At 47.3% G+C, this 274,459-nt stretch overlaps 10 protein-coding genes and 1 long non-coding RNA gene across 17 annotated transcripts in view; 7 read left to right on the forward strand and 4 right to left on the reverse strand.

Annotated features, from left to right (window-relative positions):
- NXN (nucleoredoxin) overlaps positions 1–36,614 on the forward strand; it is a 150,380-nt gene extending 113,766 nt beyond the window's left edge. The window contains exons 2-8 of the mRNA XM_084862980.1: positions 10,734–10,851; positions 13,418–13,551; positions 14,182–14,282; positions 15,936–16,042; positions 30,872–31,051; positions 32,093–32,217; positions 35,055–36,614. Of these exons, the coding sequence (XP_084719106.1) occupies positions 10,734–10,851; positions 13,418–13,551; positions 14,182–14,282; positions 15,936–16,042; positions 30,872–31,051; positions 32,093–32,217; positions 35,055–35,237 (948 nt within the window). The 3' untranslated portion in view covers positions 35,238–36,614. The remainder of the gene's footprint in view (positions 1–10,733; positions 10,852–13,417; positions 13,552–14,181; positions 14,283–15,935; positions 16,043–30,871; positions 31,052–32,092; positions 32,218–35,054) is intronic.
- A 5,354-nt stretch (positions 36,615–41,968) lies between these two features.
- On the reverse strand, positions 41,969–46,662 carry MRM3 (mitochondrial rRNA methyltransferase 3; the record flags this gene model as incomplete). Of its 4 annotated transcripts, none has more annotated exons than XM_084863007.1 (4): positions 41,969–42,656; positions 44,644–44,811; positions 45,951–46,195; positions 46,355–46,662. In XM_084863007.1, the coding sequence occupies 4 exons, from the start codon at positions 46,660–46,662 to the stop codon at positions 42,121–42,123; spliced, it is 1,257 nt and encodes a 418-aa protein (XP_084719133.1). In that variant the 3' UTR covers positions 41,969–42,120. The 4 variants fall into 4 exon arrangements, with proteins under 4 accessions (XP_084719133.1, XP_084719136.1, XP_084719134.1 ...); XM_084863010.1 differs by having other exon boundaries at positions 46,009–46,195; positions 46,525–46,639; XM_084863008.1 differs by having other exon boundaries at positions 46,525–46,639.
- Positions 46,663–46,710: 48 nt separating this feature from the next.
- Positions 46,711–63,256, forward strand: GLOD4 (glyoxalase domain containing 4). Of its 3 annotated transcripts, none has more exons than XR_014793070.1 (10): positions 46,711–46,871; positions 48,495–48,544; positions 49,068–49,188; positions 50,908–51,052; positions 55,972–56,108; positions 56,813–56,899; positions 57,158–57,271; positions 57,361–57,447; positions 60,824–60,930; positions 62,049–63,256. XR_014793070.1 is itself a non-coding variant. In XM_084863038.1 (9 exons), the coding sequence occupies exons 1-9, from the start codon at positions 46,782–46,784 to the stop codon at positions 60,878–60,880; spliced, it is 888 nt and encodes a 295-aa protein (XP_084719164.1). In that variant the 5' UTR covers positions 46,745–46,781; the 3' UTR covers positions 60,881–61,790. The 3 variants fall into 3 exon arrangements, 1 of the variants encoding a protein (XP_084719164.1); XR_014793071.1 differs by having other exon boundaries at positions 62,054–63,256; XM_084863038.1 differs by lacking the exon at positions 62,049–63,256 and having other exon boundaries at positions 46,745–46,871; positions 60,824–61,790.
- A 2,197-nt stretch (positions 63,257–65,453) lies between these two features.
- LOC311610515 (diazepam-binding inhibitor-like 5) lies at positions 65,454–66,469 on the reverse strand. Of its 2 annotated transcripts, none has more exons than XM_084861848.1 (2): positions 66,400–66,469; positions 65,454–65,942 (listed from the first exon to the last, which is right to left on the reverse strand). In XM_084861848.1, the coding sequence occupies exon 2, from the start codon at positions 65,839–65,841 to the stop codon at positions 65,578–65,580; it is 264 nt and encodes an 87-aa protein (XP_084717974.1). In that variant the 5' UTR covers positions 65,842–65,942; positions 66,400–66,469; the 3' UTR covers positions 65,454–65,577. The 2 variants fall into 2 exon arrangements, with proteins under 2 accessions (XP_084717974.1, XP_084717975.1); XM_084861849.1 differs by lacking the exon at positions 66,400–66,469 and adding an exon at positions 66,087–66,387.
- A 219-nt stretch (positions 66,470–66,688) lies between these two features.
- Positions 66,689–74,248, forward strand: GEMIN4 (gem nuclear organelle associated protein 4). The gene is made up of 2 exons (XM_084862863.1): positions 66,689–66,795; positions 70,345–74,248. Exons 1-2 carry the CDS (start codon positions 66,786–66,788, stop codon positions 73,503–73,505), a joined length of 3,171 nt encoding a protein of 1,056 aa, XP_084718989.1. The 5' UTR covers positions 66,689–66,785; the 3' UTR covers positions 73,506–74,248.
- Positions 74,249–74,868: 620 nt separating this feature from the next.
- On the reverse strand, positions 74,869–84,030 carry TLCD3A (TLC domain containing 3A). The gene is made up of 5 exons (XM_084863044.1): positions 83,765–84,030; positions 83,316–83,399; positions 78,269–78,473; positions 77,072–77,167; positions 74,869–76,584 (listed from the first exon to the last, which is right to left on the reverse strand). Exons 1-5 carry the CDS (start codon positions 83,884–83,886, stop codon positions 76,315–76,317), a joined length of 777 nt encoding a protein of 258 aa, XP_084719170.1. The 5' UTR covers positions 83,887–84,030; the 3' UTR covers positions 74,869–76,314.
- A 73-nt stretch (positions 84,031–84,103) lies between these two features.
- LOC311611184 lies at positions 84,104–97,822 on the forward strand. The gene is made up of 2 exons (XR_014793082.1): positions 84,104–84,848; positions 94,765–97,822. It is a non-coding gene; the product is annotated as an uncharacterized lncRNA (long non-coding RNA).
- A 3,159-nt stretch (positions 97,823–100,981) lies between these two features.
- Positions 100,982–238,981, forward strand: VPS53 (VPS53 subunit of GARP complex). Its single transcript, XM_084862898.1, has 22 exons — positions 100,982–101,190; positions 103,100–103,180; positions 113,489–113,538; positions 116,291–116,357; positions 138,778–138,864; positions 140,403–140,518; positions 142,752–142,871; positions 150,123–150,201; positions 153,560–153,703; positions 154,174–154,316; positions 157,412–157,553; positions 173,547–173,648; positions 179,238–179,332; positions 190,259–190,501; positions 201,278–201,425; positions 206,186–206,268; positions 207,746–207,824; positions 219,067–219,215; positions 223,534–223,603; positions 234,275–234,412; positions 236,605–236,709; positions 237,181–238,981. The coding sequence occupies exons 1-22, from the start codon at positions 101,104–101,106 to the stop codon at positions 237,349–237,351; spliced, it is 2,499 nt and encodes an 832-aa protein (XP_084719024.1). The 5' UTR covers positions 100,982–101,103; the 3' UTR covers positions 237,352–238,981.
- Positions 238,982–241,634: 2,653 nt separating this feature from the next.
- LOC311611177 (small ribosomal subunit protein uS14-like) lies at positions 241,635–241,942 on the forward strand. Its single transcript, XM_084863072.1, has one exon. It carries the CDS (start codon positions 241,650–241,652, stop codon positions 241,842–241,844), a length of 195 nt encoding a protein of 64 aa, XP_084719198.1. The 5' UTR covers positions 241,635–241,649; the 3' UTR covers positions 241,845–241,942.
- Positions 241,943–254,698: 12,756 nt separating this feature from the next.
- On the forward strand, positions 254,699–263,327 carry RFLNB (refilin B). The gene is made up of 3 exons (XM_084863057.1): positions 254,699–255,000; positions 257,396–257,505; positions 260,359–263,327. Exons 1-3 carry the CDS (start codon positions 254,797–254,799, stop codon positions 260,687–260,689), a joined length of 645 nt encoding a protein of 214 aa, XP_084719183.1. The 5' UTR covers positions 254,699–254,796; the 3' UTR covers positions 260,690–263,327.
- A 10,878-nt stretch (positions 263,328–274,205) lies between these two features.
- Positions 274,206–274,459, reverse strand: part of LIAT1 (ligand of ATE1) — a gene marked incomplete at its 3' end in the record, with an annotated part of 5,677 nt that continues 5,423 nt past the window's right edge. The window contains exon 3 of the mRNA XM_084862349.1: positions 274,206–274,459. This exon is cut by the window's right edge and continues 198 nt beyond it. Within this exon, the coding sequence (XP_084718475.1) occupies positions 274,206–274,459 (254 nt within the window).

The following is a 274,459-nucleotide window of genomic DNA, read 5'->3' on the forward strand; positions in this document are numbered from 1 at the left end:
TTTATTGAACACTCATTGTGTTACAAGTTCACTGTAACAGCAACAGTATGAAGCAGGTATCCTTATTATCCTGATCTTACGAGGAGACTGAGGCTCCGAGAGGTGGAGTAACCTGGCCAAGGCCACCCAGCAGGTGTGTGGTAGAGTTGGGATTTGAACCCCGGCAGCCTGGCTCCAGAACCCTGTTCTTCATCCTTTTCCCTGCACCGTGCTGCTCTCTGATCAACAGAATTAGAGACCTGACTGGCTAACAAGGACCAAACGCAACTGTGAGCTGCTGGTTCTGTGGCTTCCCCTGTCTGGAATGAAAGTGGTTACTGGTGGATGTTTGAAACATTGTGTGTTTCGTTATGTGTTTGATTTAACATTCCTGACGTGTTCGCTCAACTAGCACGGAGCCAGTCTTCCTTGTTGCCCTTTTAAAATATATGTCTATTTTTTATTGATTTCTGAGAGGAAGGGAGAGGGAGAGGTGAAACATCAAGAATCATTGATCGGCCGGGACCGGTTTGGCTCAATGGATAGAGCGTCGGCTTGGGGACTGAGGGGTCCCAGGTTCGATCCCGGTCAAGGGCATGTACCTTGGTTGCGGGCATATCCCCAGTAGGGGGTGTGCAAGAGGCAACTGATCGATGACTCTCTCTCATCGATGTTTCTAACTCTCTATCTCTCTCCCTTCCTCTCTGTACAAAATCAATAAAATATATTAAAAAAAAAAAAAAAAAAAAAAAAAAGAATCATTGATCGGCAGCCTCTTGCACGCCCCCTGCTGGGGATCGAGACCACAACGCTGGCATGTGCCCTGACCTGGAACCCAACTGTGACCTCCTGGATCATAGTTCTATGCTCAACTGCTGAGCCACACCGGCTGGGCTCTTGTTGCCCTTTCTGCTCACCCTCCTGGTAGTTGCCACATCTGCCTCGTGTTATGCCTGTACATATAAACTTGTCTCTCCACTTTTTTTTTTTTTTTTTTTTTGGTTAATCCTCACCCAAGGATATTTTCCCATTGATTTTTGGGAAGAGTGGAAGGGAGAGGGAAAGACAGAGAGGAACATTGATGTGAGAGAAACACATCGATTGGTTGCCTCCTGCACGAGCCACAACCAGGGCCCAGGCCTGAGAGGATCCTGCAACCGAGTTACGTGCCCTTGACCAGAATCGAACCTGGGACCCTTTGGTCCACAGGCCGACGCTCTATCCACTGAGCCAAACCGGCCAGGGCGTATCTCCACTTTTTATTAATGTGGTAAAATATATAAAACGCAAGGTTTACTACTTAAAGCGTTTTCCACTGCTAATCCACGGGGCTCCTGAGGGCAGGCACAAGATGCCCCCCTCCCGTCTCCTTGCACACCCCTTAGGCCCAGCACCCCGAACAAAGCTCTGCTGGATTTCATAGCCCAGTGAGGTCCGCTATAAATCAGTTGGAAAACTTACTGTTCGGAGGCTTAGAGACACGAACAATAAATTTTTAATGTCCCTCCTCCCCAGCCCTTTCCCTTCTCGGAGCCTGGAGCAGAGTTGGGCCCTGAAGGAGGGCGTGCGGCGTGCTTCACGCCTGGTGCTTTGGTGTGCAGGAGGCCGAGCGGACACGCTATTTTCTAAACCTTACCCTCTCCTGACCCCGGGGGTAGGTCTTCCTTCTGAACCAACCGTAGTGAAGGGGAAATTGATCGTAAAGCAGCTTCATAACTCTAAGTCCACCAGCAGGGCTTTGATTTCTCGTAAGCCAGTGATGGCTCAGACCGGCCCGGCCCGGCCCACCGCGTCTTTCCTTTGGTCTCACGCGCGTGCCGGCAGGTTCTCGGTGTTGGCTGCAGGCAAAGCATAGACGGGAAGGTGCAGAGGACGCAGGGGTCCGAGGCGCTGTCAGATAAAGGGAGGAGAGCTCTCAGCCCACTGGCACTTGTTTGGGGTAATGTATCCTGCAATTGAAAGAGCCTTCTGGGCACCTCGGTGTGGCAGGGAATTAGGAAGAGTCTTGTCTTAAGGAAGCCCTTTCAACAGCTGAACCTGACCTCTAGCTACGCATCCCATCCGGCTGATCCGATCACAGTGTTCCTTTCTCCCGTCCTCCATTAATTTCACTCCTCCCTTCCTCCATTTGTTCACCCAGCACTTACTGACTATGGGCCAAGCCCTGGAGTTGGCCAACAGCTGTACCAGCCTCTGAGAACTCCAGTCGCGGTCACATCCCGCAGTGGGAGGGAATCGTGCCTCGGAAGCAAGACGTGGTCCTAACTCTGAGGATAGCAAGGCGAGGTTCTGCCGGAGCATTTGGTTCTGGGATAACAACAACGATGAGCATTAGGAATAGCAGCCAACTTTAATAACACAACCCCTGGCCTACGCCAGGCTCTGTTCTAAGCACTTCATGTCACACATCAGATCTTCACAATAGTCCAGTGAAATGTGGGCACTGTTGTCTCATTTTACAGATGAGAAAACCGAGAGAGAGAGGAATTAGGTAGCTTGTCTGAGGTCACCAGCGAGCAAATGGCTGAAGTTAGGCACAGGCAGCCGTGTATGACCTGGCCTGGCATTGGAGGGCGGGACCCGGGGAGCTCTGGCTTCGAGGCGGGCTTCGGTCGTGTTTGGTCAGGAAGGGGGTGTTGCCCGTGGTCAGCATCCTGGAAGGACAGGAGTGGAGCTCGCCTGCGAAGGCCCTGGCAGGCCTTGCCAAGGTAGATTAATCCTGCATCTGTGTTAGCATTGGCTCAGGCCCACGGATTTGCAGCAGCTATGGGGAAATCAAAACTCAGACCCCCGGTCAAGGGCAAGGCCCGGTCCTCAGAAAGGGAGGCCAATTCCACGTCCCCCCACGGGCCCGGCTTCTCGAAAACGGCCAGGTTGCTTTCCCCTGTGGCGTCTGTGGGTGCTGACTCACCCGCCGGGCTGCAGATTAGCTGGGCTCCGCAGCTTGCATTTTTACAGCCGCCAGCTCCCCACCCGCCCCTTCTGACGTTTGCCTGTTGTTTTGTGGATCGCTCTCTGTAGAAGCCTCCCTGACCGGCATTCCTGGGACGATAGCGCTCCCACCACAAACGGGGACTGCTAACCAGGACCAGCCGCCAGCTGGGGAATCGGAACTTTTAAGTAACCCAATAGCCCTTTCGTCATCCTTTTATATTTCTGCCAAGTTTCGCCTCTTCTTCTTCTTCTTCTTCTCTTTTTTTAATTTCATCTTTGTTGCCTTGCTTTTGAATTCGGCGAACTAATAATTATAAACACTTAGATTTCTGGGCTTTGGGATTTTTGCTGTTAATTCCCGGTTCAATTCCCAGGTCAGAGCCCATGCCCGGGTTGTGGATTCCATCCTCAGAAGGGGGTGTGTCAGCCTATTGATGATGATGTTTCTCTCTCAACATGTTTCTGTCTCTCTATCCCTCTCCCTTCCTCTCTCTCTCAAAATTAATAATATATATATATATATATATATATATATATATAAATAACATATATATATTATATATATTTTATTGATTTTTTACAGAGAGGGAGGGAGAGGGATAGAGAGCTAGAAACATCGATGAGAGAGAAACATCGATCAGCCGCCTCCCGCACAGAGTTCCCTTAAGTAGAGAGCCAAGTAAAATCCATAGAGTCTGTTTTTGTTTTCAAATTCCAGATGCCCCTTTAAAACCTGGAAATCCAAAATGTGAAGGAGAGAGGAAGAAGAAGAAGAAAAAGGCAAACAGACTACAAAAAATACGTATGTTTTTGCAGAAGGAGCTTATGGTGAAGACTACTTTTTGCAGAAGGAAATCTCCCTTTTTGGAGCTTTCTGTACCCCTTACTCATGATATACAGTTGATGGATTGACTTTAAAATAGAGTTGACAGGAAAATGCTTTTTGAAAAGGATGCTGTCAAGAAAAGAGGAAAATAAGCATAAATGTGATTCAGATATTAATAATGAGCCCCATGTGTACGGTGCTTTCGTTTTCAGAGCGTCTCCGCACACACCACCTCACTTACAGCCCACGTTCGTCCCGGGATGCGGGGGTTACCGCGCCAGGTGAGAGGGCACGGCCTGCCCACGCTGGTGCCATGTCACCCACGGACACTGATAAGATGACAGGGCTGAGGTGTCCACCCAAGCCCCGCAAATTCTGCTTTCTTTCTGCACTACCATGTTTCCTTCCAAGTAGGGACTTGAAGATCATGAGGAAGTATGTATGCTCCCGACTTTGATGAAATGCCCTAATATTGTGCCGAGGGAACATATAAACTCATTTCTTTGGACCCTTAAAAGTAAGTGCATTTAGTCCTAGCTGGTTTGGCTCAGTGGGTAGAGCGTAGGCCCACGGATTGAAGGATTAGATCCCGGTCAAGGGCATGTACCTCGGTTGCAGGCTGGGTCCCTGGCCCTGGTCAAGGTGCGTGCAGGAAGTAACCAATCGGTGTGTCTCTCTCGCATTGATGTTTGTCTCTTCCCCTTCCTTCCACTCTCTCTAAAAACCAATGGGAAAATATCCTCGGGTGAGGAGTAACAACAACAAAAAAGGAAGAGCATTTAGTGCTCAGTCCTGGGTGGTTTTGACCTTCACTCTCCCAGTGGCGAAGAGAGGTACAGATGCAGGAAGTGATCAGCTCTCAGTGGGCTTGGAACAAAGCAGCAGCGCTAGAGTGACTGTTGATCATCTTAGAGTTTAGGCAAATGCTGATTTTTTTTACCAGAGGGATTTTCACTACAGAAACTACAATGGGGTAATATCGTAGTTCTCCCAGTTCAATCATGGCAAGCTGTGCTCTAAAATGAACTCTTGAGACAAGGGGTCTCCCTGAAGGGTCCGTACAGGGATGGGATCAGACAGCTTCACGGGATTCAGGAACTCTGAAATTCCACAGAAACTTGTTTGTGCGTGTGCCTTTTTCTCTGGGGGAAGGATCGATATCTTTTATCCACAAAAGTGTCTGTGACCCAAAAATGCCTATGAACCCACTCTTTTTTAAGAGGCCCTTTTAAGAACCGTTAGAGGACTTCAGATGTCACACACTTGAAAAGGCACCGAGGTGAATCTTGGGGACCATTTCAACAAGCTCAAGCGTTCCTTATTTCTAGTCAAGATCAGAAACCCATCCTCAGAGCGGACCTATAATGGGACTTTCCTCACATAAGTCTGCCTGGAGTATCAAAACTGACAGGGTTGGTGTGCGCATTCCGGAGCCTTCTGTATTGCCTCTAAGCGGAGTAACTATGGTGCTACCACCCGAGAAAGGTCTTCCCGTGCAAATGACATAATTTCCTAAACAAATCACTGTTGTATAAAATTAGACCGTGACGTGTCAGTCTACGACAGGATCAACTTTTCAGTGTCAAGTGTAATTCTAGAAGCCTTTATTTTTTTTCTTTTAGCTAAACCAATGGACCTTTACTTGGAAACAAAAGATTCAACAACCATAGATAAAACATAAGCTAAGAGCTCTTGTCTTTCCCAGTGGGAGGGAAGATAGGGGTCGTGGGAGCTATAGCTACCCCCCTCTCCGAGGTGGGTCCTGGGGGATTTGAGGTGGAGCAGGGAGACATGTTCCGTCCTTCTCCCTACATGAGGGACCCAGAAAAAAAATGAATTATTCTCTATTAAGGGAGAAGTCTTAAAAAGGTCTAGCCTGATGCCCTCAGGCTACCCCAAGCAGCCTAGCCTTCAGGGCCTCCTTTATGACTCATGCTGAGTGGCCAAGCATTTAGGGACTAGATTGCTCAGGTACCACAATCCACCATTCAAAAAAGAAAAAAGTTGCCGGCACCGGTTTGGCTCAGTGGATAGAGCGTCGGCCTGCAGACTAAAAGGTCCCAGGTTCGATTCCTGTCAAGGGCATGTACCTTGGTTGTGGGCACATCCCCAGTAGGGGGTGTGCAAGAGGCAGCTGATCAATGATTCTCTCTCATCGATGTTTCTAACTCTCTATCCCTCTCTCTTCCTCTCTGTGAAAAATCAATAAAATATATTAAAAAAAAGAAAAAAAGAAAAAAGTTTAGCCAAGAGCCCATCATATGCTTCCATTTCAAGTATAATATGGGTGCTACATCCAGACTGCTCTATTTAATCATGTTGTATCTGCCCTCTTCATATTTAGAGCTCACAAGGCTGCAACTTGCATCTACCCAAAAAGAGAGTCTTGTTACAAGATGCCAATTGGTTGTAGGAGCCCCAGGCTCCAGGGAAGATAGGACCGTAGTGACCCCTTCATTCCTGTGGCCAGGGAAGAGTTCTTTCAGGAAGGCCAGGGTGGTTCGACCTCAGAGTGACTACTAAGGAAATACACCACAGCAGGTCAAAAGAAGAACCAAAAAGTAGCCGTCTATCCCTGATGAAACTTTGGACAATACGTTATGGAAAACTTTTTTTGTGTGTGATAAAATTTGCCATCTTAACCATTTTTTGTTGTTGGTAATTCTCACCCGAGGATATTTTTTCTATTGATTTTTAGAATGGAAAGTGGGGGGGGGGGGGGGCGGGGGGGAGGAGATAGAAAGAGAGAGGAACATTGAGTTGAGAGAGACATATGGATTGGTTGACTCCCACACGTGACTCGACCGGGGTGGGGATCCATCCCACAACCCAGGTATGTGCCCTTGACTGAACCTGGAACCCATTAGTCCTCAGGCCGATGCTGTAACCTTAACAGCAAAACTGGTAAAAATAAATAAATAAATAAATAAAATAAAAAAAATTTAAATTGATTTCAGAGAGAAGAAGGGAGAGGGAGAGAAACATCAATAATGAGAGAGAATCTGATTGGCTGTCTCTTGCACGCCCCACATTGGGGATTGAGCCTGAAACCCAGGCATGTGCCCTGATCGGGAATTGAACCATGACCTCCTGGTTCACAGGTCAATGCTCAACCACTGAGCAACCACAGCTGAGCCCATCTAAAATAAACCTTCTTTAAGTGTATAGTTCAGTGGTATTAAATAGATTCACATTGTTGTGCAACCATCCATTCCTGTAATTCTTTTCATCTTGTAAAACTGAAACTCTATATCTATTAAACAGTAGTTCTTTCTCCCATTACCCCAGCCCAGGCAACCAGCACTATAATCTCTATCTTTAGCCTGCTCTGAGTACCTCACATAAGTAGAACCACGCAGTACCCATCTTTCTGTACTGGCTTCTTTCACTTAGCATGATGTCCTCAAGGGGCATTCATGTGGTAGCATATTGCAAACTTTCCTTCCTTTTTAAGGCCGAATAATATTTAAGACTATTTTGTTCAACATGTTAAAGACTATCTCAAACCAGTGGCTAATATTACATATGAAGATAAATATTACAGATCTATATCCAGATAGACGATAAGGATGCTTGCTGTTCAATATTGTCTGTCAGCCAATATAGCTCTCTAAGAAAAGGAAATAAATGGTGTAACTGTTGAAAAAAAAGTTGTCTCTTTTTTTTAGCCAGTATGTGCTGTTCTTTTCAGACTGCAAACCTGTTTTAAAGTAAGAGGATATATATTTTAAAATTAGCTATTTTTACAACTCCATCTTTTCATTTGTGACCTAGATCCTATTCTTTTGCCTGTTCAAGGACTTTTTCTTGCATTTTTTTCTTTTCATCAATTTTTTTTACTCTCTCTTCTGGATTCTCCCCAACAGCATATGTTATAGTATCTCTCACCTTTAAAATATCCTCCCTCTGACCTCATCTTTCAAATATTCCCCATCTGACCTCATCGTGTGTTTCTCCAGCTACGGTCCCATTTCTCTGCTCCCTTTATAGCCAAACGCTTAAAGAGAATTGTCTGTAGTCCAACTCAGCCCCTTGTCTGCCATTTTCTCTTTCTCTTTTTATAACCTTTCTTTTTAAAGTTATTCTCCTCCAGATATTGCACATGTTGGCAAGAGGATTAGAATTTGTTTGGGTCCAAGGCCCACTTTAGGCGTGTGTGCTTCCCTCCTCTGCCGGCCTGGTCACCCCTAACTGCCCTCCCCTGCAGGGTTGATCACCCACAACTGCCCTCCCCTGCTGGCCATCTTGTGGTGGCCATCTTGTGTCCACATGGGGGCAGGATCTTTGACCACATGGGGGCAGCTATCTTGATCTTGTGTGTTGGAGTGATGGTCAATCTGCATATCACTCTTTATTAGATAGAATATGTCAATAAGGAAAAAATAAGCAACAAACATGAGGTATCTTTTTTTCCCTATTCAATGGGAAAAGTTAATGTTGGTGAGAGGAAATGGGTGCTCTCATTTGCCACTGGTGGAAATTGTCTAAGCTTTCACAAGCTGTGAGTCATGGGTGGTTTTATCTCAACTTTCTTGCATGCTGTGCTGTCTCCATTTTTTCCAATAATTACTCCCCTCCCCCCGCCTAATATTTAAACCAGGAAAATCCAATCATCTGAATCTTCCTTTTCCTGCCTCTTTAAGATGAAAGTGTGTGAAGCTGACCCAGCAGCAGATGGCCTTGTTTTGCTGTTGCCTCTGCTCTTAAGAGCGGTTCACCTGCCCCCGTGCCGGCAGCCCTGGGACCGTGCGGTGCCGGCATTGAGAACGATGTGCAGAATCGCCCTTGCTCCGGGTCCGGGGCTGGCTTGGGGAGCCCATCGCACACGCGGGGCTGGGAAAAGCGGGCAGCTCGCAGGCGTGGCACCCAGTCTGAGGTGGGGGCCCACAACCCTCCCCGCCAAAACCCAGGTCTCCACAGACCGGGGAAGCCTAGCGTTCCTTGGCAGGTCCCCTGCCTGCCCAGCTGCCTCGCGGCCTGGGATTGAATTAAAGGCAATAATCACAGCCACACGTGCCTCTCTCTCCTGTATGCAGCTGGACCTCTGATGCCAGTTTCCTTAGACACACCGGGCCCCGCTCTGCCCAGGCCCCGCTCTGCCCGGGCCCCGCTCTGCCCAGGCCCCACTCTGCCCGGGCCCCGCTCTGCCCAGGCCCCACTCTGCCCGGGCCCCGTTCTGCCCAGGCCCCGCTCTGCCCGGGCCCCGTTCTGCCCAGGCCCCGTTCTGCCCAGGCCCCGGTGGCCAACCCCCTGCCCAGGCCCCGCTCTGCCCAGGCCCCGCTCTGCCCAGGCCCCAGTGGCCAGCCTCCTGCCCGGGCCTCGCTCTGCCCAGGCCCCGCTCTGCCCGGGCCCCGTTCTGCCCAGGCCCCGGTGGACAGCCCCCTGCCCAGGCCCCGCTCTGCCCGGGCCTCGGCCCCGGAAGGGAAGCTCGCAGCTGAATCCCCAATGGGCCGTTCTTGTCTCCCCTGGTTTCTTTCTGTCCTGGAGGTTCATCGGTAGCTGGACATTGCACTTAGTTATGTTGCTTTCTGGGCTCAGCAGTTACATTCCCGAGCACCCGTGGCTCACCCGAACGGTGTTCACCCAGACAACTGCATGTACTCGGCTCCTATATGTTGCATTCACATGTCCTTAGCCTTGTCCCACTTAGAATCTGGCCTCTGACAGTGTGTGCAGTCAGCCTCAGGACCTGCCAACCATTGTGGATTGTTTCAAGTAGCATCAAGAGTTAAGGGTTGAGCCTTACCCAGTTGCTCAGTGGTTAGAGCGTTGGCCCTTGGACAGACTTGGATTCCAGTCTAGGGCATGTATCTCAGTGTCAGGCTCAATGCCGGGCCCCAGTCAGGGTGAGTGCAAGAAGCAACCAATCAATGTGTCTCTCTCACATCGATGTTTCTTTCTCTCTCTCTAACTTGACTCCTCCCTTCCACTCTCTCTCAAAATCAATGGGGAAAACATTGAGGATTCGGGTGAGGGTTAACAAAACAAAGTAACCAAAAAGAAAGTTGAGGGTTGGGGCTGGCTCAGGATGTTGCTTCCCTGGTGTTTGCTGGCTGAAGGGCACACAGGGACCTGGTGAGGCGGTGAGAGGGGCGGATTGTAACTACTTGTCTTCAGTTCCCTGTCCCTTCCCCGCGGGGGCTCCGGACACGGGAGCACCTGCCTGCTGAGAGGGTGGAGAGGCACCAATAAAAAGCCTCCCCTTTTGTCTTTTAAAAAACATATATTTTATTGATTTTTACTGAGAGGAAGGGAGAGAGATAGTTAGAAACATCGATGAGAGAGAAACATCGAGCAGCTGCCTCCTGCACACCTCCTACTGGGGATGTGCCCACACCAAGGTACATGCCCTTGACTGAAATCAAACCCTGGACCTTTCAGTCCGAAGGCCGACGCTCTATCCACTGAGCCAAACTGGTTATGGTGCCCCCTTTTGTCTTAACCACTTGTTCTGGTTATGTTCAAGATGCATAATCCACCCTAGCTGGTTTGTCCCAGTGGATAGAGCATCAGCCTACAGACTGAAGGGTTTCGGGTTTGATTCTAGTCAAGATCACATACTTGGGTTGTCAGCTCCATCCCCAGTAGGGATAATGCAGGAAGCAGCCAATTAATGATTCTCTCTCATCATTGATGTTTCTATCCTCCCTCTCCCTTCCTCTCTGAAATCAATAAAAAAACTATATTTTTTAAAAATGTGCAGAATCCATCTTCATCTTTATACCTTTTGAGAATGTGCCTGGGGGAGGGATAGGAGAGAAGAATTCTCCTAGAATAAGTGTCATCTAACCCCCATCGGCCTCTGCCATGGCTTGAGCCAGCTTGGGACTCAGACTCAGGGTCCCTGCACCGTCACAGGCTGTCCATGTGCCCAGCCAGCCCTTCTCTCCATCAGTTCCTAGGCCACCCCTCCCTCATGCCTGAGGGTTTCAGAAGAACTCTGCAATCAATCTAGTTCAAACTTAACCACCTTCTTTAACTTTTCTTCTTGCAGCTTAAACTTTGGAACAAATACCGAATTTCCAACATTCCATCACTAATATTCCTAGACGCCACCACCGGGAAGGTTGTGTGCAGGAATGGGCTGCTGGTGATCCGTGATGACCCAGAAGGTGAGACCTTGGCATGTCCGTGCTGTACCCACCTCGGACCCTCTACCCTGCCCTCCTCCCATTGCTATAGGGTGTGTAGATGGAATACAGCTGACCCTTCAACCGTGTGAGGGTTAGGGGGGCCAACCCCCATGCAGTGGAAAATCCATGTATAACTTTGACTCCCTCCCAAACTTAACTACTAATAGCCTACTGTTCACCGAGAGCCTTGCTGATAACATAAGCAATCAATCAACACACATTTTCTATATTATATATAGTATAAATTGTATTCGTACCATGAAGTAAGCTAGAGAAAATAGAATGATACTAAGAAAATCATAAAGAGCCCGGCTGTCGTAGCTCAGTGGCTGAGCATCGACCTGTGAACCAGGAGGTCATGGTTCCATTCCTGGTCAGGTCACATGTCCAGGTTGTAGGCTTAATCCCCAGTGGGAAGTGTGCAGGAGGCAGATGATCAATGATTCTCTATCATTATTGATGTTTCTCTCTCTCCCTCTCCTTTCCTCTCTGAAATTAATTAAAATATGTTTTTAAAAAATAAAAAGAGCCCTAGCCAGTTTGGCTCAGTGGATAGAGCATTAGCCTGCAGACTGAAGGGTCCCAGGTTCGATTCTCGCCAAGGGTATATGCCTAGGTTGCGGGCTCAATCCCCAGTAGGGGGCATGTAGGAGGCAGATGATCAATGATTCTCTCTCATCATTGATGTTTCTATCTCTTTATCCCCCTCACTTCCTCTCTAAAATCAATAAAAATACATTTAAGAAAATCATAAAGAAAAGGAAAAAACCATAAGGAACAGAAATGAAATTTACAGTACTGTGTGTTTTTATCAGTGCTGTATGTTTACATCATCACTTTTAGCTATGTGATTTATCTGTGAGTTTTTTCAAATTGCTGGTTAAAAAAAAATATCTGTGCATAATGGACCCAGGCAGTTCACCCATGTTTTTCAAGAGTCAATTGTATATGTAAGTGGGTTTACTCGGCTAAAGATTATTGTCTTGATGTAATTATGGTATTCTCCAGGTCATGGTTGAGGTTTTTAAAGGGATCAGAATGTCCCTCCCGGGAGCTTTAATTCATGGGCGAAGGATAAGGAGCTGAGGAAGGAAGTCAGTGTTGAGGGCGGAGGAGGCCGTTGAGCGCAGCCGGAGCTCCGGTGCTCCCCCCAGCGCAGTCCCCCTAGCAAAGCTGCAGGGACTGTCCTCCCCCCTCGTGGTGAGTGCACCTCATTTCCTGGTGCAGGCCTTGGTCTGGCCACACTGGGCAGGTAGCTCTGATCAGGGTGCTCAGTGCTGTCCAACATTGGTTTCTTTCCCCTTTGCCCTGGAGTCATAAGATCTTATCCCTCACTTATTGGTCCAACTAGAGCCGTGGTCGGCAAACTGTGTCTTACATGCCACATGCAGCTCTTTGGCCTCTTGAGTGTGGCTCTTCCACAAAATACCACGACCTGGGCGAGTCTATTTTGAAGAATTTTAGAGGAATTTTAAGTTTAAAAAATTTGGCTCTCAAAAGACATTTCAATCGTCCTATTGATATTTGGCTCTGTGGACTAATGCGTTTACTGACCACTGAACTAGAGGCGTCAAGCCTGGTCACACACTTCCCCAGTTGAAACTGCACCTGCCTCAGAATTGCCCTCAGTCAGAACCAGGGCATCATAGAACCAAGTTTTTACCTTCTCAAATTTAAACACACACACACACACACACACACACACACACACACACACTGAAGCTTGTTAAAATGCCAATCTCCCTCCTATTTCCCCTTCTCCCCCCAAGATTTGTGGGTCCATTTGTTCAGGGTGGGCTCCATCCCCTGCATTTTCAGCCAGTCTGTGCTTCTTCCAGCCTCCCCTCACCCCGGGCGGGTGTGAGGCAGTGGTTCGTGGACCACCCTGTGAGAAAGCACTGCCGGCTGAGCTGGGAGCATGTTATTTGCTCTTCCTGCCTGGGGCTTAAGTGTCATCAGAATGCAGACCATCTGGGTTGAGTGGGTTTGACTCTTTCCCTAGACTCAAATTGTTATCTCACTCGGTTCCCTGAGCCCCAGCTCATTCTGGGGGCGGGGCCCTGGAGCATCATATTGTAAAATTCCCCGTGGATTCTGACTTGCAGTCAGAGTTGAGATGCACTAAGATCCCAGGGTTGGAGTAGAAGAAACTCACGGTTAGTATCTGAGGCAGTTAATATCCCCACTCTGGCTCGCCATCTGTAACCCAGGGAGTCGGTTTTGCTGTTTGGTGGGGTGGGGGGGGTCATAAAGCTTCAGACCTGGATCCTGGGCTCTGGGGTATGACCTGGGCTTCTGTGTTCTTCAAAACACCCCAGGAGATGGGCCCTGTGATCACGCCAAGTCGGAAACCATTGCCTGGAGGGCAGGTAGGACTCTGTCAGGGCTGAGTCCTGCTTTTATTCCTGCGTGTGGCTGCGGATCCTGTGGGTGTGCTAACAGATTCTGTGGGGTGGTACCGCTGCCATGCTCTGCAGCCCCGAGGCCTCCGGTCAGAGGCCACACTGAAGAGTCTTAACCTTCTCCCGTCTGTTGCCTGTTTCAGGTTTGGAATTCCCCTGGGGACCTAAGCCCTTCAGGGAAGTCATTGCAGGGCCCTTGCTTAGAAATAACGGGCAGTCCCTGGAGAGCAGCAGCCTGGAGGGGTCTCACGTGGGCGTCTACTTCTCCGCGCACTGGGTGAGTGTTCGCGCCCCCCTCAGCCCAGACGGAGGGGAGCAGGGAGATCACCGCCTCAGCCAGCCTGATTGGCTCCTGGAGGAGTGACCGCCGGGGCCTAATTTCCTGGCGTCCTTCCTTTCTCCTGTGCCCAGTGCATTGTGGTTGGCATGCAGTGAGCGCTTGTTATTAGGAATGATGATAGCAGCAAGAAAAGGACTTCTTTTGGCTGGTCTAGGACAGCTTTCTTAAGCCATTCTGATGAGGCTTCTCGTGGTCCCTGAGCGGGTTTGACGGCTGCCTGCTGACAGGCCGGGAGCGGGTGGGGGCAGCCTGTGCTGGATGCAGGGCATCATGCTTGTGTCTGCCTCTTTTATGGACCAGGTTCTCCCAGCCCAACTGGATGTGGGCCTTGCTTAAGGTGACCAGACGTCCCGCTTTTGGCGGGACAGTCCCGATTTTTAACAATATGTCCCGTGTCCCGAGGCGTTTTAAAAGATTTTTTTTAAAATGCCACAGGATGTGGGACAAATTGTTAAAAATTGGGACTTCTGGTCGCCTTAGGCCCTTGCTGGCCTCGCTGTGATGGCAGGTGGCTGGGAGAGGGGATGCTGGGGGTGCCACGCTCAGGACCCTGTTCTTGTCTTTCAGTGTCCCCCGTGCCGAAGCCTCACCCGGGTCCTGGTGGAGTCCTACCGGAAGATCAAGGAGGCAGGCCAGAAGTTCGAGATCATCTTCGTTAGCGCAGACAGGTAACGCACTGCGCAGCTCCCGTGTCCGCAGCTGCAGCGGTGAGCGGCCTCGGCCTCGCCTTCTCACGCCTCTCTTCCGGGGGGCAGAGCTCGGAGGCTGGGGTTGGGGGAAGCACGTCTGGGATTATTGACAGGGGAACGGATGCACTTCGCCCGTACTCGGGGAATTGTCCGAGGGGAAGCCGAGAAAGCCTTGTTCTTGCTGTAAATAGGTTGGCAGCTCCTAATTCAGGCCAGGGTCGTTCGAGATTAGGATGCATTTTCCTGATTTGTTCAGCTTTTTGGATTGTGGTGAAAGGATATTTGGGCCCAGGGATGGGGGGGTGGGGGGATGAAAAGAAAAGAGCAGAGGCTAATGGATTGAGATGCCTGTCTTAGCTGGCTGTGCAGTCACCTTCCTTACCTCTGGCCACGAACTTTGTCTGGGGTCATCATAAAAACCAGAGGGGACCTTGGACCTTGTCTTCCTCTGCCTCTTCCCTCTCCCTGGCTTTATTCATCAGCAACCCTCCTACATCACAAAGCTCTGCCCCAATTCAGACCGAGCGCCAGGGGCTTCTGCCTCTGAGCTCCTGTTCACAGAGGGCTCTCTCAGAGCCAGCACAGGGAGAGTGTGTTACACGCTGAGGCAGCCTTGGAGTCTGTGCTGTTTCAAGCCGTGGTCCCTCCCCCTGCTCCCTGGCTTCCATCTCAGCGCCTGTGAGTGGGGACAAGCTTGAAGCATGCCAGGTGGAGTAATAACATGTTTAAAGCTTTTTAAAAAATCAACTTTACTGCAGAATAATTGACATACAATGAAATGCAGACATTTTAGGTACACAGTTCAATGCATTTTGACAAATGTAGCCGTGTAAGCATCACAATTACAGCAGAGAGCATTTCCAGCACTCGACTCCCATGCCTCTCCTCGGTCAGTTCTCACCCCCAAGCCTCCGTTTCCAGGTCCCCCTAATCTGATTTCTTGGCTGTTGCTTAATTAGATTGGTCATTCCTGCAATTTCTAATATGTGGCATCATAGTGTCTATGATTGGTTAAAAGTGTGGCCCTGTACACACCACTGTTACTATGCAGAAGTGTCACAGGAAGTGCAGTGTCTGAACATCTAGGCTTCTTATAAAAGGGTGTCAAGACCCACCTGTGTTGAGCATGAAAAGTTGGGTTGGGTGCAGTGACTCCGTGGTTGAGCATCCACCTATGAACCAGAAGGTCACAGTTCGATTCCCAGTCAGGGCACATGCTCAGGTTGCAGGCTCGATCCCCTGTGTGAGTCATATAGGAGGCAGCTAATCAATGATTTTCTCTTATCATTGATGTTTTTATCTCTCTCTCCCTCTCCCTTCCTCTCTGAGATCAATAAAAGTATACTTTAAAAAAAGAAAAGAAAAGTTGGACATGAGTAAACTATTATAGTAGGATGCAGGGGAGCAAGCTGTTGAGATGGCCTGGCACTGCAGTTGGGTACCCACCAGTCCTACGGAGGCACTTGCTTCCTGACGTGCACCGGAGTGGACGGAATGACCCCTTCTGGGTCTGAGCACGCTCAGACGCCTCTGCATCGGCAGAGCCCGGGGCCCGGCTTGGTGGAAGGTGGGGGGGACCCGCAGTGGTGCATTCAGGGTAACGGAGCCTTATCTCCATGTGTGTCTCTGTAGGTCAGAGGACTCCTTCAAGCAGTACTTCAGTGAGATGCCCTGGCTGGCTGTCCCCTACACCGACGAGGCCCGGCGGTCACGCCTCAACCGGCTGTACGGAATCCAAGGTAGGCACTCCCACTCCGGGCGCTCCTGGGAAACCTGCTCGTCCGGCTCACCATGCCGTGGGCCTTCCTTTCAGAGGGGAAAGAACTTTTTCCTTTCCAGGAATGCTCACCTGCTTTACCATCTTCAAAATGACGTGTGGTGAACTTTACCTTGTGTAGGTTGGACCTCATTGAAGCTGTTTTTTAAGCAAAGGACTTTACAGGGGAGGAAGCTACTCCTCCCCAGTGACTTAGCCACAACCCCATCCCATGGGTTTTACTCTCAAACAGACCTAAGCGTAGTCTGGTTCCATCACTCAGATGCTTTGAGCCTCAGTTTCCTCATCTGTGAAACGGGTGTGCTAAATCGCTGCCACAAGACTTGTTGGGAACACTTACAGGATAATGTATATAAAGAACTTCTCGTGATTCCTGTAGCGCAGTGTTTCCCAAAGTGTGGTACGCGTACCCCCAGGGGTACGGGAAGAGTTTGGTGGGGGTACGCATTGCACCGGCGATTGGTGGGGATATGCACTGCACTGTGCTTTGCTGCGCCTAATTCTACGTTCTCATGAGTACAGGTACTCAACGTTACAAAATTATAGAAGGAGTACACATATGTCAAAAGTTTGGGTAACACTGCTGTAGCGTAATGGTGCGGGCTGAGTGGGTGTTACCTTTTACGTGAGACAGTTGATTTTCCTGAGAGTGTTGCAAACTAGGACTTGGGAGTATTGATCATGTTTTTCAGAAACAATGATTATTAGTGAGGCAAACTGGGTTTTTGTTCTTTGCTATGTGAATACCTCTGTCCAGCCTCCACCCAGCCAGGTGTTTTCTTGGCAAAGCACTTAACCAGCCTGTGAAGAGTTAAGCTCATTCTCTTTGTATCAGCAGTGCCATCGCCTGGCCGGCCCTCGATGGGTGCAGCTAATGTTTGCATTCTCAGTGCTCCTGGTGTTACATGGGGAGTGGGGAAAAATTCCTACAAATTCCACAGCTTATGGGGGAACTCATCTGATTCTCTCATCTTTTTCTTCACCATTTACAGTAAGCATATATGGCTTTGGAGCTAAAGTTTCAAGAAACATTTTATTTTAAATCAGTGCTTCTAGATTTCAAATGTGCATAAGAATTGCCTGGGACCTTGGGAACGTGCAGATTCTGATTCGGTGGGTCTGGGGTGGCCCACGTTTTTAGGGAGCCCCAGGTGGTGCTGACATGTGGTCCAGGACCACACCTTGGGTATTAATAGTCTAGGTCCATGGTCGGCAAACTGCGGCTCACGAGCTACATGAGGCTCTTTGGCCCCTTGAGTGTGGCTCTTCCACAGAATAACGGCCTGGATGAATCCCGGGCTCGATTCCAGTCAAGGGCACATGCCTGGGTTGTGGGCTTGATCCCCAGTAGGGGGCGTGCAGGAGGCAGCCGATCAGTGATTCTCATCATTGATGTTTCTATCTCTCTCTCCCTCTCCCTTACACTTTGAAATCAATAAGAAGGGGAAAAAAAAAAAAAAAAGGAATCCAACACGAGTTTTGGACACACCACTGAGGCTGGAGGGGTGTCTTCTGTGGACTGGTGGCAGGACACACAAATATTTAAGTAGATTAAAAAAAATGAAGTGGATTCTTTTCTGTCTGCCTTCAGAAAGCAGAGAAGGGAACTCTCCTTTCGGATTCCCCAGCAGCCCACGTGTAAATATTACAGATGGAGGAGCCTCGGTTGTTAGGTGTGGCCGAGACAGCCAGAAAGTGGGTGACCACAACCGAGGAGGAGAATGGAGGCTTTTCGGAGACGCATTTGTTTCGCACAGACTCTGAGGGCCCCGGCATGAGAAGCACATTTGTGGTCCCCGCCTTCTAGGAGCCTCCTCTGGGGATCAGACGCCGATCTGAGAGGCTCTGTGCCCAGGCAGTGGCGGACAGCCAGCAGTGCCACCGGGCAGGAACGTGAGGTTCATGAGGAGCCCGGTTCCGGCCAGGGAGCCGGCACTGCTGCCCAGCCCTGCACCTGGCCCACCCCCTGCTCCTGGCTGCTGGCTCCGCGGCCCACACTCCTCTGCCATGTGTTCTGGTCTCTCTTCCACTTGGACCTGTCTGCTCTCCCAGCTCCCCGCCTCCTGCTTCCTTGCCCTCAGGTTATAGTCTTTGGCACAGTGTTCTGTGCCGATTGCGCCTTGATCACTGATCTCTGGTATTCATTCCTGCAAGCAGCCTGTCTGACACGGCCTGCTGACCTTGATCTGGCTGCCCCCGGTCTTGTCAAACCAGGGATGCACTCAGGCACAGTGAAATATGAGTTTAGAAGAGCAGCACATCATTCTTATCAAGGTGACATTTAATGAAGGGCCACCTGATGGAATAATCTGAGTTCGGAGGAGACTTGCTTGGAAGTGTTGAACCAGGAAGACTTCCTGGAGGAGGCAGTTATGGAGCAGGGACTTAGAGAATGTATGTGGTTTAGACAAGAGTTTGGGACATTGCAGGGCAATGGCCGGAGCAGGTTGCCCATGGTGTACTAGGAGGAGAATGGGCAATAGGCTGGTGATGCCATATTGTATAGCGCTTTGAATGCCATGCCGAGATCCATAGATTTGATCCATAGATTGTGGACTTTTAGAGCCTTTTGAAATTTCTTTAAAATATATTTTTATTGATTTCAGAGAGGAAGGGAGAGGGAGAGAGAGAGAGAAACATCAATCATGAGAGAGAATCGATTGGCTGCGTCCTGCATGTCCCCTGCTGGGGATCAAGTCCGCAACCCAGGCATGTGTCCTGACCAGGAATCAAAACAGTGACCTGTTAGTTCCTGGATCGATGTTTAACTACTGAGCCATACCAGCTGGGCCTTTTGAAATTTTTGATTAAGGAGAGATCAGTGCAGAAGTGACATTTAAGCTAGACAGGAAGAGAAATCCCAGAGACCAGTTTTCGGATACTTCTTTCTTTTTTCTTTCTTTTTTTTTCTTTTTCTTTTTTTGGTAAATTTTTAAAAATTGCCTTGAGAAAGAGAGAGGGAGAATGAGAGAGAGAGAAACATTGATTTGTTGTTCCACTTACCTATGTATTTATTGGTTGATTCTTGTATGTGCCCTGACCGGGAAGCAAACTGACAACCTTGGTGGATAGGGACGATGCTCTAACCAACTGAGCTACCCAGCCAGGGCTATTTCTTTTTTTCTTTTTCTTTTCTTTCTTTTTTTTTTTTTAATAATATATTTTATTGATTTTACACAGAGAGGAATTGAGAGGGATAGAGAGTTAGAAACATCGATGAGAGAGATACATCGACCAGCTGCCTCTTGCACACCCCCTACTGGGGATGTGCCCGCAACCAAGGTACGTCCTCTTTGACCGTAATCGAACCTGGGACCTTTCAGTCCACAGGCCGACACTCTATCCACTGAGCCAAACCGGTTTCGGCCAGGGCTGTTTCTTTTTCCTTCCTTTTTTTAATTGAGGTAAAACTGGTATATAACAGGATAATAGTTTCAGGTATACAACTTAATTCAGTATTTGTACACCGTACAAAGTGATCACCACAGTAAGTCTAGGTTCCTTCTGTCACCATACAGTTGACCCCTCTACCCATTTTGCCCACCTCAGACTCCCTTCCCTGCTGATAACCACCAGTCTGTTCCTTTTATGAGTTTTGTTGTTTGATTGTTTATTTTGTTTTTAGATTCCACATCTAAGCACAAAGAACCAACCATATTATTGCAAATGGCAACACTTCCTTCTTTTTTATGACTGACTAGTAGTCCAGTGTGTGTGTGTGTGTGTGTGTGTGTGTGTGTGTACGTACACACCACATCTTCTTACTTATTTACTAATCCATTGACGGACATGTAGGCTTTTTTCATATCTTGGCTGTCATAAATAATGCTGTCTTGAACATAGGGGTCCATATCTTTTTTTGAGTTATTGTTTTGTTTTCTTCAGATAAATACCAGTATTTATCCATATGCTGGGTCATATGGTAGTTCTACTTTACTTTTTTTTTGAGGAACCTCCATACTGTTATCCATAGTGGCTGCATCAGTTTATATTCCCACAAACAGTTATTATGCCCGCTCAGGGCACATGCCTGGGTGTGAGCTCTATCTCCAGAAGGGGGTGTGCAGGAGGCATCAGTCAGTGATTCTCTCTCATCATTGATGTTTCTGTCTCTCTCTCCCTCTTCCTTCCTCTCTGAAATCAATAAAAATATTTTTTAAGAAGAAAAAAGTATACAGTGTGTTGAGTTGCCAGTGTTATAGTTAAAGACAGAGCAAAGTAAAGGAATTGGGAGTAGAGGGTAGGGTTATGGGACCTACTTGCAAACTTAGCTAAACTCCTTTAAACATTTTAAATTGCTTTATACATTTAAATATTAAAAAATACTTACCTGAAAGACAAAATGTTCCCAAGTTCTTAAGTCTTTTAATTCCAGTAAATTAAACAACAAATATGGCTATTCTTAAGTTCTCCTAAATGGAACAGTACTGTTAATATGATTTTAACTTAAAATCATAACTCAAAATCAGTAACACATTTTAATATTGTAATCACAGGACCGCCCTATTATTCTATTGGGCCACTTTGCTTAAATGAAAGCAAAATGCAGAAGTTAGATACCAAATATGTATGGAAGTCTTTTTTTTTTTTTTTTAATAACCTACTTTCATTTATTTTTTAAGAGAGAGATAGAGAAAGAGGGGTGGGGAGAGAAAGAGGGGGAGGGGGAAAGAGGGAAAAGGGGAGGGGGGGGGAAAGAGAGAAACATCCACTCTGTTGCCTTCCACATGCACTCACAACCTGGGCATGTGGCCTGACTGGGAATCCAACCAGTGACCTTTCAGTGCACAGGACAAGGCTCAACCAATTGAGCCACACTGGCCAGGGCTGTGTGGATGTATTGACACACAAAACACATTAATATCATGGGTTTAATTTAGGTTTCTAAACTTAATTCTAGATCTTCCTATATTGGAAAGATGCTCACTCATAAAGGAGATAAACGTATCCTTCCAATTACATCATTTTGGAAGTCTCTTCCCAGCTCATTGAGGTTGCACGTGTGGACGGCCCTCTTTGCCCTCCAATCAGGGCGGTCTTCACCTTCACCTTGTAGTTCCAGTCCCCGGTTTGAGATCCTTCCTGGAATTCTCCTCTGTAGTCTTAGAAATCAGTGGCTCTGCCCTAGGCTGCACTATCCCTCAAGGGAATTTTGCTTTTCTTTACCTCTGAGACTATTTAAATGCCTCCAGCCTAGCTCTAAATACCTTTGAACTTGAAGGAGTTGCATATTCTTTCATACTCTTCGTAGCCTCGCAAAACTAAAAACGATTTTTTTATTGAATTCTGAACTTCCTGAGCTTTGTATGACAGTGGTTACAACTTCCAAAGACATTCTACTAGTGTGTTTATAGGTATGTGTTATAGTCTGAGCTGTTTTTATTCACAATACTTCCAATACCAAATGTATGGGGGGTTTTCCCCTACACACCAACCAGTTCTTTGACACCTGTGTCACCCACATACACTTCAATTCAGTGCGGTTCGGACACCAGGTTCTTGGAGTTCGGGTCAGACCCCACAGGACCACCACCTGCCTCTCCCCCTCTTCAGATGCCAGTTGCAAGTCCCCGTCGTTTTGACCGATGGGCTGTAAACCAGATTCCCTGTGGCCCCTCCTCTGCATCAGTAATTTGCTAGAAGCAGCTCACAGGATTCCGGAAAACATTTTACTTACTACTGGTTTGTTATAAAGGATATCACTCAGGAACAGCCAGTGTAAGAGCTGCACTGGGCAAGGTCCCTAGGAAGGGGGTGGACCTCCCTGCCCTCACCAGGCACGCCGCCCTCCCAACCAGCCTCCGGGAGCTGCGCCAGCCTGGAAGCTCCCCGCCCCTTCACGTGGAGCTTTCATTATAGAGGCATGATTGGCTGAATCACTGGGCCTTGGTCATTAATTCAACCTCCAGCTCTTCTTCCTCTCCAACGGACTGATCTTGGGGGTGTTGGGAGGGTGAGGGAGAGTTGAGGGGGGAGTGGAGCTGAATGTTCTAGCCTTCTTTCTACTCATGCCTTTCTGGTGACCAGCTTCCGTTCTGAAGCTCTTTAGGGGCCCCAGCCCAGGCACCTCTTTAACATACAAAAGGACACTGACCACCCCTGGATCCAGGGGTCTTAGAAGCTCCAGTGTTAGGACATTAGGACAAAAGATGCCCCAATCACCCCTTATCACACAAGAAATTATAAGGGTTTGGGGAGCTCTGTGCCAGAAACTGGGGATGAAGACCAAACATTTATCTAATTATTATATTACACTGCCCGGCGGGCGTGGCTCAGTGGTTGAGCATGATTTATGAACCAGGAGGTCAAGGTTCGATTCCCGGTGGGGCACATGCCAGGGTTCCAGGCTCCATACCCAGTGTGGGGCGTGCAGGAGGCAGCTGAACAATGATTCTCTCTCATCATTGATGTTTCTCTCTCTCCCTCTCCCTCTCCGAAATCAATAAAAATATATATATATTTTTAAAAAATCACACACACACACACACACACACACACGCGAGTCAGGGGAGGGTCTTGCTGTTTTGAGCATCTGGTCTTCAGCACCTCCTACCAGACTCCCGCTCGCTCTCGGCTGTCCTGGGCTCTCACTGCCCGTTCCGGCTCCTCCTGAAGCCTGTGATGGGGTGCTTTCTCAGAGCCGGGCCAGGTGCATTCCCCACCTGCCCACGGTGAGCCACCCCCCTGGCCGGTCTCAGTGCTTCACCGCACGCCCGCAGCCTCGCAGCCTGATCTGACAGCCCCTGTGTGTATGGAGGCACTGAGGGCAGAGCATCCTGCGTTGTCCCACAGGCCCGATGAAAATGGTTAATGCAAAAAGAACTCGGACTCCCACATCGCGGGAGCCAGGCCTGGAGCGGGCCTGAATCCTGTGTCCCCTGAGGGAACACATCGGGGCCAAGTTTGAGACCGTCGCCTCAGTCCCCCTTTCACAGAGCAGCAGGGCCTGCTGAGGCTCACCAGGTGGCCAGGTCCTGCTGCTGCTGGTGCCAGGTCCCTGGCTCCCTCACAGCTCTGGCCTGACCCGCACTGTTAGCCAACAGCCTGCAGCAGCCACCTGAGTTCGGCGGCCCTGGCATTTGGCCTCCATCCACACCCTTTGTTTCAGGGGAGTCGCCAGGTTGCCCTGAGTTGGAGGGCCTCCCGGCTCCCAGCACATTTGCAGGCTGCGGGCTGTGCTGCCTGCAAGCTGTTTAAAAGGCTTTTCTGATAAAGGGTTTAGACCAGTGTTTTTCAACCTTTTTTGGGCAAAGGCACACTTGTTTCATGAAAAAAATCACGAGGCACACCACCATTAGAAAATGTTAAAAAATTTAACTCTGTGCCTATATTGACTATATATAAAGTAATTCTCTTGAATAGGAATCAAATAAACACAAAGAAAGTATTTTATAATTACTTTATTATGAAATATTAAGTAAACAAAATAGTGAAAAATTATAAAATTCTTGTCTTGTCTGCACCTACGGCACACCAGGCAACATCTCGCGGCGGAACAGCGGTTGAAAAACGCTGGTTCAGACTCCCTTCGGAAAAGGCAGATCCCATCAGCAGTCGTCTGACCCTGGCTGCCAGGGACACTGTGCTCTTTGCAGGGAGGCTTGGAGCCCCTTCCCTCCTGGGCCAGGCCCTGCCTGGTTTTGTTCCTCCCCCCTCCCGGGCCCCGGCCTTTGGGAAGCAGCTGGGCCTAGATAGGCCTTGGCCCTGCCACCAGGGCAGCCTGGAAGGCAGTGTGTGAGGGCCACTCGCTCTCCCAGGCCTGTTTGTCTTCCATTTCTCTGCTGCCTGCTTGTTGTTCTGCTTTTCCTCTCTCTTTCCTGTCCCCTCCTTCCTCTTCCATTTCCCACTTTCTCCTCTTTCCCGCCATTTGCCCTCTTCCCTATCCCTTTCAAAAAATAGATTTGAGGCAGAATCTATCTTTTATAGAAGTGAAGCATATGGAGACTGTAATGCTCAGTCAGTGGATGGTGAGGGGCCAGTGCTGGTGTGTTTTGTAGAGAGAGCTCTGTGTGCAGAGGCCTCCAGGTGCAGAGGGCCCCGCGTGCAGAGGGCCCGTGTGCAGAGGGCCCCGCGTGCAGAGGCCTCCGGGTGCAGAGGGCCCGGGTGCAGAGGCCTCCGCGTGCAGAGAGCCCCGCGTGCAGAGGGCCCCCCGTGCAGAGGGCCCGGGTGCAGAGGGCCCGGGTGCAGAGGGCCCGCGTGCAGAGGCCTCCGCGTGCAGAGGCCTCCACGTGCAGAGGGCCCCGCGTGCAGAGGGCCCCCCGTGCAGAGGGCCCGCGTGCAGAGGGCCCGCGTGCAGAGGGCCCGCGTGCAGAGGGCCCGCGTGCAGAGGGCCCCGGGTGCAGAGGGCCCCGCGTGCAGAGGGCCCCGCGTGCAGAGGGCCCCGGGTGCAGAGGGCCCCGCGTGCAGAGGGCCCCGCGTGCAGAGGGCCCCGCGTGCAGGGGGCCAGGGTGCAGAGGGCCCGCGTGCAGAGGGCCCCGCGTGCAGAGGGCCCCGCGTGCAGAGGCCTCCGCGTGCAGAGGGCCCCGCGTGCAGAGGCCTCCGCGTGCAGAGGGCCCCTCGTGCAGAGGCCTCCGGGTGCAGAGGGCCCCGCGTGCAGAGGGCCCCGCGTGCAGAGGCCTCCGGGTGCAGAGGGCCCCGCGTGCAGAGGGCCCGAGTGCAGAGGGCCCCGCGTGCAGAGGGCCCGAGTGCAGAGGGCCCCGCGTGCAGAGGGCCCGAGTGCAGAGGGCCCCGCGTGCAGAGGGCCCGAGTGCAGAGGGCCCGGGTGCAGAGGCCTCCACGTGCAGAGGGCCCGGGTGCAGAGGGCCCGGGTGCAGAGGGCCCCGCGTGCAGAGGCCTCCGGGTGCAGAGGGCCCCGAGTGCAGAGGGCCCGGGTGCAGAGGGCCCGCATGCAGAGGGCTGGTGCCCGTTATCTGGAGCTGCCCATGGACCATGGAGGGAGCTGGCCACGGACCTGGGGCAGCTGGCCCTGTCCATGGGCAGAGACTGGGGGCTGCCTTGGGACCTACTAAGCAGCATCTGTGTTCTGTTTTGTTTGTCCTGCTTTATTTTGAGAACATTAAAAAAAAAAAAAAAAAAAAAAAGAAGAAGAAGAAAGAAAGAAATGAGAAAGGACAAAGAATAATGTAACAAGCACCCACCTGGAATTGTCACTTTTGCTTCAGGTATTTCACATATAAACAAATTGGGGCGTTGACCCAGACAGGGATGGGCTTCCTTTCACTCCTCTGCGTGCCTTCTCCTTATGTGTATCTTCATAATACGTTTTCATATTTTAACAGCACATGTGTGAGCCCATGAAAAACAGGCAGTCTGCTGGGTTGTTAGAAGCATACTTACACGCTGACATGGGGTGGTGTCATTCTGCAGCTTGCCTTTCCTGTTTAACGTCACGTTCCCAGGATTGATCCCTGCTGGCATTTCTATCTGGTTCCTTTCTTTTCAGTGCCGCCGGGGAGTATCTCATTGTTCGGCTGTGCCACGGTTTGTTTATCTGTCCCACGAGCACTTGGTTGTTCCTGGTTTTCCTGTGTTTCAGGGACATCGCCATACCTGTCTTCAGGTCTGTCTCCCGCACAGGCGTGTGCCCACGCAGCTTTCGGGCCTCCCCGCCACGTTCTACTAGGCCCAGATCCCCCCGCCCCCCTTGGAAACCCTTGGGTTCTCTGAGCTCCACCCTGCAAACCGCTGCCTCCTTCCTCTCCGTGGTGCGCTCAGCAAAGGCCTGCTTTAGGGGAGCCAGGAGGGATGGAATCACCCCACCGCACCGCCCTTCGGTTCTCATTTGGTTTTTATTTTCTGTTCATACATTTATCATAGCTCCATTTAAGGAGACTGAAACGTATTTACTTACCCACACCCCGCGCCCCCCAGCACAACTGTTTCCACTTCTGAGTCCCTTTTGGTCTCTGTCCACATGCATACTCACCCGTAGCTGTTTTTGTGCGTGTAGCATGGCGTGTTCTGCGCTGCTGTGCAACGGTACATTCCGGACACTCCCGCCCCGCCACCACCTCCACAGTGACCGTTTCCGTGGCCGCAGATTCTTCCCGCCCACGCCCCTGACCTGCTCTCCGGTCCCAGGGCCCGCTCTCCTCCCCGGTCTCCTCCCGGCTCCCACAGTCTCTGAGCGATTTCTCCCAGCCCCTCAGATCCTCTGGAAACAGGAAGGAAGCGCCCTGGGCTGCCACCTGCCCGGCTTCTCCGCCCCAGACGTCCCAGCCACTGCCTCCTCCTTGAAAACTCCCTTTCCCCCTGGCCAGTGCTGGTCAGTGTTAAGTGTTAACCTGTGAACCAGGAGGTCATGGTTTGATTCCCCATCAGGCCAGGTGCCCAGGGTGTGGGCTCCATCCCCAATGGGGGCGGGGAGGGGGGGGACAGGGAGAGGGTGCAGGAAGCAGCCGATCCGTGATTCCCACCGATCATTGATGTTTCTCTGCCTCCCTTCCTCTCTGAAATAAATGAAAGCCACATACCTACAAACAGCCCCCCCCCCCCCCTTTCCTTGGCGGTAGGAACGCAGCCAAACCACAGGGTGGGATAGCCGTGAGGCGCGAGGCTCGAGATGGTTTTCAATACAAAGAGGCTTCTCCCCAGAGGAAACCGTTTGGAGGGGCTTCCTGGGCCTTGTCCTTCTTCCTCCGCGGATCTGGAGGGAGAAGGTCAGGGCGATGCTTGGGCACCACTTGGGGTCCGCACAGCCCGGGGCAGGGGCTCGGGGCTGACGCCCTGGCTGGTGTCGAACACCCGGAAGTTGAGCTAAGGACGCTGCACGTAAAGACGCCAGCCCCAGCAGACAGCCCACAGCTCCGGGCCGGCTGCGGTGCTGATGTTGTCGCTGTCTTCTGTTTCTTTAACTGCCCCCCTCCCGCCCCCTCCAGCCAGCGGGGAGGTTTCTGCTTCTCCTACTAGAGTGAGGCACCAGTCTCCTGTACCTCTGCCCTCTCATGAGCCAAATAATCAATTTAGGGCTGATAAAAAAAAGTGAGCAACTTATTTATAACAAGACCTAATATTTATGGTGTACTTACTGCTTACCAGATACTCTGCTAAAAAGCATTTTATGTCGGGCTGGCATGGCTCAGTGGTTGAGCATCAACCTACGAACCAGGAGGTCACAGTTCGATTCCAGATCCGGGCACATGTCCGGGTTGCCAGTTCCCTCCCCAGTGTGGGGCATTCGGGAGGCAGCCAATCAATGATTCTCTTTCATCCTTGATATTTCTCTCTCTCTCTCTCTCTCTCTCTCTCTCTCTCTCTCTCTCTCTCTCTCTCTCTCTCTCCCTTCCTCTCTGAAATCAAATTTTAAAAAGCATAGGTTTCTTTAAAAAGCTTTTTATACTTGTCATCTTCACAACAACCAAATAAGATAGGGAACTATCGCTACCCCCGTTTGACAGCTGGGGAAATGAGTCTCTCAGAAGTTAGCAACTTGCCCGGATCTTCCTTAAAATTCTAGCCGTATGCCCCCCCAGCCACTCCAGCTGGGAGGCGATGGGTTTAGTGAAGCAGAGATGAGCTGCCCCCTTTCACTCCCTCCAGAGAAGCCCCTTGCTGGTGTGGAAGTTATTTCCTATAAAGGCACCGGCTAGAAATGTTCCTTTCCCTTTCCATTTCACAATCGAGGCTCTGCCCTATTTCTCCTTAGAAGTCTCTGCTTCAAGGGGGCTGGGGGTGGGTGGGGGGGCAGGAGGGGTAGGGAATTCATGGTGGGGGAGGAGGGGGGAGAGGGGATTGCAGTCTCAGCCTCCTTCCCCGCAGCCTCGGGGAGGAGAGGGAAGGGGGATGGGCGGAGCAGCAGCCAATGGATTCAGGGCCCTTCCTGGGCCCTGGTCACGAGCGTCCCATCCCAGGTGCTGTGAGAGCCCCGCCATCTGGCGGCCCAGTGGATAGAGCAGCTGCTTTTACAACAGGCTCCAGGGCTCCTGTCCCAGCGCGGCCCCTTGCTGGCCGGGTGGCCTTGGTGGACAGCCGAACTTCTACCATATGCTCTGAGGCTTGAGCCTTGGGTGGGGGAGTGTTTACTGAGCCTCACAGAACAGATGCACCGGCTTCCCCTCTCCTGCCCCTCATTCATCCTGGGGAAAGCACACGCCCTTAGGGCTCTCAGCCAAACTAATCAGGATCTGGTGATGGGCCCTCGCTGGTTTGGCTCAGTGGATAGAGCGTTGGCCTATGGACTGAAGGGTCTCAGGTTCGACTCCAGCCAAGGGCACATGCCCGGGTTGCGGGCACATCCCCAGTGGTGGGTGTGCAGCAGGCAGCCAATCAGTGACTTTCTCCTGTCATTGATGTTATATCTCTCTCTCCCTCTCCCTTCCTCTCTGAGATCAATAAAGAAATATATTTTTTAAAAAAAATCTGGTGATGGGAAGGGGTCTGGCATGGTGCCAGAAATGGGCTCCTCCACGTTGAAGTCTAATTGTGGATATAGTCACATGCACCTTGTTATTTGGGGCTTTTATGTATGAATGTGTGTATGTATGAATGAATGAATGTATGTTTTTATTGATTTTTAGAGGGATGGAGAGAAAGAAATATTTTTTAAAAATATATTTTACTGATTTTTTACAGAGAGGAAGGGAGAGAGAGAGAGAGAGAGAGCTAGAAACATTGATGAGAGAGAAAGCATCGACCAGCTGCCTCCTGCACACCCCCCACCGGGGATGTGCCCACAACCAACGTACATGCCCTTGACCGGAATTGAACCCGGGACCTTTCAGTCCGCAGACCGACGCTCTATCCACCGAGTCAAACCGGCTTTGGCAAGAGAGAAATATTGATGAGAGAGAAACATTAATTGGCTGCCTCCTACATGCCCCCCCCTAGGGACTGGGCCTTCAACCCATGCATTTGCCCAAAACCGGGAATAGAGCTGATGACCTTTTGGTTTATAGGTCCACACCCAACCACTGAGCCACACGGGCCAGGCTAATTGGGGCTTTTAGACTCGGGCTTCAGGGCTTGAAGCACCAAATACAAGAGGGTCCTGCTTTCTTACCACTGGGGGGGGGGGGGAGGAGACAGGCCCAGTGGGGTGGTTCCTTCTTGGAGTCAGCTGATGGCTTCCCTGCAGCCTGCTGGGGGCTCTTGGTCCTTGCCTTGCCACCCTGGGCCCCACAGGCATGGCTGCAGCCAAGGGAACAAAAAAGGCCCTTTAGAGTAGTCCCTTGGAGAAACTGAGGCACCGAACCAGGAAGTGAACTTCTTTGCCTTCAGATTTTATTTTTCCTCCCTTCTCTGTCCTCTGGGCCTGCTTGTCCTCCACAGACAAACTGGACATCCCACGAGTGGGCCCCAGAGGGGCCGGCGGCTGGTCTGATCGTAGCAGTGGGGGGCCCCAGTGTAGCCCAACACTAGCAATTGCCGATTTAAGTAATACTCCGATTCTCTGATTAAAGAGCGTTGCCAGAGCATCCCGATAGGGCCTGGCGATGGGAGGCACTCTCGGCGGCGGCTGGCCTGCTGTGGCCCCAGCCCCTGCCTTGGAAGGCAGCTGACTCAAGGCCCAGCCGATCCTCAGGGAAGGGACAGACCCCGGCTGGCAGCGGGGGGAGTGGGGAGATGACGTGCAGCCGGGAAAATGAGATGGTCTCCTGCGCTCCAACACACGCTCCCCGGGGGCTGGACAGCCCGGCACCCTAAGCCGTGGGAGCCGGCTGTGCTGCGGGGGAATGCCGCCTCAGAGCCTGGCCTCCTCGGGGCCCGTCCGCACACGCTGAGCCTCGTCTCATCCGGGCGGACAGACGGATCCGTTCCCTCTGAAGACAGGCCCGCCGCCGGCCGCCACGGCAGGTTAAAGAACGCCAGGGCCGTATTTCTGGTACCCAGTGTGCCCCCCGCGGAGAAGGAAAATGTCAGTGGAGCAAATTACCCGCTGAATGCATTGGGATCTATAAATATTAAATTGCTCTGGCTTCCACCTGCCCGTGTCCAGTTAAAGCTCCGGTCAGCTCCGGGGGACGGGAGGCTGGTGGTGCGAGCTGGGCTGGAGAGGCAGGTGTCCCCAGAGGGCAGGGCTGAGGCTGGCCCTGGGGGCTGAGGTCCTGCGGGTGGGCCTGGCTGGAGGAGCAGCAGTGGGTGCAAAGAGCAGGGAGGTGGAACCCAGACGCAGCCGGAGCCTAGTGTGGGGTTGCTGTGATTTTCTATTTCCAGCTTTATGGGTGGGGTGTGGGGGCTTGCAGGGGGCTAGGTGCTGCGTTTCTTACCCCAGCCTTGCTCCCTCCAGGGGCTGGCCCCTCAGAGCAGATATTGGGGGACCCCCCCCCCCCAGGCAGCAGGGCTGGAGCTGGGCCACGGGCTCCCGGGCAGCCAGCTGTCCTCCTCCTGTCCCGCTGCCGCCCCTGCCACAGGCTCCTCCCCGACACAGGCCCCACCTTTGGGTGACCCCGTGGCAATGGCTGATTGGTGTGGGTTTGGCGTCTGTACCCTGCCAGGGGGCGTGTTTTCACACCATCCTGACGCCCGGCAGATGGGGGCAGCGCCTCCTGCTGCTTTGGGGTCCGTTGGGGATTTATCGACTGCTTCCATGTGCCGGCCCGTGCCATGTCCCATACATACACAGTCGCTGGTCTCTGCACAGCGGGACGTCGTCACCGCAGGGCTTCCTCCCCGGGGCACAGGGGAGAAGGGACTCGCTCAGGGTTCCCTGGGGAAGGTGTGTGGCTGATCAGGGGCCGAGCCCGATGCCATCCCGAGGCTTTCCTGAGCCGCCGCCTCGTCCCGGGCCCTCCTGTGAACGCCGAGCGGGAGCCGCCCTCCTGCGGGCGGTGGCCACCAGCTCTCTCTCTTGCAGGCATCCCCACCCTCATCGTGCTGGACCCGCAGGGGGACGTGATCACGCGGCAGGGGCGGGTGGAGGTGCTGAACGACGAGGACTGCAGGGAGTTCCCGTGGCACCCCAAGCCCGTGCTGGAGCTGTCCGACTCCAACGCCGTGCAGCTCAACGAGGGCCCCTGCCTCGTCCTCTTTGTAGGTATGACGCTCGGCGGGGCCTGGGGGAAGGGGGGGACCGGCCCACCTCCAGTGGGAGCGTCTGTCCCAGCAGCTTCTCTCAGTCACAGAACAATGCCAGCCTGGGCCTTTGTCTCTCCCTGCAGCCCTGCCTTTGACCCCAATGATTTATTCATGGCTCCCCACGAAGGAGGGGTTCGGGAGCCGTGCTGTGCTCTCCTTCCTAGCTGCTCCCACTGCCAGCTGGAAGCACAGGCCAGGCCCCGGCCCCATGAACAGGCCCGTTGTTGGAAGGGGGCGGGGCCGCACCTCTGCAGCTGCTTGGGGCTCAGGCTCCCGTGGGGCTGCTGCCCGCTGGTCACCTGTGTTCTGGCCAGCTGGGCGCGGCTGCTGGGGCTCTCCCAGCCTCAGGTGGCATCTCTGTGGCCAGCTGCCCCTCTTGGGCTCCCCTGACTGGCTCACTCTGATGCTCAGTGGGTGGCGGCCGTGAGAAGCAGGAGGGCACAGGAAAATCCACTCTCGGCTCCCTGCAGCCCCCTGAGGTGACTGATTCCTTTTGCGAACAGAGCAACTGCTGCCCAGGATCCACCTCAGCCCCTCCTGGGGGCTTGTTGCTCAGCTCCAAATAATGTTGGGTCCCAGGAGCGCGGCTGAGATGCTGCCATACCCACTCAACTTCCCACCCCTGTTCTCTGGAGGCCTGGTGATCCGAGGTCACGGCACCTCATTCTGTGACTGAGAGGGAATCTACCGGGACCGGGGCCTCGGGTCCTGGCTTCGGGAAGCTTGGCTCCCCAGGTGGGTTTGTGCAGAACTGAGTGAAAAGTCTCACGTTTGCGGGGGCATTAGTGCCGCTCAGCGAGGCGCACTGTCCTGGGGAGCGCCGGGCAGCGGGCGCTGTGTGAGCAGGGACCCCCCTCCTGCGCCAGGAGGCCAGGCCGTGCCCCAGGGAGCCTCTGCCATTCCGGGCGGCCCAGGCGGACGGCCCAGCCCTGGGCCCCGGCGCCCTCGGGGGGCGCCGCTCGCTGACCAGCCCCGCGCTCCTGTCTCCCTCCCATCGCAGACTCTGAGGATGACGGGGAGTCCGAGGCGGCCAAGCAGCTGATCCAGCCGATAGCCGAGAAGATCATCGCCAAGTACAAAGCCAAAGAGGAGGAGGCGCCGCTTCTGTTCTTCGTGGCGGGGGAGGTGAGTGCCTGCCGGGCTGACCTTCAGCACGTGCGGGACGGGCTTTCGGGATGTCACAGGGGGCCCTGGGGTCTGGGGTGACGGTGCTTCCGGAAGAGCTCACAGACGGTGTGGCGTCTCATGGAAAACCACCTCCCGCCTGGCTGCTTCCCCTTCCTTCCTCCTCGCTCCCTCCGCGGCCTCCACGCTGCAGGGGGCACTCCTGGGCCAGCCCTCTCTGCAGCCACCGAATCGCAGTTCACACTCCCTCCCTGGGGGCGGGGGCGGAGCAGGCCCTGGGTGCCTTAGCGTCTGTGAGGTCAGTCCGCCTCACCGGTGAGCGTTTCCCGTGACGGGGATCCCACTGGGGCCACATCGAACTGAAGTGCCAGCTGCCAGGAAGGGTGCGAGGCTGGAAGCTGCCCGCACCCCTCTCTCAGGGCCTGGCTCATGAAGGTGGGCTGGACGGAGCAGAGACTTTACTGGTGAGAAGGCAGGGCCCGTCAGCCGGGCCTCCTCCAGCAGGCGCCCCCTCCTCTGAGATATCCGAGAGCCTGCCCTGCAGGCTGGGACTCTGCCTGAGGGGGTCAGCAGGGCGCTCTGCCTCGGCTCCCATCCTCAGGAGCCACCTCTGCACATGCTCCACGCCTCCCCGTCCAGCCAGGCACCGGCCATACTCCGGTTATTGAACTTTTTGAAGCCCCGGGGCCTCCTTCCACCATCGGTACCTCCAGCTGGTCAGAGCCCATGTTTATTTCATGCTGTATCTGGATCCCAGGAGAGGCAGCGGCGGCCAGACTCCCTGAACCAGCACCCATTCATCACCCCTCAATGGCCTCCTCAGCTAAGCCCTGCGGGCCCCTGCCGGCAGCAGCTGTGTCTCACCCCCCCCCCCCCGCCCCCCAGCCCCCGGGGTGGAGGGAACAAAGCCGGTTCACAGGCCCTGCCTTGGGGCTGCACAAGCCCACTCCACACAAAGCACAAATGCAGGCTGCTCCGAGTTTATTAAACTCTGACCCCGTTCGGCCGGCTCAGCGGGGAGAGATGGGGGAGAACAGAAAGGGCTGGGCTGGGTGGGGGTGGGGCTGGAGGGCTCCAGGAGCTGCGGTAGAAATGTGGCTGAAAAGGGGACATTTTGTGGGTTTTCTACATACCGGGCACCAAGCCAAGTGCTTCCCCTGTACAGACCCATCTGTCCCCCCTCTCTGGCTCGAGAGAATCATCGCTGTTTCACAGATGAGGAGGGCGAGGCTCGGGAGGGTGGCGGCTGGCTGGATACCGGCTGCTCTCACGCCTCACCTAGCCCCGTGGGCCCTGGTGGTAAATCCCTTTTACAGGCAGGAGGCCCGGGCTCAGAGGAGTGCCTCGGCAGGGTCACACAGGAAGTGGGCAGCAGAGAGAGGAGTGAGCGGGAGGTTGGTGCGACTTCAGAAGCAGTGCCCTGCTCCTCGGTCCCTGTGGTCCAGCAGGTGGGCTGGCCCACCAGGGGATGATGCTGAGACCAGACAGCTGGACAGAGGGCCGTGGCCATCCACTGCTCTGTTTCCCTACCTGGCCGCCCCCCCTTCCTGTACGTGTCTCCTGAGCTCCTGGCCGCGGCAGCTCCCTTGGTCCGGTCTCTGTCTTTACGCTCAGAAGCAAGGCAGCATGGGATGAAAAGGGGCACAAGGCACTGGGCCATCAGGCATGGACCGAGCACCTCTGAGCTCGGATTCCCACCCCCTCACATTGCAACCAGGGCTAAGGGGGACCCCTTGTTTGTCTCCATCCTGTCCGCTCTGGCAGGCAAAAGCCATCCCTTCTGAAGCCTTAATAGCCATTAAAAGGCATCTCTCCGGGGTGTGGGGGGAGGCCATGGGAACTCCACGTACAGCAGTTGTCCGGTGTCTCTCTCTGTGGATCATGAAGATGGTTTCCTTACCCACGTGGAGGGCCTGAATTGGGTAAACAGTGCCAGAGACATTGAATCACTGAGCGGTGGGGGTGGGGGTGGGGGGAGATGGTTATCAATAATCTTCCTAAAGATGTACCCTTTGAGGAAGGAATTCTTTTGGCCTCAAACTGGAGAAGTATAAGTTTGTGCCTCTTGCTCACCGGCACAAGGCCAGGAATACCCCACACGCTTTCTCGGCAGGGTGGCCCCGGTCTCCCATTCGGTTTAGAACACTGTGCTGTCCATTGTACAGCGAGACCGCCTCGGGATGGGTGCGTGGGGCCGTGTTCTGTTACCTGCCACGTGAGGGTCGGCAGCGTAAAAGGTAATTCCAAATGGTTACCTTGCAAGTCTCTCTCCGGGTCTTTGGATTTCTGGGTTTGCCTTTCTACCTAATAAGGTTGCGTCTGATGCCAGAAAGATTCTCCTGGCCCGCCCCTGGGAATGTGCGGTAAAGGGTCAGCCTCCTGCTCAGATAAGTGCAGCAGCTCGTGTAAACTTCAGCATATCTCTGCAGCCCCGTCTTCCCACCCGGCTCTGGGGTGCCTGCCCCCTGAAACGCAGTCAGGGCAGAAGCCCAGACTGGCCTGAGCACGGGGGGCCGCAGACGATTGAGCGGTGACTGCAAAAGCAAGTAACCAGAGTACATCACATGTTTGCAAAGCAGAGGCTTTCATGCTAAGAAAGAAGACAGGCCTGGGGGCTTGGGTGATGCAGAGAGAGCTTTCGGAACTGGCCTCCCCCTCTGCAGGGCAGGGCAGGGCCCACCCTCCGCACTCCGAGAGCCCCTCTCTCACGGAGGAGGCCCGCTCTCCACGGTGGTGATAGAGCGGGTCCATCCCGCCGTCTGGGGAGCTTGGGCCCCGAGAATCTCAGCTCTCTCTGGAGAACTTATGGGTTGTCTCTCCCTTCTGGTGACTTCCAGGATGACATGACCGACTCCCTGCGAGATTACACCAACCTGCCCGAGGCCGCCCCCTTGCTCACCATACTGGACATGTCGGCCCGGGCCAAGTACGTGATGGACGTGGAGGAGATCACCCCTGCCATTGTGGAGGCCTTTGTGAATGACTTCCTAGCGGAAAAGCTCAAGCCAGAGCCCATCTAGTGGGGCTCCAGCCTCGTGAGACATTATTTAAAACTCAGTCTCCTCCTCTTCCTCCTCCTCCTCTTCCCCTCCCTCCCCTCCGCCCATGGACTCTCCCGGTGTGTCCCGAACACACAACCCCGGTGTCCAGCCGCTCTGTGGTGCCTTGTTTTCCGCATTAACTCCTCACCAGCCCCTGGTGCGCGTCCTCTCGGCAGCGGGAGAGCCGCCGTGTTCGGAGACGCCGCTCGGGACTGGCAGGGTGGCGGTGACCGTCACCAGCTCTCGGCGAAGTGTCCGCCAGGTGTCCTCCCGACTGAGCCTGCGGGGACAGCGCTCGGTGCTCGGCTCACGCAGTCGAGGGACACGGTGGAGCGGGGACAGGGCCACCGCCTCGCTGGGCCTTAGCTTAGCGCTCCCGGCGGGAAAGCCTTTCTGGATGACTTTGTCTCGGTCCAGGGAAAACGGGCTTGTCTGCTGGCCCCGGGGCAGGGGGTCTCTGATCTCAAAGGAAGCTTGTGTGCTTTTCTGGCGGGAAGAAAAAGATGGCTCAGTAACGACTCATGTAGTAATTGCTTAATTTGATTGGGCTCCTACCACGGGGAAGAGCTTCTCATTCCTCCCTTATCTCCCTCCCTTGATCTTGACCTTCTCTAAGTTGCCGCCTTCTCATATGAACAGCCCCCTATGAGCTTGGAATTTTGTTAATAAATTCTTCCCCCTTGGGCATGTTCCCAAGAAGACGCACTTGGCCTTGGTTCTTAAAGGAGCCCCGCCTCCCCAGGGCAGACTCCGACTCCTCCCGGCCCTGGGCCTGGGACCACGGGAGCTCTGTTGAGGTGCCCACGCCCACCTTTGGTTACCCCCGTCATTCCCTTTTCTTTCCAAAGCAGAGCTAAAAGGAGGCAGATGACCAGAAGCCTTGCTCTCCCCTAAGAACCTGCAGAAAGAGCTGCGCCCGAGGGTGGGGGTGAGGGCAGAGGACATGGCGATGAAGAGCAGGCCTTGGACCCACTTGGCTAGACCCTAGTAGTCGGCTCCTTCTCCGGGCTGAACTGACCACTGACAGGAGAATAACCTCTGTGTGCTCGGGATTTGTGATGGAGGGTTTGCCTGGGGGCGTGCAGGGTTTTAGCCCCTTCCAGCCAGACGTCTGGGTCTTTACAGCAGCCCCAGATCTTCCCCGTGGCCCCACTCACGGCACTGCCAGCCAAACTGTGGATTTGGGAAACCCGGCCCCCAAATAGCTGTCACACTGCTCCTTGCTGAATTGGATTGTTGCTTTGTAGCTCAGAGGTACAAAATTAGTTGGTAATGAGACTGTTACTCGATGTCACCAGCCTGATATGCCATCACCTCGTCAGCAATAAAGCAGGCATCTCTGGACGTTACCAACCACTCGGCCGTTCCTGTCCTTAATAACAAACATCTTTTTGCTTTTGGTGCTATGCTTGTAGGAGGTGGGCAGTGGGGGATGGGGCATAGGAGATCCCCTCGATTTTCACTGGACACCTGGTAGCTACGTTACAGAATCGTCAAGAACCCCGAGACCTAACGGTGTCATCTGTCAAATCCTACAGAAGCCGGGAAGCTCGTTCAGATTAGAGCACTAGAGGCAGATCCCTGCCGGAGGCCTGGCTGCCATCGCTCTCGGTTTGACTGGCCCTTGCACACAGCGGGTTCTCAGAGGAGACATCCGTGTGGACATGGTGCTCATTCCCTCCCAACAGGGGAGCAGATGCTCTGAATCGGGAGAAGTCCAGGGTGGGAAGCACAGGAATCCCGCCCGGGCCTCCCTGTGGTAAATGGGCAGTAATCGGAGATCCTCGCACCCAGCTCTGTCTTAGGGCCGGGGTTCTCTGGGAGCCCTACCAGCGTCTCCCTTTGGGGGTGGGATGGGGCGTGGGGACAAGCTGAGTTTCACCTCCCATAGGAGATGGGCAAGATTTCTGTCTGTACCCTATATCGTGAAGACCTGGGAAGAAGGTGGGCTCGTGGCAGCTACTTCTCTTCTGGGGTAGAAGGAACAGGGTCGAGTGAAGAGTCCCTGTGAGTCATCGCAGCAGGAAAAAACAGGTCCCCTGTGGTCCCTCTGGGTCCCGTCCAGGGCAGATTGAACTACTTGCCATCATGTCACCTGGCTCCTTGACACCAGGATCCCCTTTCAGAGAGGGTGTGCAGGTTAAGATCGGCGCGAAGCTTCACTAGAAGGGTGCTTTAGGGTGATAGAATGGCGACTTTGGGGTCAGCGCCCGTGAGACATCCCTGACTTGATAGCGCAGGCGACCTTAAAGATTATTGGTGCCGACGTAGTGGGTGGCTTCTTAATTTCCACTGAGCACCTCCAAAATACCTTAAGATCTTGTCGCTAATTGGAAGCAGGCTGTAACACCAGCTGTCGCGTATTCGGGGGTTTCCGACAGCAGCTAAGGAGACCATGCCCTGCAGCTTGAGGCAGGATGGCGGTTGTAAAAATGCCACCCCCGGGTTCCAGATTTGTGTTCACCACAATGACTTCCAGATTCGACTCGATCCGTTTTCACAACAGAAATGAGGGTGTGTGTGTTTTAAATCTGTCCCCAACAATAAAGATCTGCTTCTTCTGGATTGGTATTACAGCGGGCAGTTGCAGATGCCAGAGGGTGACTGAACACCAGCTTCCTTTGTCTCCCCCCCCCCCCCCCCCCCCCCCGCCCCACTTGAAATCAATGGCGCTCACTTTCCCGAGCACGGAGAGCCAGGACTGCTCTTTTGGCATCAGCCAAGCTTCAAGTGGCAGTTTTCAGCCAGACTTTGTTTTTTCCTGTTGCCTAATTAAAGACACCGAAAAGCTGTTCTCTCCTCCTGCTGCCGTTCTGCAGGGCAGCGCAATGAATTCCGCAGTGATGTAAAGACACTAGGATCCGGCCCAGGGACCGATCCGCCGGGACTAATAAGCTGTTGCTCGGTCACCTGAGAAGAAAGCCACACGTGTGCGCATGGGCGTGCGGAAGGCTGTTCGCTGGGATTACAGCGCGGAGAGGGGCGGGGCGGGCCGAGGGAGTGTCTGGTCCACGTCCCGCCGGTCGTGCAGGCCCGGGCACACACGCGTTCTGTTCTGCCATCGGCCCTGGTTGGCGCGGACAGGCCCGTGCTTGCCTGTAGGACCGGGGTGCCACCCAAGCACAGACGGTAGGGAGGCTCGGCCGCGCCCTCGGCCCCTTTCCTCAGGGGGCCTCTTGGTGAAACAAGGACGGCCAGAGGCCCAGGCTCAGGAGCCTTCCAGTCCACTCCGGAAGGGATCTGCGGAAGTGAGCGCTTAGCCCCTTTCTTTCCTCTTTGCTGGTACGAACAGGACAAGAGCGCGCCCTGCTCTCCTCCAGGCAGGCAGGCAGGCCGCTCAAGGGGAAATTCTTTGGGGACAAATGGCTGTTGTTTATTAGCTTCATTATTGGTGATAATGGTGCCTGTGCAAAGGGTGAACTATTTCCCAGGAAACAAAAGGCTTGTATGTAGGGACATTTTTATATTGGGTCTGCTTTATGGCCAGGGTTTCTCCTACTGGGGAAAATAGGAATTAGGGTGTTCTACCCGCCCCTTGCATGTGAAAGCATGACGTAAATATGCTTCATTTTCAAGACATAAATACGTCTCACCCCCTTGGTGTTTGGAGCACTTCCCAAGCCAGGAAACGTGTTGTTAAATTTGAGTAGGAGTGTTCTGAGGCGGTGTGAGGTTTTCATTCAGTAATGAGCCAAAGCCTCCGTCCCCAGGCACCAGGCCGGTGGGAAGGAAGCGCAGAGACAGCCCCAAGTCTGGATTTGTAGGTGAGGTGCCTCACACAGTTAGGTTACCCACATGGGCTAGAGCTAGGATACAGCAGGAGGCAGGACCCCAGGAGCAGGGCCATCAGAGGGAATGGGAGTGCCTGTTGCAATCATTGGTAAGGGTGTGAGGGAGGCTTGGGAGCCAGACCTGCTGCAGCCAGGCCACCTCCCAGCCTTTGTTCCCTTCTTGCATTCTGAGGAAGCAGCAGCTTTGGTGATAGTCCTCACCAAACAGGAAGCTTCAGTTTTAAAAAGCAGCTCTTCCCTGCAAAACAAATGCAGTAAGAACAGACCTGGTGCTATTTGCCACGCATTCAGGTTTTCCCGACATACTTGGCCTTTGAGCAGCAGCCCTGGCTTCCTAAGCTCGGCTGTTCGCAGAGCTCGGCTTGCAGCTGCTCTCTCAGCTGCTCCAGTGCAGCAGAGCACTAGTTAGAGACTGACTCACAGTAATCTGGCTTATTATCTTTGTGTATTAATTGATGAAGAGACAAAAATAAGATCCTGAAGTTTAAGATGAGTGTTTCTCTCCCCCGCCCCCCTAAAAAAATGTAAAAGATGTCAGGTCTGCTTCTGCAGGACAGAGGTGGCTTGGCCAAGAGGGTGCCCTGGGCCCAGCAGGGCAGCCAGGCATGGAACTCTGGCTGAGCGCTGGTTCTGGGTCTTTGCTGGCAGAATAACAAAAGTGGAGCTAAATGCAGCTCAGCTTGGATGGTGATGACATCTGGAGTTGCTGTTACCCCTGGGGCAAGAGGTAGGTCCCAGGGAGAACCAGTCCCTAGGTCTGTTCAGCCTCTGGGCCTTCACTTGGGAGAGCAGCTGTGACTGGGGGAAGGAAACAGGTGTTTTGTTTTGTTTTGGGGGGAGGGGCTCCCCCTGCCCTGAAGCACAAGCCAAGAACAAGGCAGTGGTTCCCAGTATGGCATGGGGGTCCCAGTGTTTGCCTGAAGCTTTCTCAGAGATTCTATTCAAAGTGGGGGAGGGGGGATTACCAGTTTTGTTTTGCTGTGTCCATTTCTCATTTCTATGCATTTTCTCCTTAGTTTTGGGTCCACTGAGCTCCTATACTTCAAATTCTGCTTGGAGAATGACAATCTGGATGAGTCTCCAACTTACCTGAGCACAGTGGCTTGCAAAATGCTCTATCCTCTTTTTCAACTTAAATTCGGGAAAAAGCCTCCCAGTCAGGGTTGGGAATGGTTTTGAGGCGTGGCTGCCACCTTGTGGCAGAATCGTATTACAGCCATGCTCAAGTACAAAGACAAGGGCCAACCTGGCATCATTCAGCCAAGTAGTATTTTGCCTGTCAGATCCTGCTCTGTAATTATTTCCTGGGGAAATGGTGGCAGAACAAACGTTGACCTCAAAATTGAGACGTCAAGATAGCGATTTTCCAATATTACTCTGCAAACAAGAACTTCACTTGCTGCCCCTGTAGTCATTTTAAAGGAAGGAAAATTTGCCCCCCCTGTTAAATTATACCCACAAAAATACAAAAGGAAGTCACTAGGCATGGTATCTAAGCCATTGACCACAAAGTGGAAGTGATGTAAATTTCATAAAATAGGCTTAGACTTACTGTTTTGTACAGTAGTTTTTCTGAACAAGGGATAGCGTTTCTTTCATTTTTTATTTTGTAACAAAAATCAGCAGGAAGCGTAACCCAGGGGCAGAAATTATAGACTGGCTTCATACTGGGCCTGGGCTTCCTTTTAGTGACTTTCATAAGCCCTTTTTCCAAGATGCTGGGACCAAATATCAATAGAGGCAGTTTTCTGGGCTGCCTTAGATTTCATGCTGGGCATGTGGCTGTGAAGCTGGCAAACTAAGCCCCAACCTTTGTGGGCTCCTCCACTTTCTAAAAGTTGATGGTCTTAGCAATCCGTGGGCCACTTGCATTGGACATTTGTGGGGGCCCTAGGCAGGCCCAGCCAGACCAGAGCAAAAGTTCTGGTAAGCCTCAGAGAGAATCCACCAGATTGTTTCTGCAAAAACCCCTCTCAAACATGCCAAAGCAATCCCCCCTGCCACTGAGGGCATGAGTCATACTTGACCTTTCGGTTCTCTTGAAAGGAAGTTAAGCCAGGGACCTGGGAAAGCCAAAGGGAAAGGAAGGCGGATCTCGGTGTCTCGGGAATGCCAGCAACTCAGCCTCCCTGGATGAGCAGCTGAAGGGCTCCCCAAGAATCCTCACCTTTGCAGGAGCCCGTGCAGAAGGGGTGCAATAGAACCCACTGCTTGTGGTGGTGTCAAGTCCAACCACATTCTCTGTGGTAGCACAGCAAATATGCCCTGCATTTGCCCTTATTCCTGGCTACTCCCCAGCTGGCACACGGTGAGGACCTCGTTAGCCATCGTCTGCTGGGGGTTTGACAGAAGAGCAGGGTCTTGCTCATGTTTTGGGCCCAAGGGTCCCTGCCGTTATCCTCAGAACCTCAGCTTCTCTCCCCTCACAGAAGCCCTGGATTGCACAGCAACCAGGAATGCGGCACTTGCCTAAGCAGTTCTGTTCCTCTATGCAGGAGAGAGGATTAAAGTGTTAACAAAACAGGACTAATAGCAGGAAGCAAGTAAATGGGGTACAGCTTTCCTGACAGGTGCAGATTGAGATGAAGATTTAAAAACTGCTTCCTCCTTTTCTGAAGAGTCCTCAACAAGATTATCTGCAGAGGTGCTAAGAAGGTATACCACCCCTTGAACTAAGCTGCTTCTACCAGCTGTATCACCAGAAATGGGGGAATGGTGTTTTACAAATACAAGGGCTGTTTAAGTCAGGGCCTGAATGAACTGCAGAGGCTGATGCAGCCTGGCGGGAAGGACAGCTGGCTACTGAATGCCATCACCTGCAGCCTTCACACGTATACTGTATAAAAAAATCGGGTGCGAGGGGAATGGGAGATCTCGGGAAGAATTTCGATCTTTGTTATTTTTAAGAATAAGCAGAAATTCAAGGAAATTAATATTTTTTAATAACCACCCAACAGTGTTATGCATACCTGCTGGGAGCCATAATGACCAACTCCACCAGCCTACCAATGCAGGAGAGCTAGAGACAACCTCAGACCAAGGACGACTTCCATGTCCCCTCTCAGGGGCAACTAACTCCTGTCCCTGCTCAAGTGCTCAGCCCTTAGCCGCAGTTGTCTTCTCCCTTCAAAGAGCAGGATGCTGGCAGCCATGGCCGAGTTCAGGCTGTCCACCCCGGGTACCACAGGGATCAGCAGCCTCTTGCCCCCGGTGCTCTCGGCCAACCGCAGGGACTCCAGGCTCAGGCCATGGGTCTCCCCACCTATGACCACAGCTGTTGGTGCCTCTGCCCAGTCCAAATCGTAACTCTGGACCTCAAGTTTAGGGAGGCAATCTTTACTGGCTCCAGTTTCTAGATCCTCATCTTCCTCTTCCTCATACTTGTGAAGCTTGGAGAGCTGTTGGTCACAGATCCAGCCATGGTCACTGGCTTTGTTAGATGTCTGGGTCTGGCCATAAAAGCCACAGTTGTCTGCCACATAGACCCGGGTATCGTCGGGCAGGTAGCTGGGCACTGCTTCCCAGTCCAGGTTGTTGACGATGGGCACCAGGAAGTGAGCACCCATGCCTGCCCGCAGCACTTTGGGTTCCCAGGCATCCACACAGCCTAGAAAATAAAAGAGGATCTAATTAAGATTATAAACTTCCAGATGGAACTCTCTAGTAAACCAGATTAAATCTGGATCTGGAGATAAAGCAAAAAATCTCCTACTGGAGGTTCTTGATGGCTGGCACCGTTGCTTCCCCCATATGGCGTTATCCAGCAATGGGACTGTAGGAGGAATTCCGGCTAGTGCCAAAACAGACTTTATTCATCCCTTCAGCATTTCACACCTGCCGGGCACTAGATGAGAGATGCGAGAGCATTTAAAGCCCACAACCTCAACGAGCTGATACCGAAGCAGTGTGAAAAGGGGAATAGAAAAACCCTGCACAAAGCAGGACTATCAGGAAAAACACCTCCGAGACATGATACTGAGCTGGATGTTGAACAATAGGAGGATCTTATCGGAGAAAGGCCCAGAGAGAGGTCACAGCTACAGAAGGGGGCAGAGTGCCACAGTCCAAACTCTAAGGTGGATTAGGAAAACTAATGGGTAGGTGAGGTAGGACAGGAGGCGGGTAAGGACCAATTTAAAGGAAGCGGGGTATGCTGGGTATGAGGAGTTCAGGATTTTATCCAGAAAGCAAATGACATTGAAGAGTTTTAAACAAAGTAGTGACAGGATCTGGTTTATGTGTTAGAAATAGCCATTTGGCGTCAATGCTGAATCTGACTGGAAAAGGGAAGGTGCTAGAGATGGAGAAATCAGATTGGAGGCAATTACAGTAATCTGGGAGAACCAAAGGAACAGCCTTGTCCTTCACAGGCTAATGGTCTGCTCTCTTACGGACAGGCACGTGTATGTACATAACCACTGCTATGTATTTCCTAGGACCACAGGCTGGAAGAGACAGCAGGACCGGGACACCACAAACCTACCATCCTCCTCATTAGCACAAGTCTCCTTGTTACAAGTTCTTTTAAAAAGAAGGGCCCGGATTCATGAGGAGAGCCATCTAGTGTGACCCCTCTATCTGCTGGGGGAGTAGAGAGCAAGATGAGATTTCCTCCATCATCATGTCCTCAATACCAGGCACCAAGTGTTCCCCACTCTTTCTCCACCGCTCATACCCAGCCATCAGCATCACTGTGAAAACATCACTTGGGTTAGATAGGAATGTTTCCAAAACCACACCTACTCTCAGAGCTCTCACCGATGGGGCAGATAAGTGGGTACTGATGATGGAGCCCAAGCACCTAGCTCTCACATTGGCAGAGAAATGCACTCCAACGTGTGACTGGGAGAAAAGTTAAGAGGAATTTAGGCAAGTCTCAGCAGTGGGTACCAATGTTAGTTTACAACGGAAGGTAACTTGAGTGTTTCTGATGAATGATCCTCTCCTTCCCATCCTCCCTTAAGTTGTAACAGGCATATTAGGCTTGTCCCAGCTGTTACGAAAGTCTGTTTAGAACCAAGCTTACTAATCCTCATTTCCAAAGAGAGGAGACAGTAAAAAAAATGTAAAGAGGCTAATTTATGTTGTGGGGCGTTTGACCTCTGAGGCTAAGGGAAATGTAGCACAATTTCATAATCGCATCTGCTGAAATAATTTCCTTTCACAGGATTCAGAATGTCAGAGAATTAGAATGGTTTCATATACCCAACAATTTGGGAACTCAAGATCATTAAATAAAAGACTTGAAACCAAAAGTTAAAACTAGCACCTACTTCTTTCCCCGAAAGATTTTAAGTTTTTTCTTTAGTAACCTAGTAGGTGTCAAAATAATTTTAAAAGATCATCTACATTTACTGAATTGCTATGTGCAGGTACAATGCCAAGTACTGTCTGTGCATTATGTCACTTGATCCTCAAAACAACCTTCCATGTAGATTCTGTTAACATACCCACATTATAGATGAGAAAACTGATTCGCACAATTCCGCTCACAGACATGTAGCTAATAAGGGGCAGGTCCAAGATTCATATCCAGGCATGTCTGCCCAGAGCCAGCTCACTCACAATGGCCACCCCGTCACAGGCGCTCCTACCTTTGGTGAGCAGTACTTTGCTGCAACCCGCCCCGGCAGCAGACCTCAGAATCGTCCCCAGGTTCCCAGGGTCTCGGAGATTGTCACAAATCAACAATAAGGGCAGTGAATGGTGAAGCTGCGTCGCTGGGAATGTCATCTTAACATGATCAGGTTTGGCAAAAATCCCTGAGGAAACAAAACAGGCAGTTCACTTGTCTAACGTAGGCATGGGGCATAATTAGCCTTTTCATTTATTTCTCTCTGCCTATCTTAATTACGTGAACACATTCTGGTTGGGAAAATTCAAAGAGAAAGTCCCACCAGTGACCCCCTGCTTTCAATCTTGGAGTATATTGTATATTTCAGAACTTGTTCCATGCAGCTACCTACATACATGTACATCTACCCACATATAGGTGCTTTTATTTTTATTTTTTTAAATCACACTCTGGATTATTCTGTAATCTACTAAGTCTACAACGTGTCTTTGAGAACTTACCATGTCAGTACATTTGGAACTATCTTATTCTTTTAAGTGCTGCTTCTTATTTTGTAATTGAATGTACTACGTTTATTTAAATCTTCCTCAACGGCTGACATTTAGAATATTTCCAATTCCCCCTATTATAAACAACCCTGCTTTAACATCCCTGTATGCCTCTTTGTATATATGTCTGAACATTTCCCTAGGAAAAACACCCTTATCAGTGAAACGAATAAATGGTGTGTGCACACCATTAATGTTAATTGATACTGCCTGCCCATCCCACAAGTTCTTCCAGTTTATTCACACCAAGAACACATATTGGTACATACCTGTACCTACCCTTATCAATGAATCTCACAGTTACATAAAACCTTAAGTTAACTTCAACCAATAAAGACAAGGCTTCCTGTTCAATGGGCTAAACAGGGCAATCAATGGTAGCTCAGACCTGCTTCTAGAAAAAGGGAGTCACGATAGGTACCAGCACATGGGCAGAGGTTTTGGGGAAATGGATGGCTAAATCTTTTGGTAAACATTTTCCTAATTTTTAGTTGGACATTAAAGGTTAAAAAAAATGACCTAAAAAAATAAATAAGGCATGAGGAATAAAGAGCCATAATACAATGATGATGGCCTTTCACTTCCACTAACAATACTGTAAGATGCACGATCTATATAAAATTTGAGGACTATACTTTTCTGGGCATTTTAAGAAAAGATTAGGCAATTAACATTTTGAGTTTGGTTTAAATAAAATGTGTTCTCCTAAAACAAGTATAAACAAATAATCCAAACAATCCTAGGTCTCTAGGGAGTGCCACACTGTGTAACCACTGACCCATTATTCCTTGTGGTGTCACTAGGTCGGACCATTCCTTGATATCCTCAAATTTCACCTTAATGAGGCTGACACCTTTCAGCTTATCGAGGGGCAGCTCCTTTAGGTAGTCCAGGCGGCTGAAGAAGAACGTTTTGGGCACAGCACCAGCCTTGAGGGCGTCTGCAATCAGCCTGCGACCTTCCAGCAGGATCTTCCCTTGCTTTTCCCGAAATGTCCTGGACTTGACTACTGTCATCACGCTGCTGTGGGTGGGAACAAAAAGACTGGTCATTACCAAGCATCCCCGACACGGAGACACACCTAGTTCTAGCAGACACAGAGGCCTTCGCTGAGCGGGATACTAGTTCTGCCCTCCGCGCATAACGGGACTACTCCGTCCGCACGGTTCAGGAACACGTCACCTCAGCCTTTTGTCCCCGGGGAAGGCCTTATCGTAGCGGAGCCCCGACTCCTCCCAAGTGCTGGGCGTCTGGGCTGGGGACTCCGGAGGCGGCTGCTTCGGTCGCTGCACGTGGGGACTGGCCTCGGCCGCCGCCTTCCGGGGCTGCTTCCCGGGTTTCCGGTCCAGCACCTGTCCGGACGGAAACAGCACTTTCACGGGGCTCCGCCGCAGCGCCCGGACCCAGCGCCGGGCGTCCAGGTCCCAAGTCTGGACCACCGGCAGCAGCGGCCGTGGGGCCCATCCCACGCCCTTCACCAGGACCGCCATCTTCCCCGGAGCCGGGCGCTGCGTCACGAACGTGCGCCGGCGGCGCGCGGTGACGTCACCGCGGCGTCAGTGGGCGGGGAGGCGCCGTGCGCTGGACAGGTGTGCCGCTGCTGGTGGTCATGGCTACTCGCCGGGCTCTGCACTTCGTATTCAAAGTGGGAAACCGCTTTGAGACGGCGCGTTTCTATCGTGACGTTCTGGGGATGAAGGTGCTGACGCGGGCGAGAGGGGCTGGCGCGCGGGGGGGCGCGGGCGGCTGAGCCACACCTGGGCCGAGAGGTCAGCCCAACGCGGCGCCCGACCTTAGCCCCGGCCTTCCCCTTCGCCCCGTCGGGTTTCCAGCTTCAGGAAGTCCTGCTTGGGTAGCTAGATGGTCTTGGAAAGGGGCCTCGCATTCTATCTGTTGCCGACTACGTGCCCACACACGTTCTTTCATTTACATTCATCCACAAACGTGTACTGCGCCTCCGGTCCTGGTGGAGCTTTCCCGCTAGTGGGACTGACGGAACAGAAGTTCCCGCTTACAGGAACCCGTCTCTTCCGGGTTGGAGCCTTTCGGCTTAGAGCATCAGCATAGTCAGAGCTCTGTTTCTCCCCGGGGTGGTTTGAATGTTCTCTTTCGGGTACTCAGTGTCTGGGTAATGCTCCCACTCTCCTCTCAACAGTCCCCCCGATGTAAATGTGAAGTCAAACCCTTTCTCTCCAACGCCCAACACCTCTCTGCTGCAGCCCTGAGCAGTTACGATTTTGCGGGGGGGGGGGGGGGGGGGGGGGGGGGTCCCTGGGTGACACAGGTGGAAGCAATTGGGGAGCTCCTGAGAGGTACAAGAGTGCAGTTTAGTGTAGAGAGTGCAGAAGGCATAGGGTGCAGATACAGTGTCCAGTTTCACGGGACGGTGTTGAGGTTTGGTAACATGCTAATGACTGCATATTTGTCCTCAATTAAAGCTGGCCTGGGGCGGGGTGAGGATGGGAATGTGTGCATAACTAACAGTAACGGAAGTAGAAATTTGATATGGTAAGAAATCAGAAAGCTGTCCTTTATTGTGACAGTGTTAGCATCTGTTACCTAATTACAACAGAAGGAGAGACCTAACTCCATCCTGGAGTGGTCAAGAAATAATTCACGGAGACTTTGCATTTGAGTTGAAAAAGATCGGATTTCCACAGATCCCACTAAAGAGCCAAAGCAAATATAAGGAATGTTCGGGAAGCACCACTAGTCTTACGTGCCTTTAGTTTCAATGACTTAGTTGACGTTGAGGAGATAGGCTATCAGTACAAATAGACTGGTTCTCCTTCCGATTGTATCTTGAATTCTCTGTTAAGTATTTAGATTATTAAGGTAGGGGATCAATAAGTAGTCTGTAAGTGAAGTGATGGGAACTTAACCTGGAGCAGTAACAGTGAAAATCAAAAAGGAAAATAGACACTAATACCTACTGTGTACGAGGTTCTGTGCTGTAATAATCCACTTTCACAAAATATTCAAAGACCCCGATCTTAAGCAACCGTAGAGTTACACAACTGCTAAGTGATAGAATTCCAAACCGGACTTGTCTAATGCTGAAGGCCACTTTACAAACACACAGCCACATAGCACTGCTTCCCAGTCTAAATCCATTTCACAACTTTGCATGGTTACCTGGCCCTTGGTTCTTCCTCACCTCTACACCTGGCCTGGGAAGATATAAAGCTGATCATCTTCTGTTTGTTGTACAAGTAAAGCTTACCAATGATAATGTCTGTGTTTTGATTAGTTTAGTTCTGTGCTAAATATGCTGGATGCAGCACTAGTAAAACTTTACAATTTTCCCCAATTCCCTTACCAGGTTCTGCGGCATGAGGAATTTGAAGAGGGCTGCAAAGCTGCCTGTAATGGGTATGACACCTGGTTTCTTAACATTTCCTTTAGGCTCTGAATACCCCTGGAGAACAGAAAGCAGTTTCTCAAAGCGAGTATAAGGCAGAGGAGAAATTTAAGGAGGCAGTAGATTGGGTAACTTCAGGAACATAAACAAATACATGCTGTGGGTGAAACAATGTCTTATCAGTATCTCTTAAGCTTGGTAGCCAGGGCAAGTGAAAATTCCAAGGCTTGGTGGCTTGTTGATGGAAATACAATAAAATAAATTAAAGTCAGCCTTTATACGATTCTGTCCCCTCCATTAAAGAAAAGGTAAATGAATCTTCCTCAAGTGCTAAACGAGTGGTCTTGGAGCCTTTGGCGATGGGGCCATGAGACTGTTCCCAGCTGCTCTTAGCACAGCTGAGGCCAGCCCATGCCAGCGGGTACTTAGAGGACCGGAAGGGACGTGCCCACCTCTGTCCCAATGGTTCTCGGAGGGAGGCCTGAGGAAGGTTTTGTCTGAGGTCACTGGGTCCTTTTGCTTCTATTTCTCTAGGCCTTATGATGGGAAATGGAGTAAAACGATGGTGGGATTTGGACCTGAGGATAATCATTTTGTTGCAGAACTGACTTACAATTATGGCATCAAAAACTACAAGCTTGGCAATGACTTTAAGGTAAATATCCCATTTTGTTCTAGACTTTTGGCTATACCTTTTTTGTTGTTAATCCTCACCTGAGAATATTTTTTCCATTTCTCTTTCAGAGGGAGTAAAAGGGAAGGGACGGTGGGACACAGAGAGAAACATCAGTAGGAGAGAAACACATCGATTGGTTGCCTCCTGCATGCACTGACCCAGGGCGGGGAGTGAATCCACAGCCAGGTACATGCTCTTGATTGGGAATCAAGCCCGAGACCCTTTGGGGTGCAGGCTGACGCTCTAACCATTGAGCAATGCTAGTGGTTGAGATCACTGATGCCGCTTAGGTTATGATGACTGATGAATTAATGGCCTGTGGATGTAGTTTAGTGATTAGTTTTATGATTTCTATTTAAAACAAAACCACTTGGATAAGCCTGGCTTCAGGATGAAATGTGTTCTTCCTGCATTTTTGAATCAAACTCAAGACTTAGAGACAGGTTTGAAGGAGACAAACACCTCTAGAGGAATGACTTGACCTCAGGAGGTAAAGGACCAGAGTCATTGGTCTGGGAAGGTCCTGATCACCATTCAGAGAAATACTTTCTCTATAGTGGACTGTTAATATTGGTCTGGGCTATTACAGCCAATCCCAGTTAGAGAAAAATCTGAGAAGAATACATTAATTCATTTAGGAATCCAAGTTATTATGCACCTATAATTGTAATAGTATCCACCATTTATTGAGCAGTTTCTATGTGCTAAATAGAATGCCACTGGGACCAAAACATAGCAAGATAGGAGTAACTAATTTTCATTCAGAATCTATTGAGCAAGTCAACCTCATGCTAGATGTTATTTTGGTCATTTGATCTCATTAATGCTGTTAACTCATTAAAATAACAATGCTATTTAGATGGAAGTTTTTAGGAAAATCAAATGTCTATGAAAGGAAGTGTTTTGTAACTAGAAAGGACTTCAGATTCAACATATCAATACATTTGTTTTTTTCTTTAGCACTCTTCATGTCTCTCTTATTCGAAACAAGTAAAGAGACAAGAATGCAGTGTGATAAGTGCTAGGATTGGGGTACTGATGGGGGATGTGGGGACACAGAGCAGTAATTCCCAGCCTATTCCTGGAGAGTGAGAGTGTAGGAAAGCTTTCCAGAGGTGACCTCTGAGCCAGGTGAGTGGAGTTGGGATGGGAGGGTGAGATGAGTGTCCTCAGAGGTGAGGGAGACTGTGTCACTCAGAACTATGAGGAGCACGGTCTGACTGCAGCTTAGTGTGTGAAGAAGGGAGTGGGTAGAGTTGAGGCTGAAGAAGTAAGCTGGCCTGGCCGGTGTGGCTCAGTGGTTGAGCGTCCACCTATGAACCAGGAGGTTATGGTTCAAATCCTGGTCAGGGCGTATGCCCTGGTTGTTGGCTCAGTCCCCAATGTTGGTTGTGTAGGAGGCAGCCGATCAATGATTTTCTTTCATTATTGATGTTTCTATATCTCTCTCCCGCTTCCTTCTCTGAAATTAATAAAAATAGTATTTTTAAAAAAACGATGTTGTAGGCCTGGGTTGTGACACCCACCGTGACTTGCCCGGTTAGAAATTTGTGATCAGATCACCCGGTGAGGTTACTTTCGGTCACTGGACTTGTACGGACCCTCTTTTTTGTCCACAATGAGAAGGCGATGGGTTTTGTCCCATTATAAAAGGTCTCTTGTGATGAGACACTTGGATGATATTGTTGTTTGTCATAGGGCATCACCATCGCTTCTAGCCAGGCTGTCAGCAATGCCAAGAAGCTGAAGTGGCCGCTCACTGAAATTGCAGAAGGTGTTTTTGAAACCGAGGCCCCAGGAGGATATAAGTTCTATCTGCAGGATCGAAGTCCACCTCAGCCAGGTAATCTATAAAGTCCTCCGTCTAAAGGCACCTTTGATGGAAGGAGGAGGGAGCTGGATTTCTTCCTCCTGGGGAGTCTTTCTATACTGACATGACATGCCTTTCTCAAGCCGGTGTTGTTATTTGTTCTCTGAAAAGTTACATTCTTATATGATATCTTTATAAGGGATCTAGACTGGTTCTACTGGTAACGTAGCTGTTTAAGCTGCAAAAAACAAAACCCAATTCAAACTAGCTTTAACAATAAGAATTTTTTTTTTTTTTTTTTTTTTTTTTTTTAGCTCACAAAGCCAGCATTCTATAGGTAGGGAAAATTTCAGCATTCATTGATTCAGCAGCTCACAAATGTCAACAAGACCGAAACCGGTTTAGCTCAGTGGATGGAGCGTTGGCCTACGGACTGAAAGGTCCCGGGTTCGATTCCGGTCAAGGGCATGTACCTTGGTTGCAGGCACATCCCCAGTAGGGGGTGTGAAGGCAGCTGATCGATGATTTTTTCTCTCATCGATGTTTCTAACTCTCTGTTCCTCTCTCTTCCTCTCTGTAAAAAATCAATAAAATGTATTAAAAAAAAGAAAGAAAGAAAGAAATGGCAACAAGAACCCCAATTTTCTCTCTCTCTCCATTCTCTTGTCCTCAGAGCCAGTTCCCCTCCTCGTGGGAGGGTGGTTGCCAGTAGCAGTTACAGCTGCAGGCTCCTACGTTCTCTCCTGGTAGGAGAGGGAGAGACTGACTTCCTGGCGCTCTCTTTTAAGAGCAGACACCAAACTTTCCTAGAATCTTTCAGCAAACTTCCTTGTCAGGTTTTTAAAAATATATTCCTATTTATTTCAGAGAGGAAGGGAGACGGAGAGAGAGAGAAACATCAATGATAAGAATCACACCCCACACCAGGGACTGAGCCCAAAATCTGCACATGTGCCCTGACCAGGAATGGAACCGTGGCCTCCTGGTTCATAGGCTGACCCAACCACTTAGCCACTCTGGCTGGGCTTCCTTGTCAGATTTTATTCACGTGCCCACTTGTGAACCAATCATTGGTAGGCGAAACAGGGTTATCCTCAGACCAGTTAGTTATATTCTCCAGCGGAGGCCAGTATCCCAAACTATAGAGCTGGTACTCAGCGAGGGAGGGAGGAATGGGAGGGAGGAGTCGTCCCCACACTGACCGCCCCAGGGAGCAGGAAAGAAACTGCATGAAGTGCCGAAACAGGTTTGGCTCAGTGGTAGAGCGTCGGTCTGCGGACTGAAGGGTCCCGGGTTCGATTCCGGTCAAGGGCATGTACCTTGGTTGCGGGCACATCCCCGGTAGGGGGTGTGCAAGAGGCAGCTGGTCGATGTTTCTCTCTCATCGACGTTTCTAGCTCTCTATCTCTCTCCCTTCCTCTCTGTAAAAAATCAATAAAATATATTTAAAAAAAAAAAGAAAGAAAAGAAACTGCATGAAGTGCTTCGTTTATGACCCAGGCATCCTCCTCATATGTGTATTTCATTCCTGCATATTCTGCCACCTGCTCCGCCAAAAGAAAAATACTGGTGAGTAGCGAGGGCAATTCTGCCTGTCATTTCACTGCCAAGTGGACCTGAGATGGGAGAACTTTCTCTTTCCTCCGCTGGACTGCCTCAAGTCCCGGAACCCCCTCCCACGGAGTATGATTGTCGTGTTGAGTGCTGCTTGCTTTTCCTCTGGAGCTCAGCAGGAGCCGTGGCGTGTTCCAGTGTGGGAGGTGGGACTTACTGAGAGGTGGTGTTTCTGTACTTCACTGGTGATTTATGGGATTTTTATTGATAGGTGACTGTTGCTTTACATACTAACTTTAAAATCCAACCTCTGTCACTTATTCCTCTGTACATTTCCCTTCTAATCTTGATGTTTTAATATATAAGTTAATGGCAAGCCCCACAATCCTAAGACGTTTTTGTCCTCAAGAATGATAGTTCCTTCAGGGCATTAATTTCTGATTGGTATCAGTCTAGCTGTGTCCACCCTTCCTTTGAATCACTTACTTATCTGTAGTTTTACCCACTTATTTACCCTTCCCACCCCTGCATTCCTTCGGAGTCAGCTGGAATCTGTTGATTTCTCAATGAATGGGAAAACTAAAACAGTCTGCCAAACTAAAACAGTCTGCCTGAGAAACCCCTTGCCTTGGGTCATGGTAATGCTATTCTAGCAAACCAGAGCAAGGCAGCGAAGAGGAAGGACAATGTATTGAATTTATCATAAGCAGATGTAGACTTGGAACAGCTCTGGGGAAAGTCACTTTACAATATGAAAGTTTCCAGTAATGATGTTTTGATATAACTTTTGCTGTTTTTTGCAAAACAAAATAGATCTTAACATTTTAGAGTATAGCTTTCCAATCTTTTATTTAAAAATAAATAACTCCGGGCCTGGCCGCTCCGGGCCTGGCTGCTGCTGCTCTGGGCCTGGCTGCTCCTGACCCGGCTGCTCTGGACCCGGCTGCTCCGGGCCCGGCCAGAGCAGCAGCAGCCAGGCAGGGAGTGGCAGCATCTGGGCCCGGAGCATCCGAGCTCGGAACAGCAGCGGCCAGGCCCAAAGCTGTCAGGACAGGAGCAGCCTGGCCCAGAGCAGCTGGTCACGGAGCAGCCAAGTCCGGAACAGCCGGGCCGGGAGCAACCAGGCCCGGAGCGGCAGCAACCGAGCCCCAAGCAGCAGCGGCCAGACCCGGAGCAGCTGGTTGTGGAGCGGCCCGGAGCAACAGAGGCCAGGCCCAGAGTAGCCTGGCCATACCCCAGGGCTGCTTCTCAGACATGACTGGAAACTTTTGGGGGAACTTGAGGGTCTGCTGAATCAAGTGAGGAAGGCTTAGATCTGGATGTGTTGAGTTGTTGTAGCAGTGGGGTGTTGATCTGTGAGTGCCTTGTGTGGGGTCTGGATGAGGTTGGTTGATCTATTTGGAAGTGTCTTTTGTGTGAAGTGTATCCTTGGGCATGTGGAGGTATTATTGATTTGAGAAAATGTTAAGTAGTTGATTTACTACCTGAAAATTTAAAGTTCTGAAAGTTTAAGGTCTCTTGCCAAAAAGAGGTTTTAAAGCTAACACCTTAATTTTAATGGAGAAAGGGGAGGACAAGCCCTTCCCACCCAGAACAGGTAATCCAATTCCAGCCAGCAGCTATCTTTAAACAATGTGTTCATTTACATTTGAATAGCTACGCCTTTTGATAGCCTAAGGGCAAGTTTACATGTAAACAAGTTTGCTTCTCAGTTCCCAGGGCAGAAAAAACAGGTTAAAAATTATTAGATTTTAAAATTTATTCTTAAAAATATAAAAGTTTATTAATTAAAAAAAACAACAACCAAGGAAATTAAAAAACCTGATGAACAATATTAACTGTTGATTATAATAGAATCAGAGATATGGGAGGGGAATGAACTGACAATTCTGGGGGAAAAGGGGAGTGGTGGATGGGGGAAGAGACTGAACATAAACTGTGCACCTATGGGTGAGGACAATGGGGGGTGGGGAAAGGGCAGAGGGTGGGGTGGGAACCTGGTGGAGGGGGGAAGAAATGAGGAACCTTTGTAATAATATGAACAATAAAGATTGATTTAAAAAAATAAAATAAAATAAAAATAAATAACTGTGTGCATAAAGTCTGATGATGGCCAGAGGGAAAGGGGTGGGGGGGCTGCATGGAGGTGGGGAATGGAGACATCTGTCATAGTGTCAACAACAAAAACAAGGTTAAAAAAATATATAATTTAATAGGTATAATTTTATTCATATTTTATTGCAAGGATTCCATTGTATTGCATCATAGGAAGATAAACAGTTCTCTATTGTTGGATATTTATGTTGTCCCTAGGGTTTCCTTGTTACGAGGAACACTCTGATGGGTGCCTTTGTGATGAAAGTCCTTCATGCATCCACAGTTCTTTTGTTTTTAATTTTTATTGATTTCAGAGAAGAAGGGGGAGGGAGAGAGACAGAAACATCAATGATGAAAGAGAATCATTGATCAGCTGCCGCCTGCATGGCCCCAACTGGGGACTGAGCTCACAACTCAGGCATGTGCCCTTATTGGAAATCAAACTGTGACCTGGTTCATAGGTCAACACTCAACCATTGAACCACACTAGCGGGGCCACAATTACTTGTTTAATTGCTGAAGATGGGGTTGTTCTTATAAAAGCCCTGTGTGTTTTTTAGGCTTTGGATAGAATCTGTCAAATGGTTCCCCAGAAACGAACTAGTTTATACTCTCCCAGTGTTATATGATTGTGATTTCCCCCCTGCACTATCACAGTCAGTGCTGTGAACTTATTTGCCAGTTAGATAACCAAGTGTTTTATTTGAATTCTACTTTCTTTGATTATTTGTGAGGTTGCATATTTTTTCATATGTTCATTGACCATACTCCTATTTTTCTAGGATATTAATCTTTTTCCTATTATTTAAAGATAACTAATAAGGACTTTATGTCTTAGATTTTAGAAAAAAAAATGTCGCCAACTTTGTTTACTCTTTCATTTTGATTATAATCCTTTTTTTTTGCTTTTGCTTTTGTTGTCTAGGAGTCTTCCATTTCGTGTAATTAACCTAGCAATTTTTTCCTTGATGGTTTGTTTTATCTTGTGTCAGTTTTTAAAAAGTCTTTCTTCCGACATTGTATAAATACTCACCTGATTCCAATATTTTTATGGTTTCGTTCATTAAACTTAATTCTTTAACCCATCAGGAATGCATTTTGCCATTTAGTGTAAAGGTGTAACTTTTTCCCACTAAATGAGAAGCCAGTCATTGAATAATGTGCCCTCTCATGCTGACTTAAAATCCCTTTCTTATCATAAACTAAATTCTTATATATAGTAGTACTTGAGCCCCCTTTGGTCTTTCTGTTCTACTCCATTACACTGACCTATCCATTCCTGCTGCTTTGTTAACCTACAGATCCTGTACTAAAAGTCACTCTAGCAGTGTCTGATCTTCAGAAGTCCTTGAACTACTGGTCTAATCTGCTGGGAATGAAAATTTATGAAAAAGATGAGGAGAAGCAAAGGGCTTTGCTTGGTTATGCTGATAACCAGGTGAGTAATCTTGGAGAGGAAGGACCTGTTATTTGAGTTTGGCTTATAAATGAGGTTAACATGAAGGTTATTTCCTTAATTTCTTCATAGTGGTTTAATATTTAAATAGAAACAGAAAAAGAAAAAAATTGCTGATAACCTCACCACCTAGATATTGGGGGATGTATTTTTTCAAAGTGGAATTGCCAAATCAGAAGAGATATAGACTCTCAGGCAACCTCTCAGTTGACAAATTTGCTAGATTCTCTCCTTGCTCTTTCATATTACTGGGAATTTATTTCACATACTCATCAGATATTAAGTGACAGAACCAGGAAAGATTGATTCTCTTGCAGCATTGTTTATAATAGCAAAATATATGACATAATATAAATGTCCTGTGGATTAGCAGAATTATGGTTCGTCCATAGACTGGATTACTATGCAGCTATCAAAAAGGCTGAGGTGATTATGTGCTGATGTGGTAACATTAATGGGAGAAAAACAAGGAACAGAATTAATGTGTAAATTATGCTACCATTTGTGTAAAAAGAAGCTATGTGTCTAGAAATATACACAGGAAACTGCTGACTGGTTGCCTCTGGAGTGAGAATAGGAGGGAGACTTCATTTTTACTTTATTCCTTTAGTACTGTGAATTCTTTTTTACCACATAACATCTTGTTCTGAAAAATAAACCAAACCTACTTTCTTGCTTCTTTTCAGTGTAAGCTGGAGCTACAGGGCATCAAGGGTGCAGTTAATCATGCAGCAGCTTTTGGAAGAATTGCCTTTTCTTGTCCCAAAAAAGAGGTAATGTTTGGTGCCAGATCTTTTGTTTAGGTTCTGTGATAATTAGTTCAACTGCTGAGAACCTTGGGCCTCCCGTTCTTTAGGTTCATTCTGATCATGGCTTCAACAGTTGTCTCAAGAGGCTGAGATAAGAAAAATCAGACAAGTGGCTCCTGGGTTCTTTCTGGTTGATCTAATGTTCCTCTAGAGCCAGCGAGGACGATGGCCTAACAGTGGGGCAGGATTCCTAGCTCACTTTTTCTTTGTGTTTTCCTCAAGCTGCCTGGCTTAGAAGACTTGATGAAAAGGGAGAAGCAGGAGATCCTGACTCCCTTAGTGAGTCTGGATACCCCTGGGAAAGCAACAGTACAAGTGGTCATTCTGGCCGACCCTGTAAGTGTTCCTCAGGAAGGGGCAGGCTGCACCAGGGCTTTCTTCCGAGGTGTCTGTTTGCCAAATTTCTTTTGTCCTTTTTGGTGTAGGATGGACATGAAATTTGCTTTGTGGGGGATGAAGCATTTCGAGAACTTTCTAAGGTGGATCCAATAGGAAACAAGTTGTTGGATGAGGTGAGTGTCATTTCTAAATTTATAGGACCATAGCCCAAGGCCAAAGCCACAGGGATCATTCTTACTATCAGAACCATGTCCTCTTGCTTTTGGGATGGCTTTTGAACCATGTGACTCTTCATTGCCCCATGTGACTCTTACCTGGGTGCAGCTTTTGTGCCTTCCCACCACCTCAGCTGCCTTGGGGAACCACGGCTGCTGTATGCATGACTATTCTGCTCAGTGAATGGAAATGCCTGACACCATCCCCTCTCGCCTTCTTAGCTCTTTTGGTCATCTCTACTCCTGTAGAATCAGTTTCTTCCTTTTTAGTGAATTGTTCTCAAGCTCTAGTACCTTCCATCTTTGAAAAACATTTTATTTGCCCAACATAACTTGATTTTTTTTTAAATCTGCCTATACACTATCTTTATTCTCACCTCCCATTCACACTTCAGTCTGTTCTACACTGGCTCCTGTCACTCAGTTGAAAGGTGCATTTTGATCTCATCAGTGATTTCCATCCTGCCTAATCCAGCTACTTTTCTATCCTCTTCGAATAGTTCTTGAGCAGCATCCAAGCAATTGTGCATTGTTGTTGTACCTCAGCAGCTAGCATCCGTGGTATGTAGTTGGTCCTCAGTGAATACTCTATTCATGATTAAAGGAATGAACCAGTCTTTCCTGGTTCTGTCACTTAATATCTATATGGCTGACCTTAAGCAACTAGAAATTAGGAAGTCAGAGAAATGATAATGGCTGACCTCAAGCAATTTATTTGTCTCTAAACTTAAGTTTTCTTTTTAAGAATTTGAGAAAGTAAGATTATCCACCTCATAGAATTGTTTTGTGGCTTATAGGGCCTGCTAAACTGCTGATGTAATAACAGACAATTAATGTTAACGTAGAAAATGTAGTGCTTATAAATTTTACCATAAAGGAAAATGGAATCTCAGGAAACCTGTCTGTTGGCAAATTTGCTAGACTCTCTCCTTGCTCTTTCATCTCATTAGCTAGCTTCCTCCTCTTTTGACCTCTCTTCTCCTTTGGTGTTACAGATCCTGCCATCTTCCTACCTCTGACAGCTTCTCCTCAGTCACAGGCACCTCTTTCTGTATCTGATCCTTAAGTGATTTTACCCATGATCCCACTTCGCTATCTTTTAAAAAATATATATATATATTTTGCTGAGAGCGGTTTGGCTCAGTGGATAGAGCGTCAGCCTGCGGACCATTTGGTCATCCAGAGTGATTGAACCTTTTTATACTCTTCTAGCCATGTCATATACACACACACATATATATATATATTAGAGGACCAGTGCATGAATTCGTGCATGGGTGGGGCTAGGCCAGCCTGGCCAGGGAGAGAAGACATGGGCGGTTGGCCAGCCTTCCTGCTGGTCAAATTCTTGGTCGAAGGGACAATTTGCATATTATCCTTTTATTATTTAGGATATATACTGAGTGACCAGATTATTTTGCATTCAGAGATATCTTTGTTTCAGAATCTCAATAAAAGGAATGGTAAAAGGTCAGAGAGGGGTTAGTCTTCCCACTAGAGGTAGACTTCCCGCCTGGCCCCCATTTTCTCAAATTAACTCTTTTCCAGTCTCTTCATTTTAGTGTGCGGCCTTCTCCAGAAACCAGACCCTGAATGGGCCCTGAACCACGCGGGTCATGTTAAGGGATCCCACAAAGTAACTCTTAAAAGACAAAGTTCTGCACCTTTGTGGGTTGTTTTTGTTGTTATGTTTTGTTTTCTTGCATATCTTTCATTTTAAAAAACTTATTTTCATCAAAATCCAATAATAGCCTTGGCCGATTTGGCTCAGTGGATAGAGCATCGGCCTGTGGATTGAAGGATCCCAGGTTTGATTCTGGTCAAGGGCACATGCCTGGGTTGCGGGCTCTATCCCAGTTGGGGGCTTGCAGGAGGCAGCCAATCAATGATTCTCTCTTATCATTGATGTTTCTATCTCTCCCTCTCTCTTCCTCTCTGAAACCAATTTTTTAAAAATTCAGTAATACTGAGATTTTATATTAGTGTAATGCAACAATGTCTTGCCCTATTGCTGAGTCCCATTGCCCAGGGCAGCCACTTTCAGTATCTGTTTCTTAATAATAATAAAAAAACAACTTATATTTCTGCTCTGGCTGGTGTTTCTCACTGATGAGAGTGTCACCCTGTGCACACCAGTCGCTGGATCTCTCATGCAGAGGCAGCCAGTCAATGTCTCTCCCTTCTCTCTCCCTCTCTCCTCCACTCTCTCCCCTTCCTCCCTTCCTTCTACTTTCTCTAAAAAATCAACAGAAAAATTACCCTTGGGTGAGGATTAACAAAACACACACACATATATTTCTATTTCTTCATTTTCAGTTGCAGACATCCTTTGACTTCTTGCTGAGGTAGATGATGTTTTCACTGTTTCTCCAACCAGTTAGTTTCTAAAAAGAAATAGCTGCTTGCTAAGGAAATACATTTATTCAGTGAAAAAGCAAGTACAGAAATACCTTTAAGGTATTTTCAGGCTGCTACCACTTTTTTATCATCCCATTATAGCGAATGTCCCCCCCATATTTCTTATGCAAAATACGGTAGTTGTTTTCATACCTGAGTCCTCAGCTATTCTATATGCTCTTTAAAGCCTCAGACTATGTCTCTGCTGCCACATCCAAACCCTAGCTGATGCCGACCCCATAAGGAAAACTGGCATTTTTAAAGGTGTTTCTGTATTTGCTTTTTGACTGAATAAATGAATGTATTTCCTTAGCAAGCAGCTATTTAGCATGTGCTTGGTTGCACTGGACAGGACATTTTAAGAGACTTAGATTCTAAGCCGCTACAAGCCTTGTTCCATGGTCTCAACCTCATGAAACAATAGGATAAAAGAACTCTGGTGGAACCAAAACATACTGTTATTAATAAGGCTTCCTCTTTAATTTGGTGGCCCAGACTAACCAAATTGTACCAACATCAGTGGAATGGCTTGGGAGGAAGCATAGGAAAAGGCTCAATAGCTAAGATGTCAGAATAGCTTTTTACATTTGTCTCATTATTAGACTGATCCTCAGGAGCACTAACAATGCTGGGAGCCTCCCAGGGCTGAGCTACAGCCCTTGCTCTCTGTGGAAGAGCCCACAGCCTGGGGTGCTGGGCCCTGGCTGTCTCTTCAGTCAGCCATACTTCCTGTCTGCAGGCCCTTTACAAAGTGAAAATCCACAAGCAATTGCTCAGTATTCATCAGCATCCTCTGTCAAATTAAACATAACACTCTCTACTGAGCAAATACTTTTCAACTGTTAATTTCTTGATTATAGACAATGCAGTAAGGTACAAAGTGAACTATGTTTTGTTTTATGGACTTAGAATATATATTCTAATTCTGTTTCTATAGGCAATGGCAGCAGATAAAAGTGATGAATGGTTTGCTAAGCAAATTAAACTTCAATAGAAGACATCACGTGGAACAAGCATTTACGATTCCTGTCCATCACCTGCGAGGTTTGATGTGTCCTTTCATGATAAATGCTCTCACAACTTGGTTGTTTCCTGTAGAGGCAAGGAAGCTGGGGTTGTGAAGATCTGTATATTTTAATCTTTGAAAGCTCTGATATGTTTTAGGTATAAATCCTTTTATTGTCAATCCATTTAGAGGAGAACTCTGGCTGTAATCTTCACTCAAATGACCCAATGTGCATAACCATATTAAATTAGTAATAAATTATTTTGCAGACTGGGCAGCTATATGGGACATTACCCTTGGTTAGGATGGAAGGAATTTTAATAAGCATGTGGATTTTATGAAAAAACTTATTTGTAAAATAAAATTTGTTCCTTGAACCAAAATATTTAGTTAACATCCCCCCCATTCCTTGCTTTAAAATTTTGAGTAGCCAGAGAAAACAGACAGAAGGATCTAATGTGTTGTGTAGCTACACACCTGGCTCTGTGCTAGTTTCCTTATATAATTTTTAAAAAACCTTCACAAAAAGAGAACACCTTAAATTTCTTTTAAATGGATTAGACCAGGGGTCCTCAAACTTTTTAAAGTGGGGGCCAGATCACGGTCCCTCAGAGAGCTGGAGGGCCGGACTATATGAACTACTAATTCCTACTGTAACACCTCGGCTGCGCTCACTGCCCAAAAAACCTGGCGGGCCGGATCAGACTCCTCTGCGGGCCGCATGTGGCCTGCGGGCCGTAGTTTGAAGACCCCTGGATTAGACGATTTCTTTAGCCTGAAAAAAATTTTTTTTAATGTTTTCTTGTAATTTTCTCTTTGGTTCTGTAGAACAAATACATTTTAGTTACTGGAAACATAATTATATTGGGCACATTTATTATTAAATGTTTTTTGATGATATACTTCTAAAATCAAACTATTATATCAATCCATAAGATTCATTATTTAAAGTGGTGAACAGCCCTAGCCGGTTTGGCCCAGTGGATAGTGTGTTGGCCTGCAGACTGCAGAGTCCCAGGTTTGATTCCAATCAAGGCAAATGTCAGGTTACAGGCTGGATCCCCAGTGAGGGGCATGTAGGAGGCAGCCGATTAGTGATTCTCTCTCATCATTGATGTTTCTCTCTCTCTCCCTCTTCCTTCCTCTCTGAAATCAGTAAAGTGGTGGGCATGCCCAGCTGGAGTGACTCAGTGATTAAACATCAACCATGAACTAGGAGGCCAAGGTTCAATTCCCAGTCAGGGCACATGCCAAGGTTGTCGGCTCGATCCCCAGTAGGGGATGTGCAGGAGGCAGCTGATCAATTACTGATATTCTAATTATTGATGTTCTGATTCTCTCTCCCTCTCCCTTCCTCTCTGAAATCAATAAAAAATATATTCAAATTAATAAAGTGGTGGGCATGTTCAAATTTCTGGGAAGAATTGATAATATTGGAAAGGATTGACTCAGAGGATATCAGTTCCAGAATTATAGTCAGAACTAGAAGTGCGCTAGAAGCCCAGTGCACAAATTCATGCACAGGTGATGTCCCTTGGGGTGGGCTGCAGAGATCGGGCCCCAGCTCGCACCCCAGCCTCTCCGCCTCAGCTCATATCCCCAGCCTTGTAGCTCCACAGCCCCACCTGGCACTCCACCTTGGACTAGCGCTGCCCTCTCACTGGCCCCACCATCCCACCTCCGAGGCAATCAGTTGGGGCCGCGTGCGCTCCCCCTACCCTCCCCCCAGCTCCCTCAGCACCTGGAAGCAGGCAGCAGCTCCACCTCCTGCCACCACTGGTCACTATCAGCGGGGCTCTTGGGCCCCTGCTCATACCCGCCTTGGCCTGGCATTGTCTGTTCACCTGCACCATCCTGCCACAGTACCACTCTCATCAGGGCCCATCAGGGCTGGCAGTGCCTCCACTGCTTTCCACTGCCAGCGCTGCATCGCCAATGCCTGCCATGTTCTGCGCTGCCCCCTGATGGTCAGTGCACATCATAGTGAGCAGTCAAATTCCCTGTCTCCCAGTCGAACAACCACATGAGGAAAATTTGCATATTAGGCTTGTATTATATAGGATGAGTTGTAAATCATAGCCTCTGCTGTTCTCCCTTGCTGGCAGGGTTAGGTATGGAGACTCGGTAAATTTCAGTTCGCCTTCTTATAGAGTGATCTTACCTTCACCAAGAGGAAAAAATCCTTTTCTGGCTTCACAGAACTTTTCACTCAACTTAAATTCTGCCTTAGGGAAGCAATCATGAGTTTCAAAGCAAGCCAAGTTAGATATGTTCCTCCTCTAGACAATTGGTTCACTTTTTTTGCTTATACATGGGGAAATTATTGTATGAATTTTGAATAATCAAATAAACCTCTTTTTTAGACCATGATTTGTTAATTCTCAGATTTTTTTATTAGATTATTAAGTAATTTTTTTTTTTAGTAAATCATGATATGTATGTCTAGTAATATTGTTCTTGTGAAACTATATTTTTCCCAGTGTATTAGGCTACTTCTAAGTTTCCTAAAGTAAAATAAATGGTTTATGTAAGTACTGAATGACCAACCAATACTAGATCGCTCTTTTATGATATCAGGGCTGACATCATAAAGCTAACATATCCTAAGTAGATAAACAGCATTAACTTACATCATACATAGTTGTACACTTAAGAGGAAAAAATTTTGAAATCAATAATATATATATATATATATATATATATATATATATATATATATATATTATTGATTTCAGAGAGGAAGGGAGAAGGAGAAAGAGATAGAAACATCAGTGACTAGAATCATCACACAGGGGATTGAGCCCACAACCCGGGCATATGACCTGCCGGGAATTGAACCGTGACCTCCTGGTTCACAGGACAATGCTGAACTACTAAGCCACACCGGCTGGGCATGGGTTTACTTCATTCTTAAGTAATATACTTAGTCTATAGCAACTTCCAGCAAATATGTGAACAGAAGATCTCAAAGATACCTGGTGAGGTTTGGTTTCCTCTGGTTGCTTCTGTTGTTTAATAGCCCTTCATGACCTGGAGCTAACCTAATGTCATGAAGTATGAAAATTGTGTGTTTTTATGACCCTACTTTCTAAGAGCCGAACGTAGCTCCAGAGGGCCGAACCTCACCCTTTAGCTAGTCCCAAAGGGATGACCCTAGTTCCTAAGAGCCAAGCCTGGCCCCAAAGATGACCCTAGTTCCTAAGAGCCAAGCCTAGTCCTGCAGAGCTGAGTGTAGCCCCCAAAAGCTGAGCTAACCCCAGAGAGCCAAGTCTAGCCAGAAGGAGCCTGACCTAGTTCCAAATGGCCTAGCCTCGTTCCCAAGGGTGGAGCCAGTCCAGAAGGCCAGAGGCTAGCCCCTAAGAGCCTAGCTTAGCCCCAAGGAATGGAGCCGAGGCTTGAAGAGCTAAAGCTAGTCCCCAATGGATAACCCTGGCCCCCCAAAACATTTTTTAATTAAGGAAAAACGTTGGAAAATTCCATACCACAACAGACCTTTTGCTTCAAAACGTCTCTAATATCGTTTAGCCTTCATATCCCAGTGCATTGTACATTGATGCCGCCATGAAATCAATACTAAGGAGTGGAAGCCGAGCTCATGCACTCTGGCCCTTGCATGGGTCAGGGGATTTGTTTTATCCCATATACAGACATGTACATATTGTCCCACAAACATCCCCAAGCAGAAACCAGGGTTAGCTACTCAGTAGTCCCACGGAAACTTTGGTCGCTAGGCCTCCGATGAGTGTTTCAGAGCTGGGATTTTGAAACCATCTGCTCCAGTGTTTCTCAACTGCCGTGTTGTGATGCAAGTTACTTTCTAAAAGTCCGTCTTCCCTCAAAACATTTAACTTCGTCAGGCCTGTGTTCCAGGAGGGGCTTTTGGTAATAGGGCTTGACCCACTTTGTGGAAGACACCACCTCCATGATGTTGGGCTAATAGTGAATGGACAGCCCCTGACTAAGTTAGCTCCAGGTCATGAAGGGCTATTAAACAACAGAAGCAACCACCATAAAGACCTCAGATAAGACTCTTCGGCTCCCCCCCCCCCCAAGCAGAGCCTCTCTCACTGACTTCAAATCTTGGGCACTTTCTGCCTGACTGGTTTGGCTCAGTGAATAGAGCGTCAGCCTGCGGACCTGCGGACTGAGGGGTCCCGAGTTCGATTCCAGTCAAGGGCAAGTACCTTGGTTGTGGGCACATCCCCAGTGGGGGATGTGCAGGAGGCAGCTAATTGATGTTTCTCTTTCATCAATGTTTCTAATTCTCTATACCTCTCCCTTCCTCTCTGTAAAAAAATAATAAAATATATATATATTTTTAAATCTTGGGCATTTCCATAGCCTGATTCCCTCCCACCCCTTTACTGCTGTCACATATCTACATATGCTCTGAGCATAGGAAGGCTGGGAAAACGTAGAATCATACCCAAAGCCAGATTTGATGGGACTTTCTCTAGAGGAGAGATGCTCTTAATACATCTCATTCAGCTCCCCAGTACTCTCACGTCACTTTGAGTTTATTTGCTTTTCCAAAAGCAGTCATGCATTTTCATGCAGTTCAAGAGATTTATTGATGTCTCAGCTACGGTAGCTATGGTTTCAGGACATTTTAGCCGCCAGATCTTTTAGAAGCCCATTTTCCGCCCAGAGGAGCCCTGCTATTTCATTGTTTGACTCTGTACTCCTTAACCAGTTTCCTTTTTCTTCAGTTCTTCGATTTTAGCAACGTAGATCCTCATGGCGTCCATCTTGGACATCCCCTTTTTCTCATTCCACGCCTCCCACTTGGCCTTGGCTTTCACATCCGTTTCAGGCGGGGCGGGGATGTTGCAGTCGCCCTGGGTGGCCTGTTTGTAGAAGCTGTACACCACCAGTTTCTCCTGCTCGCTCACAGGCCCCTTCAGCTGCTTCACAGCGGCGCAGGCCAGCTCAAACTCCACTTGGCACATTGGGGGAACTGAGGTGCGGCCCCTCTGGCTTTTTTAAGTGATACCTGGTCCTAGAAGCTGGAGCGTGAAGAGCTAGAAATACTTGAGGCTGGTGATTAGGTCTGGGAAGAAGAGAAAGGGAGAAAAGGAGACAGGGTAATATATATGGGAAGAACACAGGATATTTGTGTGTTCTCAGTGAAAAACAAATGAGCCCACTGGATTGGATCTCACACACACACACACACACACACACACACACACACCAGTTGTTCTGGTCCCGCACAGTGCATTTTCTGGGGAGAAGGACGACCATTCACATTTCATAGGCGTCTTGATGCCAGAAAAGTAAGGAGCTGCTGCTGTGTTCTGGAGAAGCAGCGCTGGGGACGATTGTGAGGCTGTGGCGCTGGGTGGTGGGAGTGTGAGACGGGGGATGTGCTGCGGGGGAAGCAGCCTGTGCTTAGAGAGGGGTGCCTCTGTGCTGGCTAGTGGGCAGTCTGCCGCGGGACGAGCAGTGTGTGTGAGCTGTGCGGGCGATTCCAGGGGTGATGGGCGGAGCTAATGGGTGGGACTCACTGGGATCAGGAAGCAGGGCTGGGCCTGAAAGGAGAGGGGAAACGCGGGACCCGGCCTCCAGGGTGGGACCCCGTGCAGAGAGAGGGGCGGGGCGCGCAGCGGCCGGAAGGCGGGGCGGGCGGGTGCCAACCTGCTGGAGGGCCGACAGAGGGCGCTGTGCGCCTGGCGCCCGGACGCCGCGGGCTGGAGGGGGAGGAGCGCGCGTGCGCGCGGAGGAGCGGAGGGCGGAGGGGCGGAGGGCGGCGCGGCGGTCCGCGCGGGGCCGGAGCGGAGACTGTGGTGGGCGGGGCCTGAGGCGCCGCCCTGGGCCCTGGCCCCGCCCCCGCGCCGCCCATTGTGTCGTGGTGCCTGCGCAGTCCTCGCCGCACTGCGCCCGCGTCGCCGCCATGGACTTAGGTGGGTGTCCCGGCTCCCCTTCCCGAGCCCGCCTGCGCCACTCCCGTCACGGCGGCGGCGCCGAGCGGCCGGGCTGAGGCAGCCCCGGGGTGGGGAGGGGTGTGCGGAGGAGGCGTTTCCTTGGAGACGCGGGTCGGGGAGACCCGGCTCTAGCCCCGGCCGCGGCGCGCTTTGGCCCTTCGGCCCCTTTCCACGTGCCGCGCACACGGCGGGGAGGGTTTCCTGAGAGTGAAGGGGGTTCGAGCCGGTGGTTTGGAAAATGCCCGGGGGAGTCCCGGATGCCCGGCGGCCTCATTAGTTGAATGTCTGAGTTCTTTAGCCAGTGACTTAACGCTCATGAGGTCCCCATAGAGAAGGCGGAGATGATAATGTTTCCACCTCAGAGTTTTGGGGAGTTTTCTCTGAGGTCACGTGGACACAGGGCCCGGCACGGAGCTCGCGTCCATCAGACTCGCAGCAGTTACGGGAGGGCTGTTGCTGCAGCGTGGCACGTGCACCTGGATTCAGAATCTCGAGGCAGAGTTTGGGAGAAGAGGAGAGGGAGCTGGTGTAAACCAGCGGCTCCTGGCCCAGCTTTTTACCCTTCTGGACATGCTCCTAAGCCAGGTAAGGTGACCAGACGTCCCAATTTTGGTGGGACAGTCCCGATTTTTAACAATTTGTCCCCCGTCCCGCGGCGGTTAAAAAAAAAAAAAAATCCCGATTTTTGGAAAGAATCTTTTAAATCTTTTGGACTTTTTTTTTTTTTTTAAAACGCCGCGGGATGCGGGACATTGTTAAAAATCGGGATGTCTGGTCACCTTATCCTAAGGGGATAACACTAGGAGATTGCTCTGGGGGAGCAGGGGGAGGCACCCCAAGGTTGCCAGTAATACTAGGCCGGTGGAGAAAAGTTGTGGTCCTTGGTCCGATGCAGCTCTCACGTTTGTATCACACTAGCCATATGCTCCAAACAGCGCTCCGGTTCTGCATGGCAGATGGTGGTGGGGAGGCGGGTATCACTGGCATCCTGACCAGCTCTCCCAGGGCCTTACAGCCGTGGCGACTTCTGCCCAACAGCTTTGCGGTTGCAACAACATCCCGAGCAAATTGCTTCTGCGTCTCAATGTTCCCATCTCTAAAACGGGAATAACATAGTCCTCGAAAGGTTGACATGAAGACTTACAGAGACCTTCCATGAGAACCACCTGGCACAAGTAGCACTCAACAAATACAAAGGAGTGGGCACTCAGAAGCACTGTTAACCGGCGGTGATAAAACACTGGGGAATTACCCAGCTTTTAACTGCTCCTGGGACTTACACTTGAGTGTCTCTGGAAAATAGCTGTTAGAAGGCCAGGCCTCTCAACTGATCTGATAGCGCAATAAAATTCATTTTACAGAGTCATAGGGAACGTATTTTGGTGCCTTGGACAGTAGCCTGAGCTATAATAGAAAGAAGGTCCAGAACCCCGTCAGCAGCCCTACCCTCGGTGGGAGGCCGACATAGGAGTGCTGGCTGATCGCTTGGCCTTTTTGCTGCTCCCATAAGTGGTCCAAGGGGCAGGATACTTTTTTAATCTGCTGGAATCAGGAGTCTGGGAAGATGGGTTCTTGGGGAGATTAAGGACTGAGAAAGGGGTGGTATCGCTGGGTCCTGGGAAAGGGGAGAGTCAGGAATATTGATTAGTGAGCAGTATTTGGAATCTGTCCAAAGGAGACACCTGAGAAAGATCTGTCTTTTCATGTTTCTGAGTTCAGGGAGGCCAAGAGTACTGACAAGATTCTGTTCTTGTCAACAGTAGAAAGGTTTGGGGGGGAAAACCACATTTATTTAGCACTTCATCAGGCTATTTGAATCCTGATTCTTATTGTAGCTACTAGAGGCCCAGTGTATGAAATTTGTGCCCTGGAGTCCCCTCAGCCTGACTTGTGCCCTCTGAAGTCCGGGACCCCTCGAGGGATGTCTGGGTCTAAGCTAGCTGTCAGACATCCTTAGCACGGCCATAGAGGCAGGAGAGACTCCTGCCACTGCCACTGCCACTGCGCTCGCTAGCCATGAGCCTGGCTCAGGGATTCTGGCTGAGCGGTGCTCCCCCTGTGGGAGTGCACTCATCATCAGGGGCAACTCCTGCATTGAGCGTCTGCCCCCTGGTGGTCAGTGCATGTCATAGCGACCCGTTGTTCCACTGTTTGGTCAATTTGCATACCTGTGTTTCTCCGAAAATAAGACCTAGCGCAACTTTGCGCTGTCTTATTAATATATAACAGTGTCTTATATTAATTTTGGGAGAACAAAATTAAGACCTAGCGCAACTTTGCGCTGTCTTATTAATATATAACAGTGTCTTATATTAATTTTGGGAGAACAAAATTAATATAAGACACTGTCTTATTTTCTGGGAAACAGGGTATTAGCCTTTTATTATATAGGATATCTTGTTTAACTCTATCACTGCGAGTTGGGATCAGGAGCGAACAGTAAGCACCAACCCAGTGCCAAGAGCTTGACTAGTATATATCATTGGATCTTCATGATCATTATATGAAGTTTGTATTATCCCCACATGTACAGAAGAGAGGCTCTGTACAAGATGACTGTCCAAGGTGACTGCTTTTAAATGGCTGAGCTAAACTCACATCTGATTAAACAGACCAAGATGCCTTCCTTGATAAATGTGTCAGTTCCCTGAAAATTCCATGGGTCACTGAAGGAAGAACTTAATGTAGTGCATTATTTTTTCCATCTACCCCTTGGCTTCTACCAGAGAACCAGGGCCACGAGTAGCTGTTCTTGTTGGAAGAAGCCATGGGATGAATGGTTTCTCTGAAAGGCAGAACGAGGGGAATCTGTTTGTAGGACAAGGCTATGAGAGAGGGGGGAAGGTGGGGTTTGTCTGATTGCTTCTGTGCCCACAGCCCTGGACCATGCGCCTTTTAATCTGTATCATAATTTATAAGCTCAGTTTCATGTTCTGCAATATTTATTCCGTGGTCCCGGTCATTGTGCTTTCTCTCGAAAGCCGTCCTCCCCAAACCCTCTGCTGGCCCGTCTTTTGCTGGCAGGTCTCTCCGCTGTAGCCCAGCTTTTCCTTTCCAAATGCTTTTCCTGGGAGATCTCACTTCATTGCTTCCAATGATCCCCTTGGTCCCTTCTGACTTTGCTCCTGAGCTTCGACCTTGCATGCCCATTGCTGGAGGGCATTTCTATCTTAATGTTATACCTCAAACTCCAAATAACCAAAACTTATCAGTGTTCCCTTCAGACCTGTTCTAAGTCTTCTCTGTTCCTATCTCCAATGGTGCCTCTTGTCTTCCCAGTTCCAAGGTAGAGCTCGGGAGTAATTTTCTGTTCCTCACGTAAGTCTTTTTAATTCCAGTTCTGCAGTGGCTCCTAGGATCACTCACCGCCTTCTTCCCCCTCTCTCACTGATCCTATTTAGAACTTTTGTCTCTAGCCCTGATCCCAATCGCCCACCTACCCACTGCTGTCTTTCCTCCTGTCCTCCACTTACTATTTTGAAGTTTTTTCTTCACCACACTCGTCTTACTCGGCTTCTCTCTGTGCAGGACCCTTGAATATCTGTGAAGAGATGACCATTTTGCATGGGGGCTTTCTGCTGGCCGAGCAGCTGTTCCACCCCAAAGCACTGGCAGAGTTGGCAAAGTCTGACTGGGAGCATGTGGGGCGGCCCATCGTGGAGGCCTTGAGGGAAATCTCCGCCACAGCATGCTCCCAGGCCTCTGCCTGGAAGCGGAAAGCCCTGGTCATCATCTGGGCCAAGGTGCTCCAGCCCTACCCCGTCACCCCGTCTGACACGGAAACGCGGTGGCAGGAGGATGTGTTCTTCTCGGTAGGCAACATGATCCCTACCATCAACCACACGGTCCTTTTTGAGCTGCTCAAGTCCCTGGAAGCTTCTGGACTCTTTGTCCAGCTCCTGATGGCCCTCCCTACCACCATCTGTCGGGCAGAACTGGAGCGCTTCTTGGAGCACATGGCCGTGGACACTTCTTCCAAGGACGTGGCCTTCTTCCTCGACGTCTGGTGGGAGATGATGAAGCACAAGGGCGATCAGCAGGACCCTCTGCTCTCCCAGTTCAGGACCATGGCCAATAAGTACTTGTCCTCTCCGGACGAGTTCTCCCATCCTCCGAAGAGGTTTAAGTCAGACCCTGACGTGTGTCCCACCATGCCTCTGTTGGCCATGCTGCTCACGGGGCTGAAGCAAATCCAAAGCAGGATCTCGGGCCCCGGGATGAAGTGCTGTGCGTTAGCCAATTTGGCGGACATGCTGACCGTGTTCGCCCTGACGGAGGACGACCCTCAGGAAGTGTCCGCCACCGTGTATCTAGACAAGCTGGCCACGGTGATCTCCGTGTGGAACTCGGACACCCAGAACCCATATCACCAGCAGGCGCTGGCGGAGAAGGTGAAGGAGGCAGAACGGGATGTCAACCTGAGTTCGCTGGCCAGGCTGCCCAGTGAAACGATTTTTGCTGGGTTCGAGTTCATGCGCAGTCTCCTGCGGGAGTGGGGGGAGGAGCTGCAGGCCATGCTCAACAGCACCCAGGGGACGAGTTACGACAGCTACCGGCTGTGTGACAGTCTGACTTCCTTCAGCCAGAACTTGAAACTTTACCTGGGCACCACCAGCTTATCCAAGGAGGAGAGGCAGGTGGTCTCTGAGCTGGCAGAGTGCGTCGGGGATTTCCTGAGAAAAACGAACAAGGTGCTCAACAAGGGCTTGGAGAAAGACATCACCGCCTCGATTGCCATGGCCATTATCGAGCAGAGGATGGACCGGCATATGGAAATGTGCTACATTTTTGCTTCTGAGAAGAAGTGGGCCTTCTCAGACGAGTGGCTCGCCTGCCTGGTTAATAACCAGTCTCTCTTCCGAGAGCCAGACTTGGTATTAAAGCTGCTGGCAACTGTGGTGGAAGTCAGCACGGCGGACGGAGCCATCCCGCAATCTCGGATCAGACAAGTGATTGACGTGGTCCTGGAGTGTTACGCAGGCCTCTCGCTGCCAGACAAAAATAAAGTCCTCTCAGGCGTCCTGGTTTCCTGGGGCCGAAAGGGCCTCTGTGAGAAGCTGTCGGCTTACCTGGAGGGGTTTCAGGAAGACCTCAACACGACTTTTAACCAGCTCGCACAGAGCGCTTCCGAGCAGGGCTTGGCCAAGGCGGTGGCTTCTGTGGCCCGCCTGGTGATCCTGCACCCGGAGGTCACGGTGAAGAAAATGTGTAGCATGGCAGTGGTCAATCTCGGTATCCACAAGTTCCTGGCTCAGATCATCACCGCCTTCCCCGCCCTCCGGTTCACGGAGGAGCAGGGTCCGAATCCAGCCACTTTGGTCGTGTCATGCCTCAAAGAAACTGTCTGGACAAAGTTCTCTTCGCCCAAGGAAGAAAAGCAGTTTCTGGAGCTCTTGAGATGCCTGATGAGTCCCACGAAGCCCCCAGGGATTCCAGTTGCGACCCTTCTTGAGCCAGACGAGGTCCTCAGGGAATTCGTCCTGCCTTTCTTGATGCTGGATGTTGAAGAGGTGGACCTCAGTCTGAAGATCTTTATCCAGACCCTCGAAGTAAACGCCTGCTTAGAGGAATACTGGCTCCAAACCTGCTCCCCGTTCCCCCTCATCTTCAGCCTGTGCCAGCTCCTGGACCACTTCGGTCAATACTGGCGGCTCCCCAAGGAGCAGCGCTGCCTCCCTCTGGACGGGAAGGACATGGTGGTCCACATCCTGGAGCGCTTCTGTGAGATGGTACTAGCCAATGCCGAGACCTTCTCCCCAGACACCTGGGTCAAGTCCCTGTCCTGGCTCCACCGGAAGCTGGAGCAGCTGGACTGGACGGTGAGCCTGAGGCTGAAGAAGTTGTTTGAGGGCCACTTCAAGTGTGAGGTGCCAGCCACACTCTTCGAGATCTGTAAGCTTTGTGAGGAGGAGTGGACCTCCCAGGCCCACCCCGGGTACGGGCCCGGCACCGGGCTCCTGGCCTGGATGGAGTGCTGCTGCCTCTCCAGCAGCATCTCCGAGCGGATGCTCTCCCTCTTGGTCGTGGGTATGGACAACCCCGAGGAGGTCAAGTTGTTCAGCAAGGGCTTTCTGGTAGCCCTGGTGCAAGTCATGCCTTGGTGCAGCCCCCAGGAATGGCAGCGCCTTTTCCAGTTGACCAGGAGACTGTTGGAGAAACAACTCCTACATGTCCCTTACAGCCTGGAATATATTCAGTTTGTTCCTCTGCTCAACCTGAAGCCCTTGGCCCAGGAGCTCCAGCTCTCCGTTCTCCTCCTGAGAGCTTTCCAGTTTCTCTGCGGCCAGAGCTGTCGCGGCTGGCTGCCTATGGAAGGCTGGAGCCATGTGGTCAAACTCCTCTGCAGCAGTCTGACCAGCCTCCTGGACTCGGTTAGGCTGATGCGGTCAGTTGGCCCTTGGGCCCAAGGAGAAGAACAGGACCTGACCCAGGAAGCCCTGTTTTTTTATACTCAGGTATTCTGTCATGTTTTGCACATCATGGCCATGCTCCACCAAGAGGTGTGTGAACCGCTCTACGTTTTGGCCTTGGAAATCCTCACCTGCTATGAAACCCTGAGCAAGACCAACCCTTCCGTTAGCGCCTTACTCCAGAAGGTAAATGAGCAGCACTTCCTCAAGTCCATTGCCAAGAACATTAGCCCCGAGGAGCGGCGCCAAACCCTGCTGCAGAAGATCAGCAACTTCTGACCTTCGTGGATCAGAAAGCAGCTGATGAGGGTGGGGTGTAGAGGGGCCGAGAAACAGAACCTCTTCAGTTATGTGAAGTTTTCCACAAGCTAAAAAGTATATGGCAATAACAATGTAAAGAAAATAGTTTCTTGGGTATTTGTAACACAAATTATAATCTCACTTTGAGGTTTGTCTTGTCTCTTTTGAGTCTTCCTCATCAATAGCCTAGGCTTCGACACGGGTTTAGCTAGAGCAGTGGTCGGCAAACTCATCAGTCAACAGAGCAGCAAACCTCGGCTCTCGAGCCGCATGTGGCTCACGAGCCGCGGTTTGCCTACCACTGAGCTAGAGTCTTAAAGATCAAATCAGGCTGGGAGGAAAGTTCATAATTGGACTTCTCCCTAAAACTGGTAAGTCCAAAGGTGAAATACCCAAGTGGAAAAATTATAACGTGTGTGTTCTTTTGCACTGAAACCCTCTTTGAGTCGTTTTTGTGGTCTTTTGGAAAGGGTAGCAATTGAGAAAAGAACTCTATTCTTCTACCAGTTGGCCATGTGATTTATGTGCCCAAAAGGCCTGCACCACTGTGAAAGGAGATTGGACCAAGAAAAGTTAGTGCTGGGGGTAGATTAAGGACCCCAAGAGAACGGATGGCTTCTGCCATCCAGCCTTAACACCGTCCATTCAATGTATCCAAAGGGCTATGCTAAAGCTAGGTCTGGCAAACAGCAGGAAAGTGTTTAAAGGACAAGTGTAATTACCTCTGTCTGGAGTATATTGTCATGGTTTTGAAAAAATGAGGGGGAGCAGAGAATGGTGTCTACAGAAGCATAAAAATGCAAACTTAAGGTGTGCAGGGCATTTTACAGAACAATGAGCGCTGGTTGCTGAGATATTTAATTTGGGAGGCAAGAAAGATATCCCAATACCTCCTTCATACCCAGGCCCTCATTCAAAATGGAACAGTATTCAGGTTCCCTACCCCACTTGAAGTGGGCTAGCTCTGTGGCCTACAATTGGGTTTTTACCCTCCCCAACTCCTGATGGAAGTTCACCTAGATAGAGAAAAAAGGGCCTAAAGTTACATGACCACTGGGTTTGAACTATGGGACCCTATAGTGTACAATAAGCATGTCAAACTCAAAGGCTAACACGGGCCAAATAAAGGAGGCCTGTGGCCCGTGGGCCGAGAGTTTGACATGCTTGGTGTACAGGAACCACGAGTCACAGAAACAGTGTTAGAGTAAGGTCTGAGGTAGGCCCTTGTAGAGGCTGAAAGATTAACACAATCCCCTCCCCTCAACACCCCAGCTTTGTGAGTTACATGGATATGAACACAGACCAGAAACAAGATCACACACCAACCAGCCACGTCAGATCATGGGATGGGTCTCACAGGAAGTTGGTATTGATGTATTTCACAAATGAGAGTAAGCTGGGAAATATTAGTGCAATTTAATCACCACATGGGTGATTTATACAAGATACACTGACTGAACAAAATAGTAATAAAAAAAATCGTTTTGCATTTTTAAAATGGCACCCATAAAGACTGAAATAGTCAACATTTGAGTCACTGTTACATATTCAGTACTTTAAAAGTTAATGGACAACAATGAATCAAAAGGCACTTTTAAAAATCTAGCTTCTCACTACCACCTGAAAAAAAAAAAAATTCATGGTAGCAGTTTCTAAAACCCATCTTAGTTGATAAGGAATGATTAGTGTTGGCACCAGAGGATCCCATTTGCAAATGGTAGTGAAGGAGTCAGTTCACAGGACATATTGTGGCCGGACGGGGATCCTGAATGGCACTCGGACCAGGCTTGTTTCCTTGCTCTCTTGCTCTCCAGCCTTCTGTGGCCAGTGGTGGTGCACTCACTGGGAACAGGCTTTGGGCCACAAACTATGTTCGGAGGAAGTCTAGATGCAACTTCTCGCGGTTTGGAATACAGAACTCAATTTCCACTCCATGTGAAAAAAGAGTGGGGTTACTCGTAAATAGTTTGGTGGCCACCTTTTCACTATCACTAGTTTTTAACAAGAGCGTCCTGTGCGGGTGTGTGGATCCAGGGAAAGCTGGGCTTGGAAGGACATGCTAAAAGGGGAATAGTGTTTGTGACTGTTTACAACAAACTCACAACTTTGACACCGGTCTCACCGTCAGCCTGCAGAGGCTGACCTCTTAGTCTCTACCTCCTCAAGTGCTTCAGGTTTCCATCCCTGCCGCCTGCCACCGGACCCTCACTAATGAGACTTCTGACTGGAAGTCAGCAGACAAGAATTCAATGTTGGCACGTGGATGAAAGGATGAGGCAATGGAAGTATCTAGTAAACAATAAAAAGCTACCTACCCACAAGAATTTTCCCAGGCCAACGTAAGGAATTATTTCAAGAACCAAGTCGTCACTGTTTCTGCTGGCCCAGTATATGTGGATATTGCCCTGAGTGTTTGGAAAGGTGGTAGCCACCAATATTAGGGCCAGATAGGTGTCCAGAGACTTACCCTGGTCCACCTGTCTCCACCCCCATGCTTCTACCTCCCAGAGCCCTTGAGATAAGACCCAAGGAAGGATCATTGGGCAAAACCACCTGCTGCCAATGGAGGTCTGACAGGATCTAATAGTTGTTACTACAAAAAGTGCTTTTGCAAAAGGCAGGTGAGAAGAGGGAGGTAATATGAATATTCTTTAGAAAAACATACCCATCTACTTATCAATACCCAAAAGCCTGAGGCCATTCAGGGCACAATTTGGTCCGTGGAATACTGAGTGGAAGAGGCAGCTAGTATGAAGAGGCATCCTCACTGCCTGACTCCTGGGCGCACTTAGCCATCCTTTTCGGCGGGGGGCGTGTCAAAGAGCCCCGCTGCCTTCTTGCACAGCAGAGAGAACCAGTAGAGCTGGGGAGCGATGAGGAAGGCGTTGGCCACGTTGCAGAAGACGGGGATCCTGAAGGGCACCTGGAACAGGCTCATTTCCTTCTGCCGGGCGTAGGACCAATACATGAAGAGGAAAAGGAGGATCCGGCAGATAAAGAAGGTGCTCAGCGTGAGGATCCCGTTCACCTTGTACAGGAGGGTGTGCTGCTGCTTTAGCTGCAAAAGAGGGAAGGCAAATGCAGAGTCACCAAGAGGCTGGGCCTTCAGGAAATGACTAGCTCAAGTCCCTCAGCAGTAAAGTCCAAGCATCTAGCTTTCTAACACGTGGAAACGTTGATTGAGCATGGCCACATTTATATGTGCAGATAGCCTTGTAATGTTTCTCAGCAGGGATGCTGAATTTGACCTAAGCCACTCCAGCTGATAGGAACAAAGGATGAGAGAGAATCTATGGCCTGGGGGGAAAATACATGAAGGACTGTATCACATTTGAATCAAACTTACAATTTTGTCCCCACTGGTTTGGAAGACCAATTGATCTTAAGTCTGTTCAAGGGTCTCGTATTCCATTAAGGGATTTCTTTTTCTTTTTTCTTTTTTTTCCCCCCATTAAGGGATTTCTTAAACCCCACAATCTACAAAGGAAAAACAGTCTTGCCCCCACCTCCCCCAGGCATTGTTTCTCCATTTCATTCATACGTGCCTGAATCAGGATTTTGCCCAGCGACACGAATGGAGTGCTTAGTTCTGCCGTGAAGATGCAGCCAACGAAGAAGTCCCCCAGCTCTCCCCTAAACCTCTGCAGGTGATGAGAAGAAACAGGGAAATGTGACATGGAGGTTAAGGAGTCACTGGAAGGAAATTCTAGGGCTGTCAAAAAGGATCACCATGAGACTATGAAGGGAAATGCTACATGGACAAGTGTAGACCCATTTAATACTCTGCTGCTTCCATAGCAATGGGACTTCGATGGTCGAATTGATAGGATCCAGGGGCAACTTCTGATAGCTGTGTCACACACCAAGCTTTCTCAGAATTTCCGTGTCAGCCGGAAGGAACTCTGCAGCCTACTTTTGGGTTTCTAACTTAGTCATGCCAAGGACACTTAGCCAAGTCAGTTCAACAAAATATGTGTCAGACCCTGAGCTAGATGTTGGGGAGACTTCTCAAATGTAGTACACGGTACCTATCTTTTAAAGAAAGTAGGATAGCATAGAATAGCAGCTCAGGTAGTACTGGAGTGAGCTACGTCAACTCTTAAAGAGCCTCACTTCAAGCATGTCAGACTCGTGGCTGGCAGGCTGCACACACGGTATAGGGCTAACAATTTATAATGTTATTTCTCATTCCTGATAACTTCTAATTATTAGCAGAAAGCTATGAACTTTTAAATCAAGTGCCTATCGCTTGGTAGGCACTCAAAAATTACTAATTTCCTCTCTGCATTCCCATTTCTTCCTTGTTGGGTGAAGTTTTGATGGGAAAAATGGATCTAGGGAGAAATTATGCGGCTATTTGCTTTCAGAGCCTGCTTTTGTAACATAAATAATAATAATGCACACAGTACTCTCTGGCACTGTTATAGCAAATAACCAGTTGACTGAGCAAATAATCGGTCTCATTTTAAAAAATTCTTATGTTGTATTTTATATTGTCTTTATATTGTATAAACTAAAGACAGAACCTTTGGCCAAGGCTAAGGAATCACAAAGGCCGGGGGGTTGCTGGCAAGGAGGATCACATCCATTTCTACATGATTCATCTGGGGATTTAACTGCAGCTGGCATACAATAACGGGTGAAGTAGGAAAGCGAAGGAAAAGAGAAGCAATCCTGACTCTTAAGGATTGGTCATGATACCCAGATAAACAGGAGAAATGAGTGACCGAGGCAGCTGATACCTGTGCAATTGGCACAAGGACCAAAAGAATGGCCAAATGGTGCGTGATCATGAGGCGGTTTTTACGTAGGAAGTTTCGAAAAATGGTGAGGGAGTGTCTGCGGTTCTGTTCTTTGATTCGGCACCAGTCACAAAGGTACATGGCGTAGATGTCGTAGACCATATATGGAATCAAAAACCAGACATATTCTTGGGCAAGCCAGTACCTGAAAGAAAGCATATGAGTGGTCCATGAAATAATTATGAATATTAATTATGAAGGCAGGCTTAAAGCCAACCACTTCTCAAACACATTTCCTTAGATGTCTTTACTCCAAATACTTTAGAATGAATACCAGAGGCCCAGTGCACAGAATTCGTGCACAGGTAGGGTCCCTAGGCCTGGCGGCAATCAGGGCTGATGTGTCGGGTTACAGGCGAGGCCCCCGCTGGCACCCGCCTTGGCTAGCCTGGAGCCTGCGGGCTAGGGGCAGCTCCTGCGTTGAGCGTCTGCCCCCTAGTGGTCAGTGTGCATCATAGTGACCAGTTGTTCAGTTGATTTGCATACTAGGCTTTCAGTATTATATAGGATGATGAAGTTGATAGGATGAACAACTTTTTCTAAATTACAGAGAAAATTTGTGTCAAAAGCAGAAAGCACCATGTGTTTAAGTATTTGCCTGATTTAGCTATTCATTTGTAATGGATTTTTCTGGCATTTTGTGATATAAGCTGACTTTTTTTTTTTTTTTAATATATTTTATTGATTTTTGTACAGAGTGGAAGGGAGAGAGATAGAGAGTTCGAAACATCAATGAGAGAGAGTCATCGATCAGCTGCCTCTTGCACACCCCCTACTGGGGATATGCCCGCAACCAAGGTACATGCCCTTGACTGGAATCAAACCAGGGGCCCTTCAGTCCCCAAGCCGACGCTCTATCCATTGAGCCAAACCGGTCCCGGCTATATATATATATAAGCTGACTTTGATATAGATATCTCTACCAGTGATTCAACAGCCCCACCAAGAAACTGGTTTGGAAGGTGTCCCGAATCCCAATCCAATATTTCCAGTTTAACTCCACTCCTTGCTCAACACTTGGGAGTTTCCTCTTGCATCTGCTTGTAACCTCACTCTAGGGAGTTACTGGCAAGCAACCCTAGCCATATTCTTTATAATTCTAGGGCTAATCCCAATTCCACTCATTAAGAAAAATATATCTGGTTATGAGCCTGGTGTTCAAGGACTACCTTACAGCAGTCAGATAGCCAAAGAAAAACTGGGACAAAAGACACTGTTCCCATTTACTTCCCCAAAGGGGTTGAATCAATATTTGCTGTGTCAAAATGATAGCTTATCACTATCCTAGAGAAAATTAGAAGGAAAGTCCATAATTTCTATAGTTTTGTTCCCAAATGATGTCATAATTCTACAGAAAATTGATGTGGATAAAAACACGTAAATTGAAATTATGTCCTATGCTGGAAAGGATTAGATTCACTAAATACCAAGAAGAGACCATTTAGTTTTATGGTTTTCAAATTACCTGAACATCAGAATCACCTGCAGTACTTGTTAAGGCCCCACCTCCCCAAAGACTCTCAATGGTATATGTAGAGCCCTCAAATCTGTATTTGTAACTTTGTCTCGGGATTTCCTGAGGAGCCAGCCCACAAAATGCAACAATAGAAATATACCCTATAGAAGGCCATTCAAGATTCTGTTCCTGAATGATTCCACACTTACAGCATAACTCAATAATGAATAAACAATGAAACAGGCAAACAAGTAAGGATAGAAAATATATACATGCAGGTGAATGAATTAACCAAATTCCGTTTAGGCAAAAAGATGCAATTTTTTTGTTTATTCTGCTGCCCATCTATTGTCTCCACTGCATTCTTAAAGCAATTCTAAGTTAACAGCTATGAAGAGCTATTGAAAGCTGATGTGAAATATAACTGGCCTCTCTCCATGAGTGGACCTAGGGTTTTAATATTTTTCACATAGTACCAATTCAATAAGATCTGAAATTGTGGCTGTCTGGTAGACTTCTCTCAAGACTTACTTGTAGCCGGGACCGGTCTGGCTCAATGGATAGAGCGTCGGCTTGGGGACTGAAGGGCCCCGGGTTCGATTCCGGTCAAGGGCATGTACCTTGGTTGCGGGCATATCCCCAGTAGGGGGTGTGCAAGAGGCAGCTGATCGATGACTCTCTCTCATCGATGTTTCTAACTCTATTTCTCTCCCTTCCTCTCTGTACAAAAAAAAAAAAAAAAAAAAATCAATAAAATATATATTAAAAAAAAAAAAAAAAAAAGACTTACTTGTAAGTTATCTACATTGTAATAATAATTACCTCTAGCCTGAGACTTAGCTTTCTTTATAAAAATGACAACAATCCTTGTCCTACTTCCCTGATAGTTATTTTTAAAAAACTAACAATTTGAAAGTCCTTTTAAATGTAAAAAAAAAAAAATCCTATATATCCTATATAATAAAAGCCTAATATGCAAATCAACCAAATGGCAGAATGACTGGTGGCTATGACACGCACTGACCACCAAGGTAGGTGCCAGGGGGGCCCTGCCAGTCGTCCCACAGATTGGCCCTGACCACCAGCTAAGCCCAGAGACCCTACCTGTGCACGGATTTTGTGTGCCGGGCCTCTAGTACAAATATAGATGCTTAAATTGAGAAAACTGCCTAGAGCTGTGACTCTTAGCCCTTTTAGTGATGTAGGCTTCTTTAAAAATGATAAAATACTTGCCCCATACCACATTCTGCGTATAAATTGGGGAGATTTATAGACATTCCCTTATTTTATTTATTTATTTATTTTAATATATTTTATTTATTTTTAACAGAGAGAAAGGGAGAGAGAGAGAGCTAGAAACGTCAATGAGAGAGAAACATCGACCAGCTGCCTCCTGCACACCCCCCACCGGGGATGTGCCCGCAACCAACGTACATGCTCTTCACCGGAATCGAACCCGGGACCTTTTAGTCTGCAGACCGATGCTCTACCACTGAGCCAAACCGGCTTCGGCGACACTCCCTTATTTATAGACAGTCTACATCAAGGCATAAAGTGAAAAGGTATGTAATAAACAATATTTGGGTATATAGGATTGTGAGCCCCAAAAGGCCTTTTAAAAAAAATGATCTAGGTGCGGTTAGAGCATCCATGTGAAAGTAAAGGCCACAGAAATGTATCGGTCTCCATTTTAGGAGCAGAGAATCTAAGGTAGGGGCGGGGAACCTTTTTTCTGTCAAGGGCCATTGGATGTTTATAACATCATTCACAGGCCATACAAAATTATCAACTTAAAAACTAGCCTGCTATATTAGGGCAAACATTTAATTAACTCACCCCTAATGCCTTGGTAGGAGCACACCAAATTATTTCCCAGGCCTTAAGCCGGACATTCCTCACCCCTGGGCCATAAAGATACATAAAAGGAGGGACCTGAAAACCAAGCTCAGGCTTCTCACCATGCTCAGGCCACTAAAGCACACCGCTTCCAGGGGAGACATGGCAGCGGTGCCACAGAACTGAAAGCTAAGTAGGCACAACTATCTCTCTCTAAAATGTGTATTGGTTGCCTGCTGCTTGCCCTCGTGTCAGCTCAAGATAGTGTTGAGCCGGGACTGGTTTGGCTCAGTGGTGGAGCGTCGGTCTGTGGACTGAAGGGTCCCGGGTTCGATTCCGGTCAGGGGCATGTACCTTGGTCGCGGGCACATCCCCGGTGGGGGGTGTGCAAGAGGCAGCTGGTTGATGTTTCTCTCTCATCGACGTTTCTAACTCTCTGTCCCTCTCAATTCCTCTCTGTGTAAAATCAATAAAATATATTTAAAAAAAAAAAAAAAAAAAAAAAAAAAGATAGTGTTGAGCTACATTTGCCTTAATCTTTGCAAAAGAGGCTGGTTTTAAGTCTGAGCTGACAAACTGGGTGGGGGCAGTGAGGGAGCTGCCACGCAATCACAGAAGGCTCGATTAAAATAAAAACTGAACCCGGCCAAGCGAATGCTGCCAGCCCTTTGCACATGCAATCAAAGTCACCTGACCTGTTTCCTCTCAGCATCTACATCTCATCACCAAGAAAAGCACAAAGATCGCGATGGCAGCGTAATCCCAAGTAAGATCCAGGCACCACATCTGCAGGCCAGCGAGACAGACACCCCACTCAGGCTCTCCTCCGACTGCAGTCTGAGCAGGTGATGAGAGGGCGCTTGGCTGAGTCGGGGACAGACTTTCCCTGTCCACCGACTGCCCCTCAACTTAACTGGGAGAAAGCAAAAAGCAAGAGTGGTTCTAGGAAGACAGGTGAAAAAACTAAAAATAAAAAGTCTTCAGAAACAAAACGCCACCAGTGCCCAGGTCTGTATACTAGACAAAGCAGACCACCCTCGTGTGCATCATTCATTCCACTAGAAGCACGTTTCCTGACCGCCTCTGGCCTGAGCTCACACACACAGCTCAGTTTTCTGAGAGCACCTGAAACCGCCTCACCACCCAGAGCAAATCCTCAGGAGAGGCAGGAAGAGCAGCGTTTGTGAGGCTCTGGCAACCACAAGGCACGTATCTTGGCCAATGAATGCTTCAGAACAGGACCCCCGTGGGGCTGACTTAAATTTTAATTAAGTCTTAAGTCTTAAAAGAACTGAAAGCCACACTCTCACTTCTGAATCATTTCCAAAGGCTTCTATCTCATAAATAACTTGGATCAATGGACCACACCATCGTCTTACTTGCTACCTTAAATCAGGCTTAGACTCTTGTCATTCTCTAGCATTTCTTTTTTTATTTTATTTTTTATTGATTACGGTACCACATAATTGTCCTCATCCCCCCATTCCCACCCCTCTAGCCTTCAGTTCACTTTTCTCCTAAGGTGGCCTGCGGAAAGAGGTCAGGAGAGGAGGTGGGAACTAATGATGGTCCCCAAGTTTTCCCATTACCCGGCTGGTGAGGAGAGAGTGCCTGTGTGCCCCTAAACTGTGCGAACTTGGGGAAAGGTCGGCGCTGACATCTGCACTGCTTTCACCTGGCGTTGGATGTTGTTACCTGTCGCTGACCACGTTCTTACAGGAGTGGATGATGGCGATCCCCGAGCCGGTGGCCAACACTGCCTGCGCCGAAGAAACCACCCTAAGATGCGGCAGGAAAGAAAAAATAAAGGGGGGGCGGGGGGGAGAGAAGAACGCTCCTAATCCAGCACAAAGCAAAACCCCTCAACCTGACTGTCCCCGCGGTGGCCAGGGCCCGGCGGGAGGAAAACGGCAGGGCCGCCCCGCGCTCCCGGGCCCAGGGCAGCTGGCAGAGTTGCAGCTGGCTTCCCTCCCCAGCCCTCCGCCCCGCTCCCCTCCCTCCAGGAGGGGCTGCCGGAGCCTCGCAGGGCCGCGGAGGCGGGCGCGGAGCTGGGCGGCAGCCCCTCGCTTCCTGTGGCCCCCCTGCCCCTCGCCGGGCGCGGGGCGGGCGCGGCGGGCCGGGCGCGGGGCGGGCGGCGCCGGTACCTGGTGCTGATCATCACGCAGTCGTACTCGGGCCATTCGGGCCGCGCGCGGCGGATGCCCCAGGTGCAGAGCGCGAAGAGCCCGGGGAAGAAGACGGCGCCCCAGGCCAGCGTCAGCAGCATGGGTGCTCCGGCTCGGCGCTCGCTCGGCGCCCTCGGCGTGGCTCCGGTCGGCTCCGCTGGTCCCCGGGACTGCCGCGGCCCTCCCGCCCCTATTTCTACCTCCCGCTCCGCCCTCCGCGCCACCCCGCCCGGCCCGGCCGCGCGACTCCGGCGGCAGCCGCGGGCGCTGGCCCCGAGCCCGCCCCGCTCCGCCCCGAGCCCGCACCCGCGCCGCGTGACCAGGCCGGCGGCCGCGATAGGGCGGCCGGGCCGGGCCGGGGCGGGGTCTGGCCGCCGCCCTGGGCGCAGAGGCTCCCGGTTCCCGGGCCGCAGCCGGAGGGGCGGAGGGCGGGCCGGGGTGCGCGGCGCGGCCGGTGGGCTCGGAGCGCGGAGGCTGCGCCGGGACCGGCCGCGGCCCGGCAGCGGTGGGATGGGCAGGGCTCCCGGGGCTGCAGGTCAGTCGCGGCGGATGCTTTCCTCCTCCCTTCGGAACCAGCCCGACAGACCGAGTGCCCGCACCTGCCTCAGCCCCCTCTCCTCCCCAGCGCCCGGCGGGGGGGCGGGATCCCGCAGGCGGGGCCGGGGAGCCAGGTCGGAGGATGACTCCGCGGAGGTCTCCCGCCATCAGGTGGGGTGAGCCCCGCAGGCAGGAGCGGTGCCCGGTCGGAGCGGAGCGGTGGGCGTCCCTCCTTGGGGAGAGGAAGGAAAGGGTGGGTGAGCCTGTGGCTCTATGCTTATCGGTGGCCTGGCTTATCAACCTCGGGGCATCTTGTTCCGAGCAGACGTCTGAGGAAACGGCCTCTGTGCCAAGGAAGGCTTTTGCAGGCCCTGCCCGCGGCCGCAGCTTTTCCAGAGGGCATCGCCGAGCACTGAGCCTGCCGCAGAGCCCAGCAGGTCCTCCGGGGATGCACACATGCACCCATGGAGGCGGACTAGCACGTCTGCCGGCTTTCCGTGGCCCCGCCCCTTGGCTTTGGGTCAAGGTACTGCCCACTCTTGGTGACTGTTCTGTTGTTGTTGACAACGGCGCTCATTTAAAAGTTCCGGGCCAGGTGCCCTAAATTTGAGTGGATTGGAATCTGATTCCCTCTCACTCAGCGCCCATGGCATGGGCCAATACAGTGACTTCTGTTTTACTGGCTTCTCTCCCTCTTGGGGCTCACCAAAGTTTTACTTTCCTTTGGTCTGTATCTTTCTCAGCGAATGCGGGAAGAAACACCATTCATTTATGTCTACTGCAATTGAAAAACACTGCAGGTCTCTCCATGCAAAAGGCCGAAAAAGCCCCATAGGAGGACTCTGGCTGGACCACCACTTCTCAGCCTCTCTGGGCCACTGTTGCCTCATTTGTGAAACCAAGAGGGTGACTGACAAGCCCTTTAAGGCTCTTCCAGCTCTAAAATCAAAAGATTAGATGGGTTTTATAAAGTAAAAGATGGTTTCTGTTCAGTATCAGTTAAATTTCGCTAACACGGTAGTTACTGGTGTAGAAACGGATATAGAGTAAACGCAGCTTTTTAACTCTTCCTATCTGTTGTTCAGATGAGGGATTTAGCCAATACTTAGGAAGCAGAAGGTCCAAAGAAAAGTGTGAAATTTCTTCCACTTAGGGCAGCATCTCTAACTCCCCAACCCCCTGGCTGTCGTAGTTGGGAAAAGGAGAAAGACACTTCAGTTTGGTAGCAAGGATTCTGGCCAGTACAAAGCTTTCTGGATTTGCACATTTGCATGTGGACAAAGGACAGTTAGCTGTAAACTTTGCATTCTCTCCAGAAGCACTAATCCTTGTGCATTCCACTTTTTTTTTTTTACTCTTTATTGTTGAAAGTATTACATGTGTCCGCTCTTTCCCCCATGACCTCTCCTAGCCTGCCCTCAACAACCTCCCCGGCCCCAGGTGCATTCCACTTTGTATTCCGGTCACTCCAGCTTTTCCAGAGGCAAGTGGTGACCCGTCCTCCCTCCCTTCTCTCCTTAATGGGATCAGCAATGCGTACCAAGGACACTAACACTTTTAAGTGGCAGGACCAATTATACCCTATGTGAGAAGTTGTTTGTACAGCTCTTAAGGAGTCTATGAAGTGAAAACAAACAGATGTTTCACATATAAAATGAGTTTCTAACACCATGCTCGTGAAGTCACCAGAATGTCTAGACTGAATCACCAGAAGACCAACAAGCATGAACATGAGTCTTGACTTCTCAGGGATCAAACCTCTGTGGGCAGATGATAAAGCCAAATAAACAGCACTGCAGACTTCTCCTCACCCTTCCAAAGGTCTCTAACTCGTTTACCCTTCCTCTCATCTTGAGTCTAATGCTTCCTCCTCCTCCCTCCAAGATTTCTATTTACCTCTCTCTCCAGGCAGATTTATATGTTCATTTTCTAAACTACCTTTTCAGTAGTGAGCATGTTTTTATTTTATGTATGTTTCTCCGCCATGTATTTTCATTTTGTTTCCCAAGTTAGGCCTGGTACATCGCAAATGCTCAAGAAATGTTTGATACTTTTTAAGGCTAGTGTTTATTGAGTATTTACTATGTGCCAGGCACTATAGTAAATATTTTGCATGTACCATTTCATTGGGCCCTCATGAAAAAATACATTATCCTCACTATGTATGTATGAATAGCAGAGTAATTAACATATGGCCCAGTGTCCCACTGCTGGTGGCAGAGTTAGGATTTGAATTCAGTACTTTCTGCCTTCAAGGTCAATGTGATTAATGATTACACTGCCTTTAAATTTGATAAGCAAGGAAAGAAAAATACTGTTTCACAATGTAGTTTCTGATCAATAACCACAGTTTCTAACTGTTTACTCACAAATATAAATATACCCAGTGAAGTTTGTGGGCTCTGATGCTGCTATTAGCACCACTTTATACCTATATATACCTTTATAATTGTCAAAGCATTTTTTACATATTATTATCTCACTTGGTTCTCAAAATAACTCTGAGGTAGGCAAACATATTATTTTCATTTTATAGATGAAGAAATTTAGGTGCAGAATGATACACTGACTTGCAACTTGCTCTTAGGACTGGAAATGTGGCCAGGAGGAAATTAGTGGCCCTTCTCTGTTTTTCTCCTGCACTTTGCTCTCTGTAAGACACCTTATCCATACAGCTTTGCACTGACTGATATTTGTATATGTGTTTCCCCTTTCAGACTGTGTACCTCTAGTGATCAGGTAGGGACTGCTGGTCCCGGGGGCAGCCATGGCATGCAGCACTGGGGTTAGGCTCAGAGGACCTGAGCTCCGGTCCTGGCTCTGCTCCACATAAGCGGTGTGACATGGGGAGAACGGCTGAACCTCCTGTAAAGGGGGGGTGGGGGGGTGTCCTCCGCCTGCCTTACAGGATGCCTGGGAGGATTAGATGGGATGTTTTCAAAAATACATGTTAACTATGAATTGAGCACAGGCCAGGGACTATCTGTTTTTATCTTGGTATCACTGCCACACAGCTCCTTGCTGCTAAACTTCTCAATAAACACCCATTAGATTGAAGGTGCCCTGGGCCTGGGCTCGGCCAGCATCCGGCAGCAGCTTCCCCGGCTTCAGCCCGGACTGTTTGCAAAGGCAAGCTAAGTGTAAGCAGCACAGGCACACCCTGGGCACATGGCTTCCACAAACAGTGACCACAGCTGCGGGCCACAGGGAAGTCTCTGCTTCTGTACACAATGATAACGACCCCGTCAATAAAAAGCACAATTTACACAAAGAATTGATTGTATAGGGCTTGCCTTTGTGCTATTGCTTTAGATTTTTTTAAAAGCACTTTCACCTACACTTTCTTTCCTATACGTAAATACGAAGTTTTGCTTGTTTGTTGATAATCACACCTAAATAGAAGTAGTGAGTTCTAAACGCAAGTTTAAAAAAATACTCAAAGACATTGAACCACTGAGGAAATGACCTTTGAAATGAGTTCATACCAGCAAATCACGTGCAAATTCGCTGCTGTCCTGAATTACTAGATGAATCATTTTTAGTATCTTCATGTCTCAGAAGTAATTCCATAAAAGGCTTATTTTGCTTACTCTACTTACCTCAGTGATTGTATTTTTAGTTTTCTGATCATGAAAGCAATATGTTAGCCCTGGCCAGTGTGGCTCAGTTGGTTGGAGCACTGTCCCATGCAATGAAAGGTTGTGGGTTCGATTCCGGTCAGGAGTGATAACGGGAGGCAGCCAATTGATGTTTCTCACATCAATGTTTCTCTCCCTCCACCTTCCTCTCTAAAATCAGTAGCAAAAAAAGTACATATCCTTGGGTGAGGATTAAAAGCAAAAGTAATATGTTAAAAAGTAAAACATGCTCACTATGGAAAATACTAATCACAACTGATACCATCACTGAGAGATACTGTTCTCAGAGAGTGGCATTTTGGTAGAATTCTTCTCCCAGTTTTCTTTGTATGAATTTATGATATAGTTGATTGAGATTATGCTTTAAGTTAATTTTGAACATTAATATTTCACTTGTAAGCATTTTTAATGTAACTAAATTTTTCAGAAACCTAATTTTTGCAAAGTAATTTGATATTTGAATGATTATAGATTGTCTTTCAAAGTGGGTTATACTTAAGAAAGGAATTCTAAATATTTAAAAAATGTTTAAGAGCAGGAAAGAGAAAGAAATATTGATTTGTTGTTCCACTCGTTTATGCATTCGCTGGTTGCTTCTTGTACATGTCCTGACTAGAGATGAACCCACAATCTTGGAGTATCTGGTTGACGCCAATCAACTGAACTACAGGGCATGGGCTTAAGAAAGAAAATCTTAACTTGGGGAGAGTAGGCTTGTTCTGGAAACTTTACCTTAAAAACATTAAGATTCCAGCCTGGTCAGTGTGGCTCAGTGTTGAGTATCGACCTATGAACCTTGAGATCAAGGTTTGATTCCCCATCAGGGCACATGCCCAGGTTGCAGGCTCGATCCCCAGCAGAGGGTGTGCAGGAGGCGGTTGATCAATGATTCTTATAATTGATGTTTCTATCTCTCTCCCCCTTCCTCTCTCTGAAATAAAATAAAAACATTTTAAAACATACAACACGAAGACTGCTATCCTATTAGCTCTCAGTTTCTACCTTTAAAGTGGGCAGCATAGTATCTGTAGAAACCCGGGCTCCTATTTAAGCATCTAGGTTTCTTTTCTTTTTTTTTCTTTTTAAAGGTTGAGCTCTATTAACCTATTTAGTAAACTACAATTACGTAGGCACTTGTTAAGAAATGACGGAAGGAAAAGCCGTTCTTTGTGAAGCGGCTTTCACCATGCACAGCTAATTTCACCCCGTTAATTAGTTCTCAGCAAGATGGTAGGTGAAAACCTAAATGGCCAGAATCTTAAAAAAAGCAGAGAAAGCAGGTTAGTTACAAGGACTCAAATGTCTTATTTGGGAAGGAATCTTCATTATATATAACACCAGGAACCTCAGCCCAAAGCATACCAGCCATGCTTACGTGGCAGCTGAGTGGCAGCACTGATCTGTGACTGACTGACCTCACAAACTAGTAATGTGGTCGGTCTATAGGCTGCATGAACTGGTGAGTTAAGAGCCAGACTGAAATCGTTTGCCCTGCAGGTAGAGCAAATTCCCTCGTTGCCAGGTAACTTGGCAGAGCTGCCTAGCACCGGTCTTGGGAGGATTTAGAAGGTTTTAAGTAATATTACTGCAAGGCAAAGTACAGGGAGCACTTGCTAGTTAAAATTCTGCCACTTTCTTTTGTGTATCCTAAGTCCATTGTTTTCTATGCAGTATCTGTGGCTTGACTGGTTTGTTTTTATGTTTTTCTTCTATTTAGATGTTAAGTACTATGTTCACTCACTCTACTGCTGTTTAACACTCTACTATTGGGGTCCTGGCCAATGTAACAGCTCATACGCAAACCTTCAAGAAAGATTTTAACACTGGAAAGAAAGAACTATCACTATTTTCAAACAGTATGCAATCAATATATATAAAACCCTAATAAGCAAATAGACCGAACATTGTAACAACTGAACAACTGGTCACTATGACATGCGCTGACCACCGGGGGCATGCTCGGAACATGTCGGGCATCAGCTGCAGTGGGATGGTGAGCAGGTGAGGAGAGCCAGACCAAGACGGAGTGCTGGTCACTGTTATCAAGGTGACCTCTGGTGGTTACTGAAAATTCTTTGCTCCTGTGCACCATGGCCCCATCCGGCTCTTGCATCTGCTGCCAGCACTGGCCCCACTTGTATCCGCTGCCTGCGCCTGGGGCCAGTCCCGATCACCTGGCACCATCAGTGGTGACAAGAGGTGGCTGTGAGTGGTGGCAGCAAGCCCTGATATCCCCTGAGGCTTCTCCGCTTCCCCCTGTTCCTGAGGGGCAATCAGGGCAGCAGCCGTCACTCACCCCTGCTGCTGGCGCTGGCCCCAAATGTGGGAGCGGCAGTAGCAGGGCTGTGGGCAGACAGGACCGGGGATGCGGTGGGAGGGGCTGGGCAGGGGTGCAGAGGGTGGGCTGAGACCCGCCCTGTGCCCATCACAGCCTTGCAGCCTACAGTTCCTTTCAAGGTGAGTGAATTCGTGCACTGGGCCCCTAGTTTATCAAGAAAAACTAAGAAAATCCATGAAATATAGAATAAAACAATTGAAGTAAGGTGACTGGATACAAGATTGACATACAAAAATAAATGGCTTTTCTGGCTGGGTAGTTCAGTTGGCTAGAGCGCTGTCCTGATATGCCAAGGTTGTGGGTTCAATATCCAGTCAGGGCATATACTAGTACAAGAGGCAACCAATGAATGCATAAGTAAATGGAACAACCCGTCAATGTTTTTTCTCTTTTCCTCCCACCCCACTTTCTCTCATCATTAAATAAATGATTAAAAAATAATAAATGGTTTTCTGTAAGTCAGAAATTATCAATTAGAAAATGTATTAAAGGAAAAGAACCATTTATATAATGCTTAATTTATAAAATCACTAGTTTTAGACCCAACAAGAAATATGCAAGACCTGCATAAAAATAAATTTTTTATTTTTCCAAGATTTCCCCCTACATAAATGGAAACATTTAAGCCATGCATAAAGTACTTACAAACCTTTACTGGAAGACATAAACGCCCAAATAAATCGAGAACATGGCCCTAAAGGGAAGATTCAATATTGTAAATATGTCAATTTTCCCCAACTTGATCTATAAGTTAAATATAATCCCAATCAAAACCCAACATGCTTTTAATGAACTCCAATAAACTTCTTCTAAAGCTATGTGAATTAGAGATAAACAGAGAGAATGGCTGAGAAATATTTGAATAAAGAACATTAAGGAGAAGGGAGGAATTTATTTATTTATTTATTTTTAATATATTTTATTGATTTTTCAGAGAGGAAGAGAGAGGGATACAGAGTTAGAAACATCAATGAGAGGGAATCATCAATCAGTTGCGTCTTGCACACCCTCCACCGGGGATGTGCCCGCAACCAAGGTACATGCCCCTGACCGGAATCGAACCCGGGACCTTTCAGTCCGCAGGCCAACGCTCTATCCACTGAGCCAAACCGGTCCCGGCGAGAAGGGAGGAATTTAAAATATATTAAACATCCTACACATTATCATAACTGAAACAGTGTAAAAGAGACAAATAGATTCATGGAACCAAACAGACTCCTGAACCAGACCAACTAAATTTAATGTGTGGCAAGCACTTGATACTTGTGAGGAAAGAAAGGACTATTTTTTACAGAGAGGAAGGGACAGAGAAAGAAACATCAACGATGAGGGAGAATCATTGATTGGCTGCCTCCTGCACGCCCCTTATGGGGGATCAAGCCTGCAGCTTGGGCATGTGTACTGCTGGGAATTGAACCGTGACCTCCTGGTTTACAGGTCGATGCTTAACCACTGAGCCATGCAGGCCAAACCAGATTTGTGTATATTAAAAACAACACCAACACAACAACAACTGTACATCAAAAGTCACTATTAATAAGTGAAAAGACTAGTAACAGTTTTAAAAATATATTTGTAGTATTTAGCAGAGCAAGGTTAATATCCAGAATAGTCAAAGAGATTATACAAATTATAAAGAAACAAATGACCCAAAAGAATTATTCAGATGCTATATAAACTGGAAATACATAAATGAAATACAAAAAAGACAATAAAAACTATAAGTAAATTTTTAAAAGGCTGATAATATCAGTATACATAAAGATACCCTAGTATACATAAGGATAACTCTAACCGGTTTGGCTCAGTGGATATAGCATCAACCTATGGACTCAAGGGTCCCAGGTTCGATTCCAGTCAAGGACATGTACCTTGGTTGTGGGCACATCCTCAGTAGGGGGTGTTCAGAAAGCAGCTGATGGATGTTTCTCTCTCAATGTTTTTAACTCTCTCCCTCTCCCTTCCTCTCTGTAAAAAATCAATAAAATATATATATTTTAAAAAGAATCAAGGATATAGCCGAAACTGGTTTGGCTCAATGGATAGATCATCGGCTTGGGGACTGAAGGGACCCAGGTTCGATTCCAGTCAAGGGCATGTACCTTGGTTGCGGGCATATCCCCAGTAGGGGATGTGCAAGAGGCAGCTGATCGATGACTCTCTCTCATCGATGTTTCTAACTCTCTATCTCTCTCCCTTCCTCTCTGTACAAAACCAATAAAATATATTTAAAAAAAAAGAAAAAAAAAAAAGAATCAAGGATATAGACATTTTTTAATGCTGGTAAAAGTATAAATACATATTACAAGGATATAGTATTGTCCTAGCTGGTTTGGCTGAGTGGATAGAGTGCTGGCCTGCGGACTGAAGGGTTGTGAGTTTGATTCTTGTCAAGGGCATGTACCTTGGTTGCAGATTCGATCCCTAGCCCCATGTGTCTGTCTCATGTAGATGTTTTTCTCTCTGTCTCTCCCACTCCCTCCCATTCTCTAAAAATCAATGGAAAAATATCCTTGAATGAGGGTTAACAACAATAAAAAGGATATAAAGTATTGCTTGTAATACAATAGAAAAAAATTATGATCAATCTAAATATCAAGTAATAAAATATTTTATGGCATAGTCAAACTATGGAATACTATTATAAATCGATATTAAAAGACACTGGGGACCAAGCCTACAACCCAGGCATGTGCCTGACCGGGAGTCGAACAGTGACCTCTTGATTCCTTATTGCTGTGTGTATGCTCCATGCGAGTGACGTAGGTGCTTATGTGTGTGGATTCCGACTTATGGCAAAAATCGAGTTACAATGCGCCTTAGGAACGGATCTCCGACTTAACCCGCTGTATTACATAAGTCTCCTTTTTCCCCTATTGACCTCTCCCCAGCTGCCCCTACTGCCCCCTCCCATCTGTGTCCATTGGTTGTGCTCATATGCACCCACACAAGTCCTTGGATTAATCTCTTATCCCCTCACCCCCCACCTTCCCTCATAGGTTGGGGTTGATTCTTGTATGTGTCCTGACCAGGGATCGAACTGGCAACCCGTTCGATCATTCATAAAGATGATGCTTTAACCAACTGAGCAGGGTTATCATACTTTAAAGTGTCAATATGTCATAGTAGCTCCTAGAAAGTGACAGCTTTGATTTTTCCAAGGTTTCCCCCTACTGTAACAGGATGTAGTTGGGGAGGTTAAAAGCACTGGATTGCAATATACCAGACGGTGGTGTCAGTGTAGCAGGCCAATTCTGAGCATGACCTTGGCTCTGCACCCTACTGTCCTTCCCACCTCAAGGACTATGGTGAAGACTAACAACATAAATGGAAACATGTAAGCCGTGCCTAAAGTACTATGCAAATGTATTTCATTGTAGCCCAGCTGGTGTGGCTCAGTAGTTGAGCGACAACCCATGCACCAAGAGGTTACCGGTTTGATTCCAGGTCAGGGCTCATGCCGGGGTCATGGGCTCCATCCCCAGCAGGAGGAGGCATGCAGGAGACAGCCAATCCACGTTGATGTTTCTCAGCGATGTTCCCACCTTTCTCCCTTCCTCTCTCTAAAAAAATATCAATAGGAACATATTATATTTAAAAAGAAAATGTGTTTCATTGTACCAGTCCTTGAAACCATGCCCTATCATTTAGCATAGTGGATTATATCTGCTCATAATTGCTAAACTAAACCCACCAGATAAATGTGCCTCGGCAAGGGCAGTGAAGGCAAAGAGAAACTGAGACTAAGCGAAGTGAAGATTTTCACTGGCAGCCGGCAATATGTGCCTGCCACCAAGGAGAGAAACCCGAGGGCGGATACAGAAGACCTGAAGGCTAATGATGGCGGTGAGAGTGGTCTCTCAGAGCGATGAGTCTCAGGGGGGGCTTGGGGTGAAGGAAGCAATCAGAATCTTGAACACTATTATATTTAGGAAACAAAACTTTATAGGTTGTTGTTTTTTATTTTTTTTATTTTTTTTTAAATATATTTTATTGATTTTGTACAGAGAGGAAGGGAGAGAGATAGTTAGAAACATCGATGAGAGAGAGTCTTCGATCAGCTGCCTCTTGCACACCCCCCACTGGGGATATGCCCGCAACCAAGGTACATGCCCTTGACCAGAATCGAACCCGGGACCCTTAAGTCCCCAAGCCGACGCTCTATCCATTGAGCCAAACCGGTCTCGGCAGGTTGTTGTTTTTTAATGTAGGCCTACATACGTTTAGCTGGGCAAAAACAATCCTTGGAGAATGGATATCGAATGCATATCAGTGATTATAAGATTGGAGGGATGGGGATCACATCTCATCAGAATATTGTGTGTGGGAGGGTTTTTCACAAGATTGTTACATGTAGCAAGAGGTGTGAGCTTTAAAAAAATTAAGATATACTCAATGGAATCCCCCCCCTTAAATTTGCGTGTAAAATGTTGTGCAAAGGTGTCTTTTTCTTCATTTCCTCCAAGGAATCCAGACTCAAAAAAAGGTTAAGAACGACTGCCATCCACCAGGAGGAGAGGAGAGGCCGGAGATCCAGCGCAGGGAAGGCGGCGGAGTTTCAGAAACAAGCAGGGCTGGGTGTGACAGTGTGTGGGGAGGTACTTCAGGTGTTAGATACAATGAATGAACATTAGTTACATTATAATGACTGTGCTAGTGAATGTTAATTTTATAAAACAAGTGTGTGTTTTTTTTTAATTTGTGTAATATGTAAGACCTGCACAGAAGGAGTTGTCATTTTGCCCTGTACAATGATCACTGTACTGATTAAGTAAAGGAATTACTGAATATGAACCCAGTGTAGCCCAGGGGAAAGGGTCTAATTTGAAAGCATCCGGGAGCGCGCATACACGCAGGCCTGGATGCCTGAGCTGTGACCGTGGGAACAGGGGAGCTACTGAAGCTAGCTGGAGATTATGATCTGCTTAGCAAGACTGGGCATGCACAGAGCACCAGGGTACCAATCCAAACAAAACTGGGCGTCTGGGACATGGGAACGCTCAGAAGGATATGTCAGTCGGGAACAAATGCCACAGTCCAGGGGATTCCGAAAATTCAGGAATGAAAGATAGCAAGAGAGCCTGCCATTGCGAAAAGCCATGGACTAAGCACAGTCCACGAAGGAGCGCCAAGAGGACATTTGAACAAGCGTTTATGTAGAAGTTAAACTGAATTCCTCCATTACAGGTTGGTCCGGGAGCTTTAGCCACCCATATCGACAGAAGGATCTAAGTTTGAGAGTGCCGGGGAGTCCCAGAGGGCCTGTGGGAATTTATAGGGGGTATTTTTGGTTATCACAATGCTGGGAGAAGGGACTATGCTACTGGCATTAGGATCAGGTAATTCAGACATCCTGCAGTTTTGTTTTTTTAAAATATATTTTTATTGATTTTTTACAGAGAGGAAGGGAGAGAGAGAGCTAGAAACGTGGATGAGAGAGAAACATCGACCAGCTGCCTCTTGCACACCCCCTACCGGGGATGTGCCCGCAACCAATGTACATGCCCTTGACAGGGATCGAACCTGGGACCTTTCAGTCCGCAGACCGACACTATCACTGAGCCAAACCGGTTTCGGCCATCCTGCAATTTTTAACAAGAAGTTTCACTAAAAGCCCAGCTATTCAGAAGGTCATCACAGAGAGAGAGGCTAAAATGGAACAGAGACATTGTCTCGATCTTATAAAAGAACATACTTTGCACAATGTATACTTAATATATTCTAGTTCTTCACCAACAGTGTAACCAGTTGCAAATATAATAGGATATTGGAGATTTTTTTTTAATAGAGTTAGAAACACTAAATGACAGAGGCACAGGAAATTTAGAAATCTTACTGGATTTCATTAACAAAGGTTGTTTTAAACTACTTAATATTTCCATCCTATACTTAACAATTTTAGGGGGGCAAATGAGAAACATTATGAAAATTTCTTATTTGGGGGTGATGGGTCTCCCCCCCCCCCCTTTATTTTGATGCCAATCTTATAGATGCACCCTAGGACTCCCCTATAGCCTGTTATAAATCTACCAGAAGCCTGGTGCATGGATTCGTGCACCAGGGAGTCCCTCAGCTGGGCTGGGCCCTCTCACAATCTGGGACCCCTTGGGGGATGTCAGACTGCTGGTTTTGGCCCGATTCCCCAAAGGCCAGGTCGAGGGACCCCATTGCTGCACAACTCTGTGCACCAGGCCTCTAGTATGCATATCTTTGGTTAATTTCTTCCCGCCCTCCCCTATGTAACCAAGGTGACCGTCACCCGTGGAAATTCATGCCCAATTTCCACTGATTGTCCTTTTACGCATCCACCGAGATTCATCCGTCTGTTCCATGCTCTCCTCTGAGATTCATCCGTCTGTCCCACGCTGCCATGCCTGTGCATTGAGTCTGCCTCCTGCTGATCAGTGCTCCTGATAGCTACCATCGGACGGTCAAACAGTTGCTTATGCTTTTAAGTATATAGATGCTTTGAGACAGCCTATTATTAAAGGATAGGCTCTCCAAGGTGTGTGTGTGTGTGTGTGTGTGTGTGTGTGTAAGTGTTGGAGACTGAATTTATACCTCAGTGAAATTTCAAGACAGAAAATACATTTTCTGCGATACTTTGTCATCATCTGTACACTATCCCACAGTATAACAGGAAATGGTTTAAAAAGAAAAAGCCCAGCTCATTTTTGAGAACATCACATGCTCCTATTTTCATATCCAATTTCTCCCTATTTTTTTTCATCTGAAACGTGAATAATCTGTCTTTCCAAGTTTCCCCTTTCTATGAAAGGTATTTCCCTCTTTTGCTTATCATAAACAAATCAATCTAGCCTGTTCTCACTTATTTTAATGCAGTTCCTTAAAATGTAGAATTCACCTGTCTCTCTGCTTCCTTATATTCCTGCACTCTTGTAATGTGTAACTTACATTCATTACTAGTGTTTTATCTGCAAAGGGAAGAAAGGAAAAAATGATGGAGTCAAGAAGTTCCAGGCAGGGAAATGTTTTGGATCGTAGCAGGAGTACAAGGGAGAGCTGACAGTGGATGTGTTAAAGGACAATCAGTGGAATTTGGGCAGCATGAGTTTCCACTGGTGACGGTCACCCTGGTTACAGGCCTCTCCATGCCCACGGGCTGCGCAGAAACAGAGAAAGCAAAAATGAGGGACTAGGGCTGATGATAGGCGTGGTAAACCTGGTCATGTCACTCCTCTGCTTATAATCCTTCGAAGGTTTTCCATTCCTTAATGTGGCCTTCAAGAGCCTCCGCCATCTGGCACTGCCCATCTCCCCAGCCTCCTCTTGTACCACTGTTCCCTTGACTTTCAAAGTCCCATCACCCTGGCCAATATCTTCCGTCTTCTTGGCTTTTGCATATACTTTTCCTTTAATCTGTCATCCCTTATTCCCACCACCGACCCTTTGCTTCAGCTTAAAAACTACTCTCTCAGATAAGCCTTTGCTGACCAATCAGAGCACTCTATCACTGTGTGTCTCCACATATGCTTTACTTGGCTTTTTTTAAAAAAAAACAAACATAGCCGAAACCGGTTTGGCTCAGTGTTTAGCGTCGGCCTGCAGACTGAAGGGTCCCGTGTTCGATTCGGGTCAGGGGCATGTACCTTGGTTGCGGGCACATCCCCAGTAGGGGGCGTGCGGGAGGCAGCTGATTGATGACTCTCTCTCGTCGATGTTTCTGACTCTATTTCTCTCCCTTCCTCTCTGTGAAAAATCAATAAAAATATTTAAAAAAACCACACACACATTTTTTGTTGTTGGTAGTATCACAGATATCTCCCACCCCCACTTCCTCCCCTACTTGTCTTTCAGCAGCATCACCATTACATATTCACTTTCCACACATGCAAATTGCTCCCTGGAGACAGGCAGTTGACTCCATCATTTTTTCCTTTCTTCCCTTTGCAAATAAAACACTAGTAATAAAATTTATAATTTTATTGATTTCAGAGAGAAAGAGAGAGAGAGAGAGAGAGAGAGAAACATCAAAGATGAGAGAGAATCATTGATCAGCTGCCTTCTGCACACCCCCTACAGGGGATTGAGCTCCCAACCTGGGCACATGCCCTTGACTGGAATTGAACCTGGGACCCTTGAGTCCACAGGCCGACAACACTCTATCCACTGAACCAAACCCGCTAGGGTGGTCTCTTTTGTTGATTAATTCCTAGCCTCTAGCCCCAGCAGGTGAATGAATGGCAGGAAGAGTGAGCTACTGGACCTTGGGCAAGTTTTGTTTCATTTTTAACTACATCTCCATTTTCTTATCTGTTAATAGGGCAATGATAATAACAACAACCTCAGGATTGACATTCAGGTTGAAAGAGACAATGCATGCTTTACAGGGTGTCTGGCATGTAGTAAGGGCTAGGAAATGTTAGTTATTATTATGAACTTTAAACTTGCCCGGCCAGCATGGCTCAGTGTTTGAGCATCCCTAGGAATTAGGTCAAGGTTCCCAGTAGGGGTGGGGGGCATGCGGGAGGCAGCCAATCAATGATTCTCTCTCACCATTAATGTGTCTATCCATTTCTCCCTTTCTCTTCCTCTCTGAAATCAATAACAATATATTAAAAAACAAACAAACCACATAAGATCTGTGAGCAACCAGAACTCTCATACACTGCTGGTAGCAACGCAAAAAATAATACAGCCACTTTGGAAAACATTTACCAGTTCCTTATAAAGTTACACACACGCTCACCACACAATCCAGCAATCCCACTTCTAGGTATATGCCCAAGTGAAATGAAAACTTATGGAGACAAAATCCTGCACATGAATATGTATAGCAGCTTTATTCATCATCACTCGAAACTGGAAACAACCCTAATAACTTCAAACAGGGAATGTACAAGCCCATTGGTGCAGAGCCATACAAGTGGAATATTACTCAGCAAGAATAAATGAACTACTGGTACATGTAACAGTATGATGAAACCCAAATGCATTATGCTAGGTGAAAGACTCCGATGGTGACATATGTTTCTATTTACATGGCATTCCGAAAAAGTCAAATTATAGGGACAGAAATTAGGCCAGTGATTGCCAGGGGATGGGGTGAGGTATGAGGAAATTTGGATGGGAGGGATGATGGAATTATCTTAGGACTTGCTTGTGATGAAAAAAAAAAAAAAATCCAAGACAGGTGGCTATAATTACATTTTTCTTTTTTATTTATTTTAAGGGGGGGGGGGGCATTTATATTCCTGAATATAAAAGTACTTCAGGCTCATTGTAGACATTTTGAGAAAATGTACAAAGAATGTACATTCCATCACCCGCAGGAAAATATATTTCTTTGCTATCATTTTTTGTTTGTTTTTTGTTAATCCTCACCCACAATTTTCCATTGATTTTCAGAGAGAGTGGAAGGGAGGGAAGTGGAGAGACAGAGAATGAGAGAAACACTGGATGTGAGAGAAACATCCATTAGTTACCTCCCATATACATCTGACCTGGGCAGGGGATTAAGCCTGCAACGGAGGTCCGTGCCCTCTGCAGGAATTGAAACCAGGACCTTTCAATCTGCAGGCTGACTCGCTATCCACTGAACCAACTGGCTAGGGATTTGCTATCATTTTTATAGGCACAAAATACACACATACAAACTGGGACAATGCTGTACATTTTTTGCTTTCTGAAATATCTAATGCACATGTTTTCATGTCATTAAACAATTTAAAAAACTATGATTTTATGAATCAATAATATTCTGTTGTATAGCTGGCTTATATTTTAACGCTTCCTTTATGGTTAGAAATTTTGTTGATTCCATCTTTTCTTTACTACAATTTTGATCAGATGAAATTAAAGAAAAAAAAATCTCAGAGGGGCCAGGCACGCTCCCATCACAGAGTTTCACAATGTGTAACTGGTGAAACAGCTCTTCCTTTGGCTGCAGTTCTCGCGTTGTTTTAAGTGTCGGGGGAAGAGTGGTTCCACAGGGAGATCTGGCCTCTTTTCTTTCCGTGGTGCATAAGAAACAGACACGCTAACATTACCTGTATTACTAGCTTACATTTGCATAGTGCTTTTTATATTTAACCGTCACCACATCCGTGCAGGCAAGCAGATGGAGTGATCTGGGGCTTAGACTCCAGCTAGCTATTCAGAGTCTCAGAAAGCAAACGATTCCCCTTCGAGGGGCCCTGACTGAAGCTGGGTCTCCCCCTGCCCACCCTCACCCCAAGAAGCTGCAGACTCCCCCCCAAATCTCTGCCTACAAGCTTGACCCAAGGAGAACTTAACTCTGAGAGTGCACACTGTCCCATCCTACAGATTGTCGTTGGCAGCATTGCCACTTACCAGCCGGGGTTATTTCTCCCCTCGATGGCAGGGGACACCTACTGCCCTTGACCAAGGGGGCCCTGGCAGCTGAAGGATCCCGGGCTTCGGGGCCCGAGGGGGTGGCTGTCGGTCGGTCGGTCGGTAGCCACGGTGCGAGGTCCTGCATCCTCCCTGGGGGGGTCCTGCCGTGTCAGCGCCCTCCGGCGAGATGACGAGGGCCCCCTCTTCTTAGGGTAAAGGGGTGGACGCCGGAACTACAGGGCCGTCCAGGAAGAATCCGGGACGTTGATGGCTTGCCGGCTCCGGGACAACCAGAGGTCAGTCCTCCGCTATCCCAGAATGCCTCCAGTCCCGGAAGTGCCCGGCTTCCCGGAAGTGCCCGGCTAGCCGACCGAGCCCGAGCTCGCCGGGGCGCTGCACGCCGCCGCGGGTCGCGGTTCTGCGGTTCTGGTGACCGCAGGGGCCCGACTCGGGGCTGGGCGCGTGTCCGGGGGGAGCTGGGCGGCGGGATGATGGAGGAGGAGGAGCTGGAGTTCGTGGAGGAGCTGGAAGCGGTGCTGCAGCTCACGCCCGACGTGCAGCTCGCCATCGAGCAGGTGAGCGTTCCGCCCCCTGACGGGAGGGGAGGGGAGGAGGGGGCCGGGGCGCCCCGGGGGTGGGACCTGCGGTGGCTCCGGGGAGAAGCGGCCTTTGGGCAGAGGTGGGAGCTAGGCACTGAGGGGAAGGAACAGTTAGCGGGGAGGTGGTGGTGGAAAGGGGTTTCTGAATTGAGGGAAGGAGAGACCCCTTTCTAGGCCTTGGTTGTCTTTGGGGGCGGGGGGCATCCCAATGCGTTTGTTTGGGCAAAGCAGCTGTGCTCCCCGAAAGGACGGACCTGGAGGTGGGGACCTCCTGGCTCGCAGCCGAAGTTTTGGGGGGTTGTAGAGCTGTTCTTACATTTACCAGGCTGGTGTGCCGCCGCCCCCAATTCTCAATCCAGCCCCTTGGGAGAGACTCCGAATGGAGGGGAGAGCGGAACTTTGATTTCCGAAGCGGATTTGAAAAGGACCCCTTTATCCTGCTGAACTGGTTGACAATATCTGCTGTTGATTTGTGGGGTGAGACTGAAGAATATTATCAGGAGGCCTCCCTTACCTGGAGGGACTCTTTAGTTGCCTAGCCTAAATTCTCTTTTGTTTTTAAAAGAGTATTGATATTAAAAATAGAGATTTAGACCAGCGATTTTTTTTTTAACCAGTGTGCCATGAGATGAAAAGGTTAAAATCGCTAATTTAGATCCTTTTAGCGGGTACTGCCCCTGATAAAAGGAGATCTCTCTTAATAGATTTTTTTAGATGTATATTTTTCTAGGAGGGGCTGGATTACCCATACAGAGCTCCTTTGGCTCATTCTGAGGATGTCAGCCCATTGAGCAAAGGTTTTGGTGTTGAGGCCACACCCACCTCCATTTGCAAAAAAAAAAAAAAAAAAAAAAGTTCCTTGAACCCAGTGGGCTCTAATAGAAGCAGCAAATCATACAGTCAGTTATTGTTTGACAAGGATTTCAAGACACAGTTTTACTATTAATAATATTGAGTTTTAGCACAGGTTTACCTAATAATCAGAAAAGAATTTGCTAACCAGAATAACTATATTGAGCTGGTGAAATGCACTACCAGGGGATCACTTGATTGCTTTTATAATGCACCTTGTTCAGGTTGCAACTTTTTTTTTAAAATATATTTTATTGATATTTTACAGACAGGAAGGGAGAGAGATAGAGAGCTAGAAACGTCGATGAGAGAGAAACATCGATCAGCTGCCTCTTGCACACCCCCTACTGGGGATGTGCCCGCAACCAAGGTACATGCCCTTGACCGGAATTGAACCCGGGTCCCTTCAGTCCCCAAGCCGACGCTCTATCCATTGAGCCAAACCGGTTTGGGCTTTTTTTAAATTTTTTTTTTAAATATATTTTTATTGACTTTTTACAGAGAGGAAGGGAGAGAGAGAGAGTGTCAGAAACTCTCTTTCAATGAGAGAGAAACATCGACCAGCTGCCTCCTGCACACCCCCCACTGGGGATGTGCCCGCAACCAAGGCACATGCCCTTGACCAGTATCGAACCTGGGACCCTTCAGTCCACAGGCTAACACTCCATCCACTGAGCCAAACCAGCCAGGGCGGGCAAGACTTTCTTAATACAACCATGTCATCAGCTGGTTTGATCTGATTTGCACAGTGCCCACTTGTTGGGATTTTGTTGATATCTGTGGAACTTTTCACTGTTTCATATTCTATTCTATTACCTGTAGTTGCACCAAGATCTAAGGTGTTAAAATTACAGGTGTTGATAAAAATTAAAGGTTTATTTTAACAGGTATTTTATTGAGCATCTGTTGAGTGTTAAGACTTATAGAATGAAAAAAGATTTGATTTTTGCCTTTTCCACCCAGTAGAGAGGAAATAATACATAAAATAAGACAGAAAGATGATGGTTATTTCTAATCCCTTATCTTTATATAGGTATTTCCAAGCCAGGATCCTCTAGATCGAGCAGATTTCAATGCTGTGGAGTATATCAATACCCTGTTCCCCACGGAGCAAGTAAGTATGGAGTTTCCTTCGTTTTAGTGGCTTCTGGGTCTTCTTGAGTGCTATGATTGGTGTGTTGTACTATAAAATCGAAGTAGCCTTGATAAAGAAAGAGTGTTAAATTGAAACCAAACTTCATTGTAACCAGTTGGGGGGTAGCTAATACCAAATACTGTTGGTAGAGTGGAATTCTTGGTAGAATGAGTATATTATTAGAAATTATACCCTTAAATATTTTCCATGCAACTGATATTCGCTGGGCTAAATCTTAAGCCCATACGCCCCAAATATTACATACATATCCTAGCACCAATCTTAAATAAATTAGGTTTTAGTAGTGTTTGCTCTATAAATAAAGGATGAAAATAGAGGTTTTTAATTTTTCCCCCCTTACATTCTAATGGGTATTATTGTAAACCCCTTGGGGATGCACACACCCTCCTCTGGAGATGCTGTTCTAGGCACGGGGTATTTACAAAAGGACTCTTGATGGTAATGACTGGATCAGATTCACATTTTAAAAATTCCATCTGGCTCTGGCTGATTTGGGTCAGTGGATAGAGCATTGGGCCTCAGTTTGAAGGGTTTTGGGTTTTATTTCCGGTCAAGGGCACGTACCTCAGTAGCAGGTTCAATCCCCAGCCCTGGTTGGAGCACATGCAGGAGGCAACAAGTCAGTGTGTCTCTCTCAATCAATGTTTCTCTCCCCATCTTCCCTCCCTTCCACTCTCTCTCTAAAGATAAAAAATATATACCCTGTTTCCCCGAAAATAAGACAGTGTCTTATATTAATTTTTGCTCCCAAAGATGCGCTAGGTCTTATTTTCAGGGGATGTCTTATTTTTCCATGAAGAAGAATACGGTACACATTTATTGTTAAGTGAAAATAAAGGAAATTTATTACCTGTATACGGTACGGTAGTATGGTAGTTGTCAACACAAACCAGACAAACTGTGAATCCTACAGTATCAAGAATTTACTCATTTATTCAATGACAATCATGTCATCATCTTCTGGAACATCATCATAACAATCCAATTCCTGAATTTCCTGGTGAATTTCTTGTGACTCCATTTCTTTCAGAATCAGTGGACCAAATCTCTTATGTTTAGCAATAACACTGTCTTTAAATGAGTACTTCTTGTCAAGGTAGCCTGATCGCAGTGCATTTGCAATGCAATTGTCAGTGATTTTCTCCCATGAATTCTTCACCCACGTCACAACTTCTTGCAGTTTAGGTTTCACAAAGTTTCCACGCTGATTTCTCTCCATTCTATTTTCAATGTAGTCATTAATTTCCATGGCTTGTTTATTGCAATATCTACAGTCTGGAGATAGGCCGTCATTCCTGCGGGGATCATTATCTGATCTATTTTTTCTTTCGTGAAGAAATGTCTTCATGTCTTTAACGCGGTGAGTGCTGGCTGCATCCCAGACTAGCAGACCTCTTTGGCTCCCTCGCAGCATTAAATCGACCCACTTCCTTATAACTGCTTGTTTGGCCCAGGCTTTTTCAGTTTCAAGAATAAAAACGCCCAAAACATGCTCAATCTTTTCCTTCTTGCCCTTAGAAATGATTAAAGGTGGGATTTTAGTGCCATCCAGACGAATTACCAAAATACAGGGAACACGTGCACTTTCGTAAGCAGTGGAGGGAATATACACTAAGGAGGCACCCCGCTGTTCAATTGTTGTTTGAGATGATTGGCCCATAAACACTGCAGTTTCATCCATAGCAATCATGTTGGAAAGATTGTATTTAGAGAAGTCAGCATCATCAATAAAGGACTTGAATGCAAGTGCTCGCTTAATAACTTGAGTATCTTCCAACCTAAACAATGTTGTAGATATTCTTAAAGACAGTTCACTTCCCTGAAGGAAATTATCCAGCCAGTGTTGTGATGCTTTGAAGTCTTCGGGGGCTATGTCAAACTGTGGTGCCATTGCAAGGGCAAATTCTTGAATCTGAGCCCTATTCACTACCAATGCCTCTGCTGTCCTGTCAACAACCCATTCACAGATCAGGTCTTCCAGCTCGGAAAATAATGGTTGCCGACCTGATCCACACTTGTGCTTTTTAGCATTTCCCTTGTCCACTTGTTCAATGAGGTTACCATACTCTGCTCGCCATTTTCGGACCAATCGGATACTCAACATCTCTTTGCAGAAAGCAGTAAGATTTTGGCCCCAAGAGTCTTCCACGATTCCTTTCTTGTACTCCACGGAGTAGCTTTTTCTTTTTGCGCTCATTTCTAGGGGTAAAAGGAATTGGGGTATCAAGGTGGGGGGAGGGGGATCATTTAAAATGACACAGGGGGGATCCAAAATGGCACAGGAGAATCAGGGGGGGGATTACCATTTTAGTAACCCCTTTTGATCCTCCTGTGTCATTTTGATTGCCCACTCTGATCCTCCTGTGTCATTTTAAGTGATTCCCCTCCCCCCACCCCTGTGCCACTGAACACCTTCACCAGACATCCCCTGTACCCCTTTATCAGACATTTACCCCCTGGGGCCTGCCTGGGGACTGTCACTGGACTTGCTGGGGCCTGGATCTGGGCTGGAGCAGCGTCTGCCACTGACTGAGAACCTTCAGTCATCATGAGGGCGGCCGTGAGCATCAGGTAGTGTCATCAGAGACAGACCAGCACTCACCACCTTCGCGGTGCCCTGTCCGCTCTAATCCTCCTGTTCTTTTACATGCATCTGCGAAAGTCTCCTCTCTCCTGCCCCTCACTCACTGCTCACTCCGACCTCCGCTCCATCTCCACACAGCAGTGACGTCAGGGCTCCGCGTAATGTCACTGGTTGCTAGACACCAGTTGGGGCGGCCCTAGCAACCAGTTTATGGTAAATTAATTTTCATTCTGAGACAGAGCCTGGAGGGGCCTTATTTTCGGGGGGATGCCTTATATTTCACTCAGAAGGAAACCTGTAAGTAGGTCTTATTTTCAGAGGATGTTTTATTTTCGGGGAAACATGGGTAGGATTAAAAAAAAAATTTATCTGGCCCTGGCCAATGTGGCTCAGTTGGTTGGAATGTCGTCGCATACACCAAAGGGTCTTGGGTTCAATTCCCAGTCAGGGCACATCCCCAGGTTGTGGGTTTGATCCCCCATCGGGGTGCCTCCCCCATGGGAGGCAGCCAATCCAGGTTTCTCTCTCACATTGATAATTCTCTCCCTCTTCCTTCTTCTCTCTCTTAAAAAACAATAATCAATAAAAATATATCCTTGGGTGAGGATTAAAAAATATTCCATCTGGCAGCAGTGTGGAGGGTGAATTGGGGGGAGGCAGAACTGGAGGCAGGAAGGCCAGTTAGCAGAATGCTGTGGCAGATCACTTAAGAGAGATGATGAGAGCTTCAGTAGAGACCAGGATGGAGAGAACAAAATCCAAGAGCTCTTTAGGAGGCACAAGACAGAATGGGGGGATGTAGAACCGGAAAGGGATGTAGAACCTGAAATTCACTCATTTACTCAACAAAACCACTTCTTCTGCTTCCCTCTGTAAGAAATTTGTGGCTAGAGGAATGGACAAGGCAAATACCCTCCTTCCCAATATAGAGCTACCTTAATAGATAATAATAAAACCATTAGCAGATGATAAGCAAATTATTATACTTTACAATGACTTGTTTGTATAACTATTAATTACTTGTTATTTGCTGTCAAAGGAGTTCTCACTTCTAGTACAACGGTAATAATAGGTTATATGGTATTTATTGGATGCTTACTAGGCACCAGGCACCATTCAAACACTTAATGATAAGCTGTCACTTTGTTAGCATGCTTGCTTTATGATGGGAATAATGAGGCCCCGAGAGTTAGAGAAAGCCCAGCTTACACATTGCCATGAAGGAAACATGCTCAGTTACTGTGAAAACAGAGCGTGCGCCTGAGGGACCCAAAAGGGCTTCCATGAGGAAATGACAGTTAAGCTGTGCATTACAGGCCAAATGAAGGATTTTGAACTTTGATCTCTAGCCTGGCAGACTAAGTGGGCGTTAGCACTTTACCCTGTGTTGGGAGTAGGAAGAAAAAGTGGCAAATAGGCTAGGAGGAGGATGTAAAGTCGAGCTCATTTTTGAACATTTTGGGCCATCTAAGGTAGAAATATGTGGTTGGATAGTATTTGATTCTGAAGCTCATAATCCCCATAATTGTTACTGTCTTGGCATTAACCAACTTTTTCTAATGGACATATTAATTTATAAAATAAAGTTGGAAAACATGGCATTTTACTATGGATCATCTCTTTTGAGATTTCATAAATAGCCTTTAGAGCTCACATTTTTTTTATAATTTAAAAATGATATTAGAAATTTATTTAAGTGTTGTTGTTTTTAATCCTCACCAGAGGACATGTTTTCACTGAAAAAAAAAAATTTTTTTGAAAGAGAGAGAAACATCAATCAGCTGCCTCCTGTAAGCACCCTGACAGGAGGTGGGAATTGAACCCACATCTTTCAGTGTACTGGATGACATAGAGCTCATGATTTTCTTTCCTTTTTTTTTTTTTTTTTTTAAATCAATCTTTATTGTTCATATTACTACAAAGGTTCCTCATTTCTTCCCCCCTCCACCAGGTTCCCATCCCACCCTCCGCCCCCTCCCCATCCCCCATTGTCCTCATCCATAGGTGCACAGTTTATGTTCAGTCTCTTCCTCCCTCCCTTTCCCCGATAGTAAATCCCTTTTCAGATAGTAAATCTGTTACTTAGCATTTTCTCATATCAATAATACCTCCACATGCCCAATGATACACTTCACACAAAAGACATTTCCAAATAGGTCAACCAGCCTCATCCAGGCCCCACCCAAGGCACTCACAGATCAACACCCCAGCGCTACACTAACTCAACACATCCAGATCTAAGCCTTCATCACTTGATTCAGCAGACCCTCAAGTTCCCGCAAAAGTTTCCAGCCATGTCTGAGAGGCAGCCGTGGGCAGGTACAGGCGAGGAGCGAGCTGCTCCGGGCCTGGCTGCTCCGGGCCTGGCCTCTGTTGCTCTGGTTCGTTCCACAACCAGCTGCTCCCTCCTGCACACCCCACACTGGGGATTGAGCCTGCAACTCGGGCATGTGCCCTCACTGGGAATCAAACCCCGACCTTCTGGTTCTTAGTCAATGCTCAACCACTAGGCAACACTGGCCGAGCTGGAGCTCATTATTTTTAATGATTCCCCCAAAATGCCTGCAGCTATGTTGTTAAGAGTAAAAAATAAGATGCCAAATTGCTTATCATCTCAGTTTAATTTTTAAAAAGCCATATAGTATTTACATAGAAGGAACAGTAGAAGGCAATATACCAAAATGCTAGTGGTGATTATATTCTGCCGGTGATGAGGGTGATTTTATGTATTTTCTGTAATCAGCAAGAATCACCATTGGACTCAGGAAATACTTTTTTAAATGATGGAATTAACACTGTACAGCCACATTACAACAGAACTAGAAGAATGATTCTCAAAGAGGAGATGTGTCACCTCCACCCAGGGTAGCCAATCTGGATTCCGATGGGGCGTTTTCCCCGCTGACAGAAAGGCCTCAACCCCGGTGAGAATCACTGCCATCGAGAGGCACTGAGCTGATAGCAGGGAGTGTGTCACATCCCTCAGGTATGCTGGGTGCAGAGAAACCAGGTCAGTTTCCATTGTAGCAGAGGCGGCATGGTAGAGGAAGAAGGAGTGAAGACCCAGGAGTCAGACACACCTCAACCACATCCAGCACCCATGACCTGGGACAAAGTATCTGTGCTTTCAGAGCTTATTTCCCATTCTTTATATTGAGGAGGAGAAGAGATTAAATTGGTAAAACACGTAGATGACCATGTAAAACATGTACGAAGATGAAGGGAAGTCATTTTTGTAAGATGTTCAGAGAGTGTGGCACAGCAGATCCATGTTAAACGTTAGCGCCCCTTTCCCTTGTGCTTCCAGTAGAAACTCGGGAAGATAAAGAGCAAGTAGTCCACCTAACGTGCAGCCGGGTGCTATAACTTTCTTGCCTTTTAAAAGCTGTGTTCATGGGGTACTTGGTATTTTTAAGTGTTTTTCCCATTGTTAGCATGTTATCTTAAGTGATATTTGTTGTTTCAGAGTCTCCCTGGCCAGTGTCTTTAGTGGTGGGACAAACGTCCATCAAGTATATGTGGCCATATTTATTTAACTTTTCTATTGAGGGCCATTTAGGTCATTCCCTGTTTTGTTTTGTTTTGTTTGTTTGTTTGTTCATTTTTTGTTTTTATTGTTTAAAGTTTTACATATGTCTCCTTTTTCCCAATTGACCCCCTCTTCATTCATTCCCACAACCCCAGGCAAGCCCGCACCGCCCCAGTGTCCATTCCCTGTTTTCTTTTTGTGTGTGTGTTTTTTTTAAAATATATATATATATTTTTTTTAAATATATTTTATTGATTTTTTACAGAGAGGAAGGGAGAGAGATAGAGAGCTAGAAACGTCGATGAGAGAGGAACATCAACCAGCTGCCTCTTGCACACCCCCTACCAGGGATGTGCCCGCAATCAACGTACATGCCCTTGACCGGAATCGAACCTGGGACCTTTCAGTCCGCAGACCAATGCTCTACCACTGAGCCAAACCGGTTTTGGCTAAAAAATATATTTTTATTAATTTCAGAGAGGAAAGGGAAGGACAGAAGGAGGGAGGGAGGGAGGGAGAAAGGGAGGGAGAGGGAGAGAGAGAGAGAGAGAGAGAGAGAGAGAGAGAGAGAGAGAGAGAGAGAGAGAGAGAGAAACATCAATGATGAGAGAAATTCGATTGGCTGCCTTCTACATACCTCACACTGGAGATCAAGCCCGCAACCTGGGCATGTGTCCTGACTGAGAATCAAACTGTGACCTCCTGGTTCACAGGTCCACACTCAAGACTGAGCTATGCCGACCAGGCTTGCATTAAAAAAAAAAAAAAAAAAAAGATTTTAACATTTATTTTCAAATAGAGAGAGGAAGGGAGAGGGGAAGAGAGAGAAACAGCAAGGTGACATCACACCCATGAGCAGCCTCCCACATGCCCTCTATTGGGATTGAGCCTGCAACCTAGGTATGTGTCCCGGGAATCAAACCAGCAACCTTTCAGAGCATGGGATGGTGCCAACCAACTGAGCCCCACAGGACAGGGTGTGTTTGCTTTTTTAAATAAATGCAGTTGCACATCTGAAAGCATAATGTATTTTGAGTTATTCTTTCTTTAAAAATATATTTTATTGATTTTTCACAGAGAGGAAGAGAGAGGGACAGAGAGTCAGAAACATCCATCAGTTGCCTCTTGCACACCCCCTACTGGGGATTTGCCCGCAACCAAGGTACATGCCCCCGACCGGAATCGAACCCGGGACCCTTCAGTCTGCAGGCCAACGCTCTATCCACTGAGCCAAACTGGTTTCGGCTTGAGTTATTCTTTTCAGGAAAATTGTTATGACTTAACCAAGACTTTCCTGTCTACAGAGTATTAAATTTAAGCAATAGTTACTGTACCACCAAACATCAGTATTTGCTGATGTGGAATGATCTTCGGGTTGTACTGTTCAGAGAAAAAAGCATGGTATAGGACAGTGTGCATTTACATAGGAAGGGGATGTAAGGCATGGGTCTGCTTCAGATCCAGAGGCATCTCCGAGAACGAGCCCAGAAACTGGCCCAGAGCCATGGCCTCTGGCGAGGAGCCTGGGAGCCGGACGGGCAGAACAGGGGAGCGGAAGCCTGGCTTTTCACTCTGCCTTTTTCTGTTGGAATTTCGGTCATCTACATGTTTTACCGATTTAAAATAGATTACAACTTTAAATTCTGATGATTTCCCAGTTGTAAAAAAGATGCAAGACTAGTGCAAAGAATCCATGGCTGCCCTAGCTGGTTTGGATCAGTGAGTAGAGCATCCGCCCAGGGACCGATGGGTCACGGGTTCACTCCTGGTCCAGGGCGCAAACTTCGGATGCAGGTCCTTCCCCAGCCCTGGCCGGCGCGTGTGGGAGGACCAATCTGTGTGTCTCTCTAACATCTCTGTTTCTCTCTCTCTCTGTCCCTTCCTCTCCCTTATACTTGCTCTAAAAATTAATGGGAAACTATCCCTGGGTGAGTATTAACTAAACAAACAAACAAACAAACAAACAAAAAGAATTCATGGCTACCCTTCACCCCCAATTTCCCAAATGTTAACCATTTTAAAATAGTTTTTTAAATACCCAAATTGTTTTTTAAACATGGGATGGGTTCCAGCAGAGATAAGCCAGATGAGAGCTATTATGTCTGTTTTGCATATGAGGAAATAGAAACTCAGGGAGGTTAAACCTCTTGCCCTCTAAACATACAGCAGATTTGTTTGTGGCAGAGATTTGCCAAACCCAGGTCCTCTGACAACTCAGGTTCGGTCACCGTGGTGATTTATACTCAGTCTGGTTTTGAAATGGCAACTTGACAGAGGATTCCTCAATTAAAATAACTTCTCTTTTCTGAGATTTATTGTCACCTCAGTCTGTTCTTGGGTTTCTGAAATTCAGAGCTTTGTTGAAACAGTAGACAAGATGGGAATGGCCCCATCTGAACCTCAAACACCTGTGACCTGATTTCCTTACCAGCCCTGCTCCGGGCAGGAGCCTGTTCTCCTGCCAGTGCAGGTTGCTGGTAGCAATTCCTACATCACCCCCTATTCTTGCTCAGATAGAATATCTGTTAGTAAAAGAGAAAGAGGACTGGTGCCTCAGTGGTTAAGAGTGTCCACCTTCACACCTAAGGATCTCGGGTTTGACTCCTGATCAAGTTCCCATTCGGGGCATGTGCAGGAAGCAACCAATTTCTCTTTATCTCTCTCTCTATATATATTCCTCCCTCCCTCCCTCTTTTCCTCCTTCCCTTCCACACCCTCTTTAAAAAAAAAATCAACGGAAAAAAATATCCTCTGGTGAGGATTAACCAAAAATAAAAAAATATGCTATTAAGTTGTACCATCTCTATTCCATTAGAGGGCACCATTTCCTTACATTTTTTTGCTCCCTAATGTTGGAACTAGTCCATTTGTTTCTATTGTCGTTGTCTTAAAAACAGAAATATCTGTATTATAATTACAATAGCAATGCATAATCAATATAGAGCAGTTAGAAAGTACTCAGGCAAAAAGAAAAATTTTAAATCTTTCCTTTTCATGGATTACAACTGTTACTGATTTCATAGATTCTAGTTACTAGTATAGATTGTAAGATCTAGTATTTACCATTCCAGACTGTTTTCTAGTGGACCTGTACACTTAGGAAAAATAGATATATTTATTTATTAAAGTGTAATGTAATGTAGAAGAGTACAAAATTTTAAGTGTATAGCTTGATGAATTTTCACAAAATGAATTCAGCCACGTAACTACCACCTAGATCAATAAATAAAACATCTTCATGCCCTAGCCAGTTTGGCTCAGTGGATAGAGTGTCGGCCTGTAGACTGAAGGGTCCTGGGTTTCATTTCGGTCAAGGGCACATGCCTAGGTTGTGGGCTTGATCCCCAGTAGGGGGCGTGCAGGAGGCAGGCGATCACTGGTTCTCTCTTTTCATTGATTTTTCTCTTTCTCCCTCTCCCTCCCTCTCTGAAATCAATACAAATATATATATATATATATATATATATATATATATATATATATATATATACACACACACACACACACACACACACATTAAAAAAGAAGAAATAAAACATCTTTAGATGGCCCTGTCTTGCCTCCTCATAGTCACTGTCCCCTCCAAAGACAACCACTATCTTTGTTTCTAAAACGAAAGAGAATAGTTTCACTCATTTTTGAACTATAAAAATGGAATCCTACTGTATATGCTCTTGTTGTCAAGCCTTTTTTGTGTGTGCAACATTATATTAGTAAGATTTATCCATGTTGTGTATGTATATATATATCATTCATTTCATTGCTATATTTGTTGTATGAATTTTTTATGATTCTACATACCAGGGGTCAGGCAATTTCTGTAAAGGGCTAGATAATAGATATTTTAGGATTTGTGGACCATTCAATCTTCGTTGCAATTACTCAACTTTGTAATTCAAAGCCAGCTGTAGATAATATGTAAATGAACGGGTATGGCTGTGTTCCAATAAAACTTTATTTATAAAAATAGATACCAGTCTGGATTTTGCACTAGTTGCCAATTACTGCTATACTTTTTTTTAAGTGAAAATTGAATTATACTCATTAAATTTTCTGAGATGTCATCAATAGCCATTATAGTTCATCATTTCCCTATAAAAGAGGAATTCTGGGAAGTGAAATAATAGCTGGCACTTTTCCTTCTTTATTGTAGTCTCTGTCAAACATAGACGAAGTTGTGAACAAGATTAGACTGAAAATAAGGTAAGTAATACTATACGATTATTAATAATAAAAAGTGTGCTTCATTATCTGACATCTCAGTTTTGCTGTAAATGGTCATTTGAAAGAAAAATAATTCTTTTTATCTGGGTTTTCATATAAGCCTTGTGGCAAAGACCTTAATTCTTTTATCAGTCTTCAGTTATTTGTAAAAAGGGAGGAAGCCCAGGCTATTCAGAACAGTTGATTATCAAAGGAGGCAAAAGATTTCTATATATTTTTTAACCATTTGTATGCCATAGCATCTATAGATGCAAGTGGTAGACCTTTTTAAATTAAATTCAAAATATCATGGCAGTTAACTGGTTAAAATTGATTTTAAAAGGAGAGGAAAGGAGAGAGCTAGAGAAAGAGAAAGAGAGAAACATTGATGTTAGAGAGAAACATGGATCAGTTGCCTCCCAAATACACCTTAACCAGAGATCAAACCTGAAACCTGGGTATGTGCCCTGACCAGGAATCAAATGCTGGACTGTGTGGTGTACAGGAAGCTGCTCTAATCCACACCAGCCAGGGCAGCATTTCTACTATATTTGCATTGGCTTTATTGCCCTAATAGATTTACCGTGTGTGTGTGTGTGTGTGTGTGTGTGTGTATGTGTGTGTGTATTCCTAAGGCTTAGACATGAATATGGGCTTATATGTATACCAGCTACCAATGAGGTTAGATCTGCTGGTTGGTATGGGTGGTGGCCCGAGATTAAACATCGTGATTGATCTAGGATGTGATTGCCTAGGTGTCCTTCCTGCCCAATATCCTTGTTCTGGTTTGTCCACATCTGAATTTCCAGTTTTAACACATGGTAGATACTCAGTGTTTATTTACTCATTATAATTATTACCATAACTACTGGCCTGGTGCACTGGTTCATGCATATTGAAAGGAAATTAATTACAAGAAGTATTTTAATATTGCTATTTGCCCTTTATAATAGAAGTGTCAAAGGTGAAAGAAAAGTAATAAAACGTATCTTAGTAAATGTTATCGACAGTAAACCAGATTCAGGGCTGACAGGGCTCCAGCAACCCACAACAAAGGTGGAATCGCACGGCCCCTCAAGGAACCGGGCTCCTTCCTCTCTGGTCCCGGGGTGCATCACCTGAGAACCGCAGCTCCTGTAGTGAGCGTCTGCCCCCTGGTGGTCAGTGCACATCATATGTACCGGACAGTTGGACGGTCACTTAGCCATAAATATAATCTTCCTGCAATGGACGTGTGTGTGTGTGTGTGTGTGTGTGTGTGTGTGTGTGGGTGTGTAAAGGAAGATTCCTATAAGCGGCCGCCCAGGTCAAGAGCGCTGCTACCACCACCTGTTCCATCTGCCCCGCCCCACCCCACCCGCGCTTTCCTTCTGGCAGCCACCTTGCTTTCCTCTTTTCCTCCCTCTTCCTTCTAAGCTGTCTTCAGTCCTCACGTTTCCGTCCTTCAGCGTATGCAAAGTAACCGCCATCTTTGTTGGGTTAATTTGCATACTCTGATTGACCGTGGGCATAGCAAAGGTATGGTCAATTAGCATTTTTTCGTGTGTGTGTGTGTGTGTGTGTGTGTGTGTGTGTGTGTGTATGATTATAATTAAACATATTAAGTGTAGATTTGTTTTTTAACTTTTGATGATGAGAAGACTTTATTTTGAATCCAGGAGATGAATTTTTCCTCTTACAATCTTTGGATTTTTTTTTTGGTGAAGACCTCTGTTGTTAATGTTTTGTTGAATTGGATGCCTTAAGAAGTGCATAATAGCCGAGACCGGTTTGGCTCAGTGGATAGAGCGTCGGCCTGCAGACTGAAAGGTCCCGGGTTCGATTCCGGTCAAGGGCATGTACCTTGGTTGCGGGCACATCCCCGGTAGAGGGTGAGCAAGAGACAGCTGATGGATGATTCTCTCTCATTGATGTTTCAGACTCTCTATCCCTCTCTCTTCCTCTCTGTGAAAAATCAATAAAAAATATATTTGGGGGAAAAAAAAAAAAAAAAGAAGTGCATAATAGCCAGTTCATCATTTTGGTAGACGTTTGCTATAACAATTCTGGTGGAGACCACTAAGTTGTCTAGGGTTTGCACAGATAATGGAAATTCTTTGATGATCCAGAAATCGCTTGCGAACCAGTTATTTTCCTTCTGCTCGCATACCTTTAATGGATTCTTCCAATGAAAATGGAATTGACTAAAATAGATGTCTCTGGTTGAGACATCATTAATGGCCCCCGTTGAGCCACTGGAGAAAGAGGAGCTGGAGGCTGCAGATCTGTCTCCTACGTAGGTTGCACAATCGGGCCCAGAGGCAAAGCACTGATTTCATATATTACTCTGGCTCCTTATCCCTTTTAAGGTTCTGGAGGAAGTTTCTGAGGAAAAAATTTATGTGGGGTAATTTGAATTCTCTGGCTTCTTCCCATAAAGTTTCAGCAACTTTCTCATTTTTGGTTTACTCCATGAAAAATACTAAAAGTTATATGGGTCCTTTGGATACTCTGAATACTAAGTGAAAACAGCCCTTTTTTCAAAAACAAAGACAACTCATCAGTCCTTGCTGGGCTGGGCTTCTTACACGACTGTGATGCTCCACTTGGGCCCAAGGCCTCAGTCTTTCTTACATCATTCAAACTTGTTTGATTTTCTGGACAAGTGGGCACAATCTGCAGAAGATGCTGGGTAAATTACTAACTCTTGCTCTTTGATCAGTTTAGAATAGAGATTATTTTGATGATTTGTGTTCTTTAACTTTTTTACCAGGAGACTGGATGACAATATTCGAACTGTTGTAAGAGGCCAAACCAATGTGGGACAAGATGGCCGGCAAGTAAGTAACTTATTCTCCCTGTTAATTATACTCCCCTGATTTCTTCAGAACCAACTACCAGGTGACCAAAGTGTGGAACTGCCTCCTCACAGAGCATTTTCTTACGGCTCTGTCCCATACACAGCAGGAAAGGTACGTGACTTGTTCCACTAGTGACAGAGGTGGGCTGCCTGTAACTCTTTTACTCAGTGTCCCTTGAGCCAGGGGCATATCAGCACATCTCAGCCAGGCTGGGGCATGCAAGCTGAAATGAGAAAACATTCCTTATCTTTATCCTCAGTGGCAGATGTCTCTTGTGCCCCAATCTTTTCTGTGCTGTGGCTAAAAGTGGCTGCTACTTTTATCTAGCTTATCTAGCTAAGTTGTTGGGATTTTGGTATTACTTTTGTTACTACAAAAGATGGCAGTAATCTATGCATCAAAAGACACTATCAACAGCCCTAGCTGGCTTGGATCTGTGGGTAAAGCGTTGGCCTGTGGACTGAAGATTCAGTTCCAGTCAAGGGAACATGCCTGGGTTGTAGACTCAATCCCCATTGGGGCGTTCAGGAGGCAGCCAGTCAGTGGTTCTCTCTCATCATTGATATTTCTATTTCTCCCCCTCCCTTCCTCTCTGAAATTAATAAAAATATATTAAAAAAAAGACACTATCAACAGAGTAAAAAGGCAACCTACAAAATGAGAGAAGATATATGCAAATCATATATCTGGTAAAGGATTAATATTCAAAATATATTGAGAACTCCTAAAATTCAACAACAAAAAACCAAACAGCCCAACAGTGGGAAAAGAACTTGAAGAGACATTTTTCAGAAGAAGATATAAGATTAGTCACTAAGTACATGATGCTCAACATCACTAATTATTAGGAAAATGCAAAGCAAAACTACAGTGAGATTTGACCTACTGATAGGATGGCTACTATCAAAAAAACAAAACGCCCGCCCGGCCAGCATGGCTCAGTGGTTGAATATTGACCTATGAACCAGGAGAACATGGTTCAGTTCCCGGTCAGGGTGCATGCCGGGGTTATGGGCTTGACCCCACAGTGTGGGGTGTGCAGGAAACAGCTGATCAGTGATTCTTAGTCATCATTGGCGTTTCTATTCTCTCTCTCCCCTTCCTTTTCCTCTCTGAAATCAATAAAAATATATTAAACAAACAAACAAACAGGAAACAAGTGTCAGCAAAGCAATAGGGCTAAACATCATGCAAGGGCTAGGAAATAGTCCTTTAGGATATGAAGAAATTGGAATCCTTGTGTACTGTTGGTGGAATGTAAAATGGTACAGCTGTGTGTAAAACAGTATGGAAGTTCCTAAAAAAATTTAAAATATGAAATTACCACATGACCCAGCAATTCTACTTCTGGGTATATACCCAAAATAATTGAAAGCAGGGTCTTGGAGAGATAGTTGCATAGCCACATTAATAGTAGCGCTATTCACAATAGGTAAAACGTAGAAGCAAAGTGTCCAGTAACAGATGAATAGATAAGCAAAATGTTGATATGTAAATAGTGGGATATTATTCAGCCTTAAAAAGGAGAGAAATTCTGACACGTGCTATAATAAGGATGAACGTGCAGACATTATACTAAATGAACATTATACTAATCCTGTCACAAAAAAATAACCATATGATTCCACTTATATGAAGTAATCAGAATAGTGAAAATCATAAAGACAGAAAGTTTAATTATAGTTGGCAGGGGCTGGGGGAGAATGGAAAGTTATTGGAGAATGGGTATAGAGCTTCAGTTTTACAAGCTGAGAAGAATTATGGGATGGATGGTGGTGATGGCTGAACGAGAATGTGAATGTACTTACTTCATTCAGTTAAGAATGATTAAGAAGATAAATTTTATGTGTATTTTAACACAATAAATTTAAAAAATCAAGATGGAAAAAAAATTCATATATTACAGAAAATAGGAATGTGTCATAGCTACAGTTCCTCATGCCTAGTTTTGTTGGCAAACAGGTAACCAGATTGATTTCAAGAGTTTTACATTTCCTTTGGAGCTAGCTAAGGAGGGCTGTTGGAAGGGAATGAAGGGAAAAGCATATGGGGAGGAGGAGTTCTTCAATGATTCAAAGGCCAGATGTTATCTACTAAACATTTCCCCTTTCATTTGGATTTTATTTTTCTGTTTAGGCATCATATTTCAGAAATTGCCATCTTAACAGAAATGCTGAGCATGTCTTTCCTACTCTTCCTCTTATCCAGTGTCTGGTGCTCCCTTACCAATGCTCATTCAGTTAGGTCTAGTGTGCATCTTTGTAATAATAGCTTCAATTCTGTTATTTGTCCTGCTTGACATTTTTTAGTACAGCTGATTCCTTTTTTTAAAAAAAATTTAAAAAATATATATCCACTGAGCCAAACTGGTTTCAGCTAAAAAAAAAAAAAAATTATTGAATTTATTGGGATGACATTGATTAATAAGATTATATAAGTTTTATGTGTACAATTCTATAATGCATCATCACCCAAAGTCAAGTCTCCCGTCACCGTTTCTCCCCCTTCACCTATTTCACCCAGCCTCCTCCCCTCCAGCAGCTGTCAGTACAGCTGATTTCTTAAAATATTAATTTTGCTACCCAGATTTTTGGAAGGTGGGTGGAGGTTGTAATCCTTTGTAGAAATTTCCTCATCTTATATTCCTGTTCTCTCTACTAGTAGCTGACATGTGCTGAGTCTCTTTCACATTTTCAATTTATTTATTTCTCTATTTTTCCTACATTTTATGACTTTCTTTTCCTGTTAATAATCACCTTCTGTTAGTCTGTTTGTAAGTAGTCTACCATCTTCCGTGTTGTCACCATCACTGTTTGCGTGTAGACATACTAGCTTCCTAAAACGTGTCCTATTTCCTAGTCCTTCCATGATTTTTAGCTTTTGTTGTGTTGCTTTATCTCTATTAGGTTTTTCAATGAAGCTTTGCTTCTCTGGCAGGTGAGGCCCATGTAATCAGGGCCCTTATAGCAGGAAATGTCATGTCATCTAGTCATGTCGTCTTTCTCTTCAGAAACCCCTGTCTACCACATTACACCCAAATTCTTTCACTTAGCATTCAGGGCCTCAATCTACCTTTCCAATGCTGTTGTCTGTGTTTCATCCATACTGAAGACTTTAACAGTTTCTGGACTTAGATTTGTTCTTCCTTTTGCTTATAATTCTCTCTCTATTCTTTTTTTTTTTATATAATATATTTTTATTGATTTTTTTACAGAGAGGAAGGGAGAGAGATAGAGAGCTAGAAACCTCGATGAGAGAGAAACACCGATCAGCTGCCTCTTGCACACCCCCTACCGGGTATGTGCCCGCAACCAACGTACATGCCCCTGACGGGAATCGAACCTGGGACCTTTCAGTCCGCAGACCGACGCTTTACCACTGAGCCAAACCGGTTTCAGCTCTCTCTCTCTATTCTTTTTCTCCCAATAGCTTAATTCCAAAATCTTACCTATTGCTAAGGCCCAGCTCAACTACCACTTCTTTCATGAAATTTTTGGTTCAGCTTAACTAGACAAACCAAAGGAGTCAGAATTTTAGAACTAGAAGGGATTTGAAACTTGTCTGGTCCAGTCCTCTCGTTTTACAGGTGAGAAAATTGATCCCAGTGTCCCTCAGTGAATTAGATCTATTCCTTTCTGCCTGCAGACTCCCACAGCCCTGTGCTCCGACCTTTCATTTGGCTTTCCTGGTCTCCTTTGACGTGCTAGTGAGCACATCTTGTCCCATTGACTAGTTTATAAGTTCTTGAGTCAAGAACTGCGTCTTTCTCACCTTCACACTTCTCAGAACACATAGCCCATGTGTAATGACAGTTTATTTAACTATTGTTTAAAACTTGATTTGTGTATGACTAGTTGCAACTTACTATTTGAAATAATAATTCTACTATTTATTGTGATTCAGCCTGTATTGAGAATGGCTCACTAGACACCTTAATACACAAAAGAGAGACTCAGGTATTTAAAATTCCAAGAATGTGAAAGTAAAGTAAATGATTCATCAAGACTTTTTGTTGGGTCATGCTATGCAGATACATATCTCTTAGTTATGTTTTAACCTGTGGTCACAAACTAGCAGTGCTGGGGAGTCGGTCCCAGAATTAGCCAGCCTGCAGGAATGTCGGCCTCCCCGCCTCACACGTTAATAGGTTACAGGTTACTGTAGAGCAAAGCGGGTCACATTTCAGAGAGTAAGACCACATTTTCAAGAATGTTTAGATAGCATTTCAATCTGTGATGGAATTTTGTATTCGTCTCCCTAGAATCCAGACAAAAAGGAAGCCCAGAAGAAATAATGGCTTTTCCTGTCATCCCCTCCATCTGTCTTTTCCAACAGTTTGCAATGCAAGTTGAAGTAGAGACTTTTTTCTCAGGGAGCTTTTGAGACCTATTCTTGTCAGCTCCTGAGGGCGAGGGCCTTGCGGCCCAGCCCCGCCTGGCGGGTGGTTTGCTGAAGGGAGACTCTGTGTGACTGGCACAGACTGGGGAGAATTACGGATGTTCCAAAATACTGAGTTTTGTAGGTCAAGAGGCCCCGGTTTTTCCCTTTTCCGGGACAGAGGAAAAGTTTGCTTTCAGAACTTATTTCCTAAGCTTCTGAGGAACACTCGGGAGGGGAGCAATAATATGGACCAAAGGAAGTTTTCCTTTTATAAATTTCATCTTGATTGTGTTCAGCCAGAACAGATGTATAAATAAGGGGAAAGTATTCACTTTACATTTATGGTGTCTTAAAAAGATATTTTTAGCAGAAAACATTCTTTTTGAAAAGCAGTATTTCTGATTCAAAAATTATTTGAAGGAAGGGAGTAATTTAGAAATTGAAGACACAGTGAAGCAATTTAGTCTCTTGATATTTCTCAAGTGCCAGCTGCCTGGTTAGCCCTCTGCTGCACATTTTGGGGAGCCTGGGATTGCTGACCAACGCCTGCGTGGGTGGACTTGTGCTGGTCTAGTCTGTGACCTCTTCTAACCAGACTGTGATGCTCGTACAGAGCTATTACAGCACTGGATTCTCCCCATTTTTATCTGTTGAAATCATCAGGCAAAAGTTTTAATTAAATGCCCACATGTTTGAAACTTTGTGGATGAGTCAATTCAACAAGTACTTGATCTGATATGCAGTGAAACTTATCCAGCTTCCCAAGAATTAATATGGACAGCTTGGAAGTAGGTAGAAAGAGTGGTGAATAGTGGAGTGGGTTAGAAGGAAAAGTTGGCATGTGAGATTTTAAGAGGAGCCAAACCCTGACCAGTTCCCAGTAAGATGAGAATCACCAAGAGAGGATCAGCCACTGAGCTTCTGTCTCTTCAGTGGAGCTTGGCTACAGTGTAAGTATTGCATCAGAGCAAGGCTAAGTAGTTTGGGAGGAACAGAATTAGTACAGTAGTTCCCCCTTATTGTGGGCGATACTTTCCAAGACCCCTAGTGGATGTCTGAAGCACAGATGATACTGAACTCGCCCCTTTTCACTTCAAAGAAGCTCTTGACTGCTTCTGTAGGCTTATCTGATTCGCCAGCATCACTCTCTTTCTCTTTGGGGTCACTGTGAAGTAAAGTAAGGGTTACTTGAGCACAGGCACTGCAGTACACTGTCAATAAAGCGGGGATGGCACGTACAGTGTGAATATGCTGGACACAGAGATGATTCACACACCAGGCAGGTGCGATATTTTATGTTACTCAGAATGGCATGCAGTTTAAAACTTATGAATTGTTTTGTTGTTGTTTTTTAAATATATTTTCATTGATTTCAGAAAGGAAGGGAGAGAGTTAGAACATCAATGATTAGAGAGAATCACTGATCGGCTGCCCCCTACACACACACACACACACACACTGGGGATTGAGCCTGAAACCCAGGCATGTGACCTGACCAGGAATCAAATCCTGACCTAGTTCATAGATCAATGCTCAACCACTGAGCCATGCCAGTGAGCTTATGAACTATTTCTGGAATTTTCCATTTAATATTTCAGATTGTAGTAACTGAATCCATGGAAAGTGAAACTGTAAGTAAGGCGGGGACTGCTGTATTGCCATCTCCAGCTCTGCTCACAGAAACTTTGATTTGGAAGAAGGTAGCGTTAGGTAATTGTAGACAGTGTTTCACTCAGTTCAGGAATCTTGTTTTTTTTTTTTTGTTTTTTTTTTAATACTAGAGGCTCAGTGCACGAAATTCGTGCAGGGGATGGGAGGGTGTACCTCAGCCCAGCCTGCACCCTCTTCAATCTGGGACATCCCTCTCACAACCCAGGACTGCTGGCTCCCAACTGCTATCTGGCCCTCCTAGTCACCCCCTAACTACTCCCCTGCCAGCCTGGTCACCCCTAAATTTCTTCCCCTGCTGACCTGTTGCCACCAACTGCCTTCCCCTGCAGACCTGATTGCCCCCAACTGCCCTCCCCTGCAGGCCTGATCTCCTCCAACTGCCCTCCCTTGCAGGCCATCTTGTAGTGGCCATCTTATGTCCACATGGGGGCAACCATCTTGTGTGTTGGAGTGACAGTCAATTTGCATATTACTCTTTTATTAGATAGGCTATTTTATTGACTTTTTACAGAGAGGAAGGGAGAGGAATAGAGAGTTAGAAACATCGATGAGAGAGAAACATCAATCAGCTGCCTCCTGCACACCCCGTACTGGGGATGTGCCCGCAACCAAGGTCCATGCCCTTGACCGGAATTGAACCTGGGACCGTTGAGTCTGCAAGCTGACTCTCTATCCACTGAGCCAAACCGGTTAGGGCAGGAATCCTTTCTGTGACATCTCTGACATTTCATTGTCCAGCTTCTGCTTAGAGACTTGTGGTGGTACTCTAAGGATAGCCTATTCCAGTTTTGTAAAGCTTTAATTGTAAGAAACTTCTTTCTTAGACTGAACTAAAATAGCGAAATACACCTCATTGTAGATTCTCTTTGATCTTAGTTTTGCCAGTTGAACTGATGTAAATCTAATCCCGTTTCCTTATTACAGCTTCTGAAATTATGTTTCTTACTAAGTGTTCCTTTATCTAGGCTAATCATTTCTTAGTTTCTTCAAGTTTATGATATGATTTCCAGACCCTTTATTATCCTGGTTGCCTTGCAATTTGTCAATATGCCTCTTAAAATGAGATTCCTGTCCAGGAGCAGACAAAGTGTGTGAACATACAGTGGGACAATTTCTGGACTGGGCTTGTCAACTTGGGAGCCGGAAGTTCAGGGGGGCCTGTCGACAGAAATTAGTTGTAAAAGTTTGTATGATAGGGGTATTTTTGGAGAGAAGACTCATTGGTTTTTCTAGATTCACCAAGGAGTCTGTGACTCTTTAGAAGTTAAGGGCCATTGATTTAGGTGCTGTTCTTCCATTCCTTTGGGTTGGGTGAAATGTTTGGCTGCCATATTACACCACTGGCTTCTGTTGAATTGGCAGTTATCTGAAACTCCTAGGTCAAGAGCTGGGAACAGATTCCCACAGAGCTAACAAGTGGCTACGCAGGCAGGTGTGCCTCCGTGGGCACCCATGGACGTGACTGATCTGTCTGACCGGGACAGCCACACTCCGCTCTGTGGAATTGTTGTCATGTCTGAATGCAAACCTGGAGTTTCCAGGTTTATCAGTGTTTCAAGCGAAGCCAGAAATTCGATTTTTATGTGACTCTCCCAAGTTTTAAATGTTGGCTTAGTGTTTTTTATAAATGCTGTAAAGGCCAAACAAAACACATCCCTGGGCCAACCGTTTGCAGTATCGGCCCAAGGCCTTTTGAACCGCTTTTAAACTCTTCCCTTCCCTTCTTGTGTAAGAGATTCTTTGAAATTAAATGCCGAACTTTATGTGTCTCACACTTGATTTCATCTTGCTAGTTTGTTTGATTGTTCCAGCCTATTGAGACCTTTTAGAACCTTGATAACCTTTCCATTTTCTCATTACTGGATTTTCCAGACATGTCTCTATGTCTTCATTCAAGTTGTAGATGAAAAGGTTGAACAGGATGGGTTCAGAGCCATGTGGCATGCTATTTGAGACTTCTCATTCTTCTCTTTCTAATCCTTATTTAATACAAAATGCCAGGCCTGAAAACAAAGAATTTCTTCCTGTCGTCAGTGTCTGTCCAGGGCTGTGTTTCTTAATTTTTGCATGTCTTCACTGACCTCAGAAAATGAGGCTAATCATACTTGCCTTCTCTTTTCACAGAGATATCTTAACGATTTAATAGCTCTGGCCAGTGTGGCTTAGTTGGTTGAGCATCATTCTGTGCACCAAAGGTTCACTGGTTCGATTCCCGGACCAGGCACATGTCCATGTTGCGGGTTTGGTCCCAGTAGGGGTGCATTTAGGAGGCAAACAATTGATGCTTCTCTCTCTTCCTCTCCCTTCCTCTCTCTCTAAAAAACATATACATACACAATGAAAACTAAAAAAAAAAAAAATTTATAATTAAATCAGCAAAGCACATTGCCTTCCAAGGAAAAAGTGTTTTCTGCTTCTCATCCTCAAAATTAGCATATCATCTATTTGGGGCATTAGAACCGAAATAACGGTGTTCTCCCCGACGCTGCACTAGGTAGATGGTAGGGCTTCACAGCACAGCATTGATCTTCATTATGTGCGACTGTGACTCCGTAACTGTCAGCTCTCTGGCAGGAGGACTTGAAGTCTTTCCCTCCATCACTTTAAATTTATCCTCTCTCTCATCTTCTCCGGGAGGAAAATGACGCCCACTGATGGAAAGAAAATAAATGGCATCATTATTGAAGAGACCACAAGTAGTTCAAGGGGGGAAAGGCAGCCGTCACTTGCTTCCTCTGGAAACGTACTAAATCTAATGCAATTGATAACCAATGTCACCCAAATAAATTTAATAAAAATAAAGCAATTGAGCTTTTCATGCATGACTCAGATTTTTCCATTAGCGATCAAGCATGATTAGATATTTTTGTTTCCTTTTAATTATTTTGAATTCTCTGTGTCAGAATGTCTGCAGATAACATTAAACTTTAGAAATTGCAAAGGCCTCAGAATGACCTGGGGAGTGCAGGAAGATGCAGTGGGGTGGTTCCGGGGTTGAGTTGAAGTTCAGTCTTTGGTATGGGCCCGGTGCCCTTGGTTCTGATTGGGGCTCTCCATGGGGTTGTTAGATCTGGTGCAGAGGTCAAGGTTGGCATGCTGTTATTTGACAAGTCGATCCAAGTGAGTGTTCAGTTTGCCTAGAGTTCCAGTGCGATATTGACTGTAGCTGAGGCAAAGACTTCTAGAATGTCCATTATTTAGCACTGCAGTGACTGGGTGCAGCCTTGTCACCATGCTTATCCTGCTAATTGCACGTGAGCCTTGATAAGCACTTTTTGGCAGAGTGACATGTCTGCTGCATATTGGAACCCTTAGCCACTTGTCCTCCAAATCTCTTCATTTTCAGACAACCCATAAGGAATCCTAACAGCTGTTTTTTCTCTCCTCTATGTGTAACACTGAGCATTCTATTGGCAACTCTAAGGAGTGGGGTAATTAGGCATTGTCACTAATGTAACATTGAGTGGCAGCCTGGTCAAGCGAAAACTTGGGCTTTGAATTTAAGTTGTGGCTCTGTCATGCTCTCTCTCTCTCTCTCTGTGACCTTGGACAAGTTACTTAACTTCTCTGTACCTCAGGTTCCTCATCTGTGACATGGAGATAATACCTACTTTGGGGTGGTGGGGATCAGAGTTTATTTAAAAACACTGAGCACTAGCTGTTATAGCTCACTTGGTTAGAGCGTTGTTTCATTCACTGAAAGGTCTCAGGTTCGATTCCCAGTTAGGCATATATCCGGGTTATAGGTTTGAATCCCCAGTTAGGATGCATGCGGGAGATGACTAGTCAATGTTTTTCTCTCACGTTAGTGTTTCTCTCTCTCTTTCTCTCCCTCTTCCCTCCTTTCTCTCTAAAATCAATAAAAACACATCCTTGGTTGTGCTCAGTTGTGCTCAGTACATGGCAGTAATACTGAGGCTGCTGATTGTGGTGTAGTCCCTGGAAAGATCAGTGTTCCTAATTCTGTGCATCTAAGCATAACTAAATTGCATGTAAATATCACACTTTGTTTATTCATTCATCTTTATTTATTAATGTATTTATTTTTAACATATTTTATTGATTTTTTACAGAGAGGAAGAGAGAGGGATAGAGAGTTAGAAACATTGATGAGAGAAACATTGATCAGTTGTCTCCTGCACACCCCCAACTGGGGATGTGCCACAACCAAGGTACATGCCCTTGAATGGAATTGAACCTGGGACCCTTCAGTCCGCAGGCCGATGCTCTATCCACTGAGCCAAACCGGTTAGGGTGAATCTTAAATTTTTGTGTTAAGTACCTAAGAGTAGTGATACTGCCTCCACACAAAAACAAACAAACAAAACCCTGCCGTGATCATTTCTCTGCGTTAGCAAGTTCAGCAGTTGGACTATTTCCTTCCTGACCTTAGAAACACACCAAGTCCCACTTTTGTGCAATGGGATTATTGAAAATGGTTTTAGGAAAGTAGTGTGCCAGAAGGAACACTGAAGTTTATTCTTTTTCTGAGCCATCTCCATATAAATTGGCACTCTTCAGGAGCCAAGACAGAAGGGCAGACAAAACTTTTGCCATCTGCCTGTTTCCATGTTAAAGGCAGTCACAAGTTTAAACTCGCGTTTCTGCATCTAAAGAGGAAAACACCATTCATCACTACTGTAACTGCTCTGGCTATTGCCCAGCTTACGCTTGCTTTTAACTGCTAGTAGTTGGTAATTTTGGAAGGAAAATTCCATCCTTAGTTTGAGGTTGCACGTATTCCTGCTGACAAGGCAAAGCTTTCTGGGTTTCAAAGGTCCCTCACACAAGAAGTCATTCAGATATGTTTAAACAATGGATGGGAATTTGAAACTGTCTTCATGTACGAACTTGACTTTTTTTTTTCTCTCTCTCCTCTCTTTCATCCATGGAAATACAGGATTTTGAACAGCATGAATTCCAGTGCTGTGGTTGTTTCTCAACATTTCCATTTATAAATCTGTTTTCAGTAGCCTGTAACAGAGCTATGAAATTTCCTTTGCTCTAATTTGCACTCTGGGATCTCCACTGGAGGAAGATTAATTTTGCAAAAACTAAAGATAATGCTTTCTTTTAGTCTGCTTGGTTTGGTGTTCTATAGTTATTTAGATCAGTAATTTTCAACCTTTTTCATTTCATGGCACACATAAACTAATCATAAACTAATTACTAAAATTCTGTGGCACACCAAAAAATATATTTTTGCTGACCCAACCAAAAAAAAAAAAGTAGGTATAGCCGAGACCTGTTTGGCTCAATGGATAGAGCGTCGGCTTGGGGACTGAAGGGACCCGGGTTCGATTCCAGTCAGGGGAATGTGCCTTGGTTGCGGGCATATCCCCAGTAGGGGGTGTGCAAGAGGCAGCTGATCAATGACTCTCTCATCGATGTTTCTAGCTCTCTATCTCTCTCCCTTCCTCTCTGTACAAAATCAATAAAATATATTTAAAAAAAAAAAAAAAGTAGGTATAATTTTGGTTGATTTACCAAAAAGAAAAGGAAAAAAAAAAAAAATGAAGTGCCTATACTTGTATATAAGGATTTCTGGTATCAAGAGTTAACCAGTCAGACGCTGCTTATGTGATGTGACCAGTCTTTGCAACTCTATTCTCCGACCCATTTATTTATGGTTCAAAACAGGGCATTCACACCAGACAGCTATTGTTGTGTTGTCATATTTTTATTTGACAATCTAAGGAAAAAGAGGTCAGTGCCCGTTTTTAAATAGTCAGATATTCCATGTTTTAAAAATTCTTGCGGTGCACCATTTGAAAATCGTTGGTCTAGATTAAAGCTCTAAAATATACAAGACACTTCCTGTCCTTCATGTTGTATTGGATCACATGCTAGGACTCCTGATTTTTTTTTTAAATATATTTTTATTGATTTTTTTACAGAGAGGAAGAGAGAGGGATAGAGAGCTAGAAACGTTGATGAGAGAGAAACATCGACCAGCTGCCTCTTGCACACCCCCCACCGGGGATGTGCCCGCAACCAAGGTACATGCCCTTGACCGGAATCGAACCTGGGACCTTCAGTCCGCAGACCGACGCTCTACCACTGAGCCAAACCGGTTTCGGTAGGACTCCTGATTTTTGTATCCTTGTTACCTTGTGGACACTAAACAGATGCTGTGTTCATCTAGATAGCGTATGTGATACCTAGAATATGGATGTTAGGCAAAATATATTAGTACTTCTCTTAGAATGGCCCCCAACTAGAAGGGGACACTTCTTCTGGAGATATATACACTGATAAGTATATTTGATGATCAGGTACTATCTTTTAAAAATCAGAAGATGAGGGAAATTGAGAGAGTCTTTACCCCACCTCAGACCTAATTGATCACCCTGGTCTCTTTGTCATTCTTCTGAACTTTTCTTGTTCCCAATCATATTGGAACAGTAGGGACTGTAGTTCTGCCTGTTGCTCATATCATTTATGCTAGGCCAAGTACTGCACTTGTTTTTTTCATTGACTTCTTGGAGATTCTGATTTTTGGAAATTTCTGGTGAATGGTTTAGCATCTTGAGGTCAGGTTCCAGTACAGTTGTCAGCTCTGGAGTTATACAGATCTCTGGAATTAAGAACATACACTTTTAAGACTAATATGTCTTTCTTGATTGATTCACTATTAGCAAAGACACATTTTGAGTTTCTTTGGCAGAAGGTACATTTTGAGTCACCTATCTTAATCTATAATGCTAAATAATGTTTTATTACAATATAAATGTGTTCATCTTACACTCAACAAAATATTGTTGCAAATATTATTTTACTTGATCCTCACAAAGATGTGAATTCAGCCATGTCGATGTTATTCTCCCTATTTTGCCGATGAAGAAATAGGCTCAGAGAGGTTCTGTGACGTGCCCCTAATTTCTGACTCGTAGTATGCTGCACACTTGTCCATACCAAATTCTCTTTATAGCAGTGGCAAATGTAAAAACGTAAAAAGCACATTTGGGAGGGCGCTACTTTTTCCCACTGTAGCATCTGAAAAGTTGACTGGCTCACAAGGAGATCTAAGCGGTGACAGTGACCCATGGCCTCATTAACCAGCTGGGTCCCTCCCAGTGAAAACGGCCACAAAGAGCCCAATGCCGAAAGGAGACCACTGTGTTGACTGCACTCCGCGGTACCGAAGAGATTCAGTGGAATAGGAGGAGAAAATTGCTTAGATGGAACCTCAGCATGTCCATAGCCTGGGGGCTTTTGGTTTAGAAGGCGCCTCTAAAAATCAGGTACAGAAACACCGAGAGCTGAAACCGGTTTGGCTCACTGGATAGAGAATCGGTCTGCAGACTGAAAGGTCCCAGGTTTGATTCCGGTCAAGGGCATGTGCCTTGGTTGTGGGCACATCCCCAGTAGGGGGTGTGCAAGAGGCAGCTGGACGATGATTCTCTCTCATCGATGTTTCTGACTTCTATCCCTCTCTCTTCCTCTCTGTAAAAAATCAATAAAATATATATTAAAAAAAAAAAAGAAAGAAAGAAAGAAACACCGAGATGTCACCACAAAGGACGTCCTTTTCTGAATGAAGACCCGTAATATGGATGAGAGTTACTAAGTGACTGAAGTGAAAAGCAACATAGTAAGATATGGGGATCAGAATTTAACTTGGCAGCGGGGAAATAGTCCTTTTGTGAGACTTGCACAAATTGTTCCTTTAAATGTGCCCCGTTTCCTAAAGTGTTGACTTCCCATACGTTTTATTCAGCAAAAGCAGCTGACACTTTTGCTGAAACATTTTCTTCTCTTTTGCCGTTTGGAGCTCTTGCCTTAAATGCAGTCATCCTCGCGGGCTCCATTTCATCAAAGGAAGCTGTGCATGAGTGCATGCACCACTCCCACCTATTTCAGGGCTAACATTTTAAGTTATGGGTGATAACAGATATAGGCAGAACTTTAAAATGTAAATGTTTAGTCTTGTTTGGGCACTGCTGAATTTGTGCGCCAGCCTCATCTTGTGATTTTAACTTCTGGCTTGGCTCCCGAAAACAATAAAAATGAATTCTTTGGTTCACATTTTCAGTGGATGTGGTCTGCAGAAATCGTAAATAAAAGTAACTTAGGTGGAACAGAGCATTTTAACAAATAAGGTGAGAATTATTCCTTTTGCTCTGTACATTCTTTTGGTTCACAAACTTGGAAAGAAACCTGTGCTTTAAATAAAGGCCTTCTATACTCAAGGTTTCAGGAGATGGGCTGTGGAGGAGTTAGAATTAACACCAGTGATTCCCATCGGATGGATGCCCGTCTGGGGGAGTTAGAATTAACACCAGTGATTCCCATCGGATGGATGCCCGCCTGGCATTTGACCGGGGCTGCCAGTTCTAGAAGGCACCTGTTGTGTTCCAGGGCACAGGGAAGCCGGAGGCTGTGCACATGCAGTCACCCACAGCTCTGAGATTCCTGCAGCCTCTGCCACTGCTGGGCGCCGTGGTGGGGAATGGGCTGCATTGTTATTACTGCAGAGTCCTCTCAGAGCGCTTCTGCTCCAGCTGCTGATGCCCTGTTTCCATAGCAGCAGCGCCAGCGGCACCATGGTGGCCAGCAGTATCTAAAGCAGGAACATTCTATAAATAGTCTACTTACCCCTCGGTATCTACCTTCAGTAGATGTCACAGTAGGGGCCAGTATTGAGAGCTCATCAGAGCTGGTAGCCCTCGGCAATATTTTTGCCCTCTTGAGCAGTCAGTCCCTTGCTTTCCAAATGATTTTGGCATTCATTACTCAGATCTCTTTTGTATTATTCTTATCTTAGAGTTTTATTTGTTTCTTACATGTATTCCTTACAAGCTCTCTGTGTGCCCACTTACTGATCCTTTTCTCTCAGTATCTAACACAGTATATATAGTAGGCACTCACTTTTTTTCCTTTCTCTTTTTAAAAATTTCTTTATTGATTAAGGTATTACCTATGTGTCCTTATTCCCCCATTACCCCCTCCTACTCATGTCCTCAGGCACTCACTTTTTACTGAAGGATTGAACTAAGGATAGAAAGTTTTTTTCTGGAGAATGTCTTGTTTTCAACGTGGTTTGAAGAGATCATCCCCTGATCCATGAGCCATTCTTAATGCATCTACCTGCAGATGTTGAACTTAATCAGCTTACTTACAAAGCTCTAAAGATGGCTTGAGCTTTGGTTCTTATCTGAAATATGGCATTTTGTCTGGGAGATCTGAGAATCATATTAATAGTTATCATTTAGTGAGTCCCTTTTATGAGTTGAGTACTCTATCAGGACTCTTTGCAGAAGACAGATTCCCAATTCAAACTGTCCTAGGCAAAAAGGGGATTATTTGGAAGGCTCTTGTGTCTTGTTGTGAAGCAGAAGTTGAATAGTCAGATGTTGAAAGAGTAGTGTTGCAGCTGGATTTGTCAAACAACTGAAGCCCAGGATTGGAAAAATGCTCAGAATTATCTTTACTTGGAGATCAGAGCCTCCCCTTACTGAGGAGCTTTGCCACAATCTAACTCAACTTCACATCTTGGGGTTCCCACCATCAGCGAGAGATGAACTCTTTCCTGATTCATCCTGGAAGTCACAGGAAAACCCTGTTTGGCCCAGCGTGGGCCTGGACTGGCTCCGGGGCAGCAGATTCCATAATAACAGGGTGAAAGGGAGATTCCTGAGGAGAAGGAGGGCTGCCAGGTAAACAATTCCACGGTGCTCATTACTAAGCCCTGTATTTTTCTTAAATGTTTTTATTGATTTCAGAGAGCGGGGGAGGATATAAACATCAATGTTGAAAGAAAATCATTGATCAGCTGCCTCCTGCTCGAAACCTGGGCATGTGCCCTGACCAGGAATCGAACCAAGACCTCTTGGTTCATGGGTTGATGTTCAATCCTGAGCCACACTGGCCAGGCAGCCCTGTATTCTTTTGTAACAAAAAGCTTTCGAGGTAGGGTCTCTTATTCCTGTCCTTGAAATGGTGAGCCTGTGCCTTCAAGAAGTACTGTGGCTTAGTAGAGATCACACAGTAAATGGCAAGACCAACAGTCAAATGCATTTGCTGGTTCAAAAACTCTTGCTTTTAAAAACTAATAGAATGCATTGCTTTCCCAAGCAGTAGGCAGGTAACAGGCAGACAGTTGAAAAGTTGGACAACAGAAATGAAGGCAGAATAGTGGGAAAATAGAATTTTCTTCGCAACAATCTTGAGAAAGAAGAACAAAGTTGGAAGGATCACAGAACTATGCTGCAAAACCATTGTAATCAAGACGGCTTGGTATTGGCAGAAGGACAAGCATATAGATCAATGGAGTAGAACAGAACATTGATGATTCTATTATTCTTTCTCCTTTTGAAATAAATATCTCAAGAACTTAACCACGCCATTATGGTCAATTAATATTTGACAAAGGAAGCCAAGAGCATACAATGGAGTAAAGGCAGTCTCTTCAATAAATGGTGGTGGGAAAACTGGACACTGGACAGGTACATGGAAAAAAAAAAGCTTACACGCTATACAAGAATAAACTCAAAATGGGTAAAATGCTTAAATTTTAAATGTTAGTCACAAAACCATAAAAATCCTAGAAGAAAGAAGAAAGCATAGACAGTAAAATCTCAGCTATCTCACATAGCAGAATTTTCGCTGATACATCTCCTAGGGTAGGAGAAACAAAGGGAAAAAACACACGAATGAGACTATATCAAACCAAAAAGCTCCTGCACAGCAAAAGAAACTATTCTCAAAATGAAAAGGGTACTCACTGTATTGGAGAACATATTTGCCAATGATAATATCTGAAAAGGGGTTAATTTCCAAAATATGTCAAGAACTCATTCAGTTCAACTAAAGGACAACAAACAATCCAATTAAAAATTGAGAGAATAGACACTTGTCTAAAGAGAACATACCGGTTGTCAAGAGACATATGAAAAAAAATGTTTGCCCTGGCTGGTTTGGCTCAGTGGATAGAGCGCCAGCCTGTGGATTCAAGGGTCCCAGGTTCAGTTCTGGTCAAGAGCTCATGCCTGGGTGTGCAGGCTCGATCGCCAGTAGGGGGTGTGCAGAAGGCAGTCAATCAATGTTTCTCTCTTATTATTGGTGTTTCTATCTCTTTCTTCTCCCTTCCTTTCTGAAATCATATATATATATATATATATATATATATATATATATATATATATATATATATATATATTTTAATGCTCATTGTCGCTAATTGTCAGAGAGATGCAACTTAAAATGGCATGAGGTATCACGTCATACCTGCCAGACTGGCTACCATAAATCAATCAAACAACAGGGATGTGGGGAAAAGGGAATCTAATACACTGCTGGTGGCAATGCAGACTGGTATAGCCACTGTGGGAAACAGTATGGAAATTCCCCCCCAAATTAAATATGGAACTGCCATTTGACCCAATGATCCCACTTCTGGGAATATAGCCTAAGAAACCTGAGATACCAGTCAGAAAGAAAATATGCACCCCTATGTTCATAGCAGCATTATTTACAACTAGTGGCTCAGTGCATGAAATTTGTGTACTTGGGATGTGGGGGAGAGTCCCCCAGCCTGGCCTGTGCACTATCTGGATGGATTGCCCCAAAGAGGTAGGCCAGAGCTGGGGGTCCCGCCTCTGTGCCATGCATGCAGTGTCAAGCCCCGCCCACCCTGGTTATGGATTGTGACGATGTGAGGCGTAATGACCATGTAGGCTATTATTAGTATAGATTATTAGTACAGATAGCTAAGATCTAGAAACAGCCCAAGTGTCCATCAGTAGATGAGTGGATAAAAAAAGCTGTGGTACATTTACACAATGGAATACTACTTGGCTGGGAGGAAAAATAAGGACCTCTTACCCTTGTAGGGGTGTCGAACTCAATCAGAGAAGGGGCCAAAATCTAAAATCCAGCCTAAATCGCGGGCCGAATGGTTTACTGAACAGTCATAAACTGACAATGTCATAAACTGACAGCGGAGTGCAGTGATGACAGCGCGGTGCGGGCCACATTGCAAGGCCTGGCGGGCTGGATTTGGCCCGTGGGCCTTGTGTTTGACACATGTGCCTTAGAGACTTAGAGACAGCATAAATGGACCTGAAAATTATTATGCTAGGCTAAATAAGCCAGTCAGAGAAAGACAAATATCACATGATCTCATATGTGGAATCTAATGAACAAAATAAACTGACGAATAAAATAGCTCCAGAGACCTGGATGCATGGAACAGACGGACAGATCTCAGAGGGAAGGAGGTGGGGGTAAGGCAGGAAGAAATTAACCAAAGAATTTATATGCATGGATACAGTCACTATGTGGTGAAGGCCTGGGGTTGGGCGGGAGCCACGTGGAGGGGGGCAAAAGGGAGAAAGTGGGGAACATCTGTAATATTGTCAACAATAATAAAAAAAAATATCCTTACTTAAAAAAATAAAATCACTTAGAAAGTGCCTGTGGACTCACAGGATAAAGATGCATATAAGAATCAGAGGGGATGTTCATTTCTCAACGCATGTCTCCTCTGTGTACGTAGGTGGCAGACAGTAGTTCTGGATAAAAGAAAATAAAAAGATGAAAGACGAAAGCAGAGCCTGTGCCAGGTTCCATGCTGCTTATCTTCCTCGCACATGCCCTCGTGTGCTTCAGTACCTGTGCAGTCTACTTCAGGCAGCGAGGAGAATGAAGAACAATGGCTACAGTTAATGATGCTCAGAAACACAGGGAGAGTGTAATTGGTTCTGCTGAGCCTTCTAGACCCGCTCAGTGGGTTGCTTTGCACATCCCCATTGCAGAAATTGAGTTACTAAATAGGACCAATACAGCAACTGCTCCTAACAACACCCTCGGATGCAGGCTGCAGCCATGCTCCAGTGCTCCATTCAGAAACTCCAGTACGGGTAGATTGAAAGCAGACATTTTTGGATGATTAGTTCTGTTTTTAGTCCACATACAGCTTGGAAAGGAAAAGTAGCCCCATTTTATTTTAGAATGTCTAGGGCCAGAATCTATCTTTCAACACATTTATGATTAGCCAGGTAATATTAGTATTTTTAAAAAATCTTAAACTTGCCAAAACCGGTTTGATAGAGCATTGGCTTGGGGACTGAAAGGTCCCAGGTTTGATTCCGGTCAAGGGCATGTACCTTGGTTGCGGGCATATCCCCAGTAGGGGGTGTGCAAGAGGCAGCTGATGGATGACTCTCTCTCATCGATGTTTCTAACTCTCTATCTCTCTCCTTTCCTCTCTGTACAAAATCAATAAAAATATATTTAAAAAAAAAAATCTTAAACTTTTTTTAGGTCTTAGGATTCTCCCAGTTACAAAATGCTCTTCTTTCTGTGTAACTGATTACTAGAAATTAGATTTCAAATATTGGGGTGTGTGTTGAGAATGGACTTGCTTGACAAATGACTGCTTCACAGGAACCCTTTTGACTCTGGAAAATGAATTAGATTAAATTTCCTTGACTTTGGTACATTGTTATAACAAGCAAAAGCATTCCAGCCTGAAAAAAAATCTGGCAGACAGGTTATCTTTCTTTAAGACTGAAATGTGAGATTGTGTGAGTCTTATTTGTTTGCTGGAACAAAAAAGTGGTACCTTCAGCAAAGAGAGTGCTGGTGGGATGCCAGATTGAGAATAAGAGAAAGAGAGATAGAAACCCTTTCTCTGAGGAGGAATCGTACACTTCTTCAGACCTTAGCCTGGCCCTTCGTGCCTTTCTTAGCTGACTGTCTTATGTCTTAAGGTGTTGGACATAAGACAGCGCTTACAATCCCAGTAAGAGGCCTCTTTAGTGTGTGTGTGTGTGTGTGTGTGTGTGTGTGTGTGTGTGTGTTTTAATCAGGACCCAACATTTTTTAGAAGGTTCCAATTGTTTTAGAATTTACTGATCCCTTGCATCATCCTGGGCTTTAGACTCCACATCAGGCAAGTAGGTAACATTTGTGAGTGTGGCACTATTTTTGAACCATTGCTTATAATTATGCCTGAAGTTAGGGAAAGCATTCAGAGCAGTAGTTTCAGCACTGCTACTCTTAGAAGTGCCCCATGATATTTTTTATTTTAAAACAATTTTACTGATTTTTTAAAGAGGGAGGAGAGAAAGGGAAAGAGAGAGAAATATCAATGTGTGAGAGAAACATCCATCTGTTGCCTTCCATAAGCATCCTGACTGGGTGTTGAACCTGCAACCTGGGGATGTGCCCTGACTGGGAATGGAACCTACTTTTTAGTGGACCAACCAAGCGAGCCCCGCTGGCCAGGGCCCCATGATGTTTTTCATCAGTCAGCAAGTATTTTTGTCAAGTTTCAATTGTGCTCTAGCTTCGGTTAGATGCTAGAGATGAGAGGACAATATGATTTACCATCAGAAAAACTTTTTAAAAAATATATTTCTATTGGTTTCTGAGCCAGTTGGCCAGGGCGACCCCGCAGCTGTTTCAGGGATGCTGAGTCCTGGAATCAGAAAGACAGGATGGTAGGAAGCTGAGTGGAAACAGTTGCTGAGTGAGGCGTCCTTTCTGGGGTGGGATGGAATGGAGAGGAGCCACCTAGAGTGACCCAATCCCATTCCATTGCCCTTTTCCAACTCTAAGACCAAACTTTCCAATGATGAAAATACCTGTGTCCAGGCGCAGAAATAACAGGCAGAGAGCTCCTTTGCTCACAAACCTTTGTAGGTGTCAGTATGTTGATCCAGCAGAGCAAGCACACGCTGCCCCGGGAGGTGGTGGAGCACCTGCTGGAATCGTGACCCCAGACTTGGCAACAGATGGGCTAAGGGCCTTCTCAGAGGAGCTTCTGGACGTACATTGCGGAAGCCATGGCATAGTCACGTGCACTAGCTTAACATCCTTGTCCCCACATGTGAATCCTCCTGCAAACCCCGAGGAGGTGGAAGAAGATCGAAAGAAAGCCATGTTTGGATTTGAGCTGCACGCAGGGCAGGGAGAGCACAATAAAAAAGGATTCCCAATGGGAGGAGTGGACAGCTCAGGAAACCTGGGAAGGAAAGGGAGATACGATCCCTCTAACAAGGAAGACAACTTAACTTTGCTTTTTGAGGATTTTAAAAATATTTTATTGATTATTTTACAGAGAGGAAGGGAGAAGGATAGAGAGAAACATCGATGAGAGAGAAACATCGATCAGCTGCCTCTTGCACACCCCATACTGGGGATGTGCCTGCACCCAAGGTACATGCCCTTGACCAGAATCGAACCTGGGACCATTCAGTCCGCGGGGTGACGCTTTATCCACTGAGCCAAACCGGTTTGGGCAAGAGGATTTATTTTTTTAAGCAAAAAAGAAAATGGATGAATTCATAGTCTAGAAGTAGCTCTTCCATTGGGTACAGCTGGATCCAGGGGTTCAGATAATCAATCCTGTCTGCCTTTTGTCTTTCTCCATCTCTGCTTTGTTTTCCTCTTCCCTCTGTGAAGGTGTCTTTCCCACGAAGGCTGGCTGTTTTCCTCTGAAGGCAAAAATGGCCACCCACAGCTCCCGAGTTACATTAGCCTTGTCATTACATTTATAAAGGCTAGTGAGACCCAATTAGGACAGGCTACTCTTAAATCCAAACTAAATAAAGTGCTTTTGATGAAATGAAGCATGGGTCCTTTGGACTGCTGCATCTTTTGTATAAATACACATGTTTTGCACATGTGTGGCTTTTGCACCCTTACAAATCCCTGAATATTGCTTCCCCTACTCACAGAAGCTACTGTGGGTTGTAATGTTTTTAATGCGTGGCATTCCTCTTTGTAGGTTCTTATTTCAGGGGAAACATTTGGCTCACCTGTAGCTGTAAGCGTCCCTTTCTAACATCATTTTTTTGATTTCCACGTGGGGTTCTATAATGTCTTTAAGGTTTGCCGCAGCCTGGAGCCCCCATGGATAGTTGTGATGTTTTTGAAGGCACAGTCATCTGGAAATTCCAAAATTCAGAGCTTCTACCCCCATCAGTCACCTCTGTCTCTTTATAGGTTTTGAAGGTTACTGCATATGTGCGCATGCATGCACATACACACACTCACACACACACACACACACACACACACACACACACACACACACACCCGTGCGCGCACAGATATGCATGTCCTGTTTATTTGTTGTCATCAAAATGTGTAGTAATCTCTGGGATAGAGGGAAATAGTTTTGTTTTTAAATTAAAACTTTCTGATGCATATTGGCTAGAATCCTGAGTATTTCCCTGTATCCAAATGCTGGACTCTGTCTCTACTACTTCGGTCCAGAAAAATTGTCAGCGTAAGTGCAATGAATCAAGAGAACTTTATTAATTTTCTTCTGAAGCTGGACTTGATTACAGTGTAGGGACTGGTGCCGTCTAGGTTTTCATCTATTTCTCTATTCTAGGCACTTGAAGAGGCCCAGAAAGCGATTCAGCAACTCTTCGGCAAAATCAAAGATATCAAAGACAAAGCGGAAAAATCAGAGCAGATGGTGAGTTTAGGTTTCTTCCTAATTTTTTTGCTCCAGAAGAGGAAGTTTGCATCTCATCCAGTTATCCTCGTTAATGGGCTCTTACTCCCATTTGCTGCCAGCCATAGCACCCATGTCTCTAAACAAGCCCCCTGAGGACACTCTAGGTCAGCTCAGGAGGAGGAGCTAGCTGTAGGGCCGCCCGCTGTCTGCAGCCCTGTGTTTAAATAGTTTTCTAGTCATTTTGGATTCCTTTCTCTAGCACTTGTTTATATCACGTATTTTACTAGTATATCACGCATAGTACTAGGCTTGTGCTAGTTGCTCAATGAATGGAAGCCATTATTAAGATATACGATATGTCACTTAGTATCACATGAAAACGGTTCCTGGATCTGGGAGGTGGATGTAGCCTGCCCATGATACATGCTTATGGTTTTGATTAAGTCCTCCCTCTACACATCTGTCCTCCGGTGATGTACTCTGAGGCCCCGCTCCTGACCAAGAATCCAGGCTCACCCACTCGTACTCTGTGGGAGGTGCTGGAAATGCCAGCTCCTGGGCTCAGATTCTGACTCCATAATGTCATGCTTCTGAATTGCAGTTTTTTCAACTGTAAATAAGAATAACAACATCTAGCTCAAAGCGTTACAAGAATTGAATGTATGAAGAGAACCGAGCATAGTCTTAGAAGACTTGTGTTAGTTGCTCAATGAATGGAAACCATTATTCCTATCATTTTTCCCCCTTAATCTTTTTGGTTACAAAAAACCTTGCATGTTTGTGATTGTGAAACTGAGCTGTGCAGGTCATAAACTTTATGAGTTCATGCAGGGTGATCCAACTAGAAAATCAGGTCATATGAACTTAACACACTACCAGGTTTTTCACTTTTTTTAATTAAAAAAATTTTTTTTTAATCTTCACCTAAGGACATAGTGTTTTTAAAAAAATATATTTTATTGATTTTTTTTACAGAGAGGAAGGGAGAAGAGAGGGATAGAGAGCCAGAAACATCGATGAGAGAGAAACATCGACCAGCCACCCCCTGCACACCACGCACACCCTGCACAGGGGACATGCCCTTGATTGGAATCGAACCCAGGACCCCTCACTCCTCAGACCGACTCTCTATCCACTGAGCCAAACCGGTTTCAGCCATAGTGTGTGTTTTTTAAACTGACTTGAGAGAGGGAGAGAGGTCAGTTGGTGAAAAAGTTCAATTCATTCTCACAAATGAGGATTTTATAGCCCTGGGTAAATTAGTTGAAGAAATGCCAAATTAAATTTAAGTGGGCTGATTGAGAATGATTTTGATTATCTCTTGTGATAAAGCCCGTGTTTTCTCTAAGGGCTAACCTGAGACTTTTTTTTTTTTAACATTTTGTTTTTCAATTACAGTTTATAGTCAATGTTATTTTGTATTAGTTTCGGGTGTAACCTGAGATTTTTTTTTTTTTCCTTGCTTCATTTGCAGTATTTTCTTGTGGAGCTACTTGCAGATGGGTTTATATCATTCTTACCTTCTTCCTTTTTCTCCCATGGTTTTCAATATTTAGGTTAAAGAAATCACCCGTGATATTAAGCAGTTAGATCATGCCAAACGCCACCTGACCACCTCAATCACAACGCTGAACCACCTGCACATGCTGGCAGGGGGCGTCGATTCCCTCGAGTAAGCAGTGTCAACTTTCTCTTTGGGTCCGCACGACATGACTGTCACGTATAGGAAAGGGTTTATTTACTTCTCAGCCAGTAAAGTCTCACCATCCTGCCCCACTTTCTGCAAATCTGGCTCAAATGTTCGGTCAGCAGGTTTACTTTTTGCCCTCTGGTGTTCACAACCCAACAAACAACCTGACACTTTTTGCTGTTGTTGTTAATCTTCACCCGAGGATATTTTTCCCATTGATTTTCAGAGAGAGTGCAAGGGAGGGAGGGAGGGAGGGAGGGAGGGAGGGAGAGAGAGAGAGAGAGAGAGAGAGAGAGAGAGAGAGAGAGACATCAATGTGCGAGAAACACATGGATTAGTTGCCTCCTGAACTTGACCCAACTGGGGCCGGGGATTGAACCTGCAACTAGGTATGTGCCCTTGATCGGGACTCGAACCCCCAACCCTTTGGTGTGTAGACTGACGCTCTAAACACTTGAGAAAACCAGCCAGGGCGCAGCCTGATACTTTGAAATGAGATGCAAATGAGTCTAAAGGGCCTGGGGAGAAATGACTTCTAGAATACAGGTTTCCATGCGGTAGGTCTCTATCATTGAAGCTCGCAAGGTGATTTGGGGCCATTGTCCCTTCCTACAATCTTAACCTTGCCAAGTTTAAGATGGGCTGAGTCACATTGTCATTGAATGTATCATATAAAGCATATCTTTGATTTATCATTCAACCCGGTTTTTCAAATAGAGTAGCTTCTTGTTTGATTTATAGAGGAGCTAAAGGGAATGATGCATGAGGACATGAGAAATAGTATCAAAAGGAAGAACTGGTTATTAACCACAAAGAAGCCAGTTCTTTTTTGTGGTCTCTCTCAGGCTGAATTCCCCTACCCCAGCCTCAGTGTAATCTCATGTGTAAACAGAGAAAGAGCATCTTCATGTAAATTTAGATGCAGTATCCAAAGTTGGGGGCGGGGGGCTGGCTCCTTCTTGATCTCTCTCAGACGTTGCATGAGTTTCAGTCGCTGGTACATTCTCCTGCAAGGAGTGATCAGAGAGGTCAGAGGCCAGTGGGACTGGAAGAACAATTTCCTGTCCCTTCCCCCAGATGCTCAGTCTTGCACAACTATCTGACCAGGCAGCAGTATCACATCTTTTTTTTTTTTTAATTAAAATATATTTTATTGATTTTGTACAGAGAAGAAGGGAGAGAGATAGAGAGTTAGAAACATCAGTGAGAGAGAGTCATCGATCAGCTGCCTCTTGCACACCCCCCACTGGGGATGTGCCCGCAACCAAGGTACATGCCCTTGACAGGAATCGAACCCGGGGCCCTTCAGTCCCCAAGCCGACGCTCTATCCATTGAGCCAAACCGGTTTCGGCAGCATCACATCTTAGCTTGAACTTGATCCTGTCTTTGTAAATGCTTCTTCAGGGAAGTCATAAAATACACTTTTAATTTAAAAGCCCAACCTCAACGAAAGACTTAGATTTAATGGTTTGTCCTTCCTTGCTATGTGTAACTTGATTTTATCAGCATCCTTTTTAATGCTTCATTAACCTCTGCAATAGGGAAACAGAGTTGCGTAACATTGGCTTAAAACCTACAGATCTGAGTTAACATGTCAATGAACCTAAATGCCCTCTGTTGTATCCTGGGAAGATGTGTTTGGTTTGCCCCTAAACTGTAATCCTCAGATAATACTTCCTTACCCATGTTCTCTGTCAAAAGCCTGCTATTCCCATAACCCAACTCAAATCCGTAGTTTTCCCCTTCCCCACACAATGAGAACCCATTACTCACACGTTCTTTTGTTCCTCCTATAGCATCTACCTAGTATTTCTGTTTAGAACTCAGTTCATCCTACTTGGTTAGCTGTGTATAGGCCCTCTCCCTGACTAAATGTTGTTGCCTTGAGGATTGAAACATCCGCCCCTTCCCCCACCCCTCACCCCCCGATACTGCATAGCACCATACATCTTTAGTGCTCAGTAAATACTTATTAAATCGAGTTGACGTCTGTTTTATTTTTTGGATTTATATAATTTGTTTTTTTAATCTTTATTGTTAAAAAAATATACATATGTCCCCGTGTCCTTCCCCCGCCCCCATCAACGCCCTCTAGCCCACTCTTGCCCCCTGTTCCAGTGATGTCTGTTTTAGAGTTCAGAGTAGATTGTTCCACATCTGTTTCTTGTGTCCTTAGTGGTTTTCTAGAGTTCTCAACTTCGTATTTCCTTTCAGAGCCATGACCAGGCGAAGGCAGTATGGAGAAGTTGCTAATCTTCTTCAGGGTGTGATGAACGTTCTAGAGCACTTCCACAAGTACATGGGAATTCCACAGATCCGGCAGCTTTCCGAAAGGTACTGTCATCAGAGAAAACGACCTTCCTGTTTAAGAAAAGGTGGTGCTGGGAAGTGCTGGAACAAGATGGCCATGCGCATAGCAGAGGCAGGCAGTGAGACCTGGGGATCCTGCTGCTCCGTGTGCTGCACAGGGGAGGCCCGTCCTGGTGTCTCTGCCACCTTGGGTGGAGGATGCGGGTCCTAATGGAATAGGCGGGTCGCAGCAGGGTAGGGTAGTTGAGGGTGATCACAGGTCAGCAGGGGAGGGCAGTTGGGGGTGATTAGGCCAGCAGGGGAGGGCAGTTGGGGGCGATCAGGCCAGCATGGGAGGACAGTTGGGGGCAATCAGGCCGGCAGGGGAGGGCAGTTGGGGGCGATCAGGCTGGAAGGGGAGTGGTTAAGGGGCAATCAAGCTGGCAGGCTGAAGCAGTTAGGAGCCAGTGGTCCTGGATTGTGAGAGGGATGTCCGACTTCTGGTTTAGGCCTACAGGGATCGATCTTAAACCAGCCATCGGACATCCCCCGAGGAGTCCCAGATTGGAGAGAGTGCAGGCTGGGCTGAGAGACACCCCCCGACCTCCCCCCCCCCCCCCCCCCCACACACACACAGATTTCGTCCACTGGGCCTGTAGTCCTATTATAAGAAGGTACCTTAGATGGCATCTGATCTAACTTTGTGATGCAGACTTCCCATCCATCATACCCTTACCAGCTCCTGACCATGTCTTCCAAAGCTGCCCGTGTCACATAGTTGCTGGCCTACCATTATTGCAGTGGCAGCTGGCAGGTTGTATATCTCAACAGCTCTCAGTTGTCTGTATTAGTGAGGGAAACTCTCCCAGTTGTCTATTTCCTTGTAACAAACCACACACGACTCTGAGTTTCTAGTTGACCACATCTTTTTTTGTACGGGTCTGGATTTTTATTAAAATCTTTTTATTATTTCTTTGGCTCTGGGGCAGGAAGGGGAGATGGCAACATGCACTCAGTGTGCCCTCTTGCAATGGAAATGCCAAAGAATTACAAAGGAATGTCAGAACAGAGCTTGGCAGAATACTAGGGAAGTCACCACCCTTCCCCTCGTCCTTCCTAACGCCTTCACACTTAGAGATGGCTGGTCGCCATGTCATTCTGGGGACGGAAAGCAGCTAAGAGAGTGGACAAATAGGGCTTTATGAGCTGCGAGAAGGAAGGGAGTTTGAATGGAGAAGGCAGACTTGCTCTCCGTGGATGGGGGGGAAGGGAAGGAGGCAGTATCTCCTCCCTCTCTCCTCATGATGATCCAGAGTTGATCTGTCTTTCCCATTCGTTTATTCTTTCCTTCGTTTCCCTAATAGATATTTACTGTGCACCTTCCATGTCCTAGACCCTGTGCTGGAGTACCACAGGCACAAGAAAAGCAGTAAACACTCTCTGCTCAAGGAGTTCATTTTTGTGTAGAGAAGAGAAACACTAATATAAAATTTCATCATAGCACAGATACAGTAAAACTGGTATTTGCTTTACAAGGCGTGGCAGGATCTTAGAGGAGGAATTGATGGAATGAACCTTCAGGGGCTGAGGGTAGGGGTTACAGAAGAATTAAATTTTAATCTGATTTTAAAAGAATGGGAAGGATCTTATCAAGATAAAAAGGAGGGTGGGAGAATAGAAGAGAAAGAGCATCCTGTCACTTTGGGAGGTGATAGAGAATGAAAGTCTGCATAGGTAGTCAAGGTCAGAGTTCATATGCCTTGCTGGAGAACTTATTCTTTATTTGATGAGCAATGAAAGGTTTTGAGCAGGAGGGGCAGGATCTCACTTGTATTTTATGGAAGTCTGGAAGTACGAGAAACTGAGGGTTTGGTCTATGTTCTAGACTAGAGAAGATAAGGACCACACCAAAATAATGGCCATGAGGTCAAGGAGATGTGTTGAGGGGTTGGATACCAACTGGTTGGTTGTTTGTGATGAGCATTGTTGACGGCAAAACTGAATTTTATTTATAAAACAGCAACTCAGAGACACACAAGCTAATGTGCTCTTTTAGTTCTCTTTGCTTTCTAACATTTTTTTGAAAGGTAGTTTTATAAACTTGAATAACGTTGTGATCTCCGTTGTAATAACATTCCCCTTATAAAGAGAAAAGCTAACGCTTCGTCAGTATATTTCAGTGCTGCAAACACTCATTATCATGTATGGCTGCTGCAAACTCAGGAGGATTTACTTTTCTTTTAGTGGAAAACCTCTATTTGCAGAAATTGTAGGTTAGTATAGAGCATGTACTATTATTAAGTAACGCTAAAAATAACACAAGAGAAAAAACCTTGTTTTCAGAGCTTGACTACAATTGTTTTTCAAGAGGGTATTAAAAGTTTGAGGAAAGTCCAGACTTCTTATTTTTAGCATCATTTCTGGTGATTTTCCTCTCTGATGTTTACATAGCAATGGTAGAACCATCTGGAAATGATAGAAATAGCTATTTGTTTGGGGGGAGGGGAGAAGGCAAGTTATACCCTATGCATTGCTTCAGCTTCTCTAATTTAATAGCTTTCTGTCCATAAATTATAGAAATCATATAAAAGGTTATACTCTGGAATCTTTGCCTGTGCATTTAAAATATAAAATTCATGGATCTTGATTTAAATATAGTTACTTTTTTCCAACTACCCCTCTGGAAAATGCTTAAACACTAATATAACATTGAAGGAAAGATTTTTTTTTTAATATCTTCTTCATATTACAAATCCTCCTGGCTTAAGAGTATCCATGAAAGCAAATGTTTCTAGTAATTAGTCAATATTTCCTAAGAAAGAATGGAAGAGTCTTTCATTCTCTTGAAACCCTTGAACTAAAAATATGTTTCAGGGCTATCTCTAATCTCTTATATGTGAGAGATACCTGGCAGATTGCGATCACATGATGTAGTGGAGAAAGAGACTAAAGCAGAGAATGAAAAGGCCTGCCTACCTGTGTGTATGTGACAAGTTCCTTCTGAAAGAACTTTAGTTTCAAAAGTGTAAGTTTCGAAAGAGTAAGGGTTTCAAAAGTATAGGGGCTGTACTTGATGTTCTCAAAGCATCCAGTTGAGTCGCTCGAAGATTCTGGGTTGAGATTACAGAGCCTGTCTGTTCGGAAATGAAGCAGCTCAGGCTAATGTGGCTAATTAACCATTCTGTCCCGGACACACCAAGTGTTTGGGAGGTCAGTTTATTGTGAACCTTTGTATTTTGTTTGGGACTGTCATTCACAAGGTAATGGAAGCATCAGGGTTACTTTAGCTACAAATGTCTAAATAATTTTCCTAAATTGCTGCCCCTTTGCTACCACCCCTTATGAAAACTGATAACACATTTAGGAAAGGGCACCTTTAGGCAGCCCGTAGTCACGTGGCATGGAGGATGCTAGGAGCCAGTTGGTTGACCTTTCTTTCCAGGAAGCACAGGGAATCTTTTATTTCCTAAGGGTGATCAGCACCCAACCAGGCAGAACTTATTTGGATGCCAGGAGGAATTATTATTTACTGTCCTATTCTCTACCAGTTGTACATTGGTTTTCATAAGAGTGACTAGGAAATCTTGGTAGTTCGACCCTTCTATGTGCTCTGCTAACAGAGTCTCAGCCGTTCCATCTCTTTACAGTAGGCATTTACTTTTCATTGTTAAAAGAGGAAGGAATATAAACAAAGGAGTCAAGCTGAAGATAGATTCTTTCAAGTGATTTTTTCCCCCTGAATCCTGTTTAGGCAACTGATTGTAAAGACTGCTGTTCACATCTTCCCCTGATGTTACATGGAATCGTGGTTTGGGTTTACAGACACCATCATTAATGTCAGTAAATTCCATTGGAATCGCTGATAGACACTTTAAACACTACGCTTGGAAACCGTTATGTGCGGAAGCTTATTCTTCGGCTCCAACATGAGTTATGCATCTGACTTGTAGTCTCTTATAAAGATGGGTGCTGATGGCAGCTAGTGCCTCAAAACGGGGGTTGTGGAACAGTCAGTGCTAGAGAGGCCTCCATCCCCACCCTCTTATTTCACAACTATTCTTAGCTGTAGCCCTGGTATGGGAAATGGCTTCCTTATGATTATGCCTGGCTCACTAGTGGCACAGCTGAATCGAGACTATCTTAAGAGGTGACTTTAAAAATGGATTGACGCCAAAGCCCGTTTGACTCAGTGGATAGAGTGTCGGTCTGCGGACTGAAAGGTCCCAGGTTCGATTCCGGTCAAGGGCATGTACATTGGTTGTGGGCACATCCCCAGTAGGGGGTGTGCAGAAGACAGCTGATCGATGTCTTTCTCATTGATGTTTCTAACTTTCTGTCCCTCTCCCTTTCTGTCTGTAAAAGATCAATAAAATATATTTTTTTTAAATAAATAAAATAAATAAATAAAAATGGATTGACTTGTATGCATGCATCTAAGCCTAATCAATGGATACAGACAACTAACTGGGGGTAAGGGCATGAATTGGGGGGTGGAGGGTAATGGGAGAATAAGGACACATATGTAATACCACAATCAATAAAGAAATTTTAACAAATGGATTGAAGATGACTAGGTGGTCTGCAGATCACAGCCTGATACTTCACCTCTCTTCTGCACTCGGGAAGCACCAAGCCTCTGCTTGTCTTCTCAGGCACCCCAGTTTTAAACCCAGTAAGAAGATGGGGTTCAGAGATGATGGGGTGACAGAGGCAGAGCGGGGCCCATCGGTATCACTGAGATGCTCAGGAGTCCTGAGACTGGCCCAGAGCGCCCCTCCAGGAACCACCCCCGCGGCTGGGAGGGGATAGTGCTGCCCAGAGGAGAGGAGGAGGAGGGGCCCGAGGCTCTGGAACTCGGTCTTGTGGCCTGGCGCCAGGGGAGTCTGTCTGCCCAGCCCATTACATGGAGTCACAAGGCCTCCAGGGTCCAGCTTTACAAAAGCTGGTTCTCTTTCCTGTCAGCAATATCTCCCATTGTCTTTTGGGCACTTCTGGATGGATGGCCTTGATTCTGACTTGGGAGCCATGCAAGTAATAGCCTGATCTCAGTCATTTCTAGCCCCCTTGAAAACTAACCGAAAAGGCTGCAAACTCCCCTATCAGAGTGGTTTTAAACATTTTGAAGATAGTGGAAAAATCTATTCTAAAATAAAAGCATAATTATGACTATGCCACAGAAAAATCAGTGTTTTTGGGTCCTGCCTGTCCTCTCTTTAAAAAAAAAAAAATCTCAGTAGGTTGCTAGGTACTGCCTAGTAGCCAAAGAAATTGTGGTTTTGAACTATTCACTATTTCTAGAAACTTCATAAAGTTAATTCCAAAGTAGCAGGGTGGAGACCAAGAAAGGAAGAACACTATTTTATGGTGCTTTTAGGGCAGTCTAGCATCGGCCTCGGAGCCGTGCTCCACCCCCGCTCCGGAGGCTGGCGGGGCAGGGCCAGCTGCTGGCAGAGGACATGAGCTCTGCAGGGGACCACGAGGGCACACACTTACTTTCTCATCCCAGCTGTGCTGCTTTCTCCTTCATTTCAGCTGAAAAATACTTCCTGAGCTCCTCATGTACATGCAAACCACTGTGTCAAGTACTGTCCCTTCGTTTTTAACTGATTTTCATCATAACTCACTCAGTTCTGATATTCATAATCTTCTGAGTGAATTTAAATCTTCATTCAGTGGCCTTCACTCTCAATTACGTAGCAGTTCATCTTTATCATTTTGGTCTTTATTATTTCTAATATATATATATATTTAATTTTATTGATTATGGTATTACATAATTGTCCTCATCCCCCCATTCCCATTCCAAACCCCTCCCCACATATGCCCCCACCCCCCTGTTGTCCAAGGCCACTGGCTAGGCCCATATGCATGCACACAAGTCCTTTGGTTGATCTCTCCCTCTTACCCCCACCCTCCCCTACTTTCCCCTCTGAGGTTTGAGAGTTTGATCGCTGCTTCTCTTTCTCTGGGTCTGTTTTTGTTCATCAGTTTATGTTGTTCATTATTTCCTTTAGATGTGTGAGATCATGTGATCCAAGAAATACCCTTATAAGAACTGAAACTGAGACAAGCCATAATGATTATGCTGAGAGGCAAATGAATCAGTCTGTAGTGAGTTCTTTCTGGGCCAACAGTTCTTTTGAGTCCAAATTTCTTTTTTTCTTTTTCTTTTTTTTTAAAAATATATTTTATTGATTTTATACAGAGAGGAAGGGAGAGAGATAGAGAATTAGAAACATCGATGAGAGAGAGTCATCGATCAGCTGCCTCTTGCACACCCCCTACTGGGGATATGCCCGCAACCAAGGTACATGCCCTTGACCGGAATCAAACTCGGGACCCTTCAGTCCCCAAGCCGACTCTCTATCCATTGAGCCAAACCAGTCCCGGCTCTTTTTTTTCTTTTCTTTTCTTTTTTTTAAAAATATTTTATTGATTTTTTTTACAGAGAGGAAGAGAGAAGGATAGAGAGTTAGAAGCATCGATGAGAGAGAAACATCGACCAGCTGCCTCCTGTACAACCCCCACTGGGGATGTGCCTGCAACCAATGTACATGCCCTTGACTAGAATCGAACCTGGGACCTTTCAGTCCATAGACCGATGCTCTATCCACTGAGCCAAACCAGTTTCGGCAATTGAGTCCCAATTTCAATGTCAAACAGTTCCTCATGTGTACATGTCAGCCATGATATTTCAGATCTGGTTGGTGGACAAATGGTGGTGATGCAGGTCCGACCGTCTCTGGTTTGGTCCTAGGCATCCTTCAGCAACATGCAGCTGCTGTCTGCTGGTATGGCGAGGCTATTCTTTCTACTCTAAAAAACATTCTTTTTATTCATGTGTTAAAACTTATGAACCTGCTCTTGGTTTCTTGGTTGGAAAAAACAACTCTGAAAGAGCACGGAGCTCTCCTCCCATTCTTTACTCCGAGGAGCAGGTGGGCAGTTATACTGGTAACTCAGAATGGGTTTGTATCTGATTTGGGCCTTATTACAGAGCGTTTTCCTATAGTATAACTACTACCTAATGGTATTTTGTAAATATATGACATGTCCTAAAAGAACTTGGATATAGAAAAATCTATGGCTATAGAAAACCCACGTTGTGTTTAAATCAGACAAACCTGGATCCTGGTCGTAAACCTGCTGCTAACTAGTGTGTGACCTCTCCTCTAGTCGCCTTACCCCTTCCTGTCTCTGAAGACTCCACTAGTTCTGACCTCCATAGATCTTTGCATAATTACTTATGGATATTTGGAAATTACCAGACAATGATGTGTTTTCTTTTCTCTACAGAGTGAAGGCTGCCCAGACTGAGTTAGGACAGCAGATCCTGGCTGATTTTGAAGAAGCGTTTCCTTCCCAGGGTTCCAAGGTATAGTTTTTGTTTTGTTTTGTTTTGTTTTGTTTTTAAATATATTTTATTGATTTTTGTACAGAGTGGAAGGGAGAGAGATAGAGAGTTAGAAACATCAATGAGAGAGAGTCATCGATCAGCTGCCTTCTGCACACCCTCCACTGGGGATATGCCCGCAACCAAGGTACATGCCCTTGACCGGAATCGAACCCGGGGCCCTTCAGTCCCCAGGCCGACACTCTATCCATTGAGCCAAACTGGTCCCGGCCCAAGGTATAGTTTTGCATGTTCTTTCCAATCTTTAATATTACCACCATCCTTACCCAATTCACACTCACTACAGTTACTGTTCCCATTTATCATTCCAAAAGTGTTCGCTGGCAGCCATCAGTCTGTTTGCCAGACGTCCGGGATAATGAGACCATTCTTGATTTCAAATATCTCCAAGCGATGTTGATTCCTCACTTATGTTCTTTCAGCATCAGAATGTGAGGTGTGAGGATGTGTTTTGGTTTAATTTAATGTGTGTCAAACCTAATATCTTGTGTGCCCGGTAAATTCCTTTTTTCTCATGTGTGTGCTTTGTGTTTTTTTGTGTGTTTTTTTAATCTTCAAGCCGCAGAGTTCTTTTAGGATTGTTATATAACTTACTGGTTTCAGTTTGGTGAAAAGACAACTGGGAGGGCAGTGCACAAGCTTATGTAACACAGTTCGGAGTGACACAGTTCAGAGGCTCGTTTTTAACCATCAGAATCCTGTTCTTTGGCATGCATCCCTTTCGTTCTCGCTGGTGGCAGAGCTGTTTGTGCTGTGTCCGGGCAGCCCGCAGTGTTTCGCTTGTGAGCTTGTTTACACCTCTCATGTAACAAGCTTTGCCTCCCTTGGCTGGCATTGTGCTTGGTGGACTGCCCTTAGCTCTACCTTTAAACTGCAGCAGACATAATCTTAATGCTTTGCATGTGTCAGGGAGGGAAGAGCATTCAGAAGCTTTTATTCCTCTATTATTTGGGCTATTTCAAGAGAGAGAATTGTTCAGTGCAGAGATGAGCCAAAGCACACCCGGGCGGGCAGCATTCCTCACTGCCCGTCGTGGGCGGAGGTGGTGGGTATATTTTTATTTACGGAGCCAAGGAACGTTTTCGGAATCTGTGGTATAATTCAATAACTGGAAATACCTTAATCATTTTTGTGTGTGCTCCATAAAAGAAACTTAAGAAGTAGGTGGGGGTAGCTGCCCCCGCTTTGTAGATTACTTTTTTCTGTAGGAAACCTGTTCTGACTTTAAAGTCTGTCCATAGTGTGCCTGTCTTTTGGTAATCACACACTTTATTTGTAAAGCTTGTTCCTTTGAAGACGGTGTGTCCCTTATTCATTTGACGTAAGTCTGGGGGAGGTGATGTTGGAAAGCGTTTTTGTGAATAGAGATTGTAAGGTACTCACAGGTGATCGGCACTAGACTCTTGTTAGTGTCAGATCTGCTGTTCGTCCGTTTCAGGAAGTTTCCGAAAGATGTGGAGGAAGCCCAGCTTGTTACTTAGAAGACAGAAACTGTGACCTACGGCATCTCTTTATCCCAGATCCCACCAGGCAGATGAAGTTAAAATGGTTTTCTTTAACTACTCGCTTCCCTTTTCTCTGACTGGTAACAGTGGGCTTTGTTTTGTTTTTAGTTTTCTTTTGTCTTTTTTAATGGTTGTTGACTTTTCTTAAAGACCTTGTGCTTTTACCTCTATTTCAGAAATAGAACTCACGATATATATATATTTTTTTATTATTTAAAGTAACCTATGAAGTTCTTTTGAAATGAAAAAATCTGAACCCATGAGCTCAGGGTTCGGCTTCCGTGATTTCTCTATTAGATCAAACACTTACCCACAGCAGGAGTTGAGCAGAGGATGGCATATCAGCCACTCGGGGGTGGGGGGGGGGGGGGTGGGGGTAGTCAGCATTTTAACAGCTGCGCTCTGAGGCGGCTCCGAGAACCCTTATGAAACATAAATTTCAGCGCAGGTGGGTAAATTGGATAGAACTGACAAAACACAAAGATTTGGAAGGTCCTCACTCATTCAGGTAGTTCAAGTCCATTATTTTTCAGATGAGGTTCAATAACTGTGCCAAAGCTGCGTGGCTACTTAGCCAAGCCAATAGTAGATTCCAGGTGTTCTTTTTACTGCGGTCCACTCAGCCGGCCAGGCTCATGCAGTGAGGTGCCATAAAGAAAGGTTCATCGAGCCGAAACCGGTTTGGCTCAGTGGTAGAGCGTCGGCCTGCAGACTGAAAGGTCCCGGGTTCGATTCCGGTCAGGGGCATGTACGTTGGTTGCGGGCACATCCCCGGTGGGGGGTGTGCAAGAGGCAGCTGGTCAATGTTTCTCTCTCATCGACGTTTCTAGCTCTCTATCTCTCTCCCTTCCTCTCTGTAAAAAATCAATAAAATATATTAAAAAAGAAAAAGAAAGAAAGGTTCATCGAGATAGAATTGGCCTTCGGAGGTAACGACAAAGACCTTCCCAGATGACAAAGGTCTTCCATTGCGGTGTGCAGCCCCTCATACCCTTCAACTTTCTTTTTAGGTCAAAGGGCTGACAGCATAATATTTTACCTTAGCTACATGTCTGGGGGGTTGAGGATCTGTAAAAGAAATCTGATGAAACTTGCTTTTGGGTTTAAATGCCACCGTGGTGTTTGGTACAAATGTAGCATCTACCTCTCTCCATGTCATAGCTGAAGCAAGGAAACACTTTTCTGGAGGCCATTTAACTCTTGAAGATTCTTTACGTGAAAGAGTAAGAGGAAGTATGTCACTCTTGTTTTTGTTTTGTTTTTCAGAATAACCAAAGCACTGCTCTCTAATGAAAGATTACTTCACGGCATTCCCTCCCTACCCCCTAAAATAAAACAGTGATTAAATGTAATGTTTGAAAGCTAATAAGTTTACTGACATTACAATAACAATTTTGTTGCAAGTGTATCATAGTTCTGAGACACAGTCCAAAAAAGAATAGGACTCTGAGGATGGAAGCAGGGAAAGCGGCACAGGTGTGTGAGCCTGGGGTCATCCTGCCTCCTGGGCTCTCCCACACGGCGATTGCAGTTTCGGTGTTGGGAAAACAAAGTTTCCTGTGATCATTACAGGCCATGGTTTTCAGAATGTCTCACTGCTGATTGACAGAGTAGCTCTCGTTTTGGCTACTGCTCTGTAGCTTAATGATTCTCTCACCGGGGAACAAGCAGCGAACATAGCCATCCGCAGCAGAGGAGTGAGTGTCAGGGCAGTGGGAGCAGTAATAACTGCGAGGGAGGAGCGGGAGGCAGAGCTGTCAGGAGAGTCAAAGGTGGTCTCTGGCTTCTGAACTGGTGTGTGTTTGCTTTAACAGAGGCCAGGAGGACCCAGCAATGTCCTACGAGATGCATGTCTGATTGCTAATATTTTGGACCCCCGAATCAAACAGGAAATCATTAAAAAGTTTATTAAACAGCATCTGTCAGAGTACCTTGTCCTTTTTCAAGAAAACCAAGATGTAAGTATTGACCAAATGAGATCAGATGTGACAGTTGAATTGTATTGAAAATTGAGTGTTCTCAAGCCTCCCGATTTATACTTTATTATTATTATTATTATTATTATTACTGTCTTAAAAAGTTGATTGTTGAACCGTGAATGCTAGTGGCTAACTGTAGAGTTCAGTGTTTCTTAACGGTTTTGCGGTCACTGACCCTTTGCAGAAATTAATGAATGCTACAGATCTCTCCAGCAAAAGGCACTTCTGCCTAAAACTCTGCATACAGTTTCAGAAAATTTATAGACCTCTGAAGCCTTTTCATGGACCCCCGGTAAAAATCTCTGGATCAAATAAAAACGTAGCCTAGATGCTTTGAAACCATGAAAAGTAGAGAGTTTGGCTGTGTTTTTCTTGGTTCGTGTTTTTGCTTTCCTTAAACTGTCAGTGCTACTAATACTGGGGTGGACTTTGCTCCCTCATTTCCTAAGGTTGCCTGGCTGGACAAAATCGACAGACGCTACGCCTGGATCAAACGCCAGCTTGTGGACTATGAGGAGAAATTCGGCCGAATGTTTCCACGTGAGTGGTACATGACCGAGAGGATTGCAGTAGAATTTTGCCACGTCACAAGGTAGATTTCAACTCCGCTGGTTTGGGTGTTAATTGAAATCAGTCTTCCTGTCTTTAGTGGATCCATGTTGTCTTGTGGATTGGAATCACTTCCTGATCCCACCAAATGATTGATGGCACCTTCATGTTCAATTACTGCCCCACTCCCTGCTTCCGTCTTCGCTCCTGGACTTTCCTTTGACCTAGCCCTTGCCTGAACAGTCTGTCTTCTTGGCTTCACCAACTCAAGATTCATCAACTAAATTTACCTATAGTGAGTGATTCATTGCCCCACATTTCCTCTTTGTCTATATCACATATATCAGTTTGCATTTGTATATACCCATTATCAATTTGCTTTTCTAACTTGATAGATAGCTAGTTCCATAAGGACACGGTTAGTACCCACTTCAGTGACATAGTAAACCATCAGGAAACATTTATTGAACAAATTTCCCACTCTATAATATTTATAATCGTTGGGTAGTTAATAATATTGGCATCTGAGTGTTCTAAGCATTTTAAAGACCTGTCTTCTGTGTCCATGAGTGTAACCCAAGGCCACATAGTCCTTCATATGCAAGAAGGTTTTATCAGTATATCTATGACAAAGCTAAAGCTAGAGTCAAAATATTTTATTTTTTACTTGCAACTCTACCATAGCAGTGGTGGTAACTGGATTTTATTATATATTTCTTTTCTTTTTTTTAATACATATTTTTTATTGATTTTTTTACAGAGAGGAAGAGAGAGAGATAGTTAGAAACATCAATGAGAGAGAGACATTGATCAGCTGCCTCTTGCACACCTCCTACTGGGGATGTGCCCACAACCAAGGTACATGCCCTTTGACCAGAATTGAACCTGGGACCTTTTAGTCCGCAGGCCAATGCTCAATCCACTGAGCCAAACCGGTTTCAGCTATATTTCTTTTTAATAGTTCACAATTACATTAACTTCAGGTTAATAAAAAAATTACATATTTAACCATAACTCAGCTATCTTAGAGTAATTCATTATAGTCACTTGTCTTAAAATCACAGAGACTATAATCAAGTTGCAAGCTTTAAGCACACTGTGGTGTGGAATATGTTTTAAGGAAAACTGGCTGTTGATTTTGTGGTTTGGGTTTTTTAATAGAATTTCTTTTTTATAACAATTTTAGATTCACAGCAATAGTGACAGGAAGATACAGAGATTTCCCATATACCCTCGCCCCACACATATATTGCTCCCTCATTATCAACATTCCCTCACCAGAGTGATGCACTTGTTGCAAGCAGTGAGCTTACACTGACACATTATTATCAGCCGGACTCGATAGTTTACATTAGGGTTTACTCTGTGTTGTACATTCTTTTGGCTGTTGTTTTAAGAAACACATCCTATCTAATAAAAGGGTAATATGCAAATTAACCATCACTCCATCACCAAGATGGAGGAGCCCATAGCCACAAGATGGCGGCACCCAGTCCCCTCAGCCTCACTGGAGTCCCCCAGTCCTGCCACTGAGAGCGGGCAGTGTGAGCGGCCTGGCAGAATGCTGGCTTTGTCGTCACAGCGACAGAGGGCTTCCGGGGTGTGGAGCGGCCGGGGCTGAACGCTTGCTCCGTCAGCATTGGAGTGCCCCGGCCGCTTGCTTCGTCGCCATTGGAGTGCCCCGGCCTCGGAGGGCCTCGGGGGACAAGGGAGCCGGCCCACCTCCCGGGGAAGCAGCTTGGCTCCCCTGGAAGTGGCAGGCAGCCTACTGCACACGATATCACGCAATGGGCTACTAGTTTGCTATAATAGATTTCGATAACCTTTTAGTATTGATTCAAGGTCAGTTGTGGTTATCACTTCCTAAGTCCTGATTAGCAAAGAAAGATGAATTCCTCGAGAAACTGGTAAGTAATTCTCTTTAGCCTACAGTTCAGTGACTTGCAAACTAACTCTGAGAAATGAAGTCTGCGGGAGACTGGAAGTATATACTACACCAAACCTGCTATTGTGTCAGCTACTGGCAGTGTTTCTACTAAGCTTTCACTGTTTCAAAACCTACAGATATATAATTCTCAGATAAACCTTGTTTGATTTTATCATTCATTTGTGGGGGGTGATGATCATAGCTCAGTTCAAAACTCTTATGTCACTGCTCCTGGCCAATTTATATTCTGAAACAGAGCACATGAGAGGCACATAGACAGGCAGGAACAACCTAAACACATACCTGTCTCTTTTCACATGGAAAGTCTGGTCTCTCACCTGTGTTTCCAGGGTTCTTGCTCTCTGTTCAAGGAGAAGGTTATTTCTTTGAAGACAGAGGGCTTTGTAATTCAGTGGTTAATGACTTGTGAAATTACATAGAAAATATGCATTTTTTATAAAATACTGTTTTATATATATAATTAACAAAGTATTGAAAGGTTTAAATATTTTAAAAATACCAATAACAATTTAAACAAATTGGTATCCATAATCCTTGATTTTTTGTTATTTTTTTGACTGGTGGATAATTTTACCTTAAAATTCTTATTTAGAACTGGAGGCCCGGTGCACAAAATTCATGCACGGGAAGGGTCCATAGGCCTGACCAGCAATCAGAACCGATTGGGGCCTTCCCGCTGCCGGTTGGGGCCTCCTTTCCCCTGCTCCTGGCTGGGGCCTGCCTTTGTTCCACGTCGTCCCCTGTTTGTCAGCGCACATCAGAGTGAGCGATGGACTCCCTGTCTCCCAACTGAACTCCCTAGGGGACACTTTGCATATTAGCCTTCTATGTAGATAGATAAATATCTATTTCCCAGGAATCAAAATGAGTTGGTAACAGATCAGGATTTAAAATGACCACATACTTTAGCAAATACATATATAAGCTAAAACCATTTTCTTTGTGCCCTGGATGGATAGCTCAGTTGGTTAGGGGATTGTCCCTATACTCCAAGGTTATGTGTTCTATCCCCAGTCAGGGCACATACAGGAAGCAACCAATGAATTTATAGATAAGTGGAAAAACAAATCAATCTCTCAAATAAATAAATTTTTTAAAAATTAAAAAAAAACATTGGAAAAAAACATTTACTTTGTCTTATCTTGAATGATCTATTTGTTTGACAATATTCTTATCTCTTTATTTTGAAGGACAGAACTTGCCAAGATTATGCGGACCAGAGCTAAGGAAATTGAAGTGAAATTGCTTCTTTTTGCTATTCAGAGAACAACTAACTTTGAGGGATTCCTTGCAAAACGCTTCTCTGGCTGCACTCTGACAGATGGTGCTCTGGTAAGAACTCCCCGAGGGAGGTTGGGGCAGGAAAGCCCTGGGTTGGGTAGCTGGGCTTTATTCTAGTCTTTCATGGTATGGTGCTTTGTCTGTCTCTTATGCAGTGATCCATGTTTTGATTTTATTTCATTTTATTTTTAAAAAGTCTTTATTGCTGAAAGTATTACATATGTTCCCTTTTCCCCCCATTGACCCCTTATAGCCCACCCCTGCTCCCCACCCCAGGCCTCCACCACTCTATTGTCTGTGTCCATGGGTTATGCATATATACATACAAGTTCTTTGGTTGATCTCTCCCACCCACCCACCTACCCCTGCCTTCCTCTGAGATTTGACAATTGTAAAATATGTCTATCTTTTTTTTTTTTTTTTTTATGGAATCTGCCTTAAAATATATATTTTTTATTGGTTTGAAAGAGAGGAGAAGGGAAAGGATAGAGAGAGAAAAACATCAATGAGAGAGACATATCCATCAGCTGCTTCCTGCATGCCTCCACTGGGGATCCAGCCTGCAACTGGGCATGTGCCCTGACTAAAAATTGAACTGGGGAGTAGTCCATGTTTTTAGAATGGCCTATCATTTTTTCTAAGCATTAGAGGCCCAGTGCACGAAATTTGTGCATGCGGGAAGGGGGGTGTCCCTCAACCCAGCCTGCACCCTCTCCAATTTGGGACCCCTCAAGGGATGCCCAACTGACCATTTAGACCCGATCTCGGTGGGGTTGGGCCTAAACAGGCAATTGGGTATCCCTCTCACAATCCAAGACTGCTAGCTCCCAACTCCTCTCTTGCCTGCCTTCCTGATTGCCCCTAACAGTTTCTGCCTGCCAGCCTGATCACCCCTAATCACTCCCCTGCCAGCCTGATTGATGCCTAACTGCTCCCCTAACTGCCCTCCCCTGCAAGCCTGGTTCCCCCAACTGCCCTCCCCTGCAGGCCCAGTCGCCCCCCCAACTTCCCTCCTCTGATGGCCTGGTCATCCCTAACTGCCCTCCCCTGCAGGCTTGATTGCCCCCAACTGCCCTACCCTGCTGGCCATCTTGTGCAGCCATCTTGTGTCTACGTGGGGGCAGCCATCTTGTGTGTTGGAGTGATGGTCAATTGGCATATTACTCTTTTATTAGGTAGGATAGAGGCCTGGAGCACGGGTGGGGGCTGGTTGGTTTGCACTGAAGGGTGTTCCGGATCAGGGTGGGGTTTCCTTGGGGCATGGGGCAGCCTGGGCAAGGGGCCTGTGGTGGTTTGCAGGCTGGCTACGCCCACACCCCCCCGCCCCCCCAGCGACCCAAGTGGAGGCTGTGGTATCTGGGATTTATTTATCTTCTATAATTGAAACTTTGTAGCCTTGAGCGGAGGCCAGGGCTAGCCAGGGTGAGTGAGAAGCTTGGCTTCCTCCTGCTTGCTCCAGCTCCATGGCTGCCGCCATCTTGGTTGGGTTAATTTGCATACTTGTTCCTGATTGGCTGGTGGAATGGCTTGTGGGTGTAGTGGAAGTACAGTCAATTTGCATGTATCTCTTTTATTAGATAGGATAGGATGGGCCCCATTTTACAGACTCACAATTTTGTGAGTCACAGAGACCTCACTTAATTAGTCACAAATACCTTATTACTTTATTAACTATTGAATTTTATTATAATTAGCACATGTTTTTACTACAGGGTTTGGCTTCTTAATGTCTCTGGTGAGCAAACAGGTCAAGGTGTCTCTATAAACTTCAAAGCCATGTGTACAGACTTGCATGTCAGAGAAATTCCAAAAGGTGAAACACAAAGGACATGGGTCAGAGGACTGTCCTCCCCTGGAAAGCTGGACTGTAGTGGTTCAATCACTTACTCACCATGTAAGCAAAGTCTAGGCCCAAAGTGACTCTCTGAAAACCTCTTTTTTGGAAACCCAGGTTCCCTGCTAACACAGGGAATATACTTCCTTCAGATTTCCCATCCATGGGAAATTATTATGTTTTATGGTAGTTTCTGTTTATAACATACACACACAGACTTGAGCTCCCTGAGTAGAGGAATCATGGCTGACGCATCTCTGATTCCTAATCATGCAAAGAGCAACAGACCTTGTGCAGGCAGACAAGAAGGAGGAGGGAGGGAGGGAGGAAGAAATCAAAGTTGAGAGTTATAGCTCTTGAGTTTCCTTTAAAACTGTATTTAAAAAACAACAACTGCTGGTTATAACAGAGAAGCGATGTGATTGGGTAGGAAAATCCTTGAATCAGCAACCAAGAGAGACGTGTGGTCCAGTTTTGACTCTGCTGTAACTCAGTGTACTGCCTTCTCAGTTAACTGAAAAGAATAGTCTCTCCTTTAATAACAGAGTACTAGAGGGACTAAACAAGACATAAAACCCAGAAGCTATAAAGAAAAGGACCGAAACATTTGACAACATAAAGAGAGAAATTCTGTGTGGAAAAAGAGACCACAAACATAATTAAGGGACGTACCACAAAGTAGGAAAAAAACAGTTTAAGCTACATAAGACAAATGATTAACATCCAGCATGTAAGTCGATATGAAAAAGATAACTCAAGAAAAATGAGTACAGAGTAAGCAGAAAATTCATTGAAGAAATAATAGTTGGCTAATAAATATGTGAATAAAATACAAGAAGATACTAATTTCCATACATCAGGTTGGCAAAAACTATTATAAGAATAACAAGACTGGATTTTAGTACTAGTATACAATTTGTACAGTCTTTTTGGAGAGCAAATTTTTGTTATCAAAAAATTTAATTGTGCATGTCCAGTCGGTGTGGGTCAGTGGTTGAGCATTGACCTATGAACCAGGAGATCATGGTTGAGTCCCAGTCAAGGCATATTCTCGGGTTGTAGTCTCAATCCCCAGTGTGGGGTGTGCAGGAGGCAGCTGATCAATGATTCATCACTGATATTTCTCTCTCTCTCTCCCTCTCCCTTCCTCTAAAAAAAAAAAAAAAAAAAATTAAATGTGCATGCACTCTGAGGCAACAATTTCACATCTAGCTGTGAAGGCTACAAAGAAAAATCCATACCAAGGAAGAGGTGAATTGCAGCCTTAAAAGCAAAAAAAGGGAGATTTCTGTAATGTCCGGTCTTAACGAATGGTTAAATAGAGAATGGCTCTCCTCTCTGCCCTGACCGGCCGGTGCAGTAGCACACAGCAGTTAAAAAGTGGTAGAATGGGAGGTAGATCTGCTATCACAGGAAAAAAAGACACTTCTCAGACATGGCTAAATGACAAATGTAAGCTTGCAGGCCAATACATATGGTATAATTCCATTTATGTAAAAAGCAAAACATGTTTATGTATGTAAGGTTGTAAGAAAAAGGTCTGGAAATGATAGCAGTGGATGTCTCTGGGGAAGGAAGTTGGAGTGAGAGTAGGTGGAGAAGCAAAGAAATTCTTTTTTTCGTTCTACTCTGGTATTTTGCTTGAAATTTTCTTATACAAATGCATTTACATATTTTTAAAAACATATTCTTTGCATTTACATACTTTAACAAAAGTATGTTATTTTTCAGTTTTTTTAAATGAGGGAAATGGTCCAAAACAGACTTCCAAACTTTTTTCTCTAACAGACTCTAATGTGGAATCCACACAGAATGATAGCTAACTTATTTTGAACATTCACTGTGACCCACACTGTTCTAGGTGTATTTTCCTAAAATCACTCACTTTACTTCAACTATAAGAGGTAGGTGCTCTATTCATTTGAACTTACCTGAGGCCACATAGCTTATATATAAATATAGGAAAACTGAGCTACTGTCATTGAAGAAGGAGAGTAAGAGCACAGATTGGGCCTAGAGTCCATTCACTTGTTTACCCCTCTACTGTCTTCTGTAGTCCCCACCCTTCCAATCCTAAAATTCTGGGATTTCAATGGGATCCTGTCTGTCCCCCCTACTCCCAACCCCCAAGACCTGCCTTAGAGTGGGCGCATCAGGAGTTAGTCCCTCCAGGCACTAGGCTTAAAGAGTAGAGGCAGCAGCTCTCAGTTTTAAGGCAAGACCATAAGATTCTACCTATTCAGTGCCGCTTATGACTTTATTAAAATAAGATACAGCTGAACCACAAGGCACTTTCTGTACTTAAAAGTAGAAATATGTGTGTAATATACACATACTGGTATATATACACACTTCTCTGTCAACTCTTTTCTACTTATTTTATTTATTTTTAAAATCTTCACTGTTGAAAATATTACAGATGCTCCCCTTTTTCTTCCATTGACTCCTTATAGCCCACCCTGCCCCAGGCAATTGTGGTATTGTGGGAAAAATGGGCCACAACACCCATGAAAATGCCCTTAAAGACAGTGCAAGTCACAGAAGGAAGTGCATACCAGCAATGACATTGAAAGAAACCTGTCTCTCTCCCGCGAAGTAGGTGGTTGACTTCAACCCCACCTTGATTTCCTCATGTTGGCTCTCCTCTCCGCCCTAGCCAAGCCATGCTTCTGGCCTGGTTTCAAGCAGAAACCAGGGTTCAGCCCTACAGAGACGTGTTTGGGGGCAAAGAAGCTTAAGCACTGGGCACAGGTCCCAGCTGGGAGTGTCCCCTAAGGTCCTATGTTCCAGGCTGACTGTTAACCTACTGAGGGAGGAGAGGGCCTCTCTCCACATTCACCCACATTCACCCCCTCTGCCAGGACCAAGGTCCTGAACTGCAGCCTTCTGTCCTGGCAAATGCTGTGCTCTGGCGTGGGGGCTGGTCAAACTAGGAGCACTTGAATCTTTTTCATTCATCTCTTCCTTTTTGGTAGAGCATAAGGTAATTTAGCTAACTGTATGGGAAATGGGTCCCAACAAAGGATGCTTAAAAAACATTTGAGCCAGATACCTGTTTTCAGATATTCTTCCCCTTCTCTGACTAGATTACTTTATGGTGATTTTGCTTTTACATTTAGGGAGCTACAGGATTACAGAGGAACAAATGGCCCTGTTGTATCAGATGACCAGGATAGCCTGTAAGCTTGGGGTGGTCCCACGACATTTCAGGCCTCGCTTGTGCTAGGAAATGTTCCAAAGGTCAAAACAGCCAGAGTAACGTGGGCAGAGAAGGCCCCTCTCATCAAGGTGCGGATATGGAACCAAATAAACACACACAGACCGTGAAAAGCTGGCAGGAGCTGTGTGCAAGTTTGTGGAGACAGTGCTTTTTTTGTAGAAAACCAATATAGGGATGTCAAAATGGCAGGCTGACTGTTAACCTACTGAGGGAGGAGAGGGCCTCTCTCCACATTCACCCACATTCACCCCCTCTGCCAGGACCAAGGTCCTGAACTGCAGCCTTCTGTCCTGGCAAATGCTGTGCTCTGGCGTGGGGGCTGGTCAAACTAGGAGCACTTGAATCTTTTTCACTCATCTCTTCCTTTTTGGTCTTCTGTTTTTGAAATTTTCTGGCATAATAGATTTATAAATTCTCCTCCAGTTCAGTTGTTTTCCCTCCTATCAAGTTTGCAGAGAGTTTTGGGCTACAAATTCTTGGCCAGGAAATCCTGCGCAACTATGAGCTCTTTATTCACCCCTCGGTTGGTTAGAGTCTCCACAGACTTCTCCAAATCATTCAACTTCTTGAAGTCAAACTCTTCCCCTTGATCACCTCCATTCTAGTTATCATTCTGCATTCCAGGGCCTGACAATGACTGCTCCGTCCCCATAAGGATTTTTCCTTAAAGACTAGTTTCTAGAAAGGCAACAGAACTCCTGTGTGCTCTTTCTTGGAGAATCAGTTCTCGCAGCCTGCCATGGGAAGATGTGAAGGTAGTGCTTCTTGCCGTAGGTCATGTTCACTTTGAGCTTGGTCCTGCATCACCTTGCCATGGACCAAGTAAGGCGACACCTTCACCTGTAGCAGAGATCCGGGACAGTCAGTGCTGGAAGGAGCCTGGCCTGGGCTGAGCCAGGGGTTCCAAATGGCCTGACCCCTAGTCTAGCTGTTGGCACCCCTCCTGAAGACCTGCCATTCCTTGTCTCTTTACCTCCTTCCCATGCTGCCTTGCTCCTGGGATATACCAGATGTGTGGGGTTTTTTGTGTTTGTTGATGGCCACAAAAATGGCCACCTTTTTATTTCAGGGTATCAGAATAAACTACAAAATGAACCAGAATATAGCTTGATAATCTTTAATATGCCCAATTTCATAGAAAGTTAGTGAATTCCTTGGAAGGTTATGGAGGAGGTGAGAAGTCAGCCAAGGAGCCAGTTGACCAGAGATGCTCCCAAGCCCACCCCCCTTGATTGATTGACAGTAAAACAATGAGGGTGAGTTTGAGGGGTGAGGAGCTCACCTGGAAAGATCTGCCACCAAAGAGCTCCTTCTGAGATGAGTGTGATGATTCGTCTTTAGCTCTTTTTGGACAGATGTGACTTTGACATCTGATAGAAACGCAGACTGAAAAAAAATTTAAGGACAGGGCTTTTTTTTGTTGTTGTTCTAGCCCAGTGGTCAGCAAACCTCGGCTTACCGCTCCATTGACTAATGAGTTTGCCGACCACTGGACTAGACTAAATGTTACCGTGTACTAGTTGGGAGCTGTGAGGATTAGGCAATTGTGGCATATTGTGTGCAAAGAGGTAAAGGGTAGTATATGACAGTGGTCGGCAAACTCAGCTAGCCCTAACAAGTTTTTAACGCCCTGTGCTGTCACTATTACTGAAAGAAGTGAGCTGCCACTGTGTTTTGCTAATTGCCTCAACTCCTGACCCTTGAGGAGGGATTCAAAATAATTTGTAATAGTCTTGAAATTAAAAGCAAATGTCTCGGTGTGAATTACTAGTGACTTGATGATTATTAGGGACTTGATGATAATTAGTGACTTGATGATTAGACTCACGATAAACACTATATTCAGCCTCCATAAAAGCAGAGTAGGTCGGGTTAAGTTGTTATAAGTGGCACACTGAATTTGGAAAGAATTTTAAATGAAATTAAAATTTTTCCCACTTAATGCAGCTGCATTTCTCCTTTTCTTTGCCATTGCATAAATTGCCTTTCTGAATAGAATTGTCCTTTGGCTTATAGAGGTCATTTTAATATACATTTATATTTGCCCAGTTTTAAAAAGTACATTATAAATATAGAAGCTGTAGGTGTAATTTTTGACCATGCTGTTTGAGCATAAGAGTATTTGCAAAAGGTTCCCGACTTATAAAAGCCCACACAGAGTGACTTAGCCTCCAGCTCAGGCTTCCAACACCAAACACCTGCGTTAGGGAGCGTGTGAGAGAGGAGGGGGCAGGGCTCTGCAGTTCTGCCCAAGAGCAGGGACTTCTGTCAGAACAAGGAAATAGCGCTCCCTTACCCAATCATGAAATCAATAAAATATATATATTTTTTTAAAAAGAGAGAGAGAGAGAACATTTGGAAATTATAGGCAAGAATGAAAAGGCAGACAAAATGTCATTTCTTTTCCCATCAAACAGATGAGAATTGGGGTGTGTTCATTCTATACATTTTACACAATTGAAATTCCACTTTTTAAATACATTTTTTCCCTCTGCTTATTTTATTTTTAAAATTGAATACAATTCATATAACAAAATTTCATATAAGTCTCACCATTAAAAATATACAATTCCTTTTTTTATTTTTTAGCATATTCACAAGATTGTGCCACGATTCCAACTATCCAATTCCAGGATATTTTCATTGTCCCAAAAGAACACACCCCACCCCAAGCAATCACTTCCAATTTCCTCCTTCCCCCCAACTCCAGCCAACTACTAATCTATTTTCCGTCCTTATGGGTCTGTCTATTCTAGACTTTTCATATAAAGGGAATCATCACTGTGGTCTCTGTGCCTGGCTTCCTCCACTTAGCATAGTGTTTTTAAGGTCCATCCATTGTGTAGCACATATCAGCGCTTCCGTCTTTTTTTATGGCTGAATAACATTCTATTATATGGATATGCATTTTGTTTAGCCATTTGCCAGCTAATGGACATTTGAGTTGTGTCTGTTTGTTGGCTGTTATAATGCTGTGAACATTTGTGATTTGTGTACTAACTCTTGTGAGAACATATGTTTTCAGTTCTCTTGGAAATATATCTGAGAGTGGAATTGCCGGGTTACATGGTAACTCTGTGTTTAACTTTTGAGGAACTGCCAAATTGTTTTCCACAGCAGCTGCACCATTTTGCATTCCCACCAATGTAGGAGAGTATTGATTTTTCCACATCCTCGCCAGAATGTGCTGTTTTCTGTTTTGTTTTGTTTTTTAATTACAGTTATCCTCACGGTGTAAAGTAATATCTCATTGTGGTTTTGATTTGCATTTTCTTAACAAGTAATGATGTTGAATATTTTTTTCATGTGCTTATTGGCCATTTTAATATACCTTATAGAGAAATGTCTATTTTAAGTTTTTTGCTCATTTTTAAATTGTCTTTTTATTATTGAGTTTTAGGAGTTGTTTTTTTTTTTTAATATATTCTAGATATATTTATGTATTCATGTGCTTTATCATGGCCAGTATATGATTTGCAAATATTTTCTCCCATTCTGTGGGTTGTTTTGTGCATTAATTTCATGCACTGGGCCTCTAATTGCATATAATCCTGCAGTGAACATAAGGATGCATATATCTTTTGGAAATAGTATTTTCTTTTCTTTGGATAGATACCCATAAGTGGAATTGCTGGGTCATATGGTAGTTCTATTTTTTATTTTTATTTTTTGGGGGAAGCTCCTTACTGTTTTCCATAGTGGCTAAAAACTGATGTCAGAGAGTTTACTGCCTCTGTTTTCTTCTAGGAATCCAAGGTCATAAACATTTACTTATGCTTCATTCTAAGAGTTTTTTAGTTTTAGCTCCTTTTATTTAGATCCCAATCCATTTTAAGGTAATTTTTATACGTGATATATAAATATAATTTTATATTCTACTTTTCCTCATGTCATATCCTAAGTGTTTTCTCAATCACTCTGCAATACTTTGCTGTATAAATGGTTCATAATTTCCCGTATTATCCCTTAGGTGCTTTTCACTTTTATAAATAAGGCCACAGTGAACATTTTTGTGAACAAGTCTGTTCACATTTCAGATTATTCTCTTATGGTACAAGTGAATTATGGGATCAGAAGCCAGGAGCATTTTCAAGTTTAAGCTAGCCTGTGTTTTAAACTGCTTTCTGTTTTCTTGTCTCTTTTGAGTGCACCTGCTTAGTCTCTCCCATTGCTGAGTCTTGATATTAGTGATGGTTTATTAAGAATCAGAAGAAGTAGAATCTCTGTAGGCTAGAAGAGATTAATGGGGGGAGAAGGAGGACCTATGTAATACTTTAAACAATAAAGATTTTTTTTAAAAAATCTTTATTGTTTAATACATGAGCACCATGCAATGCACTCTTTCAGTCTTCACTCTTTTAGTGCATTGCATGGTGCTCATGTACTGATGCCTAATTTAAAGGGCTAATAACTCTGCCAGAAAAGACAAGACGATCTAAAAAATGTTTTGTTTTGTTTTTTGTTAGAATATAATACTTGCTTCCACTCCTAAGTGTATACCCAAGAGACTTTAAAATGTTCATGTTCGCCGAAACCGGTTTGGCTCAGTGAATAGAGCATCAGCCTGTGGCCTGGAAGGTCCCAGGTTCGATTCGGTCAAGGGCATGTACCTTGGTTGTGCGCACATCCCCAGTAGGGGGTGTGCAGGAGGCAGCTGATCGATGTTTCTAACTCTCTATCCCCCTCTCTTCCTCTCTGTGAAAAGTCAATAAAATATATATATATATTTTTTTTTTTTTTAAATGTTCATGTTCATATGAATACTTGTACATGAATGTTTACACAGTACTATTCATAGTAACCAAAAGGTAGAAACAACACAGATATCTTTTAATGGACAGATGGATAAACAAAATGTGATATAGCCACACAATGGAATATTATTCAGCCCAACACATAGTTCAACATGGATGAACCTTGAAAACACTACATTAAGTGAAAGAAGCCAGACATAATAGGTCACCTATATGATACCATTTATATGAAATCTCCAGAATAGACAAATCCGTAAAGCTAGATAAGTAATTGCCAGGGATTGGGGGAAGGAGAAGATCAGGAAGTGACAACTAATAGATAGGGGTTTCTTCTGGGGTGAAAAGTGTTCTGGAATTAGATAGTGTGATGGTGGTACAGCCTTGTGAATATACTAAAAACCACTAAATTAAAATGGTGGATTGTATGCTAATTATATCGCAATTTTAAAATATTGAGGGTTTTAGAAAATACTCTCTGATTTAGTTATAAATCATCTTCACACTCCAGTTAATTTATCTATGAGAGAGAGAGAGAGAAATAATGCTGTTAAAGCTCAAACAGAATAAAATATTTAAAAAGAACTATCTCTTCTCAATTACTCTAAATCCCTCTCTTGAGAAATGTTCACTGTTTAATAGTTTGGGTTATATTTTTGAGACTTTCTTACAAGTGCACACACATACACAAGGTTTTTTTGCTTTGTTTACAGAAAGTAGAAAATGTTCCCAAGGTGTCTGAAGAACATTTTATTAAGCGTTTCTCATCCGATCAAAATGTGTTCAAAATGTTTTTCACGGTCCCTCTTTGTGGAGGGCCTTGGAAAAAGATGAAAAATTGAATATCACAGATGCTTATGGAGAAAGAAACCTTTACATAACTAACTATCCCAATGTGAGAAACGAACGTGGTGAAACCACGAGGGGAGCCCAGCAATATTAAACCAGGTGTGCACAGTGCTGTGTTCACAGCCATAGCTGAAGCCTCCAGACCATCTCTTCAAGGACAAATTAGGATTTGGGTTGGAGTAAAATATTTACAAAATAAGAATTGCAGAAATTACAGAACTTTCATTTCTTTTATTTTTTTGTTTATTGATTTTAGAGAGAGAGAGAAAGGGAAAAAGAGAGGAAGGAAGAGGGACAGAGAACCAGAAACATCAATGAGAGAGAATCATCGACCAGCTGCCTCCTGCACACCCCCCAATGGGGATGTGCCCGCAGCCAATGTACCTGCCCTTGACCAGAATCAAACCTAGGACCCTTCAGTCTGCAGACCTACTCTCTTATCCACTCTGCCAAACCGGCCTCAGCCATTAGTTGCTTCTTGTGTGTGCCCTGACTGGGAATCGAACCCACAACCATGGCATATAGGGTGATGCTCTAACCAACTAAGCTACCTGCCCAGGGCCTGGAATGCTCATAACTGAATGTTTTCTCCTCCAGGGAAAGTAACAGATTAGTCTTAAGTTTCAGAGTTCCTTCTTTGATAATTTGAAGTGTCCAGCCAGGGCCTCAGAAAGATGAAGGTTCTGCCTCCCCAGCAGTAAATTAGACAATCTGACTGTCCTGCGGCCCTTGTGGTTTTGGAGGTGTTGGGAATCCCCTGTGGTTTAATTAGTAAGAATCCACTATATGAAGAATTTTTTCTTTCCTGTGTGGACTTAACATCAGCTCTCACAGCATAAAATAATGAAATCAGAACGGGGAACAAAAACACACAAAAGAAGAAAAAAAATGAATTCTCTTAAAATTGGAAAGTTATTCATTTCTTGACAAATTTTTGGTTTCATTTAGCAGCCCCAGAGCTCATGGAATATGTCATTTGAGTTATTTAAAATCTAAACCCAAGCTTGTAATTCTCTATGGTTTACAGCAGCTGCAAAGCGAGAATGAGAAGTGCGGTCTGGTTGGCTCTGACAACAGGGCTCATGCACAGAAGGCTGAGTTGTGGGCTGATTGCTCTCTGCAGAGGCTTGCCCCTTCATCACAGCACATTAATCTGAGCCCTGGTGTGGCTTTCCCAATAGCAGGAGTCTGGACCCGCCCTCGGGGCTTTGCACCGCCACATTTACCAGCCGGGTAGTGGTTCCTGTGGTACTCTGGGGCTCTGATGGAGACTAGGGAAGAAGGAGGGAAACTCGGTGGTCCTGTGCCTTGTAATTTGACGGGCCCGTCGCTTTCATTTCCTGGAGAAATCTCAAAGAGACAAAACAGTCGGGGCAGGATCTCACTTGTGATTAAAAGGAGTCATTTTTACAAGACTTCTTGGCCCTGGGCTCCCATTTCTTCCTCTTCGGAGAGTTGCTTCATCCAGAGAAACACAACCACCTTTCTGCCTTATTTAGTTGCCCGCCCCCATGAAACGCTAATGAACACGCACTGAGGCTTCCCTCTGCATCAGGCGATGTGTGAAGCAGCGTTACATGCATAGCTCATGCTTTACATACAGTATCTCGTTTAGGCCTCATGACAGCTCTGTGCAGCGGGTATTTCTTTTTTTATTTTATTATTTTTTTAATATATTTTATTGATTTTTCACAGAGAGGAAAGGAAAGGGATAGAGAGCTAGAAACATCAATGAGAGAGAATCATCGATCAGCTGCCTCCTGCACATCCCCCACTGGGGATGTGCCCGCAACCAATGTACATGCCCTTGACCGGAATCGAACCCGGGACCTTTCAGTCCGCAGACCGACGCTCTACCACTGAGCCAAACCGGTTTCGGCTGCAGCGGATATTTCTATCCCTTCACATTCCTTATAGAAGAACTGGGGCTTGGAGAAGTTTAGCAACGTACCCAAGTGATAGAGGCTGGACTCAAACCCAGGGTTTGTTACTCAGTTCATGGTAACACCAGCCACGCAGTTGCTCAGGACAAGAATGATCCTAGATTCCTTCTTTTCCTTCACCCTCACATACACTCTCAACAAGTCCTCTGGACCTTATCTCCTACATATGTCCCAAATCTGGCCACCTTTTTTTTGTCTCCACAGCGCCAGCTTCGTCTTCTCCCACATGGGCCCTTGCCCAGAACACTGCAGCAGCCTCTTAAGCTGGTCTTCTTTTCCATCCCAGTTCATAATGTTGAAATGACATTTTTAAAATCTAAATCAGAGCCTATCATTTCTTTGTTTAAAACTCGCGCTCACTGCCCAATTGCCATAAGAAAAACGTAACGTTTACCATGGCCCAGGAAAGGCTATGTGCTTGAGCTCCTGCTGCCTCTCTCATCTCATGCCCTGTCTTCCTCCCTGTCCCTCAGACTCAACAAGCTCCTTCCAGTCTTTGCACCAGGTCCCCCGGCGGAGAATGCTCTTCCCCAGGTCTTTGATTGGCTCCTTCTTATTCAGGTTTCTGCTCAACCATCACTCCTCCAAAAGACCTTTTCTGATCACCCCAGCCCACCCCGTTCCTAAGTTTTATTTTTATCACTGCCTCCCTTCCTTTTCCGTCTTATTCAGGGTTGTATTTCTAGTGCCTAGAAGAGTACCTGGAACAGAGTTCAGGGGTCTTCAAACTACGGCCCGCGGGCCACATGCGGCCCGCAGAGGTGTCTGATCCGGCCCGCCAGGTTTTTTGAGCAGTGAGCGCAGCCGAGGTGTTACAGTAGGAATTAGTAGTTCATATAGTCCGGCCCTCCAGCTCTCTGAGGGACCGTGATCTGGCCCCCACTTTAAAAAGTTTGAGGACCCCTGGAGTAGATGCTCAGTCCATACTGCTGAATGAACGGCAAACAGAAGCTATTCCATGCCTGGAAAGCTCTGGCACCCCTACCTCACTCCTCCTGTCCCCTTCACGTATTTAACTCTGGAGCATCCTTCAGTTCTGGCTCCAACATTTCCTTGGGGAAGTTTTCTGTGACCCTGTGTTACACCCTTTAATAGAAACCTATACTTTTCCTGCATGGCCCTCATCACACGTTTTTGTGATTATTTTATTAAGGTCCATCTTCCTCGCCTGACCATAAGCTCCATGAGGGCAGCGGGCGCCCAGCATATGGCACATCCATTTGTTAGTGGGTGAATGAAGGAATGAATCGTTTTTTTGCAACATCGTGGTCCACACTTGACACATCTGTGCCGCAAATGAATGAGGAAGAAGTCCCTTAGTGCCTATGACTCCCTCAGGAATCCCATCGGGATGTTAATAGAGACAGACGGTGGGGATAGGAAAGAAATCTTGGGACTCTTCCGACCCATAACACTGAGCAAGTGGCCCATGTTCTCCTGCCCCAAATGCCTTTTCAGTGCTGCCTTTACGTCTTACATCTATCCACAGACACTCCCGTGAGAGTGGAGCCCAGGAGCGCCCGCAGTTCACTTCACCGATGTCCACTTTTTGTCATTAATTCCAGTAAAGCATTGTTTTTTAAAATGAGGCTCACCTGTGTATAATTTTGATCTGTTATTGTCAACCCTGGTAGACCAAACAACAGATGAGTATTGTTTAGTTCAAAAATTCAAATCCTTGTTTTATCACTGAATGGTTTTGAACAAAGCTTTTCACTTCAATTACTGACTTGCTCTCCACATGTCCAAAGGGCCAAAAGGCTCAGAGCATAAAGATTCAGCTCAACAGTGTGACCCCAAAACCCCCTGCGGAGCCGGTGGGATCAGGAATCCAACGCTAGTTACTCATTTATCTTGTTGAAGCTCAGGCTTCATGGATTTCCTTTCTCACCATTCCTCTTTCCCTACACTACTAACAACCCTTACAGAGATAACTAAAGCTTAGAAATATTGTTTTCAAAGAAACATTTCTGCCAAAACCGGTTTGGCTCAGTGGATAGAGTGTCGGTCTGTGGACTGAAAGGTCCCAGATTCGATTCCGGTCAAGGGCATGTACCTTGGTTGTGGGCGCATCCCTGGTAGGGGGTGTGCAGGAGGCAGCTGGTCAATGTTTCTCTCTCATCGATGTTTCTAGCTCTCTATCCCTCTTCCTTCCTCTCTGTAAAAAAAAAATAATAATAAAATAAAATAAAAATCAATAAAATATATATTTTTTAAAAAGAAAAATTTCTTCCTAAAAATAGCCTAATTCTAAAAAAGAAACTTAAATAGCTTTTACTTTATAGGATACATATTTTTTTTTTCTGTATCAGGCAAGGAAGTCAAAGTTCTGATTGTGTACATTTGAAATATTTGCTTAGTTGTTAGACCATATTGTTTCTCAGCAGGATACCACAAAAGCCATTATCCTACTAATGATTACCTTGAGCTAATGCATTAATCACAAGGCTTTCTTCATATGCTGAAGCTCTGTCTAACTGCGATAGCATCCAAGTGTTATGGCCAAGAATTTTGTAGTTTATGTGAGTGTAAGCAGAATTGTCTTGAAGTCTAAACCAGACACAGACACAGGTGTGGTTTCTTCCTCTTCTTCTTTTTTTCTTTTTTTGGTAATATTTTTAGCTGATATCCTGGCACTTGACAGAGTCATTCACACTATAGTCCATCTGCTGTCCCTCTTGGCTCAGGGAATTGTTCATTTCTCCATTAATATATGCTAAAATGTCACATTAGAAACTCCTTCTCCACCTGGATTTTTTTTTTTTTTTAACCCTCACCTAAGGATATGTTTATTGATTTGAGAGAGAGAGGAAGGGAGAAAGAGAGGAACATCAATCAGTTGCCTCCTGTACATGCTCCCACCGACCAGGGATGGAACCTGCACACTAGGTATGTGCGGAGCCTAAACCTTTTTGGTGTATGGGACAGGACTCCAACCAGCTGACCCACATGGCTGGGGCTGTACCCGGCTTCTTGTCTCCAGAGAGCCACTCCTTGCCCCTTCTCATCCCCAGCACCAGCCAATTTCCTTTATCCTGCTTGTCTACTTAGTTCCCTCTCTGCTAGAACTCCCAGCTCCCTGGCATAAACATCTCAAGGTCGGATTTGTAAAAAATTCCAAAGAGCTGCCTTGATTCTGTCGTTGCGCTGGAATTACCACCATTAAGGTCTCTTATATGTATTGTGTGCTTCCCAGGCGGGACTTTTAGTTTGCATCCTGAAGGATAAGTAAGAGTTTTAGCCAGATTGGGTTGGATTGGGATGGGGTTGGGTGGGCAATAAGGTTTCAAGAAGGTGGGAAACAGTGTGAAGGCTTAAAGGTGAGCATGTGGTCATGTTGCCTTAGTTCTTGCTCATTAGGTCAGATTTCATGATTTGGCTCTTGGGGAGACATGGAAAAAGCCATGGGGAGAGCTCAGAAGATGCCTGTCTCTTATATCTTAACAGAAAAAACTCGAGTCTCCACCCCTATCTACCAATCCCTTCCTGGAAGATGAGTCAACACCAGAGATGGAAGAACTGGCCATGGAGAAAGGAGATTTAGATCAAGTAAGTCTGGTTTGCACTTCCACTTGCATCCTACCTAGTGCTTGTTCCTGAAAATGGGTCTGCTCACTCTACATATGATCCTCTGGCTGTCGACCACATTCAGAGATTACAGCTTTGGTGGTCTTTACAGAGAGCCATCATCTGAAAGTGTATTTAGAAAACTGAGTGAAACAGCAGCCCTTCCTGCCCCGCCTCTCTGCTCCCAAAAGTCTCACCACCGGAATTAGCCACACACACAAGCTTAATGAGCCCATGAGGTGGGGCAGCAGAATTCTGGCCCCTCAGTTATCATCTCCTGAACTTGTCAGCTCAGCTTCCGGTTGCTCTCTGATCTGGTCCGGTGAGGACATGAGAGGCCGGAAGGTCCTCAGCAGGGTTAGCGCCATCCGCTGGGGCGGCCCCCGCGCAGGGTGAGCCGGTCGCTGGAGGCCTGGAAACATCACGGTGACCCAGTGGCGTATTTGGAGTTACTTTTCCCAGAACGCTAGCACTTTCATTTCCTTCGGATTTTTCTATCCAACTCTAAATTTCCTCTCTCTTCGTTCTACAAGAACTGTGTTTTTGTTTCACTGCCATTTTATGACAAGAAGGGTTTAGAGCAATAAATCAGAACTTTTTCTGCCTGGATTAGTGATCCTTCCTTTTAATTTTCTACCTTTGGCTTCTAAAGAATTATTTTAAGAGTATTGGTTTGGTCCAGACATCAGCAAAGGAAGGCTGGCTAGGAAGACTAGCTCTGGGAAGCCTAGCCACACTGCAGCTCACCCTGTATTTCCAGCATGGCGAGGGCCGTGTGCAATCCTGGCAGGAGCCAGGAGGGCAGAATTTCCAGGGGCTGTTCTGAAGTGATGCAATAAAATGTGTCTGGTCCATTGATTAAATCATTATAACAAAATGGATACCTCACATTTTTATGGTGCTTTATAGTTTAAAAGCCTTTCACATGCTTTATTTCATTTTATCTTCACAGTGCCCGTCTCTCGTTTTATATGACTTTATATGAGCTGCAATGCCTGCAGCTCCGAAAGGTTAAGTGACTTGCCGGGGTTGCCTAGTCTGGAAGTGAAGGAGCTAGGACTGGAAGCCAGGCCTAGAAGTCAGAGACTAGGATTCCTTTCTTGGCACTTTTATTACCCTGTGATGTCTCAATGAAAAGTAGAGGACATAGGAATTATTCCCATGAATAAAAATGAATGAATAAAACTGAAGGGTACCTTCAGGCTGTATCCCAGAGATCTATAGGATTAAATGAAATTGATTTAAAGCCATCCTATCAGCCAGCGTGGGGAGGAATACAAGATTTCTGGTAACATTTTGGGAGGAAGGACCGGATGGGAAGGAGGAAGCTGTATGCAGAACTCATTCTTCTGGCGTATCTCCTCCACCCACCCTGGGTGCCATGTCGCCCAGTGCTGGTGGCTGCCATTGTCATGTCCAGGACTGTGTGGTTGAATACTCAGCTCTAGTGCTGCTGTGAAAAGTTATCCCTTTAGCTAGTCATCTCTGGATGTGATTAAACTGGATTAGGATACAACTCCCCATTTCCTACAAAATAAAACCCGATTTTTATTATTTCTTATGAAACTTTTTGCTCATTCCGGAAGCTCAAAGTTATTGTAATAATGACCAAGACCTGCTCATTCTACGGACAGAGAACACAGACTCATGTGGTAAAGCAGAGTCCTGTGGTAGGGAAAGTGCCAGTCTGGTCTGTCATCTGACCACATGACCTTCAGTAGATTTTTAAAATAGATATATTTTTATGGATTTTAGAGAGGGAGAGGGAGAGAGAGATATAGATACATCAATGATGAGAGAGAATCATTGATCGGCTGGCTGCCTCCTTCACGCCCCACACTGGGGATGGAGCCTGCAACCCGGGCATGTGCCCTGACGGGGAACCGAACTATGACCTAGTTCATAGGTTAATGCTTAACCACTGAGCTAGATTTTTACTTTCTCCAGACTTCCCTGGTCTCTTGATCTTTAGAAAGAGCTAATTGCTTTCAGACTGCTTCCCGAGGGCCCCCATCAGGTATCACTGTGGGGAGTTGGGAGGAGACCAAGTCACCTCCAAACAAAGGAGTCCTTTTATGAGCCACTTTTATCGTGGACTTCCAGGTGAAATTTCCTTTGATCCAGGGGTTTAATGTGTTTAAAAATAAAGTACTAAAAAATCCCCAGACTAGATTATCCACTTGCAATTTCACAGCCTATTGCTTCTTAGTAATAAAACTTACACACCAGTGATGAATGCCTCCTCACATATCGTCCCCGACCTTGCAGGCCTCGCCAGCACTTGTCTTGCTTGTGATTGATTAAGTGGGAGCGCCAGGATCTTCCTCCTCGCAGCCGCTTCCTGTGGCTTCCAGTTGGGTGCACAGAGCCCGTGGAGTACTGGGGAGGAAGTCCACAGTTTGCTGTGGCGAGCTTAGCCGGAGGCGGTGGGGGAAGGTTACCCTGGGTCACCCAGCCCACTGGGGCACTGCAGTCAGTGGACAGTGTGCCCCCATGGTAAGGCTCATTGCTGCTCACTGCCACCGTTCAGGTCATGGTGAAGGGAGAATGAACTTGAAAAGAGGCATTTAGTTCGAACAGTCTGTTGCCAGCATATTCCGAATGATAAAAATAAAATGGCATATGAAAAGAGAATGAGGATACTCAAAGTCTAAAAGAAAGAGGCAGAAGAAATAAGGAATTTCTGGTTAAAAATGTCCCCTTCTGGTGATCCGAGCAGTAAGACTTAATCTGTTTACATTGGATAGTAATAAAAGGAAATGGGGCCAGCTGCAGACCTCCTTACTGTGACAACAGTAACCTTTTATTATTCCATCAAACTCCAGGAGGAAATAGCTTCCACATCTGCAGCTTTTGGACAGAATTCACACACTCAGAAAGCCAGCCTGCGTGCTACTGCTAAATGACTTAGTGGATGCTTTGAGCCGAGAACCAACCCTTTGGGGAGCTGGACGGTGCAAAAGGAGACACCAGCTTAGGCTGAAATTCCAGCTCCTATTATCTAAATGTGAGCACAGCCATGGGCAGGAGGCAGCCCCGTGGAAAGAAAGGAGAGTTCAGGCCGTCTCTCCTATTGTTCTCTTCCTCCCATCTCACACTGAGAGCGCTGCAAGGGGACCGAGCGCTGTGGTGGCAGGTCTCTGTTCTCACTGCCAGGAGCGGCATTAGTGGGCAGAGGCTGGGCAGAGCAGATCGCCTGCGGGTGGGGTGGGGACGCCCGCTCGGTCTGATTATGCCGCTCTCCGAGTGCCAAATTCAGAGTGTGCTGTGGGGCCCGTCCAGCCCAGGGCCCGAGGAAGGCTGGTCGGGATGAGTGTGCTGGTGTAGCCATTTTCTTTCATCATTTAGAATCTGTATTTTTTACCGAATGGCTTCTTCAGACTTAGAGATTTTTATCATGTCATCTTCATGCATGCATAAAAAGGAACACAAGCCAAAAATAGAGTAAGATATTCCTAAAACTTCTTCACATTCAGAGTCCATCTCTCTTCTCTCTTCTGAACCACTTTTTATTTTTATTTATTTATTTAATATATTTTATTGATTTTTTTTACAGAGAGGAAAGGAGAGGGAGAGAGAGTCAGAAACATCGATGAGAGAGGAACATCGACCAGCTGCCTCCTGCACACTCCCCACCAGGGATGTGCCCGCAACCAATGTACATGCCCTTGACCGTAATTGAACCTGGGACCCTTCAGTCCGTAGACCAACGCTCTATCCACTGAGCCAAACTAGTTTCGGCCTGAACCACTTTTTAAAAACCTTTTTTTGGGGATAATTTATATACATTCACAAGAAGTTGCAGAGAACCCATGTACCCATCTCCCAGCCTCCCCCAGTGGTGACAGTGTTATATAACACAGGGCATTATCAAAACTGGGGAATTGATCTTACCCCCTTGTTTGCACAGGCATGGGTTTCTGTATGCTCCCACACATCAGTGTCCTCTGTGCCATCCAGAAGGTTGGCGGGGGCCATTTCTTCAGACTGCTCCCCAGCTGTCTCGGGGATGTTCTACCAGGCCATTGGTACCCATCTCCCATGTCTTCTATTTTATTTCACTTAAAAAAAATGTCAAAGTTAGAGAAAGGTTTTAAGAATATTACAAGGAACTCTTAAAATCTTTCACCTTGGTTCACTGGTTGTTAACATTTACTTTGATCACTTCCTCCCCGCTCCTCCTCTCTCTCTCCCTCCCTAACCTCCCCCCATCACTCTTTCAGAACAACTTGTTAGTTTGCATATATCATGCCCTTTACCTCTATAGATTTCAGTATGTATTTCTTAAGAAGAAAGACATCCACTTAAATTACCACAGCTCAAAATCAGAAATTTTCTTTTAAAATATGTTTTTATTGATTTCAGAGAGGAAAGGTGTGGCGGGGAGAGAGAGAGAGAGAGAGAAATATCAGTGAGAGCGAATCATTGGCTGCCTCCTGCACTGGGGGTTGAGTCTGCAACCCGGGCAGGTACCCTGACCAGGAATCAAACTGTGACCTCATAGTTCATAGGTCCACGCTCAACTATTGAACCACCTAGCCGGCTGGAACTCCTTTTCTTCCTTTCTTTCTTTCTTAATATTTTTTTATTAATTTTTTACAGAGAGGAAAGGAGAGGGATAGAGGTCTGAAACATTGATGAGGGAGAAACATCGATTCAGCTGCCTCCTGCACACTCCCCACTGGGGATGTGCCCGAAACCAAGGCACATGTCCTTGATCGGAATCGAACTTGGGACCCTTGAGTCCACAGGCCAATGCTCTATCCATTGAGCCAAACTGATTAGGGCTGGAACTCCTTTTTTTTAGGTATAAATAATAGTAAAAATTCCTACATTGAGGTTTGTGTGGAGTAGGTGAGATATTACTTTGTATTAAAGTGCCTGGTTCATAATAACAATTAGTAAAAAGAGGCAATCAAAATTAGATCATGTAAAAGCACTTTTATAACTTTTAAAGCACTATAAATATAAATGCTGTTATTAGCTAGGATTTAAATTTTCAAAACATCAGTTGGATGATGAATCACTTCCAAATTGAAAATGCATGTATTATCAAAGTAGCAGTAAATTTTCACCATACTAAGCAAGTAAATGTTCTAACAAAGCCAGCTTATTGTTCACAAGTTGGCATGAATTACAATGCAGGATGTAGACCCAGTTTAGTTACTTTTTTGTTGTTGTTGTTAATTTGCACCGGAGGATATTCTTCCATTGATATTTTTAGAGAGAGTGGGGGGAGGGGGGGAGACCGAGAGAGAAACATCGATGTGAGATAGACACGTCGATTTGGTTGCCTCCTGCATGCATGCCGAAGGGGGGCCAGGGGTGGAGCCTGCAACGCAGGTACATGCCCTTGACAGGACTTGAACCCAGAACCCTTCGGTCCACAGGCCAAAACTATCCACTGAGCCAAACCAGCTTGGGCCAGTTTAGTGACATTGAGTGCTGCTTATCTATAGTTAGGAGTGAACTTGGAAGGGACATTTACTTTGAAACTGCTTGAAATTTTTCAAAGACAACTCAAGTATAGGGTTTCTTTTTTCTTCTTTTCTTGTCTTTTTTTCTTTGCAGCCAAAGAAGCCTAAAGCCCCAGACAACCCATTCCATGGCATTGTTTCCAAGTGTTTTGAGCCTCATCTCTACGTGTATATTGAGTCCCAGGACAAGTGAGTGGTGAACAGTTGGCTGTTTTCTATTGCATTTCCCCCTCCTCTGGTTGTGGTTGGGCTTCCCAAGGTCACAGCTCTTTCCCGAGGCGGAAGGAAGGACTTGGCCCGCCCCTGACCCTCCCAGGAAACCTGTTAAGGATATTTTTATATCTCTTGAATGTTATCATTTATTGTGTCTATAAATCTCAGAAGCCTGATTTTGACTCTAATAAGGTCCCAAATGGATCCCAACATCCCCTTCCCCCTGGGCACCAAGCCCTTGCATAGCTGTATGTGTCAGCCCGCGGGCTTTACAGTGTCAGGCGCTGGCAAACAGAGAAAGACAGCCTAATCTCTAATGTATATGTTCTCAAGTACAATTTGTTTAACTTTTCATTTTGAAGTAATTTAGACTTATAAAAAAGTTACAAAAATTCTCAGAGACCCTTCCCCCAGAGAATGTTAACATTTTTCATATCCATAGTTATCAAAATCAGGAGGGTAACATTGTCCCACGAATGCCCTTTTTCTGGTTCAAGATCCAGTTATGCATTTAGTTGTCAAGATCTTAAATTTCCTTCAATCTTGAATGGTTCCTCAGTCTTTTTGTTACCTTCCTGACCTTGACACTTTTAGAGAGTATCGAGCAGTTGTTTTGTACAATTCCCTTAATTTTGGTTTGTCTGATGTTGCCTCTCAATTAAATCCCGATTATGCAAGAATTTGGGCAAGAACGCCCCAGAGGCCATGTCGTGTCCTCAGAGCATTATATCAGGAGACGTGTCACGTGGATTCGTCCCTTTGCTGGAGATGCTAACTGTGACCACTTGCTTTGCGTGGTGTCTGCCAGCATTCACTGCTGTGAAGCTCCTGTTTTCCTCTTTCTGATCAATGAGTATCTTGTCAGGGGGTACTTTGGGACTATGTAAATATCCTGTTTTTCATCACACTTTGCCTACTCACTTTGACATCCTCTGATGATTCCTGCCCGACATGATTATTACTGTATTGTTTGCCAGATGTTAGCGTCTGTTTCCATCACTTCTATATCTGCTAGTTGGAGTGCTGCTGTAAGGGAGAGCCTCCCTTCTCCCCCATTTGTTTGTCAGTATGGACTGATGGGTTCCTGCCTTCTTTTATGGATTGTCATTTATTTAATGTGTATGCATCTTACAAACTTAAGGGCTCCAGAAAATTTATAGAGCAGCCCAGTGTGGCCAGGTTTCCTTACAGTCAGAGAGGACGCGTGATCCCGTGTCCGCTGCTCATGCGAAGCTAGAAATCCCCTCTCGTCCCTGAACCTCTGCCCACAGCCAGGGTATGCAGACCCTTCCACACTGGAAGGCGGACCGGGAACAGGGTGGGCTTCTGGCACAGCAGAGCTGTGGAGGCAGGCTGGCCCAGGCTCCACGCGGAGGCCTGGTAGCCTGCAGAGCACACACAGAGGACCGGACAGTGGCTCACACGGAGGAGCAGCAGCGGCTGCGGAAAAGTTCTTGAGGGGAGTACTCTGGGAAAGCATTTAGGCACCAAAGCCCAGTCTTTTTTTACCCCCTTTTTAATGATTCTGTCATAGGCTAGTGAATTCTTGTTTCCAAATGTGTTTTAGGGGTAAATCATAAGATTAAGAGAATATATGTGGGTTCACCACATGGAACATTATTATTATTCACCTACCCAATTTTTTCCTAAGTATCAATCTTTACCAATTTATTTTATGCAAAACGGTAGCGATGTAGAATACAGAGATTATCTTCTGCTGCCACACATGCGAGTCGTGAACATTCCAAGCCGCTGTGTACAGTTTGGAGGGGAAGGCTGATCAGCAGCATTAACCATGCTACTGAACACAGGAATTTTTTATTGAAAAAGGTTATGCGTTAGATAGCAATGTCTCCATACTATTTCTCTCATCATTGAAGATTGAAGAAAATAAAAAGTCATTGAAGATTTAAAAAGAGAGGGAAAGGGAGAAACTAGGAAGCTGCTGTAACACTGCCATACAGCCAGACCCTCACACTGCAATCATCGCATACTTGTTGGCTGCATCATTTTTACTGAGCAGTGTGAAACCACACTTAGAAACACATCAAAGCAAAATATCATGCCTATCATCAGTCAAAATAAAAAAGAAAGAAGGCAAACAAAGAAATAACTCCAGGATGAACACACTATAAATAGATGAGCATTTGGAGAATGAATCATTATCTACATTCTTGGACTGTCCCAGTCTGCCCCAATAAAAGTGTCACCTACTTGATTTTTATAGCTAACTTCTATTCTTTTCCTCCCCAGTGACTAAATGCTTCAGATTAAAATCCCAGAAAATGAACTTTGTAAAAGAGTTTCTACATTAACAAAAAACCTGCTTACTGCTCCCCCCCACTCAACCCACCCAATCAAGTTGCCTGGACAGTTTTTGCCTTATAATGCCACAGTTTTATTTCTGCTTTCTACCCCCTGGGTTTATGCCTGTAGGCGCACACAGGGTCGTCGTTACTATTGCCTCTTAGTCCTTTGTTTTTATTTATTTACTTAGACTTTTCTTGATGGGAAAACGTTGATAGAAAACCAGTGCAGGCTCCTAGTCCAGTCTATCCCAAGTGGATTCGGACTGCCGGTCCCAGAAAGGAGTCTGGGGCCTCCACCTTCTGAGCATAGTTGACAGTTTCCACACTTAGAGATTTTCCTTTTTGCCTTCCTATTTTGTCACCGGAGGGACCTACAGTCCTTTCTCTTCTGGTTTGAGGAGGTTGACTTGCATTCCTCTTACAGAGACTGGAAACTAATACAAATCATCTGGATTTCCCTTTGTAAGAAACATTTAAAACCTGTAAAGAATTTTTTGCATTTACTTGAGCAGAACTTTTGTCGGCGATAGCAGGGAAGCACAATCTCAGTGTGTTGAGCTAACGCTCCCGCCTCTGAGTCCTTGAAAAGCGCTCCATCTTTTGCGTGCAGGAAGTTTTTCTCAGGAAGTTAGTGAGACCCAGAGAGGGCCAGAATAAGAATCAGCTGTTTGCCGACTCGATTACCGGGTTTTAAAGCAACCCACCTGGATGGCTGTTATTGGGCAAAGCCCCTTCTTATCAACCCAAATCTTTATTTTTAAAAAGGCTTAAAAGCTGTTGGGTCCAGGGGTTAAAGTGCATGTGAGATAACCACACACGTTCTTCCCCAACCTATCAGGTCTAAAGTCATTCTTCCGAATCATTCTAATTCTGGCACCTACTCTTTTCGCACGGCCTTGATTCATGTAAAGAATACTCATTGTTCGTGGTACTTTGGGCAAAGGGCCAGACCTCCCTTCCGTAGGGACTCTCCATTTCTCCATGAAAAATGAAGCGCTGGCCGCTCATCCTGCCATTTGGCCTCGCTAGGATGTTTCCACAGCACGAGGGAAGCGGCGGAAGCTGCTTGGAGGAGAACTGCGTAGGCTGTACTGTTGTAGCTCCAGAATAAGCAGCAAAAGCTTAGAGTAGAAAATAGAATTCACCAAGTCCACTTCCACATCTGTGAAAGGAGAGAATCAGACCAAATAATGCTTAAAGCAGTGGTTATTAACCATTTTTGAGTCATAGATCCCTCTGAGAACCTGATGAAAGCCAGGGACACTCTTGCCAAAACAAATCTTCATGAACCTACACACCGTTTTTGAGTACAATTTCAAGGGATTCTATAAAGCCTTTCTTCCCTTAAGTCAAAGAATCCTAAGGCTAGGGAGAAGCTCAGGTAGGGACTGATTTTTGTACAAATTACTACTCTTGTAGCTCTGACTCAGAAATCTTCAAGGGAGGAAAATCTTAGGCCGTTCACAAGCTCCGCAATGACAGAGACCCAACACAGTGTAGTGGAAAGAACGTGGATCTGGATGCCAGGCAGGCCTGGATTTGAGTCAGAACTCTGCCCTCGCTCACCTGGGATCTCGAGCATGGAATTTAACCTGTCCGAGTTTGTTCTGCCCCCTCTGCAGTGAAGTTAGTAATGCTCCCCTCCTAGGATTAGTGGTGAGGGTGAAATGAGGTGGGTACTTGGCACAAGTAAATGGTGCTCAAGAACTGTGCCCTGCCCTCCCTGTGATCTTGTTCTGGACTCTTAGGCAACGGTTGGGTGGCCTGATCAGTGTTGCCAGCTTTCTGCTGGGCCTGGCCTGGGGTCCATCCTCTCATCTCCCCAGCCTCCCACCTGCCCAGGGAAAGTTCTGGCAGCACCTGCCCCAGCCAAAAGCCAAGCACAGCAATACTGCAGAGCCAGTACCCGGGAGGAGGCAGAAAGTGGAGATGTCCCCAAAGCCACGGCTTTACCAGGTCAGGCTAAGCTGTCATTCTGTGCTGTAAGCAGCTTTCTCAATTTTTGTTTACATTCAAGGAGTAACATAGTATGTCTTCTACTCTTGGGAATGTCTTTTCTGCTGCTTACTCTCAAGGAAGAGATTTCTCTGCATGGGCACTTTGTTCATTCAGTTACATCTCTCTCAGAAAAGCTGTTCGTGAACCATCCGCCCGTCCTCCTGAGCCCCCTCTGATAACTTCTGTTGAAATGGAGCTCCTGCGTCTTCTGCCTTCCTCAAGCCTGAGTTTCACTGTCAGTTACTTTCAGTCATGTTGGTTATAACCCAGAATTTATTCCAGGATTATGGGTTGCATGTACTTGACTCTTTTCGTCTCCTTCAGTCCAGAAAAATAATTCATCCTTTATCTTTCATGACCTTGAAATTTGTGAAGCGTACTTTGTGGGATGTCCTTCAGTCTGGTGTTTTCTCATGATGGATGATTTATGCAGAAGTGGGGCTGTGTTCTTAGTAACCCATGTCAGGAGGCACCAGTGTCAGTTTGTCCTTCAATTTGTGTTCATTTTTATTACTCAGTTTAGATGGTGTTTGCCACTTTTCTGTATTTATTAATAAGTAATTAGTGCCAGGAGAAAATTTGAAACCATATGTATAGCCTTTTTCTCATCTTTCACTGATTTATTTTAAAGTGTTAATAATAAATTAAACGCCGAAACCTGTTTGGCTCAGTGAATAGAGCATCGGCCTGCGAACTGAGAGGTCCAGGTTCGATTCCGGTCAAGGGCATGTACATTGGTTGCGGGCACATCCCCAATAGGGAGTGTGCAGGAGGCAGCTGGTCGATGTTCTTCTCTCATCGATGTTTCTAACTCTCTATCCCTCTCCCTTCCTCTCTGTAAAAAATCAATAAAATATATTTTTAAAAAATAATAATAAATTAAACAATGTTAATAATAAATGATTTAGGCAAGTATCTCTTGGGTACTTGCCTAAATCATTTATTATTAACATTGTTGTCAAATGATCATTTTTCTAATTGTCATTTCTTTTACATTTGTTAGTTGGCATTATATATATATTTTTTTAATTTAATTTAATTTAATTTTTTTTAATATATTTTATTGATTTTGTACAGAGAGGAAGGGAGAGAGATAGAGAGTTAGAAACATCAATGAGAGAGAGTCATCGATCAGCTGCCTCTTGCACACCCCCCACTGGGGATATGCCCGCAACCAAGGTACATACCATTGACTGGGATCGAACCCGAGACCCTTCAGTCCCCAAGCCGACGCTCTATCCATTGAGCCAAACCGGTCCCGGCTAATTTTATTTTTTTATTTCAGAGACGAAGGGAAAAGGGGAGAGAGATAGAAACATCAGTGATGAGAGGGAATCATTGATTGGCTGCCTCCTGCATTTCCACACTGGAGATTGAGCCTGCAATCCAGGCATGTGCCCTGACCTGGAATCGAATTGTGACCTCTTGGTTCATAGGTCGATGCTCAACCACTAAGCCACACCAGCCGGGTGACATTATATTTTAAGCAAAAGCTTTATCTTCTCCCCCATCTACTTATATTGTATGGATTCATAAATTTCTATTTTATTCAATGGGTTGTAGTCATTACTATTTTTTTCTTTTTAAATTTATGTTGGAATAAATTTACACTTACAGAAAATTTTCAGAAATAGTATGGATTTCTCATATTCCCTTCTCTCACGTTCCTCCAATGTTAACTTCCTACCTAATCATAGTACAGTTATCAATGCCAACAAGTTAACATTGGTACAGTATTAAACTAAACAACAGACCTAACTTGGATTTCGCCTAACTTTTTTTTCACTAATGTTCTTTTTTCCTTCCAGGACCCATCATTATTTGTTTTAATGCTCAAATAGGCCCTGATTTAGCTATTGGAACCCCCTTCAAACTCATTTTTTCACCTTATTTGCATACCTCTCTCTTTTTTTTAAAGCACTTTTCTGGTACAGCAAAAGATACTAGGTTCATCTTGTACTGTCCTACCTCAGCCCTAGAGTCATTCATTTTTTAGGATCCCTTGTTCCTTTGACACCCAAGCATAACGATCATATCTGAAATGAATGATATTTGGAAATTAAGTTCTTGGCATCAGATAGGGTCATTATGCGTGGGTGTCGTGCTTGTAGGTCCATATACTAAGAACTATATGTATGTAAGGATGCATTTCTCTATATCCGTTTTTTTAATCCTCACCCAAGGATATGTTTATTGATTTTAGAGAGAGGAAGGGAGAGAGAGAAACATCAATTGTTTGCCTCTCATATGCATCCCAACCAGAGACCAAATCCACAACCCAGGTATGTGCCCTGACTGGAATTCGAACCCACAACCTTTCAGTGTACAGGGCAATGCTCCGAACAACTAAGCCACACTGGCCAGGGCCTCTATATTTTTATACCCATTTCTATGTTATAGCCTGTGTGTTTATGCTGATACCTCCAATTCTAATCCAACCATAGGGGTTATTTTAGCTTCCTCCTCTACATGTCTGTAACTGCCTTCTATGGCAGTAAGAAACCTGGCTCCCAGTGTCCTCCCCATCTTTAGTTATATGCTCCATTTACCCTTATGTAAGCCATCTCCCAGTTGGGCTCAAGCTAAACCTTGGCTCCCCAACCCCACAAGCCATTCCAGATCAAATTTTTGGTCCCAACTAAAAGGAAGAAGGCCGGGGCCGGGGGGGGGGGGGGGGGGGGAAGAGTGGGGAGGGAGTAACTAACGAGTTTGAGTGCCCTTGAATTAGCAAGTTCTGTAACTTCCTGGGGACGTTTTGGGGGTTTGTCCATGCTTACCTCCTTGCCAGTTTGACTACTCTGCAAAAGTCTCTATTCCTAGGCCATTTTATTTATCAGTGGAACTCCCCCTAGCTCTTAGGCCCCAGCTGCAGTGAAGAGGGGAAAGACCATCTACATCCATGGCGTGTTTCTTTAAGCTGAAGAGAAAGTAATGACAGCAATAACCAAAATACCATGTATCTGTCTAGTGCTTTACAGTTTTGAAATTAAAGCATAGTATGGTGAGTGGATAGAGCTTAACTTTGGAGTCAGACAGACCCAAGTTCATATTCTAATGCTGATAAATTCTATAGGGAAATTTGTATTATTTTCCTCAGCCTCTGTTTCTTCATTTATAGAATGGGGCTGATAGGCCTTCTACTCAGGTCTATTGAGAGGATTAAATGAGATTATATTTATAATGCACTCAGCACATGCTTTATAGGCTTATCGCTGTGGTGGGGGAGAGAGACCAAAGGAGGTTTGTGGTACACAGCGTGAAGGGATAAAGATAGGAATAATTTGCTGAGGAAATACAGAGGAGTGTATAAATCAAACCGCAGGCTGACTTTTCTCCTTCGTGTCCTCTACCTCAGCCAAACCCATCTCCTTCCCACCCTGTCTTCTTCCCTCAATATTCTGTGTTCACTTCTGATTCCATGCCTTAATTCTCTCACCTGAATCTGCTGTGACCTTTTCTCTCTAGTGTCCTCTGGTATTTTCATTGTCCAAAACAATTGCTCGTTTTGTGTAGACTGCAAAATGAGTCTTTTGTTGCTGTCTGGGAATCTAACTGTCATGAGCATGAGGGTCCTGCCTCCCCAAATAGATCAAAGCCTCTAACGGGCAGGCACCGTGTCTCGGCCTGAGCTGCGCCTTGCCCAGGGCTTGGCCCTCTGTGCTCTCTTACTTGGTAGTGAGCACTTTAGGGGATAAAAGGCGCTCCTTGTGATTCCAGTCACACAGCCCTTTCTCCAGGGGCCCTACAAGATGATCTTGCCAAAACTCCAGGTAGTGTTCGGTGTTTGGAAGAAATGGTAACCTTGGCTTTTTTGTTATCGTTGTTGAATTCATTTCTATCTTATACTGACAGTATTTGACTGGGTTAGATCCTTCCCACCTTCCATTCTCCTCCCTTAGGAATGAAGTGTGGAGGTTGATAGGCTGTGTATGTACTGGGCTGACATAATTGGGAGATGAGGTTCACACTTAAGCAGAAGGAGGCTTAGGGGGAGCAGAAATAAGATAAACGTGATTCCTACTCTCATGGAGTTCATCATAACATACATGAAACAGAGAAGATTCTACTCTCCAGCAAGCAGCTTCTGCCTTTTGTACCAACTTCAGCTTATTATAGAAGTGGCTGTCTAGAGTGCTGTCTCAGGAACAATTCTGAAATTACACCAAAGACCCATGAAAAAGATTGCCATGATTGATGTGCATTGCGCCGTGGGCTCAGGATGGGAGGCAGTCGACATGTTCCCTGAATATTTCATACCTTGCAGTGTATATGTAAGTGTAAGAATATGAAGTGTCACCTTGGCTGATTTGGCCCAGTGGGTAGAGCATTGGTCTGTGGGTTCGATTCCGGTCAAGGACATGTACCTAGGTTGCAGGCTTGAACCCTGGCCCGGGTCAGCGTGTACACAGGAGGCAACCACTTGATGTGTCTCTCTCACATCTATGTTTCTCTCTCTGTTTCTCCCCTCTGTTCCATTCTAAAAAAGCAGTGGAAGAATATCCTCGGGTGAGGAGTAACAAAAAAAATAAAACAGAAAGAAGTGTCAGTGTGTGACAGGACAGGTGTGGAAGTGAAGATAGAGGACTGATGTGAAGATAGAGAATCTGTTGTTGTTGATCCTCAGGTGCCCCCTGAGCTGAAGGGAGGAGTGTTGGGAGAGTGTGTCGGTGGAGGGAAGCCTCTGGCAGAGGCCCAGAGGCAGAGAGAGAGATGGAGCAGGGGCAGTTGAGGTGAGCCTGGCTGGAGCGGGGTGGGGTGAGGCTGGGGGTCACTCTGGAGGGAAGGAGGAGAAAGGTTAGGCCAGAAAAGGCTGTGCGGAACGGGGGCTGGGAGGCCGGAGTTCCTTCCCTGCTGCTGACCATCATCACAAAGCCCGAGCCTTGGCATGGAGTTCTCGGAGGGCAGAATAGCGGCATCTGGATATAATAAACTTTCAATAACAAAAGCTCTGGAGTAAAATGTCAATTTTCTCCTGTTCCTGCTAATTGATGCTGTGTGTGGTTCTTGTCTTTTTCTTCCTGACTATTATATAAATACATTTTTAAAGCACAGCTGGGTTCCTGTAGCCTTAGACAGCCACCTACAAAGATGCAGAATGTCGAGAGGGGTGGGAACCCCCTCCTCCCATTCTTTACTCTGCACAACGGGGCAGGAACAACCGGTGCAGGCCTGCTGGTTCTAACTGGGGATGACTCACTGTAGCTGAAGCAAAGGCAGTGCTGTCTGAGTGGGACATGGGAGAAAAAATGCAGCCGCCATCACCACCACAGCCTGGGGCAAGCCCGGAGCGGCTCAGACCTCTTCTCCCAAGACGCCTTTGCATCTGTAGTTCTAAGAAAAACGGCATTAAGGGAGAAAGGAAGCATTAGAATTTTTTTTTTTTTTGGTGTGGGTTTTTATTGTTGTTAATCCTCACCTGAGGATATTTTTTCCATTGATTTTTTTTTTCCAAAGAGTTAAAGGAAGGGAGGGTGAGAGAGAGAGAAACAGAGAGAAAGAGAGTAAAAAACATCAATGTGAGAGAAACATATCAGTTGGTTGCCTCCCACACTCGCCCCGACCAGGCCAGGGATTGAACCTGCATCCCAGGTGTGTGCTCTTGATGAGAATCAGATCTACGGCATTCTGACCACTGAGCAACACTGGCCAAGGCTAGAGTATTTCTTTACAGTTTGTCTTTGTTTAGGCATCTGTTTTGTGGGCACAAGCAGGTTACTGATACCTAACTGTTTGCTGACGGCATAACCTTTTTGTGTTTTCGGAGGTCGCAGGGTAGAGTGGTTACAGGTCCGAGGCTTGGAGCCAGGCGGCTTGGCTTTGAATTCTGGCTCCCTCGCTCCCTTGCTGTATAACCTTAGATAAGGTCCTTAATTTTTCTGCCCTTTGCGATTGTAATAGTTTCCTACTTCATAAAGTTATTTTGAGCATTCAGTGAAGTTCATTGAAATGACACAGAAAGTGGAGGCATAGTGCAAGTGTTCAGAAAGTGATTGCTAGCATTACTTAGGGTTTTCGTTCGTGGAAAAGGGAGATGGTCTAATATGGTAGTGGGACCAGTGCACGCACTTACGTGGTGGATGTTGGGCTCATCTCTGCCACTAAATTGTGTGACAGACTTTCTGGCCTTCATTTGTACATCTTTTAGAGCATTCAGTAGGACCTTATCTCCCTCACAGGGGAGGGGGTTATATGTGATCGTGAAATGCTTTGGAAAGTATAAATCAGTCTGCAAGTGCCACATTTTAAAAAATATATTTTTATTGATTTCAGAGAAGAAGGGAGATGAAGAAATAGAAACATCAGTGATTGATTGGCTGCCTCCTGCATGCCCCCTACTGATGATTGAGCCCACAACCCGGGCTTATGTCCTGACCAGGAATCGAACCAGTGACCTCTTGGTTCCGAGGTGGATGCTCAACCGCCAAACCACACCTGGCCGGCCTCAAGTGCCCCATTTTATTGCTGCTGTTACTATAAGAGTCATGGGGGTGGTGGTGATACTGATAGAAATGGGTCTAATTTCAAATGTAAAGAGCCAAGCACATTTACTTACTTTCTTGAAATAGAATAACATTTCAAGTTTTCTTCTTCCTAGAAACCTCGGGGAGCTGATAGATCGGTTTGTGGCGGATTTCAAAGCCCAGGGGCCACCGAAGCCCAACACGGACGAAGGGGGAGCCGTGCTCCCGAGCTGTGCCGACCTCTTTGTGTACTACAAGAAGTGCATGGTGCAGTGCTCCCAGCTCAGCACCGGGGAGCCCATGATCGCTCTGACCACCATCTTCCAGAAGTACCTCCGGGAATACGCCTGGAAAATCCTCTCTGGCAACCTGCCCAAGTGAGTCCTGCTCTCCCTGGTCCGGGCGGGGAAGTGTGATCTAAACACGCCTAAATATGGGAATCTTTAAGGAGACCCCCTATGAAGTTATTTCCTGAACTGCTGAGAGTGTCAAGGAAGAAAACCCCCTGATTGAGTTCACAAGGACCTGAGACTATTTCCTCTCTAAATGGGATTCCACAGCTATCAAGACCGTTAGAGGACATGCCCTTGCTGGCTGCCAGCACAGGTCAGATCTTACCACTGTCAGCTCGAGGGAGCCAGCCATTATATGGATTTTTAATTTACATGGATTCAACGGTGGCTGCTTGGCCAAAAAAGAGAGGTGGTGGTGGAAATAACTTAAAAACAGCACGGGCAGCCAAAACCGGTTTGGCTCAGTGGATAGAGCGTCAGCCTGCGAACTGAAAGGTCCCGGGTTCGATTCTGGTCAGGGGCATGTACCTGGGTTGCGAGCACATCCCCAATAGGGGGTGTGCATGAGGCAGCTGATCGATGATTCTCTCTCATCGATGTTTCTAACTCTCTGTCCCTCTCTCTTCCTCTCTGTAAAAAATCAATAAAAATAAATAAATAAATAAATAAATAAATAAATAAATAAAGAGGGGGGTTTGGGGAGACAGCACAGGCAGTTTCACTCAGGGTTTGTCCTGGAATGATAAATAGACAAGAGGCACGAGTCTGCCTTTCCTGAGTCTGATTATGCTCCCAGTCTCTCCTACGGGATGTGTGTCTTGCTATGCTGGATAGAGTCTAATGTTGAAAGACGTGATGGGATTTGGGGGTAGGGAGTTGCATAGCACAGCTCCTAATTATAGTGACTTCCCCATAGTCACTACTGTTGTTACATTGCTATTGCTTGAAATAAATGAATCATTACACTAGGGCTTTAGATGTTCTGGTTATACTATAGCAATTTCAGTTGTATAGAATATGATCTAGGGTAAGGCTTTGAAATTTAGTGATTATCCATCATCCCTGAGGCTCAGTTCAGCAATTAAGGACTTAGTTTCTGTCATTGTCACTAAAAGATGTCCTACATGGGAGTTTTACATTATTTGGAGGAAAGAAAACAAAGTCTGTGTGCTCTACAAGAGATTTGAAGTAGCAGATATGTTTTACCCATGAGAATTTCTTTGACTGTGATAGAAATCATTGAAAAGTTTTTAGTAACTTTTGCTTTGATGATCAAAGTAATAGAAGTTCATAGAAGACACAGAAAAGCACAAATATCAAAAAGAAAAATCACCTATAATCTCACCACCCAGAGAAAACAAGTTTAACTTTTTGGTATATGTTCTTCCATTCTTTATTTATATATGTAATATGTGTGTTTGTGTCTCTTCTTTGTTTGTTTATCAGAATTGGGACTGCACTGCTTATTATAGCTTTATACCCTGCTGCTTTCTTTCTTTCTTTTTTAAAAATATATTTTTATTGATTTCAGAGAGGAAAGGAGAGGGAGAGAGAGATAGACACATCAGTGATGAGGGGGAATCATTGATCCACTGCCTCCTGCATGTCCCAACTGGGGATCGAGCCTGCAATCCAGGCACACACCCTGACCGGGAATTGAACCCAGGACCCTTCAGTTCACAGGCTGACGTTCTAGCTACTAAGCCAAACCAGCTAGGGCTATTCCTGCTGCTTTCACTTAACATCATCCTGGGAGCATTCTTCATGTGTGTTAGCCAGTGTCCCAGCAGGAAGCCAGTGATGTGCTCAGCTGGGATGTTATGAAGATTAAAGCTGCCGAGGAGTCACAGAAATGAGGGCAAGGTAAAAGGGTTCTTGGCACCCACATGGTAGTGGGTGATTCTTACTACTGCAACTTACCTGAGAGGGAGGACTAAGGACAAAGTCTGCCCCACAGAAACTAGTCCCAGAGAGCCAGTCACTGCCAGGACCACACTGAGCAGAGGGAGCTGGAGGACTATTACCGTTCAGACTTCTCTCTCTCCCACCTCTCTGACTTCCTGCTGCATCTCCCATCGGCTGAATGCGGCAGGAGGAGGCCTGAGGGCCAATGATGATAAGTCTGTGGAAGTCAGTCTCCTGGGCCATAGAGAAGGGAAGTACAGAGCAGAAGTGGGTCTGGGAGGCCAGCAGAGACGAGTGGGCACTCCTGACAGTAAATGCTCATCAAAACATGCTTAATGTGCCACGGCAATCAAACCTGTGGAAGAACCTCAGTTAACTCTTGGGATCATGATTGGTCATTCTCTTAATTGGTCGTTTAGGTTGAGTTTACTATTTTGGTATTTTTAAATAACACTCAGAAAAGCATCCTTGAACAGAAGTGGAACTACTGGCTTAAATCACCTAAAATACACCTCCAGAAGGATTGTCCAATGTGATGTTCCTAACCTGTAGTGGACACGAGTGCCGGTACCTCACACTCCTCTCAGTACTCAGAATCAAAAAGTTTTCATACCTTAGCTTATCTGTAAGACTGGGCAGATTTTTTAAAGGAGAAATTTCTCTTTAGTGTTTTTGTTGTTAATTCTCACCTGAGGATATTTTTTCATTGATTTTTTTTTTTTTTTTTTTTTTTTTTTTTTTTTTTTTTTGAGAGAGAGAGAAAGACATAAACACGGATGTGAGAGAAACACATTGCTTGGTTGCCTCCTACATGAGCCCTGACCAGGGCTGGGTCCAGGGAGGAGCCTGCAATCAAGGTATGTGCCCTTGACCAGAATCGAACCCGGGACCCTTTGGTCCACAGGCCGGCGCTCTATCCACTGAGTCAAACCAACTAGGGCTAATTTTTTTTTTTTTTTTTTTTTTTTTTTTTTTTTTTTTTTAATTTATTTATTTATTTATTTATTTATTTTTTACATATTTTCTTGATTTTTTTTTTTATTGCCCCCCTCCCTCCCTCCCACACATCCCCTCCCTCCCCATAGTTTTATGTCCATTGGTTGTACTTATATGCATTTATACAAGTCCTTCGGTTGATCTATTATCTCCCCCTGATATCCCTACCCTCCCCACTGTAATTTGACAGTCTGCCTGTTGCTTTACTTTCTCTATATCTGTCTCTTGGTTCATCAGTTTATAAAGATCTTTATCATCCACCGATGTGTGAGGTCATGTGGTGTTTCTCTTTCGTTGATTGGCTTATTTCACTCAGCATGATGCTCTCCAATTCCATCCAGGTTGCTGCAAATGATGAGAATTCCTTCTTCTTTATGGCAGCATAGTATTCCATTGTGTAGATGTACCATAGTTTTTGGATCCAATCATCTGCTGACGGGCACCTAGGCTGTTTCCAAATTCTGGCTATTGTAGATTGTGCTGCTATGAACATAGGGGTGCATATATCCTTTCTGATTGGTGTTTCTAGTTTCTTGGGATATATTCCTAGAAGTGGGATTACTGGGTCAAATGGGAGTTCCATTTTCAGTTTTTTGAGGAAACTCCACACTGTTCTCCACAGTGGTTGCACCAGTCTGCATTCCCACCAGCAGTGCACGAGAGTTCCTTTTTCTCCGCAACCTCGCCAACACTTGTCGTTTGTTGATTTGTTGATGTTGGCCATTCTGACAGGTGTGAGATGGTACCGCATTGTTGTTTTGATTTGCACCTCTCGGATACTTAGTGACTTTGAGCATGTTTTCATGTGCCTTTTGGCCTTCCTTCTGTCTTCTTTTGAAAATATTCTGTTTAGGTCCATTGCCCATTTTTTAATTGGATCATTCATCTTCCTTTTATTTAGTTGTATAAGCTGTCTGTAAATGTTGGAGATTAAACCTTTATCAGTGGTAATATTTGCAAATATGATCTCCCACACCGTGGGCTTTCTTGTTGTTTTATTGATGGTTTCTTTTGCTGTAAAAAAGCTTTTTATTTTGAAGTAGTCCCATTTGTTTATTTTCTCTTTAGCTTCCATTGCCCTAGGGGCAGTATCAGTGAAGAAGTTATTTTGGCATACGTCTGAGATTTTGCTACCTGTGGATGCTTCTAGTATTTTTATGGTTTCCCGTCTGATGTTTAAGTCCTGTATCCATTTTGAGTTTATCCTTGTGAATGGTGTAAGTTGGTGATCTAGTTTCATTCTTTTGCATGTGTCTTTCCAATTTTCCCAACACCATTTATTGAAGAGACTGTCTTGACTCCATTGTATATTCGTGCCTCCTTTGTCAAATATTAATTGAGCATAGTGATTTGGGTTGATATCTGGGTTCTCAATTCTATTCCATTGATCTATTTGTCTGTTCTTGTGCCAGTACCAGGCTGTTTTGAGAACAGTGGCTTTGTAGTATAGTTTGAAGTCTGGTATTGAGATCCCTCCTACTTTACTCTTCTTTCTCAGAATCGCTGTGGCTATTCGGGGTCTTTTATTGTTCCAAATGAACTTTTGGAGAGTTCTTTCTAGGTCAGTGAAATATGTCGTTGGTATTTTAATGGGGAGTGCATTGAACCTATAGATTGCTTTAGGAAGTATGGACATTTTGATGATGTTGATCCTACCAATCCATGAACATGGTATGTTCTTCCATCTCCTTACATCTTCCTCTATCTCTTTTTTCAGTGTCGTGTAGTTTTCCGCAAATAGGTCCTTTATTTCTTTAGTTAAATTTATTCCTAGGTATCTTAATTTTTTTGGTGCGATGGTGAATGGAATTGCTTTTTTAGCCTCTGTTTCTGTAGTTTCACTGTTGGTGTATAGAAATGCCATGGATTTCTTGGCATTAATTTTATATCCTGCTACGTTGCCAAATTCATTTATTAAGTCAATTAGTTTTTTAATGGAGTCTTTTGGGTTTTTTATGTACAATATCATGTCATCTGCAAATAAGGATAACTTTATTTCTTCTTTTCCAATTTGGATGCCTTTTATTTCCTCCTCTTGTCTAATTGCAATGGCTAGTACTTCCAGAACTATGTCAAACAGGAGTGGCGAGAGTGGGCATCCCTGTCTTGTTCCTGTTCTTAGAGGGAATGGTTTTAGTTTTTGCCCATTGAGTATAATGTTGGCTGTGGGTTTATCATATATAGCTTTTATTATGTTGAGGTATGATCCTTGTACTCCCACTTTTTTAAGAGTTTTTAACAGGAAAGGGTGTTGGATTTTGTCAAATGCTTTTTCTGCGTCAATTGATATGACTATATGATTTTTATCTTTCAATTTGTTTATGTGATGTATCACGTTTATTGATTTGCGGATATTGTACCATCCTTGCATTCCTGGAATAAATCCTACTTGGTCATGGTGTATGATCTTTGTGATGTTCTTCTGGAGTCGATTTGCTAGAATTTTGTTGAGGATTTTGGCATCTATGTTCATGAGGGATATTGGCCTGTAATTTTCTTTCATTGAGTTGTCTTTATCTGGTTTTGGTATTAGGGTGATGTTGGCTTCATAGAAGGAGTTCGGAAGTGTTCCTTCCTCTTGGATTTTTTGGAATAGTCTGAGGAGGATAGGTTTTAGTTCTTCCTTGAATGTTTGGTAAAACTCTCCTGTGAAGCCATCTGGCCCTGGGCTTTTGTTTGCTGGAAGCTTTTTGATGACGGTTTCAATTTCTTCCCACGTCACTGGTCTATTGAGATTTTTAGATTCTTCCTGATTGAGTTTTGGCAGTTTGTATTTTTCTAGGAATATGTCCATTTCCTCCAGGTTGTTTAGTTTGTTGGAATAGAGTTGTTCGTAGTATTTTGTAACAATCTGTTGTATTTCGGTGGGGTCTGTTGTTATTTCACCTCTTTCATTTCTGATTTTGTTTATTTGGGTCCTCTCTCTTTGTTTCTTGGTTAGCCTGGCTAGAGGTCCATCAATCTTGTTTATCCTTTCGAAGAACCAGCTCTTGGTTTTGTTGATCTTATGTATTGTTTCTTTGGTCTCTATGTCATTTATCTGTGCTCTGATTTTTGTTATTTCCTTCCTTCTGCTTACACTGGGCTTTTCTTGTTGCTCTTTTTCTAACTCTTTGAGTTGTAGAGTTAGTTCATCTGTTACCATTTTTTCTAGTTTTTTGCAATAGGCTTGTAAGGATATGAACTTCCCTCTCAAAACTGCTTTTGCTGTGTCCCATAGATTTTGGATTGTTGTGTTTTCATTGTCATTTGTTGCCAGGATGTTTTTAATTTCTTCCTTGATTTCTCTGGTAACCCAGTCCTTGTTTAATAGCATGTTGTTTAGTCTCCATGTATTTGATTTCTTTGGATTATTTTTATTGTAATTAATTTCCAGTTTTATGCCACTATGATCTGAGAAGATGCTTGATATGATTTCTATCTTCTTGAATTTGAATAGACTCTGCCTATGTCCCAAAATGTGGTCTATCTTTGAGAATGTCCCATGTGCACTTGAGAAGAATGTATATTCTGTGGCTTTGGGGTGGAATGTTCTAAAGATGTCAATTAATTCCATCTGGTCTAGTGAGTCGTTTAGGATTGATATTTCTTTGCTGCTTTTTTGTTTAGATGATTTGTCGAAGGGTGACAGTGGGGTATTAAAATCTCCTACTATGATTGTATTGCTATTAATCTCTCCCTTAATGTCCTCCAGCAGTTTTTTTATGTATTTGGGTGCTCCTGTATTGGGTGCATATATATTTACCAGGGTTATTTCTTCTTGTTGGATTGTACCCTTTAGTATTATGAAGTGACCTTCATTATCTCTTGTTATGTCCTTCACTCTGAGATCTAATTTGTCAGATATAAGTATTGCTACCCCAGCTTTTCTTTCCTTTCCATTTGCCTGGAAAACTTTTTTCCATCCCTTCACCCTCAGTCTGTGTGCATCTTTTTTTCTGAGGTGGGTTTCTTGTAGGCAACAGATGTAAGGGTCTTGTTTTCTTATCCAATCTGACACCCTATGTCTTTTGATTGGAGCATTTAATCCATTTACATTTAAGGTTATTATTGATAGGTACTCATTTGATGGCATTTTTATTCTATACCCATGTTCCTTCTTCAATTCCTATTTCTTTATTTTTACAGTAGACCCTTTAGCATTTCTTGCATTGCTGGTTTGGTGGAGATAAATTCCTTCAGTCTTTTTTTGTCTGTGAAGCTCCTGATTTCCCCTTCAATTTTGATTGATAGTCTTGCTGGGTACAGTATTCTTGGATTCAAACCCTTCCTTTGCATGACTTTGTATATTTCATCCCATTCCCTTCTGGCCTGATATGTTTCTGTTGAGAAATCAGTTGCTAGTCTGATGGGGGTTCCTTTGTAAGTAACTTTCTGTCTCTCTCTGGCTGCTTTTAAGATTCTTACTTTGTCGTTGTTGTTTGCCACTTTAATTATAATGTGCCTTGGCGTCTGTCTTCTGGGATTCATTTTGCTTGGGACTCTGCGAGCATCTTGGATTTGTGTGGGTTTTTTCTTCTCTATCTCAGGAAAGTTTTCTGTCATTATTTCTTGAAATACTTTTTCCACGTCTACCTCAGTTTCCTTTCCTTCTGGAACCCCTATTATTCGAATATTATTTTGTTTTGTAATGTCCCAAAGCTCCCGTAGGCTCTCCTCCTGCTTTTTAATCTTTTTTTCTAGAAGCTGCTCTAATTGGGTATTTTTTTCCATCTTGTCTTCTAGCTCACTGATGCGGTCTTCCGCTTCATCTAGTCTACTCTTGATGCTTTCTATTGAGTTCTTCATGGTAGCGATGTCATTTTTCATTTCTTCTTGGTTCTTCCTCAATTCCTGATGGTTCTTCCTCATTTCTTCTTGGTTATTGTCAAATTTCTCTTCCATTCTTTTTAGCCAACCAATAATCATTATTCTGAACTCTTGCTCTGGTAGGCTGCTTGCCTCTGGCTCGTTTACTTCCTTTTCTGGTGATGCCTGCTTTTCTTTCATTTGTGGGGTGTTTCTTTGTCTTCCCATGGTATCTCTTTTCAGGATGTCTGGTTATGTGGTGTTCTTTCTCTTGCGTTAATTTATAGGTGCAAAATACAACACTACCATGTACAACACGAGAGGCACTTAACAGGAATGTATTTACAATATTAATAACCTCTAATAAAGGTAACCCCTAGCGATAGGCAAATTAGGGTATAGGAGAGAAGGAAGGAAGGAAGGTAAAAATAAAATAAAGAAAAATTAAAAAAAAAAAAAAGTCAAAGAAGAAATAAAGTAATGACAAAATGAAGTTAGAAAACAGGGAGAAAAAGAAGAGAGAGAGAGAAAGAGAGAGAGAGAGAGAGAGAGAGAGAGAGAGAGAGAGAGAGAGAGAGAGAGAAGAAGCAAACTAAAAAAATGGGAAACAAACTATATATATGTGGAGAAAATTGCCATAGATCAACCAGTGAGCCCAGCCAATGCCGGTAACAATACTTGGAGATTAATACAAACTACAATACAATATCCACTATTATTAAGTAAGGTTATGATATACAGAAGTCAAAGAAACAAACAAAAACAGAGGATTTAAAAAAAATTACAAAGCAACAATAACAACACTGGAATAAGCATAACAATTTCACTGAAAAGCACCAATATTCACAATAATCAACCTTCACTCAAACAATGAGAAAAGGATAGAAAGTAGAACCGTTTTTTTTTTTGTGTTTTTTTTTTTTTTTTTTTTTTTTTTTTTAACTAGTTAATATAGTGCAGAGAGTGATATTTATACACTTGTATCAGGGGTTGGAACTTAGATCTATGAGTATAGTGAGAGCTTTAGCAGGGGGTATACAGAAAGAATAGAGGAAAAACTAAAGCCGGAAAGGGATAGGATAAACTGGAGACTAAAAGGTTAAAGTTTAGTAAGAGAGTGATGGGGTAAAGGTCGAATTGAGATAGGGTTGAATGATGCTATAGTAGAGATTAAAATAGAATGAAGGTTACTCCCAATGTAAAATAAAGACGAAGTAAAATGGTACTGGGGAGGAAAAGAAAAAGAAAAAAAAATTGCAAAATAGCAGTAGTAATAGTGAAGATAGAGATTGAAAAATGTAATAATTGAAAAGGTAAAATCAAGTAAGGAAAAAAGAAAAAAAATCGTTTCTGAAGTAAAAGATGTAAAAAATGAAAATTAAATAAAAAATGTAAAAAATGAAAATAAAATAAAGAATAGTATAATTAGCATAAAATTGTCCAGTAGAGTTCAATCACTTCCTCTGTTATTGTATTTGGTATGCCTGGTTCTTGGATCAGAGAGTCTTGCAGTTCCCAGCTTTCCACTGCACCTCAGTTTTGTAAGGTAGTCCTTAATTTTAGGCAGGCTATATCTTAGTTATTTGTGTCCATTTATTTATTTTTGATTAATTAAAAGAAAAAGAAAAAGAAAAAAGAAAAAAAAAAAAAAAAAAGGCAGTTTGTAGTTCAGCCCTTAGGTGTCAGTGTTACTGGTTTGACCTCCCAGACTTTGGTTGCTCTGGCCTTCTTTCTCTCTGGGGGCGGGCCCTCGCAGCTCTCCCGGGCTACAATATAGGCGGGGCCACGGCCGCTCTGGGGGCGGGGCCTCGCGGCGCTCCTCCGGGGCGCAGCGCTCAGGGCCGCACTGGGGGCAGGGCCTCGCGGCGCTTTGGTGCTACAATATATCAATAGGTGGGGCCGCGGTGCTCTGGGCCGCTCTGGGGCCGGGGCCTCACAGCGCTCCTGGTGGCGCGCTCAGGGCCGCTCTGGGGGCGGGGCCTCGCGGCGCTCCGGGCCGCGGTGCTCTGGGCCGCACTGGGGCCGGGGGCCTCGTGGCGCTCCGGGGCCGTGGAGCTCAGGGCCGCACTGGGGCCGGGCCTCGCGGCGCTCCTGGTGGCGCGCTCAGGGCCGCTCTGGGGGCGGGGCCTCGCTGGAGCAATGGCGCTATCGCAGCCTGAACTCTCAGCCTAGCCACGCAGACTCTGACCTTTCTGTGGGTGGTTGAAGAGCTTCCTTGAATCCTCCCGCTTGCTCCGATCGGGGCGCCACAGGTGCTCGATGGACTCCTCGGCTGTGGGTTTTCCAGGCCTCAGAGAAGCTGCTCCCTTCCTGGTAGGGTGGCGCCGCCTTTGCGCTGAGCCCGGAGCTCCGGGAGAAGTCGGGAGTGCTGGCCGCTTGGTCAGGAAAAATTGTCCAGCGGACACTTCCTTACCTTCCTAGAGTGATCCGCTGCCCCTTAGCTGCTAATCAACATTCCCTGAGCGACTCAGATGTTGCTTCTATCTGTTTTGGGACCGGGGTCAGAACAAGTCCGTCTGTTCGGTCGCCATCTTCAAGCTCCGCCCCTACTAGGGCTAATTTTTAAGATAAATGCCATTAAATTGTATCTACTTTAGAAAAAATTAGACTCTCATGGTTGAAATAACAGGAAGTTTTATAACTGCATTTTGGCATTTTGTGAGCATGCGATTAGTCCCCAGTAGGAAGGGATGAGATGCCTTTTAGTTTCTTGAGACAATTGGGGGTTTGGGCAGGAACCATTTCTTAACATGCACTTTAGCATCCCTCCACCACAACGTGCAAACTCCTGTGCAGAATTTGCTTGACTGAGAGAAAATTGGGGAGCCAGCTCCTGTGCTTCAGATGATCCTGAATGAGCTCGACAGATCAGGAAATGCCACGCTAAGCAGACAGTGTTCAGCAGCCTCCTCTATATCAGAGGCATCACCGTAAATGTGACTGATGACGAGCTCACTGTTGGAAACATCTTTTCCTGTTTCTGATGGTCTGAGAATTTAAACAGATGACAGTCAACGTGAGGTCAATAGGAACGGACTCGTTGTATGTGGGCTTATTTGGGCCCACGTCCAGCCTTTCCTTCCCCCCTTTCTTTTCTTAAGATGTGCAGTTTCCAGCTCAGGAAGCAAATGAGAAGTCCCGGCCTGACTACTTCCTGTTCCTTTTCCTCAGAACCACAAGCAGCAGTGGAGGGCTGACCATCAGCAGCCTCCTCAAGGAAAAGGAGGGCTCCGAGGCGGCCAAGTTCACCCTGGAGGAGCTCTGCCTCATCTGCAGCATCCTGAGCACGGCAGAGTACTGTCTGGCCACCACGCAGCAGGTGAGCCGCCGGCCGCCGCTCCCCGCCTCCTTCCCAGGACCATCTCACCCCTTAGCTCAGTTGTCAGAGTATGGGCCCTAACAAGGTCACACACAACCTTGGGCAGACCAGCTGGCCTCCCACAGAGGAAAACTGCTGGCTGTCCGGCCAGAAGACGGCCATCTCACAGAAGGGCCTTGTTATAAGATCCTGGGCAAGAAAGTATGACTGGTCTCTTCCCCGGAGTTATGTAAGCTACAGAAAGGGCATGCCCTCCTAAAAGTGGGTCAGTAGCCCCATCTCCTGTATGAGACGAGCAGGAACAAACTGAAGGCAACCAGGACCCAGGCTCTGGTAGTGATGAGTCACAGCCAGTTATTCCATTCTCAGAAGCAGTACCAGGCTAAGCAGAATCCTTTGTGCTTTTATGTGTCTTCTGGAATTTACATGGCACTCTCGATCTGCCTAAACAAACAGCCATTGTTTGGATGTTGACGTTCAGGAACTGTGAGGCAGGAAAGGGTGATGTCCCTCCCGGAGTTCCTCATTAGAAAAAGGAAGACCCACAAGGATTTACCATTCGGCCTCAGATGTGGGATTAAAAGTGCCTTTTCACATTTGCTCTGGAATTCACCTACAGCCAAAGAAAGAAAGTAATCGGGGAAGGCGCTGCTCTTCCCCTTTCGGGGTTTATTATTTACACATGTCTGAGAACGTAAGAAGGCAGTCCTGAATTATGGTTCAGATGGGACAGCTTGGAGCCCCTGTGAGCTAGGGTAAGAATACAGAACAGGCCAAATAAGAAGTGTTTCCCCTAAAACTTCACAGTTGGGGTGAAGCCAGTCAGAGACCAAGGCAGTAGCATGCTCTGCCTGGGGACATAGATAGATCGAGTCAGACGGGGGATGATCTGTAAAGGTTTGGCATCCACTTGTTAGAAATAAGGCGAGCCCCCAACTTCAGGAGTCCGGGTAGAACACAAGACAGACTTGGGAATCAGGCAGCAGGCAAATACCTCCACTCCTGCAGGAGGCTGCGCAGCACGTGGTCTGGGAGCGTGGGCACTGAGCCCGTGGTTGGCTCGGCTTTTTAATTCTGAAGCACATGACCTGTCCCTGACACTTGATTGGAGCTCAGGTGCACGATCTTTTGCAATTGGCTGATTCAAAGAACAGGGTTGGGCTTTGCCACTTCAAAATGGCCAACCCCAGGGGAGCTGCAAGCCATGTGGCCAAAATGGCGGCTGTCTGAACTGTTCTTTGGCGGGAAAGATGACTGGTTTATTCTCACGCACTTAACCCCAAGGACTCCCAGTATCTGTGAGGACCTTCAAGGAAGGGGTCCCAGAGTTCTTAGAGGAAGAAACACTAGTCCTGCTGGTCAGAGATGGGACAGGGGAACATCGGTGAAGACACGAACCACAGTGGATGGAAACAGCAAATATGTGCAGAATTAGAAAGAATACACAGAGATAAATAATGGTATTTTAAAAGTAAAATAACTGTGGTACAAAAACAAGCTATAAAAATAATGACCCTTAATCCCATCACCCTCAAATAATCATATTAACAATTTGGGGGGTGTTTAAAAAAATATATATATATATATATATATTTCCTTTTTAATTTTTAAAAAAATATATATATTGATTTTTTTACAGAGAGGAGGGAGAGGGATAGAAAGTTAGAAACATCAATGAGAGAGAAACATCGATCAGTTGCCTCCTGCACATCCCCTACTGGGGATGTGCCCACAACAGAGGTGCAAGCCCTTGACCCGAATTGAACCTGGGACCCCTCAGTCCATAGGCCGACGCTCTATCCACTGAGCCAAACTGGTTTCGGCTAAAAATATTTTTTTTTTAAAAGATAAAAACATAATAAGAAACATTGATGAGAGAAACATGATCTGCTACCTCCTGCACAACCCCCACTGGTGATCTAGCCCAAAACCCAGGCATGTGCCCTGACTGGTAATCAAACTGTGACCTCCTGGTTCGTGAACAACACTCACCGGCCGGGCTAGAGCGTCATCATTTGTACTTCCTAATGGAATAATGGGTTTTGGCATTGACCCTCAGTGTTACTCAGTGAAACAGGCAAACATCATGCACCTAACCCAGCCAGTGTAGTTCAGTGGTTGAGCATCCAACTCTGAACCAGGAGGTTGTAGTTGTTTCAATTCCCAGTCAGGGTACATGCCCGGGTTGAGGGCTTGATCTCCACTAGAGGGCGTGCAGGAGGCAGCGATCAGTCATTCTCTCTTATTATTGATGTTTTTATCCCTCTCTCACTCTCCCTTCCTTTCTCTGAAATCAATTAAAAGGACATATTTTTAAAAAAGAATTTGAGCAATTAAATTTTAAAAACAATTCCAAATCCTAGCTGGTTTGACTCAGTGGATAGAGCATCGGTCCGCGGACTGAAGGGTCCCAGGTTCAGTTCTGGTCAAAGGCACGTACGTATCTTGGTTACAAGCTCGATCCCCAGCCCTGATCAGGGTGCTTTCGGGCGGCAACCAATTGATGTCTCTCTCTCACATCAATGATTCTCTGTCTCTTTTCCTCCCTTCCACAAAAAAAAAAAAAAAAAAAAAAAAAAAAAATCCAATGGAAAGTTATCCTCCAGTGAGGATTAACAACAGCAAAAGCCAATAATATCTCAATATTCGTCCCCATTAATTGTAACACTTTTACACTTAATATTTGCAGGAATATTTCATTCAATTAATTAATTCAATAGATCTCTATGAAGCAGGTGTTGTAATTGATGTTAATTCACAGTGGTGAACAAAGTAGCCAAGTTTCTTTCTGTCATGGAACTTAGAACTGATGAAGACCCCAGTAATAGATATGTAACTTCAATTTTGTGGTAAGTGCTAAGGAGGAAGCAGGTGCGGCAGTGCTAGTGAGGGAGCTGCCTACAGACGTGGAGTGGCGAGAAGGGCCTGCCGGGGGCTGTTGGCTGGCATCGTCCTGTGCACGGAAAGGCTGCTGCTTAGATTCCCAGTCAGAGCACGTGCCCAGGTTGCAGGCTCAATGCCCAGCAGGGGGTGTGCAGGGGGCAGCTGATTCATCTCCTTTCGATGTTTCTCTTTTCCTCTTCCCTCCTCTTCCTCTAAAAATATTTATTTAGAGAGAGAGAGAGAGAGAGAGAGAGAGAGAGAGAGAGAGAGAGAGAGAGAGAGAGAGAGAGAGAGAAGGGCCTCTCTGAAGAGTGACATTGAAGCAGAGACCTTAGGGTTGGGAAGGAGACCGCCAAGTGAGAAGCTTGGGCGGGGCGGGGCGCGGTGGAGGTGCTAGTGTGTTGTCGAGGAAGGAGGAAGTTGGAAGGCCCTGAGGGGGAACAGACTTGGGTATTCCCAAAACTTTAACTGGTCAGTGTAACTGAAGCCAAGCCAGCCAGGGGAAAGCTGGATGTGGAAGGAGAGACAGGACCCAAATGAAGGTTAGAAATTTGGATTCATTTCAGTGTGGTAGGCAGAGGCTGCTGAAGAGTTGAAGCATTGTAAGCCTGCACCATAATTTGTTTTTTCAGTCCCTTGTACATATACGTGTAGATTGTTTCCAGTTTTTCAATAACAGTGTTAGAATGTGAGCTTTGGAGAACGGAATCCTATTGTTTTGTTCATTGAATAACTCCATTACTCTTTCACAGAGCCTGGTACAAAATGAGCTTTCAGTAAATATTGGTTGAGTTAATGAATGCTGCAAAGAATACTTGCATATCTTTGTACATTGTCCTCTTTATTTCATTAATAGTACTTTTTTAGATCTGAAATTGCTGACTTAAAGGGTGTGTATATTTAATTTTTTACTTTTTAAATAAATTGTTTTCCAAAAAAAGATTATACTAATTCATGCACCCCTAAAAGCATTTTTTAAATTTAAGGCAAAACATTCATTGTTCTTAGTTTGTGTAATAAATAGGTCTGAGAGTGCTAGGTGAATCAGTTTCTGGGATGGTTGGAGATATTTACAATTCCTGGTCAGTTATATTTTTCTTCAAGGCCAGGGTTTTTCTCCTAGGCTGTAGACTGCTGAAGACAGAGACTCTGCTTCTTTGCTTTGCCTCAGTTTCCCCAACACCTTAACCCAGTGGGCGGTGTGTAGGGCACTCAATGAAGACTATAATAATGATTTTGTTGCCACCCACCACCAGAGGTTTCCAGTGTTGGGGAGTGAGCCTGCAGTGGATGAGTAGTGAGTATCCTAAAAATCAGGGTCTTTTTTTTTAAACTAGTGAAATGGCTCTGGCCAGTATGGCTCAGTTGGTTGGAGTCTTGTCCCATGCACCGAAGGATCATGGGTTTGATTCCGTCAGGGCACATGCCTGGGTTGCAGGTTCAATCCCCAGTTGGAGAGCATCCAGCATCCAAGAGGCAACCAATCTCTCTCTGTCTATCTCTCCCCCCCCTAACCTTTCTCTCTAAAATCAATAAAAACATATCCTCACATGAGGATTTTAAAAAATCAGTGACATAAATTGTCAGTGTTATAAGAAACAATTACAACCCAGTGCTTACAGGCACAGGTCCTAGAGGAGGTTTATTTCCTGGTCCCACCACTTACTGTCTTGGGTATGTCACTCCTCCATTTCCTCTTCTGTAAGATGGGGATAGTAATAGAATCTTCCTCATGGGGTTGTGAGAATACAGTGAGTCAGTACATGAAAAGGGCCTGGAATTATGCTTGCATCTTCAGACTCAGTCCATGTTAAGTATTCTTATTATGGTTCTTATTTGGATAATCATTAAGCATGTTTTTCTCTTTCTTCTAATAGCTGGAAGAAAAACTCAAAGAAAAGGTTGATGTAAGTCTGACGGAACGAATCAATCTGACTGGAGAAATGGACACATTCAGCACGTATGTACCTCGCACACACGTGCTCACGGCCTGCCCTGTACCAAGCAGCATGTCTCAGGCTTTAGGTCACTACAGAACCTCAGAGGTTTCCAGGGCCTTCTGCTGGATCAGGATCGTTCTCCACAGCCACCGAGAACCATTAGAAGCTGGTGCAGCTGCGTCCCTTTCAGTCTCCTCAGATAGAATCATTTGTAGCTTCCAGGTTTTTATTGTCTCACTAATCGAATAACAAAAAGAAGAAAGCCCCCCTGAGCATCCCTGAAGGAAGGTCAGATCCAGGGCCTCCTATCTGCCCCACTAAATCCACGGAGGCCAGCCCCACTGCAGTGCTGCAGAATATAAAGCAGCGCCCCAGCGGGTTTGGCTCAGGGGATAGAGTGTCAGCCTGCGTGTGGACTGAAGGGTCCCAGGTTCTATTCTGATAAAGGGCAGCTACCTCGGTTGCAGGTTCCATCTTTGGCCCTGGTAGGATGCCTGCAAGAGGCAACTAATCAATTTGTCTCTCACATGGATGTTTCTCTTTTTTTGTCTCTCCCCCTCCTTTCCACTCTAAAAAAAAATAATAAAAAACAATGGAAAATATCCTTGGGTGAGGATTAAACAAAATAATTTTTAATAGAATATAAAACAGTGACTTTCAACCTTTTATCTCCTGGCACACATAAATTAATTACTAAATTTTTGCAGCACACCAAACAATATATTATATTTTTTATTTATTTACTTATTTATTTTTTTGCTGATCTGACAAAAAAGTAGGTATAATTTGATTCATTTACACCAAAAGTCTATTGTGTTGGCTGTTGTCATTTTTTTTATTTGCCAATCTAAGGGGAAAGAGGTCCGTACCCCTGGCTAAATAGGTATTATATGTTTTAAAAATCCTTGTAGCACACTAGTGTGCTGTGGCACACTGATTGGAAATATCTGGTATACATTGTAAGCAGCCAGATTTTAGCTGTGTGTGTGTGTGTGTGTGTGTGTGTGTGTGTGTGTGTGGGCGGGGGAGGGGGGTATCTGTCTAAGAAGTTCAAACTGAAAAGCCTTGTCGAAGTGGTTCTTTCCCTGGCGTTTCTTAGCAGTATTTTTGCTGTGGTCATTACATGAGATTGGGATAGGCTGAGCTTTCTCATCACCACTTTTTGAGGAAAAATTAAAGTTTTCTTAAGTCGTTTCCTCTCCTTTGTACTTTGGGAGGTAGGAGTGAAGAGAGATTCCAGGTGCGGCGAATAGGAAGAATTTTGTGTCCTCGGTGAGGACACTCCTAAATAAGACCAGGACAGGCAGCAAGAATGAAGAAAGAGCCCAGTGTTCCTCGTTGTCACTCACTCCCTTTTGAAATGAAACTCACGTGCACTGAGTTTCTGATGAAATGATGAATCTGTTTTGCACGGGTGCCTAAAACATTCGGAAGGGCTGCGCCATTTAAAAGTCCTTTTGGGGAAAGTTCTGACCTGCGAACTTGTTTGACTTGCAGTGTCATCTCGAACAGCATCCAGTTGTTGGTTCAGGACCTGGATGCCGCCTGTGACCCGGCCCTGACTGCCATGAGCAAGGTAAGGGTTTGGGGAGTGTTCTTCCGGACGACCGAGGGTGACCCCAGGTGGTTCCTGTCAGCTCCTGCCTGAGCGTCTTCAGGCTCTTCGGTGCTTAGAGTGTCTGTCAGGAGGAGATGGAGGAGCTCGAGGGGTTTCCCAAAGCTCTCAGTTTATCTGTACCTTCGGTCCATCTCTTGTCCTCTTTAAAAAATACATATTTTTATTGATTTCAGAGAGGAAGGGAGAAGGAGAGAGAGAGGAACTTCAATGACGAGAGAGAATCATTGATGGGCTACCTCCTGCACACCCCCTACTGAGGATTGAGCCTGCAACCTGGACATGTGTCCTTGGCGGGAATCGAACCCGGGACCCTTCAGCCTGCAGGCCAGTGCTCTATCCACTGAGCCAAACCAGCTAGGGCCCATCTCTTGTTCAAAACAGGGTGCAGATGGGTTTGGTAAGTCTAAAGATGTTAACTTTGGTTAGTGTCTGATACGTACTGATGAAAACTTAAGTGGTCTCACCACAATAGGTGCTTTTGTTAGTAACTTCTGTCTCATCTTCTTTGTTGCCCACTGAGAGGATTTTCTAATTCTTTCTGAGCTCTGGTGCCCTCGCAGGATTGTTTGATCAGGTTGTGGGCCCCAGTGATCTATTATCTTAGCAGCCTGTCAGTTAGCTCTCAGCCCTCCTTTGACACCGACCACATGCTGCCTTATACCACATGTCTTTTATGTACGTGTGTCTTTTCTTCCTAAAGGGATGTAAATTCCTTAGTGCATGGACCATATAGAACAATTGATTAATTGAGTTGGAACAGGCAATTCTTTATTGATTTATAAGCCAAACAACATGAAGCTATCCACTGTAGAACCTTCCAGAATTGGGGTCAGCAAACTGCAGCCTGTGGGTCAAATAAGGCCCACTGCCGTTTTTTGACATGGAGCACACATTTTGTGTCCCTGGTAAGATCATGCCATGAAAATTAGGCAGATTTTTGTCCTGAACATCCTTATATTGATTTTCCTAAATGGAAACTGCATACTTTTGCATATCAAATAGGCTCACTTCAAAAACAACCCTTGAGACCATTAGCTAGAATTTTGTTTCTTGAGTTCTCATGATGATGAGTATTTTTCCAATATTTCTTATTACCGAACATAGCTGGTGCTTTCTCATCATACCAATCTTTCTTAGAAAATGGATCGACCTCCCTAGCCAGTTTGGCTCAGTGGATAGAGCGTCAGCCTTCAGATTGAAGGGTCCCGGGTTTGATTATGGTCAGGGGCATATACATCAATTGCAGGCTAGATCCCCAGCCCTGGTTGGGGCATGTGCGGGGGGCAACCAGTCGATGTGTCTCTCTCACATCGATGTTTCTCTCTCTCTCTCCCCCTCCCATTCACTCTCTCTAAAACTCAGTGGGAAAATACCCTCGGGTGAGGATTAACAGAAAAAGAAAATAGATTAACCACTTTCTTCTTGGCTCCCTTTTTGCCACCTTTGGTAAGTCACTTATTCTTGTCGATTGCCATGGTGCTGCTCAGAGAGCCGAAAGGTGCAAATAAAGTTTTAAATAAAGGCATACATAAAGTTTTATTGGAACATAGCCATACTCATCTATCTATACAGGGTGGGCCAAAATTAGGTTTACAGTTGTTTGTATGGAAAAATATACAGTAATTAATAAGTAAGAATATAAGAATAAAGTCTGGGGGTGGGTCAGAAGAGATCAGCCAAAGAACTTGAATGCATATATGTATGACCCAAGGCCTGGGGTGCGGGGTGGGGGTGGGCCAGAAAGGGTCAAAGGGAGAAGCATAAACTCTGTGTTTCACATTCTCACAACTGCAAACCTACTTTTGCCCCACCCTGTATATTGTCTGTGGCTGCTTTTTGGCTACAGGAGCAGAATTAAGTAATTGCAACTGAGACCATATGGCTCGCAAAGCCTAAAATATTTACAATCTGGCCCCTTGCAGAAAAAGTTTGCCAATGCCTATTTTAGTCTTAGACTCGTATAGCATTCTTACAAATTCTGAAGAAAGAACTTCTCTGGGGTATACTGGGCAGTAGCAGACCCAGCACAGTGGAAAGAACACTGGCTTTGGAGTCAGACAGACCTAACTCCCCTCATTTCTCCTCAGCGGGTTTTGAGCAAATGACTTAACCTCTCGGGACCCAAGTTACCTTCTCTGTATGTGAAGTCAGGCATCTGCTTCCGGAGTTGAGGATGGAGCACAAAGAGAGTGACTGACCCGGTGCCAGTAGATGCTAGTCCTCTCTCCTCTCGTCAGGAGGAGTGGCTGTGTCGTGAGGTTTTGTTAGCAGACATTTGGTCTGAATTTGGGTTTGTAGTAGATTGTAAATATTTAACAAAAATAGGATTAAACCCGAAGCTTGGGCTTCGGGGTTTTATGAAACTAAGTGGGGAGTCCTGAAAAACTGATGTCACAGCTTTTCTATTCAAGAGGTGGATTCTGTCGCCATTCCTGGCGATGTGCATTTCCAGTATTCTCAGTGTTCACAAGCAGAAAACTCTGAGCAGGCAGGTCGAGGCTCACCCATTTTCTTAAAGGAACATGGCTCGGAAGATCCATTTTGTGGCTTCATCCCTGGCTGCTGGTGAACACTCACTGTATCCTGAGCATGATCCTTTCCAGCTGCCATCTCTCCTGAACTGCCACACACTGTAGATCGGAATGCAGCTGGCGAAAGAATTTTTACATTTTCCAAAGAAGAGGAGGTTTTTTTTTCTTCTAGTAAAACAACAGTTGGAGGGGATTTAACACTCCAGGTGTTGCTTATATGAACTGTCAGTTCACTAGGTGGGTTTCCCTCAAGCCCCTAGTCCTTAGCCCTACCGCTCATTTCTCCCCCAGACCCACACCAGCAAATACTAACAGAGACCATACCTCCCGAATCTTTTGTTTATGTCAGAGGAAAACCACAGGCTTGGGAACGCAGCGGCTGGGAGGCTATGGCTCTTTGTCTGAGTCTCCTGGAGTTGTAGCAAAATGAAATCCATGTGATGAAAATGACTAGATATAAACAAGCCAAGTGGTCACAGGGTGATTCAACATACACTGTCTGTTATTGGTGCCTGCATCCTGTTTTGCGTAGTTTCTTCTAGGATTTTAAAAAACTTTTGTAATCATGCTTATTACTGTCTGTGATTCCATCATTTTTGCTGCTAATTGAACGGTTCACATCAGACTCTACCCAGCACGGTGCTGGGAGTTGCAAGGCCAGGTTCTTAGATTCCAGAAGGTGTGGGGCAAGAGGCGTGTGAGATGAGAGAGATGCCCGAATAACTGCAGTATAGGACCATAAAAAAACCAGTACCGCAGGAAAGTACAAAATAGTCCCTCTTTCAAAGAGGGGAGAGTTTCTGTCCCGATGGGGAGAGGAGAAGAGCCTTTGAAAGGAAGTGGCTCATCGTTTGTCCCTGCACTACTTGGTTCGTTCGGCAGCGCCTGGGTATGTGCCTAAATACAGTCTCAGGCCTCTTTCACTTCCCTGAATGCATTCCTCTTTTGTAGTTTCCATGCCTTTTCTCATTCTATTCTTTCTAGAATTCTCTTTCCACTATTGTCTGCCTAGTGAGCAAATCCTTTAAGAAATGTCTGCCCCCTCTTTAACAATTGAGGTAGAATCCATCCTTTGAAAGGGTATAATTCCGTGTTCACAGGGACATCCATCCACCACCACTGTCTAATTCCAGAATGTCTACTACACCAAAGGGAAACCTCATTCTATTAGCAGTCACTCCCTGTTACCCTGACAACCACTGATCTACTTTCTGTCTCTATGGATTTGCCTATTCTGGACATTTCACATAAATGGAGTCATACAATATGTGGCTTTTGTGACTGGCTTCCTTCGATTAGTCTAATGTTTTCAGTGTTCATTCATGGAATAGCATGTATCAGTACTTTGTACCTTTTTATGGCTGAATAATATTCCACTGTACGATTATACCACATCTGGTGTATCCATTCATCAGTCCCTGGACATTTGGGTGTGTCCACATTTTAATTATGAATAATGCTATGAATATTCATGTGTGAGTTTTTGTGTGAATATATATTTCCAGTTCTCTTGCATATATCATACCTAAGAGTGAAACTGCTGGGTCATGTGATGGCTCTCTTTAACATTGGGCGGTATTGCCAAAGTGACTGCACCATTTTGCATTCCTACCAGCAGTGGATGAGGGTTCTCAGTTTTCCATAACCTCACCAACACTATTTTTTTTAATTATAGCCGTTATAATAGTGAAGTGGTATCTCATTGTGGTTTCAATTTGTATTTGCTTTTTTTTTTTTTTTTTTTTTTTTTTTTTAATTGATATTTTACAGAGAGGAAGGGAGAGAGATAGAGAGCTAGAAACGTCCATGAGAGAGAAACATCGACCAGCTGCCTCTTGCACACCCCCTACTGGGGATATGCCCGAAACCAAGGTACATGCCCTTGACCGGAATCGAACCTGGGACCTTTCAGTCCGCAGACGGACGCTCTCCCACTGAGCCAAACTGGCTTCGGCTGTATTTGCATTTTCTTGATGACTAAGATGTTGAGAATCTTTTCATGTACTTATTGACCATTTGGTGTATCTTCTTTGAAGAAATGTCTATTCAAATCCTTTGCCCATTCCCCCCCCCCCTTTTTTTTTTTTTTTAACATGTTCTGGGATACTTTTCTAATTGAGCTTTTTCCTCCAGTGGAGGGGGTGGGAGGAGGTGAAGCAGGGGAAGTGCCTCCTGACACCTTGCCATTGCCAGGAGCCCAAAACCTGGGTGCCCTGGAGGCCAAGAAGGGAGAGAGGGCCAAGGGGATGTGCAGGTGGCTACGGGGCGCAGAGGGACTCCGAGGGAGGTTTCTAGGGACCAGTGAGAGCTGGATACACACCCTGTAGGCAGCACATTGCCACTTATGGCTGCCCGGCTGATTCTGGCCAGATACACAGCAGGGAAGTGGGGTAGGAGGGGTGGAAGGAAGAGATAAACGAAGACAGAGGGACAGAGACAGAGATAGAGACAGATAGAGACAGAAGGAGGAAGGAAGAGAGAAACAAAGAGCCAGGGACATAGCAGATGTAAGAGGTACGGAAAGAAGGAGGGAGAGAAAGAGAAAGATAGAGAGAGAGAGATACTTTGCCCATTTTTAAATTAGGTGGTTTGCTATTGTTGAGTTGTAAAAATTCTTTTTTATAGTCTGAGACTAGACCACTAATTGAAATAAAATTTGCAAATATGTTCTTTTTTTCTGTGACTTGTCTTTTCACTTTCTTGTTTATGAACTTTGAAGCACTGAAGTTTTTCATTTTGACAAAATCCAATTTATCTATTTTTTCTTTTGATACTGTGCTTTTGGTGCCATAAGACACCATTGCCTAATCCAAAATTACATTTTCTTCTAAGCATTTTATAGTTTTAGCTCTTACATTTGGGCCTTCTATTCCCTTCGAGTTAATTTTTATATATGGTGTGAGGCAAGGATTTAACGTCATTCTTTGGCATGTACACATCTAGCTTTCCCGGTACCATTTGTTGAAAAGACTTTCCTTTATCCTTTCGACACTCCTGTTGAAAATCAGTTGGCCATAGATATATGAGTTTACTTCTGGACAGTTAGGTCTCTCCCTTAGATCTATCTGTCTGTCCTTAGGCCAGTGCTATACTGTTTTGTTGCTTTGTAGAAAGCTTTGAAATCAGAAGTATGAGTCCTCCACATTTGTTCCTTCTCGAGATTGTTTTAGCTGTTTCAAATCTCTTGCCGTGTTACCATGTTTTGCCTTACCAGAGTGTCTTTCTCCCTCAAGACACCACAGTATATAGACTACCTCTCTATTTTGTTATACAGCTATTTTTCCATTTCTGCCTCTCCTATTAAGCTTTGAACAACTTGAAGCTTATTCCATTTTGGGTCTACATAGCATAGCACAGTCCTTGCTTAACAGTAGTACAGTAAGTCCTCACTTAATGTTGCTACTTTAAATGAAACAACTTACAATGAAACCAATTTTACCACAAGCTAATTGATATAAACAAGAGGTAAGTTCCTACCGCATTGTAACAAAACCACACCGAATGACACAATGTTATTTGAGGACTTGCTGTACTCCCTGAATGACTTTGAAGCTGAAGAAGGCAGGAAGAAGAAAGAGCTATTGGTAAAGTTTGTAGACACCCATTTGACGAAGAATGTTGACAACAAAGAAGTTGGGTAACTGTACTGAACTGATGGAGCTGGGTGCAGCGGGGAGACTAGAGCAGGAGACGTGAGTGTCTTACAGGGAGTGGCACCTGGCGCTGACTGAAGAAAGGTTAGAATTAGGGGATGCCCACACCCACCTATTAGCTCCCCCAGGTGTGGGCAAGAGCCCTGCTGCTGGAAAAGGAGAGGAAAAGCCGAGACCAGTTTGGCTCAGTGGATAGAGTGTTGGTCTGCAGACTGAAAAGTCCCGGGTTCGATTCCGGTCAGGGGTATGTACCTTGGTTGCGGGCACATCCCCAGTGGGAGGGTGTGCAGGGGGGCAGCTGATAGATGTCTCTCATCGATGTTTCTAACTCTCTATCCCTCTACCTTCCTCTCTGTAAAAAAATTAATAAAATATATTTTTTTTAAAAAGAAAAGGAGAGGAAAACACAGAGGGCAAAGTTTAGCAGAAAACATATGCACAAATGGCCTTACTGTAAGCAGGCCAGGCCCATGTGGAAGAAGTAAAAATACAAGAGTTTAGTGGTTTCTCTGAAATTGTGACTTTGAGATTATAGTAGTGTTGCTGAAAAGTGATGTTAAAATTACCTTTCAGACCCCTTTTCCCTCCCACATTGCATTATTTTCTTAGTTGAGCTCTGTGAGATAAGTTAAGTCACTTGTCCATGATCTCTTAGCCAGCAGGTGGCAGAACCAGGATTCAAACTCAGGTCTCTCCGCAGCATTGTACCATGTTCATACATACAGAATCGGAGTAAGTCTTTTGGAATATGTGGAAACTGAGGCAAGGCAGCTTAAGTGATTTGCTTAAAAGTGGAAGAGCAGTAAGTGTGTGCCCAGCACTACGAGGTTCACAGCGTGTTCGTGCTTCCTTGGTTATGAGCTCTTCAGGCATTCCCCACATCCTGGTAGACAGTTCGTCTTCAGCTTTTCTTGGTCTGACACCATGACTTCCCTACAGGAAAGAAAACAGGTTGAGCAGCCAACCCAAGTATTCCAGTCTGCTCTGTGTATTTCTCCCTGAAGATTAATGAGTAATTATCATCTGGTGTGTTTGTTTTTGTTGTTGGTTTTTTTGTGTGTGTGTTTTTTTCATAATATACCCAAGGCCATAAAGCTTTATAATAGTGAAGCACGAAATAAAATTAATTCTCCTGATTCTTGAAAAGGGGAGTTGTTTGAAGTATTTTGGTGGAAATAGGAAGAGTTCTGTTTTTTAAATGTAAATTCTGTAAATCTTTAGAAATGAGTATGTCTAAATATGGCCTTACAGGTAGGATTTCCCCCCCCCCCCCCCCCCATTTATGGCTCTCTTTAAAGCAGGTGTGGAGAACATTCAGCACGTGGGCCACATAAAGCCCACGAAATCATTTGGTCTGGCCCTACCAAGGTATTAGGGGTGAGTTCATCAGACGTTTGGCCAAAGATAGCAGGCTAGTTTTTAAGTTGATCGTTTTGTACGGCCTGAGAAAGATGCCCTAAATATCCAATGGCCCTTGGCATAAAAATGGTTCCCCATCCCCATCCCTGTTTGAAAGGGACCGGTGGGCCCCTCCCTGTCCCTTTTCCTAGGGCTGTCCACATCACTGGTTGAAATCTCTGAAATCAAACCTGCTTAGCTTTTTGCTCATTAGAGGTAGTTTTAGAAAAAAACAGAAAGAAGAAACTGAACAAATTAAATATTCTTACAGTCTAGCATGTAATTTCTATTAGATTTCAAGATTGTGAACATGTACTAATTTAGAAGGTGGTGTTACCATCCCCCGAAGACATTCTGAAATAGCTAGAACAGCCCTCAGATCTGTTCTTTCTCCCTCAGCCATTAAAGTGTAGATCTGTCTCAGGAGGCCCACAGGACCACTCGGTTAAGAAATCCTCCGGTTCACTTTCTACCCTCACTCAGGCATCCCTCCCCTTTTCACAGGAGAGGGGTTTTTCATTATGACCAACGCAAGTCACCGTCATTATAGAAAATACAGATATTTAAAAAGAAGAAGATTTAAATCACCCATAATTCCAATTAGTGGATATATTTCAGGTTGTTTTTTTTTTTTTACAAATATATATTTTTCAATAAGTTCATACAGTACATACTGTTTTATGACCTGATTTTTCTCATTTAACAGGTCTTAATAGTTTTCTGTGTCATTTAATCTAGAACTGCAATATTATTGCATAGTATTCCATAGTACAGAGTAGTATTTATTTTTAAAACTGTAGCAATAGTTAACATTAGCTATGGAGTTAATACATGCCCGGCACTATGTTAAGAACATTTCATGCATTATCTTTCAATAGCTCTATGAATTTTAGTTATTAAAGCAAACTAGATCTTTTCACATGTATTCCGAATGCAGACACTGACGTGGCCAGTGGTGGTCAGGAGAAGTGAGTTCGCCCCGGCCAGTGTGGCTGGTTGAGCATCGTCATCCCGTCACACGTTTGATCCCTGGTTAGGGCAGCTGCCCACGTTGCGGGTTTGATCCCTGGTCGGGGTGGGTATGTGAAGCAACTGATGAATGTTTGTTTGTTTTTTCTCTCTCTCTCTCTCTGTCCTTCTCCCTCTCCTTTCCTTTCTCTCTAAAACCAATAAAAACGTATTTTTAAAAAGGGAGAAGTTAGTTCACCAGCAGGAACTTGCAGTCCCACATCCCATGTCCCCTGCTCCGTCTTGCTTCAGAGTTGCTTTGAAACCAGTGACGGCATGTCATCGCCTACTCTTGTGGTCTTCTATTCATGGAGAACCGTAATGTTCAGACAGTTGTTTATGCGCTCTTTGAGATGTTGAAATGCAAAATGCTGCCAACGTGGAAAACAGTAGTCACTCCTGGAAGCGCGTCCTGTCGATCGGAGGGTCTCAGCTCCTTTCCCGGTTACCGTGTGCCCCTGAGCGTTCCGCTCCGGGGCCGCAGCGCTGGGGAAGCAGGTGGAGTGTAGACACGGACAGTTCCTGTCAGCTTGGGCCTCGCTCCCTGAGCTCATGTAGTCACCTGGGATGCCATTGTTTGGACGGGGCGAATCTCTAACGTCAGATGGAAAAGGAAGCCTCTTGAATAAGATCAAAGAGGATGAGGGAAACATTACACATAACCAACACGTTAGAATATAAAGTCAGTTCATACTAGACTTTCCATTCTTTCTCCAGTGTTTGATTCTAATTTCCCCCAGTAAAAACTTAGAGACCTTTATATCCGGGGCCTCACTGTGAAAACTTGCTCAAGACCTCTTATCTCTGGGCCTTGGTTTTCTTACCTGTAAAGCGAAGGGGGAGGCTCCTTCCTGCTTTTTTATGGCTCTGTGTTTATATATATCTGAAGCTTTTAGAGGGTAAATATCTGCTGATTTAAGGAAACATTAAGACAAAACATAAAGTCCTTGAGCTTTGTGTGCAGTATGCTTCCTTTAAACAGCTTCTCTCCGTCTGGAGTTTTCCTCTCCCCCAGAGCTCTATAAAAACAGCGCTTTCTTGCCAGAGACATCAAGGCCTCAGAACTACTGCCCTCCTTCTATGAACATATTATATGGTTTGTGCTTGGCTTGGGATCTTTTTCACAGACAGCCCCGCTCCATTCCGAGAGGCTGACTCAGCAGAGTTCCGCCGGCCCTTCCCAGTATCGGCGGGATGGGAGTGCCACCTCTGCCAGCCTCTGGCAGGCGATGCTGCCTCTCCTCTCCCGTGCGGACCCACGGGGAAGAGGCACCACGGCGTCGCTTCCTTCTCCATTTTGTACATATAGATATATATTCTTTTATTATTTCAGAGAGGAAGGGCGGGGAGAAGGAGAGAGAGAAACATCAGTGATGAGAGAGAATCATTGATTGGCTCCTCCTGCACGCCCCCTAGGGGGATCGAGCCCGCCACCCGGGCTTGTGCTCTCCATCGGAATCCAACCCAGACCCTCCAGTCTGCAGGCCAACACTCTGTCCACTGAGCCAAACCAGCCAGCGCCCTTTCTCCATTTTACTGTACATGTTTTCCCGGCTTCTCCTCAGGTTGTTGGAGCTTGAGCAAAGCAGGTCTCATTGTCCGCAGCCCGATTAGAACCCGCATCGTCCTCTCAGTGCTGCTCCTCCCGCCGCCCTGCCATCCACACAGTCCCTGGGCCTTTTCCTGCCCCTCCCCTGTCACTGCCTACCCTCTGGCCTGCTCTCGGGTTTGCCAGGGAGCCCAGCATAAGGTTTTGGGAGTAAGGATCTGGATGTTTTATTGTGGAAAATGCCAATAGCATACAGTAGTAGAGAAGTCAGTATACTGAACCTCCTGTACCCGTCACCCAGCTTCACCAGTCTGTCTCATCTACTCCTTCCAGCCCCAGGCTCTTTGGAAGCAGTCCTCACATCACACATCATTCTGGTTTCCTTTTTAAAAACTCCTCCTGTCCGACTGGTGTCGCTCAGTTGGTTGAGCATCATCCCATGTACCGAAAGGTGGTGGGTTTGATTTTCAGTCAGGGTGCATACCAGGTTGTGGGTTTGATCCCCATTTGGGGTGCATGTGGGAGGTAACCAATCAATGAGATGTTTCTCTCCTTTCTCTCTCTCTCTCCCTTTCCACAGTTAATTTTAAGAGCTCCTCCCAGTTTGCTTGAGTGAAAGGCATAAGTTAACTCTCGTCCAGGTTTCATTTCATTTACCCCAGCACTTTTCTGGTCTCCCAGTCTGCTCAGAGGTGGATGTGCCTCCCTCCCCTCCCACAGTCCCTGCTGGTGGGACAGCTGACAGGAGAACAGGATCCAGGCCACCTGCCTGGTACGGGTTTCTGGCCACTTAGATGGGAAGGGAGGCTGCTTCAAGCATGAGGGGGACAGGGTTGGAAAACATGCCTGAGTCACACCTCACTGTCAAAGGTCAGGTAGGCGCACTTGTTTTGATTCACAGTCAGCCACTACCAACTGGGAAAGACATGTTCCCCGAAACAAAATGGCAGCCGTGACAGCAAGCTGTGGCCTCTTTTCCACTCCCGGGCCCTTTCCTGGGAACAGGTAAGGCTGTCCTCCTGTGAGGCATCTAAAGCTTGTCCCGTCCTGTCTGTTTTCAGATGCAGTGGCAGAACGTGGAGCACGTTGGTGACCAGAGCCCCTACGTCACCTCTGTCATTCTTCACATCAAGCAGAACGTGCCCATCATCCGTGACAACCTGGCTTCAACCCGGAAGTACTTCACTCAGTTCTGCATTAAATTTGCAAAGTAAGTCCCGGGGCGTTCTCATCGCTGGGTTATTTGGGGCCATTGCTCATGATCCAGGTGTCCCCACCTCCGGCTAGGGCTTATTCTGATTTTGGCAGGCAAACTAATTGTTTTGTACCCAAAAAGAAGCATAGTAATGAATCCATTAAAGTCATAGATAACAGTAACAGCAATGCCATCATTGACTACATCAAGGCAAACAGAAATGTGATGAGGGGATCCTGTTATTTGGAATTATGTGGACATAACCGTGTCCCCACCCCCGGTGTGAATATTAAAATTCTTTTCCAGTGATTTCATAGGCACATTTTGTCTCTCCCGTGAGATTATAAGCTTTTTAAGGGTAGGAACCATGAGTTCTGTTCCTTTTGAGTCTTCTCTTCCTCCTTCCTCCTAGTAGCTATTACCATTTGGGCTCCAGAATTGACCCACTTGTGGATGTCCTTGAGTCCAGGGAAGGTACTAGAAATTAGGGCAGGAGAGTCAGGAAGCAAGCACCGAGCTTGTCTTCCTACTACTTCCTGGGGTGCAGCCGTTCCTGGCGTGGTGTGTTGAAGCCGGGAGACAGTTCAGTCAGCGTCTGGCTGCAGCGCTGTTTCCCCCGGGGCCAGATAACGCAGAGGGTCAGCGCCTCCTCTGACCAAGGATCAAGCACGCACTTGGCAGACTCCTCAGGAGAGGGCTTCGGGACGGTCAGCCCAGGCCGAGCTACTGTGTTTGGGCTGTTCTCATCCAAGTCCCACAGGACGATTTAGGACTCCAAGTTTCTGTCCTCCCCAAATCTCTCCCTGTTTGTATTCAATTAAGGCTTTTCTTCTCCCTCACAAACAAACCCCTGAGGAACCACAATTATGGAGTGGTTATGGCGTCAGCTTCAGTCTCCAGTTTGTCAAGGAAAGATCGAGTGGCCTCTCCGGGGAGGCGTTAATGTCCGCAGCACGGCGACGACCCGGATTGACATTCCCTCGCTCTCTGGGTGCTCGTTAGTGTGCGTTGAAAGTGTGGCTGATAAATCACACGGTGACACTCCGAGGCCCCTGGTAGAAACAGTAGATCTGTGAAAATTTACTGTGGCCAGAAGTCTCCAGTGTGGTCGCATGGGGGTCTGGCTGAGCTCACGTTGAGTGCACTCACTCGGCTGGTCTCAGAGCCCTTCCATTCTATTGCTGAGCCCACACTGGGTGAGCTGGGAACAGGGCGCCCATCTCTCACATCTGGAAAAGTTTAACCTGCGATCTGGAAAATGGCTTTCTGACTTAATCCATGGTGCCCTCTCATCCTTCTAGAATCCCAGTAAAAGACTAGAAACCTCAGAGGTGGAGGTGTCCCTAGCCAAGAGCAATAGCTGCCACCCCCACCCCTGCCCCCAGGGGATAGAGAAGCGCTTAGCAGTTACCCACCCCACTGCTGGGACCTTTCCTAAAAAACATATGTCCCTGGTCTCCCTATTTTCCTCACCCAACCCAGTAGACTAGCAGACACAGCCAGTTCAAGGATACAGCCAAAGCCTACTCTAGTGTGAGGTGACATAGGTTACAAACTCTGTACCATTGCCATTAGTCATGAATTCAGTCTCACTTTCTCATTTGGCCTGGCTCTGGTTTGAAGAATCCCTTCTAAATAGTCCCTATTCTCTCTCCTGATCAGCCATCTCTGGAGTTTAAGTTCCTTTCCCTTTAACCTCCTTTCCTGTCCCCCCAGTGCAAAGCCATGCTGTCTTCTCCTCCTCCGTTTGGTCTCTGCAGCCACAGCCTTTCCTGGTCAGACATCGGGGTCACACCCCTGAGGCCTGGCTGCTTTGGCTCAGTGCAGAGAACGTTGCCCTGTGGACTGAAAGGGTTCCAAGTTCGATTCTGATCAAGGGCACTTGCCTGGGTTGTGGACTCGATCCCCAGAAGATGGCGTGCAGGAGGCAGCCAGTCAATGATTCTCTCTCATCGCTGATGTTTCTATCACTTCTCCCTCTTCCTTCCTCTCTGAAATCAATAAAAATGTAGTTAAAAAAAGAAAGATCACCCCCAATTGAAACTACTAAGTGACTTCTTGTCTGCTAAGCTAATTCTCCTCTGTTCAGTAATGGAGATAATAAGACAGATCTCTTTATAGTCATTGGGGGGATGAAATGAGAAGTCAGGTGTAAACTTCCTGATAGAGTGCTCGTACCAAGCTGACATTCAAAAAGTGGTAGCCACTGTCGTTACTATTTAGTATTCATTCAACATGCATTCAGTTGAGTACCTGATGTGACTCAGACACAGAATGAAGCGCTTTGATTTAATAGATGTCATCCCTATTTTCATTTGCCTCACAGTCAAGTAGAGGGAAACAGACATGTGAGCAAATAAGTATAATGAAGTATGTTAGATGTTAGATGGGAGGTCTGTGGTGGAAAGAATCCTGTGACTGAGGAAAGGTTTCATAGAGGACATGTCCTTACACGAGACCTGTGTGCACTGACCCACAAGGCCGCGGAGAAGAGCGCTCCAGGCAGCGGGGTGGTGTAAGCACCGGCACAGGGGCAGTCAGCAGCCGGAGAACTGGGATCTGCAGGTAGTTCAGCCAGTTGAGGCAGAGGGTGCTTAGCACGATGAGGCTGGAGACAGTCTAGACAACCAGGAAGGCCTTGTCTGCAGCCCTGCAAGAGTTTTCATCAGAGGAAGGTCTTGGTCAGATTTGCATTTGAAATAAATCCCTTTGGCAGAAGATGGATTAGGAAGGATGGGGCTGAAGGCTGGGAGAGCAGTTAGGAAACAATGGGAAGAGCTCCAGTGAGAAAGGGCAGCAGCAGTGGGAGTGGTCAGAGGGTGGATGTGGGAGTTCAGGGAAGAGCTGGTAGCTGATTGGATATGGGGGTTGAGGGCAGGGGAGCTGTCTCATAGCACTCGCTAGGTTTCTGGCTTGGGCGAGTGAGTAGATGAGATCCAGTCTGCTGAGCCTGGATTCCGGGGCGGGGCTGTGTTGTGGATGTGCTGGGGTTGAGGTGTCACTGGGCCATTCCAGTGGGATGTCCGGTAAGTCATTAGATACTAGAGTGGACACAAGTGGACAGGAAAAGATGTAGAGAGATCGGAGAAGAAGGAAGTCACAAGTCTGAGCAAGATTTGAAGAGGGAGAAGAGAGGTGCTAGCCAGCCTTTGTCTTGACCTACAAATCCTGCTTTGTTGCCATTGGCCTCCTTCGGTTTTGGGTAAGGTGACCAGACATTCTGCTTTTGGTGGGACAGTCCCGATTTTTAACAATTTGTCCCGCGACCCGCGGCATTTTAATAAAGTCCCGACTTTCCAAAAATCGGGACTTTTTTAAAGCGCCGCAGGACAAATTGTTAAAAATCGGGACTGTCCCCCGCCAAAAGCAGAACATCTGGTCACCTTAGTTATGGGCCTTGTGACACCTCCAGCTCTGTCACTCTGGACCTGGCCTTGGTTAAAGGCGTTTCTAATTTGCACACTTTCCATTCTGCACCAGCACAACCAGCTTTTCCTACTCAGGCCTCTGCAGTTTTTTCTTAAAAGCCCCCCTGACCTATTAAAATTTCATTGTCTTTTTCCCCAAACGAGCATCATTATTAGTTCTCTTGACTCAGGTTGCCCTTCAATTCCCAGTAAACGGGGGGAGATCAGATATTCCATTCCTGATCTGACAGCTATTTCCCTAACAATCATTTCCTATTTTTGCATTTAAGATCCCATAGCTACCTCATGTATATGGCACTCTCATATCTGTTAGGATGTTTTCAGTTACCGGTAATAGAATCCCTGACTCGAACTGACACAAACAGAAGGTAAACTTTTCATTCCATATGAATGCAAGGACAGTTGGGTCAGTGGCTCATTAAGGACCCAGGTTCTTGACCCTCCTCTGCTCTCCTTGGGATCGGCTTCATCTTCAGAATAGCAAAATGGCTGCTTCTATAACCAAATACAGGAATACCCTCAGGAAGGAGAGAATCTTGCCTCAGCCATGCAGTAAAGCCCTTCCCTCCGGTCTGGCTGGGCCGGCCTAGATCATGTTTCCATCTCAATACAACAGCAGTACCAGGGGAGTCCCGCACTCTGACTGGCGGAGGCTCGCCAGAATCCAGCTCTGGCGTTTAGGAGGGATCAGCTTTCCCCTGGCATCCCAAGGCCCTGGGTGCCTACCCAGAGCCAGGGCTTTGGCTGGGGAGAAAAAGAGAGCAATGGATGCTGGTAGGCCACAGCCTTGTCTACTTCACTTCTCAGTTCCCTGGTGGAAGGAAGTGGGGCCTGGAAATTTTTTCCCTACACGTCTTTACAGAAGACAGAATTAACCTAATTTGCCACTTCTCTTTTATCCACAGCTCCTTCATTCCCAAGTTCATCACCCACCTCTTCAAGTGCAAGCCAATTAGCATGGTGGGAGCAGAACAGGTGAGATGAAATTGGTATAGGGTCTTTTCTTTCTGGCTTTGGTTGTCGATCAAACACATATCTTCCTAGTACAGATCTGCTCTGGAGAAATGAAATTGCTAGTTTCCCCTAATTGGGCATTGATAGATTAAATCAGTCATCTGTTTATTTTAAAAAAAATTTGTTGAGCACCTACCAAGTACCAGGCATTGTTCTAGGTACAGGGTTAATGCCACAGTGAGCAAGACGGAAAAGATCTCACCTTTATATTTACATTCTAGAAATGTAACACAGATAATATACAATTTAACAAGAAATTAGAAGATAAGTACGCTAAAGGGTATAAATCTAAGTTATGTGAAAGAATATTTCAGCATTGGATGATCAGAGACGGCTCCCCTGAGAGCTGGGGCTGGAGAAGGACGAGGAAAAGTCCGCCGGAGGGAGCAGCAGGGGCTTCGATGGTTTTGGATTCCGTGGCTGGGGCCGAGACCACTTGAGAGTAGCAGAGAAAGGCTTATCTCTCTGGCATTGAGAAACTGTCCACCTCCCCCAGGAAGCCTTCCTTGATTAGCCCCACTCCATTCACCTGGGTTCTGCGCCTCAAGACACCTCTTCATAGGCTGTATCAGTTCACACTAATGAACTGAGTTACAGGCTACAGCAGAGTCATCTCTTTCAGCTCCCACCTCCTCAAATTGCCCGAAGTGTGAGCCGTTTGAGTTCAGAGAGCAGTTTAAGCTACTTTCAAAGAAACAATAATATTCAGCCCCTAATTCTCCAAAAAGTATCTCCTTACATACACACTAATCATTTACTAGTATTGATCATAAGTGATTCTGATATATTCATTGAAATAAGTCCTCTCCTGGCCTCTACCTAGCAATACTTGGTGAACCTATTTCTGTTACTTTTTTTATATTTGAAAGAACTCAAAATACATTCTTAAGTTAGAAGGTTATATAATTCAGGCCATTTCTAGAACTCCTGCTCTTCCATCACATTAGTCACCTTGGCAGAGGCTCGGTGACTTCCCCTCACACCGGGCTCTTGGCTGTGCTGGTCCGGCATGCGTCAGGAAGACGGCAAATGGGTATGTGCCCCAGAGCATCATGGGTCTCTCATGAAGCATCAAAGCCAGAGATGTGATCTCTGTGAATGTCAGGCATCTCTCGAAACTGACAAGTGCAGTGTGTTTCTGAACTCTGTGAGTGAGTGGCCTTCCTCGGTTATGAAAAGGCGGGGTGGTGTGAGCATTAAGGTCATGAGCGCCAGACTCACAGAGGTCACAGAGAATCCCCTCTGGAGCGTAGCAGCTGCTTGTCCGTCGGCGAGTTCCTGAACCTCCCAGCACGTTCCTGTCCTCATCTACGAGATGGGGATAACCCTAGTGCCGTCCCCAGGGCGGCTTCGGGGATCACACAGATAACGCACCAAGTGCACTGACCAGTGTCTGGCCCAGGACAAGCCCTCCCAAATGCCAGCTCTCACTAAGTTAGCTTCCTCAGGCCAGGGCACGACTTTGTTTCTGCTTTCCCTTCCCACCTCCCTGCAGAGGAGCATCCAGCCAGTGTTCGCTGGCTGGCTGCTGGCCAGCTTTGACCAAAGTCAAAAATATAAAGGGGTGGCTAAAAGAAGGTTTACTGTTGTAATACAGTAATTAATAAATGATAACACAAGAATAAACTTTTATGTACTCAAAACTGGAAACCTACGTTTGCTCCACCCCGTATTGTCTCAGAAAAATGTCCCGGGCGGTTCCTACACTGACTGTGTCTGTAGCGTGTCAGTGACTCTTGCATGTCATAAGCATAGAACTAATTCTCCCCATTAGAATCAGCCTAATGGCCCTACATGTTGTCTCATTAGCACATGTTTCATTAGCTCATGTTGACTGGGAGTTGGTTCTGCTCTCCTCACTGTGGTGTGTGATCAGAGAGGATGCTGAGCGATTAGGCCGGTGTATCTGGAAGAAGCTTCAGCATTCTCAGTTACTGGGCTTCTGTCTCAGACATGATGAAGCCACTGGGACACATTTGACTCGCTGGGAACATGTTTCCAGCGAGAGCTTCTTTGCCCAGGCCTCGCTAGCTGATTTAGTGTCTGATAACCCTGGTATTTTCATATCGTCACATAAATCCAATATCATATCTATTTTCCCCAGACTTTCTCTTCTTTAAAGGGTATGTTAAAATAATCAGCTCAGATTCAAAGCTCATATCTTAGAAAAATATCAATTTAGCCAGTCTGGACTCCTGCTTTGAGATATGAATGAGAAAACCATCTGTGAAAGTAGAGTTTTACTTTCTCAGACCAATATGAGTGGGTGGTGAGGAGCATGGACCTCACCAGGCCCAGCCTGGGGGAGGGCGTGGGTGGGGACGGAAGGGCAGCGAGCTCCTCGGAGGAGTCCTGTGGGAAGTGCAGGTTTAGCTGGGTCCACGCTGGCTCTGAATGTCTGGGCTTAAAAATCCAAGCAGCCGTGTAGCCAGAGGTCTGATCAGCCACTCGGGCAGCAGAAGCATAGGGATCAAGAAGTTACAAGGAGATGTTCAAAGGCTGAAACACTGCCTCAGGTCTTGTAGTGGCTGGAATCCAAGCTTTAATAAAAGCTGTGGAAAGAAAAGCTAAGGTTTAGCCCAGTCTCCGCTGCCTCTAGATCCTAACTGTAGATTCTACTTTAATACTTGAGCTGAAAATAGGGACGGAGACCCTTCCCTCCTCTTTCTTCTCTCCCTGATGACTGTATAAAGTGAATTCTTTATCTGGGGCCCGGGAGCCCTCTTGAGCAATTGTAAGGGCATGTAGAACTGAGCCAGACTGGTATTTATGATGCTTCGTGCTAGTTGTGATTTGCAGAGAATCTTGTGGGATTTGCAGGGTCATTACTTAGTCTTATGGCCATGGTATCTGCGACTGAGTGCACAGCAGAAATGGAATCCATTCAAAAAACTTACCATAGAGGAAGCAGCACTGGATGGTGTAGGGAAGAGAACCCTGAGACTTGGGGGCCAGTGTTCCCTCTGCTGTCAATGGTCCCTTTATCCCCATTCTGTCCTCCCTCACCTCCTTGCAAACACCATTCTGCTTTCTGTCTCTGTGACTGTGACTGCTCTAGGAGCCTCATATAAGTAGAATCACATAATGTCTGTCCTATGGTGTCTGGCTTATTTCACTTAGCATGTCATCAGGGTTTATCCATGTTGTAATATGTTTCAGAATTTTCTTTTTATGGCTGAATAATATTTCATTTTGGTCATACTTTTAAATTCATGTAATTCAAAACCATTTGAAAAAAAATATGATTAAAAATATATGTTTAGAGAAATTTTTAGGCTTTTTTAAAAAATATATTTTATTGATTTTTTACAAAGAGGAAGAGAGAGGGATAGAGAGTTAGAAACATCCATGAGAGAGAATCCTCGATCAGCTGCCTCTTGCACACCCCCACTGGGGATGTACCCGCAACCAAGGTACATGCCCTTGACCAGAATCGAACCTGGGACCTTTCAGTCCGCAGACCGACGCTCTACCACTGAGCCAAACCGGTTTTGGCTAGGCTTTTTTTTAAAGCCAAGCACCAAGGAAAGAAAAAGGAGAATCAGGTGATTGTACACATGGCTGTTGGAAAAATTGGAAAGTACAAATGGCTATTCTCAGGGCTATTTCTTCTCCGTAAACCTCCTCCAGGTGACAGTGTTTTTAAGCACTCTTTTAAAAAACAAACAAAACATGTATTCATAAAATTTAATTCCCATATACACAGCAGATTTTTAAAATCTTAAAGTAGAGACACAAGGAAATTGTTAAATCTGTAAATGGTAAAATACAAAAATCTTAGGAAAGGATATGGATTACATAGATAAATTCAGTTGTCAAGATTGTAAGATTAAGAATTGTGGGGTCAGCCGAAACTGGTTTGGCTCAGTGGATAGAATGTCGGCCTGCGGACTAAAAGGTCCCTGGTTCGATTCCGGTCAGGGGCATGTACATTGGTTGCGGGCACATCCCTGGTAGGGGGTGTGCAGGAGGCAGCTGATCGATGTTTCTCTGTCATTGATGTTTCTAACTCTCTATCCCTCTCCCTTCCTTTCTGTAAAAAATCAATAAAATATACTAAAAAAATAAATAAATAAAAGAACACTTTGCTTAAAAAAAAAAAAAAAAAAAGAATTGTGGAGTCATGTTCATGGATTGATAGAATCAACATCATTAAAATGTCCATACTATCTAACACAATCTATAGATTCAATGCAATATCTATTAAAATACCAGTGACATATTTCAAAGATCTCGAACAAACTTTCCAAAAATTCATCTGGAATAAAAAAGACCCCAAATAGCCACAGCTGTCCTGAGAAAGAAGAATGAAGTTGGAGGGATCACAATACCAGACATCAAGCTATATAAACAAGCCACAATTCTCAAAACTGCCTGGTACTGGCACAAGAACATAACATGTAGACTAATGGAATAGAATAGAGAACACAGAATTTGACCCAAGCCATTATGCTCAATATTTGACCAACGAGGCACGAACATACAATGGAGTCAAAACAGTTTCTTTAATAAATGGTGCTGGGAAAATTGGACAGATACATGCAAAAAAAAATGAAACTAGAACACCAACTTACACCATACAAAAAAAAACAAAAAACAAAAAACCTCAAAATGGATAAAGGATTTGAACATAAGACAAGAAACCATAAAAATCCTACAAGACTCCATAAGCAGCAAAATTGCAGACATATGTCGTAGCAATATCTTTACAGACGCAGATTCCAAGGCAAGAGAGACTAAGGAGAAAATAAACAATGGGACTGTATCAAAATAAAAAGCTTCTGCACAGCAAAAGAAGCCATCAACAAAACAACAAGAAAGCCCACTGCATGGAAGAACATATTTGCCAATATTATCCCCGAGAAGGGTTTAATCTCCATTTACAGGGAACTCATACAACTTAACAAAAGGAAGATAAACAGTCCAATCAAAAAATGGGCAAAGGACCTAAAGAGGACATTCAGAAAGCCAACAGACATATGAAAACATGCTGAAAGTCACAAATCAAAACAACAATGAAGTTCCACCTCCCACCTGTCAGAATAGCTATCATCAACAAACAACAAGTGCTGGAGAGGATGCAGAGAAAAAGGAACCGTCCTTCACTGCTGGTGGGAATGCAGACTCAGACTGGTGCAGCCACTGTGGAGAACAATATGGCATTTCCTCAAAAAATTAAAAATGGAATTGCCATTTGACCCAGTAATCCCACTTTTAGGAATAGATCTCAAGAAAACAGAAACACCAATCAGAAAGGATATATGCACCCCTACGTTCATGGCAGCACAATTTACCATAGCTAAGATTTGGAAACAGCCTAAGTGCCCATCAGCAGATAAGTGGATTAGAAAACTGTGGTACATCTACACAATGGAATACTATACTGTTGTAAAAAAGAAGGAATTCTTACCATTTGCAGCAGCATGGATGGAACTGGAGAGCATTATGCTAAGTGAAATAAGCCAGTCAGTGAAAGAAAAATAGCACATGATATCACTCATTTATGGAAAATAAAGAACATTATAACCTAATGAACAAAAAGATAGATACAGAGGCAGAGAAGCATCGAACAGGCTGTCAAATTACAGCAGGAAGGGTGGGGAGGGCTGGGGGAGGTGGGGTAAGAGATCAACCGAAGGACTTGTGTGCACGCATATAAGCGTAATCAATGGACGCAAGACACGAGGGGGGTGTGGTGAGGGCATGTGCCGGGGGATAGGTTAGGCTGGGGGCAGGTCAATGGGGGAAAAAAGGAGACATATGTACTACTATTGGTAATACTTCAAACAATAAAATAAATTTTAAAAAAGAGAATTGTGGGGTAAGGAAAAAGCCGCCGTTAAAGCAAGAGTGTGGACGTGTGGTCGGTGGTCACTGCCGCCACCTTCCCGCCCTGTTCCTTTTCTGGCTGGTCCCGCTGGTTCCTTGAGTGCCCAGCAGAGACTGAGGGAGAGAACAGGTAGGATGGGGGGTGGAGGGGGAGAAAAAAAAACTGTGGGATAAATAAAATACATATATAGTAAACACAGAATTATTTTACATTGGGAATCTCTTAAGACTTGCTGAACATACAATTCATATTTCAAGGGTGCAGTATTGTATTTTTAGATTTTTCATTAAAGGCATTTTTTTTTAAACTCTAAAAAAAAAGAATTGTGCAATTCAATGTGTGTAAGTTTTACTTCAAAACTTGGCCCATCCATTTGTCACACCTTGCACTGTCTGTTCTGTGCCTCCTCATACTGTTCTTTTGCTTCTAGGAGTATGCCTTCATCTTATCCACTCAAGCTCTTCATCACTGCCCATAGTTACAGTGTTCCCCCAGACTAGGCTGTGCATTCGGAAGGAACCCCTCTAAGCTTCCATTGCTGGGTAATGGTGACCTTTCCCACGCACAGCCCTGGCCAGCCCTGTGCCCCAGTAGCCAGTTAACAACATGAGCCACTACCCCAAAAACTCTCTCTCAGTCTCCAACAGATTTAGCCAATGGCCCCCTCTTGACCAGTGAGTGCCTCATGCCTAAGAGATGAACTATCCGTTATTTTCAAATATAACAATCAGCAGGTTTTCAAGATAAAACGGGGTCTTTCACTTCCCACAGACAACTAGCCTGTCATCCTAGGTCCTGCCTTTTCTGGCTGCATCGCTTTGGTAAAACCTAAGACCAAGGTTTCTGTGTCTTCAGCTGTCAGGTGTGGACAGAATTTTATTGGTTGGCCGGGGATTGGAAATGTCATATCTCAGGGTATGGGAGACAGTAGAAAATTATGTCTGGTTCATTCAAAGCTCTTTCTGTCATAAGTCTGTACAATTTTTTTGTGCATATATTATATCTCTGAGGAGCAGAAAGCATGCAAAAAGTAGAAAGTTTCCCATGATGTTTTTAAATATAATCATTGATTTTTCTTATCAACAAAAGAAATGTTTCCAGTTAACAAAACTATAGAAAATGTTAAGCATACCAGCTCACCATTCAGTCAGATCTTAATATGCTCCCACATTTGCTCTAGATTTGTTTTATATAAAGAAAATCACTACCGTTATTGCTGAAGCCCCCTGGGGACCCTGTCCTGCTATTCCCCTCCCTCCACACCCAGAGGTAGTCTCTTTCGATTTTGATCATTCCCATATGTGTTTTGATATGTTACATGTATATTCACAAATGATATTTAATTTTGTTGTACATATATTTGAACTTTATAAAAATGGTACTTTGTATATCATTTCCTCACTTGCTTTGTTTTACCCAACATAATGTTTGTTGAGGTTTATCCATATTGATATTTGTTGTTTGAGTTCACTCATTTTAACTCCAGTATCATACTCCAGTTCCTGAATGTGCCACCATTTGTTTATCCATTCTACAGTTGATGGATATTTAGGTTATTTCCAATCTTTTGCTTTTACAAACAGTGAATGCAGGAAACATTTTTTAAAATGGGCAAGAATTTCTCTAAAGGATAGGAGTGCTGTGTTGTGGGTTATGCACAGCTTTAAATTGTGTGTGTGTGTGTGTGTTACTGAATTTTACCCTAAGTGCTTTAATTAATTTATACTGTCACTGTAGTATGAATTTTCTTATACTATGTCTATGCCAACACTTGGTATTATCAGCCTTTTTACTTTTGCCTATCTGATGAGTATGAAATGGTATACAATTGTGGTTTTAATTTGCACTTATTGGATTATTGATAAGGTTAACTATTATTTCACATGCCTTGTGAACACCTGAGTTTCTGCTTTTGTGAATTGCCTATTCAGATCTTTGTCCCACTATTGCTGTTACTGTTGCTTTTGGGTTTGCTAAAATCTGTGTGTGTCTTGAATATTTTTCTTTGCCAGTATTGCAGATGACTATCTCTCGTTTTTTGCTTTTACTTTGTTTATGTATATTTTGATACAGACTTATTTTAAGTAGATTTTTCTGTCTTTCCCTGTGTTTCACATTCTTCTCTACCCATAGTAATAAAAATAATCTCTATTTTCTTCTTAAAGTTTGTCTTTTTATATCTACGTGCTTGATCTACCTGGAATTTAGCTTACTCATTCTTTTCTTTTTATTTATTTATTTCTTAGTATATTTTTATTGATTTCAGAGAGGAAGAGAGAGAAATATCAATAATGAGAGAGAATCATTGATCAGCTGGCTCCTGCACACCCCACCCTGGGGATTGTGATCTTTCTACTGTCTCCATAGTTTTGCCTTTTCCAGGATGTCATAGTTGGAATCATACAGTATGTAGCCTTTTCAGATTGGCTTCTTTCACGTAGCAACATGCATTTAAGATTCCTCCATGTCTTTCCATGACTTCATAGCTCCTTTTTTTTTTTCTTTTTTTTTTAAGAGCAGAATAATATTCTGTTTTCTGGATATACCACAATTTATCCATTCAGCTACTGAAGGACATCTTGGTTCTGGCAATTACGAATAAAGCTGTTAAAAACCTACATGTGCAGATTTTCTGTGGATATAAGTTTTCAACTTCTTTGGGTCTCTGCCTCAGAGCAGGAGAGCAGGATCGTCCTCTATCAGATGTGCCTTTTGCAAATTTGTCCCGGTCTGTAGCTTGCCTTCTCCTTCCCTCAACAGTGTCTTTTGCAAAGCATAAATTCTTCATTTTAGTGAGGTCCAGCCTATCAATTATTTCTTTCGTGGGTCATGGCTTCGAGGGCATGTCTAAGAAGTCATCACCATACCCAGGGTCATCTAGGTTTTCTCCTCTGTGATCCATTTTGAATTAGTTGTTGTGAAGAGTGCAAGATGTTATTTTTTCTTTTCCTTTGCTTTTTTGCATGTATTGTCCAGTTGTTCCTGGAGCAAATGCTGAAAAGACTGCTCCATTGTGTCGCCTTGCTCCTTCGTGAAAGATTAGTGACTGCATTAGCATGGGGCTATTTCTGGGCTCTGTTCTGCTCTGTTGATCCATTTGTCTCTTCTTTCACCAATCCCATACTGTCTTACATACTGTACCTCTATAAAAAGTCTTGAAGTCAGGGTAATGTCAGTTCTCCAACTTTGTTCTTCTCCTTCAGTACTGTATTGGCTTTTGGGGTCTTTTGTATCTCCATATAAACTTTAGAATCAGCTTGTCAATACATCACCATATTTTGAGAGTAATATTTCCATTTAAGTTATTCCAAGTAAAACATTAGTATGTTCTCCAAATTTTATACTATTCTCAAAATTATAATCACCATGACCATAGTGTCTACCTGTAGTCATCAGTTCTCCTGTCTGTAAGAAAATGCAGGGTGAATGAGCACATGTGAGTGTCCTATGGCCAGGGGTCCCTTTTCATTCCTGCTTGGTATTAGTATGCAGCCTTTCCTGGAGGAGCTGATAGAGTGCATGGAGCAGGTCTTGTCCTGAACATGAGATTGACCATCAGAGTTGTGGTGGTGGTGATGGGACTGTCACCCCATTGTCTGGTTGGTGGGCATGCAATTCCATTCTCCTAGACTACCAGATCAGGCCAGAGTGTATTAGGCTTCAGCCACTGCAGTGCTGCCAGGTTGCCAAGAGCAGCAGCAGGTGAGCAGTACACCTGTCCTGGCAGGAAACGGTATGAAGTCCAAGCCAATGCTGTCCTGAGGCACCTAACCTAGCAGCTGGGGAGGGAGCAAGAGCCTGCCCACTGCCATCTGACCCCACCCATCCTCCGAGATACCCTTAGAAATTATTAACCTCTGGGCCTTTGGTTTCTTATCTATAAAATGGGAATAGTAAATGCCTACAGGCCAGGGTCTTCTAAAGACTAAATCAGGCAAAACATTCCTAGCATCTTTCCTAACAATTGATGGGCAATCAGGAAAGTTGACCTCCTTCCAAACAATTAGCATTGAGGAGGACAACAATAAAAAAAAAAGGGCAGATTGTTCTAAGAGACTAATGTTTAAAGTTGGCTTAATCTCCTACATCCTCACTGTCCTTCAGAGAAATTCAAAATACAGCAATTTTTGCCTGTTGAATAAGCAAGATTTTTATGAGTTTTCTGTGCCAGGGAGGGTGAGTCTGCACCCCTGGCAGATGTAAACAGGTACATTCCATTGGGAAAGTAGTTAAAGATATGTATCAAGAACCTCAAAAATGTTCTTATCCTTTGATCTGTCCCAATGACTCTCTCCTAAGGAAATGCTATTGATAGACCTGGAATTTTATGTAAAAAGCCATTCAGCACAGCATTTATTAATATTATTTATAATGAAAATCTAGAAACAATTTACAGGGGAATGGTTAAATATGTTGAAGTTACACACAGAGAGAGTACTCTATAACCATTACAAATCACGATATTCAAAGACTGTTAAGATGGGAAAATAGAATTCAAAAACTTCATATACTGAGTGGAAAAGAGATCATAAAATGATGTAGAATATAATTTTCGTTTTTTTATACATACATACAGACTGGTAGGAATTGTACCACATTGTTACTGTGGCTTCTTGTTACCTTTTTCCTGGGTAATAGGAATTATAACTAACGTGTTTCCTTTTATATTTGTTTATTTTCCAAATTTTCTCCAGTGAGGATGTATTACATTTAAAATCAGGAAAATGTTCTTAATCAGCATGGGTACCCAGGACGTTGCTGTCCACAGGAAGTGACTGGTAATTTCTGCTTTGCTCCCTCAGCTGCTGCTGGACACCCATTCCCTGAAGATGGTCCTGCTCGACCTGCCTTCCATCGGCTCCCAGGTGGTGAGGAAAGCGCCTGCCAGTTACACCAAGATTGTGGTGAAAGGCATGACCCGGGCCGAGATGATCCTCAAGGTGGGCCTGTGTTTCCTTGTCAGAGAGGGCCGGCTGCCTGGTTGCTTGTTCCCAGGAGCCCTGGTTTTGAAAGCACAGATCAGCGGCTCTCCCCGCCAGTCACAGAGGGTTGTCCGCATTCTTTGGCGGGACTGGGGTTTGGCCTCATCAGACATTGTTGAAAATCAGTGGACGGTTCCTCGGGGGTCAGTAAATCTTCCTGACAAATGAGTTCTTCATTGTGATGGGATTCCCTTGTAGTAAGATTTGGCCACGCTTGGAAGTTAGGCGGGGCGTCTGTGAGGATCGGTGTCTCAGTCAGGGGTCTCTGCCGCTCAGGGGGAGTTTCCAGCCCGGCTCTCAGTTACTCCCTTTCGCGTAAGCCCTTTGCTTTCCAAACTGCAACTTCACAAGAACTCCGAGCAGATGTTTCAGTAACTGACTGATCAGCGAATGGGTTTTCTAAAGCCCCACTTCACAGAATATTATATGTGGGGTGATGTTGCGATTGGCTGAAGCCTTACGCATCTGCGTCAGATTTTCACCTGTGCTTGCTGAGAAGAGAGGGAGGAAAACTGCAGAACAAACGGAACTGGCAGGGAACGCCCCTAAGATTCTAGGGCCTGCGGGCTCCAGGTCTGCCTCCCGAACAGAACGGCTCCGATGGCAGCGGGAGGGAAAGCAGCAGCAGGGCCTGAGACAGCGGAGGTGAGGAGGAGGGGGCCCCGCAGGACCGGAGCTTCTGGAGGCGCCTGATCACCAGTCTCCTGCCGCTGGTTAGCTCCCAGGGGCAGAGCAGAGCCTGTAAATTATCTGCAGAGGATTTCTTTCTCCTTATTTTTTTATCTTTTTGCAAATAACATATATGTTCTCCATGTTTCCTGAGTATAATAAAATGTCACCCTCAGTGAATTTGTACCTTAGGCACAAATATTTATAAAATAATGAACACCAGTTCCCCCCAGATTAGCGTGAGAGCGGACACATGCTGAAGCAATCTTGGTTTTATTCCCTGACAGAAAAACAATCCCGAGCATTTCTTAATGGCTAAAAAAGAAAGTCATTCAAGTCTCATGTTTATTAAAAAAATGTGACTTTATCTTTGCTTCATGAATTTTGTACTTTGAAACGGGGGGATGACATTGAGACGTTTCTGCAGAGAGTGTCTGAGTGAACTACTCCTTGCCGCTCGGGGTTCCATGCCCAGGAATCCAAAGCAAAGCCAGTCTGCCGGAGGAAGAGAGCCAGACACTGCGTTTCCAAACAGTGGGAATGCGCGCGCGGCCTGGGATGCCATGACTTCCCTTCGGCTTGCCTATTACTCGGATGTAGTTAAACGAAGTTCCAGACTTAAGTCCTGCAGAGAACGAGGCAGCTTTGGGGTTTTTGTTTTTGAGAGAAATCTACTTAAGTCAGAGCCTTTTGTTTCCAGCCCTCAGGAACAATGACATGTCAAGACACAAGGAGCAGGTGCCACAAAGCCACAGAATGTCTCCAACACAGTGTTTCCCAGATGGTCCTGACATTTAGAAACACCGGGCCCTCAGAATCTTCAGAGGAGGGGCTCAGGGGTCTGCGCTGAAAAAGCCGTCTAGCCCTAGCCGGTTTTGCTAAATGAATAGAGCGTCGGCCTGCAGACTCAAGGGCCCCAGGTTGGATTCCGGTCAAGAGCACGTGCCCCGGTTGTAGGCTCGATTCCCAGTAGGGGGCATGCAGAAGGCAGCTGATCAATGATTCTCTCACCATCGATGTTTCTATCTCTCACTCCCTCTCTTTTCCTCTCTGAAATCAATATATATATATATATTTTTTTTTAATTAATTTATTTTTTAAAGCACAGCCGGCATGGTTGAGCATTGGCCTATGAACCAGGAGATCACAGTTTGATTCCCAAGTCCCAGTTTGGGATTTGCAGGATACAGCTGATCAATGATTCTCTCTCATCATTGATGTTTCTTTCTCTCTCTCTCCCTCTTCCTTCCTCTCTGAAATCAAAATATATTTTTTTAAAAGAGCAGTCTAGGTGTTTGTGACTGAGCACCTTTAGGGAACGTTGCTCTGACCTGCTGAGCTGAAATAGGCCATCGGGACGTTCTGCGTTGAGGCTGCCGCTGTCAGGGCATCTTGCCGAGTCCGCTCTGTGGTCGGCTTGCAGGTGAGACCTGCCCTCCGGCCTGAGCGTCCCCTGAGCTGCTCTCATCTCTCCCTCGCAGGTGGTGATGGCCCCTCACGAACCCTCAGTGGTGTTTGTGGACAACTACATCAAGCTCCTCACAGACTGCAGCACAGAAACCTTCCAGAAGATACTGGACATGAAGGTCAGTTCAGGGTCATGCTTTGTCCACATGCACAGCCTCCTCACACCCGTGGTTCCTAACGGGGGGTGAGATGAGCGCCCGGGAGCTCAGAGTGCCCGCGCCCGGCCCCGTGCTGCAAGCCACGCGCCAAGAGGCCTTTTCAGGAGAACTCCCCGACGGCCTCCGCGCCCAGCGAGGACCACTGCTCAGGGCAAGGAACGGGCCGAGGGCAGTATTACCTCCCCCTGCCTCCTGTCCTTCCTTCTCTCCCGCCTCCTCTTTCTCCTGCCCTCGTACCTGCTTCCTTCCCCTGCTTCCCTCCCCGCTACTGCCCAGGACCGGTGACTCCCAGGAGGAGAGTGTAAACCCTCAGCCCCCAGAACAGTGGCTGGAGTTCTCAGCCCTCGGCTAAGGGCATCCCAGATGCTGCACTGGCCCCTGCGCCTTCCTGGGCCCGGCCTCACCCTGTCCTCCTCTCTCTCTCACCCTCAGGGGCTGAAGAGGAGCGAGCAGAGCAGCATGCTGGAGCTCTTCCGCCAGAGGCTCCCCACCCCGCCCGCGGGGCCCGAAGCCGCCAGCTCCCTGTCCCTGCTGGCCCCCACCCCGGAGCAGGAGTCCTCCCGCATCCGCAAGCTGGAGAAGCTGATTAAGAAGAGACTGTAGGAGCGCCGGCCAGCGACCCTCGGCACCGGCTCCTGGAAGCCCTCCTCTCCCGCGCTCAGCCTGACTCTCAGCGGCCCGTCTGGAGACTTCCCGGGTCATTTGGGTTGCTGGTGTGTGTCTTACGTCCTGTCCTAATCGGAGGACGCAGTCTCGGCGGCTCCGGGTCCTGCCGCAGAGGCGGGCTGGGTGAGCGGCCCTGCCCGTCACTGGTCTCTGGGCTGTTCTCACTGTCCGCTGTCAGGGACTCCGGGCCTCCCTCCCTCTGCAGCCACCCTGGGGCTAGGGGCCCTCTTCCCCACGTGCCCCGTCCAGGCAGCTCCGGTGGCAGAGCCTGGACCCCCGCCTCCCTCCGTCCGCTGCTGTCTGGGCAGCTCTGGGGCCCAGGTGAATGACGTGGCAGGGGCAGGGCTAGGAAGCGCCTTTCTTTGTGAAGGAGGTGGAAGCAGGACTGCTGTCCGTGTGAATCCCGGTTTGGGGACACACTTTGCTTCTGGTACTTTTCGACGTGGCCAAGTTCTCCCCGTGTTCTCATTTCTCACTCATCTCCAGTTCGCTCTGTGTGTATCCCTGTGTCTCAGCCCAGCCTGCATGGGGGCAGAGCCGTGTCTGCCGGGGAGAGTGCCAGGCTGGGCGCACTCACTGCTGGACAGGAGTAGTGTCTCCCTTGCTTTATCCCCTCTCCGCTCCTGACTTCGAGGGGAGGGGTTGCCTTTTTCCTAGAAAAATGTCCGAGGCTCACTCCTTAGATGAAGCTCTGGGGCAGCCCAGGAGGCCGATTCCCTTCCTCCCCTCCGTGTTCAAATCCACATGCTCCACAGGGTCATCTGAAAGCAGCAGAGGCGATGTGCGGGGCCAGGGTGACCTACCGTGTTTCCCCGAAAATAAAAGACCTAGCGCATGGGAAGATGAGACATTCCCTGAAAATAAGACCTAGCGCAACTTTGGGAGAAAAAAATTAATGTAAGACACTGTCTTATTTTCGGGGAAACAGGGTATTACCTTATTCCGACAGCAAGAACCCAGGTCCTGAGGGGCGGAACCCTGACCTTAAACTCCACCTCAGAGCCCGGCAGGCCCAGAAGGCACTGGCCCGGCCTTCCGTCCGCCCTCCGCGGGCTCCGGGCCAGCAGCTTTGCCAGCGAGAACCGCCTCCCGGGACTGTCTCAGCCCCGGCACCCGCGCCAGGATGACGGGCACCGGCGTCGCTCAGGTTCACCGGGCTCCCTGGGAACCAGCCTCTGTCAGCCGTGGCCATGGCCTCAGAGACCAAGGGCTCAGAGCTTGTTCAGGATTCTGAACAGGTGTTGGCAGGTAGGGCGAGAGAGCTTCTTACAGAGAACGGCCACACAGGCCCCAGATAAAACTGGGAGAGCAACGAGCACTCAGGACAGAGGACGGTGCCTAACAATTCATGAAACTGCCTGGCTGGTGTGGCTCGGTGGTTGAGCTTCGACCTATGAATCAGGAGGTCACGGTTCGATTCCTAGTCAGGGCACATGCCCGGGTTGCGGGCTCGATCCCCAGTGGGGGGCCTGCAGGAGGCAGCCATTCAGTGATTCTCTCCCATTGTTGATGTTTCTCTCTCTCCCTTTCTCTCTGAAGTCCATTTCTTTAAAAACAAATCATAAAATTTGTGACAGCCATCCAGTAAGAAACATCCAGATTTGAAAATGCGACCAGAACCTGACTGTGTCTCCCTGTCTGCCTTCCCACTGTAACCACTGCCCCTGCCTCTCGCCCAGACTCAGCCTGTGGCCAGCTTTCGGCCTGTGCCTCGTTCCCTCATCAGCTTCCAGCTGTTGTTGCTCGTGCGTCTTCATGTACAGAGCATCTCAGACTCGAGAACACCGAGAAGAAAGTGAGTGAAGGAGGAAAGAGGTGTGGCCTCCACTGCACTCCATCAGGGAAAGACGGGCAGGCGGGGCGGGGCTGGGTGGGCCTCGCCGGGCCCCGCCGCCCTGGTGAGGTCACAGCCGGCACTAATGGAGGTCACACTCTGCCCGCTTGTGCAGGAGGGGCACGCAGTCACCGCAGGCGTCTGCCAGCGGCCTGGGGAGCCGGGGGCTCTGCACCTGGTTCTTGTCACCTCGGTGCCTGCAGACCCACACCTCCGGCTGGTTCGCTCGTGGGGAGTCGGTCATCTTCCGGTTGTCTCCGTCATGGCGTGGAGATGTCGAGCCCTGTGTTCCGCCAGTGGTTGGTCACAGACAGGGAAGTTGCTCTCTTGATTTATTACCCTGTCAGGAACCTCCAGGGAGCCCCCGGATGTCGGCGGGAGCGTATGGTGAATGTCTCGTTGACGGGGTCTGAGTGCCTGTGTGCATCCTGGGAGGGCGGAGCACGTCTCTCGGCGAGGGAATGCACCCCGACCCCGGGGCCGGAGTTACAGACAGACGCCGGGGAGTAGCTGGGGGGCCCGGGTGTAAGCAGCGCTGCAGTAGGGAGACGCTCTATTGAACGGTTCCTGCGTTTGTGTGTGATTTTCATAAATGTGTGATTTTCCTGGCTCTCCCGGCAAGTGAATTCCTGTGCAGTTGCCCTGGTGCGACACGGTGAAGATCCTCAGCCGAAGCCAGCGGTTTCATTTAAACTGGTGTTGACAGGAGGGACCATGCCAGAAACTGCTGTCCCCATCCTGATGAGGATTCTTCCTGTTTTGATGAGCCAACCCCAAAAGAAAGTTTATTTATTACTGTCTCTTCCAAATAACATATAGAAGGGAGCTGACATTGGTAATACGGTAGCTAACAACTCTGTTATTAAGCTAAATGTAGATACTGTTCGTTCCTCTGACTGTAGCCCCTTAAAAAAAAAAAACCTTGAAGTCGCTGTATGTGGTGAGAATAAATACTAACTGGTCATTGATAAAGAGTTCGCTGCTGCGCTTATTATGGACAGAATCCTGGAGCTGCCTTAGCGAGGCCCAGGCTGAGGAAGTTCTGTTTGGTCGTCACAGGGAACTACCTCAGGGCGGATCTGCCCCCAAACTCGGCTGTGGCACTGAGGCTACCCACCAGCACTCCTCCCTCTCTCAATGAACAGAAAACCAGTCCTAGGACCTGCCCGCCACCCCCTTTCCTGTGCCAGTGTCCCCTCTCCTCAGCCTAACAAACAGGACTGAGCACTGCCAGCGACCACGGTCACAGTTCCCGGGCGGACCGGGCGGGCGACAGGTCCGAGGCTGCAGCCGGTGCCAGGGATGATGCCACCGGCGCATCCTGAGCTGCCATCGGGCAAGGAAAATTCGCTCCCTGTTCATGGAATGTTCGGGGGAAATGCCCAAAGCTCACAGCTGGCAGTGCAGAATCAACGTGCCGAGCTTGCTTGAGGGCGAAAGCAAGTGTTTCACACCTCCTGCCTGCTCCCTGTGATCGCTAAAAATAAAAGGAGCCCTGCATCGGCCACTTCATCAGCAAGGCTGGGAGCCCGGCACACCAGCGCGGGCACGCAGAGGCCTGCTGCACTTCCCACCGGCCTCACCCTCGTGGTTATCCGGACCCGGAGGTCTGTCCAGTCCTGTGCCTGCGGGAGGCGGCCGTCTCCTTCAAATAAAGAGGCCGGTGTTTGTGTGAACAGCCCTCGAGTTCCCCATCTGGAAGTAGTTTCCCGGTGCATATTGGCGCGTGAAATACTGCCGTTAATTAAAGCGTTGCTGGATGTCATTTGCTAGGATGTATTTCCTCACTGTTGACAGGAAACAGAATGGGCCATAGGAAAGAATTAGCAGGCCCGTGAACCCAGGGCTCCCTCCAGGCGCTGCCCTTCTCCCCGCGAGGCTGCGCCCCTTCCCCGACGCCCGGAATCCGCGCACGGAACGCGCTGCTCGGCGAGGTCCCCGCGGCCCGCCCGCCGCGGCGGAACCTGTGACGGAGCACGTGCTCGGCTGCTGGTTTGGAAACTTGCGCTCTGAGTTCCTACCCTGTTGCCTTTCCCTCCTCCGCCTCCCGCCCCAATCCGCGGGGCGGCCGGGGGTTTCTCCTGCAGCAGCAGGTCCATCCGCCTCCTCCATACCCAGAGGGCAGTGGCTTCGGGGGAGGCTGGCGTGGCTCCCAGCCGCGGGGTCTTGCAACGCTTCCATTAGTCTGGCTTCGAGAGCATTCCGTAGTCTCCATCCTGGCTTTTCAGCAGCTCCACTCTCATCTCCCCCCCACCCCCCACCCCCCACCCCCCGCTTTAATAGGGGAGCCAGGGTTCAACAGGGCGGGAAAAGAAACACTTCAGCCAAAACTGGTTTGGCTCAGTGGATAGAGCGTCGGCCTGCGGACTGAAAGGTCCCAGGTTCAATTCCAGTCAAGAGCATGCGTTGCTACCGAGTGAGCAAGATGGGTCACCAGCAACTCTACTGGAGCCATCCGAGGAAATTCGGCCAGGGCTCTCGCTCTTGCCGCGTCTGCTCCAACCGCCAAGGCCTGATCCGGAAGTACGGCCTCAACATGTGCCGCCAGTGTTTCCGCCAGTACGCGAAGGACATCGGCTTCATTAAGTTGGACTAAGGGAACTCTGTGAATGGGTCATTGAAGACATCTATCTACCTTACGACAATGCTATCTCTTTGTACATAAAATAAAAAAACAACACTTTAAAAAAAAAAGAGCATGTACTTTGGTTGTGGGCACATCTCCTTTGGGGGGGGGGGTGTGCAGGAGGCAGCTGATCGATGATTCTCTCTCATTGATGTTTCTAGCTCTCTATCCCTCTCTGTAAAAAGTCTATAAAATATATTGGGGGGAAAAAAAAAAAAACACGTCGGATGAACCGCCTCCTGGCAGAAGAGCAATGCAAGGTGGTTTACCTGCGAGGTTCCCTCCTCGCCTGGTCACCGGTGGCATATGAAGAATGTGTCCGTTGGAGACGGAAGACGCCCAGGGAACACCTGCTGTCCAGGTCCGGTGCCGGCACTTTGATGTTGCTCCCGTCCTTGACCCTGTGAGCCTCGGGTTTCTAGCTCTGTGACGGTGATTGTAACCACCGAGCTGCGGCCCTCACACAAGACCAGGCTGTGTGCACATGCTCTGCACTCCGTGGAGCCGTGTCAGACTGGACGTGCCCGTTGTCACCCGCCAAGCCTGGACCACAAGCAGCCGGCTGGCCGGCCGGCCGGGCGGGTACAGCGCCGGGTGGCCGGCGGGCAAGTGACCACAGACCGGCTGCTGGGTGCAGGCTGCCTGCGCAGCGAGCCTCGCCTCCAACAGCCGGTCTTTGCCTTTTTAGGTCACGGCGGCGATGCCCAACGTGCTGGAGAGCTCGAAGGCTCTCCATCCTCTGCTCCCCTTGCCCTCCAGCTGTGACTTCCGTAGCATTTAGGGACAAACCTGCGGGCGCAGGGAGAGCCGCCTCCCTCCCAGCAGTGGCGGCTGGGCTGCCCGCGGTGGAAAATGTGGCGGGTTTCCTCCGAATGCAAATTAGGAGAGTTGCTGCAGGCTCCCTTCCAAAAACATCTTTCAGATACGGTGTCTGGTGTCCGCAGACCAGACTTCAGTGGCCATTCCTGGCAGGGACAAAATTCTTGACTGCACTCTTTTTTTTTTTTTTTTTTTAAACCTGCAATGCCCGGAGAACTCTGAGCAGGACTGTCCCGGGACAGGCTGGGAGCGGAGGTTCCGGCTCTTTGGGTGACTCCACCGCGGCCCTTCAGAGAAGCTTAGAGCCGAATCCCCGCCAGCAGCCGGCAGGCACTGCATGGCTCTCCGGCCCCTTCGGTTCGCGATGCAGGAATGCTGGGCCCGAGAGTGAAATTACAGCGAAAACTGCTAACCGCCTGGTCCCCCAGGAATGTGTATCGCCTCTTCGGAGGGCTCTGCTAGCTTCTGCCCCATAAGCAGCTGGAATTTGCACCACTGCCCGGCCTCCTCCTGTTCTGGGTCATTTTCCAACAAGTGAGAAATTAAGACCAGCTTCTCCACGAACCTCCCTCCACCTCGGGGGCCAAGAAAAGTATTTGCAAAGCGGCTGCAGCGTCCAGGGTGCCAGGGGAAGTGGCGAGAGGCTCCAGCTCCCACTCGCTCGCTTCGTGCTGATGGAGAAGGGGGCGCTCCTCGGAGCGGGGAAGTGGACCAGCTGCTAACGACGCGTCCCACAGGCTCCTTCACCAACTCCTGCAGCTGTGACTGGGCTGGCGGAGCAGCCACGGGAGAGCGTTAGCAGGCAAACAGAGAAAACAGCAAATATTGTGTAAAGAAAACATAAGCTCCCATTCAGAGATGCCCCCAACCCCATGCCTGTTGCGTGGCTAGCACTGCTCTTAAAGGATCCCAGGGGTTGGTAGCTCTGTTATCTGAGGAGGGCACTGATGGTAAAGGTCCAGCTGGTTCAGCCCTGGGCCTTAGCTCCGCCCAGTGCCAGCTACTGTCTGGCATACAGATAACATCTTTGTTCCTGAGGGGAACTGAGAGGGTGGGACCATTAATGCTACCGGTACACCTTGGGTGTGGCAGGGAGAGAACTAGTTACTGATATTTATTGCCTCCTTGGATTCATTATTTCTCATAAGATGATGACCCCTGTTAAGTAGGCATGATCGGCTCCCTTTTGTAGATACCAACCTGGAGGCCTGGAGGGCAGGTGACATGTGTCATGGCCAAAGCCACTGGCGACTAAGTGGCCGGGCCAGGATTCAGCCCTGGTCTCACTGCATCCTCCATGCTCTTTACACGCTGCCAGCAGTCTTCAGTGTGTGGGCTACCGTGTCAGGTGGGGCCCTGGCTCTACAAAACCGAGAGCAGCCGAAACCGGTTTGGCTCAGTGGATAGAGGGTCGGTCTGCAGACTGAAAGGTCCCAGGTTCGATTCCCGTCAGGGGCATGTACGTTGGTTGCGGGCACTTCCCCGGTAGGGGGTGTGCAAGAGGCAGTTGGTCGGTGTTTCTCTCTCATCGAGGTTTCTAGCTCTCTATCCCTCTCCCTTCCTCTCTGTAAAAAAAAATATATATATAAAACAAAAAACCAATAGCAGTATTTAATTAATATATGTTATGAGTTCAGATAGCTTTCAAAGCCAATCAATGAGCACACACACTATTTCAGCAAGTTTTAAATCTCTGTTTATGGATTTCTATGTTATCAACCCCAGCATCCAGTTTATTTCCGTTTCTTACTTTGGTTGCATAGAAGAGAGAAAACCTGACTTAATTCAGCTGAGAATTTGCAAATAGTTTTTTTTGTTTGTTTGTTTTAAACAGCCCTTCTGCTCTGGCCGGGGGACTAGCTTGGAGCATCATCTAGTGCACCAAAAGGTTGCCGGTTCGGTTCCCCGTTGGGCATGTGCGGGAAGCAATCTCTCTCTCTCTCTCTCTCTCTCTCTCTCTCTCTCTCCCCCCCCCCCCCCCGAGTGAGGATTACAGGGGGGAAAAAATTAGGCAGCCCTTCTTTCGAGCCCAGATACTCTTCAATTACGCAGATGCGACAAGGACTCCATCCTGAGGTCGGCCTGGACTCGAACAGCCCTGGCAGGAAGCTGCTGCCGTCGTGAGCAGCTTCTGCGCGTGGTTTCCTGATCGTAGAGAGGGCGGGGGAGGCTCGGTGTGTCACCTTTGTTCAGGAAAGGGCACCGTTTCACTTTAAGCTCTGTCCATTCAACACCACGTCCGAACGGCCACCCAAGTCCTGTCCCGTCTCCCTGACGGCCGCTTCTGGGTCCATCCTTGCTGCCTTTAGGAAGAACCAAGAACAAGGACCCCTCCCCCACCCCACCCCCGCAAGGCAGCTGTGTTCTAGAACACAGGGCACCGGAATGGGCGGAGGGGGCTTGGGTAACATCTGAAAGGAAGCCCATCCTTCTTTCAAAACCCCACGAGCCCCAAATCTTAAACCTGTGTCCTTACACGTCTGTATGCAACGCCTCAGCCTGTTCGGGACCTGAAGCATGAACACGGTAACCCTGTGTCCCTCTGCCTCACTCTGGGGGCAATCGCAGAGGCTGCTGGGGCCGGAGGCAACGCGCCTGGGGACTGTGGCCGGGTCAGGGCCCCGTACCTCCCACAGCCCTGGGCCTTTGCCGGGCTCTGCAGCAGTGGCCCAGCTCTCCGAGCGGGAAGTCTGAGTGGGAGCATCAGTGTCTGGTGGTATCTTGGACTTCTGTTTCCTCAGCATACACAGATCTACTCTTTTGCACGTGTGTGTGAGAATACTAAAAGCATTTCTTTTCTTTTTTTAAATATATTTTATTGATTTTGTACAGAGAGGAAGGGAGAGAGATAGAGAGCTAGAAACATCGATGAGAGAGAGTCATCGATCAGCTGCCTCTTGCACACCCCCTACTGGGGATATGCCCGCAAACAAGGTACATGCCCTTGACCGGAATCAAACCCGGGTCCCTTCAGTCCCCAAGCCAACACTCTATCCATTGAGCCAAACCGGTTTCGGATATAAGCATTTCTTTGAGCCAAACTGAGGACGTGTGCCAGGGAATAAGATGTCAAATGCTCCCTCTACTCATTCATATATATATATATATATATATATATATATATATATATATATATATGATTTTTTACAGAGAGGAAGGGAGAGGGACAGAGAGTTAGAAGCATCAATAAGAGAGAAACATCGATCAGCTGCCTCCTACACACTCCCCACCGGGGATGTGCCCACAACCAAGGTACATGCCCTTGACCGGAATCAAATAATTCAGTCCACAGGCCGACGCTCTAGCCACTGAGCCAAACCGGTTTTGGCTACTCATTTTTTTCAATGATCACCGACGGTGGCCTCGGTTCAGATAGTTTATTTAGCAGTTGTGTCGATGTATAAATAAGTATCTGCTTACTTGGGCTCACCTTTTTGTGAGATTCGCCCTGAGAATTGCCCATCCCCATTTGAAAAGATGAAAGGACATGCATGTTTACAATTTCGCTGCCGCTTGCCAGCACAGCACGCCCCCCCCAGCGGCTGTCCCGCCTGCCGCACAGCGGCACCGGCGGCGTGCGCGCCCCCCTCCCATCCTCACTCGCCCCACGCTCCTTCCTGCTTCTTGATCTCGAGGACGGGGTTGCGGCACTGTCTGTAGAAGTTCCCCTGTGGTTCTCATTGCACACAACCAAACGTGACCCACCGGCGCGGTGTCTTGCTGCAAGACAGCTTCCTTGTTGAGCAAAAGACCCGTGGCTTCCCTCAAGGTCAGGGCTGCTGGGCCTCACACCTGGTGGTTTTGCTCGTGAAAGCAATGGTCATGCTTTGTGCACGTGGAGAGGGAACCGTTTGATATTAAACGGGCCATCTTCCCCCGTCTCCTCCTCCTCTGCCTCGGCCCATCCCGCCAGCAGGAGGCAGCGCGTCCCCGGTGCACTGCGCTCTCTCTGGCGGTGAAGCTACAGAGGTTAAATCCTCAGCTTCTGAACTCGTGGAGCGGTTTTTGTGATTCCAGAGCAGAGAAGACGGGCTTCAACGCCATGGCTGTCAATGCAAGACCGTGTTTTCTTTTGTTTTTGCTCCTTGCTCTAACCGTGCACCTTTGAGTTTGAAGAGCCAAAACTCAGGAGGACTTTGCGTACAACCCACACCATCTTGATAGGAACAGCGCGTCTTGACATGAACTTTTTTTTTTTTTTTTTTTTTTCACTTAAAAAGTGGCCAGCAGCCGAGGCCGGTTTGGCTCAGTGGATAGAGCGTCGGCCTACGGACTGAAAGGTCCCAGGTTCGATTCCGGTCAAGGGCATGTACCTTGGTTGCGGGCACATCCCCAGTGGGGGGTGTGCAAGAGGCAGCTGATCGATGTTTCTCTCTCATCGATGTTTCTAGCTCTCTGTCCCTCTCTCTTCCTCTCTGTAAAAAATCAATAAAAAAAAATTAAAAAAAAAAAAGTGGCCAGCAGATAGGAAAACCCACAGGCAATGTGACTTGGTTTAGAAACTTGTTAGGCCCCTGAAAAAAAAAAATCTAGAGCCCCCCACTCGGGGCTGACTTCCAGGATAAGCAAGAACCCCCCTAATTCTGAGGGGATCCTGGCCGAGAAGCCCTTGCCTGGCGCCCAGCAGTGACCACGGGAACCCGCAGGCCCCACGGAGAAGTCCTGTGTCCGACAGAGCACCGCAGCCTAGCTGGTTGGCTCAGACATCAGAGCATCCACCTGTAGACCTGAGTGAGGGTCACAGGTTCGATTCCTGGTCAGGGGCACGTACCTCGGCTGCAGGTTCCCCAGCCCGGTAGGGGTGCATGTAGGGGGGCAACCAATCAGTGTGTATCTCTCGTGTCGGTCTTTAGATGAGGATTACAAACTGGCAACAGCCAGGCACCACAGTGTCTGAGAGGGTTGTCCACCCAGATAGGCCCTACAGGAGGTGCGCCTCTCTGAGTCCCTCACACCCGGTTGGGCAGCTGGGGGCCCCCAAGTTCCTGGAACCCCCACAGGCAGTGCAAGTGCCAGTTCATTGGGAGAGACCTCAGGATGGGACAGCTAGGAGGCAGAGCATTCGGCATGTGGCCATCCAAAGCAGAGGACGGCCTTCCCCAGCCACAGCAGCTGCCGCTCCGCGGAGCCAGGTGGGCGGGGAGGCGACCACAGACCCGGTCACCCCAACCAGCCGTCCTGCTGCCACCAGGTGACACGAGCCTCCCCACTGCCACCCAGGCAGAAAGGAAGGTCCGGGGCAGTCACTACCCCCAAACCGTTCTTGCCTGGGAGATAAGAAACCACGGAGTTAGCAAGACAGTTCTCCAGGTTCAAAATGGACACCTGTGAGCTAAACTGAGTTCCGTTACAAGGATTAAAAGAGTGTTCGCCTTTCGCATGCCAGAGCGCACAGCCACACGGCACAGCCACACAGCCACACGGCCACACAGCACAGCCACACAGCCACACAGCCACACAGCACAGCCACACGGCACAGGAGGAATGACAGCCTGTGGCCACCTCCCAGGGCGGGGAGGTTAGGAATGGCTCTGGGGAGAGGGAATTCAAAGGGGACCTCGTTTGTTTGGGTTTTTTTTAAATATATTTTAATGATTTTTTCACAGAGAGGAAGGGAGCGGGAGAGAGAGTTAGAAACATCGATAAGAGAGAATCATCCATCAGCTGCCTCTTGCACACCCCCTACTGGGGATGTGCCCGCAACCAAGGTACACGCCCTTGACCGGAATCGAACCCGGGACCTTTTAGTCCGCAGACCGACGCTCTATCCACTGAGCCACACTGGTTTCGGCGGGACTTTGTTTGTTTTACTATAATATTTATCTCCTGGCCTTCCCCTGCAGGGTTCACCTTCGAATGCTAGGGAGGGAGGCAGGCCTAAAGGGAGCACAGGCTTCGGGGCCACCCTGCAAACACAGCCGGAGGCACGCGGCCGTGGGGGGCGGCACAGCCTGGCACCTCCTCCACCCCCGGCGTTGGCGGCAGTGCCGGGCTGGGGGCAGCGCCTGGCGGGCTGGCCTCTCCTGGGGGCCTGCCGGGGCTGGCGGGGGTCTCCGCACCGACGGCCTCTCCCGGGCCGTGATGGGACGTTGCCATATGACTAAGCAGAAGCAGAGGCCGGGCCGCGGGGCCGGGAAAGGAAAAGAAAATTCATAGCAGGCACTCCGTGTGCCTGACCGGGTTTATTTATGAACCTACGGGAGACACCTTCCGAGGTTTCCAGAAAGACTGTCCGTGGTTGCGGCCCTCCTGCAAAAGTGCAGGGCGAGAGGCAATAAAATTACAGCCCTCCCTCCCTCTACTACCCCCCTCCCCCCACCCCATTCCCCCAGCCAGCCTGGAAAAACATGAGACACACAGTTTCTCTTTGGTACCGCTCCGCTCACCCCGAGCTCCTTCCCCACCCCTGGCGCACTTTCAGGAAAGGCTCGAAACTGAAAAACATTCTCCCAAGCCATGTAACTGTCTGCAGCAAGGGGGGACCGGGAGCTCCCCCCAGCACAGCGGCCAGCCGCCGCCTCCCGCCCGGCCGCGTGGCTTCTGCTTTGAATTTGGGGCAGGAGAGGAATGCGCGGAGGGGCCGCGGTTCCCAGCAGCACATGGCGGGCCAGGCAGTCCTCCTGGAGCAGTTCTCCCCTTCGCCATCCCTGCTTCCCACGTAGGCCCCGCGGGTCCCGCCGCCCCAGGCAGGCCGCGGCCGCCTCCGGAGGGGGGCCGTGCGGAGCACCGGTCCCTGGGGGATCAGACGGCACAGCCCCCTGCCGCGCCTCGCGGCCCGGGAGCCCAGGGCCTCTCATGGCTCCGCTGAAGGCTGTTTTTCTGGGCCGCGCGTGCTGGTGCGTGTGAACACGCAGGACGGAGCCAGGAGGCAAGTGCACGGATGCCGCTCCAGGGCGGCCCTGTGCCCCGGCTCTCTGCAAGGCCCATCTGGGTTTTATTTCGCAGCGGCCACAGCCCTTCTCCGTGTGACCGGGGAGCCTGTGGGAGAGTCGCTCTCCGCTTGCAAACAGGAGGCCTCCAGGGTGGAGCCGGCGGTTGGGGTCACGGGGTTCCCACACTGGGACATCGGCCTGGCTTCACCCTAAGCCGCGTCAGGGATCTGGGTCAGTGTGGCCAGCGGGGCTGGGCCGGGCCCCCTCCCTGCCCCTGGCCTGTCCTCCCCGGCCCACTTCGCTCTGAAACCGCCACGCCCTGGGCTCTGCCTGAGCCCCCGGGGCACAGGGCACACGCTCCGTGGGCTGTGTGTGTCCAAGTGCATCCTTTTTAAAATAGATATAAATATATACTTTTATTGATTTCAGAGAGGAAGGGAGAGGAAGGGAGAGGAAGAGAGAGAGAGAGAAACATCACTGCTGAGAGCCGTTGATTGGCTGCCTCCTGCAGGCCCCACCCTGGGGATTGAACCTGCAGCCTGGGCATGTGCCCCGAGCAGGAATTGAACCAGGAGCCCTTGGTTCATAGGTCGATGCTCAACCCCTGAGCCATGCCGGCCAGGCCAAGGACATTTTTTCTAGTCAGTTCCTTTCGTTATCGAATAGGGTAGATGCAATGTTCTTTGAAAGCTTTAGCCTTAATCTTAAGATGCTGAAGGAAACGAAAGGGGGTTTTCCGAAGCCTTCTGGGCGACATGGAGCGCGGGAGGGAAAGGGGGCTTGTTCCGCCCTGAGGCAGGTGCCCTGCGGCGCCCGGGCACAGGCTACGCGGTGGCCGGCAGCATTTTAACCCCCTGCTGGCTGGGTTGACTGAAGGCAACAGTCAGAACAACAGTCTGAAACAACAAGCAGCAGCCGTATGGGGTCCACCCTGCTCTCGTCTGACTGCCTCCTGTGTGGGCATCAGCGTGACCTGGTGCGGAGAAGGGGAGACCGGACTGGCATCCGTGCTCCTCAGACCCCGTGGGGAAAGGCCTCAGCGGGAAGCCGCGCCTGTGAGGACACTGGGCGCCTGATCCGGGCGGGGGGCCGTGGCCCGCCCGAACGGACAGCCTGCAGGAGAGGCCACTCTTTTCCTTCTAATCGATTCCAGAGAGGAAGGGAGAGGGAGAGAGAGAGAAACATCCATGATGAGAGAGAATCGTGGACCAGCTGCCTCCTGCACGCCCCCCACAGGGGATCCAGCCTGCAACCCAGGCGTGTGCCCTGACAGGGAATCGAACCGTGACCGCCTGGTTCGTGGGCCGAGGCTCAGCCGCGGAGCCACGCCGCCGGGCAGGGTTGGAGTCTGTGAGAGACGCCTCTGTTGGAAAGCCATCTGGATGAGATGGAGGGCCGAGATGAGCCCTGGCGCTGGGCGCGCCCGAGGACCGCCGGCCGGGGGAGTGAGCCCGGGCGAGGACCGGAAACAAGCCTCCGCCAGGCCGGCGCTGCCCGGCTCCCGCACAGTTACCACGCAGCCCACCGAGGACACGGGGGCAGGTGGGAGCCGGACGGTTCCTGTGTGAGAACCCTCTGCTCGCCGCCACCGGAGTGCGTGGTGGCGGCGCCGGCACAGGCAGGGCGCCTGGCCAGGCCAACGCACCCTCCACCGTGGCCTCCGTCCGCTCAGGCTTGTTTGTGAGCTCTTCGATGGCATCTGGACAGGAAGGAACAAACCTGGGGCTTCTCCTTACTGTCTTTTTAAAAAAGTGTGTTTTTATTGATTTGAGAGAGAGAGGAAAGGAGAGAGAGAAACACCAATATCGATCAACTGCCTCCTGTACACCCCCACCCGCTGCTGGGGGCTGAGCCCTGGGCATGTGCCCCAAGCAGAATGGAACTGGGGGCCGCTTGGTGTATGGGTGACAGCCGGCCGTGAGCCACACTGGCCGGCTCCTCGTTGTCTTTTTATTTTATTTTATTTTATTTTATTTTATTTTATTTTATTTTATTTTATTTTATTTTATTTTATTTTATACAGAGAGTGAGAGGGATAGAGAGAAACATGGATGAGAGAGAAACATTGATCAGCTGCCTCCTGCACACCCCCCACTGGGGATGTGCCCGCAACCAAGGTACATGCCCTTGACCGGAATCGAACCTGGGACCCTTGAGTCCACAGGCTGACGCTCTATCCACTGAGCCAAACCGGTCTCGGCTCCTCATTGTCTTCTGATTGGCTTACAGAATTCGGGGGGGGGGGGGGGGGCGGGGTCCGACTTTGGTGCAGGTTACTGGGGGAGGGGCACCCCAGGGGGCTCATGGAGTGTGTATGGGGCCACAGTCCCCCCTCCGCTCCTCGGTCGTGTCAGGTCCTGAGGGGATTCCTCTTCACGCCCTCCAGTTTCTCCCGTCAGTGCCGGCTCTCTGAGGAGGAGGCCCAGTAGGTGAGCCTCTTATGCTTCAGGAGCTGAGGCCTGACAGTGTCCTCCGAAGGCATCCTTTAGAGGGGTTGCGCGGTGCCCTCTGGAGTTGGGGGGCGCTGCTGTTGGGGATCAGACAGGACTTTCTCGGGCTGGAGGTCAGTGTGTGGATGCTTCCCCGGTCCAGCTGGAGGGTCGAGGTGCCCATGCTGCTTGATGGCCCCAGTGTCCAGGAGAAAGGGGCGCCTCAAAGATGTCCCTGTGGCCCCAGCCCGTGTGGCTCAGTGGATAGAGCGTCAGCCTGTGGCCTGAGGAGTCCCGGGTTCCATTCGCTAAAGGGCACATGCCCAGGCTGCAGGCTCGATCCCCAGTGGAGGGGCGTGCAGGAGGCAGCTGATCAATGACTCTCTCATCACAAAACAGCCTGGGCGAGTCTATTTGGAAGAAGTGGCGTTAGAAGAAGTTTAAGTTTAAAAAATTGGCTCTCAGAAGAAATGTCCATCGTTGTACCGTTGATATCTGGCTCTGTGGACCGATGAGTTTGCCGGCCCCTCAGAAGTTGGCAATGCCAGGCTGCAGGCTCCCTCGCCCCTGGGCGCTGTTTTAGCAAATTCAGGTGGTGATCCCTCCCTAGCTCTCAGCAATCCACACTGCAGAGGGGCTGAAACTGGCCGAGTAGGTGGCCTCCCTCAGTCTGGTCCTCCCCTCTTCCAGGCTGGAGACCTGGAAGGCCACCACCTCCTTGGAGCAGTCGCCATCTTCCTGGGTTCCTTTTGCAGCCGGGCCAGGCGTAAGGGAGAGTTCTCAGGGTCCGAGGCTGGGCAACTTCCTCCCAGGGCCTCCAGTCCTCCCACTCTGTCCATCACCCAGAAGCACCTCAGTTCCTCCGGGTGCCCAGGCTGGGGGCAGCCTGGGACGTCCAGACGGTGGTGGGAACAACAGGGGGAGGGAGGTGTAGCTGTGTGGTTAGCCCCACCTCTAAGACCCATGCTTACCCTGAGAGTCTGTTCTCACACTACGCTAAGGTGGCCAGACGTCCCGCTTTTGGCAGGACAGTCCCGATTTTTAACAATTTGTCCCGCGTCCCCTGGCATTTTAAAAAAGTCCCGATTTTTTAAAACGCCGTGGGACGCGGGACAAATTGTTAAAAATCGGGACGTCTTGTCACCTTACACTACGCATGCATCCAGGACTGAGATTCTGTAACCTGTCCCCACGGGACCTAAATGAATGACCAGCCGAAACCGGTTTGGTTCAGTGGATAGAGCATCGGCCTGCGGACTGGAAGGTCCCGGGTTTGATTCCGGTCAAGGGCATGTACCTTGGTTGCGGGCACGTCCCCAGTGGGAGGTGTGCAGGAGGCAGCTGATCGATGTTTCTCTCTCATCGATGTTTCTAGCTCTCTATCCCTCTCTCTTCCTCTCTGTGAAACATCAATAAAATATATATTTTTAAAAATGAATGACCAGCCTGCCAGCCCCAGGCACGCACCAGGTTTTATCTCTGAGGGGGGATGGATGACGCCAGGCAAGCTGCCTTGTACCAACCCTACGGTTTGGAGCGAAGCATGTAAGTTCCCTTCTCCGTTTTCTTCCCCGAAAATGACGGGTGGGGAGTCTCGGGGCCCCACTTGGCCAACAGGCCTCCAACACCTACTTGCCCAAAGCCTAGCCTCAGCGGCTGCAGCGGGACAAGCACCCTTTGTGCCTGCAGGCCGCACACAAGGCCGCCAATGTGGGGCGCGCACAGAGCCCCCTCTGATCCAGCCAGGAAGTCCCCCAGCCCAGGCACGCCTTCCCTTCAGAGCTGGCACCTGCGGGCCAGGTCTGGGCATGGCTCCAGCTCCAGGCTGTTAGCTGAGCCCACATCAAGCCCAGGGTAGGGGTGGGCGGGCGGGGTGTGTGTGTGTGTGTGTGTGTGTGTGTGTGTGTGTGGGTGTGTGTGTGTGGAGACTCCCATCCTCACTGCTAACCGTGGAGGGCTCTGTGGGAAACAGGGGTGGATTTGAGAACAGCCAGGTCCACAGCTGGCAGCTGCTGGACCGAGTTCCCACCCGGACAGGGTCTTTCTGCCAAATGCAAAGGAGGGGGCACCCCTCCCCCGTCTGGGTTTTGGAGGGGGCCTCCTAGGGGTGAAAAGCTGGGGCCTCACTTGGGAGCCCATGGCCCCTCCGACAGCTCCTGCGGAGCGTGGTCACCGCGGAGGTCCGGGCCGCCGGGGCGGCCGCTGCCTGTGCCTCTGAGCCGTCCGGCCGGGAGGGGTGTCCCCCGGGATCCCCCGATGGAGGGAGCAGCCCCTCTCCTGCGGGCGGCAATGGGAGCCAGCGATGCCCGCCGGGAGCCCGCCCCGCGGGGCCGGCCGGGCGGCGGCGGGACGCATACGAAGCGCATTAGCGATTAATAATTTCCAGTTGTGCGCTCCCGGGCCCGCCGCCCCCGGCCTCTGCGGGCGGCTCCGCGCCGGCTCCGGGCCGGGCCGGGCCGGGCGGCAGCTCCTGCGGGCCGGGCGGCCTGCCCCACCTGCGGGGCGGGAGCGGCGGGCGGGGCCGGACGGGGCCCCGCGCCCGGACGCGCTCGGGGCGGCGGGCGGCTCCGCGGAGCGCAGCGGCCCCTGGCGCCCGGCTCGCGGCGGGCGGAGCGGGCGGTGCGGGCGGAGCGGGCGGAGCAGGCGGCCGGGGCGGCGCGGGGCGGGGCGGGCGGAGGCGGAGGCGGAGGCGGAGGCGGGGCGGCGGGCGCGGCGGCGGCGGCCAGACCCGGGCGGCGGGCGGGCGGGCAGCGGCCCCGGCCCGCGTCTGCGCCCCTCCTGTCCGGGCCGCCGCGCGCAGCCATGGTGGGCCGGCTGAACCTGCAGGATGTGCCGGAGCTCGTGGACACGAAGAAGAAGGGCGACGGCGTCCTGGACAGCCCGGACTCGGGGCTGCCGCCCAGCCCCAGCCCCGGCCACTGGGCGCCCGCGGCGGCGGGGGGCGGCGGGGAGCGCGGCCCGGCGCCCGGAGCGCTGGAGCCCGACGCGGCGGCGCCCGCGGCCCCGGTGAGTGCGTGCGCCTTCGGCCCTTCCCTCCCGCCGCCGCCGGCCCGGGACCCCCGCCGGCCCGGGATCCCGGCCGCCCCGGGGCGCAGCCCCCGCCCGTCGGGCCGGCGTGGCGGAGCCGCAGCCGGGAGCGCGCGGCCAGCTGGAGCCGCGGCCGGAAAGTTGTCATCGCCGGAGCCGGGCCCCGGGGAGCCGCCGCCTCTCCCGCGGGGGGCGGCCCGGCTGCCCGGCCGGCGGGGGCGGGAAGGGCTGCAGGGGCTCCCGGGGCGCCGGGAGAGAGCCCCAGGCTCGCCGGGCCGCTCGGCCGCTGCAGGCGTTGGCTCCCGGGGTCTCCCCCTCCGGCTGGTCCTGGGGCGCCCAGCTCCCCGCTTCAGGGCGCCCGGGGCCAGCCTTTGGGGACTGTCTTTGGCCTCGGGGGGACCTTTCGGGAAGGGTCGCCCCGGGGCCTCTGGCCTCCCTGGGCCCCCTTGTCTGCCTGGCACAGGATGGGTGGAAGGCCTCTGGGGGAGGGAACTTTAAAAAGTGAGTCCTCTTCTTTTCTCTTAGTGTTTTTTTTTTTTTTTTTGAAAGAAAAACACGGAGTCTCTCCCGCCCCAGCAGTCGCTCAGTGGGGGTGGTGACTGCCTTTACCTGGCGCAGGGAGGCCACATCCTGCCTCCGAGCAGAGCTCAGAGCTGGCTCTCCCCCTGGTAGGGAGGGGGGACCATACACTTCGATGGTACCAGCATCTGTGACCCACTGACCCCGTCTCTCTGTGGAGGCAGTGCATCCCCCTGCCCCCGCGGGAAGGCAGCACCGGTTCGGCGTGGCCTTCGGCCTGGAGATCTGGCCCTTCCTAGCCTCGTGGTCCCCGTCCCCTGGCCGACCCCGCGCGGCTGGCCTTTCCCTCCAAGCCCGTCCGCTTCTGCGCTCCGCCCCAGTCAGCTTTTCCACCCACCACAGCCCGCTGGCCCCTTCGGCGCCCGACTGGCACCTCCTCCGGGAAGTCTTCCCTGATGCCTCCCGGATTCGTGCAGGCGCGTGTGGCTTCCCCCGGCCCCTGTGGCACCGCGTCCGTGTGCTGGTTATCACTCCGGCCCTGGCCCAGCCGGCCGCCCCCGGAGCTGGGGGTGTGCTCAGCGAGCTGGGCAGGGACGGGAGCAGAGAAGGCAGAGGAGGAGAGCTGTGTGCGTGTGTGGGTGCCTGAGGGAAGGCTGTGTGTGAGCCTGAGAGCCACCTGCCTGCTCCGGTGGCCGTCATCCTGCAGCCCAGACTGCCGGCCAGGGAGCTGGGGGCCAGCAGGCCCGCTGTCCGGACTGGGGGGCTGGATCCGAAGCTCTGCACCAGCCAGTGCCCCTCCCCCCACCCTCTGACCTCAGCTCCCGCCCCAGCCGGGGGTCACTGAACTCCCCACCCCGTCCAGGTGCCGGACCCTCAGGGCCTGCCCCTCCCCCTGACCCATCCTGACCCCTTTGGCTGTTGTATTTCAACCTACACCTTGTCCAGGCGGCAGTGCGATCGGTGTCTGAGAGAGAGCCAGCCTTCGAGAGGGGTCTGCTCCCTTCCCGGTCCTGGGAGGGGGGGGTGGGGCTGCCACCTCCACGCCCGGCCGGTGTGGATCCTCCCCTCAAAGGAGGCCAAGAAAATGACAGGCGCCCCGTAAACCCGGGACCCCAAAGGGCTGCTCCCTGCTGCCCCGTGGACATGGGGGGACCCCCGTCAAGGCCGGTGGCCACGGCACCTGTGTCCGATGGAACTGCCCCTGCTGGGCGGCGGGGGGAGGGAGAAAGCCCAGAGCTGTGACCAGACTGGAGGCCAGCGGCCCTCCGGGCGCGCCTGCTCTGCCCTCTGAGGCCTGGACAGTGGACAGTGGCAGAGGGAGCTTTGGGGCGCTCCTGGCCCCGTGGGGTGCAGTCCTCCCTCTGGGCGGGGGCCGCCCTCCCCGGGCAGGGGCGTGGGGGCCGTGGCGCTGAGTGTGCATGAGAAACGCGCCGTTTTGGCCTTTCCTGAGGCCCAGACAATGACAGGGTCGGTGCGTCACTGGGGTTCCGGCGGAGGCAGGCTTCCTGGCCGCCGTGTGGGTCCGGCCCGGGGAGGTCGCCTCCCTGGCGGTGTCCTCTTTCCAGCCTCGCACGGAACCCCCGTGGGAAGAGGAGCCCGGGGTGCAGATTAGGTCTCAGAGGCCATGTGATGTGCCTCCTGGGGCACACAGCCCTTCCTGGCAGACCTGGGATTCGAACCCAGGCCTCTGGGCTCCCTTTGCTGGGTAACATCTGAACCGTCCACTGCTCTGTCCGTGGTGAGGCAGCCCTTCCCTGGCATCCTTCCCGGGCGGGGCCACAGGCTCGGTGCGGCCTCGGGGGGCGTCTCAGCCCGGCCGTGGTCCGTGGTCTGACTGTGCTCTCCGTCCTCCCAGAGTCCGGCCGCGCTCCCCACCCCGCCGGCCTCCGCCTGCGCCCCGAGGCTCTGCCCCCTGTCCTTCGGCGAAGGTGTGGAGTTTGACCCTTTGCCGCCGACGGAAGTGAGGTAAGCACAGCAGGCGCTGAGTGCATGTCATGGCCAGATTTTTCATTCTTTTATTCCAGAAATGAATGATTATTTTTTTAAAAATATATTAGTGCACCAGTCCTGGCCCATGTGGCTCAGTGGGTTGGAGCATCGTCCTGTTCACCACGAGGTGGTGGGTTCCATTCCTGGTCAGGGCACACGCCCAGGCTGCCAGGTTCAAAGTCCGGTCAGGGCATGTGCGGGGGCAGCCAATCTGTGTGGCCCTCTCATATCGATGTTCCTCTCTCTCTCTCTCTCCCTCTCCCTCTCTCACTCTCTCCCTCTCTCCCCATCTCCCTCCTCTCTCCCCCTCTCCCTCTCTCCCTCTCTCCCCCCCTTTCTCCCTCTCTCCCCCCCTTTCTCCCTCTCTCCCTCTCACCCCCTCTCCCTCTCTCCCCCTCCCCCTCTCTCCTCCTCTCTCTCCCTCTCTCCTCCTCTCTCTCCCTCTCTCCCCCTCTCTCCCTCTCTCTCCCCCTCTCCCTCTCTCCCCCTCTCCCTCTCCCTTTCCCTCTCCCCCTCTCCCCCTCTACCCCTCTACCCCTCTCCCTCTTCCTCCCTATAAAAAACAAAGACCAGTCATAGTTTGGTGGGCACGCTTTCAGACTTTTTCCTGCCTTCTAACCAGTTAAATATATAGACACACTTCTGAAAGTAAAAACACGATCATGTTACACATAAAGTCCTGCAACTTGCTTTTTGTACCTCATATGTCACGGCCATCAGGGGTTTGAAATTCTCTAATAAACGGGTTCCTCTTTCCAAGAGCTGGTCCCCGCCCCCCCGCCCCCCAGCCCTGCTCCGGGTGCTGCGCCGGCTCCGGCTGAAGTGTCCCGGGAAGGCCCCGCCTCCCTGGGGCCTCCGCTCCGGACCGTCCGGGGCGGACGCACTGAGAGGCTCTGTTCGCGACCTGCCTTTTCGGAGGGAGGGAGGGAGGGGCTTTGCTTTGGGAGCCGGTGGTTTTACAGCCGGTCTCCTGGCCTCCGCACAAAGGGCCCTTTGAGGGGAACAAAGGAGGCTCCCACTCGGGAGGTGAGCGTCCAGCCCCCTGTGCCTGCGGAGCTTGTATTTTGAACAAAATGAGGACATGACTTCACGGCATCAGCTCTCACCTGCTCGCGGGGAGCGGGGCTGCCCCGCCCGCTCCGGGGAGAGCCGGTGCGGACCCCGATACGGGGGCTGTCCGCCGTGTCTGTGTGCGCTGGCGTGTATATCTCAGTGCTTGCGAAGCCGTAGTAATTCCACAGGAACACGCACTCACGCTTAACTTACATTGAAAAAAAATTAACGCCCGCGTTACCAGAGAAAGACTTGAGGAAAAATAAAGCAGCTGCTGAGGAATATCGGTGTTTTTACGGCAATCAGGATCGTAGCGGGTGCCCCGGCCGATGCTCCATTGGCTGAGCGTCACCCCAGATAGCGAAAGGTCGCAGGTTCGATGCCTGGGCAGGGCACATACTCAGGTTGAGGTTAGATCCCGGGTCGGGTACGTGCGGGAGGCAGCTGATGGCTGTTCCTCTCTCTTTCCTTCTCCCTTCCTCGCTCTCTGAAATAAAATCAATAAAAACATATATTTAAAAAAAAAATCCCACTATTGAAATTGGCTTTGATTGCTAAGGTCAGCTTGAAGGCCAACGTATCACCGAGCATCCAAAAGCAGCATCTAAGGTTTCCGGGTGCCTGTGTCCTCTCTTTTTAAAAAAAAAAATATATATATATTTTTAAAATTTATTTTTTACAGAGAGGAAGAGAGAGGGATAGAGAGTTAGAAACATCGATGAGAGAGAATCATCCATCAGCTGCCTCTTGCACACCCCCTACCGGGGATGTGCCCGCAACCAAGGTACATGCCCTGGACCGGAATCGAACCCAGGACCTTCCAGTCCGCAGGCCGACGCTCCATCCACTGAGCCACACCGGTTTCGGCCTTCGTCCTCTCTCTAAAGAGCTAATTGATCGCTTCAGGGGACAGAGAAACTGTTGACCCTGGTGTAGCAGCAGAACTCCCGTTGTTATATAATAATCATCACCCACAGCACTTGCTGTGTTAACTAACATTCTGCCTCGTTCTTACTGGGCGCTCTGTACGGGAAAAAGGTGACGGAGGCTTGGAAAAGCTCAGGCCGGGCACTTGACCGAGGTCTTGTGGCTTAAGTCAAGGGACGCTGCCAGGCGAGAAGTGGTGAACGCCAGGCCAACTCTGGAATCTTTTTATTTCTTTTTATTTTTAATATTTTTTATTGATTTTTTACAGAGAGGAAGGGAGAGGGGTAGAGAGTTAGAAACATCGGTGAGAGAGGAACATCGACCAGCTGCCTCCTGCACACCCCCCACCGGGGATGTGCCGGCAACCAAGGTACATGCCCTTGACCGGAATTGAACCCGGGACCTTTCAGTCTGCAGGCCGATGCTCTGTCCACTGAGCCACACCGGTTTCGGCTGGAATCTTGCGTTTAAATCCCAGCCCCCACGACCCCCTCCCTCTGTGACTTTAACCTCCGAGTGGCCATTTCCTCTCCCAGGGTTGTTGGGACACTTAAACCAGATCCTGGACGTAAAGGGCTTCCCCTAGCGCCACACGCCAACTCTCCACACACCAGCTCCGCGTGCTGCCGTCCAGGGTCCCGCCCAGAGCAGCCCCCTCCGGAGGCCGCCCCCCCGTCCCCCCCCCCCCCCCCCCCCGGGAGTCCAGGGTCCCGCCCAGAGGCCCGGGGTCCCGCCCAGAGCAGCCCCCTGGGGAGGCCGCACCCCCGGGAGGCCCGGGGTCGCGGTGGCGGGGCCTGGGGCGCCCCTGGCCCCGAGGGAGGGCTCACCGTGCGCCTTCGTCTCCGCCAGGTACACGTCCTCGGTCAAGTACGACTCGGAGCGGCACTTCATCGCCGGCGTGCGCCTGCCGCTGGGCCTGGCCGTGGCCTCCTGCAGCCAGACCGTCACCTGCATCCCCGACTGCACCTGGCGCAGCTACAAGGCCGAGCTGCGCTTCGAGCCGCGGCCCCGGCCCGCCCGCTTCCTCAGCACCACCATCGTCTACCCCAAGAGCCCCAAGGCCGTCTACACCACCACCCTGGACTACAACCGCCGCAAGGTGCTGCGGCGCTTCCTGTGCAGCGTGGAGCTGGAGGCCGCCGAGCCGGCCGGCGGGGACTGCCTCTCGGACGGGTGCTGACCCGGCGGTGGGCCGGCTCCCGGCTCCGGCTCCTCTGCAGCCGCCACCCGGCCCGGCCCGGCCCGGCCCCAGCCCCCGCTGCCCCGGCCTCCGCCCGAGAGGCCCTGTGCGCCCGGCCTGGGGAGGGAGGCGTCCGACGTCGTAGGAGAATGAGGGGGTTGGTTCTTTAGATGCTTTGTTGGGAAAAGGGTGTCTTTCTAGTTGGCTGCTGCACATTTCCTCCCGGAGCCTCGGTCTGATGAGAGCAGCGGGAGAAGGGCCCGGTTTGAACCGGGGAGGGGGGTGGTCTCTCCGGTGGACGGTCTGTCTGAGGAGGAGGAGGAGGAGGGGGAGGAAGGGGAGGGGGGAGGGGAGGGTGGGAGCCGTGGCGTGGAGCTGTCAGCCCAGCGGCGCCCCCTCCGGAGCCGGGCGCCCATGTGGGCCCAATCTGTGCAGCGCGGGCCGTCCGTGTTCTATTTCCATCCCCGCTCCCACTTCCTGTTAACCGAAAAGCCTGGAATTGGAGCAGTTTTTTTCACGACACCAGAAAGCCCCAGACCGAAGAACGAGGGTTTTTTTAAAGAGGGAGGGCTCTCCTGTGCTCACCGCCTCCGCGGGGCCCGGCGGCCTCGCCCCTGTCCCTTCGGTCCCTCCGGGCCCGGGCCCTGGCAGAGCGCCTCGCACCCGGGCACCAGGTGGCGTCGCCACAGGCCTGGGTGTGTGGGGCTCCCAAACGCCTCCCTGGCCGCACATGGCAGAGGGCGCGCGGGAGAAATGCTCTTGGGGGCTCCCCCCAGGGCCTGACCCCACCTGGGGGCGGATGTCTGTGTGTCTGTGACCGGGTCCGTCAGCATGGGCCCTGGGCCAGCTGCTCTAGGACCGACTGTCCGCATGGCAGAGGCGTTCTGCCAGGGCCTTAGGCCCAGGCCGAAGGCAAGGAAATGCCCCCAGCCCCCGCCCCCGCCCCCGCCTCCTGCGAGGCAAAAGGTGAGTCCCCCTCCGAAAGCTGGGCGCTGCCCTGCCGGCTCCATCCAGGAGCGTTCGCTGTAGAGGAAGAGGCTCCGGCCCTGGGTGTGAGCCGGAGAAACTCGGTGGATCCCGCTGAGCTGGCCTCGGGGCCGGGGCCCTGGCCGGGCCAGGAGGCGGCCGGGGGCCAGGCTGCCTCTGCCTTCACCCCTGCCCGCCCTGCCTCACCCACCCCTCGCTTCTTCCTGCCAATCCCGAGGCTCCTGAGGGAAGAGAGTGGCAGGTGCTGTTTCTCTTCCCGTTCGGGAAAGAAGGAGCCGCTGATGTTTTCTCTGAACGCATCCCAACTGTCCGGGGCCTGAGGGCGACGGGGTTTTGTCAGCCTGGGCTCCGCCGTTCCTGCGGACGGCTTTGTCCGTGGGCCCTGAGAGCCGGAGTGACGGCCGTGTGGGTGCCTGGAGCCACAGCAGGGGCTCTGACCTGGGAAGAGCAGGTGTGAGCAGGGGCGGGGGTGAGCGCACCCACTGAAAGGCATTGGGGGGCCGGTGGAGCCAGGGGGTCTGGTGTCCTGGTCACCGGGAACCCTGTGTGGTCACCCCGCGTGGTTGGTCTGCGGTGCTCCTGGCTGAAGGCGAGCATCCCCCCCTCCCCCCCCCCCGGTGGATCCTGCAGGGGGCGCTGGACTTCCTGAGTTTGCGGATGGGGCTCGGGGAGGGGGTGTCCCATCAGAGGGGCCCTCCGGGGCCCTGCCATCTCCTTAGTCACACCGAGCAACAAATGCTCCCTGTGTTTGGAAAAGCAAATCACATGGCATTTATGATAAACACGGATTTTCCTCTCCAATCCCATGGTCTGTATCGTGGGACACACGGCACATGTGACTTTTAAAGGATGTCCAGAGGGTTCCCAAGGCTCTGCTCCGGCCCCGGGGACAGACACCTTGAGGGAGCTCAGAGCCCCGGGTGGGCGGCCCATCCGGAGGGCCGGGGGCCGGGGCCGGAGAGCGGGGCTGGCACAGCCAGGGCGAGCCGGCCGCGGGGGGTCTGTGCAGGGGGTGGGGTAAGCTCAGGCGGGTCACCGGGCGGGGAGAGACCTGAATGATACGGGAAAGTAAGGAGGATGAGCGGCTGTGGGTGGGTAATGCACACGGAAAGGCAGGTTGTAGTTTAAGTTATTCTCCGGGGAACCAACCCGAGTTCTTCCCAGGCCTTTTCCGTCAAACCCGCTGGCTGAAGGCCGCAGAGAAGCAGTCTGGTGAGGACACTGCGGGACACCTGGGCGGGTGAGGGACTGCGGCGGACGGCGGGGTCCTGGCGGTGTGCAGGGCGGAAGCCACGCTTTCTAAGACTCTCTCGCTGAGACCAGACGTTCCTGAGCGCCCCCGGGAGACTCCGTTTTCTGGCGAATCCACGTCTCTCCAGGCTCTGGAGCGATGGATGGCTTTCGTGTAAGAAGGGTCATGGGTGACCTCAGAAAGACGTTTCATTTTCAAAGCCGGACTTTTAAGAAAGAACGATGACCTGGTCAGCAGGCACTTTTCCTGTTTCTCACCGTAGGAAACCCAGGATAGCATTCGGCAAAAACTATTCTTTAAAATTTCTCTTTGACCTCTGTTTCCACCTACCCCCCCCCCCTTCCATTTTGCTTTGTGACGTCTTCATTTAACAATAAATTATCTTTTAAAAACAACAAACCTTAGAGAGGTTTCTCTTTCTGAAAGTAAAATTGTAATGTTTTGGTTAAGAAAAAGGAGAGAAGCAGCAGCTCTTGGCCGTGGACGTTTTTAAGAAGTGATTGTAATGTAACAGAACGCTGTTTCTGTCTGGGATGTGCCTTTCCTCGGGGTCACGAGATGTTCGGGGCCCTGGGCACAGAGGTTTTAGGACTTAGTTCCCAGGTTCGATGTATACGCTTTCCTGAGGCCCATCTGCCCTGGAAACGTGGCTGTGAGTGAGGGGCGGCCAGTCCCCCCCCTTCCCCTTTCTTTTTTCTTTTCTTAAAATATATTTTATTGATTTTTTACAGAGAGGGATGGATAGTTAGAAACATCGAAGAGAGAGAATCATCCATCAGCTGCCTCTTGCACACCCCCTCCTGGGGATGTGCCCGCAACCAAGGTACACGCCTTGGATTGGAATCGAACCTGGGACCCTTCAGTCCGCAGGCCGATGCTCTATCCACTGAGCCAAACCAGTTTTGGTCTCCCCTCCCCTTTCAGATGGCCCTTCTCCCCACTTTGCAGAAGAAATACATGTCTTAGTCTGACCATCTTTTTGTTTTGTTTTATTTTGTTTAAATTTCTTCATTGATTAAGGTATTACAAATTTGTCCTCATCCTCCCATTCCCATCCCACACCCCTCCCCACGCATGCTCCCACCCCCCTATTGTCCTTGACCACTGGTTAGGCTCATATGGATGCACACAGTCCTTTGGTTGATCTCTCCCTTTTATCCCCGCCCTCCCCTGCGCTCCCTTGAGGTCCGACAGTCTGATCCATGCCTCCTTGTCTCTGGGTCTGTCTTGTTCATCGGTCTGTGTTGTTCATCGTTTCCCCTAGATGAGTGAGCCCACGTGATACTAGAAATACACTCATAAGAACCTAAAATGAGACGAGCCATAATGGTGATGCTGAGAGGCAAATGAATCAGCCTGTAGTGAGTTTCTTTCTGGGCCAACAGTTCTTCTGAGTCCCAGTTTCAGTGTCAAACAGTTCCTTATGTGTACATGTCAGCAATGATACTTCAGCTCTGGGTGGTGGATGACCATCTTTTAAAAAAAATAACTTTTTAAAGTTGATTTCAGAGAAGAAGGGAGAGGGATAAAGAGATTAAAAAAATCAACGAGGAAAGAGAATCATTGATTGGCTGCCTCCTTTACATCCCCACTGGAGATCAAGCCCACAACCCAAGCATGTGCCCGAACCAGGAATCCAACCGTGACCTGGTGCATAGGTCCACGCTTAGCCTCTGAGCCGCTCCAGCAAGGCTGACCATCTTTAGTTTTGTTGAGGGTGATCCTCTGTTATCGTAAAGCCTGTAGCACCAGACAAAAGAACAGATAAAAACCTAGGTGTCTGGGTACCAGGGCCCCAGGTAGATCTTCATGTGATTGTGTCAGGGATGGAGAGTGGTGGCAGAGCAGGGCCGGCCTGTGTGGGGAAGCCCTCACTTCCAGTTTCCCCTGAAGGGAGGCAGCCGAGTGATAACACTTTCCATGTAACACCCACATCTCTTCAATCTCAGACTCCTGTCCTCCCCGAGGGAAGGTCCCTTGGGGCCAAGCAAAGAGGATCGTTAAGGAATGTTGAAAGTGAAGGCATCTTATTTCCTTCAAGCTTCACTTTCATCGCTAGGCTCTGTGCCTTATCTGTTCGTCTTTAAGTTACACTCAGAAATACGTCCCCGGGGGTTGAATGCCGGGTGGGTGGAGGGGGTCAATAGGGAAAAGAGAGGGACATCTGCAATACTTTCAACAGCAGAGATACATTTTTTAGAAAATAATGTAAAAAAAAGAAAGATATCTCAGGAATGAATATTATAAATCCTATAACTTTTTTTTTTTTTAAGCCAATCTCTTTCACAGAAATTAAGTCTAACTTGGCTGATCAGGATGACAGTGAGACCTAATATTGCCAATCGGGTTATACATACAGTGTAAATTTCCATAAAGTGCTAATCAGAAGTCCCAAGATTTTTTTTGGAAAAAATATTTACGGTGTGTAAGGTTAACGTTATAATTGTGTGTGGCATGGTGTGTGTAGAGAGAGGCGAAAGTGTGTTGTAACTAATAATGTTCCAATGCTCCCTTAAAAAATGCCTTTCTAAGTCTATCAGATTAAGCTGATGACCTCAGAGAAGAAGCAGTAGGTAGCCTCTATAATGAAAGCGTAGCATGCAAATTGTCCCCTCAACCTGGAGTTCTCTGGGAGTCTGAACAGGGGGCGGGGCTGGCCGGGCGAAGGGAGGGAGGCCCCGCAGCTACCACGGACCCTCCCAGTGCACTGGGCCTCCAGTGAGCAATAATAATGAAAGCGTAATATGCTAATTAGACGGCATCCTTCCGGATGTCCTTCCTTCCGGACACAGCCACGGTGGTGGGGGGCCAAGGCCCTTGCAGGAATTTTGTGCGTCAGGCCTCTAGTTAGTAACAACATGATAAATCTTAGGAAGGTTTTTTGGTATACTTCCTAGAAATTTAAAAAGCCAATGATTCTGTGGATTAAGTAATGAATCCTATGGCAAGAAATGCCTCTTTTAAAAATTAAGTGCAAATACTTTAGCCCTGGCCGGTGTGGCTCAGTTGGTTGGGCACCATCCCATGTACCGAAAGGTTGCCAGTTTGATTCCCAATGTGCCTGGGTTGCCACTCGGTCCCTGGTGGGGGTTGTGCAGGAGGCAGCCGATCAATGCTTTTCTCTCACATTGATGTATCTATCTCCCTCTCTCTCTTCCTCTCTCTGTAAAAATTAATTTAAGCCAAAACTGGTTTGGCTCAGTGGATAGAGCATCCGTCTGCAGACTGAAAGGTCCAGGGTTCGATTCCGGTCAAGGGCATGTACCTTGGTTGCGGGCACATCCCCAGTGGGGGGTGTGCAGGAGGCAGCTGGTCGATGTTTCTCTCTCATTGATGTTTCTAGCTCTCTACCCCTCTCTCTTCCTCTCTGTAAAAATTCAATAAGATATATATATATTTTAATTAATTTAAAATCTTAAAAAAATACTAATACGTGTAGCATATAATCACTATCAAGTGGTTTGTGTGCATTACTGTTTTCCCATTGTGCTTTCCAGGGAGTAAATATATAAGGGCCTCTGGTCCAATGATTTGGGGAGGTTAAAGTTGAGCAATGCTAATTGTGTCTATGGAAGGGCTTCTAGGAACCTTGTGTAACCAGCTTTGGTGGCCTCACACCCTCACGAAGCACAGTGGCAGCAGCAGCGAGCAGTTCTTTCTCGCCTGCAAGCTCACAGCTCCCATGGAGCAGGTCTGCCCGAGGCTGGATGTTGAGTTCGGGTCGGCCCCTCTGGTCTCTGGAGCAGGTCAGGGAGGTGCCGGGGCACATTCTTCTCAAGGAAGAGGTCAGACGATGCCCGGGAAACGGGCAGGAACATACAGTACCTCTTACCTTCTACGCTGGGGCCCTGGCAACGTCCACCCACGTTCTACTGACCAAAGCTCGTCACCTGGCCAGCCGAGCCCCCGGGGACAGGGTACCCTTCCCCCTGGGCTGTGGGAGAACCGGGTATGTGTTGGAAAACAGCCTTTAATCTGTTGATGTGCACTAAGAATCTTCGAACGGGGAAACCTCGCAGGTGACACTTCCCGAGCACGTTGGCTCCGAGGGCCCAGGAGCGTTTTATGGACTCGTTAAACTGACATTAACAGGAGGAAAGGTACACGGTTTTATTGAAGCCACAGTTTTTACGTGCCTGAGGGCCTCTCAGGAAGGACGTAAAAACCCGAAGACGTGGTTAGACGTGGGAGCTTGGGTGCCACCTCAGCGACGGGTGACAGGCTGAGAAGTGAGGAGACAAAGGAAAGGGGTTCTGGGAGTCTAGGGCCAACAAACTGGGGGAAAGTAACTAGGAAACGTATTTGGGATTCTGAGGGGAGATAAGGCCTGTGGATGCAAACTCATCTTGGCACTGGCTCTCTGTCCTGTTGATCGGAGTTGCTCTCCTCATTCTGGTCGAGGAGAGGGAGGTGGGGACCTTTACCACCTTCACAAAGGGGGCTGCATGCCCTGCTTTTAGGCAGATAAGAGGGGAGCAAATAGCCTGTCCCACACCTGTGGATTCTCAAATGCCTTCAGCGCAAAAGAATCCTTGCTGAAACTGGTTTGGCTCAGTGGATAGAACGTCATCGGCCTGCGGACTGAAAGGTCCCGGGTTTGATTCCGGTCAGAGGCATGTACCTTGGTTGCGGGCACATCCCCAGTACAGGGTGTGCAAGAGGCAGCTGATAGATGATGACTCTCTCTCATCGGTGTTTCTAACTCTATCCCTCTCTCTTCCTCTCTGTAAAAAATCAATAAAATATATTAAAAAAAAAAAGAGCCGAAACCGGTTTGGCTCAATGGATAGAGCGTCGGCTTGGGGACAGAAAGGTCCCTGGTTCGATTCCGGTCAAGGGCATGTACCTTGGTTGCGGGCATATCTTCAGTCGGGGGTGTGCAAGAGGCAGCTGATCGATGACTCTCTCTCATCAATGTTTCTAACTCTCTATCTCTCTCCCTTCCTCTCTGTACAATATCAATAAAATATATTAAAAAAAAAAAAAAAAGAATCCTTATGCCAAAGTGGCATATTCCAGACCCCTCTCATCAGACCACCTGGGTTCAAACCAGCGCCATCATTTCTCAGCTGTGTGACCTCGAACGAGTCCCTTAAATTCTCTGTACGATGGGCGTCTCGAGTTAGTCTCTCTGTAGAAATGCCGAGAGGAGGAAATGAGTTCATGTAGGCAAACTACTTAGAGCAGTATTCACTAAAGGCAATGCAAGTGTGATATTGTTTTAATTATCTTCTGGCTTTGCATTTTCAATTCCAAGAATGTGCCCAAAGCACTGGAAAGTTGCACTAAAATGTGCATATAAGGACGTCCCTTGCAAAGTTGTTTAGAATAGCCAAAAATAGGAAACCAAATAGATGTCCGCAAACAGGGGTTGAATAAACTGTCTGGACAACGAAGCTCTAGGCAAGCATTACCAAGCACAATGTGGATGTCTACTTGGTGGTTTGGAAAGATGCTACATTTCCAAGAAAACCTTTAAAAGACGACATACGTGCCCCGCCGGCGTGGCTCAGTGGCTGAGGAGATCCCAGTTCGCTGCCTGGTCAGGGCATAGGCCCGGGCCGCGGGTACCATCCCCAGTGTGGGGAGTGCAGGAGGCAGCCCATCGGTGACTCTCTCTCATCATGTTCCTCTCTCCCTCTCCCTCTCCCTTCCTCTCTAACATCAATCAAAAAATATATTAGAAAAAGTCTTTGGAAGTCTGGACACCAGACAGAGGAGGACCGCTGAATGGCGGGACTAGGACGCGTCCTCACATGCTTTTTGCTCCTCTGCGTGTTCCGGTTTGTCCGTGATACGTACACGTTTCCTGTCTCGTTTGAACAGTAAAACCCGAGCGTAGAACTGTGACCAGCTCTCTGGTGAGTAAAGTGTACGGAACAGAGTTAAACGGTCAGTCTGCCTGCCCCTGAGCCGAGGCAGGGAGCGGTCGAGGGGCAGATGGCGGTGCTGGTGGCGGTTTAACAGCGTAGCCGCCGCCTTTTCACGGCCGTTGGCTGAAGATACGAGACTGGGGTCGGAGACAAAGGACGGACGGCGGGTTCGTCACGGCCATCGCTGGCGCATCGGCGGCGTCTGCGCCGGTTCCAGCCTCCGTCCGGCAGAGCGTGCCGAGGGCCAGGTGGCACCGCACACAAGGGTGGGTCCCCGCAGAGGAGCCGGGGCCGGGGGCCGGAACCCTCTGGCACATCGGCCCGCTCCGGAGGGAGCCGCTCCGTCCCCCGGGCTGTGCGTCACCAGCATCCCTCCCGCCCGTCTGGGCGGCGTGGCTCCCGCACACGATGTGCAGACACCGAGGCCCGGGGGAGCCGGCTCCCCACAACCCCGCTTCTCGGATGTTAACGGGCATGTGAGTCACCGGGCCTCTTGTTAAACGGCAGGGGCTGAGGCAGGAAGTCTGGGTGGGGCCGAGAGCTGGCTCACGAGAGAGGTTCTAACCAGCTGCAGGCCACGCTGGTGCCGCCGGCCCCGGGCCCACACGCTGAGCGAGGCCTCGGCAGCCCCTCGGTGCCCAGGCCTGGGCCAGGTGGGGAGGAGGGGGAAGAGGGGAGGGTCCTGTGATTAAGTGGGGATGGCTGAGGGGGGTGGAACCCTTCCTGAGCCCTCCCCAGTGCTGATCAGAGGGAGATGTCGGAAGTTGGAAGGCTGGGCTTGACCATGAACAAGCACACAGCGTGGCCGGGAGCCTGAGAAGGTGCTTTCCCACTACCCAGGGCCTCCGGAGCCCCCGTGTGAGAGGTTCCTGTCCCCCGGAAGCTCCTCTGCCCCCACAGTTCCCAGAAGCAGCTCCTTCCTCCAGCACGCCCCACCTGCCTCCCCGCGGCCTCTGTCTCTTCCTGTTGTGGTCCAATGCCGGGCGCAGGCAGCTCGGCTCCCACAGACCGGGAGAGCCGGCCGGAGGGCCACAGCACAGTCACCCACTGCCCGTAGCTTCCGTGTGACCTGGGCCAGTCGCCCCTCTGAGCCCCTTTTCTCCCGTCCGAGTGGACTCAGCACCTCCGCCTCGGAGACTGTGGTGGAGGCGGAGGGAAACCGGGAACGGTCAGTGCCCGGCGCCGTGGGGGCGGGAGGAGCTGCTCAGAGGGCTCCGGTCATCCCGGGCAGGTGCCTGATCACCATTCCCTGCCAGGGCAGGCGGTGACCTTAAAGCAGATCTCGTACGAGGCGAGTGATTTGAGTAAGTCCCTTCTTCTCGCTAAGCCTACACTGTAAAGTGGAGACAGCCCAGCTGGTGTGGCTCAGTGGTTGGGTGTTGACCTATGAACCCGGAGGTCACGTTCGATTCCCAGTCAGGGCACATGCCCAGGTTGAGGGCTCGATCTCCCGTATGGGGCGCCCAGGAGGCAGCCCATCAATGACTCTCTATCACGGATGTTCCCCCCACCCCCATTTCCCTTCCTCTCTGAAATCATTAAAAAATATATTTTTTAAAAAATAAAACAAGCCGAAACCGGTTTGGCTCAGTGGATAGAGCGTTGGCCTAGAGACTGAGGGGCCCAGGGTTCGATTCCGGTCAAGGGCATGTACCTTGGTTGCGGGCACGTCCCCAGTAGGGGGTGTGCAAGAGGCAGCTGGTCGATGATTCTCTCTCATCGAAGTTTCTAACTCTCTATCCCTCTCTCTTCCTCTCTGTAAAAAATCAATATATTTTTTAAAAATAAAACAAAATGGAGATAATTCTCAGGGAACTCAGGTGAGGGACGAATGAGACAGAAGCCCTTTGTCAGATGACCTGGAATGGTATCACTGCAAGGCAGGGCCGGGCACAGATCGCGCACCGTGAAGAGATGTGTCCAGCTCTGGGCACAGGGCTGGCGAGTAGAAACCACGTGGTCTCACCTGGCACAGGGCTGCCAGCAGCCCCCCCTGCAGGCGCAGCATGGCTCCTGCAGATAAATGCAACCCCCCGGAGCACTGGCACTGGGTGTCTGCGGGGCCTGGGGACCCGTGGCTTCTCACCAGCAGGCTGGCTGTGGGTTTGCCAGGCTTCAGATCGAGGGCGAGGCAGCTGGCCGAGAGGCACAGCTGAGGGGGAGGGGTGGCCCGCGGCATGCTAGCTGCTGTGTAACAAAACTGCCCCAGGACGCAGTGGCTTCAAACTACTTTATTACCATCTCACGGGGGCCGCAGGCCCTGGGGCGTTGGGGGAGGCCGGTGGTGCGTCTCCCATGTCTCCTCCTCAGGAGCCACACCAAGCCCCGTCCTCCCCGCTGGAGTCCCAGGTCCCCTCAGCCTGCTCAGCGCCACCTCAGGGGCCTTGGGCGTGGCTGCCGCCTCCCTCTGGGGAGGACAGGGCTCCCCACAAGCCCCTTCCCTGTGCGTTGCCAGGTCACCATGGCCGAGACACGACAACGCTGCGCTGGCCGTTCAGAGGGCGAGGAGAGATGCTCTGCCGGGCGACCAGGTACGCACTGTGCTAACGGCCAGGTAAGCTCCGTGGTGGTGTGCATTGACTTCCAACCTCTCCTAGAATCCTGCGTGTTGTGTGTTTAGAATCCTGCATGTGTTGTGTGTGTTTAGAATCCTGCATGTGTTGTGTGTGTCCAGAATCTTGCATGCCTTGTGTGTGTGTGTGTGTGTGTTGAGAATCCTGCATGTCTTGTGTGTGTGTGTCCAGAATCTTGCATGCCTTGCGTGTGTGTGTGTGTCTGTTGAGAATCCTGCATGTCTTGTGTGTGTGTGTGTGTGTGTTGAGAATCCTGCATGTCTTGTGTGTGTGTGTGTGTGTGTGTGTTGAGAATCCTGCATGTCTTGTGTGTGTGTGCGTGTGTGTTGAGAATCTTGCATGTCTTGTGTGTGTGTGTGTGTGTGTTGAGAATCCTGCATGTCTTGTGTGTGTCTGTGTGTCTGTGTGTTGAGAATCCTGCATGTCTTGTGTGTGTGTGTGTGTGTTGAGAATCCTGCATGTCGTGTGTGTGTGTGTGTGTGTGTGTGTGTGTGTGTGTGTTAGAATCCTGCATGTCTCTAACTCCTTGGCAGTCAGGGACTTGGTCTTAAGCCTCCGCTCTCTCGCTCCCAGGCCCTGCAGGGGGCTGCACACAGGTGGCTGATACCCCAGGGCCACCCTGCATGGCCTTGTCTGCATCTCTGTATGAGGGTGATTCCCCCGCAGCTGAGGCAGTGTCAGGCCCGCAGTGTGGCAGCTGGAAGCGCCAGCGGGAGCACCCGGGCCAGCCCTCAGCTCCCGGAGGCGGGCAGGCCAATCCTGACTGTTTCCCGGAGGTGAAGCCCCTTGTCCTGCCTGGAAGCTGGTTTAACAGTGTCCGGGGCTGGTGCAGCCACTGTGGAGAACAGCGTGGCATTTCTTCAAACTTAAATATGGAACTGCCAGCTGACCCAGTGAGCCCACTTCTAGGAATATATCCTAAAAAACCTGAAACACCATCAGAAAGAATGTGTGCACCCCTATGTCCATAGCAGCACAATTCACAATAGCCAGCATCTGCAAACAGCCAGGTGCCCATCAGTAGATGGGTGGATAGAAAAGCTGGGTGCATGTATACCCTGGAGTGCTATGCAGCTGTAAACAAGAACCTCTTACCCTCTGAGACAGCGTGGAGGGACAGTATCATGCTAATAAGTCAATATCATGAAATAAGTCAGTCAGAGAAAGACAAGTATCACATGATCTCACTCATATGTGGAACCTAAGTAACAAAATAAACCGACAAACGGAGTGGATCCAGGGACATGGGAGATGGAACAGAGGGCGGGAACTCGGAGGGAAGGCGCGGGAGGGTGGGCGGGTGGAAGGTAATCAACCAAGGACCTCCTGGCCCATGGACACAGGAAATGGGGTGGGGAGAGCCTGGGGTGGGGGGGGGAGGGGCAGGCTGAAGGGGGGTCATCGGGGGAATAAAGGGGACATGTGTGATACTTTCAACAATAGTTAATTTTATAAAAATAGTGTCCCTGGGCTGGCTGTCTTGTGTGTGAGAGAGGGAGTGCTTGCGTGTGTGTGTGTGTGTGTGTGTGTGCACGCGTGTGTGTTAATCCCCACAGGAGGATATTTTTTCCGTTGATTTTTAGAGAGGGTGGGAGGGGATGAGAGATGGGGAAGGAAGGAGAGGGGGCAGAGAGAAGCATCGATGTGAGAGAGAGACATCGATTGGTTGCCTCCTGCGCACAACCCGACTAGTGCTCGGGGATTGAATCTAACAACCCAGGTGTGTGCCCCTGACCTGGAATCAAACCCCTGAACCCTCTGATGCACAGGCCAACGCTCTAACCACTGAGCCACGCCGGCCCGGGCTTGCCTGCGTTTCCTTCCCTGTTTCTATCCATCTTTTCTTCACCTCCTTAATAATCTACGTGCACCCGAGTCCTTGTCTCCGGGCTGCTTCCGGGAGAACCCAAACTAGAGAACAGTGGCCCGGGCTCGGTATTTGTGGAAGGGAAGCACAGCAACTCAGGACAGGGAGCCTTGCAGAGGCTTTTCAAAGCTTTGCTTAACATGCCATTGGGGGGATGAGGGGAGGCTCACGTTTGTGAGAGAAGCAATAGTCACGTGGAGGCTTCTCGGCCTCACCTCCCGGGAATGACGGCTGGAGCTTATCTTGCAGACCAGTAAGGGCAGGGCGTGTGCTTAACCACAAGAAAAGATCTCTGGGCCGAAACCGGTTTGGCTCAGTGGATAGAGCGTCGGCCTGCGGACTGAAAGGTCCCAGGTTCGATTCCGGTCAAGGGCATGTACCTTGGTTGCGGGCACATCCCCAGTAGGGGGTGTGCAAGAGGCAGCTGGTCAATGTTTCTCTCTCATAGATGTTTCTAGCTCTCTCTCTCTCTCCCTTCCTCTCTGTAAAAAATCAGTAAAATATATTAAAAAAGAAAAAAAAAAAAAGGAAAAAAAAGGAAAGGTCTCTGGGATATCTGGAGCATCTTCCTGGGGCCCACAGACGTGTGCCGTGTCTGGAGCTTCACCCATGAAATCCGTTGAGGAGTTAGAATTGCTGGAATCTACACACTCTCTTTGGCGGGGAGGGGAAGGGGAGACGGCAAGTGATGGACATCTAACTGTGATGGGACGTGAAATGACGACGAGATGCCGGCTTATCGGACGGGAAGGACATTCGGAAAAAGACCCGGTTCCCTGCACCGCGTGCGTGCGGGAGCGGGCCGCCCGGGCGCTGAGGCCGCCTCGGTGGCTGGAGGGTTGACCTCATCAACACACGGCAGGGCGGCTTCCTGCCGACGTCGGTCTGATTCCTTTATTCCGCCCTCTCTCTAACACACACTCGCGGTAAGAATATAGGGTGGCGTGTCGGTCCGGGGGCGGGGTCACTCGGGCGGCGCGGGGGCCAGGCCTCCCTCGCCGCCCTCGGCGGGGCCGAGCTCCGGGCCGGGGGCGCCGTCCTCCCCGGGGCCCGCGGGGCAGGCGGGGCTCTCGGGCTTCTCCTGGGCGCCGGGCTCCGAGAGGATGCCCTTGAGGGCCACGACCCGGTACCGCTTCCTGCGGTTCAGCTTGTAGATGCGGATCCGTTCCTTCTCGGCCTCGGGGTCGGCCAGGATGCCGTCCCAGCGCAGGCTCTCGT

This window comes from Pipistrellus hanaki, assembly GCF_964339955.1.
Source record: "Pipistrellus hanaki genome assembly, chromosome: 16".
NCBI classification, from domain to species: domain Eukaryota; kingdom Metazoa; phylum Chordata; class Mammalia; order Chiroptera; family Vespertilionidae; genus Pipistrellus; species Pipistrellus hanaki.

Bases quoted from the DNA above. Each gene is read 5' to 3' on its own strand.
- LOC311611177 (XM_084863072.1), top strand. From the start codon at position 241,650: ATGCGTTGCTACCGAGTGAGCAAGATGGGTCACCAGCAACTCTACTGG.
- GLOD4 (XM_084863038.1), top strand. From the start codon at position 46,782: ATGGCTACTCGCCGGGCTCTGCACTTCGTATTCAAAGTGGGAAACCGC. The intron at 51,053-55,971 runs GTAATCTATAAA...GTTAACCTACAG, and splicing joins TCGAAGTCCACCTCAGCCAG to ATCCTGTACTAAAAGTCACT. The intron at 56,109-56,812 runs GTGAGTAATCTT...GCTTCTTTTCAG, and splicing joins TTGGTTATGCTGATAACCAG to TGTAAGCTGGAGCTACAGGG.
- TLCD3A (XM_084863044.1), bottom strand. From the start codon at position 83,886: ATGCTGCTGACGCTGGCCTGGGGCGCCGTCTTCTTCCCCGGGCTCTTC. The intron at 78,474-83,315 runs GTAACAACATCC...GCTTTCTTTCAG, and splicing joins AAGAACGTGGTCAGCGACAG to GTACTGGCTTGCCCAAGAAT. The intron at 77,168-78,268 runs GTATCAGCTGCC...CATCACCTGCAG, and splicing joins TCCTTGTGCCAATTGCACAG to AGGTTTAGGGGAGAGCTGGG.
- LOC311610515 (XM_084861848.1), bottom strand. From the start codon at position 65,841: ATGTGCCAAGTGGAGTTTGAGCTGGCCTGCGCCGCTGTGAAGCAGCTG.
- VPS53 (XM_084862898.1), top strand. From the start codon at position 101,104: ATGATGGAGGAGGAGGAGCTGGAGTTCGTGGAGGAGCTGGAAGCGGTG. The intron at 142,872-150,122 runs GTACTGTCATCA...TTTTCTCTACAG, and splicing joins ATCCGGCAGCTTTCCGAAAG to AGTGAAGGCTGCCCAGACTG. The intron at 153,704-154,173 runs GTAAGTATTGAC...TCATTTCCTAAG, and splicing joins TTTTTCAAGAAAACCAAGAT to GTTGCCTGGCTGGACAAAAT.
- RFLNB (XM_084863057.1), top strand. From the start codon at position 254,797: ATGGTGGGCCGGCTGAACCTGCAGGATGTGCCGGAGCTCGTGGACACG. The intron at 255,001-257,395 runs GTGAGTGCGTGC...CCGTCCTCCCAG, and splicing joins CGGCGGCGCCCGCGGCCCCG to AGTCCGGCCGCGCTCCCCAC. The intron at 257,506-260,358 runs GTAAGCACAGCA...CGTCTCCGCCAG, and splicing joins TTGCCGCCGACGGAAGTGAG to GTACACGTCCTCGGTCAAGT.